The following is a 288358-nucleotide window of genomic DNA, read 5'->3' on the forward strand; positions in this document are numbered from 1 at the left end:
CTCACATGCCTCCTCATCTCAGTGTATTTACCCCTTTTAAAGTTAAACGTGGTTGTGGTGGTCTTTTTGGACAACTCCCTATTTATACAAACGGTGAAATCAATAACATTATGGTCACTGCTCCCAAGCGGCGCAATCACTTTTACATCTCTCACCAAGTCTTGGGCATTACTTAGGACCAAATCCAGGATCGCCCCACCCCTGGTAGGTTCTGAGACCATCTGCTCCATAGCACAGTCATTGAGAGCATCAAGAAACTCAATCTCTTTCTCTCGACCAGAACACATATTGACCCAATCAATCTGCGGGTAGTTAAAATCACCTATTACAACACAGTTTTTACGTTTAGCCGCTATCTTTAAGCCTTCCATCATATTATAATCGTCCTCTCTCTTTTGATTTGGTGGGCGATAACAAACTCCCATAGTTAAATTTCCTTTTGGGCCCTCTATTTCAACCCAAAGCATTTCTAAAAGGGAATCTAATTCTCTGATCTCAGCCTTACTGGACCGTATATCCTCTCTGACATACAGAGCCACCCCACCTCCAACCCTTCCCTCCCTATCCTTCCGATATAGCTTATATCCAGGAATCACCGTGTCCCACTGATTCTCCTCATTCCACCAAGTTTCTGAAATTCCCACAATGTCTATGTTTTCTCCCAGCACTAAACATTCCAATTCACCAATTTTACTTTGAACACTTCTAGCATTTGCATACAAACATCTATAATTTCCCAGGCGAGCTAGGCCCGCCACCTTCCTCCTGCCGCCTCGAGACACTGGCAGACAGTCCATATTGTTTGTCACCTTCACAGTGGACAACTCCGGTCCGTTACCCGGTAGAAAAATAGCAGCTAACCCTTCATCTCTTTGAGACGAGTCCTCCCGAACCAGAGACATTTCATCTCCTGTCGGCTTTCCCCCAAGATTTAGTTTAAAAACTGCTCTGCCACCTTTTTGATTTTAAGCGCCAGCAGCCTGGTTCCATCCGGGGACAAGTGGAGACCGTCTCTTTTGTACAGCTCCCGCTTGTTCCAGAAAGCATCCCAGTGCCTAACAAACTTAAACCCTTCCTCCTTACACCATCGTCTCATCCACACATTGAGACTTCTAATTTGTGCCTGTCTCTCCTGCCCTGCACGTGGAACAGGTAGCACTTCCGAGAAGGCTACCTTGGAGGTCCTGGCCTTAAGTCTCCCGCCTAGCAGCCTAAATTTTTCCTCCAGGACCTCACGACTGCATTTCCCCACATCGTTGGTGCCAACATGCACCACGACCACAGGCTCCTCCCCAGCACTGTCTATCAGTCTATCTACTACACGCGTAATGTCCGCTACCTTCGCACCAGGCAGGCAAGTCACCATACGGTCAGTACGCGGTTTCGCCACCCGGCTGTCTACTTGCCTAATGATCGAATCACCAACTACCAATACCCCCCCTCTCCCCCTGCTCAGGGATGGTTCCTTGGCGCGAAAGGATTCCCGCTCACCGACCGAAGAAGAGGTCCCTTCTGAGGGCGCATTCCCCTTATCCTCAGCACGGTGCCCTGTTCCCTCTCGACCCTCACGCTCTCTGGCAGCAACGGGGCTGCTACGTTCAGAGCGGGGCTCATCTAATACGCCCCCGAGAGTCTTCCCCAAGTGCCTAACTGACCGTCTCTGCTTCTCCAGGGCAGTCACCTCGGCCTCAAGGGTACGAACTCGTTCCCTGAGGACCAGGAGCTCCTTGCATCGAGCACACACCCAAGACTTCTGTCCTTTGGGCAGATAGTCATACATGTGACACTCAGTGCAAAACACTGGAAAGCCCCCAACCCCCTGCTGGCATTCTATCTTCATTGTATATATATATATATTAAAATATACAGTCCTCTTTAAATGCTGTTTAAGTGGCTCCCCTTCTGGCGGGTCAACTTACCTAAACTTACCTTATTGGGAACTTACCTTATTTGGAGAACAAGGAAGCCAGGGATCTGGGTTCCTGCTCCTTAGAGAGCCCCTAGGCGAAGAGCCACAGGCCAAGAGCCCTTTAGCTCTCGCCCTTCGGCTCGCGCCTTTGGCAAGGCGCAGCTTAAAATGCAAAGAGGTGGAGCAGGGCACTCCTCAGCAATCACTCTCAATCAGCAGCAATCACTCTCAATCTCTTTCACCCTTAAGGCAGTCAACCAAACAAAGAGCAGTCAACCAAACAAAGAGCAGTTCCCCAGCTATCACACCTTAGAATTTTAGGCAGCCCCACAAACCTTAGAATGTAGTCCTTCAAAACTCAGAAATTCTCAGCAATTTCTCCAGCTGTCTCAGCTATCAGAGCTGCTCTGCTCTGCTCCTCCCAGACCTCTGTGAGATGTGCTCAGCCTTTGGCAAGGCGCAGCTTAAAATGCAAAGAGGTGGAGCAGGGCACTCCTCAGCAATCACTCTCAATCAGCAGCAATCACTCTCAATCTCTTTCACCCTTAAGGCAGTCAACCAAACAAAGAGCAGTCAACCAAACAAAGAGCAGTTCCCCAGCTATCACACCTTAGAATTTTAGGCAGCCCCACAAACCTTAGAATGTAGTCCTTCAAAACTCAGAAATTCTCAGCAATTTCTCCAGCTGTCTCAGCTATCAGAGCTGCTCTGCTCTGCTCCTCCCAGACCTCTGTAAGATGTGCTCAGCCTTTGGCAAGGCGCAGCTTAAAATGACTTTCTGTATGGCCGGCCCTTCACCATCTTGACAGACCACAAGCCCCTTCTGGGTCTGTTTGCTCGACTGTCAGATGCCACAGATGCTGTCCCCGAGGGTTTTGCAGTGGTCTATCTTCCTCGCAGGGTACCAGTTCAACCTCCGGTACTGCCCAGGGAAGGCAATGGGCCACACTGATGCCCTGAGTCTCCTGCCATTGCCCTCGATGGACCTCGATCCTACTCCAGCATACCAGATCATGTTGCTGGAGTCGCTTCCAGACCACCCAGTGCATGCAAAAAACATTGCATGTTGTTCTGGAGGGACAAAATCCTCTCCTGGGTTTTGGACTGGGTTTGGTGGGGATAGCCCGTGGGCCAGGTGGGGATGGAATTCTCAGCTTCTCTGTTCATAAAGGTAGTCTGTTGTGAGAGAACAGGGTGGTGGTGCCCCCGGAGCTGCAGCAGCGAGTCCTCACATCGCTGCATGAAACCCATCCATGGATCGTGCGCATGAAGGTGCTGGCCTGCAGCTACGTATGGTGTCCAGGAATTGATGGTGCTATTGAGTCCTGGGTTGCCCGATGCCAACCATTCCATCCCCAGTACAGTCACTGGCCATAACCCGGCAGAGCTCCTCATGGGCCAGCAACTGATAACCCTACTAGACCTCATGCACCCAGACCATGCCCCAGACCTACAAGAAGTTCTTGAGGTGGTACGGGCTCCCAGAGGGTTCAACACAGGGGACTTGGTGTTCGCTAAAAACTTGGGGGGGGGGGGTAGCATGGATACCAGCTCGGGTCTCCAGGGTGCTAGGGGCAGTCATGTACAAGGTCACCGCAGAGGACGGGTTTACACGGAGGTGGTATATACACCATAGATTAATTGCGGTCACATGAGGGGCCGGGGGGGCAGAAGTGACCCACCGGCTGTGCCAGCCCTGAGCGGCCCAGAGCCTACTGAAGCCAGGGCCCCAGTCCTTGCTTCCCCATCAGCACCTGAAACCTCTGGGGAACTGAAGCCGCCGGATATGTCCAAGACCTCCATGGCCCTGGAACTGCCAGCCAAAGTCCCTGCATCACCAGAACCACAGCCAGCCGTGCCGGAAACCACAACTAACCCACCACCCACTCCAGTGCTCCAGAGGTTTACATGGGAGCATTGCGAACTTACCTATCTACAGGACTATGATTGCTAAGGCTTGTGAACTGTCGGGGAGGGATATTATGTATGAGAATCCATGTTGTTACCAAAGGTATTCCTGCCTGGCTCATTGGAGCCTGAAGGACTGGGAACTTAGGAACAACGGACAATAGGATCCAAATCCAAACTGCCCTGCTCCAATCACAGGCCCCCTGCTCATTTGAATGACCCAATAACATGCTAGTGTGGGAACCCAGTGTTGTATACAGTTGGCCCAGTGGGCCCCACTTCAGTCTTGTTAGGGCAGCCACCTACCATGCTATACTCAATAAAGAGCTTGTTATCTCTTCCACCTTGCCTCTTCAATGTCTAAGAACCCACTATATTATAATTTCTGGGGGTGGGGGGGAAGACTTAGTGCAACTAAACAATATTAATGAGTATCAGTATAAAGAAATACATTATGTATTCTCCTTCTGAAAAGACAACTTTTGTGGCCCTTCAGTGTTTCATTACATGTATTTACATGGGTCCTTCAATCAGCAAAGGCGCTTTGTTGTTTCTGAGTGGTATATGAGGAATAGGATAGCATAAAAACTAAAACAGATTAGTCCACTGTTATGTGGGATGCTGGTGTACAGATAATAGGGATATATAGAAGTTTTGTTTGTGTCATTTTCAAGTTGTTTTGGTCCTTATTGTTATTTTGTACTGTTTACTTGATCTCAGCATTTTTCACCCAGCTCAGCTGACTTCCAGTAACAGACAGCTGGCTCAGGGCAGCATGAAGCCAACCTGGAAGTGAGCCAGCCAGAAAAGGAGCACCCGGGAGTGTCCCAACAGCCCATGGAAGAGGGATGGTCTGCGAGCACCCCAGGGAGCATCTGGAGCACTCACGCGCCCCATCCGCAGCTCCCCAGGTGCTCTCCGGGCACATCCTGGCTGTCCAGACAGCCAGGGAAACACCTCGGGGATGCCCCAGCAAAAAGGCACCACTTTCAAAGCGATGCCTTTTTGAGCCAGCTTCCGGTAAATCGGGGACATCTAGGGGATGGGATGGGGACGGCAGGCAGATGTGCGCATGTAGATGTGCTTTTTAGATCTGCCTGCCCACTGTCCCCATGGCAGCTTTAAATGCCCATCTGTAAGCAGCCGAAGTAACCCAAAGAAAACTGCTTCAAGCGCTAAATAAAAGTACAATGCTTTCTTCCCTTCACCCATGCACTCCAGTTTTGTTTGAAGATATAAAGCCACCACTTCATTTATACGTTAATGAAAAGTTAATTGTTGTTTTTTAAATGGGGGGCAGGAATTGTAACCTTTCCCTCTATATATGCACTAAGCTAAACAGCAAGCATGTAGTCCTATTCCCCCCTCCCCTTGCAGGAAATACCTAGTGCCAGGAAGACAAGAAACCTGAGATTCTGCCAGTATATTGACCACCTACCCCATGTTTCTCTGCCAGCAGGCATAAGCAAAACTTTGCTTAAGGCTTCTGACTAACAGCTTACACAGCCCCAACTATTAAAATAAACAGTACACAGACGGAATCCCGTACACTTCCCAAAGTGTGAGGATTGGCAGATCCTGGACATGATTTTCATGTGATAACAAATGATAATGATTGGGAGGAACAAAGGCTAACTGTTTTTGCTGCACAGACTGCCTGTCAAACACATATTTGTGCAGTCCATCACATTCCTCCTCCTTTTTGCTTTCCGCACCCCATTGCCTTACATCATATTAGCTTACTTCTGCAAGATCCTTTCACTGAAAATACCAGGGATTGAGCCTAGGACCTTTGACATGCAAAGCAAATGCTCTACTACAGAGCCCATGACTCAATCCAGGGATGGAAGCAGAGCTGAAATGAAAGACCAAAAAAGCCCTGGAAAGGGTTCACCCTTTTGCCTTTTACTGACAGAGACCATTGTTTGAAGCCTGTGGGCTCAGGACAGATTACAGATTACAACACAATAAAGCAGTTAAAAATTAAACAGTTAAAACCATTAAATAAAAATTAAATAAGGCGGCATCGGTGGTATAAACATCATTTACAGATTGAAAGACAGGAAGCATAGTTGTCTTGGATGTCAATTATCAACAGTGTCGGCCTGGTCATGAACATAAACATATGAACAAATGAAGCTGCCTTATACTGAATCAGACCTTTGGTCCATCAAAGTCAGTATTGTCTTCTCAGACTGGCAGCGGCTCTCCAGGGTCTCAAGCTGAGGATTTTCACGCCTACTTGCCTGGACCCTTTTTGGAGATGCCAGGGATTGAACCTGGGACCTTCTGCTTCCCAAGCAGATGCTCTACCACTGAGCCACTGTCCCTGGTTATCAGGATGGTAGTCAGTGTAGTCAGTGCAGGGAGGCCAATTAGATGGTGTGAGGACGCCCGCCTGCCTCAGCCAAAAGCCTGGTGGAACAGCTTCATTTTGCAGGCCTTCCGGAATGGTAATAGATCTGGTAGGACCCAAATCTCATCTTGTGTGTTCAGTGCTCCAGTATTTGGAGGTGTTGATGGGGCCACGTTGAGAAGTTATTTTAAAAAATTACTTCGTTATTGAATATAATTCATATTCTTACCTAAATTGGTATTTAAAAATTGGATCTATTTCATTTGAATTTTTGCTTTTTTACTAGTTTTATTAGATTGATGTTAGCATTTCCCTCAAAAGGAAAGCTGGGCTCAGAGGAGAATACACTCTGCCCAGCTGCTCTCACCTTGAAAGCGATAGTAGCCGAGCAGGGCATATTCTTCTCCTCCAAGTTCGGAGAAGAGTGTGTCCAGCCCACCCGGTTGCTCTTGCCTTCAGGCAAGAGCAGACAAGCGGTGTGCCTTCTTCTCCTCTGAGCTCAGCTTCCCTTGCAAGGAGAAAGAGGTAGCGTGTGGAAGCAAGTGCATACTCCAAGCAGGGGACAGGGGTCTTTACCTGGGGTGCATCTCTCATCTTCTCCAGGTTGTTGGCAATTCTGCCCACTTCTCCTCCCCACTCCTGGAATAAAAGCCCATTGCTAACCAGACCCAAAGGAAAGCCCATTTTGGGTAGTTGGGAGTGTGTGCTTGATTTCAAACCCTCCTCTCACCCATGACTAGGCAATCTTGAGAGACAGTTGAATTGAAACTCCAGCCTCTGGGAGGGGCAAGGGCCTGCAGGCTTTCTTCTTCCTTTTGCAAATGTAGATGTAAAACACAAAAGGTGAGGAGCAATTTTTTAAATGTGGAAGTATTTTGAATGTGTCAAGCTCCTGCATATATCTTTCCCTTAGAAGCTGAATTGTGGTATTTACTACCTAATAGCCAGGGCCATCTTGCTAGGGGATGTTTAGATTCTCATGGAACACTGTTGTGTCTCATGAGTATGAGAAGGCATGCTCTGGTACCTTCAAATGTCCTTATCCCTTTGGTACGCAGTTCTTCCTCTTTTGTTGTTTATTATAGTAACATTTGACCCTTAAGGTAGAAGTGCCTGCCAAATAGCAACAGCTGTGAACCCCATTATATATCTCTGTATGTGCTTTGATTCTTCAGTTCTTTCAGTTACCTGTCTTATATGCATCTCTAGGTCTTAATAAATGAATCTATTTGAAATAAACAAAGGATATCATTATTGGGACTACTGGAGCTTGACATTCTGAAAGAACTCTCACTTTGACCCTAAACCAGGTCCAGTAACTTTTAACGCTATGGCAGAAGAAGCACCGGACAACGACCAGATTCCAGATCAACCAGCCTCTCCAGAAACCAGAGGCTGGGAACCAGGAGCCATCCCAAAGCAACCCCTGTGGCACATAATGGACATGAGGAGACAGGCTGGGAGGGGTTCCCCACTGCATATCCTGGGACTATTCATCACCCCAAAGGTCTGAGGGCCACTCAGATCCACCAGTTTAATGGACGCTGGCCCGGCCAGATGAGATGCGATCCTGGAACTACCCCTGCTCCTACGAGGGGAAGCAGAGGACGACCAGAAACAGCTAGGAGCAGGAGGGCATGATGGAAGAGAAGAGAAGGCGACAAGCCCAATCCCTGATAATGAGGAAGAAGAAGATGGAACGGATCCGAGAGACTTCCTTCAATTGATGAGGTTTGAGATGGTGGAGATGGCATGCAACCTGAGGGAAGAAATGTGGGTGAACAACACACCCCTTACACAAGAGGTCAATCAGCAGATCAATCAAGCGTTGACCCTACAGCGACTAACCGCCCTGCAAGGTAGACCACCTCCGCCAACACAGCTGCCCCACAGCCATTGCTACAGCCACAGGGGCCACCGGCACAGCTGCAACCCCCGTTGCCCCCAGCACAACCGCCTCCCCCTCCCCAAGATTACGGGAGAGGGAGAGAGCTGGCGGCTACTTTCAATGGGGACCCCGAAGGAGCAGAACACCATACAAGCTAACAGTTTCATGTACTATTCGGGGCAAACTTTCCTTGATGAGTTTAGCTGGGTGGACTATTAGAGGTCAAAACTACAAGGAGCAGCCAAGAGATGGTAAGTAAGCCTCTATGAGACCCACAGTCCTGAACTGAACACTGTGGAAGCATTCCTACGAGCCGTCCTAACCCAGTAAGAAGACCTGCTACAAGAGACCTGGGCCCTAGCCACACTGTGTGAGATGCAGCAAGGGACCCAATCCGTGAATGAATACGTCGTGGACTTTTGGGCCAACACAGTCAAAGTATGTAGGTGAACTGATGAAGATGGAGCATTTCCAGAGAGGGCTGAACACCAACGTCCTGGATTGAGCCCTACACCAAGCCCAACCGACCTTGCTGGTGGAGTGGATCCAATTAGTGGGAGAAGTGGAGACTAGGGGTGTGCATTCGGCTCGGCCGAACCGCATAGACCACCGAATCACCCCTGATTCGGAAGTATATGGCACCGTATACTTCCGATTCCATTTTCAGGTCAGTAAACAGGAGCCATATATGGCTCCCTGTGTACTTCCGTATAGATATTCGGAAGTATACAGAAGTCAATGGAAAAGGCGGGAAAGGAGCTTCTGCAGCCTCAGGGGAGCTGCTTGCTTCCTTTCCCGCCTTTGGAAGCCTTTTCCCGCCTCTCCCATAGCCTCCCTGGGATCAGGGAGGGAGGGGGAGGGGGGAGAGGAGCCCCAGCAGCCAATCCAAAGCATGTATATGTATTAATTTTAATAACAAATGATAAGTGTCATTACAGTATAATAAATTGTTTTAAATCGAATAAAGTAACTGTCTTGCAGTCACTTGCAATCTATTTCCTCCTTGTGCATGCACAGTCAGTTACATCATTGTTAACATTACATTTTTATATGAGACCATTCAGATAAATCACAGAAAGCTCTGTCTGTCTGTCTGTCTGTCTATCTATTATCTATCTATCTATCTATCTATCTATCTATCTATCTATCTATCTATCTATCTATCTATCTATCATCTATCATCTATCTATCTATCTATCTATCTATCTATCTATCTATCTATCATCTATCTATCATCTATCTATCTATCTATCATCTATCTATCATCTATCTATCTATCTATCTATCATCTATCATTTTTTAATTTTTATATGAAAACAGCAGAAGTAGATAGCACATAAAAAGCAACATGCAAAGCAATCATTAAAAAAAGCAAACAGAAGAAATTATGTAATTAGAGAGGTGTAACCAAAATGTACAAGCTAAAGTAATGATTTAACATCAGTGAATCAAAGTTGGAAGTTCTCTCTGCTTATAAAGCACAATAGAATCAATAAGAATGAGTCAAAAGTTGAATAATACTGATAGAAGAAGGATTTAAGTGAGGAAAAAGAAAATTTAGGATAGAAAGGTGAATTGCAGGAAAATAAATGTAAAAGGAAGAGTTAACACCCACTCCCATGCCCTGAAATAAACCAAGAGATAAAAGGTTATAACTGAGTAAGTAGCAGTTAAAAGACAGATATTAGAAACAAATCATAGTCATCTGTGAGGGACTGTATGTTGGAAGTTCTTGTGTAGTGATATATTCAACAGAAGGTGACCATTTGTCTGCACAATGTGAGGTTGTATGAAAGGAAGTATAATCTCTTAGACTGTAATTTTTTTCCATTGTGAAGTGTTCCCAGACTTTTGAAAGCCACTTAGTTGTCATAAGATCTTTGGAAGCTTTCCAGAAGGATGCTATGGAAGCCTTAGCAGTGACCAAGAGACTTGTGATCAATTCACTTCATATCTTTGGGATATGTAGAGAGTCCCACTGGTTCAAGAAGAGGAGACCAGGCTGTAAAGGAAGTGTATATGAGGTGACTTGTTGAATGAGACGAAGAATCTCCTGCCAAAATTGCTGTATGAATGTACATTCCCACCAGCAACGGGCGTATGTGCCTAATTGTCGCATTTCCTCCAACATAAAGGAGAGCTTGATTTAGAGGAGGCAATCCTGAGTGGTAAAAGTTACCATTGGTTAAGAATTTTAAAGGATTGTAACTGGATATGTATAGCCAGTGAAGTAAATAAAGATGATGAATAAATATCAGATCATTGTTCATAAGTGAGATTGAAGTTGCAGTCTTGCTGCCAAACTACTTGATGCCCCATTGGTTTATCATCATCCAGACATATTAAAATATTATAGATAACCTTTATTGTGAAAAGATGAGGACTGCAACAAGCACTCAAATTCAATGTTAGTCAGTGTATGTTGTCATTATGCTGGATCAGACTCGCTAGTGGTTCAATTGCAAGCGCAAACAGAGCAGGAGATAGAGGCCAGCCCTGTCTAGTGCCTCTCTGAAGTTCAAAGCATTCCAACTTCAGACCGTTGATGTGTGCCTTTGGGTTGGAATATATAGCCTGAATTGATGTCACAAAATTGGATCCAAATTACATGTGTTTTAGGAGAGAGATTAAATATGATGAGTCAAAGGCTTTCTGTATAACAAGAGAAAGAAGAGTAGCTGCAGCTTTGGAGTGTTCACAGGAACAAATAATGTGTAAGGTTTTATAAATATTGTCTTTAATCTCTGCCAGGCATGAACCCAGCTTCGTCCGGAGGAACGTAATTTGTAATTTGTAATCAAAGTATTGAGTTGTTGTAAAGATTTTGTAGTTCATATTCAGTAATGAGATAGGGTGAAAAGATGCAGGATTTGTAGGATCCTTACCAGGTTTTTGTAAGACTATAAGAGAAGCGTCATTCCATGTAGGTGGTAAGGTTCCAGACTGGACTTCGTTACATGCAGCAGTGAGTGGTTGTACAAGTAGATCAGCGAACTTTTGGTAGAATTCAGACATAGCCATCGGGGCCAGGAGACTTGTTCTTTTTAAAATTCTTTATGGTGTCAAGGATCTCAGACATTTCAAAAGGGCAATCCAGAAATGTACGGCGGTCTGTGGAAAGCTTTCAAATTTCAGGATATTGGAAAAAGAAGTCTGAAATAAAAAGCATCAAAGGTTTCTGAGATGTGTATAAATGCTTATACATTCATAAAATACATGTACTATGTCAGACGATTTACTGTGTAGGTGACCAGCAGAATCACAGACAGCACTGACAAATCATGAGGCAAATTTGTATTTAACTCTCCAGAACAGCAGTTTAAGAGAACAAGGCAAATTAATCCAATGTCATTGTACATACAGCAGATTTTTCTGTATCTGAGAGCTCTCAAGGGATTCAAGGATTTTTGCTTCCATTATGAGTTTTTAATAGTTTTTCTTCCATCCACGATCTTTATGAAGAGTCTCTAGTTGGTGAATGCGAGCTAAAACCTCAGCCTTAAGTGCATCTTTACACTTTTTCATGGAAGAAGACAGAGAAAGTAGATCTTCTCTGAGCACCACTTTTAAAGCTTCCCATCGTGTAGATCCTGAAGTTTCTGTTGCTGTATTTTCATTGAAATAGTGGCTAATCTGTGATTCCACTTGTTGTGAGCGGTCTCAGTTGAGCAATAGAGTTCTGTTTAGAGTCCATTGTTTGGGTGAGTGAGGAACAGAATCAAGGAGCAGTGGACCCAGGCATGATCTGACCAAACAATGGGGCCAATTTCAGAATTGGCAATTTTGTTGAGAAGAGGAGTGGATACTAAGATATAGTCTATTCTGGTGTACACAGCAAAATGTGAAGAGTAGTAGGTATAGTCTTTTTTGGTTCCATGTTGTTGGAGCCAAACATTGTTCAAATGGAACCTCTGGGAAAAACTAGACAAATTCTTGGTGTGCTTGTTGACCTGGGTATGACGGGTAGTGTGATGCAAGCAATCAAAAGTATGGTCAGCAATAAGATTAAAATCTCCACCAATGAGTACTTCACCAGTTTGAAAGTTTTATAGTATTTCAAAAGTTTCATCCACAAACTGTAGCTGGTTATCATTTGGAGCATAGATTGAGGCAAGTGTAACCTATATGTTATCTAGAAGCCCCTTCACAAAGATGAAATATCTTCAAGGATCTGCTTGCATTGCTTGATGTTGGAATCTAACTCATTTAGAAATCAGGATGGAAACCCTTTGGGAGTTGGAGCTGCCCATAGCATGGTATTGCAATTGAATCCATGAGGCCTTCAGATGTGTACTAGATGAGTTTCTGAAATGGGTTTCCTTAAGCAGGGTAACATCAGAGTGCAATTTAAATAGATTGTTTAGGATTCTCTTCCTTTTGACCAGATTATGAAGCCCTCGAACATTAAGAGATGTGATGTTCCATGAGTGGCTCATATTGCAGGTGAGGAGCAGTGAAATGAGATAAAGATATGTAAAGAAGGGAGTTGCAGATAGAGCAGTAGATAGTAAAAGCCAGGAATTAGAGAAGGCACAGGAGTGGTAGAAGTAAAAGGTGAAGAATAAAAATTCAAACTATAAAGAAATTGTAGAAGTATCGTTTAGATCAGGTAATCAATAAAACAGCTTGTATCAACAATTAATTGTAGCATAATCAGATAATTAAATTGATTATAACATATTATAAAGTGATCAATATGAATCAGTTATTAAAAAGAAGCAATACGCAATAATAAAACAATAAGCACAGACCCCCCCTTCCCTAATCAAACCCACATTCAATGATAAGAAATATAAGCTCTCTGAAATACAAATAAATTTTACGTTGATTTGTATGAAAAAAATCAATTTTTAAAATAAAATCAATTTTTAAAATAAGTTAATTAGTTTTTATGATCAAGCAAGAGAGATCAATTCCAGTAGTAATTAATTAAATGGATTAAAATATGTAGTAAAAGGATAGGAATTAAATCACACCAAACCAGAATATCGATTATGAAATGCTAAAGGTATGTAAAGCATAGGTTTCCAACAAACAAGTGTAAAAACTTGAGATTTGAAATTATAATCAACAACGATAAAAAAAAAATAAGTGCTAGAGGTTCAAATTGTTTGGATCTTCAACTATAAATCTAATGCTTGCAATTAAAGATGCTAAATGTCTTAAGAAGGAACTGAGTTGTGAGTATAAATACAAGAACTCGTGGGCATTCGATGAAATTGCTGAGCAGACAGGTTAAAACGGATAAAAGGAAGTACTTCTTCACCCAAAGGGTGATTAACATGTGGAATTCACTGCCACAGGAGGTGGTGGCGTCCACAAGCATAGCCACCTTCAAGAAGGGGTTAGATAAAAATATGGAGCAGAGGTCCATCAGTGGCTATTAGCCACAGTGTGTGTGTGTGTGTGTGTATATATATATATATATATATATATATATATATATATATATATATATATATATATATATATTTGGCCGCTGTGTGACACAGAATGTTGGACTGGATGGGCCATTGGCCTGATCTAACATGGCTTCTCTTATGTTCTTATGTTCTTATAAAGTAATTGAGCTGAACCGAGTCGGAACACCCCAGCAGCAATAAAGAGTGAATGAATGATTTTATACACAATTACAACAAACCTTCCTTATCTAAAGACTGTAAATGTTATGGCGTAGCAAGAAATACAATCGTTTTGTGGCACAAATCTGGAATGCACAGTGCTTAGTAGGTACTATTTAACTAACGGGAAATTTACAAAGAACAGCATAAAAGCAGAACTTTATAGTCTGACTTAATCCCAGGAGGGTAGGAACCAAACCAGGGATTAAAAAGGGTAAACACCTATAAAAGAGACTAACAGTGACTTGGAAGCAAATTTGAGAGAACCCCCCACTCACTCTGTATACCCCAATAGTGAAAGAGTGTAAAGCTATTCAGAACAGAACTAATGGAAACAGAACTTTCAATGCTTGTCAAGACCTTACTGTATACAGCACAGGACTTTGACACTTTATTACTGACAAGAGTACTTATAGTCAAGCCTATGAATCATTCTTCTGTTGATGAGGAGGAGGAAGGGCGTTGTCATTTCTGATTGGGCTTGGAAGCTTCAGCAGAGACTTTAATATTAAGTAGTTTAAGTAATGCCATGCCCGAAGCAAGATCTTCTACGTAGTAAAGTTTGTCTTTATGGGTGATCTGAAGACATGTCAAGTTCTTCCATTTATAGCGCAAATGCGCTTGTTTAAGGCATCAGAGACGTTTTTGAAGTTTCCGCCTTTACTAAAAACTTCAGGGGAAAGATCTTGAAATATCATAATTTTGTCCCCTTTAAATACTAAATGCCCTTGCTGTCGAGCCCTTCAAAAATTGCCTTCTGCATTCCTGCTTTAGGGATGACAGCTATAATGTCTCTAGGACCCTGTCGGGAGGGATTGTTAATAGGCTCAAACAAGAGGCATTTGAAAGGATCAGCATATTGTTGTCAGGGAATTCAATAGTGTGTTCTAGCCAATCTGATATGAAAGACATTAGATCAGCATTTACAGGTATTTGCTCACTAAATCCATGAAACTTGAGGTTATTTTGGCACGTTAAGGATGCCAAGTAAAGAACTCTGTCCCGAATGGTGCCATTTTCTTCTTGCAATGCATTGACATCTTCTTTCAGGGAGAGTCCTGATTCTCTGTCATTGGGTGTACAGTTTGTAACACCTGTTTGAGCTCAAAAAATTTATTGATAGGGGGCTGAATGAGGGCAGTCATTGTGTCCTTAAGCCTAAACTCCATGGAAGTTAGGAATGAAGCAAGTATCTGGTCAGGAGATGGCAGGAAAGCTTGTAGATCAGGCAAAGCATCATCCGCCGTGTTCTCGTCAGCAGGAGAGACTGGGCCCAGATTCTTGTCAGGAGTCAGTTTTGTGAAGAAAGCAGAGATGGTCTTACCAGTCGCTGTATTTGGGGTCACCTTGTCAGTGGTAGTTTTGCCCATACTATAGGGAAAGCAGTTCTGTCTGTAAATAAAGATAGAGGATCAGGAGGAATCGGGGAAATAGCTAGTCTCTTAAGAGGACATCATCCTTGGCATTGTAGCCACACACCCTCATCTATCATCTATCAACTATCTATAATCTATCATATATCTAACATCTGTCTATTGATAACATTGACATTTGGGGTGTTAGTTCTTAACGGTTTTAAAATGTGGTTTTATTGTGTACGTTTTAATTTTTAATTTTTTAAGTGCCTTAAGGCTAATTTTATTGCAAAGAACCCAAGACACTGAAAGAATTATGAGAATCTGAAATTATGTGATTCTGAAAATTTAGAGTGATTATGCTATGGATAATTGTAAGGTAAGGTAAAATTTTATTTGTATCCCGCCCTCCCCCGCCGAAGCGTGTATGTGTGCGCATGTGTGTATAATTATATATGTTGTGTGTGTGTGCATGTGTGTGTATAATTATACACACAGTGGGAGTAAGGCCCACTGTGGAGAAAAATACAACGGGCTCTAGAAAGAGGTTCTGGGCGAGTGCCTCCCACCCTTGCTATCTTCCCATCCTCCCAAGTGAAGGCATTCACTCCCCCCCACACACACACACACACCTCAAGAGAAACTGATCTCTGCCATCTGTCAGACAATGGAACTTCAAATCAACCAGACTTCGATTTGATACAAAGTATAGGTTTTATTAGAGAACCCATAGCATCTGAACAAAGAGAGATTAGAACTGATACAGTGTTGCACATGAGCACATATCTTAAAGAATTCTACATCAAAGCTTGCTATGCAAAAACCCACACATCTAAACATTGCTAGGTCGGGGTGCTAAGTTTCACACGGGTACTTCCCCTTTATCTCTTTGTTTTGCTACTTCACAGGGATGGCCGAATTGCCAGCCCTGAGGCCGTTATCTTCAAAGGGCAGTATCTTTTGTTAGTTTGCAGGGAAAGGAATGTTCACAGCGACTATTAGTAACATTCTGGGACCTCTACTTTGATATGCAGCAAGCTTTCTCATGGTTAGTATCAAGGCTAAGAAAATGGAGTCAGTGATGCTAAGCATTTACTGTAGTTACATTCCAGTGTCTGACACCATCTGGAGATCAGTTGAAAGTCTGAGTGATTTCTAGCCCCCACGTGGAGATTGGCAACAGTGATTCCCAGGAGGAAATGGCTGATTTGGGAGTGGCGTCTATGGCATAGTCCCTGTCTGAGGTCCCACCCCTCCTCAAACCCACCCTCTCCAGGCTCCACCCTTCAAATCTCAAGGACTTCGCCAACCTGGAGTTGGTAACTGTGAAGTCACACTTGCTGTTATGGGGGGGGGGGGGACTGCTACTGAGCAGGAGCAATCAGCCAGACTTAGTTAAGTCATGCCAGTCAGGTGGCATCAAGTCACCCAGAGGGAGCTGCCAGGGCTAGGGTAGCCAACCTCCAGGTGGAGGCTTAAGATCTCCTGGGATATTAACTGAACTCCAGGCAATAGATCTCTGCCCCTATCCTGGAGAAAATGGATGCTTTGGAGGGTGGACTCTATGGCATTATATCCATCTGGGGCCTTTCCCCTTCCCAAACTCTGGCTTCCTTAGACTCCACCACAAAATCTTCAGGAATGTCCCACCAACTTGGCGCTGGCAGCTGTAGTCAGGAGTGGGCCCATGGAGTTCTGCCTCAGAGGCAAAATAGGCCTTGAAAAGGCTTTCCCCCCCCACTTTGTCAAGAGCAGACCCCTGGTCCTGCAAGATAAGTTTTGTGCACACAGAGTGGCAGCAGGCAGGCTCTCAGTGTCTCTTGCAGAGATTTTTAAGGACATGGCAGGGATTGATCTTGCAAAGTTCTGCATGGCAAGTAGATGCTGTATCACTGAGTTGCAGCCCCTGTTGTTGTTATCCCTCTGGACTTATTAACAGCCTGCCAGTGTCAGTTACAAAGAATGTGAAAGTATTTTCTCTCTATAGCAAGACAGGAATTGTAAAGGACAAAGGTTATTTCAGGTATTAATGGGATTTTGTGCAGAGGCTGATGATGTTGTGTGTTTCTCCCTGCCCAGACAGCATCCTGGCTGTGCAATGCACTGTTGAAAGCCTCCCCCCACCCCATGGCCTGGCTCCATCCCCAAGGCACAGCCCCTGCCTGTGTTGTGCAAGGTAAAGCATTTCTCAACAAAGACCAACTCGCTACCTCCTCAGCACAAAATCCCTGCTGGGCAATCCAACACAGTGTTGACCACCCCCGCCCCCACCCGCACCCTGGCTGACACAGGCATTAGTGGCTCCAGCAGTTGCAGTGTACCATGGTAGAGGTTGGGCTGGTGAGATGTTGTTGGGAGAGCCCTTTTGGAGGTGTCGTGTGCTGTCAAGGGGACAAGAGAGGGCTTTTGTGGCAGCAGCTCTGAAACCATGTTGAAGGTGGATGTACAGAAGCTGTGCTGTGAGCACAGCCTTGGAAGGGCAGAGGAGGGTTATCAGTGCTGCCTGAACTTGGGAGGCAGTCCAGGGCGAGTGGCAGCCTTGCAAGGGGGAGTCAGAGTGGTGTTGGTGGCGGAAGCCACAGTAATGTTGTGGAATGTGCGGCAGAGTGGCAGGGCCCCATGTGAAGTCTGCTAAGGCTGTTTGTGAGAGAGGGGCTGGGCACTGTTGTGTGGGCTGTTTAGAAGCCAGCCAAGGTACTTGCTGGACTGGAGGGCACTTGTGAGGGTGCAGGATAGCAGTAGCTGCTCTGAGGACATTGGTGGTGGTGGGGGGGCTGTGCACACTGTTGGCCAGCAGAGCCACATAGGCATTGGCAGCCTGGAAGCAGTTTGGGAGGGTGCAGGACAACATGAGCCATTTGTGAAGGCTTCTGAGGGAGAATAGCCACCAAAGAGTCTGAGATGTGTGCCTGTCAGAGGCAAGAGTGTATGTGAGGATTTTGGCAGTTGTTTCCAATGTTCTGGGGCTGATGTGGGCGGGGGACAGGGGAGTGAGCCAATAGGTGTGCAGAGGTGCAGAGTGATGGGTGATAGGCCAATGGTTGTTGGAGTTCAGGTTTCAACCAATGGGAGAGCTCTATTTTGCCAATTCCACTACGGTTTTATGATTAAGGATAAGTAATAAATAGCTATTTAATTTTCTTTCAGAACAAGCTGAAGCTAAAGGATGATGCAATCTGATCCACGTTCAGAAAAGGCTACATATAGGCAACATGCAGAGCTAGAATTTAAAATGAGATGGGATATATTTATTCATGGCCTTTTCAAAATTATACGATGCAAACTATCAAAATGAAACCGATAAACGTCTTTGAAAAGGAGGTGTCATTCATTATAGATTTGGCTAGCTTCGAGGTTTCTGTATTTTGGAACACAAAGCAGTTTTTACTACTGCCTCTCACCTGAGAACTTTTAACATTTCGTACAATTGCTGAGGAAGGTTAAGAAAATAAATTACGATTCTGTTGAGTCAAAAAAAAAAAGACAGAAAAAAACAAGCCAAACAAATTGCACTGTGTGAGAATACCCTCTGCTGATAGTGACTTAATGTGCTGTTGAGCAAGGGCAGCGTTCATTAAATGCCTCACCTTGGCAATTCATTTGAAGACATGCTATACATAGAGATAAATCTATTTTATATCATGCCTATGAGTGTTAATCCCGCTGCAGAACACAGTGATTACAGCTTACATTGAATTACTACTTTTTATAATTCATTGCAGTGAAGTATTACTCAATGACATATCCAGCTTAGTGAGTACTTCATGATTTTTAAAAGAGAAAAATGAACAAGAAAATCACTTCTGTAGAACTCTTTTGCAGAGTATCTCTTTGCTATAGAATATCGAAAGAGCAAATAGGGGACCTCCGGTTCTCAACGCATACATGCAATCTCTCTCTTGTTTCCTTCTGCATCATAGCTTGCTTTGCCAGGCTTGCTCAATCACACAGGAGGTACAGAGCAAAGCCTCTGTTTTCTCCAGTGGCTGACCAGCTGACCAGTACATGAAGCAACTTACATACAAAAGCTTGCAATATTGAGCTATTTCATGTTTTCCCCTGAGTCTTAGGCTCAAAGCGCTGACCATGAGATTTCTGTAATGAATGTGAATAAATCAAAAATAGATTTACAATTTAGACACACACCTGAATAGCATACTTAAGATTGCTAGAGCACGAACATTGTCTCCAGATTTTGATTCAATAATTCAGAGGAAGAGGTGTCAGTTAACAGAAAAAAATAAACAAAATACTGCAACAGTGCTAAACTTTTAAGCATATTTTATTCTTATTTTTAAAAAATCTTTAATTGTGTTTGTCTATGACAGGGGTGGCCAAATTTGGTTAGCATAAAAGCCACATAGAATAAATGACAAATGTTTGAGAGTCACAAGACATGAACAAATATTACACACAGAGAAATATAAAATACATATACATGCACGCCCAAGCTAGAATGAGACTTTAAAAAAAAACTGGGAATAACAGTCCCCATAAAACCAGCACAGGGAAAGGTTAGGAGATTATTTTTTGGCACCAGTAGGAGAAGGAAATAGATGTATACTGTATAAATCACTGACCACTGTTTGCATTATTATGCATCTCTTGTTGACTTGACATCAGAGTTACTAAATGCAGCTCCTACAAGAGCTATGAAACTGAGAGGGAACCCTGTGCAGCCCTCTTCTGTCCCGACTTCCAGTGACTCCCTTGGCTCTTACACTCCCTTTCTCCACTCTAAGTCTCTGGGCAACCTCTGTGGTGGAGAAGAGTTTGGAAACCTGCCTATTTCCCCCCTCCTTTAATGCTTCACACACAGTGGAAATAGTTGTCCACCTATGGGTCAGTGGTCAGAGGCTGACTGAGGCCCCAATGCTAAGCACACTTACTTGAGAGTAGGTATCATTTTGGACAGGAGCCTAATTGAATGAAATGCATTGGCCAAGTCCAAAATGCTATAATACCTTGACCCTTCCACTATGGCTGCCAGTATCTCATATTTTGCCACTACCGGAGCCATCGTGAGAGTGATGGCATTTAGCTCTCTGTAGTCTATTGTCATCCTCCATGTTATCCCGTCTGCCTTCAGTACTGGCCACAGAGATGAGTTACATATGGACTGCATGGAGAGAATTACATCCCACTTCAAAAGACCCTCAATTGTTTTTGCGATCCCAACTTCGGCCAGGTATCTAGATTTTTATATAATTTTTATTGGTTTTAAGTACAAAAGAAAAAGCATAAGCACAGATACAAAAAGAAAAAAGAAAACGGGAGGGGGGAGGGCATATACAGAATGGAAAGGCGGAGGAAAAAGAAGAAGAAGATATTGAATTTATATCCTGCCCTCCACTCCGAAGAGTCTCAGAGTGGCTCACAATCTCCTTTACCTCCCCCCCCCCCACAACAGACACCCTGTGAGGTGGGTGGGGCTGGAGAGGGCTCTCACAGCAGCTGCCCTTTCAAGGACAACCTCTGCCAGAGCTATGGCTGACCCAAGGCCATGCTAGCAGGTGCAAGTGGAGGAGTGGGGAATCAAATCCGGTTCTCCCAGATAAGAGTCCGCACACTTAACCACTACACCAAACTGGCTCTCCAAAAGGAAAAATACGAGTATATCAATTTTAAGTCTACCTCCAAATAAAATATCCAATTCGTTCTACCTGCAAGTATAAAATTCTCCATGTATTTTGCCATCTTTATCTTCCATTAGAAAACATTTTTAGCAAACTATGATTTGCAATACAGATCTAAAAAGTTCTTCTTCAACACATATAAATCTGAACAAGTCAGAGCAGTCTCAGAACAAAACTTACTACTTTGGCTTAACCTTGTTAAAAAACACAAACTAATATATCGGTTTATCACTACCCTCATTAACAGAGACATGAAAAATGCATATCTTTATCCTTAAAAAAAAAAAACTAAAAAGAAATACAACCTGGTATTATGTCTATTTCAATATAAACAGTTTCTCCCGAGGGACATTATTAAAAAAAAAACAAATCTAGCAGTTTACATAACATCTGTATTGTCTACCTTTTTAACAATTAATCCATCTCTTGTATCCCTATTGGGCTAGGAAAAATAACTTTTTTATGACCCCAAAATGAAGGTCTCAAACCTGTTCTTATTGAGCGTTACCTACCCAACTATCCAAAAGAAAAACATTTCAAGAAACCTTTCTTACTAAAAAGAAATTTATCTCCTGAGTTATAGATTAACTTGTAAAATTACCCATATCTATAACAAACATAGAAACTAATATCATTATCTATTGAAAACAAGTCCAGCGATATGTCAAGAAATTACATTATCTGCCTTCTTAAGAATTAATCTAAAAAAACTATTTTTACATAAAATTCTTTTCAAAAACTTTTTGGCCCTTTAACTTTATATCCATATTGTTTTAAGCAAGGCAGCTTGTTATAGCCCCAAAGCAAACAAAAACAAAAGGAAAAAAAAGTTTCACTTAACCTTCTAATTTCACATATCAGAATTTCTTACAAAGTCCGTGTCCAGCTATCCACTGAGAAAAGTCTAATGCAGGAGAGTCTTCTTTCTGAAAGATTTTCACATCATGATTTTCTGGTTGAAATGCATCTTCTCACTTCTTACAGCAATCATCCTTCTCGAAGGAGATAAGAAAAATTCCACAGCCTTTTTTCCTCTCAACCTAGCTTGAGTCGGTCTCCATTTCTGGTCCTCTTTTTTAAATACGCCACAAGATTCCATTTTAATTTTATTTTGTTGATTTCCCAACAGCTCAGTCTCCCATTTCGATTCCACAGACATCACCAGGTTTTCTTTAGCACTCTGCTCATGTAGATTTGAGGTTTCGCTAGCTTTCAGCAAAAAAGCTGCAATTTGCTTCTTAACCAAGTCAGCCAATAAACCAAGATCTTGCCTCAGAGATTTTAAACTGCTCAAAATGTCTTTTTTATAAGAAATTTTGCTTAGCAAAGCCATTTTTCTCTGTCAGTAAACTCAGTCCATTAATCCTGATTAAACAGTAGCTCAGAGTCCCAGACAGCCCGTCCTTCTCAGTCTCCTCCAACTGAAGTTTTAGATGTTAACATATGAATTTTGTATCAGACAACAAGGAAAAATTCCTCTAACAGGTATCTCATTTTGTTCAGACTGTATTGCAGCCAAATAATAGTCTCTTTAACAAATATTTAATTATGATATGGGTCGATTTAAATGTCCGTATTCTGATTAATTCAAATTGTTTCCCGTGTTTAAAGACGTTTTTTGACTTTCCATGGCCTCTTTCACAGGGAAATTAGAGATATCGATCTCTTTCCCTTCCTTTGAACTACTAAGTCATTAGAATATAAAAAAGACCCATTAGCCTTTGGCAATTGAAAGCAAACTTACTTGAATTGCAGATTTGTCATGCTTGAGATAAAGGGGTGATAGATCAAAAGCTTGTTAAAGAAAAGAAAGGCGAGCAGTCGAGCATTCGTCTCTTGTTGTTGTATTAGCAGTTGCAACGGGAAAAGCTTCAGAGCACACAGAAGGAATAGGAGCAACAGCCATTGCGCCCCCATTCCACTGTGAAAGCCCCATGCCTAAGAGATCCTCCCAAGGTCTCTTTGGGGGTGTCAGATCCGTGACACCCCTCCCCCTGCCCAATCAGGGGGATTAGCAAGCAGGAGAGCTTGCAAATCCACTTGCTAGCAAGACGACATAGCCCGGAAGTCTCGGCCAGGTATTTATACTGTTTTTGTGGTGGGGGATCCCTTCCTTCAATCAGTACATAAGCATTTTAAACCAAGCCACACTCCGCTTTGTCCTAAGTCCAAACATTGAGAAACTCAATAGTCCATGGGTCTGAGGTGATAGGCGCCAATGGGAGTGGTTCCTTAAGGGCAGCACATCTATGCATGGCATTAATGAGAGGAGAACCGTCTTCCAGCTGCCACAGCAGCCCATTAGCTAAATCTACGGTGAGCCTGTTCATTCCCAGAAAAGGCATTCCCGGAATACCAGGCTCTTCCTTGTCCTCACAAGCTTGTATTCTTGTATGCAGTACCTCAACACTAATGGGAATATTCTCCCAGAGCTTGGATGCATGGGAACCTCCAGCAAAGCCTGAAAGGGTCACAGGCACATGGGCAGGGTTTCCAACTACAACAAGATCTGGGTGAAGTACATTTAAAGAAGTGCCAGTGTCTACTAGGAGATTTGCGGTTTGAATATTCCCCAGGGTCCCTATGCCTGCTCGTACCATTGGTCTTCCCCAGTCGTCAGGCTTAAAATGGGCCACGACTCCGGTGGGAAGAGGAAGGGGCCCGGGGCACCCCTATTTATACTGACTTAGATCAGGGTACAGATGCTGAGGAGGGGAAGAAGTGGTAATGGTGGCCATGGGAGGGGCATTCGCATGGGCCTGCTGCATACCAAGCTTCTTTTCCCATTCCTGCACAGCTGCCAGGAGAACATGGGTGGGCTTCTTATCATATAGGTTCATGTCCTCTCCCATATCCTTAAGACATCTCCATGCGTCCTTCCTATGCTAGAGTTGTTCGGGGTGTACTCCTTCTCCTGGAAACCTGTACTTCCACCTGGTTGAGGCAGGGAGGGAGGAGGGGGGGAGGCAAGAGCACCACTGGAGCTGCTGAGGGTTGCTGAGGTGCATACATTCCTTGGGGAGGAGATGCCGGGGCTGAAGGAACATGAGGATTATATGGGTTCGGCTGCTGCATGTATTGACCCTGGATTGGAGACGGCCCATATCCTCCTTTCTGGCTGGGATGGCTGTACTGGTTCGCTTGAAGGGGAAGGGGAGCTGGCATATGCGGGGTCGATGGTCCTAATTTGTGGTTTCATCTAAAGTCCTGGTAGCCTCTATTTTCTCCTTGGTCCTTGTTCCATTCTGCTCAGGCTGGATGAACTCTATTTCTTTCATGCCTTGGCTTAGAATGTGGCCCATTGTTGCCATATGAGCTCAGCTTGCTTTGTCTCTTGTATTCTACAGGAGGGCTTGCAGCCGGTTTTCTGTGCACATTCTCTCATTAAGTCTGACACATATCGGATTTTCTCGTTAAGATCCAGCCACGTCATTAAATTGTGCTGGATATGCCCCATAGCTGCTCTGGTTTCCTAATCCAGTCCCCTATATATTGCTGCCTTAAAGTCTGGCTGATCAAAATTATACACTCCATTTACAGCTGGGATTCTATCGGCTAAAATGGTTAGCATTTTTTTCCTGCCTAGGTAGCTCTCTGGACTCTCCCTGGGGCATTGCTTGTCTTCAAAATACATTGCTGTGGCATCCATTCCAGGCCACATTAGAGGAATGACAGCCTGCATCCATCCCACTTGGTCTCGTGTAGTTAAATTATGGGCATTGACCCCCGCATCAAAAGCAGTAGCATCAGCCCCGTTTATAAAGAGGTGCGCTAGTTGTGTTAGGTCTGCCCCTGTAGCCGTAGGGTAAGCCATAGCTACTTTTGTCATCCAGTCTAAACCATTCTATTAAAGGAGCCCACGGAGTCGGCTATAGCCTTAGCTTCATGTGGTTTCCAAGGGACATATTCAGTGATTTCCTGAGTGGTGACTCTCCCCTGTCCCACTTGGGTGTTCACTATCTTCATATGAATTGGCCTCAAGGGTACTCCTGCTTCCTCTCTGCTTTCCATGGGGCAGACTGGGGGCCTCATAGCTCCTGGATTTCCAATCGGGATTGAAAGGGGAGATCGCATGGGCATCTCAGGGGATCACATCTTCTGGCATTAGTTCCATTATACCCTTAGATGACATATGTTTGGGTTTCATAACTGAAATGAAGGCCGTTTGCCTTTTAAGTTTTCCCTCCAGTTCCTCCTTCTCGGCTTTGCACTTATTGTGATTGACCTCATCGTAGACATTGATCTTTTTCTGAGCTATGTGCTTTGCCAGCCTCTCTGCATCCTCCAATTCCCTCTGCAACTCTTCTATGTGTTCCTTAGCCTTGCTATGCTACCTAAACAGCTCTTCATACTTCTGTTAGTAAGCCAGGAGGGTTGAGTTAAGGACTCTCCGCTCCATCTGGTTATTAATTTCAGCACCTCTGAGTTGCTCCATCTCCTTTATTAGGGCTGCCCTTTGATCATCAAAATCTGCTTCCAGTTCCCTCTGGGTAGCGTCTAGCCGTGCCCCTAGCTACACATTCAGATCCTGTATCTGGCGTTGCGCAGCCTCAAGTTGAGCGTTACAACTGGACCTGAGTGACTCAATTTCTAAATTCCTTATAGTTAATTCCTTGTCTCTCCTTTCTATTTCAGCCAAGTGTTTCTCCTCCATTATGGTCATCTCTCTATCCTTTTCCTCCTTTAGCACAGCTGTCTCCTTCTCTATCTTGGTAAGCCTGGAACTTAATTCCTCATTTCGTGCAAGCATGCCTGCAATAAAGAAGGTGGTTCCTAGAGTGCAATTAACATTCCCCAGGCAGCCAACTCCTGTCTCTTTGACTGTCCAATTTTTCCTTTCTCACAAGACTTCTGGAAAGCTTCCCTAAAAGTTTGGAGGGTGTCGGGACTCTCGAAGGACCCGGCCTCCCAAATGTTCTTTCCTTGCTTAGCCATCCATTTTCCAAACTTATCTAGCTCTGGTTTCTGACTCATTTTTCCACACTTCAATCATGATCACTATGTTCCAATCTCCTCTACCCAATTTACTCTCAAAACCTAAGGCCTACAGTTCTATCTTTATACTTTAGTTCAAACATAATCCAATAAATTACTCTGCAAGGTCTAGCTCTCAGCTCTTTTCCGGCCTCATGCCAGCTCCAGTGCAAGGGAGACAGTTCAAACAAAACTTCCCACTGTTTTTTCACTCTACATGCTAACTTTCAGCAGGGGTTTCACAAAGCTTCCAATTTTGCTCGAGACAATACCTTTCCTTCTTATTTCTAAGGGAGGGCCCACCTTTTTCCGACCTCATGTCAGCTCCAAGGGGGGAGTGAGAGAGAGGGGGCGGTCTGGAACAACTCTCAATCTTAAAATTATACCTTTTCAACTTGCGCGTCGGCTTGGGTGCTGGGAAGAGGAGGGGGGAAGAATCCCAGGGAGCAGTCTAACAACAATCTAACCTTATATCCAACTGCAATCACACCATTCCAACTTGTGTGCCAGCTCAGGTGCATGCTATGCAATTTCTAAACACTACTCAGAGAGCTTGGAAGGTTTTTCGGCTGAGAGGGGTACCAGTCTTCACAGTCCAGGGAAAAATGTCTAACCCTAACAACACCAAAAAGAGGGCGAGCTGCTCACTCTGGCCTCTTGCCTCTGTGGGAGCGACCCTAGGAGGACTTAATGCTATACTTCTTGCAAGATTTTCCTTTTCTCTTGCCTTTTAAAACCGTGGGCAGGGGAAGGGGGCTATAGTGCTTCTTTTATAGTCTTTTATATATGCCTACATGTATTGGTGCAGATTTTCCTAACCAAAGATCCTAGACTGGTTTCCACCTACAAAATAGCCGCGTTCAGAAGGCCTCGGGGTGGCCAGGGACTTGGGGATCTTTAGCCACTCATGTTTGAACTATACTCATGGATTGGGGCGAACCGCAATCCTTGTGGAATAGTCGGGGCGTCTTGCTAAAGATCTTTGCAAGAGGTGAAAGGGGAAGCCAACCCACAAAAGATCTGCTCGACTAGAGCCACTCATTCACACAAATTCACACTGTTTTAATATCAGTCTTTATAGCCAAATTCTGGAGCTATTCCACTGAAAAACCTGCCCTCAACGTTCTGAGAGCTGAAAGACACGTGTGCACTCGTGTAATTCAGACGTTCAGGAAATGCCCGCGTTCGAACATCAATTTGTTACAGGCAATGCTTTTAAGTCTCTTAATTTTGATGAGAAAATTAGCTAAGAGACTAGGTAGAGCGAATTTAGGAGTGAGGATCTTTTCTTTCAATGATACGGAGTTTGGGTTTTCAGACAAGGATAATCCAAGCAATTGTATTTTTATAGTGTTTACCAGGATATGTAGCAAGAGGATTTACACACACACCCGCAGATCTATGTACAAGCAATCAAGAGACTAAGAAAATAGAGGTTATCAATAGAGGAATTCAAGGGTTGTTAAAGCGGGTAATATTCACCTGATCCAGAAGAACAGAACGTCCGTTCAATGGAAAGTACACAGAGAGGAACACAAACGACCAGCATAATGCGCCTATAGACCCAATTACAGGAGTAACGGGTGGTACAGATTGCAAATGGTGCCCTACACAATGCACACCAAGGTAGGTTTTTGACCCACACTATATAGGGGTTCGATGGAGCGGGGTCATTAGTTACCAAGGGGCTTTGATGTTCCATTGATGGCTATCTTGAATCGCTATGTTGGGAAACTTCGCGCATTTTGCTAGGATGATAAGCTCAGAGCGATTAAATAATTTGTTACTGGTTTTTGGCTGACACTCAGAAAGGGATCAAAGACCTTTAAGGGTAAGATCAAACTATGCATTTGATTGGAGTTAGCAAGGTAGAGGTGATAGGCTGGAGGAAGAGACAATTGGCAAGTAGCAGAAGATTAGAGTGAGAGTAGTACTTACCCGCAGTTCCCAGGTTATTATGCATCCCATTTGGGCGGAGGCGCTGGAAAGGGGGGGGAATGGGTGAAACTACACTGAGAGACAGACTTCAGGCGCCAACCAAAACAAGCTCTCTTCTGGGTCCACTCCACCTGCTTAGATGGAGTGTTTTCTTGGCCTGTTTTTGGTTGGACTCCATTTTGCTTAACAGACGTAGGAGACCCTCTCTCTTTATTTGCACTGGGGTACTCCATTGTTATCAGGCAGTGCCTCTCAGTAAAAATCTACCTACCTACCTACCTACTTACCTACCTGTCTGTCTGTCTGTCTGTCTGTCTGTCTGTCTGTCTGTCTATCTATCTATCTATCTATCTATCTATCTATCTATCTATCTATCATCACCTTAAATCTCCCTTGAAGTTACATACAGTATATTAATTTTTGGTGGTTCACTTAGACTACACAAAGAATAATGTTCTAAATGGATGGCTTTTTCATCACTGATTGCCTGGTTTCTAATGGACCAGTATTTCATCCCCCAAAGTACAGCTGGCATTACTTAAGGAGGAATCACCAAAGATAAATGGAGGTTGGGAAAAATGTGTCCTCTAATTCTTACAGTGGTTTCTCAAGGTCAGAACTGATGCTTATTGGAATGCAAAATCAGGCTTGTCTAGGAGCCTAAGTATGAATTATTTCTATCTGTCCAGTTGCTGAAATGTTGTGGTTTTACAATATTTTTTAAATTGGGTTAGATAATTATTAACTCTGGTAACACTACAGCAGAAATATTTCTGTCTGGAAACCATTTTCTTGATCATACAATACAAGTAGGGGACCCCCAAATATTTGTGGAGGACATCTCAGTTTCCTCTGTACCCCCTCCTGTTTCTCTACCATGGCAGTACCTATAGTCTCTCCACATTTCCTGGTCCCTTCTCTTCTTCTCCCATATCAGCCAACATATCACCAGCCCAGCTGCATGGTGGCTGCTGTGGGGCTGAGCTCTGTTGTGCAGTGTCTACTCCCAAGCTAGGCCCAGTTACATGATGGCTGCTACCACTAAATGCAGCAGCATGGTGGTCACTGCCATCGGCCAAGGTTGGCTGAGTGGTATGGTTAGTGAGTCTCAGACAGCTGCCTCTGGGTTCATTCCTGGTGATTTCTTATTTAGAAAATATGATAAGGGAGGAAGGTGGGGCCCTCTCAAGGGCTGTTTTATCTTTGAATGGTTCCTCTAGCTATGCTTTACAAAAAAGAAGACTTTAAAAGCTCTGCAATATTGTGGTTGCTCAGCAACCTCCAAAACTGCAATCAAGAGCTCAGTAGGCATTCTTTTCATAAAGCTACAAGCATTTATTCTATTTTTGTCAAGGTTTTTTTCCCATGAAGTCATCACAGATTTATGTCAACCCCATCAGGTTTTCAAGGCAAGAGATGTTCAGAAGTTATTCCCCATTGTCTACCTCTGCATACTGACCCTGATATTTCTTGATGGTCTCCCATACAATACCAATCAGGACCAACTCTGCTTTATTTCAAAGGTCTGGTGATACAGAGCTCTATTTTATGTAGTTTTAATTTCTAGGGTTCCCAGCCTCCCACTGGGGGCAGGGGTTCCCCCAGTTTTGGGGCCCTCAACCCCCCAGCACAGAGTTGGCCAGTGAGGGGATCCCTGCTCCTAAAGAGCTCCATCAGTACCCAAAGTGCCCAACATGATGACATCACCTGGAAGTGACATCAACGTACTGGGCATGTCGTGCAGGGATGCTCTAGCTTTTGGGTAAAAACTCTATGACACCATGGAATTTTTACCCAAATCCTAGAACCATCCCCCACTGGCAGCCAGGTAATACCTGGCAATCCAGTTAATCTTCCAATGTACTTTTGTTAGATTTCAGATCCTGCCCCCCTCCAAGCTCCTTCAGGTTTGTAGAGAAATTCCCCCATCTGCCCCCAGCTCCATTTTGCTGATCTGTTAACCTGCTCTGTATTACTTTAAAAAAAAATCTTAATAATAATAATAATAATAATAATAACAACAACAACTTTTTATTTGTATCCCGCCCTCCCCGCAAGCAGGCTCAGGGCGGCTGAACCTTATCTTAAATGCAAACAATAGAACAATAAAAAATACAACCATACCATAAAACATAATAACCAAGATAACAATCAGCACTCTGTTACAAAACCTAAATTCACAGTTACCCGACACCTAGCTTTAGTTGCATCAAGGGGATTATATCCTTATCACATAAAAAATCCAAAACTGGTTTCCACGTTTCATCATATTCTGATAAGGGAACTACCGCATGAGAGTTCCCCGAAAAAGGATTATGCATAATCCCACCCATCAAACATTCTTCCCAGAGTTTCTGGTACCATTGTCTAAGTGGGGGACTGCATTACCTTGGTGAGAATTAAATGCATGATATGGTTACTAGTAAAAATCATAATTCAAGGAAATGCAAGAAGCTTAAAGTTGTCTGCAAGAGATATGCAGTTAAAACTTCACAAATGAAGATTTAACTAGAACCCAATCTCAATGTGAGATGAATAGCACAAAATATTGCAGTTTGGGTTTGGACTGGGACTTATCATAATAAACCTATAAAGCTAACCTTTTCTAATCACACAAGTTTTCAGTTTGTTTCCGGGCCACATCCAAGGTGATGATTTTGGCTTGCTGAACCACTGCCTCCATATGAACCAAGCTTTCATATGGGAATGAAATTATTAAATGCTTATTAATTTGCCGATGAGGGAATGCTTATTAAATTTGCCAATGATAATAAACTGGGAGAGATTGCAAAGACAGTAGAAGACAGAAACAGGATACAGGATGACCTTGACAGACTGGAAAACTGGGCTAAAACCAATAAAATGAATTTTAACAGGGATAAATGTAAAGTTCTGCATTTCGGTAGGAAAAATCCCATGAATAGTTATAGAATGGGGGAGACTTGTCTTAGCAGTAGTATGTGCGAAAAAGATCTAGGGGTCTTAGTGGATCATATGCTGGACGTGAGTCAACAGTGTGATGAGGTGGCTAAAAAGGCAAATGCAATTTTGGGCTGTATCAACAGAAGTATAGTGTTCATATCACGTGATATGATGGTATCGCTTTACTCTGCTCTGATAAGACCTCACCTGGAGTATTGTGTTCAGTTTTGGGCATCACATTTAAAGAAGGATATAGACAAGCTGGAACGAGTCCAGAGGAGGGCGATGAAGATGGTGAGGGGTTCTGGAGACCAAGTCCTGTAAGGAAAGGTTGAAGGAGCTGGGGATGTTTAGCCTGGAGGTGAGAGGTGATATGATCACCACCTTCAAGTACTTGAAGGGCTGTCATATAGAGGATGGTGTGGAATTGTTTTCTGTGGCCCCGGAAGGTAGGACCAGAACCAGTGGGTTCAAATTAAATCAAAAGAGTTTCCGGCTCAACATTAGGAAGAGCTTCCTGACCGTTAGAGCGATTCCTCAGTGGAACAGGCTTCCTCGGGAGGTGGTGGTCTCTCCTTCCTTGGAGGTTTTTAAACAGAGGCTAGATGGTCATCTGACAGCGATGAAGATCCTGTGAATTTGGGGTAGGTATTTGTGGGTTTCCTGTATTGTGCAGGGGGTTGGACTAGACTACCCTGGCGGTCCCTTCCAACTCTATGATTCTATCAACAGGTGAAGACTTCCACATTGTTTTAGATTGGATTGCAGGGAGATTTTTCAGGCAGTGACTGTCATGCTGCAGAACTCTGCCCCTAGAACTTCACTACTCTGCGCTCAAGAGCAGGTTCATGTGGTGAGTATTGTGGTTATTATTAAATTTTAATCATTTGTATTATGCATTTTTATTATCCGTTTTGAGCACCTTTGTTAGGCAGGAAGATGGCATATATGCTCAGGGCCAGCACGTCCAAGTAGGCTGAGGTAGGCAGCCTCCTGGCCATGGGGCACTTGGAAGTGCTTGGAGGTTGCTCTCCCTTGCCACGGAAGGCTTCCACAGCAAGACAGGGCAGCCTCCAAGCACCTCCAAGTGCAAGCACTGCCCACCCGCCACCCCTGCTCAGTCTTCCCAGAAAAGCTAAGCGGGGCGGCACATGCGCTCTCAGAGCTGCTTGGAGACTGCTTGGCAACTGCTTGGAGACAGCCTCTGAGAGTGCATGTGCGGCTCACCCACAACCCCCACTCAACCTTCTTGGGGCAGACCCATAGCAGGAGCTATGAGCAAGCCGCACATATGCAGTGCGCTCTCTGAGATGCTCCAAGACTTCCCTAAGAAGGGCAGTCTCTGAGTGCTTCTGAGAGCACATGCACAGGTTACCCACAGCCCCTGCTCAGCTATTACTCCAGGAGTCCCCCAGCCTTTCCAAGACTTTCCATGATTGGAAAAGTTTCTGGGGAGGGAGGGGGGAGAAGAATGTTAGACTGAATAGAGATCTTTGTGCAGACTTTCTGCTGTCCTTCCACTGGAACCAACGGAGACTGCCACCTGAACTTCCAAATTGTGGGAGCTATATTACAAACTTTGTATAGTGTTATGCTTTGTGCTTAAAACAATTTAGGCTCCATGCTGCTGTATTTTATCTTTCTTCTTTAGAACCCTTTCCTTTCCTTCCCTTAGAAGCTCATTGATTCACAGGTCTTGAACAGCAGAAGATACTTGCTGCTTCTTCTTCTTCTTTTGATGCAATGGTTAAAAGGACTGAAACAAATTTTGCAATTGCTAACTTATGATTTAGTTATTTTTGTGCCTGGCATTGCTGTTACATCTTTCATTCACTATTAGAAAAAATATTTATTGTATCTGTGGCACCCATTCCTCATATTTCTACAGCACCCATATCCAGTGTTGCACCCATTCACCTGCAGAGCAAGAGAATGGGGTCTGGAAGAGATATGAGCCACACTTTATCAAATTAGGATCACAATATTTTTTTTTCTTAAGGAAGGAAAAGTAAAACCAACTAAAATGTCAAAGGCTTAACTTTAATAACTCTGGCTGTTTTGGAGAAATAGTTGTGTATATATTTTTTTCAAGTGAAAGCTCACAATTATACATGTATAAAGCAGCTTAAGCCCTTATTGGAGAGCCAGTTTGGTGTAGTGGTTAAGTGCACGGACTCTTATCTGGGAGAACCGGGTTTGATTCCCCACTCCTCCACTTGCACCTGCTAGCATGGCCTTGGGTCAGCCATAGCTCTGGCAGAGGTTTTCCTTGAAAGGGCAGCTGCTGGGAGAGCCCTCTCCAGTCCCACCCACCTCACAGGGTGTCTGTTGTGGGGGAGGAAGATAAAGGAGATTCTGCGCCGCTCTGAGACTCTTTGGAGTGGAGGGCGGGATATAAATCTAATATCTTCTATTTTGAATCAAACAGTTCCCACCCTACAAGTTATTTGGAGAAACTATGAAGGTGTTGTTGCTTCATGTTGCATGTGCAAGCTACCAATAATCATGTTTTTATACAAACGCAAACTTAACACTTCCTCTTCGGCTATTTCCCATTCTTCTGCTGACCATTTACATCAATATTGTTTGAAACATCCAGATAAAATATATATAATCTCTAGTCTGCCGCCTTCTCTTGCTCTTCTAAGAGATGCTCTGACCTCTTTTCCTCTCATTTTGTCACATGTTTGCTAGAACCATCAGCACAAGAGGTTCAAAGGGGAGATGCTACCAAATTCAAAAGCTGAGGGAACTTTTACATCGGGAAAGCAAACAACAGCATTAATAGAAAAGGTTATAGAGGACAAATTGAACTTGACCTTGGGGGTTGGCAAATATTTTTCCACAACAAAATATTTTGATACTTCGCATTAGCTTTGCCTCGGCATGCCTCTTCCCCTCCCCCCGGTTAATTCCCCTTTGGCTTCAGTGGGAATTCTGTACACAAAATTGACTGGGGAAAAGCAGTAATAGGAAACATGACCAATAAGGCAAAGGAGAACATCAGAACTTGTGCTAGCCTTTAGTAAATATGTTTGCTAAAAAAAAAATAATCTAGATAAATATGCTTTAAAACAGCAATATCCTGACCCAAGCTGAATTCACAGGATCTGTAAGACTACAAAAAGCTGGTGTTTCTAGTTCCTAACATCTAAAATGAGAACCAATAGACTCATCTTCTGAGCTGACAGCTTTAGCTCCTGTCAGAGTTGCATAGGAGCTTATTATGATTGCTCGGCATGAGGAAAACACATTTAAAAAAAAAAGAAAAAAGAAAAAGAAAACTTCTTGAAAGTACCATCTTTATTATTTACAGCTTTACTTCTTGAAACTTAGATAACTCCCTGATAGTTAAGAGCCATGGGGCAGAAAGCTGTGGATGCATAGTATTCTGAACACATGGAAGATTCCTGAAGCATGGAGGAAAGTGGGACATAAGCAACTAAATAAATAGATGTGTGCTACTGGATCCTGTGGACCACAGGTTTGAGTCAGACATTTACCCCATTTATATGACGAGAAAGTATACATGTTCACTATGAATATAATTCTATGCAGAGACCTAGTGTGAGCAATATTCTGTCATGGATCTGGGCTTCAGAGGGATCTTTTCAGGGGAGGACCTTTACTTTGGATTTGGACTTCAGGGGGATTTTGCTTATTTTGGGGTTGGACACTGGCAGTTTGTCCAACCCCAAATCCATGTAGTTTTGTTGTCTGGGACCAAAGAAGAATATATATAAGGGTTTGGAACAGTTATTTGTAAAGGTAAAGGCACCAAATATTCTCAGAACATACTCTTCCTTCCAGGGTTTTTTTTGAGCAGGAATGCACAGGAACGCAGTTCTGACTGACTTGGCATCAGGGGTGTGACCTTATATGAGTTCTGCTGGACTTTTTCAATGAAAAAAATCCTGTGTAGAACAATGGTGATGTCAGAGGATGTGACCTAATATGCAGGTGAGTTCTGCTGGACTTTTTCTACCAAAAAGTCCTGTGTGGAAAAATGGTAATCTCAGAGGGTGTGGCCTAATATGCAAATGAGTTCCTGCTGGGCTTTTTCTAAAAAAAAAGCCCTGCTTCCTTCTATTCCTTCTCCACATTTCTAGTGCATTGGATCAAGGCAGTTGATTTTAAAAAACCCCAAAGTGCCTCTCAGTGGAGACTCAGTTCTCTCCACTGATTCCCAAAATGATGCTCAAAGAGCAGTTTAGCAGGGGAGCTCTGGAAGACCACAGGATGGATGGATGGGACAGACAGATGATAGATAGATAGATAGATAGATAGATAGATAGATAGATAGATAGATAGATAGATAGATAGATAGATAGATAGATAGATGATAGATAGATAGCCGTCTGTATTTTTTTTCTTTTTTAAAAACAAGTTTTATTAAGTTTTTACAGGGAAGGTTAGGGAATTGGGAGAAGGATCAGGGGTAAGGTACAGAAAGTAAAATAATAGATTACAGTTATTTCTATATCTATAAAAAAGAAAAGAAAAAATATAATTCATTGTACTTGCAAGTATTCAAAAGTAGTATATAGACATTACCTTTAGAGTCTACAAACGTTTTGATATTACTATAAAATCCTACTATTTAATGGGAAATTCTGGATTCTTATCTATCATGTCTGTGATCATACAAAACCACATCTGTTTATCTTTAATCTACACAAAACAACAAAGGAAGAAGAAAAGAGAAAAATTCAAATTCTGGTCTTCAGTACTAGCTTATTAAGCAAGAAGTTTCTATATATAACAACAGCAGCTGTGCATTTCTCTATAAGTTACAAAGGACTCTCAAGGTTAACAAAAATAAAATCAGCTTCTCATTAACCATGAAAGGCCTCTGAGTTAAATGGGTACAGTAATGATATGCATGTCTTATTAGCAAATGTTGATAACTTTAGGTACCTACTTGAAAATAAGCAAAAAGGGTGGGTTTTCTAAAAAGAAAATAATAAGCAAGGGAAGAGAGAGAAAACCCCATGGAATGCTGTTTTTACAGCACTCATCTCCAACAACAAAGAACAGGGCAAAAAGCACTGGACATTCCTAATTGCTCTCACAACTTCCCACTAGACAGGGAAGGGAACCCTTGATCTATAGGGAAAATTCATCTCACTCCCATCAAGCTGCACTCACCAACTTTTCTAGAATACAAAAGAAAAAAAGGGGGGGGAGGAAGCTCTCATTGGGTTAATTCATTGGCAGACATCTCAATGCATGGGGATAAACAATAGGTGACCTCCTCAATTACCATTCTAAAAAGGGCAAAAATAATGAAGGTAAGTACACATTTTCCTTATGTTCCCTTTCATAAGCCTTCTTATGTGTGTGTGCATACCTGTGTATGTACGTATGTATGTATGTATGTATGTATGTAATTCTAACTACAATAGTCCAAATTCTAATTAAACAGCTCAACTTTTTAGGCTTACATTAGCATGTATTTAAATTTTAAATTTTTTTACAAATTGTTAGAGTCATTAAAAACTCTCATTTTGGGGGTGCGGCTTTGATGCTGAGCGGAATGACAGAATAATCTGAGAGCTCCGTCCCTCCTTACCCCAGTTCTTTATCTTCAGGCATTCAAAATCTCCGTTTGTTTTAAAAATAATGAGAAAATCTGGCTCAGACAAACCTCAGCCTAACAGTGCTGACAGGAAGGCTATTACCACTTTCTTCCCTAAAATATCTCAACCCAATTCTAACGCTGACGACTCGGCCGATTCTGACTCCATGGCAACTGAAGAGACCTCTTCAGCCCTGGTAATTCCTACCATCAAGATCCTGCTTTCACTGCTTTATTGAACACAGTCGAACTTAAAATTAAAGAAACAATAGCAGCATCTATTCAGCCACTGACTGACCAATTTGCAGACTTTAAACTTACATTACAAAATGTCAGCCAGACAGCAGAAGGTGCCAAATAAATGTGCTCTACTCTGAGGGAAGACATTAGTAGCCTCCACTCAGAAAATGGCACATTGCTTGATTGGATCTTACACTTTGAGGCATCAGCCCGGCAATCCCATTTAAAATTTAGAGAGTTTGCAGAAAATGTGTCTTTTGAATCTGACGTCCCTGCCTTCATCTCTGATTGGGTGGTACAAGAATTTGAGCTCGAGGAAGGTTTTACAGCATATATTACATCAGCCTTTAGAATGGGTGCGCCAAATCACCCGACTAGAAAAAAGCTGTGGGACATTATAGCAGTCATACCAGAAGCTCGCACGAGATGCATGATCCTAGAAGCAACCCGCAGTTCCGGTTCTTTGCAATACAAAGGGGAACGTATTTTGGTTTTTCCTGATCTCCCCCAGGAGGTTTTATCCAAGCGCCAGGATTTGAAGCAAGTCACTGACTCTCTTAGGCATTCCAAAGTTAGATATCACTGGTTTAACCTTTTAAAACTCCGTGTGACTTACAAAGACAGGATCTACACAGTTGAGGATTTCTCGTCAGGCTTTGCTCTCCTACAATCCCTGCAGTTGCCATTACTGTCTGATACTTCCAAGCTAACCCAAAAGCGAGAGCATCCAAACTCTCCCCTCAAAGACAATAAAGTGGTAGTTCATGAATCTATGGGACGATTTCTGATTTATTGTTTCCAATTTTTCACAATGGTTTTTGTATTTCATCTTGTTGTATAAGGAAGAACTCTGTTACAATTGCTAGTTTTGTTTGCACTATGAATGCCCAAGCCAACTTAACTCATTGTTGATTCAGCTCTAAGGGGGAAGGAGAGGGGTGGGTTTCACTGGTGCACGATTTAATCTATTATTGCATATCATTGCTCAGACACAACCAGCACTCTAATTCAGTGGTTTGTTTGTTTAAATAACCATCTATTTTTTACATTTTGACAGCACAGTGTACATCCACAATAGTTCCATTATAACTGTCTTATATACATTCCATTTAACTCATTTTTTTTAAGTTTCACCGCCATAGTCTTCCTTCAGCTTAGTTCATCCTGTGAGTATTTGAATACTTGTAATTCAACAACCTGTATATTGTTATATAGCTTCATAATTTTATTAATTCTTCACACTCAGTCCTACACCTCTCTAGGTAGTGCATTAATTCTTTAAAGTATTCTAACTTTTAACAATTTTATATTTTTATTACAATAATAATATAAGGTGGAAGGGAAGAGAATTTAAACAAATATAAGCTCTGTTTAATTTTTATAATAGCTCTTAATTAATTGTACTTGTTAATATTCTGCTTCTAAGCATTAATTGTTGAAGGTATGTTTTTATCATAAGATTTAGGGAAGTTTCTATATTCTAATAATTCTATACCAGTTAATAGATTGATTGTATCATTATTTAACAATCTCCATAATATTGCTTCACATTATTTATTAATACTTACTGCTTAATAGCAAGTTTTAATAATAATTTTAATAACAATTTAATCTTGTTGGAATTGATTGTTGCTGTTAAATTCTGAATACTAGGTGCTAAGGAAACTTTTTATATCATAATTAATTCATCTTGGGTATTATATTTATTGGCTAATTAATATTCCTTGCAATATCATTTGTTGTAACTAATTAGTAGTATATATACACATATTTATGTTGACATTCCACACTCAGCTATATCAAATTGTAGATTAATTGAATTAAAAACTCAAATATCCTTGATTCAGTTTGAATAAGCATCTGTTATATTGTGCTCTTCAGGCACATTCACTACTAGTTTTCCTGTCTTCTTTTAACTGTTTCAGTTTTAATTGAGGTCCAACCCCCTAAATATTGATATTCTAGCTGACTCCACCCTCATTTATATAGATTTAGATTTCTTTCTCCATATTTTAATTTTTGTTAATTTGATAACTGTGTCGTGGCTTTCCATACTATCAACTCTCACTATCAGACACTTCTTTTCATTTAACCCTTCAACAACAGTCCTCCTAACTCTTTACCTATAACCTTTTTACTCATATTTTTCACATGGCACATAACTGGACCATCACCTCTCTTAATGTCAGAGGTCTTCAGAATCGTATTAAAAGAAAACACATCCTGAATAATCTTTTGCAACAGCATTCAGACACAGCCCTACTCCAAGAAACTCATTTGAAGTCCACGGACCCTACCTTTCTTAAAGCCAAATGGATTCAATTTTAGTATTGTGCCAAAGGCAGCTCAAATTCTAGGGAAGTCTCAATTCTTCTCTCACATAAGCTACGTTTCAACCATCAGGCCACAAAACTGGACCCCCGGGGCTGTTTTATTTTTATTAAAGGTCTGCTGGATGATCAAAAAATTACAATAGCATCAATTTATGCCCCAAATAATGCACAACTTTCTTTCCTAGAGGAAGTCTTTACCAAACTTCAAAATTTTCAGGAAGGCGAGGTGATCGTTGGAGGTGACTTCAACTGCCTTGGATCACCAAGCCTTGGATCACTCTTCGCCTCTTCCTCTCAAAGCTAAATCTCATCAAAATCCTTCTAAACTTCAACTGCTCTTGAATGATCACCACTTGACAGATGCCTGGAGATTTCTTCATAGCACAGAAAAGAATTATACTTACTACGCTTCAAGATATAATACCTACACCAAGATTGATCATATTCTTCTCTCCAATCCACTTCTTCATTGGGCTTGCAATGTGGATATTGGCTCAATCATATGGTCAGACCATGCTTGGGCGACGTGCACACTAACACCTGACCAAGCTGGATTTATGCCGAGATGAGAAATAACAGATAACATCCACAAAACCCTTCATATAATGTCCTCATGGGAATCGTCTAAAACAGTTGCATTTCTCCTCTCTCTCGATGTAGAGAAAGCATTTGATTCTCTTGAGACTTCATTCCTCCTATTGTTGATTAAATATATGGGTTTTGGCATCACCTTCACCCAGGCTATTCAAGCTATCTATTCAGAACCTTCAGCACAACTCAAGATCAATGGCTTAATGTCTGACACCTTCCATTTACAGCGAGGAACTAGACAGGGCTGTCCATTGTTTCCTGCTCCTTTTGCCTTGGCTTTAGAACCTCTTGCAGCCCTCATACGGCATGATCCTCTCATTCACGGAATTAGCATTAATCAGCAAGAATTTAAAATCAGCCTTTTCCACGGATGATATGCTGCTTTACATCACGGATCCAGAGAATTCATTTTCAGGACTTTAAACTGTTCTATCATCCTTCAGCAAAATTTCCGATCTGCATATTAACTATTCAAAGTCTTCACTCTTACCAATGAACATACCTGCAAAATCAGAAGCAATCATACACTCGTGTTATCCATACCAATGGTCCACTAAGACTTTACAATACCTTGATGTCCATCCTCCTTGTCATTTGAAAGATGTAATTACGGTCAATCATCTTAAAATTTTCAACGAAATCAAGTCTAGCATTAAAAAATGGGAGAAACATATCCTCTCACTCACTGATCATCTACATCTTCTAAAATCATTTGCTTTACCCAGACTTCTCTATATATTCCGGACTATACCAATAGATATTCCAACCTCATTACTAAAAAGTTGGCAATCAATGTTTAATTCCTTTTTTTGGTAGCATAAAACTCCATGTATAAGGTTTTATACACTGAGACATAAAAAATCTATGGGTGGCCTGAATTTTCCTGATCTTTTATTGTATCACTGCACAACCTACCATCAAAATAGCCTGGTGTGGGAATTTTATTGAATGGACAAAACCGTTACACTCTCTAGTAACACCTCTTTCTCTCAAAGAGGCACTGTGGTTCCTCTCGTCCACCATCTATCAAATTAAATCCCTTTCTAACTTCAGTCTTCAAAGCATGGGACACAGTATGCTCAAAGGTGTTGCCGCCTATGTCTCGATTTTCATCATTTCATTATCAACCTCGGTTTTGCCCTGACAATTGTACCACTCACTAGAATGTCCTGAAAAAAGCAAATATTACTCGTATTACTCCTCAAGTTCTGGGCTCTTGCCTAAATCTGAATTAGATCTCAAACTTGGTCAACACCTTGGTTCTTCTATTTTCAGCTAAACCACACATTGGTCTCACTCAATATTTCAAAAATTTTTGAAGATCACTGACAACCTTTGAAAAACTATTAGATTCATCGGTTGCTAGGTCAAAAGGCCTTATTTCCGCCATATATGATATTGTGCTTAATCTGGAAAGAAACATTCAGCCTACATCTCAAAAACCATGGAGCCAGGACTGTAACGTTATTCTTTCCGCAGATCAATGCTCGACCATATACTCCTCTCTATTTAGCTCTCCTGTATCTGTGACTAGGATACAGTCCTTTAAAATTCTTCACAGATGGTACATTACTCCACAAAGACAAGCTACCTTCTCAAAAGGTAAATCTCCTCTATACTGGAAAAAATGTGGTCAGATAGGAACATATGCCCATTGCTGGTGGGAATGCCCAGTGTTACAAGACTTTTGGAAAGATGTGCTGGAACAAATCAAAACTATTACTACCCACTCTATACCCTTAACTCTGGTATTGATATTTCTGAATTCCTGGTCAGGACTGGCAATACCTAAAGTCAGACAATGCCTAATTGTTAGCCTATTGATTGCTGCAAAGTCATCCATTGCATCATATTGGAAATCATCTCAGGCTCCTTCTTGGATGAATTGGCTAAAGCATGTATGGGACCATTTTCTTATGGTAAAGATTAGTGACAAAATGTTACAATCTGAAATTCTTCCAAAAGTCATGAATTTTGAGGCAAAATGGTTGCCCTTCATAAATTTTAGTTCAGCCCAAGAAAGCTCTATGCACAACCCTTTACACTTAAAAATGCTATACTCATGACACAAAACCTACACACTCAACATATTACACGTTCGCAGTCCTCCATTGTACCTCTGCAGTTAAGTCATGACGCAGGTCAGTTAATTTAATTTAATTTTTAGATCTATTATTATAATCATCTTAATTTGTTTTCATCTTTTTTAAGCTTAGTATTGTTCACTATTTTTAGATTTTCGATACTTTCATAACCCATTGGACACTGCACCTTCTCTTCAGATTACCATATCCATAATTTCACTATTCATTATTCACCAGTCCACTTTATGATAAACGTATTCTCTGCATCCCTTCCAATTATTATTTACTCACAATACATCCTTACACCCATTTTGATGTTAAATATTCAACCCATTTAGAAAGCACTATGGCTCTTCGAGATCAATTAATGTATGCTCAGTTAAGGGTTTAATATTGTACTTGTTATTCAAATGTAAATGTAAATGGTAATTATTTCAGCTTTTTGACCCATTTATGTATGTATCTAATTTGATTCACACACTTCATATTCTTATATTATTGTAAGTGTTAACTTTTTAATAAACTGTTATTTTAAAAAACCACTCATTTTTAACAATAATTTTTTAAACTTCATTATGGTTTTGAGATTTGCAGAAAATCACACCAAGCCGAAACAAGCTACCCATTCAATTTGAAAAATAAAATATCAAACAATCCTGCTTTAGATTTTGAAAAATCCCTCCAAAAAAAAAAATAGAGTTTCAAAATTAAGTCCCAAAATATTATGCCCACTAAAGAATAGCCTTATAGTCTCTTCTTATAATTCAAATAAAAATGCAAATCCCCTAGTTCAAAAATCAGAGTATCCATTCCAAGATATTACATCAGATCCATAGTATTATGCCCATATCAACCCACTGTATGGTAAGAGTTTATAATTTCATCTTCTTAAAAGTTTTCCAAGATCTAATCCTTGTTGGAGTTGTATGAGGTTGTAGATTTTAATTGCATCAACCAATTTTTCCCCTTCATTGCTGAACTTTTTACAAAAAGCTTTGGAGCCGGATTGGAGTTACTACCCCCTTTCTTTGTCTCAGTGAACTGTAGGTTTCATTTCTCTTGCATAAGTACATGTTCTGTGTCCATTTTAAGATCAGGCAAAGTGGTCTCAGGCAGTTGTCTTTCCACTTTTCCCCGCTTCTCAGGCAGATTTTGTGCTCCTTGATAACTCTGGTCCTGCATATTTTCCATTTCTTCACATTTTTCCAGGAGTTTTCCAATGCACTCCTTAACCAATTCTGCTAAAACAGGGGTGGTCAACGGTAGCTTTCCAGAAGTTTTTGTCTACAACTCCCATCAGCCCCAGCCAGCATGGCCAATGGCTGGGGCTGATGGGAGTTATAGGCAAAAAACATCTGGAGAGATACCACTGGCCACCCCTCTCTGTTTGGTGAATCATCTTCCCTGTGATTGGCGAGGCAATCATGCCGCTCCCTAAGGGGTTTGTGAGCTTCTGCAGCGGCGGAGGTGACCTTTGTTTTTGGTTTCAATTAGTGCTTATGGGACACACCGCTATTTTTGCCAGCATAACGTTGCGCCTCTTGGGGGGGGCATGTCATGGGCCAAACTGCTCAGGAAACTGCCTAAGCCTGGCCACGCCCCCAACTCCACCCCCTCCTCTACCTGAACGCCGTGCTCCGCCTCACTTCCACCCACACTCGGGCACAGCCCTCAGGTGCTGCTGGCCTCGGGTGGAACGGCGCTCGGGCAGCCCCCCGCCCACGTAACTCCCCTCCGCTGTGGCAGCACCAGTCGTACATCAGTGCAAGCCCTTCCTGCGCCTACGTAGCGGCTCGTCTGCTCCCAAAAGACTTTCCACCTTCCCTGTCCGGATTGTGCTGTTAGTTGCTGACAATGACATGCTTTCTCCCAGGCAAGCGTCGTGCACACCAATGAGCCCTAGAGCATTGGTTGGGAGGCTTTGAGTGCTTGTGGAGACCAAGGCCACCTTCAGCTACCTCCTCCCTCTCTGCTGCTCCTCTGCTGCTCACGCCTGGCCAACCAGCAGCCCCAACACACCATCTATGGAAAATGTCTGTCTCTAATTGTTGGGCAAAGTACAAGGAAACAAAACTGTGGTAACAGCTACTATCCTAGTAATTCTGCTCTGGTCTCGCACAACTCAGTTGTTAGTGATAGGAGCCCATGGTGGGAAGCTCTGCCATACAGACTTAGAGTGAGGCACAGGCAGGCACGTTGGTGGTGGGTTTTGCCCTGCATGGTTGCTTTGACGGTATCTTTGACTTGCGAGGATAACTGCTCTTGTTTCCAGGTCTCCACAGGTTCTGGGCTCCTGGAGGCTCTGCATGCGAGGACTGTCGCCCATGGCTGGGTAAGTTCCACTGTCTACCCCCCCAGCATCCCCCTTCCCTCGCTCTCAACCACTTGGTATACGAGCGTCTCTGGCACTTGAACCAGGCATTGGGCTCTGGCAGGGGGCATTTGCTGACCCTGCTCCCCTGTGCTGCTGCCTGCTCCCTTCCCCTGGTCTGCCATCTGCCACGTTCCCAACTCCTGGCAGGACATGGTGTGGGTGTGTGTGGCAGCTGACCTGATGCAGGGAGGTGAGTCAGAGACTGTTCCTTTAAGAGAGCACCCGGCTGAAATGCAACCTGCTCTTCCAGCCACTGCCCCTGCAGGTGCTCTTGTCCTCTATCTTCGTTTTGCAAGTGGGACTCCAACACAGAGGCTTCCGCATGTGTCACTCTATCGCCCCCCCACTCCCTCAGTTGTTTCTGCCCGCCACTCAGAATGGAGCCCCGCTCACTGCGAGACTGCCCAGTGCACGAGACTGTTGCACTCTGTTCTGGAAAAATAAAGTCTGAACTGTGCCCTCTGTTGTCTCTACTGCTTGGCATTTGCTGCACGTTCCCTGGGCAACCCCCCCCCCATCAGTGGCCTCTCTGAGGGAATGCCTGGGAGGGTGGGCAGACTTGGTTTATGAGCCGCCATACTGCCCCCCGTGGGTGGACAGGGGAGTGGAGTGCCGCCCCTCAGCCTGCCTGGACAGACAGCCTATCCGACTCTACAGGGCTGTTGTGCACAGGGCATTAAGCGGGGGCTGATGAAGTGGACTCAGAGTTCTGCGGCTGATGCACTCGCACTCTGAGTTTTGTGGCCCCCGGGGGAGGGGTTCCATGCACATGGCAAGGGGTGTCAGGGAAACAAAAGGTTCTCTGGGGGGGTGTCTGCTGCTGAGCTGCTCACTCCCAGACACACATTCCAGCCGCTGTCTATGACAGCGAACTCCTGTATTTGGTACTTCCTGTTTGTCTGCCTGCCATTGGCAGAGTCTCTGACAGCGGGAGGGTGTGAGGGGATGGATGGCTTCTCCATGGTCCCGTGCGGGCCTGTCTCACCCCCACCTCGCCACCAAGTCAGGCTTCTCATGTGCGCATGCCCAGCCTCACTCCTGTTCCCTCCCCATGTTGGTGGGACGTCTCTCCTTTGTCTTTGATGGTCTGCCCATCATTGGCTCCGTTCTCTGTTTCAGGGTGGGTTGGGGATGGCTATCAGCCTCTCTAGGGCTGCCTCTCCCCATCCCTGACTGTCATGAGCCGCGGCGCATGTGCCAGGACTGGCCAATGGGGGGTGGGGTCGGCTGGCCCTCTCCTCCGGCTGCATCTGCCTCCCTTGTGTGCCTACACCAGCAGCGTTACCATGGCTACCGTTTCCCTCATGGCAAGCTACGCCTCTCCCCTCTCCATGCTCCAGAGTTCCAAAGTCCTCAGGAAGTCTACTAGTGGCGCGGCAGCTACACCATGGCCGGCCGCCATTTATGTCTGGATTGGGCTGTAAATATATTTAGACATATGCCCCTTGACCCCCAAAAAACAATACCCCCCTGGAAAAAACCTTGGCAATGTGGTTGGCTCCTTCCTTGCAAGGATCTAGTTGGAAGGGGGAAATGCCATTGCTTGAGAAATCAGGAGAAACAAGGAAAGACATGAGTACATGGTATAGCCAGTTAGCAGCTCCCAAAAGTGAATCAACACAGATTTCTTCTGAGAAAGTTGTTTCATTTTACTAAGAACCCTGGGCTCCTAACAGCATCACGGAAAATCATACTAATGACCCAAAAGAGCAGTTTCCGTATATACCTTCAGCTAAGGTATTTTGTTATGCACAGGGCTTTTTTTTGGTAGAAAATGGGAACTCATTTGCATATTAGGCCACACCCCCTGACTCCAAGCCAGCAGGAACTGCATTCCTGTGCATTCCTGCTCAAAAAAGCCCTAGTTATGCATATACGCTGAATGGTAATTTCAATGTACATATTAGCTTGATGCCTGGGCCTTGAACCAGTCTGAACAGGTCATTTTCTGACTGGATATTTTAAAGGAAAAGCAGTTTTGTTCTCAGGAAACATTTAAATGTCTTGTAATAAAGCAAACTAGCTACTCTTTATAGCCATAGTTATTTGTCAAGCACTATCTTTTTATCACTTCCATCAGAGAAGAATAGACTGAAACATGTTTTGTCTATTTTTACAACCTTATTACATAAATGAATATTAATAGAATCCCATCTGCTGATTTCTTTGAACCGCAGACTTAAAATTTGGGCTTTATTGAATTTTAAAATAACTGATTTCCAATGCTCTTTTTATTGTCAAAATATTTTTTTTTTAAAAAAAATCATATTTATTCAAGTAATAATATTGGACTATTTTTTCCTTCCACAACTATTCAGATTTATAAGCTGTAGTGGGCCAATAATAAATTGACATTTAATTACACATTGGAATAACATGTTTATTCAAAAGCAATTGCCATTCTACCTCTGGAAGTGACCCTATATCAATTTAGTTTATTAATTCATTTAATTAAAGTAGTTAATCTTGAAAGGGCTTTCAGGCTGCTCACATATAACCAAACAAATATTCAAATTAAATCAGCATTTTCTCCCTTTGATATATGTAATTAATTTTCACTAAACACAATAAACAAAACTGCATAGAAAGTTGTTCATGTGACAACTGAAAATGGCTTGCTGTCAACTTAATCTTCTTTAACACTGTAAAGCATTCTGGTTATGCTAACAGGTCTGCTGCAAACCTTTTGCTTGAAAGCAATAAATATTAGCATATCCCTTCCAGAGCTGCAGGGCAAACATTTGTCTGGAAATGATCATCATTAATCAGTATTTTAATACAAACGATCAAAGAGCCTCTTTGGCTAGCAGCAGATTGACTGTGATGAAATCTCTAATTTGTAATCAAGCTATCCAATGAACCTTCCCCCTCCCATCTTCAGAAAGTGAATTATTCATTTGACTTTGTCACTGTATTATATGTGGGTAGAAGAGATATTGTGGCAAGGGGTGTGTGCAGCTTTAGGCTGCATGGTGTGTGCAAAGACCTAAGCAGAGGCTTGGTCTTTGCTGTGGTGGTGTAGTGCAGGTTAGAAAGCAGCACTGGTAAGTAGGGGTGTACATTCAGTTTGGCCAAACCAAATGCAACTGTGAGTATCAACTGATTCGGCTCCATTTGGCACCAAATACAACCCAATCACAATCTCTGATGTTATTTGGGTGCCAAGTACAGCCACCCAAATAAGTACTCAGTGGTCTTTGGGGCTCCTGGATAGCAATGGGAAAGGAGGTTTAAAAGTTAAAGGGAGTGCACTTGCCACCTTTTCCAATGTTTCTGGGCTTTTCTCCATGGCCAGTATGTCGGAGTAGGCCAAGCAGGTGGCTGCCTAGGGTGCCATCTGCCCTACGGGGTGACACCAGGTGCCCCCTCTCCCCACGTGCAGTGTGTGTGCTCCTTGGAGCCTGCCTTCCCCAATGGAAAGCAGGCTCTATAGAGCGCAGATGCTGCCCGGCCGGTTTCGTGTTCTGCGAGTCTGTTACAGACCTGGCAGGCTCTGAAGACCGCACTGCACAGGTGCTGAAAAAAGGGCAAAAACACTAGTCTGTATAAGACAAAACAACACAGAGAAACACAGCAACCCACCAACACTCAACACCAGACCTCTCCCCAGCAACTGGAATGCGGGGAAAATGAACTTTAAAAAACCAATTCTAAGTTCATGAATCATATTGTGCAGCAAAAAAAACCACACAAAAAAGCAACAACAGTATCCAGGAGAACCAAACCACAAGACACAACCCCACAACAGCAACTGCCCATCTACCCCCAAGCAACAAAGGAAACACCAGTAAACTCTTTAAAAAAACAACTGCCAGCATCCACAAAACAGTAACAATAATTAAATCTGCGAACAACCACTAACACAACTTATGATCAGAAATTTAACCAATTAGCAACAGTGACCAAAACACCCTGCCCCTCATGCAGCAACAAAATAATACAGTAATAACTTGAATGAAAGTTGCTGTTTTAAAACCAACAGAGTCTGAATTCTGGGGGAAATTAAGAGCTGAGCAAGTTATTATGTCCACTGAGATAGAAAGTCGATATCTTTATGAAGTCCTGGGGGTTCCTGGGTCTTGAGTATTTTTGCAGTGACTGGTCTCTCAGCTTTGTTATCACAGATAGGAATGCTTTTTTTCTTCAGGTGTGTGCCATGCCAGAACCAAGAACTAGAATAAGTACAGTGTAGTGACAGGTTTTCCAAGTTACTTCTAAAAGATGACTCGAGGTGATATCCATGCAACGTATTGCCATATAAGTTAAAGTTCTCCTTGTGCAGCCTTGACTTCTCAGAAGCTTCTATTAAAACTCATGTGCCCTCTTCTAGTTTCCAAGTGTAGTGTAGTGTTACAGGATTCCCCACAGGCATTTCTTATGGTTCAGTATGCAACTCCTTTGCATATATAGAAAGTCCATGCCCCAGCTCTGCTGCCTGGCACTAGCGCGTTCAGTTCAATGTGCTGGTTCTGCGCAGAAAGCCCCCATCCCAATTTTTTTTTAATAAATCTGAGAGATTCTCTAATTTGAACAAAGGCCCTGTGCATTGCACGACCATTGCTATAGTAGCACTTGTTCTGCTGGGCAACTATGACCCTTGCAAGCTAGCACCCTCAGCACAGTTGATTTGACTGCAGAGATTCTCTAGGAGAATCTGACCGCTGCCTGGGGTAGGTTTTCCCATCATAAGGCGTGCCCCTAGAGTTGAGTCCTCTGGTCCAATCCTTTTGGAAGTTGGGGCTTCTGTGGGAGAGAGAGGCACCAGAAGCAGTCCTGAAAATTTGTTGCCTCTCAATCAAACCTCCTCCCTGTCAGATGTGTAACTTAGATGTAGTATCATGATATATGTAATGTACTGCTTGACATGACTAACGCCATATTGTACTCTGCTGTGACCCTGGTTTTACTAACCGTGAGAACAGTAACCTGTAGCTTTCCCCAGAGCAATCCAAAACCGCAGGGGGAGGAATTTCACACCCGGCCTGGAGCCATCTGGGCCTTTGAAGTCCCTATGCCCAAGGCGACCAGTGGGCAGCCTCCGGGGAGCAAAGATAAGGGAGGCATGGGATGCGCCGACTGTCTCTGAGAGTGTGAAAATGCTATATTGTTTCTCTCCTTCGAAATGTACAAAAAGGCCCGGCCCGGCCTTGAAAGTTATCAAACTCAACTTGCCTCTTTACTAGACTGATTGTTCTTAAATAAATGGATTAATATTGAAATACTATGATCTGCATCTGTTTGAAGTTCCTCGTCTGACACTCCCCCCCAGAGGCACTTTTCCTGCTGTAATTACAGTAGGGAAAGTGACTGGTTGCTTTTTTCCCCATCAAAGGGGGAAAGGGCCCTATTTGGGTGCCCCTAGAATTGGACCCCCTGGTTCAATCTTTTCGGAACGTGGGGGTTCTGTGGGGGAGAAGCTCCTGCAGCAGCCTTGCAAATTTGGAGCCTCTATCTCAATCCTTCTGCCCCTCAGCAGCACTTCATTATACCCTATTTTGCCATTGACTTCAATGGCCCATAGGGTATAATGGGGCTGAATTCACGGCTGCAGTATACGACTCCCAAATCAGATCAGAGAATCTGATTCAGCTCTATGCGGCCTGAATGCAGCCAAATCAGCTGTTTTTCAGGGGTGTATTTGGTTCGGTCGAACCAAAAGCACACCCCTAGGCATAGCTGAAGATCTTAACGGTCTTTCAACATGATGCAACATTTTAGATGCGAATAATTAATTCCTACTAAGCATGGATTTAAGAGATTTAAACTCTTCAGTTTTGCTTTATGTCCCCTTCAGAACAATCCATCTGGCAGTCATTTATGTGAAAACATGAAGAAACGTAACACCATTTAGGCTGTCCCAAGCCATCAACAGTTATATATAAGAGCCCCATGGCGCAGAGTGGTAAAGATGCAGTACTGCAGTCCAAGCTCTCTGCTCACAACCTGAGTTCGATCCCGGCGGAAGCTGGGTTCAGATAGCTGGCTCAAGGTTGACTCAGCCTTCCATCCTTCTGAGGTCCGTAAAATGAGTACCCAACTTGCTGGGGGGAAAGTGTAGATGACTGGAGAAGGCAATGGCAAACCACCCCGTAAAAACTCTACATTTCCCAGAGTTCAGAGGAAGAGAGAATTACTTAAAATTGATTTTAAAACAGCTAGGCTGGGTTCTGCTTTTTATCTTGACGAAGATCAGTTTGATCTGTGACTGCATTTCCTCAGTAATTACTTCACTTAACAGTGATAGGATTCAGTAGGGAATCTGCTAAAACTGATTGTCCTGAAAGCTGTCACATTTTACTGGGTTGGGGGTTATCAAGATCCCTTGCCATGTTAATGCTGTATTCTATCTCTGTGCTATTCTGAAACACCTGCTATGCTACTGGGAAAGGAAAGTATGTGGGCCTTCTAACAGTCTCTGTTTCTCAAGGTCATCACTATCTGTTAGAATGTTGTGCTAGCCATTTCATAGTGTAAGAATATCTGCTTTGCAACAATTTACAGTTTTGAACTTATTTCACGCCAGAAAGTTGGGCGCGCATGTAATGGCTAACTGTTTTTCTATATATATTCATTCACTGGCCTCCTGCCCTAATTCCGTCACTGGCTTCACCAGTGGTACTATCCTGTCTTACAATAAACACTAGTCCTAAAGAAATGGAGAGTTGTTATTGAAGATAGCTGCAGACCTGACATATGATGGAATTCACTAATTAAAGGACGTTATTCGATTTTGGAGCTCTACCTGTTATTGCAGGAACTGTACCAGACAACAGAGATGCTCTCAAACTTCCTGCAGAAGAGACCCCCCAAGAAACCAACGAACTTGGGCACAGTCTTGAAACTCCCATAACACACACTAGGCAGATGTTGACCCCGAGAGGGCGAGTTGCCTTTGTACACAGAACACCTGTTCATCACACCCCACGTGTGGAACCCTTGCAAGTCCACCAGCATCATGGAAGATGGACAAGCCCAAAGGACCATCATCCTAGTGGGAAGGGGAGGAGGGGAGTGTGGAGGGTGACAACTCCACACGATTACTGAGGGATGAAATGTTGGACCTGGCCTGCACCCTAAGACAAGAAATGAGGGTGAACATCGACTTCCTCGTCCAGATGACCCACCAGCAGATAACCCAAGTGCTGGCCCAGCAACCCCCGCCCCCCAGTGAGGGATGGTGCCAGAGGGGGAGGGAATCCACCCCCAGCTCTGAGGCACCAACAAGAGAGACCTGGAGAGCTCAATGCAAAATTTGATGGGGACCCAGAGAACATCGATTTTTTCATGATCTAAGCTAATAACTATCTGCACTACTGAGGATACATCTTCTCCAATGAGGCCAGCCAAGTCAACTACTTGGGTGCTCACCCTCAGTGGCACCCATTTGAGTCAGTTAATGGAGAGAATGCATTTAAAAGGTGTGCAGTCCCTTTAAATGTGATGGTTAGAACTCCCTTTGGCGTTCAATTATGCTTCTCACAACCTTGCTCCTGGCTCCACCCCCAATGTCTTCTGGCTCCAGTCCAAAGTCTCCTGGCTCTACCTCCAAAGTCCCCATATATTTCTTGAATTGGACTTTGGAACCCTACCTCCACCCACAAATCTCCAAGAATTTTACAAGCCGGAGCTGGCTTTTGTGTAGTGGGCCAAACAACAAACACTCAGTTCTATTTGGGTGAAGGCCTCTTTGTTAACAGTGACTGTAAGGCAGGTAACCTGGCTACTGGAATAAGGAATAACAATAGTTAACAAAATTGTTTCTAGAGCTCTAGGGCAGGATTGTCCTGGCTGCTTCAGCAGATTCTTAGCAGGCACTGCTGCATTCCTGCAGGCTGCTAGCAGGAAGATTAAGAAGAGAAGCATTGAGTCCCTCCTAATCTCCTGCTTGCTCTGAGGCCTATTGGGATAGCCTCTTAAAGAGGCAGTACACAACAGGCAATCCTAGCACCTGGGACAACAGAACTTCGTAATTTCTGAACCAACTTTGTAATTTCTGAACCAATTCTAGCAAGTGGGATAGGTTTCCTTCTACTGCATTCGCTTCCTTCATTGGGGCTTGCAATGGTGTGGTTGTAAAACATGTATAGCCATGTCAGTAACATGATTATTACAACTGATCCGATAGTGTGGCAAAAACAGTATGTGTGTGTGGGAAGCTAAAACTGCTTCTCCCTGCCTGCTTTGCTCCACGAGAAGAAAAGAGTTGGTGTATGTCTGTGAAGCATAAAATGCCCATTACAGGACTTCTTTTTTGTAGCAGGAACTCCTTTGCATATTAGGCCACTGTCAGCTTGTGTTCTATTGAAGCTAAGTCTGCTGTTTGAAATGTTTATTTACTGCTAACTAACCCTATGAATCTTTGTCTACTAACACTAGTGCCATTGTAGAATGTGAAAGAGGGAAAGGAAGATGTGATTGAGGTGCCAAAGGCCACTGAGGTCTTTGAAGTGCAAAAATGCTCAGCCACTTCTCAGGCGCCTGCTGGAGCCGGGCAAAGACACCACCGGGAGGAAGATACAGTTTACATATGTGAAAGATAAGGGGCGTGTGAACTGGGTACTTCCAAAAGACAGACTGCAACTTTATTATGAGAAGTGATTTAAAACCCTAATGCTTTGCTGTATGTCCATAAATGCCAGTACCTTTCCTTATTCGTTATCAGTTTCAAAGAACCTGTGTAGAGAGTAGCATTGTTGTAATCAATAAATGAAACTTAGTTTTTGAACAAAGACAAGTCTGATCATTTTGAAACTTCAATGAATCCTTTGCTGACATTCACACATCCTTGATGTAGCCAAGAGCTTACAAGACTTTTATTACAGGGCCTACTGTAAGCTCTTGGAGGATTTGGCTGCATCAGGGTTGTGTGGCCGAATATGCAAAGCAGTTCCTGCTACAAAAAAAGCCCTGGCCCATCACATATGTGACGCAAAGTCCTTGTGTTGTTCCTGAACACAATGATGACTTTATAACATCTAGATGCATCCTAGGTTAACTTCACCATAAGCTTCCCATTACATAACATAGGAGTGCTGAGATACAAAAATGTTACTTCTGATTATTCTATCATATTGAATACATTCTACTGAGTTCAACGGGGCTTACTATCCCATGCTACAGTCTCAGATTCACTACCTCAATTGTAATTGCTTCACCAACGGCAACAAACAAGTCTGATTATAAAGTTTTTCCTGATTTCTAGAACAAAAATAATGCTGGAAATAGACAGGAAAACTCAATTTGTGGATCACACTTCTTGTTCCCATTAACCTAAATTGAGTAAGCTTAGGGTTGCCAATCCCCAGCTGAGACCAGGGGATCCTTTGGTTTTGAAGGCCCTCTCCCTGCTTCAGTGTTATCAGAAAGTGTGTGTGTGTGGGGGTGTGTGTGTTGAATTTCCACTGGCCACTCCATTATACCCTACGGAGACTGGTCCTCATTGGTTATAATGGAGAATCAATCTGTGGGTATCTGGGGCTCAGAGAGGGGCTGTTTTTTGCAATGGAGTCACCAAATTTTCAGCATAGCATGTTGTTCCTCTCCTAAACCCGCCCCCCCCAGGTTTCAAAAAGATTGGATCAGGGGGTCCAAATCTATAGATCCCAAAAGAACGTGCCCGCATCCGCCATTATTTCCAATGAAGGAGAGGCATTTAAAAAGAGTGTGGTCCCTTTAGATGTGGTGGCCAGAGCTCCCTTCAGAGTTCAGTTGTGCTTGTCACAACCTAGCTACTGGCTCCACCTCAAAGTCCCCAGATATTTTCTGAGTCGAACTTGGCAACCCTAAGTAAGCTTTATCATATTTGTGTTTCTTAACATTCAAAGGACTGTTGGATGCCACAGGCTCTTCCTGGATTTGAAAAAAAAAATCTAGGACCCCCTCTGCACCCCATTACAATGGAAAACTTCCTCTGCCAAAACCATTAGGGTTGATAATTTAATAATACTGTTATTATTGGTAAGCAAGAATTAAGATAAGTGTCCTTGAAGGGGAACAATTGTTAGAAAAACATTGCCCAGTCCTATTGCTGTCTTTATATTTCCCCCTTGCTCTATAATTTAATGAATTCTTCATTTGCTATTATAAAGTAAATATTTCCTTTGAGTCTAATTAGCATGGCTGAAAGAAAAAAGCAAAGCAAGGCTCTGTTCAGCATGCATCTGTGTAATGGAAAATCAGTTCTTTTATTCTAGCTTTAATAACTGCAGCTTGATTAGAGGCAAAGACTAGGAAGGGGGAGAGGGAGGAAGAGAACGAAGGAGGCCTGCCAAATTAGTTCTATAAGAATTCTCAACCTGTCTGCTCTCTGAGTTACTATTCAAATGCTAATTGAGACTTTTTGTAAACAGAATGGGTAATCATGGAAGACCAAACAGACAGAGAAAACAAACTGAAATATTACACCTTATCCAAACCAACAGGCAAATTTTATTCATAAGTTTTTTTAAGCATCTTGGAACTTAAAGCCCCTTGCTCTTTGGCAATGTTTAAAATAAAAAAAAACATTAATAAAATAAAATATAATAAAATAACAAAGAATAGAGTGACTCTTTGAAACAATGAAACCAGTCATGTCATAATTAGATAAGCGGATTTCTATTCACAGCTGTAAACATGAAAGTGGACCACAATGCTTGATAAAGCCAATGTTTTAATTCTTAAAAATTAATTACATGGCATTATTCTTATCAGTACACAGGATGCATTAATTATACAATTAATAATATAATGAAAAGGATTTCTTGCAACTTTAATTTGCACATGGGGGCATGTGGTTTTATACCTAAAACTGTCCTTCAGGCGTTCGTATAATCTTCTTACTATGCTAAGTCAAGACCTTAAACCAGTTATTTGGAATAATGAAAAATATGTGTGCTTGCAGTTAAAGTTTACACCAACTAACAAGGCCATTGATCCTTCATGTAACTGGGATCTAACATACAATAGTCAAATGTCTCCTCATAAGTATGTGTTCTACAGTTTGAATCTAAATTATAGAAATAACTTCCATTTTGAATGCAGTGCACTTGTTCACACCTGTTCACACTTGTTCACACTTGTTCAGGGTTCTCACAGTAGGATGTGTTTGAACTCCATGCAGCAAGCTCAATGAAGACTTATCTTTTAGTGAAAATGTTACCAGGCAGTTTGCTACTTTAGGAAACTTCAGTAATTTAGATAGTAACAATATTTGGGGGTGGAGGGGAATCCCATTTGGGATTAGAATTAGACCAGCCTACTCAACTGACAACAACAAGAAGAGTTAATTTTTGTGCTCCACTTTTCTCTACCCCATGGACTCTTAAAGCAGCTTACCAGGGGTCATTTTGTAGAAAAGGAGGTGCCGGAGCTCATTAGCACAACTCATTTGCATATGCCACACACCCTTGACATCACCAGAAGGTCTACTAAATTACATCAGCTCAGCATCTATCTTAAAATGCGTCTTGAATTATAACGGTCATACTAAAAACTTTACTCCTATCATACTTTTTAAATTACTTTCTCCTATGTGATCACAGTGGCATAATAAAGAGTTGCATCTGTCAGCTTGATATGTTTTGGTTATTTTCCCATTTTTTGTGGGGGAAAAGATTAGAAAATTTATCAGATCTTAGAAGTTCAGCAAATTCTCTCAATGGAGCCCAGAAGCAAGTTTTTTTGGGGGAGGGGGGTTTAGATAGAGCACAATAACATTTAGAGGTTCTGGAGCTCCGCTCCTGCGAGCTCCTGCCCAAAATGAGGCCTACAGCTTACTATTGCCTTTGCTTCCTCTCCTTATAATAGACATGGTGGGGCTGAGAGAGTTCTGAGAGAACTGTGACTGGTTCAAGATCACCCAGCAGGCATCACGTGGAAGAGTGGAGAATCAAACTGGGTTCTCCAGATTGCTGTCCGCTACCTTAACCACTACACCACACTGGCTCTCAAAGCAATGATGGCCAACAGTAAAAGTAAGAATATCTACTCTGATTCTTAGCAAGTTATGTAACTGCTGTGTGACTGGCAAGTAGAGATGGGAAACATACTATAAGACAGGAGTCCAAACACAAATTCCGGTTATATCACCCTACTTCTCTAATATTAGAGGCAATTTATGTGGATTTGATTTCAGCCCATAATAAACAGAACCACCTAACAACAGCAAAGGATAAGTGTAGCTTTATGAAGGACGCACCATCTATACAATTGTAGATACCAATACACTTCATAGAGAAGGGATGTATGAAATTATTTTTTCTACAAAGTGGTTTCTATATGAAAGTGCCAATGTTGAGTTAAATCACACACAGTGACTGTATATTATTTGAAAATTAAGTTCCTCATGATCTTCAAATGACTACATTAAAACAAGATTCTAAAATTTGAACCCAGTGTATTAGAAAGATTTTGATGAATCTATTTTAATTTCATCAGGATACAACCTAAACAGAGAAGTTCATAGTATTCAAGGGTTTAATAATAAAGGGCTGAAGAATTGTTTAAACTTCTATAAATCGCATTGAACAGCTTTACTATAAAATACAGTGGCAATTACTGAAGTGTTACTTAAAGCAAAATTTGAAGGAAACTTGGACATTTCTCTTCTTCATGTAGGAGTGAAGAAATTTTCACTGACCTGTTCCTGAATTTGCTACAGAGAGTAGTCATATTGCTCTGCAGCAAAAGAGTTAAATTTGAGTCCAGTAGCACTTTAGAGACCAACGGCAGTTTCAGGGTACAAGCTTTCAAGAGTCAAGGTGATTATAATATTCATTGTACCTTTACATCCATTACAAGCATTCTTTACAACACCCCGCCCACGTTCTGCTAGACTCAGACCTACATTTATACTCTATCGTGTCTGAAGAAGGCAGCTTTGACTCTTTCAGCTCAACTTGGTATTAATTATGGTTTAACAAGGAGGGTTTCTAAAATGTCTGTGGTTTGTTATCCTCAGGACCATAGCCAAAATTTTAAAAGTCAGGGGGCTTTTTAAAAAGTCGGAGGCCACCCTTTCCCATCCACTGTGAAGCTTGCTGCTTCTCAGAAGCTTTCTGGAGTAGGGCAAAAGCTGGAGGCTCTGGAAGTGGCCAAGTCAAAGCAGCCAACCCTAAAACTTTGGAGTCAAGAAGGGACTGCATGTCAAGTCTGGCTTTAACTTTGGCCCAAACAAAGAGCATGCTGGGTAGAACCAAAGTGTAACCAAATGCTGCTAGCAAACCCTTTCCTGTTCCCCCCTCCCTTTTAGAGAATATTTCTGCTTTGAAATGGTGATGTGTGAAAAGTCTTATCTGAACCTTCTCAGCTCAGGCTCGGGGGAGAGAAGGGAGCCTGAAAGCATCAAGGCCAGATGGCCTCTAATCAACATGAGAATGTATTTGTAACATCTATGTGTGAATGTTCCCTGTACAATTCCCTACCCGTAGGAATCCCTTTGAAGTATACCTTATATGCAATGTATCTACTGTAGGTCCTTCAGTCTTTTCAAGCCTTGGCTTAGGCCACGAGTGTCCAGTATCAATAAAATAGTTTCTTTGCACCTACATCGACTCATCATTGAATCTGCAGACTTGACACTGCACCTTGCATGCAAGTGGTGGTAGGGGGGTCCTTCCACCTCTGTCTCCTTCCACCCCAGCACTTTGCAGTCAGCAGGTTCATCCATCTGCCCTTCCTGGCCCATTCCACAGGGCTTCCTCTGCTTCCCACTCCTCTGCCTCCCTCCTCTCCACCTGCTGCTTTTGCTGCTGCAGTGCACTGTGCCCTGCTCAGCTCTCTCAGTTCCAGCTGCTGCTGCTTTGGTGGCTCAGCCATGGCAAAAAAGGGGGGAATAAACAGGCTGTTCCCCTGGAGGGCCCCCTGGAGATGAGGGGGCCCTGTCTGGAAGTCAGGGGGCAGTGCCCCCACAGCCCCCCCTGTGGCTACAGGCCTGATTATCATCTTTCTACTACCTTTTACTAAGATATCTTTGTCCATTGCAAAAATATGATTTGACTGCATCAAGATTAATTTCTATCTGTCTATCTCCCTATCTATCTAGCACTGCTCATACAGCTATTGTCTTAAGCAAAAATAAAAATAAAAATAGAAGAGGCCTTACTTAATGTTATTTCTTTGATATATAATTATTGCTCCTTTAAATTTTGCCAATGAAAGGGTGACAAGGTCCATTTGTGTCCAACAGTAGCAATGTCATGTGAGCTCTCGCATTTGAGCAGTTTCTTATTTTTAAGTAAAGGGGTGATTAAATTAGCTCTCAACTTGTTGTATACAAGGCAGTCTATAATAATTTGCTCAATGGTTTCTACTTTTTTCATATTAACACCTTCAGGGATGTCAAGCTCATTTGTTATGAGGACCAAATCTGACATAAATGAGACCTTGTTGGGCCAGGCCATGTGTGTTCCTATTTTAGGTAGCAAAGATAAAAACTTTATAAAGGACACAGACAAACACAATTAAATATTTTTAAAAAACAAAAAAGACTTAAAACATTAGCACTCATTGGTCTTAAATGTGGTTTCTTTGTATTTCTTCCATGGGATCCAGGGAACTGGGCAAAGGAAAACCTGACTCTTTCACTCCTTCCCCAGGGAACCAAGAGGGGGAGGAGCCTCAGCCAGTAGAAGGAAGAGAGGCTTGGCTCAGCAGCTGTACTGTGCAATTGAGAGAGCCTGGTAAAGCAAGCTCTGCCTCCCCCCCTTCCTCCTCAAGGGAGGAGCCTCGGCCAATGGAGAAAACAGAGACTTTGCTCTGTAGCTTCTGTGTGATTGCACAAGCCTGGCAAAGCAAGCTGCTATGCAGAAGGAAGCAAGAGAGAGGGAGAAGAAAGCACATGACAGCCAGTTGCTCAGGGGCCTGATAGGAGACCTCTGAGGGCCTGATTTGGCCCCTGGGCCACATGCTTGACACCTCTGATCTACATGTTCTATTTGTGTATGGTACTTTACATTAGGATCCATTTGATCTAAATGGATGTCTAAGAACACTGAATGCTATCTGTAACTGAATGCTATCTGTAACTAAACTTACAGAGCACACAAGATAACCTAAAATGTGGATAACATTGGAAATTACAAAAAGAAGGCTTAAACCAATTATAATTGAGGGAAAAGAACTTATCCTGTGTCACAGAGCAGCCCACCGTCATACAGGAGAGTGAAAGTGAGGAGTTTTTATGTGTATAAGGCAATGGCAACTGCCCCATAAAAAGTCTGCTGTGAAAATGTTGTGAAGCAATGTCACCCCAAAGTCAGAAATGTCTGGTGCTTGCACAGGGGACTACCTTTACCTTTAAGCCAAAAAGCATAGCATCTTAAATTGAGATGGATCATATGGAGTCTCAAATTAAGAGAGAACATATTCTACAAAGGAACCACTTTTCGGTGAACAGGGATTCTTTCCAGTAAATTTTGTCCATAATGAAGTGATCCCAAGTTTTCTGGAACTAGAGAGATCTTGAGAAAGCATTGGAAACCTTCCATTTGAGGCTATACAGGATTTTACAGCTACAGGAAGACTTGTGATTAATTGACGTCTGATCTTCAGTACTGTTACCATTTCCTAAATGTTAAAAAAAATACTTAGGTGAAAATGGTAACAGGTAGCCTGTTATGTGAGATTTGCTGTAGGATGTCAAGCCAAAATTCCACTACAACAAGGCATTGCCACCAGCAATGAGCATATAATACAATTTCTCTATATTTCCTTCAGCATAAGGGAGAGCTGGAGCATGAGAATGCTTCTTGTTTTCTAGAAGTGACATACTATTGATTGAGGATTTTAAACAACTACAGTTTTGTGCTAATGACTGGAGATGTAAAAAACTGGAGAGGACCAGATGGTATTCCATTGAGCTGCAGAGAGAGAAATGGTGCAATCTTGGTGCCATTTATTTTTATGACCCGGAGGCTTATCACAGTTAAGGCAAATGAGAATGTCATAAATCTTGGTAATTACACCTTTAAAATTAATGTTAGAAGAGTCTAACAAATGCTTCAATGAAACAGAGGTTCATCATTGCATGACTCAATTGGAGGTAAAAGTGCCAAAGAATGGGTTGGTTAATTTTCTATTACAGATCCATCTTTGATTGTAAGCCAGCACTTGAAGAAATGTCTATGATGAGAAATATGTTTGATTATCTCCGGGGTCTGAAGACATCATGGCCTGATTGGAATCCGATTTGCTGGGTGAAAGAGGAGAGCTAGGGGTTTTTATGGGAGAGCCAGTTTGGTGTAGTGGTTAAGTGTGCGAACTCTTATCTGGGAGAACCGGGTTTGATTCCTACTCCTCCACTTGCACCTGCTAGCATGGCCTTGGGTCAGCCATAGCCCTGGCAGAGGTTGTCCTTGAAAGGGCAGCTGCTGTGAGAGCCCTCTCCAGCCCCACCCACCTCACAGGGTGTCTGTTGTGGGGGAGGAAGGGAAAGGAGATTGTGAGCCGCTCTGAGACTCTTCGGAGTGGAGGGCGGGATATAAATCCAATATCTTCTTCTATATAAGCCAAAAGCATACCATCATAAATTGAGATGAATCATATAGAGTCTAAAGATATTCCAGATTAGAAGGATAACCTTGAGAAAGGGATTTTGCTTGATTGCATTGGGGCAATCTTGAGTAGTAATTGGAGAAGAAGTGGTTGAAGAGGCTTTAACCAGTTGGCAGAGTCACCTTTATAGACCATTTTAACAATATTCACCAGTAGAGTCGTTCTGTGATAACTGAGTAAGTCTAGATAATTTAGACCATGCAGAGCAGTGTGCCTGTGGAGTACACGAAAGTCGATATGTGGTTACTTATGTTGCCATAAAAATGCATTAAAGGACAGCTGCCATTTATGAAGAGGAGATAGTGGTAGAATAATGGGAATGGTCCAGAAAAAGGAAAAAAAGCTTGAGTAGAGTAAAGGCTTTTACTAGATGTAATCTATTAGAGAAAGATAGAATTTGCCCACTTGCACAGGTCTGAGTTGCTTTATTGAACTTCAGCAGTATGATAGACTTTGGTGAGATTGCTTAACTTCCAAAGTTTTTGGTACCAGATCCTTTGATGATTCAGCCCACTGAAAGGAGTCCACAGGCAAATTAATTGGAAGTAGATAGCATTTAGATTGATTGACTTTAAGTCCTGAAATATGGCAAAATTCAGAGAGAATAACTTGAAGAGGGGAGAGAAACATTTCTGGATTAGATATGTAAAGTAACATACTGTCCACAACCATTTCAGAGAGCTCTGAGAGAGAGCAGATAAATGCTATAAGGGTGAGGTTTGGCTTTCTAAACAGCTGGATGAGTTGCTGAGAATTTCTGAGTTTGTGTGACTGTGTGATTGCTGAAAATTCTGAGTTTGTAGTTGCTGGGGAACTGCCATTTGTTTGGTTTGAGTGGGCTGAAGGTGATTGTTGCTGATTGCTTAGGAATGGCTGTGTTCCTGGGGCAGACTGAGGCTCCACCCTCTTTGCATTATTAAGCTACACCTTGCCAGAGGCATGAGCCGAAGGGCGAGAGCTAAAGGGCTCTTGGCCTGTGGCTCTTAGCCAGGGGGCTGTGTAAGGACCAGGAACCCAGATCCCTATTTTCCTTGTGTTCCCAATAAGGTAAGTAGATCCTCCAGAAGGAGAGCCACATAAACAAACAGGATTTAAAAGGAGACTGTATATTTTAAAAAAGCTATCATGAAGGTAGAATGCCAGCAGGGGGGTGGGGGCTTTCCAGTGTTTTGTACTGAGTGTCACATGTATGACTATCTGCCCACAGGACAGAAGTCTCGGGTGTGTGCTCGATGCAATGAGCTCCTGGTACTCAGGGAACGGGTTCGTACCCTTGAAGCTGAGGTGACTAACCTGGAGAAGCAGAGACAGTCAGTTAGGCACTCGGAGGAGACTCTCAAGGATGTATTAGATGAGCCCCACTCTGAACATGGCAGCCCCATTGCTGCCAGGGAGCATGAGGGTCAAGAGGGAACAGGGCACCGTGCTGAGGATAAGGGGAATGTGCTCTCAGAAGGGACTTCTTCTTCATTTGGTGAGTGGGTATCCTTTCACACCAAGGAACCATCCCTGGGCAGGGAGAGAGGGGGGGTCTTGGTAGTTGGTGATTCAATCCCTAGGTAAGTAGACAGCTGGGTGGCAAAACCGCATACTGACCGTATGGTGACTTGCCTGCCTGGTGCGAAGGTAGCGGACATTACGCGTGTTGTAGATAGGCTGATAGACAGTGCTGGGGAGGAGCCAGTGGTCATGGTGCATGTTGGCACCAACGATGTGGGGAAATGCAGTCGTGAGGTCCTGGAGGAAAAATTTAGGCTGCTAGGCAGGAGACTTAAGACCAGGACCTCCAAGGTAGCCTTCTCAGAAGTGCTACCTGTTCCACGTGCAGGGCTGGAGAGACGGGCACAAATTAGAAGTCTCAATGTGTGGATGAGATGATGGTGTAGGGAGGAAGGGTTTAAGTTTTTTAGGCACTGGGACTTCCAGGGCTGGATCATGGAGAATTGAGTCGCTTCTCAAAGGGGAGTGGACCGGAGCCTCTGTTCTGGGTGGAGAGGGCAACCCCAACACCTGCTGCCTACTTTTCTCAGTGAGGGAAAAGGCCAAGACATGCTTAGGGAAATTCTGAGGGGATTTACTTTGGCTGACGAGAAGTTCCAGCGGGGTTCCTTTTAGGCTTTGAAGAGTCCCCGGCGAAGAATTGCATTCCAGCATCTATAGAGGGTCTCCGTGGTCATTAAATTGACTTAAATTCATCACGATTCAAGCTTTTTTTGGACTATTCTAATATCTAAATATCTATCTCTGGAAAGAACAGTGTTAAGAAGGATATATTTCACTTCAAGTTAAGAAGATTTTTATCTATCATTCCGGGACTAAAATAAACCTTATATGAGATAAGGATTGAAATTTGGGACCAATTACAACATTCTAAAGTTAAGAAGAAGGAGAGGGGGTAATTTCGGGATTTTTGATATTCAAGAAACAACGTTATAAGCTGAAAAACAACTTATGTTTGGAATACTTGTGGTTTCTTTAAAAAAAATTGTCACTGAGTTGCTGATCTGGAAGACGTCACAGGAAGTGGCGTCATACAAGCATCGTGAGATTTCTCAACCATCGAGAACGAGATTTCATGGCAAGAAAAGCAGGAAGGCGCCATTGAAAGAAGGGAAATTGTCAAACCTCCTGACCTTCTCTAGGACTGAACCACAGAAAAACTTTGGCGGCCATTAAGGGAAGGTCAAATTTTTAAAAAAATTTTAAAAGAAGAATGGGACTTTAAAAATCAGTGGAGCCGGCAGATGTTTCTATAACAGGGTGAAATATATTGGACTATCTAAGTGAAAGTAAGTTTGGTGGACCTTAAGAGAAAAAAGGAAAACTTTTTAAAAGGGTCAGAAAAATCGTGGGCGCCATTTTGTGTAAATTATAAACTTCAAAAATTAATATCTTGAGCTGGGAAGCTCTGAGAATGGCAATTTTGGGCTCACTGAAAAGGGCAGGTTTTAATCTATAAGATCCTGTGGTTCAATTTTAATTTTGTGAGACCAACTTTGAGCCTATTTTTGTTGATAAACAATTTTTATTAGTAACGTATGGTAGCAAAACTATATCTACAACTTATAAAAACTTAAAGAAAAAAATTTCTACCCCATATCTTACTTTTCCCCCACCCCTCCCCCGTTACTTGACCCCCGCCAGTGTTATTTACTTAAAGGAAACAAATATTAAAGCTACCCTTAACTGTTAAAAAACCAAAAGTTATATTCTTATTTTAAAAACTTAATCATTATCAAAGATTGTCCAATGTCCTTTTATTTTCCACTCTTTTTCTACGTATCTTGTGAACTTTTTCCACTCCAACTTAAAGAGTTCCAAATCATAGTCTCTTAATTTTCTTGTTAGTTTGTCCATTTCACTCCATGACATAACTTTTATAATCCAGTCCCATTTCTCTGGTATTTTTTCTTGCTTCCACAGCTGCGCATACAATGTCCTAGCAGCTGAGAGCAAGTACCATATTAAAGTTCTATCTTTTTTTGGAAATTTTTCCATTTGTAATCCCAGCAGAAAAGCCTCTGCCACTTTATTGAATTCATATCCCAAAATCTTAGAAATCTTTTGCTGAATCATTTGCCAAAACATTTTAGCTCTTTCACAAGTCCACCACATATGGTAGAAAGAACCTTCATGCTTTTTACATTCCCAACACCTATCTGGCATCTTGTTGTTCATCTTTGCTAATTTTTTTGGAGACATATACCATCTGTACATCATCTTAAAACAATTTTCTTTAATACTTTGACATGTTTCGAGTTTCATAGAGTTCTTCCACAAATATTCCCAAGATTCCATCTTTATTTCTTTATTAATTGCCCATTTTATCATTTGAGATTTCACTGCTTCATCTTCTGTAGACCATTGTAAGAGTAATTTGTATACTTTTGAAATTAATTTCTCATTATCTCTGAGCAGAACTCTTTCAATTTCTGTTAGCTCTTTCCTTATTCCTTCAGTTTTAATATCATTCTCCACCAAACTTTTTATTTGTTGCATTTGAAACCAATCATATTTGTAACTCAGTTCTTCTGCAGTTTTCAGTTCTATTTTTCCACTTTGTATTTTTAGTAGCTGATTGTATGATAGCCATTTTTCTTTGGCTGTTTTAGCCGTTATCTTTATCACTTCAGCTGGCACTATCCACAAAGGTCTCCTCTCATCACCATATTTCTTATACTTTATCCATGTATTTAGTAGATTACTTCTTATATAATGGTGAGAGAAAAGGCCATCCATCTACTTTTTTCCATAATATAAGTATGCATGCCAGCCAAATTTTTTTCCATGGCCTTCCAACACTAAAAGTTTTTTTATTTAACAACGTTATCCATTCTTTCATTCACACTAAACAAACTGCTTCATGATACAATTTTAAATCTGATAATTGGAATCCACCTCTCTCTTTTGCATCTGTCAAAATTTTCATTTTAATCCTTGGTTTCTTCCCAGCCCACACAAATTCTAAAATTTTCCTTCGCCATTTATCGAACTGTTTAGCATCTTTCACAATGGGAATAGTTTGATACAGATACATTATCCTTGGTAAAATATTCATTTTTATTGCAGCTATTCTGCCCAACAATGACAAATTGAGCTTGTTCTATTTTAGCATATCTTCCTCCATTCTACACTATAACTTCTCATAATTATTCTTAAACAAATCAATATTTTTCATTGTTATCTCCACCCCTAGGTACTTTACCTTAGAAGTAACTTCACAGCCCGTTAGTCTTTGTAATTCTTGTTGTCTGTTTATCTGCATATTCTTGCACAAAATTTTAGATTTTTCTTTATTTATATAAAGTCCTGCCAACTCCCCAAACTCTTGTATTTTCATTAACAACAAAGGTGTAACTTGTATGGGGTTTTCATTTGTAAACGTTATGTCATCAGCAAATGCTCTATACTTGTAAGTATATCCTTTTATTTGTAATCCTTCTAGATCTTTTTCTTCTTGAATCTGCATCAATAAAATCTGCATCAATAAAAAACAACAATGGTGAAAGCGGGCAGCCTTGTCTAGTACCTTTGCTGATTTTCATTTCGTCTGTAAGATCTGCATTAATACACAACCTTGCCCTTTGTTTAGAATATATTGCTTTTATCATTCTTATAAAGTTTTCTCCAAGCTCTATCTTATCCATTACTGCAAACATAAAGTCCCAGTTTAAATTGTCAAATGCTTTCTCTGCTTCGCAAAGAATAATGCTACTTCTTTTTCTGGATGTCTTTTGTAATATTCTACAATATTTACAACAGTCCTAATATTGTCTCTTATTTGTCTTTTGGGAAGAAAACCAGCTTGATCTTAGTTTATAAAATTTATCAAATGTTGTTTAAGTCGTTCTGCCAGAATTCTTGTAAATATTTCGTAGTCATTATTCAAAAGTGAAATTGGTCTGTAGTTTTTCACATTTGTGGCATCTCTATCTTCTTTAGGTATCAAGGAAATAACGGCTTTTTTCCATGTATTTGGTACATTCCCTTTTGTTCTTATTATATTCATCAACTTCTGCAATTTTGGTATTAATTCATCCTTAAAAGTTTTAAAATATTTAGCTGTATACCCATCTGGCCCGGGAGCTTTCTCATTTTTCATTGCGTTGACTGCTGCTTCAATTTCTATTTTTTCAATTGGGTTGTTCAAAACTTTTCTCATATTTTCAGTTAGGGGCTCAATTTTTAATTTTTGTAGATATTCATCTACCTTCTCTCTCTTTACTTCAGCACCTTTAAACAGCTTGGCATAGTACTTAAAAATTCTCTTTTTATTCCCTCTTGAGTAATTACTTCTCTTCCATCTATCACAATTCTACTAATTATTTTATTTTCTCTCTTTTTCTTCAATTGCCACGGCAAATACTTTCCCATCTTATTTGCCCCTTCAAACGATTTCTGCTTAAGCCTTTTCAAATTCCATTCCACTTCTTTGTTTAACAAATGTCTCAATTGAGTTTGTAATATTGAAATTTCCCTTAGAATTTTCTTTTCCCCTGGTCTTTTTCTCAGCTCTCCTTCTTTTTTCTTTATTTCATTTTGAATGTCCAATAATTGTTTTTCTTTTTTCCTTTTGTCTTTGTTGTTCAAAGTAATCAACAACCCTCTCATTACTGCTTTATAAGCATCCCAGACCATCTGAAAGTCAATATCTTCTTTATCATTCACTTGGGAAAAAGCCTTAGTTTCTTTTTCTAGAAATGTCACTGTTTCTTTGTTCTAAAGCAAATCTTCATTCAATCTCCATCTCTTCGATTTCTTGGACAATTTTGTAATCCACATTATTGGGTTGTGATCGGCCCCAATTTTAGGTAAAATCTCTATCTTCCTTGTTATGAGACTTAAGTCTCTAGTTCCCCACAGCATGTCAATTTTGGAAAAAGTCTTATGTCTTGCAGAGAAAAAAGTATAGTCCCACACTTCAGGACTGAACTTCCTCCATATATCTTCTAAATTTTCTTGTTTAACTAATTCAAAGAAAGACTTTGGCAATTTCCCTTCTTTCCCATCGTTTTTTTCCCATCCAGATCTGTCCAGTGAGTTCTCAACTGTTCCATTAAAATCTCCCATTAAAAGTATTTGATCATAAGTCAACTCATCCAACTGTTGTGTGATGTCTTTAAAAAAAGCATCCTTTGCACCATTAGGCGCATATAGTCCCAATAACAATGTTTTTCCCCCCACTTAATATTATCTCAACTGCTACAAATCTTCCATCTTTATCTTTAAATACTAACTTTGGCTTCAATTCTTGTTTAATATATAAAACTACTCCCCTTTTCTTCTGTTCAGCTAATGAAAAAAATTCCGTCCCCAATTGTTTGTTCCATAAAAATTTATAACCCTTTTGTTTAATGTGTACTTCTTGCAAACAAATTATATTACAATTTTGTATCTTGATCCAATGAAATGTTGCCCTTCTTTTTTGTGGTGAATTTAGTCCATTAACATTCCAAGACAGTAATTTGTAATCCATCATTGTGCAAATTCTTTATTTTCTTCAAAAAATCTACTCAACTCCTGAGCATTTGTAATTGTGACTCTCTTCCCCTGAAGTTCAAAGCTCAAACCTTCGGGTATTATCCATCTGAACCTCGTGCCATTGTCTTTCAGTTTTTCTGTCAACTTTTTGTATGTTCTCCTGTTGTTTATCACTTGTCTTGGCAACTCCTTCATGATTCTCACTTTACTGCCTCTCACTATCAGTGACTTTTCAAAGTTTTTGTTCATGATCCTTCCCACCATTTCCTTTGTCATATATCTTATAACAAGATCTCTTGGTAAGTTGTTTTTCTTGGCAAAAAGTGAATTAACTCTGTACATGTAATCATACATATTTTTTGGTCTCATCAGGGTCTTCTAAAAATTCTGCAATTATTTTTATTATATATCCTTTCAAATCACCATTCTCTGCTTCAGGTACTCCTCTCAGACGTATCTGAGTTTCCATTAATTTGCAGTCGTGGATTGTCACTTTTTCTTGAATTTTCAAAAAGGTGGTGTCATGTACTTTTACTTTCTCTTCCACCTCCTGCACTTTCTTAGCTGTTTCCTCAGGGTTTTTTTTTTAGGTCTTCTTCCTTTGATTCATCTATCATTCTCCTAACTCCTTTCATTATTCTAGCTTCCATGGCATCCAATTGGTCCTGCATTTTCTCTAATGAAAGAGCTCTTTGTCGGGTCTGCTTAGTTTCAGACATTTAGGCAAAAAACAAAGGGATAGAAGAAACAAAAGAAAAAAAATACCAAAAATGTTGGTCTCACAAATTACAAGTTTAACTACCAAATTCAAAAGATCTAAATTTGCTCTTTTAGTTAAACTTTATTCTATCTTCCTCTGAGCTTCCTAGGCCAAGATATAATTTTTTAAAAAGATTTTACACTTTTAAAAAATGACAAAATTTTTGACCTCACCAATTTGCAATCTGACAGTCAGGTTTAATAGAGTAGGACTTGCCCTTTCCAGCAAGCCCAATTTCACTGATTTATGAGCCCCCAAAGTCAAGATATTTATTTAAAAAGTCTCTAAAATTTCCAAAATGGTGGCCGCGATTTTTTACTCCTTCCTCAAAATTTTTTTTCCTTTTAAAGTCACCCTTGGAGCCCACAAATGATGTGGCCAATAGTTCTTATCTTCTTACCCTTTTTCCAGTTGATTCTGACAATTTTTAATGTCCCAGATTCTTTTAAAAACAATGTTTTGAATTTAGCCTCCCAGCAATGGCTGCCAATGTTTCTCTATGATATAGAGTAGGCTTTTTTCCTTACTGCTTCCTGCTTCTGTCACCATCAACTCTCACGAAGATCTCACGATACTTGACGTTCTTCCTGTCTTGCTCAGAAATGCTGCAGGTCTGTTCCAATGTGACGCAGTTGCTTTTACTTCAAAACCACAAATAGACTAAACAATAAATTCCTTTTCACTTTTTAGCAGTTTTTAGCACTGTCCTTTATATTTAAACAATCCAGACTTCACCCCTTCTTTCTTCTTCTTGCAAGCTTTCTATATTTCATTTTCCCACCTTTTAATTTTGTCCCTTTAAGCTATAAATAGCTCCGGAATGAAAAGAAAACTTCTGTACCTTTTCTTCCAATTATCCAAGTTTCCACTGGTCTTTCAAAGCTTTAATTGTTTAGAAATGTCCAAGAAGGTTAGGATCCTGACGAGCTTATGTCAAATCAATGACTCTGAGAACTTTTGCAGATGATGACTATGCAGACTTCCCAAGACCCCTCAAAACCTCAAAGAAGACCTTCTCCAGGGCTCCCTTTCAGCCAAGGTAAATCTCTTTTCAAAGTTTCTGTGCAAGTCTTGGACTTTTCTCTCACTGAGAAAAGTAGGCAGTAGGCATTAATTTGCCTTCTACTACCGCGAACAAAAGTTCCAGCCTGCTCCCGTTATGAGAGACAGCTCAGCTCGGCATTTTCCTTTCCCCGGAAGTCCTTTGAGCCTATTTTTGTGATGGGAAGATAGTAATGTCTGAACACAAGCCAGGACCAAAGCCAGCATGTACGAGGGCCAGTTCACTGGAGGAAGCAAAAATGGCTAAAGTACAAATACAAGAACAATTGGAGGCTATGGAGGCAAGATTGGTCAAAGTGATGAAAGATTTAATAACTGATAATAAGAAGCAATTAATTAAAGAATTTTAAAAAGATATTGAAGCAAGTGCAGAGGTGGTGAAAACAGAGATTAAAAAAGAAATTGATTGAAAATAAAGTGAAAATAAAGTGAAAGATCAAGATTCCATGATTTATAAATTGCAGTAGTTCTACAAGACTGTAAATTAATGGAAAACCAGATACGTCTGAGAGGAGTACCTGAAAATGAAGAGTCTAATCTTCAGTCTTCAGAAGACTGTATAAAAAATTAACTGACAAATTGCAGGAGAATGAAGTGAGATACAGATGGATACAACCAGATGGCCTAAGTTTTGAATATGGAGGCAAGAGGATTACAATTACAAATGTTCAAGAACTGAGGAGATTTTTTGAAGAATATAGGGGATTTGGGGATACAGAATAAAAGAAGAATCATTATGGATTACAAATTAATATCTTGGAATGTAAATGGACTAAATTCACTGCAAAAAAGAAAAGCTACATTTCATTGGATTAAGAAACAAAAATGTAGTATAATTTGCCTACAAGAAGTACATATTAAACAAATGGATTATAAATTTTTATGGAATAAACAATTGAGAATGGAATTTTACTCGTTGGCTAAGGAGAAAAAAGGGGGAGTGGTTTTTTATATTAAACAAGAATTGGATCCAAAGTTGATTTTTAAGGACAATGATGGGAGATATTTAGCAGTGGAAGTGGTGTTGAAAGACAAAAAGACGTTATTATTGGGACTGCATGCCCCAAATGGGGCGAAAGATGCCTTCTTTAAAGATATCGTGCAACAATTAGATCAAGTGACATATGAACAAGTAATGATAATGGGAGATTTTAATTGTACAATTACAAATATTTTCGACAGATCTGGAAAAAAAATAATGAAGGGAAATTACCAAAATCATTTTTTTAATTAGTGAAACAAGAAAGTTTGGAAGATGCATGAAGGAAATTTAATCCTAAAGTGCGTGATTATACCTTTTACTCAGCAAGGCACAACTCTTTCTCAAGAATTTATATGCTATGGACTACAAAAGATTTTGGATTTATAACGAAAAAAATAGAGATTCTTCCTAAAGTGGGGGCAGATCATAATCCATTAATGTGGATGGCAAAATGTGCGAAAAAGACAAGAAGGTGGAGGATAAATGAAGATTCGTTACAGAAAACGGAAATAGTGGAGTCTCTAGAAAAAGAAACTAAAGCTTTCTTTACAGAAAATTCAGGTAAATCCTTTGACAGTAAATACGCAAAAGATTTTAAATGAACCAATTGAAAAAAATAGAAATTAAAGCAGCAATAAATTCAATGAAATTGGAAAAGGCACCGGGTCCAGACAGTTTTACAGCAAAATTTTATATCGCAGAGACATTAGTACCAAAACTTCAGAAATTGATGAATATTATAAGGATTGATGGGAAAATACCAAATGCATGGAAGGAATCAGTAATTTCATTGATACCAAAAGAAGATAGAGATAACAGAAATGTAAAAAATTATAGACCAATTTCACTACTTAATAATGACTATAAAATATATGCTAGGATATTAGCAGAATGACTCAAACAGCATTTGAATAATTTCATCAAAGAAGAGCAAGCAAGATTTCTTCCCAGGAGACAAATCAGAGATAATATCAGAACTGTTATAGACATTGTTGAATACTATGAGAAGCATCCTGAAAAAGAATTGGCATTATTCTTTGCAGACGCAGATAATGTGATAATGTGAATTGGGATTTTATGTTTGCAGTGATGGAGAAATTGGGACTAGGAGAAGAATTTATAAGAATGGTGAAGGTGATATATACTGAACTTTTAGACTTTGTATAAATGCAGATTTGATGGAAAAAATTATAATTAGTAAAGGAACAAGACAAGGTTGCCCTCTATCTCCATTGATATTTATAATGATACTAGAGATTTTGCTTATGCAAATACAAGAAGATAAGGAAATAGAGGGGTTGAAATTAAAAGGTTTTTCTTACAAATACAGAGCATTTGCTGATGCTCAATTAAAATCCCATATATGTAACACCACTGCTGCTTCGTAAGATACAAGAATATGGAGAACAGGCAGGCTTCTATATAAATAAAGAAAAATCAAAAGTTTTGTGTAAAAATATGACAAAAAGTCACCAGGAAGAACTGCAAAAAAAGTAAAATATCTAGGTGTGGAAATTACTATGAAAAATATAGACTTGTATAAAAATAACTATGAGAAGCTCTGGCGTAAAATTGATGGAGATCTGATAAAATGAAATAAATTGAACTTGTCTATGCTGGGCAGAATTGCTGCAATCAAAATGAATGTTCTACCAAGAATTATGTTCTTATTTCAAACAATTCCAATCGTGAAGGACAATAAACAATTTAGTAAATGGCAAAGAAAAATTTCAGAATTTGCATGGGCCAGGAAAAAACCAAGAATCAAAATGAAAATCTTAACTGATGCAAAAGAAAGGGGAGGTTTCCAATTGCCGGATCTAAAATTGTACCATGATGCAGTGAGTTTGTTGTGGATTAAGGAATGGATGACGTTACTAAATAAGAAATTGTTGGTTTTAGAAGGCCATGGAGATATTTTTGGTTGGCATGCATATATGTATTATGGGAAAAATAAGATGGATGGTTTTTTCTCACATCATTATATAAGAAGAAATCTGCTAAGTATCTAGTTAAAATACAAAAAAATATGGTGATGAGAGAAAGCCGCTATGGATTGTGCCAATGGAACGAATAAAATTATCTTCAGAAACTGATGAAGGGATGTGGCTAACGTTTAATCAACTATTAAAAATACAGGGAGGAAATGTGGAACTAAAATCGGCTGAAGAATTACAGTATAAATATAATTGGTTTCAACTGCAACAAATTAAGAGTTTGGTGGAACAGGACATCAAAAATGAAGGTATAGGACAGGAGCAAACAGAATTGGAAAGAAAGCTGTTGGGCAAAAATGAAAAGTTTTCAAGAATTTATAAATTATTGAAATGGTCTACGGAAGATAAAGTAGTTAAGTCTCAAATGATAAAATGGGCAATCAATTTTAACAAAGAAATACAAATAGAATCATGGGAATATTTATGGAAGAACTCTATAAAGATATCGACATGTTACAACATTAAAGAAAATTGCTTTAAAATGCTATATAGATGGTATATGATGTAAAAACTAAATGTAAAAACAGCTAAATGTAAAAACTGTGTCATAATAGGTAATTTTAACTACCTGCAGGTCAAGAGAAAGAGATTGTTTCTAGATGCTCTCAATGACTGTGCTATGCAGCAGATGGTCACAGAAACTACCAGGGATGGGGCAATCCTGGACTTGGTCCTAAGTAATGCCCAAGACTTGGTGAGAGATGTAAAAGTGATCACACTGCTTGGAAGCAGTGACCATAACGTTATTGATTTCACCATTTATATAAATAGGGAGTTGCCCCGAAAGGCCTGCACAACCACGTTTAACTTTAAAAGGGGTAAATTCTCTGAGATGAGGAGGCATGTGAAGAGGAAACTGAAAGGAAAGGTCAATACAGTCAAAACTCTTGGGGAAGCTTGGAGGCTATTTAAAACTACAATCCTAGAAGCTCAGATAAAATATATACCACAAGTTAGGAAAGGCACAAACAGGTATAAGAAAAGGCCTGCATGGTTAACAAACAAAGTAATGGAAGCTGTAAGAAGGACCCCTTTAAGCAGTGGAAAGCTAGTCCAAGTGAGATTAATAAAAGGGAACACAGGCTGTGGCAAATCAAATGCAAGACTGTGATCAGGCAGGCAAAAAGGGACTATGAGGAGCATATTGCAAAAAACATAAAGACAAACAATAAAAAATTCTTCAAATATATTAGAAGCAGGAAACCAGCTAGGGAGGCAGTGGGGCCCTTGGATGACCAAGGGGTCAAAGGATTACTGAAGGAGGATAGGGAAATGGCTGAGAAGCTGAATGCATTTTTTGCCTCCGTCTTCACTGTGGAAGATGAGAAGTGTTTGGAAGGGGTGTTTAAAGACCTGAGCCAGATTGAGGTGACAAGAGAGGAGGTCCTACAACTGATTGACGAATTAAAAACTAATAAGTCAACAGGTCCGGATGGCATACATCCAAGAGTTCTGAAAGAACTCAAAGGTGAACTTGTGGATCTCCTGACAAAAATATGTAATATTTCATTGAAATCTGCCTCCGTTCCTGAGGACTGGAAGGTAGCAAATGTCACCCCCATCTTTAAAAAGGGTTCCAGAGGAGATCCAGGAAATTACAAGCCAGTCAGTCTGACTTCAATACCGGGAAAGTTTGTAGAAATCATTATCAAGGAAAGAATGAGTAGGGACATTGATGAACACAGGTTATTGAGGAAGATTCAGCATGGGTTCTGTAAGGAAAGATCTTGCCTCACTAACATGTTACATTTCTTTGAGGGGGTGAACAAACATGCGTACAAAGGGGACCCAATAGATGTTGTTTACCTTGACTTCCAGAAAGCTTTTGATAAAGTTCCTCATCAAAGGCTCCTTAGTAAGCTCGAGAGTCATGGAGTAAAAGGACAGGTCCTCTTGTGGATCAAAAACTGGCTAATAAATAGGAAGCAGAGAATGAGTATAAATGGTCAGTCTTTGCAGTGCAGGACAATAAGCAGTGGGGTGCTGCAGGGCTCAGTACTGGGTCCCATGCTCTTTAACTTGTTCATTAATGATCTGGAGTTGGGAGTAAGCAGTGAAGTGGCCAAGTTTGAAGATGACACTAAATTGTTCAGGGTGGTGAGAACCAGAGAGGATTGTGAGGCACTCCAAAGAGATCTGTCAAGGCTGGGTGAGTGGGTGTCAATGTGACAGATGAGGTTCAATGTGGCCAAGTGCAAAGTAATGCACATTGGGGCCAAGAATCTCAGCTACAAATATAAGTTGATGGGTTGTGAACTGGCAGAGACTGACCAAGAGAGAGATCTTGGGGTCCTGGTAGATAACTCACTGAAAATGTCAAGACAGTGTGAGATTGCAATAAAAAAGGCCAACGCCATGCTGGGAATTATTAGGAAGGGAATTGAAAGCAAATCAGCCAGTATCATAATGCCCCTGTACAAATCGATGGTGCGGTCTCATTTGGAATACTGAATACAATTCTGGTCACTGCACCTCAAAAAGGATATTATAGCATTGTAAAAAGTGCCGAAAAGGGCAACTAGAATGATTAAAGGCTTGGAACACTTTCCCTATGATGAAAGGTTAAAAGGCTTGGGGCTCTTTAGCTTGGAGAAATGTTGACTGCGGGGTGACATGATAGAGATTTACAAGATTATGCATGGGATGGAGAAAGCAGAGAAAGAAGTACTTTTCTCCCTTTCTCACAATACAAGAACTCATGGGAATTCAATGAAATTGCTGAGCAGTGTCAAGTCTCTGTAAAAACTTGGTCAAGCCTGTACTTAACTTTGGTTCAAGCAAAAAGCCTTCTGGGTAAAGCCTATCTGTATTCCAATGCTGCTAGCTAAACCTCTCCCTACCCCCCTCCCTTTCCTTTGTTATGTAGTCTTGCTTTGAAATGGGAATGTGTGAAGAAATTATCTGTGCCTTCTCAGGCTGGGCATCGGGGGAGGTTGGAGCCAGAGACGCTCAAGCCCAGAGCCGGCCTTAGAACGAAGTTGTAACATCAATGTGTGAATGTGCCCTGCATAGTGCCCCTCCCTTAAGAATCCCTTTGAAGTGTACCTTATACGATGGCATTGTACTGTATGATCTTTAGTCTTTCAATTTGAACTTAGCCAAGTACATCCTTATCAATAAACTAGCTACTTTGATTCAACAACGACTTGTTACTGAATTTGGAGACTTGACATTTTGAAAGACTCCCTTTGAGACTCAACCGTACTGGCAACTTTGTGTCCAGATGGCTGAGGAGATTCCGGGCAACGGGGAGTTTCCAGATGAAAACAGGGAACCCACTGTACCCTGGCACGTCTTGGACTCCAGGAGAACGGCGGCGTCGCCCCCGCAATTCCAACTGGTGGTCAAACCCCGGCAGTATCAACCGAGAACCTCAACCACTACCATGGACGAGGCACCGATCCGCCGGGAGGCTATCATGATCCACCACACCAGGAGGGTCCAGATGGTCAAACCAGAGCCTACCAACCCGGGAGCGATGGAACTGGAGGAGGTAGCCAGCATCATCGTTATCCAGTTGCCGGAGGACGAGGGATGTACTGAGTGCACCGGAGGGAGCGAAGGGGAGCTGCTGCTGAAGGACATGCCCGAAGAAGACGCCCGCATGTTTAGGGCAATGGTGCGCCGGGAAGTCGATGGGGCAGTCCAGGGGCTGAAGGACGACATCCAGGTCCTGACTGCCCAGCTGGGTCGCGCCCTGGGGGTGGCCGGGCCCCGAAGGTCGCCACCACAGCAAGTTCCACCCGCGCGGGCTCCCCCGATACCAGCAGCCCCTCCGACGAGAGGCCCCGCTCCAGCGATCCCACCCGCCCCGGGGGACGGGGGGAGAGGCCGCGAGCTAGACGCCACCTTCGACGGGGACCCCAAAGAGGTGGATTACTTTGCCATCCAAGTGAACAGCTACATGTATTATTTGGGGAACACCTTCCCTGATGAGTTCAGTCAGGTGGACTACCTGGGGTCGAAGCTGAAGGGGGCGGCCAAGAGGTGGTATATGAGCCTGTGCGAGACTCTGAGCCCCGAACTGGACTATGTGCAGACCTTTCTCCAAGCCCTGCTGACCCAATACGAAGACCCTTTGCAGGAGACCCGCGCACTGGCGGCCCTCCACAACATGCAGCAAGGGGCCCGTTCCATCCATGAGTACGCGCCGAGTTCCGGGCCAATACAGCAAAGGTGCAGGGGTGGAGTGAACTGATGAAGATCGAGCACTTCGCCAGGGGCCTGAATGCCAGTATCCTGGATCGGGCCCTCACTCAGGCGCGCCCTGATACCCTGGTGGGCTGGATCCAACTAGTGGGCGAAGTGGAGACCAATCTAAAGCGGGTAGCAATGCAGCGCCAGCACCAGGCAGGGAAGAGCCAGCACAAATCAGCCCCCGCAGAGGCCGAAGCCAAGAAGCCGATGGGGACCGTGGCCCTGGGACCCAGCAAATGCTTCCGGTGTGGGGTTCCCAACCACCTGGCCTCCAACTGCCCGCATCCCCCCACTAGCAAGCCACCCAAGGGGGCAGCCCGACCCACCACTCCGGGGCCGAAGAAGCAAGCCAGCCGCCCTAAGGAAGCGGAGAAGAGCAGCGCGACGGTGTCCGAAGAACTGGCGGAGGAGGAGGTGCTGTTGTCAGCGGAGCTGGCCGAGCTAGCCTGGATCGAGGAGCCCGCAGGAAATGAGACCAGCCTGCTCTGAAGGGTGCCAACCAGCAGGTCGAGCCAGAAGAGGCACCAGTGACGGTGAGAGTAACGGGACGTTTGTATTTTGTTACGGTGAAACTCTTGAACACCAAATTGAAAAGGTTCCTACAAATTCGGGCCCTAGTAGATTCGGGGTGCAATCGGGAACTAATTTCCCCCAAAATAGTGGACGCGTTGGGGCTAGAGAGCTCCCGGCTTCCACACCCTATGCTGTTTGAGCAAATGGACGGGTCGGTGATGCGCGGGGAGCTGTGCACGCTAGTGACTCAACCCCTCCCCATGGGGATTGAAGACCACTGGGACCAAGAGGCTTTTGTCATAGCCCCATCTTGCTCCTACCCCGTGGTCTTGGGCATGGGCTGGTTGGAGAAGCACAAGCCCCATATATGGTGGGGAGCCCAAACAATCCGTTTCATAGACCCTCTTTGCGAGAACCACGTGTGGGACCCCGCTTGGGGCCCACACGTTCCCTTAGCTAAGGAGCGGGCGTGCATGTCGGTGGAGGAGGTGCCCTCCATCCCAAGGGCCTACCGGGACCTGATGGGGGTGTTTAGCGAGCACGAGGCCAACCAATTGCCTCCCCACCGGAGCACCGACTGCGCCATAGAACTAATCCCCAGGGAGAGCCTACCGAAGGCAAAGCTGTACCCGATGGGGTGGGCGGAGAAGAAGGAACTTCGCAAGTTCTTAGACTTGAACTTGGGGCAAGGGTTCATCAGACCAGCCACCGCCCCCCACGCCGCACTGGTCTTGTTCCAGAAGAAGAAGGATGGCTCGCTTAGACTTTGCACAGACTTTCGCGGGATAAACGTGATTTCTATGTCCAACGTGTACCCCATCCCCCTAATTTGGGACTTACCGAGCACAGTGGTGGGGGGAAAGATTTTCACCAAACTGGATTTGAGGGATGCGTACTTTCAGGTGCGCATCAAGGAGGGGGACGAGTGGAAGACGGCGTTCAATACCCCCATGGGACAGTTTGAATACCTGGTCATGCCATTCGGACTACAGGGGCCCCCCGGGGTGTTCATGAACTTTATCAATGATGTACTTAGAAAATTTTTGTATAAGGGGGTGGTGGTGTACCTGGATGACATCATTATTTACTCATAAGATGAGCAATCACATGTAAAACTGGTGAGGGAGGTGCTCAGCACTCTGCTGGAGCACCAGTTATACGCAAAGCTCTCTAAATGTGAGTTCCACTGCACTGAGCTGGACTACCTAGGGTTCCAGGTAATGGAGAAGGGGTTGGCGATGGACCCGGCCAAAGTGCAGGTGGTACTAGAATGGGCTCCCCCAAGGACACGTAGACAGCTCCAATCATTCCTCGGGTTCACAAATTTCTACAGAACGTTCATAGAGGGGTTCAACCAGATCGCTCTCCCCCTGACTGAGCTCCTAAAGACGAAGGGGAAGGGGCCTGAAGCCAAGCGGCCGGGAGCCCGTCTAAATTGGACTCCGAAGTGCCAAGAGGCCTTCGATGAATTAAAGCGCCTGTTCACTAGCGAGCCGATCCTGAGCCACCCTGATGAGCAGAGAGCCTTTGTGGTACAATGTGACGCCTTCGATGTTGCCGTCGGAGCCATTCTCATGCAGAGGGACGGGGAGGGGAAGCTACTATCCTGTGCCTATATCTCCCGGAAGTTCTCCGGGGAACAGAGAAACTGGTTGGTTTGAGACAAGGAGGCTTTTGCGGTCATGTTTGCCCTAAAGACCTGGCGATCCTGGTTAGAGGGGGCCAAAGTACCGTTCAAGATCTGGACAGACCATAAGAACCTCGAGGACCTCACAGGGAAAAGAAAACTGAGTGAAAAGCAGGTCCGGTGGGTGGGGTTCTTTTCTAAATTTGACTTCACCCTGCGGCACATTGCGGGGACGAGGAACTTTCTAGCAGATGCCCTCTCCCGGCACGAGAGCCAAAAGGAAGAAATAGTGGACTCCATAATTCCGCCCTCCCAAGTAGCGGCCATGGTCACCACCCGTTCCCAGAAAAGGAAGGAGCTGGAAGGACTCAGCAAGGAAAAGTTAGCCCTCGAAACAGAAAGGGAAGGGGGGAGCGACCAGAGGGCATGCAGAAGGGGAAAGACGGACTGTGGTACTGGGGCGAAAAACTCTATGTCCCAAAAACACTGAGGGGGGAAGTACTGCAGTGGTGCCACTCTAACAAACTGGCAGGACATTTCGGTTATGTAAAAACCCTGCATCTGGTCAGTAGACAGTTTTGGTGGCCAGCTCTAAAGAAGAATTTGTCAGAATACGTAGCTGGCTGCCCCATCTGCATCATGGCAAAAAGGAGGGGGGGGGAAACCGCCAGGACTCCTGCAGCTGCTAGAAACCGCCAAGCGGCCCTGGTCGGTAGTGTCCATGGACTTCATAGTAGAACTGCCTCCCTCTAGAGGGAAGACAGTGATCCTGGTGGTAGTCGAAACCTTCTCGAAGCAAGCCCACTTCATCCCTTGCCCCCAACTGCCCACCGCGAAGAAGCTGGCCGCCCTATTCTTTGACCACGTGGTTAAACTCCACTCATTCCCAGATAAGGTCATTAGTGACCATGGACCGCAGTTCGTTGCCACCTTCTGGCGGGAGTTTTGTAAATTGGTGGGGATAGAGCAAGGCTTAAGCTCAGTCTACCACCCCCAGAGGGACGGACAGACAGAGAGGGCGAACGGGGTCCTGGAACAAAATCTCAGGTGCTTTATCAACTACCGGCAGTCCAATTGGGTCGACCTCCTCCCATTTGCGGAGTACTGCTACAACAACAGTGTGCACAGCTCCACCAAAGCCTCCCCCTTCTCTACCGTATTGGGTTATGAAGGGAAGCCTCTCCCCCTGTTGCCGGGAGGGAAGCCCTCCGAGGAGTCCTCGGCCTTTGAGCAGTGGTGGCAGGGACCGAGTGGGAGCTGAAAGGCCATTCAGGAAAACCTGGAGGCTGCTAAAGGAACTTACAAAAAGCAGTATGACAAGTCTTATGTCCCCGCTTGGGACTTCAAAGTAGGAGACTCGGTATTTTTGTCAACCAAGAACCTACCTCTTTCACAGCCCTCCAGGAAGCTAGCCTATAAATTCCTGGGGCCCTTCCTAATCAAGAGGGTCAATAACCCGGTGACAGTGGAGTTGGACTTGCCAAAAGCACTTGGTAAAATACACCCTGTATTTCATTGCAGCCTGCTCTGCCGAGACCCCGGTTCTTCGATTTGGCATCCTCGAACACCAGCCCATCAACCGGCCTCACTGGGGAATCAAAGCCATCACGAGGCCTGAGAAATCCTGGACTCTAAAGTCAAGGAGCTTCACCAACCGCTATGAGCGGTGGCGGGGGCTTAGGGGGGGCAGTATGTCAAGTCTCTGTAAAACCTTGGTCAAGCCTGTACTTAACTTTGGTTCAAGCAAAAAGCCTTCTGAGTAAAGCCTATCTGTATTCCAATGCTGCTAGCTAAACCTCTCCCTACCCCCCTCCCTTTCCTTTGTTATGTAGTCTTGCTTTGAAATGGGAATGTGTGAAGAAATTATCTGTGCCTTCTCAGGCTGGGCATCGGGGGAGGTTGGAGCCAGAGACGCTCAAGCCCAGAGCCGGACTTAGAACGAAGTTGTAACATCAATGTGTGAATGTGCCCTGCATAGTGCCCCTCCCTTAAGAATCCCTTTGAAGTGTACCTTATACGATGGCATTGTACTGTATGATCTTTAGTCTTTCAATTTGAACTTAGCCAAGTACATCCTTATCAATAAACTAGCTACTTTGTTTCAACGACGACTCATTATTGAATTTGGAGACTTGACAAGCAGTCAGATTAAAATGGATAGAAGGAAGTACTTCTTCACCCAAAGGGTGATTAACATGTGGAATTCACTGCCACAGGAAGTGGTGGCAGCTACAAGCATAGCCAGCTTTAAGAGGGGATTGGATAAAAATATGGAGCAGAGGTCCATCAGTGGCTATTAGCTACAGTATATATATGTGTGCCTGTGTGTGTGTATACACACACACACACACATATATTGGCCACTGTGTGACACAGAGTGTTGGACTGGATGGGCCATTGGCCTGATCCAACATGGCTTCTCTTATGTTCTTCTGTGACACAGAGTGTTGGACTGGATGGGCCATTGGCCTGATCCAACAGGGCTTCTCTTAAGTTCTTATGTGACACAGAGTGTTGGACTGGATGGGCCATTGGCCTGATCCTACATGGCTTCTCTTATGTTCTTACGTGACACAGAATGTTGGACTGGATGGGCCATTGGCCTGATCCAACATGGCTTCTCTTATGTTCTTCTGTGACACAGAGTGTTGGACTGGATGGGCCATTGGCCTGATCCAACATGGCTTCTCTTATGTTCTTCTGTGACACAGAGTGTTGGACTGGATGGGCCATTGGCCTGACCCAACATGACTTCTCTTATGTTCTTACGTGACACAGAGTGTTGGACTGGATGGGCCATTGGCCTGATCCAACATGGCTTCTCTTATGTTCTTACATGATACAGAATGTTGGACTGGATGGGCCATTGGCCTGATCCAACAGGGCTTCTCTTATGTTCTTATGTACAGAGTGTTGGACTGGATGGGCCATTGGCCTGATCCAACAGGGCTTCTCTTATGTTCTTATGTGACACAGAGTGTTGGGCTGGATGGGCCATTGGCTAATAGCCACTGATGGACCTCTGCTGAGTGAGTGTGAGGGGAGAGAGGGGGAGACTATGGAATATTGAAGTTTTCACCATAGGATGCAACAAGTACTCTTCCATTGCACCTTTGGCCTAGCTGCTAGATCTTGCCACTGTGGTGGTAACATCTGGTAACATCTAGATTAGATTATTGCAATGAACTCTATGTTGAGCTGCCTTGAAAGCTGCCCAGAAGCTACAATTGGTACAGAATACGTAGAACACTGACTGAAACCAATCATAGGAGTCATATCATTCTTGTTTTCCCCCATTTATATTGGCTCCGTTTATTTCTGACCCCAACTCAAAAGATGCTAGTATTGACTATTAAACCCTTATAAGGCTTGGGGTCAGTATAACTGAAGGACCACCTATTCCCTTCTTTGGCTGCCTCACCATTTCAGGCTAGACAGGTGGCAACCCAAACAATAGCCTTTGACACCAAAACTTTGGTATTCTTCCTCTATTGTTGTCTTCCAGCAGTAAGTGAACACTTTTCGTTTTGTTTGGCATGCCCCCCCCCCCTCATTGTTATTGGCATTCCTCCCTGGTTGTGTTCTAGGTGTAATAAATGTTTTATTGAACTGTTTGATTATTAGGGTTTGTAGACTCTTTCGGAATCAAGTGCCGTGTTCTACTGGAGAAAGTTTTCCTTCCAGACGTTTCGTTCTCAACTGCGGAGAACATCCTCAGTGGCGTTGCAGCCGGAGCAGGCGCTCTGACCTTCTTGGCTGCTGTGCATTGAGATTGATTATTTGTATATTGTTTTAAATGCTGTTTTAATGTGATGTTTGCCACCTTGGGGATCGTATTCAGGTAGAACCATGACATATAAATATTGTAAATAAGTAAATTTTCTTTGAAGTAAAAAGTGCGCAGTCAGATAAATAGCTTATTGGTTCAGGTGATCATGGGAAATGGCATCAGTTTTCTGCCTTCTCTGCTGTTTCCAAATTTCTTCTTCTCTCCAGTTCCTGATTCTCAGTATATATCTATATCCCTGAAGCAGCCACTTTGTCTGAGGCCTCTCACAGCTGTTTTATTCATGAAGCAGTGGTTTATTTATTTATTTTTTTACTATCTTACCACTTCAGCCACTCATGATAAAGACTATTGGTACACTCAGAAATTTTATTCAGGTCCTTTAAGTACAGTTTGTTGCTATTTGTATTTGTTTTCTTTATCATCGTTTTTATGCTCGCAGATACCCAGCCTCCATTTCGCAGGCCTTTTTCTCTCTCTTCCATATTGAGGCCGTGGGACAAGTCTTGAAAGTCGAAGCGGGGTGGGTACTGGCCAGTGACATCTCAGAAGACCACTAGGGAGCAAAGTGAGTAGAACCGTGTCTAGTCACATCATGGCTGCTGAGGACAATGGAAGCTTCAGGGAGAAGCTAAACCTCCCTCCATACTTTGCTATTAAAGCACCAATCAAGGTCTTGAGAAAGTAGCAGGAATATCTTGGCGCTACTACCAAGCGCCCAGGCCTCGGAGAAGCAATGGTATTTACTGCTGCTTGTTTGTTCACTTACCTCCCTCAGGAGGTTACAGCCAATATCTCTCCAAAGGGAGACAAAAAAGCGATGCGATCAAGTAAACATGCAACAGCTACACACATGAGTAGCAAAACTGCTGATCTGGCTTTATCTTGTTCTTCCAGAAGAGGCAGATGTGCCAGAACAGGAGTACCTAAAAATGATGAGGGCAGGAAACTGAGGAGAACCTAATTTGGCCACCACTATTGCTATCCGAAGGGACAAGGCAGGTGACAATGCTTTGCAGTGGCAGGTCAGGCTAGGCTTTCATGAGTTCCCTGAATTTTCAGTGATAACGAATCTTGGATATGACCATGAAGACTCAGACTCTCACATGTTGGTTTTGAGAGACCAGAAAGTGTGGGGAAAAAAGCAATCATTGCCATAAAGAACAAGGAACATAGATGACCTTATTAGATGCTAACGTGTGAACTGTCTTTTAAGTTAAAGCCTGCCCCAAAGCTAAATGACCCTATTTTTTTTTAGCCTTGATGGAATGCTAACAAATTCTAATTCCTAGAAGTTTGTTGTCCCTGCTTACAGTTCTGATTTACACAAACACTTGCCTCAAACTTCAGAGTCCCCATAGTATATCAATCCTTCAGAACAAGGAGATTAAAAGAGAGTGAGGAGCCAGTGTGTGGTATGGTGTACACAGAAAGAATGAAGGAGGGGGTGATCATGTGAACCCTTTGCCTTTTTACAACATCAGGGGGTTTATTTATGAATTTGATTGTATTGTTGATATAGCAAATTTTAATAGAAAAGCATTTTATAATACTTATTCAACTTCACAGCCTTCCACATAGTCACAGCACTGAAATGTTTAATTGTTATTCATATTAATCCTCTTATAAACTTCAAAAGATGTCTTCCGTACAGAGGCTATAGCCCAAGCCATTTACTCTTGAGGATCCCTATTCTAGTCAAAGAGAGTGCATCACAGTCAGGAAGTTCTGAATTGCAGCCAGAAACAATGATGGAGAAATTTCCAATCAGCCCCAAACTTTGAAGGCACAAAGCCATCCTGCTAGAACTGATGGTATATTTACATGTCCTTCATGTAAAATATTCTGTCACTTTTAATTTTGTGCCTTGTTTACTTTCACTGTTACAAAAGAAGTGGGATTTGTTTTTAGCAGCTCTGATTAAGTTTCCATTGATTTTTGAGATAGGAAATGGAACTTTCAGATTTCCCACATGAATTTAAAGCAAGTCAGATATTAACCTCGAGGTAAAACATCTGCCATGATGTTTAGAGACTAGGAAAGTACTATCTTACTAAAAACAGCATCTGTGCTGAAAACAGAGGGCTTGGGATTTAGATTCCAGGATTCAGAAAATACTTTTAAAACAGAGGAAACACTCCAGCACCTCATTAACTACTGTAATGCTGGTTTTCTCATAAGTGTAAGTGAAGACAGAGATGGGTAGGAAATGAATATCATGAATAGTTTTCACATAGTTAAGTGAAACTGTAAATAATGTATCAGATTGTTGCAATATGCAATGTATAAAGTAGAATATAATCCGAGAGAGGTCACAATAATAGATAACACAACAAAAAATGCAAGCTAGTGACCAATTTTCTAAGAAATATATAGAAACCAGTCCAAATGTCCAAAACATGTACATTCAAGTCCCAAAGTAGTGTGGTGACCAGCCAATCGATTAAGTACTTGTTTTTTCCCAGTCTTCATCAGACCTGGGACCACTAACAAAAGAAAATATTATACAAAAATATCAAGAAGGACATTCAGACACCACCAACCCTCTTCCGGTGAAAAAATATCATACTTACATATTGATTCAATTATATAGATTCTTTACATAATTTCACATCAGCTACAGCTCAGTATGAGGCTTCTTGCGCACTCTAATGGTGCAACTAATGTTTAAAAAGGCAAACATCTCATTTACAGCTGCCATTACACAAACCTCTTAAAGGTAAAGTAACATATTTCTAATGCAACATGCTAAAAGACACAAACACCACAAACTATATCCACAGCAGATACAACATACAAAATATTCCATACAAAGAATGTCAAATCACATAATTTATACAAAAATGTGTTATCACACAGCCAAATTATGCACAGCACTCATAATATTATAAAGAAGACCATTCATAAAAAAACATGTCAAATCATTGGTCATATTCAGTCCTTATGGAGAAATACAATTCAACTGGTGTATCCAGTATGCCTCCTTTTGCAGCAGGATCTTGTGCACATCTTCATTTCTATCTGTTTGTTCATATTTGTATAAGGTGAAAAAACAAAAATCTTCACAGTCATGATTATTTTGCATAAAATGGCTGACCATAGGGGCTTCCATCACATGGTTCCTAAGTCTGGTCCTGTGTTCCAGGATACATACTCTAAGGGTTCAAGTAGTGCTGCCAACATACCTTAGGCCACACCCACAGATGATTAAATACACAACACAGCCGGTAGCACATGTAGAGTAATGATTCAGAACAAATGGTCTAGTCTTTTCAGCAAAATAATACTCTTTGACATTCATGGATAAATGACAAATTGCACACCTTTTACAAGCAAAGTGCCCTTTAAGAGTACGCTTGACCGATTGGTATTCTCTAGATCTTACCAATTTATCCCTAATGGAATAAGTGTGATGCAATCCTATTTGTGGTGGCATTTCACAACCTCCAATATCACTTACAATGTGCCAATGCTTCCTTACCACATTACAAATTCTGCTAAACAGTCAACTAAATTCTAGTCCCCATTGTAAATACTGAATGAGATCATCATCTAATCAAAATGGCATTGGCTCTACAGGGCCTCAGGCAGGGGTCATTTTCATCTCTGCTTCCTGAAATCCTTTAAATTGAGATGCTAGGGATTAAATATGGCACATTTTAGATTTCAAGCATGAACTGTACCACTGTAAAGATGACTACTACCTTAGATCTTTTTTTTTTAATGAAAAGGATTTAGAAATAATTCATAGAAGATACATGGGGAAGAATAAGTCATAGAAGATACATCTGTTTGTGTTAAATACTGTCAATTCATTTCTGAATTATTGTGATCCTGTGAATTAATGACTTTCAAAACATCCTATCATTAATAACCTTGCTTAAAACTTGCAACCTGAAGGCTATGGTTTCCTTTATTGAGTCAATCCATCTTATGCAGGGTCTTTTCCTACTGCCTTAAGCTTTTTGTATAATTATTGTCTTTTGCAGTGAGTCTTGTCTTCATTGCAGATAAGTCTATTGATAGGTCTTTTGATCATGAAATTGGCCATACTATAAGGAGATATATCACAGTTGTCATGGCCATCCCTGACCAGTCTATTGACTCATACTCAGAATCTTCAGGGAAGGAGCCCAAGGAGCAAAGACCAGTGGCTGAAAAAGACTAGAGGGACCAAGGTGGGCCAGCATAGCAGAGATGCCGGGTTACAATGTTCCAGCAGTACCAGAGATCACCCAGATAGAGCCTCCAAGGTGGCCTGGCCACCATACCCTGAAATAGCCACCAGGCCGCCACCAGACAGCATGCAAACTTGGCCTTTGGCCACCAGAACCCACTCCCATTCTGCAAGAACAGTGGCAGTGGATGATGAATTAGCATGAAAGAGACAAAGTGCCAGATTGGATCCACACAACCTCACTATGGATCTAGAACAGTGCTCTGGAAATAATACTGCCTTGCAGGTTCCTGTTCACAACACAGGAGCCTCTGGAGTTCCAGCACCTAACAGCATTTCAAATGGGGCCAATTACCTCCCAGGCTACTGAAGCTGAGGTCTGGGAGGACTGCCTTGCTGGATCAACCAGTCTACTAGTTGCAAGCCTTGTGTCTTCAGCTACGCAAGTCCAAGTCTGGCCAATCCTGGGTCCAAGTGTAGCAGCAACCTTAGCTGCTGGTGGTCAGGCAGAAACAAGGCCACAGGCAAAATCAGGAAGAAACAGCGGTTTATTTAACGTGTACACGGGCCCCAGACCAGACTCATGTCTGAACACATCTGGGAGCCCCGATTGCAGGAAGGTCTACAGTTTTATAGTCACAGACAATCATTTCCAGTAAACACCCGCCCAGTTACAGGAAAGGACAACCCCACATCCTATACATCATTACAAGCGTCATATTACTAAAGGAACAAGGAAGAGACAGGGAGGGTCTTTCCATACATGGCATTGATGTTGCTAACACAGCAATATCCTTCATAAACATCACATTTGCCCATTTGACCTGACCCCAAGATTTTCCAAAGTATATGACTCAATGCTTATTTCAGCAAGTTTCTAGCTCCTTTTTTAAGCAGTTGCAGTGAGCCAGTAGGTCAAAGATTAACTTCCTCTTTTGCTGCCTTACGCTTCTCTTTCCCTACTTTTGCAATCTTGAAGGATTATTTCAGAGACATCTAGCAAGCACTTTTAAAATATCTGCCCTTTTGCTTTCTTGCCCTTGTGCCTAATTAATGGCCTTCAATTTACCTTATTTAATATATTTTTATTTCAGCCCTGCTTCACAAGGGTCCACTATCCTTATAAAGACATCTTGAATGCATAAAGCAGGATGACAGATAATCAGACCCTCCTGCTTTTATGGTTAAATCTTTAACCCAGTATTTTTTTTGTTGGAGTGAATGACTCAGTGTTCATGGTGGTCACTGAGGAGTACTGCATCACTCTACATTTTTATAGATGTTGTTACTGAGAGGCGCTGCCTGATAAAATGGAGTACCCCAGTGCCTAGAGAAAGAGTGGGTCTCCTATTTCCGTTAAGCAAAATGGAGTCCGACCAAAAATAGGCCAAGAAAGCACTCCATTTAAAAAGGTGGAGTGGACTCCGCAGACAGCTTGTTCTGGTTGGCACCTGAATTCTGTCTCTCAGTGTAGTCTCACCTATCCCCCCCCCCCAACACCTCAGCCCAAACGGGATGCATAATAACATGGGAACTGCTGGTAAGTATTGTTCATACCCTAATCCTCAGCTACTGATCCAATCAGGCTCTTCCTGCGACTCAGTTTCTCTTTGCCTACTGCTGTGGTAATGTCTGACATCTGGGCAGATTCTTTGTTTTCTATGCTTGCCTCTCCTCAGGGGAATCTTTGCTGAACCACCAAAACCATTAACACATCCTGACCTTTTGTAACCTATTGGGAGGACATTACTAAATCAGACCCACTATTGTTACCTGAAGATCCACCCAGTTGACCAGAGTCTGCTCTGGCTTAAGGTGGGCACCCAATCAGGTACCAAATAAACTAGAAAGGGATCCGGCAATGACTAGCAAGGGCAGTGTTCTCTCATATTGTCCATATTTGACCATGAAAAACCTGACTCCCTTCATGGCAACTTCCTGTTTTTGGAAGTCCCACACTATTACAGGGGAAGGGTATAAGCAATGTCCTCCCCACGGCACAGCTGCTTCAGGGTCTGTGCCAAGATCACCATGAAGGTGGCCCCTGAGTCTATATCCATCTTGCATGGAGTGCCCTCTATGAACACCATGGTTTTTAATTTATCCAGTGCGAGCATGGGCAACTGGCATACCTGAGTGGTGAGTGCATTGAGGGAGTGCTGCTCCTTGACTAAGTGGCCTTGTGACATTGGCCATGTTGTTGCCAGGTTGATCCTCCCAAAGTTTGGTGGGTCAATTTGGCTCTGCAAACTCACCAGATGGCCTGTCTTTCTGCACTGGTGGTGAATTTGCATGAGTGGTGCTCGTGTGGCTCCCCACAGCTGGCACAGGTCCAGGCAGGTGCAGTCTCCATTGCACATGGTGGCAGCTGCCTCAGGGGCATGTGGTGCAGCTTGAGAACATCATTGCCATTGGAGTCATCTGACGCGGATGTGGGGAGCTGGTGGTGTTGGCTTCAGGACAGCAGTTTTTATCCTTATCCACCTTTTCTGCTGCTGTGGCGACCTTCAGGGCCTTCTGGAGCATTGGGTCATCCATCTCAGCAATCTTCCAGTGTGCCCTCTCGTCGTGGAGGCCATGTGTGAATTTGTCAAGCAGGGCCTCTTCCAATTGCACTGTGAACTCTGCTTTCACCCCGAATTTGCACAAGAAAGCGAGGTAGTCTGCGGCTGACTCATTCAGCTGCTAGTGCCTGTCAAGGAATTGGAGCCATCTGGTCATGCAGGTCAGCTGGGGAGCAAAGTGGTCAATCAGTGCCATGACGATCTGTTTGTATGAGGATGTTTTAAGCATTGTTGGCACAACCAGGCTCTTGGCTACCCTCAGGGTAGAGATACTACAGGAACTCAGCAAGATGGACTTCTTCATTTCCCGGTCCTTGTCCTGGTTCCCAATATTCTGGGCCATGAGGTAATATTTGAGGTGTTTGACCCATGATTCCCAGAGCTTTGGATGTGATGCGTTGAAATCAGGCAGCATTCCTGGAGCAGTAGTCATGTCGACTGGTGTGGCAATGCAATGTGCTGGGCTGGCAGAATGGGAGCAGCAATGTGCTGTGCAGTGCTGTGGTCTGAGGCTCACTCAGCAGGATCCCACCTTTGTTGCCACTATGACATAGTGGGTTCAATGCAAGGAGGAGACATGGCTGCAGTGATCATTAGTTACAGCATGGTAAAGTGTAAACTAGAAGACCGCTAAACTAGGTCAACGAGGTCAACTATATACGATTCAAGGTTCCTGCGCTAGGACACCATTGGGTCATTTGAACCCTCAGGGGGGCTGTGATTGGACAAGAAGAGCAGGGATTTGGATCCTACTGCCCATTGTTTCTGAATCCCCAAGCTGAGTCCTAAAGGCTCCACTGAGCCAGGCAGTAACACTGGTAAAAGTGTATTGCATGAGTCCACATACACAACAGTGGCACAACTCCAGAGTAATGATTGGGGGAGTGTCTTTAAATGCCTCCCTTTTCCTGAGTAATAGGAAGCCATTGCAACCATCCATCTCACTACCCCACCTCTGGAAGGGGAAGAAAAATAGAGGAGTTTAAATGCTTCCTCCCATTTAAACCAATCAGCTGACGTGTGGCACTGTTTGGTTTAAATCAGAGATGGCCAACGGTAGCATGGCCAATGGCTGGGGCTGATGGGAGTTGTATGGTAGCATCTGAAGAGCTACCATTGGCCACCCCGGTTTAAATGGAAGGAAGCCCCACAGCTTGGAGATCCAGTACCCATTATACCCTATGGCGAACAGTCTCCATAGAGTATAATGAAACTAAATAATTTCAACAATAGCAATTATTTCCCAAATACCAATACAATACCGACATTGGGATTCAGGAATATTAATATTTTATGCCGTTATTTTTTGTGCACACCCATAGTCAAGAGTTTAATATATGCTTAGATAAAAAGGCTTTTGTCAATTAAGTAGAATTTGAAATTGCAAGATAAAAAGTTGTCTTTATAAATGTTTTCATTTCCCATTACAGTATGTAATAGGCAGGGAGGGCAGGATGCAAGTTGAATGAATGAATGAATAAATGAATTAATGAATAAATAAATAAATAATAAAGCTGCAACTGAAAAGGCCATCTATTTAAAGGCATTCTGGAGACTTCAGAATGAGAGCTTGAACACCACAAGCTTTCAGTGGATCAAAATACCAGCTAAAATGTGATCAAAAATGGAAGCACACATTGGAACACTCATTGACCTCAATGACCAATCTAAATGCAAGTCAATGTGCACTCACAAATAATGTTCAATGGCACTTTGGGTAACAAGCAGAGTAACTGCTGAGAAGAACAATCATCTTTCAAATACTATAATAGTATTGTATATCACATTGATATTGTACATCAAATTCCCAACATTCGCTGAATTATGGAGAAAGTATAGGAGTATCAGAAAAACGCCTATTTCTGTTTGACTACACTAAAGCCTTTGATTGTGTGGATCACAGCAAACTGTGATAAGACCTTAAAGAAATGGGAGTACCAGACCACATCACATGTCTCCTGAGAAACCTGTATAAGGGTCAAGAAACAACTGTCAGAACGGGATGGACAGTGTTACTAATGTAACAAACACAAATTTGAGCAGACTTCTGAGGATGGTAGAAGACAGGAGGGCCTGGCATGACTTTGTCCATGGAGTCGTAAAGAGTCGGACTCAACTGTGTGACTGAACAACAAAAATATCACATTGAATGACCATGGACAGAAAAGTGGTAAATGAGTTTTATTAATTACTAGGAGTAAGGTCCGTTGTGAAGAAAAAATACAACAGGTTCTTGAAAGAGGCTCTGGGCGAGTGCCCACCACCCTTGCTGTCTTCCCACCCACCCAAGTGAAGGCATTGACCCCCCCTCCCACCTCAAGCGGAGCTGATCTCTGCCATCTATAGAGCAATTGTAAATCTGAGTGATCTCCAGTGGTCCCTCAGGAGGAAATTGCATTGTACCTATCTGAGGTCCTATTCCTCCTCAATTTCCTAGCCTGGAGTTGGCAACCCTATCTCCTTCTGTTTCTCTGCCCCTCTGACTTCAGGTTTCCATTGCCTTCCCCCTCCCTGCAGCCTCCACACAGGAAAAGACTACATAGCTTTTCTCCACAATGGGGGGGGGGGGGAACCAAAGCAGCTTACATCATTCCCCTCTGCCCCTGTGTGATCTGAACAACAACCCTGTGAGGCAGGTTAGGCTGGATGTCTGTGACTGGTCTGAACTCACCCAGTCAGTTTCCACAGCAAGAACCTTTGTCTGGCAGACCCTGCTCTGAAGCTCTAACTCCTGTGTCCTGCTCAAACTCCACCACTGAATATCCAGGAATTTACCAGCAACCTGGAAAGGTACCACTAAAGGCCTCTGGGTGAGTGCCCCCCACCCTTGCTATCTTCCTACCTACCCAATTGAAGGCATTCACCCCCCCCCACCTCAAGGGGAGCTGATCTCTGCCATCCGGATAGCAGTTGTAATTCTGAGTGATCTCCAGCCCTCACCTGGAGATTGACAACAGTGGTTCCCCTGGAGGAAAGGCCTCTCGCTCAGAGGCCTGTAGTGATACCTTAGGAATTTACCACCAACCTGGATATGTAACACTTAAAGTCTTTGAGTGAGGGGCCCCCAGCTTTGCTGTCTTCCCACCTACCCAAGTGAAGACATTAATCCCCTCCCACCTAAAGGGGAGGTGATCTCTGCCATCTAGAATTTCCTAACCTGGAGTTGGCAACCCTGCAGCCTCTTGATAAAAATGGACAGTCTCTCTTCACAGTGGGGGTGGGGGGACCAAAGCAGCTGACATCATTCTCTTCATTTATCTCTCCCCCCCTTTGATCTGAACAACTACCCTGTGAGGCTTCCCAATCACCTTCTCAGGCAACCATCCTGCACTGAGGCTGAGGGGAGGGGGGAGAGAGGGAGAGAAACACAGTAAAGATGGAACAGCCATGCCCTCTGAGGCAGTCCCAGGTTCCCTGGTTATTTCAACAGCCTTCGGAGGCTTTGTGTGCTGGGAGGCCATCTGTGTGGGCTGCAGGAACTCTGCAATCCTTTCTGAGGCTGGTTGACAGAGAACAGCAGGAGATGTGGCTGTCTCTGAGGTAAAACTGCTTTTGGGAGTGTGTTCAACATTCTTGGGCCTGCAGGAGGTGGGGGCAAGGAAGTAAGCCAATGGGAGACCAGAGATGAGTGACCAATGTGTGATGGGTCAATAGTGTGTTCCCACAGTAACTGCCAGAACTTAGGTTGGTTGCATTTTACAGACAGAATCAGCTTTGCTGGATGACATCAGCCACTTGGGCAGGAGAAAGGAGAGGACTCAACCAATGGCACGCAAGTACTCTTGACTGATAGTTTGATGGGCCAAAGGCTTGTGCCGTACAGTCCCACTGAGTCCCAACAAATCAGGATGGTCAGAATTGCCACCACACCAGGATTATAATTATATATAAATAATTATATATAAATAAGTATCTAGAACAGATTAATTGGGTTAAGAAATACCCTCCTAGGAATGAAAGCGTGTATAATAAAAAAGTCCAAAGCTGAAACAAAATACCAGTTATCATGGCCAATGGAATTCCTACTGACATTGTATCCACATTGCCATCACTCTGTTCAACACAAATTAAGTACCTTCAGACAAGCTTTATTTTGGTTTTATTGGAGAAGTACAGCATCCTCAGTAGAATACCTGTTTCATAGTTACTTCAAAAAGTGGTGGTTTCTAATGACAATACACTATTCCCTATTTAGTCTCTTAATATGACCCTATGTTTAGATGGTATACACATGCAATGGTGGTTGTATGGGATCGGTATGTAGGAAATCTAGAAACACATTAAAGTCATGCAGCTTGGGGAAGTATCAGTCTGAAAAAAAACGCTACATATGGGTAAAAAAGCAAATGTAGACCCCTGTGCAAGCACCAAGTTGTTACCAACCCATGGGGTGATATCACATCATGACATTTTCATGGCAGGCTTTTCACACGGTGGTTTGCTGTTGCCTTCCCTCGTCTGCTACACTTTACCCCCAGCAAGCTGGGTACTCATTTTACCGACCTCAGAAGGATGGACTGAGCTCAGGTTGTGAGAGGAGCTCGGACTGCAGCTTACCACTCTGCGCAACAGGGGTCTTGATACATACAGGTACACCGGCTAATCTCTGTATATTTAAATGTGTTCATTGACACCATTCAAATCATTGTACCTTGTGCAATATGAAAATTTTTAAATTTTATTTTTTTGTGGTGTGGCTATGTGTGCATGCCTGGAAAACATGGTTGGCTTCTAGTGACCCCTAGTGGAGTTGGGAAGCAAGGATGTTCAGAGAGATGGCTTGCTACTTGCCTCTGTGTCCTGGCCCTGGTATTCCTTGGAGGACTCCCATCCAAGTGCTTGCCAGAGGTGGCCCTGCTTAGCTCCCAGGATCTAATGAGTTTGGGCTTTCCTTGGCTATTCAGGTCAGGGCTGAAAAGACTGTCTTTTGTCAGAGCTGTGATGTGATGTGTTATGTGGAAAGGGACGGTGAGGAAGGGGAGGGATGGTGGCTCAGTGGTAGAGCATCTGCTTGGGAAGCAGAAGGTCCCAGGTTCAATCCCTGGCATCTCCAAAAAAGGGTCCAGGCAAATAGGTGTGAAAAACCTCAGCTTGAGACCCTGGAGAGCCGCTGCAAGTCTGAGAAGACAATACTGACTTCGATGGACCAAGGGTTTGATTCAGTATAAGGCAGCGTCATATGTTCATATATATTCAAAAGTAGCCACATGAAAGCTATCTTTGTTCTCAGATATATAATAATGCACTCATACATGCACTTCATGGAGATGTGAAAACTACCTCTGTAAAAAATACACTACACAAGTGGCATGAAAGCACTTTTAGCCAGGAGAAACATAGAAGAAATAATAGCATTGCAATAAGATGTCAAGCATTTAATTATCAAGTATCATTAAGACACTTCTAGCCACCATTCCAAATGTGTCTATGCTTGCTTGCCAAATGGAGATCAGTCTCTGGAAATCAAAACTGCCTTTAAACTTAATTCATTTAACAACTATAAGACAAGTGACATTTTTTTCCGTTTGCCCTCCCATGGGAAACGACCCATGGATTATATGTCTCATTTGCATAGTAGAGCAAGTTATAAAGCACATTACTATGCAGATCAGCCTTGTCTTACATTCTAGGCGGGGTTTAGGAAGCCATTTGTTTGTAGCAGGAAATATAGCTATTTACAATTCTGTATTTTCTCATTAGGATGATTAATCCCGGTCCTCCGTATTAATTATACTTAGCCTACTCACAAAGTTTGCATGCAAATCTAGGTTAAGCTTCCACTTTCCAATGTATAGGACAGACGGGCTCACATTCTAGAGGTGCTTTCACACATGCTAAATAGAACTGTTCCAATCCACTTCAGCAACTGTTCACAAGTGGATTTTGCCATTTCTGCAAAATCAAGTTGCAGAGTGCAAAATCCAAATGCAAAGTGCATTGAAAGTGGATTGAAAGTGTGCTATTTAGTAAATGCAAAAGTGACTGAAGAAGTGAGCAGTGACTCATGAAAGCTCATACCCTACCAAAAATTTCACTAGTCTTTAAAGTGCTACTGGAGTCTTACTCTTCTGTTGCTACAGACAGGCTAGCTACCCAACTTGATCTATCACAGATTCTGTTAGTCTTTAAGGTGCTGTTGGGCTCGTACTCTTTTCTTGGTTGTTGAGAATAAGAGTTAAAAAGAAAAGAAAAAGAACAATTATCAGTCATTGCTGTTGAATTAAATAAGTGATAAGAGCATATATTCAAGGATTCTAATTAATTCTGATAATGAGGGAGAGCGGCTGATATAAATGTCCCTTTTTTAAAAAATGCAGGTGTTACAGCAGATGTCAAGAAGCATCATTTAAAAGGCCGGCTGTCATGGATGCATAAACTGTCCAGATTTTGCAAATTCGGTGTTTTGAGTGTTGAGCTGAAGTTCAGCCAAGACGAAGGAGCCGACGAGGAGCCTTTTCTCTGCACGCCGAAACGGGTGCCCCCTGACTCTTCCCATCCAGGGAAGCAAACGCTGCTCATGCAGCCTGGGAGCTACAGCCTGGGAGCTACGCTGCAGTCTGCAAGCATAAGATTCTGCAACAGTTAACATACCTACTCTGCTTGTACCTTGCCTTCATGAAGTATGAACAAGATTCTTAGTGTGTTTTTATTTATTTATCAGGCCTGGCAACCTCTCTTGATCAGTAATCATAATCATATGAACATATGAACATATATGAACATATGAAGCTGCCTTACACTGAATCAGACCCTTGGTCCATCAAAGTCAGTCTTGGCGACTCAGACTGGCAGCGGCTCTCCAGGGTCTCAAGCTGAGGTTTTTCACGCCTACTTGCCTGGACCCTTTTTTAGTGGAGATCCCAGGGATTGAACCTGGGACCTTCTGCTTCCCGAGCAGATGCTCTACCACTGAGCCAGCATCCCTCCCCGTCACTGTCACATTTCTTTTCTCATACTTGCACCTTTTGAAACATGTCCTCATTTCTTTATAAAAAGATGCTTCACTTTGCACACGTGCAACTCTATAGGGAAAATGAAGCACATGCAGCAGGGTTACTACCCCATGAGCATCACTATCTTGAGTTTACAATGGTTTGAAGAAACCATTGAAAGGAGGGGAGTTAGCAGCTTATGGATTTGTATTTGGAGAGAAGAGGTTCTTCAGATATGTAGATTCCATTGGTGAAGGTAAGCACCTGTACCTTAAATTGAACATAGAAATGGATACGTGTTACAGTCAACAAACTGCCTACACCAACTGAGGCTCCTAAGATACCTCTAAGGGAAGCACCACATTGAGATATTAGCAGCCTGAATCAACATAGTTGTCACATTATACCCTAGGAAGGAAGATAGCTAATGTGCAAGATATAACTGAAAGAAGGCTCTTTTAGCAACATCACCAACCTATTTTTTCAGCAACAAGGCTGGACTGAAAAATCCAAGTTCTTCCTATGATCTGCCTTATGCAGGGTTGGTAAACCTTGGTAAACTATCCTCTGGAAAATCAGTGGGCGTTTTCCCACAGAGCTTACCTCGGAGAAACGTCCCTCTTCACTGCACAGCGTCTGCACGGATTTCCCACCAACTGCTCCGCATAACCAGGAAGAGCCGCGGCTTTTGCGTCGCTAATGTAAACTGGTTTTTAGTGGTTTACATCTGCGACGCAAAAGGTCCGGCACTTCCTGGTTATGCGGAGCAGTTCGTGGGAAATCCGCGCAGACGCTGCGTGGTGAAGAGGGACGTTGCTCCGAGGTAAGCTCTGCGGGAAAACGCCCAGTGTTTCCAACCAGCATCATATCCCCCTTTGGCAGTTAACCTCAGTTTGAAGGAACAGATTTAGGAGGACATCCACAACAACTTGAGAAACTTTTAGAAAATGAACTGCAAAGGCGGATGTAACTAGCATACGGATGACAGTCAGCTCCAAAGCAGAAATGATTTCACTCAGTAGCCTGGATCAGTTGCTTAAAAAAAATAATACTCCAAATGGGAAATGAACAAGTCTGACATCCACTGGAGCTATTAAACTTGCTTAGTCCCCTGTCTAAGTGTAAATCCAGAATGAAATGGGTCAGGACTAACTACATCATTCAAGCTGGCCTGACATTCCTCTGCCACCTTACCTAGGGATTCCAGCACTGTTGCCTTCCTCACCTACTGCTTGTTTGCTGGCCCTCTCACATACATGTGTATGGGTGATGAATCACCAGCAATGATCTTGGCAGTAGTGATCCCAGCACCACTGAGGAAGGGCATGAGAGGACTGGGAGAGATGGCAAGTACATAAGTGGGTAGGAGAAGATTCATGCGAAAGTGGTGGGTGGAGGGGCCACCCAACAAAACCTGGAACTAGAGCCCAACAAAACCTGGAACTAGCCCTCACTTTACAAGTTAGATCTTAAGTAGTCAGCTTTGCATCTCCTATAGAAATCCTCTGGGCGTTTTCCCACAGAGCTTACCTCGGAGCGACATCCCTCTTCACCGCGCAGCGTCTGCGTGGATTTCCCACCAACTGCTCCGCATAACCAGGAAGTGCCGGACCTTTTGCGTTGCAGATGTAAATTGCTAAAAACCAGTTTACATTAGCGACACAAAAGCCACGGCTCTTCCTGGTTATGCGGAGCAGTTGGTGGGAAATCCGCACAGACGCTGCGCCGTGAAGAGGGACGTCGCTTCGAGGTAAGCTCTGTGGGAAAATGCCCTCTGTGTCCCACTAGTTGTTTTTTTTTTAAGAATGTAATAATGGGGAAAGCTTGTGGTATACTTGAAGTTTGGAATCAAAATTCCGCTATCTACAGCACCACGAGCCATTGAGACGGCTAAAGAAATAATCCGAGAAGTGTTATCATCTATATGAAGATAAAACATATCAGTTAGAGCTATTCAAGTCATTTTAGTCTCATAAGTATAAATCTAGATTGAAATAGATCAGGACCGACTGTTTCATTCAGGATGGCCTGAAATTGCTGTACTACATCACCTAGAAAAGGTAATACAGAAACTTTTCTTCATATCCTGTATATTTCTAAAAAAAAAAAAAAGCCAAAAGCAAGTATTTTATTCTGAGGCACTCCAAAGTCTGTTCCAGTGATGTCGGTGCCCTTGAATCATCTGCAATAAGGATGAGCAAATGATCGCCCCAGGAGGAGGATATGGTGCTGTTCACTCACTGCAGCATACATCAAATTGCAGCCTTGATAGTACCAACAATCTCTTTGGGTTGATGTCTGGGGTTGGGTCCAGACCGGCATTTTACGCCAGCATAGGGACAGGATGCGTGTGTCAAGTCTGTCTGTAACTCTGGCTCAGTCAAAGAGCATTCTGAGTAGAACCAAAGTATATTCAAATGCTGCTAGCTTGTATCTTCCCTACCCCTCCCTTCCTGTAGTGAATAGCCTTGCTTTGAAATGGAAAGCTGTGAAAGTCTTATCTGTGCCTTCTCAGGCCTGGCTCTTGGAAGGGAGTCAGGAGCCTACAACAATCAAGGCCACGCAAGCCTGAGAACATAGTGGTAACATCAATGTGTGAATGTTCCCTGCATAATCCTCCCCCCTTAGGAATCCCTTTGAAGTGTCCCTTATATGCCATGCATTTACAGGTTATTCTTTAGTCTTTTCAAAGCTGGTATAACCTCAAGTATCAGTATCAATAAAGTAGTTTCTTTGTATCAACAATGACTCATTATTGAATCTGCCGACTTGACAGTGGGCGGACCAAAATGGCACAACCAATGCACACAGCTGCCTCTCGTCCTGCTCCTGCACTCACTTTGTGGCAGCTTTCTGAGGCACGACTGGGATGGGGTGAGTGTGGGAGCGGGACGGGAGGCAGCTGCACACATTCGGTTGCGCTGTTTTGTTCCGCCTGCATCCTGTTCGTGCGCCAGCATAAAATGCTGGTCTGGACTCAGCCTGGGAGTCTGCATCCAGGCTCCCTTTCTCCTAGCCTTCTGTTCAACATTATGGATATACTTCCTAGGTCACTATTAGAGACCCCATATTCAGCCCAACATGTGAATTCAGAGATCCGGTGCTGGAACCCACGTATGCTACAACTTTTTGCATAGGCAGATCCCAAACTGAACCAGGAGGATAGGTGATTAGAGAAGCCACTGAGATCAGGCTGTATGAGGTCGTCTCCTTACTACATGGGTTTTACTCTGCTCTTGTGAAGGATTTCTTATATGTCAGCACTTGCGTCACCACTGAATCAGTAACATGCCGTCCCCCCTTTTTTTCTTTCTATTCATGAGTCTGCTTCTAAGGTGGGGGGGGGGCGAATTCTTGGATCTCAGCAACTTTTGCCATGAGGAGGGGTGCCCAGGTGCTTCAAAATGATTAAAATGGAGAAAAAATTATTTAAATGGCATCTTCTAAATGGACTGTTTTGTGACCAGATGCTTTCCGTAAGACTTCAGGCTCCAGATGGTGCCTGTCAGACACTGGAAAGCTTTACTGTTATGATATGATACTATATTCAAACGGCCATGTATAGCTTAACCTAACCGACTCCATTTTATAACATTTGCTACTAGCCCTAAACAGAAACCTTGCATACCAAAGTAGAAATGAAGATGTTACTAACCCTACTGTAAATTCCTCTCCTTGGTACTAACAAAGGCAACAACCCTTTGAAGATAAAATGCCTCAGGGAAAGCCAGCAGGGCTGTTCCGTGAGAATGGGAACCACAATGAGATAAGAGAAAGCGAAGGTGTTAAATGTATCACTCTAGTGTGGGAATGTAGACTTGTTTAGAAAACCTTTGATGTGCTTTTAGTTAAAACGTCTATGCTCCTTCCCAAGAGCATCAGTTCCAATGCATCCTTGTTCAGAACTTTTGGATTATCAAATAAAGCCTTAACATTGTAACCAATGGAAGTCTGCTTACTTTGAAGTTCCACTGTCGGACAGTGCCCTTGGAGACTTCCAGTCCCAGCTTGTTGAGCTTCGATGGCTAAAAGAAGTCTGTGGGTCTTAAAGCCCCTACCTTCTGTTGTGAAAACCAACCTGGACTAGGCAGGCACCACAGTCACTCTGCTTCATAATGTTACCTTTTGTTTTTACTTGTCCTGTAGAAGTGCATCCAAGAGCAACCCCTCAGCCAAAGTCATATGCCCTTTTGCAGATGTTTGGGGCAGAGCTGAGCAGCCTAGAGTGGTAGGCAGCAAATGAAGAAGAAGATATTGGATTTATATCCCGCCCTCCACTCCGAAGAGTCTCAGAGCGGCTCACAATCTCCTTTACCTTCCTCCCCCACAACAGACACCCTGTGAGGTAGATGAAGACATTGGATTTATATCCCGCCCTCCACTCCGAAGAGTCTCAGAGCGGCTCACAATCTCCTTTACCTTCCTCCCCCACAACAGACACCCTGTGAGGTAGATGAAGACATTGGATTTATATCCCGCCCTCCACTCCGAAGAGTCTCAGAGCGGCTCACAATCTCCTTTACCTTCCTCCCCCACAACAGACACCCTGTGAGGTAGATGAAGATATTGGATTTATATCCCGCCCTCCACTCCGAAGAGTCTCAGAGCGGCTCACAATCTCCTTTACCTTCCTCCCCCACAACAGACACCCTGTGAGGTAGATGAAGATATTGGATTTATATCCCGCCCTCCACTCCGAAGAGTCTCAGAGCGGCTCACAATCTCCTTTACCTTCCTCCCCCACAACAAACACCCTGTGAGGTGAGTGGGGCTGGAGAGGACTCTCACAGTAGCTGCTCTTTCAAGGACAACCTCTGCCAGAGCTATGGCTGACCCAAGGTCATGCTAGCAGGTGCAAGTGGAGGAGTGGGGAATCAAACCCGGTTCTCCCAGATAAGAGTGCGCACACTTAACCACTACACCAAACTGGCTCACCAAACCACTCTCCAAACTGGCTGGAAGAAGTGTGGTGACGGTACTGCCTTTTCAGTTGCCCAGCAAAACTGCAGCTCTTCTTCACTTAAGACTGTTGCTGCTGCAGAGCTGCCGCTGCCACCCAGCTGTTGTTGGCATTGTTGGCCGAGTCCAGGGAAGTGATAGATAGGTGAAGCAAAACCTGGGTGAGGCCAGCACCCCAGATACCTTGTTCTTTTATATTTATAGTCATTTCAACTCAGTCTGGTTCCTTGCTTTCATTGGGGAAGGGAAGCCCATGCACCAACATTCTCATTCCGTTGCGTTTGCCTTCTCATTGGAAGATGTAAAAGATCTGTCAATTCTTGCATGTTCTCAGTCCAGCAGTCATGTATATTTCCAGTCCCAACAATACATAGCTCTCACTCTCTCTCAGTCACCTTATATTTCAGGAAAAGGGGGCATCTCCGGAAAAGGGGGAGGGAAGAGTCTCTGGTTATACTTATGAACAGCTACACACACACGCACACACAAACATACAGTACATACAATACACTTTACATACCACTGGAAGAAGGAAGAAGGAAATAAAAAGCTGTTAGGAGACATCAGAGCAAAAGCTTTGATAGAACTTTGGAAAAGCTGGCTGGAAACTAGCACGGCCTCGTCTTGTACCCAATGCTGTGCATATGGTCGGGGAAAAACCGATGTAGTAAAGAAGTGAACCTGGAACAATACTTCTATGAGGAAATGCCCTGTGTGTCGCTTTGGTTTACAAGCAATATCCTCAAAACCTCTTCCCCTAAATTCTAATCCTTGTACAGTTGTTTTCTGTTCTGTAGCAGCTGCCAATTTAATTTAATGTCACTTGGCTATGTTTTTCATCATTCCCTAACTTTTATACGCCAAGGTAAACTTCAATCCCATATTTGTGGCAGATACTTTAGCCCAATAAAGTCTGGCTGAGCATATCAGCCCATATTGCTCTCAAGAGACAGAGATGAATTTGTGTTGTTCAATAAACATTGCCATGGGAATTCAAGAACATAATGACTTACCTAAAGTACCTGGCTTGTTGTCCCAAAGAAGTGTTATTTCTAACTGTAGTTTGGAAACAATGATAGGCATGTACTTGGGGGGACATTTGACAAGTGACACAGGCATTTTAAAGAAAGGAAAAAAACCTACCTGCTAGCTACATGCAGAACTCATCCTTCTACGATTGTGGCAGATGTGGAGATCTAAGGTCACTTGACTGATTGACCAAATACCAAACTTTCCCCTAAAGACAACAAACTACCTTTATGAGACATCTATTCAATGAAAAAAAAGTGTGATCAAAGGACACTTTCCTCAGCTTTCTGTAACCAAACTTCCTTTTTCATATTTTGCAATCAATCAACCGTGCTTTATCAAGGATAAACTACGGTGTGTGGAGGAGGAAATCACTCCCGTTCTCCCAAACACACAATTTACTGCATTTCATATACAACATGCATAACTCAAGGGATGCAGAGGAAAAAAAAAATGTGATGCAGGACTGAAGGTCTTACAAGTCTCAGCAATAGAGAAATTGCTGTTATCTGTTGCTTTAGTTATTTTTAGCTTCTAATTACTTATTTCCATGGCTGAAACATGTGCAGTGGAAGCATAAAACACTGAGGTTTTTAATTAGTTCCTTGTGCAGCTTGTCTGTGTTTATGAGGGTCTCTCTGACTCTGAGCAGCATGAAAAAGATTCATAAGAGACCACTACTTAGCTTGAGTTTATGCATGACTTGTCTTTAAAGCAGATTGCTTGGAGTTTTCGTATCCCTCCATAGCTGCGGTCATCTTCGTGCAGCTACACATACACCAAGTCAAGTATGGCTTGTTTTCTAGCGCTACTGAGATATGGGGTATGGTTCCCTGATCCACCAGGGCTGCCAGTTTGGTGTAGTGGTTAAGTGTGTGGACTCTTATCTGGGAGAACCCGGTTTGATTCCCCACTCCTCCACTTGCACCTGCTAGCATGGCCTTGGGTCAGCCATAGCTCTGGCAGAGGTTGTCCTTGAAAGGGCAGCTGCTGTGAGAGCCCTCTCCAGCCCCACCCACCTCACAGGGTGTCTGTTGTGGGGGACGAAGGGAAAGGAGATTGTGAGCCACTCTGAGACTCTTCGGAGTGGAGGGTGGGATATAAATCCAATATCTTCATCTACCTCACAGGGTGTCTGTTGTGGGGGGAGGAAGGTAAAGGAGATTGTAAGCCGCTTTGAGACTCTTCGGAGTGGAGGGCGGGATATAAATCCATCTACCTCACAGGGTGTCTGTTGTGGGGGAGGAAGGTAAAGGAGATTGTGAGCCGCTCTGAGACTCTTCGGAGTGGAGGGCAGGATATAAATCCAATATCTTCATCTACCTCACAGGGTGTCTGTTGTGGGGGAGGAAGATAAAGGAGATTGTGAGCCGCTCCGAGACTCTTCGGAGTGGAGGGCGGGATATAAATCCAATATCTTCTTCTTCTTCTTTATGTAGATCGAAACTGTATGCAATGATATGCCAGGGTATTGCATAAGAATCCACAGTCCTCCTGCAGTGTAAATTTAAATGGTCCAAGAGAGACAATTTGATCTTGTTTATAAGTGTAAAAGATCTAAGCCCTGAATCTGGGCAACTCATCTTTTTCTAGGTGGGGAGGCAAACCACCCAGTTCATTATCTGTACATTTGGGTCCATAGTCAGCTTGTCTCCAGCCGGTATCCATGCAGGTTATATCCCATCTTGAAATTGCTTGTTGTCCATCTGTGTATAACATGCCTTTCTGGCCTTGGTCCTGAACACCTGGCTTTGGCAAGGACTTGTACAAAGTGAAAGAATTTGTGTTCATATATTTGAAAACCACTTACCAATTCAACTGCAAATGTGTGAATCAAATACAAATTAGAGTAAGAAGTCCAAATTAGCCCATGGTACGGCATTAATTTGAGAGTTATGGATATAGGTAGTAATAACCTAATGTTCTTCAAATTCTTTACAAAGAAATAATTCTTCTATCGGCCTTTTAACACCTCTTCCAACATAAATCTTTCACAGATGATCAAACTGAATTACTGAGAGATAGTGTTACAGTTTTTTGTTTCTCCACCAGACTTTTTGAGCGTCCATTTACATATTTCATTGAGCTGGTAAAATGCACTAGTTAATGTAATTGTAACATTTTTATCTTGCTTAAGTATGCCTTGAACATTTTGTAAGTCTTCTGGTCTGTTGTCTTGTACTTGCTCCGGGGTGACCACTATGGTGTGGTTAGTTCCCTAGATTGTTCATTATGGTTTATGCTTTTTAAAAGCGTAATATTTAATTAATAATAGCAGCAATAATCATGGTGAGAAACTTAAATAGAAAACAAATAAGTTAAGGAAATTGACTCAACATTGAAAATGTGGTTTTCTCCATATAGTTATGGTGCATATATCAGGCAAGTAGTTTCAAAAAACGTATCTTTAAGTGGTCCATATCTTTAAATCTCATGGAAATCTCAGTTTTGCACTGTAATGAGCAAAGAAAATTAACATGGCATACATAACACTGACAGATTTCTAAAGACACATTCAGTCACCATGCAATTTGCCTACACAGAGAAACTCTCAGAGCACAGAGTCCTGTAGCAACAATAATCATGGTGAGAAACTTAAATAGAAAGCAAATAAAGAAACTGACTCAATATTGAAGCTAGTGAGGCTTTCTTCATATAGCTGTGGTAGATATATCAGAAGAGTAGTTTCAAAAACATGCATTTAAGTGATCCAACTTTAGTCTTATGGAAATCTCAGATTTGCACTGTAACGAGCAAAGAAAATTAACATGACATACAGAACACTGGCAGATTTCTAAAGATACATTCAATCACCGTGCAATTTGCCTACATAGAGAAACTCTCAGAGCACAGAGTCCTGTAGCAACAATAATCATGGTGAGAAACTTAAATAGAAAGCAAATAAAGAAACTGACTCAATATTGAAGCTAGTGGGGCTTTCTTCATATAGCTGTGGTAGATATATCAGAAGAGTAGTTTCAAAAACATGCATTTAAGTGATCCAACTTTAGTCTTATGGAAATCTCAGATTTGCACTGTAACGAGCAAAGAAAATTAACATGACATACAGAACACTGGCAGATTTCTAAAGATACATTCAATCACCGTGCAATTTGCCTACAAAAAGAAACTCTCAGAACACAGAGTCCTATAGCCCATAAGCAAGAGTGATGAATCTAGTGACTTATCAGCCCTGTCTTTCTGAAACTGTAATACTGTGTCACTGTCTGTAAGGTTGTTCAGTCACTTGGTGCCAAGAAGCAGAGACTGCTGAACCTGTCTCACTTCCTTAGAATTTACTAGTGTATTTCTGAATTGCTGCAGTGATTAAGCTTGTTGTGGCAATTTAAGTACTCTGAGGCTGATAACAGATGGCCAGTTGGGGGCAGCTTGCAGATGCCCAGAAGAAGAGCGCCCCAGAACTTCTGGATGGCGCTGGAGGAAGGGGCAGGTCTTGGGCGGCTGGGGAGCATCTGGAACGCTCATGTGCCCCGCTCGCGGCTTCCTGTGCACTCATAAGGCACTCTCCGGCCTTCCAGGCAGCCGGGCACTGCCTCAAAGGCACCACAGCAAAAAGGGACCACTTTCCAAGTGGTTCCTTTTTGAGGCGGTTAGAGCATCTCTCAGGACAGGGTAAGTGTGGGTCGGGGGCAGGCGGCAGATGTTGCTGTCCGGCTGGGTTTTTTGGGTCGACTTCAGAGGCATCTCTGAGTCAACCCAAAGCGCTGGTCTGTAATCAGTCTGAGTGTTCAAAGTAATTTCAGTTCTGGGTCTCCATCCACTTGGCCTGATGAGAAAGGACTCCTTGGACTCAGACAAACCATACCATATTGTCCTCAGGAAAACTCTGATGGATTTATAAATTTAGAAGATGTAAGAAAACTGATGCATCTCACCTTGTTAGATGTTTATTGCCTTTGTTACTAATTTTCATCTAATATAAATTTGTTGTTGTTGTTTTTTCTAGATTCAATTCAATTTAATTGCACAGGCAATATAAATTGAACAGGTTGTATCTAAGAGATTTATTCGTCATTGTTACAAAGCTTCCGACAATCCTTCTGAATGCTCAATAAGGGTGTGTCCACATATTTTCTGAATGCTCAATAAGGGTGTGTCATGAACAAATGAGGAAAGGATACCTACCTCTTTTCTCATCAAATAAATTGTTTTTTTGTCATTTAATTAACAAATATATTTGAATTTAGCGCATCTGGCACTTTCAATATCAGCATAGCTATTCTGCAAACCCTTGTCCTAAGAACTTTGTATCATCTAACATAATCAGTCATGTTGTGCATGGTGCAGTGAGCTTCCTCAAAGTGTGGGAGGCAGTTAAATTATCCCCCTCCATCAAAACAACAAATCACTGTGAAAAGATTCTCCCAATCATTTTTTTTAAAAAATACAGAGTAGCAATAAGAAAACAATAGGATAGAAGTTACATGATGGATATCTAGAAACTCAGTGTGTGTTACATAGAAGACCCAAGTCAGAGAATCTAGCTATTGGTAGAACATCCCTAAAATGTGATGGTGAGGTATGATTAAGATATAGAAGCAACAGTTGAGTACACTTTTACTTCCCACACTCACAAATGGCAAAAGACAGTTCAAGGGTGACTTTCTCTACCCTCCAAATTCTGTCTTTACAAAGCAAGACCATACTGTGGTCTCATCAGCAAGATAGGAGTGAAAAGTAGATGTGAAAAAGGCAACACTTTCCAGTCATATTTTGTCTTCCTCAGTTGTCTCACACATAGCTAAGTGATCTGGCTTATTTTAAAGAGGCAAACAGGAGAGAGGTATGACTTCCATGTATAAACGACAGAGTTCAAACTCTGCAGATCAAAACAAACATGACTGATTTCAATGGGACATCCTTCCTGTGACCCCCATACAGAAAACATGACAATAGCCTCATCTCAGCATTATAAAAAATATGTTGGGTAGTATTTCAGAAGATGTGTGTCCTTTTCCCTAGCAGAAGTTCTTAATGAATAATCTTGATGACATTATGTTTGCACCACAACTATATTATAGATATTGAACAATGTACTTGTTTTCGTTCAAAAGTTATAGATATGAGGTAGTATCTACGATTTGAAACTATATATGGGGGTTTGAAACTCTGTATAAATAATGAAGCGTGCTACAGAATTTACTTGCTGTTGTCACTATCCCCTTTTCTGCACTTCCCTAAATTGATTGGCTTCTAAAGGTAAGTGGACTGTTATAAGTGTGGAAAGCTTAAAAAAATTATTCAGTGATTCTACAGGTTATCAAAGGTGTACTGGAGCTCGAGTTCTTATCCCTTTCTATTTTGAAAAAATACCTCGTTTGCTGTATAATGACAATTGGTCAAGAGGTGGGTACCATTTACAAATTAAGTCCATTTCCTTGATTGGGAGCAGGGCTGTAGCCAGCAGTAGGGCAGAAGGGGTGGAGCCGCCTCTCAAAATGGGAGTCTGGTCCCCCTTCCCTCTCCCAATAGGGCAAGGCAGCCTGGAGAAACGGGAGTCAACTACATGGTCCCTCCCCATGTAGTTCCCTCTGGGTCTCCCCTCTCTTCCCCCTGCCTGCCAACTGAGCGGAGAGGAAATTTAATCTTAAAAAAAAAATGGAGTTGTACTGCAGCAGTGGCACGATTTCTCCATCGGATACATACTGTGCAACTCCAGAATCATGCTGTGCAACTCCGGAGAAAAGGTTTAAAGTTTAAACCCCCTCTCTGCTCAATTGGCAGGTGGGAGGAAGAGAGGAGAGGGAGGGGCAGCCATATAGCCTCCCTGTCTGCTGTAAGCAGGAAGAAGACTTTGCCAGCAAGAGGCTGCACCTCCCCTCTCTCCTCCCTTCGCCAGCTGAACAGGCAGAGAGAGTTTAAAAAAATCCTCTCTGCTCAGCTGGCTGGTGGGGAAAGGGGCAGCCACGTATCCTTCCTGCTTGCAAGCAGGGAGAAGACTCAGTCAGGAACAAAGTTGGCCCACTATTTTCCTCTCCTTGCCAGGTCTCCCTCCCCTCATTCTAGGAGCTGAAGACTAAGCAAAAGGGCAGCTGGGGAGCAGTGGGGGCCCAGAGGGCTGGGCTTACAGGGAGGTGATTCTGCAATCTGCAGAGCTGCCGGTAGCCAGCAGCTGCTCCTCCTCTTGGCCCAAGGTGGGTGGAGGCAGACCAGCTCTTGGGGGCCGTGATGCTTCCAGCACTGCTGCTTTCACTTGCTGGGCACTCGGTTTAATTTAATTTAATTTAATTATGCCTCTCCCCAGTGCTCCCTCCCCCCAAAAATTCCTGCCTATGACCCTGCTTGAAAGGAGTTAAGTATTTCACCAAGAGGCTTGAAACTATTTACAGCACACCTTATGCTGGGCACAATCAATAGAAAATTTATGGGCTTAGAGGCACAGAGGAACTATCAGCCAAATTTATGGATTTCTATTGTAACTCTAAAATATCATTAGGGTTTGTAGAATCTTTCGGGCTCAAGTGCCGTGTTCTACTGGGAAAAGTTTTCCTTCCAGACGTTTCGTTCTCAGCTGCGGAGAACATCCTCAGTGGCGTTGCAGCCGGAGCAGGCGCTCTGACCTTCTTGGCTGCTGTGCGTTGAGATTCTACAAACCCTAATGATGTTACCAGCCGTGAAAACCTGAAATCTTTGATAACTCTAAAATAGTTTCCCATGTTCCTGTTTAGAACTCCTAGGCTGATAACAGACGGCCAGTTCGGGGTGCCCCAAAGAAAGCCGCCCAGAAGAAGAGCGCCCCAGAGCTTCCGGACGGCGCTGGAGGAAGGGGCGGGTCTTGGGCGACCGGGGAGTGTCTGGAACGCTCATGCATCCCGCTCACTGCTCCCCGCGTGTGCTCGTAAGACGCTCTCCGGCCTTCCAGACGGCCAGGCGCTGCCTCAGAGCCGCCTCAGTGAAAAGGGACCACTTTCTAAGTGGTTCCTTTTTGAGGCGGTTGGAGTGTCTTTCAGGACAGGGTAAGTGTGGGACGGGGGCGGGCGGCAGACTCAGAGGCGTCTCTGAGACGACCCAAAGTGCCAGTCTGTAATCAACCCTAGTGACCTAGTCTGACCCTTTATTTTTTCTACAAACAAATTTTAAGTATGATCTTTTACCAGCAACCACACTTCATGAGCTTCCCTCTTTAGAAGCAGACTCTGAGACCTTGGATTTCCTAAATTAGCACCTCTGGCAATCATTTGATTGAAAATGGCAGTTCAATGGATTTTGTCAACTTCCACTCTCAGCTAGTTCCTCCTAAATTCCATGGGTTCTGCTTGGCTATTACCTGTTCTTCACACACTCCAAACAAGTATAAAAAGTGCTGGTTGTGTATAAAAAGGGGAAGAACTTTATCCATCTGTCACAGTATCTCATTCCAGTGTGAAGATTCTTTCTCTATATTAAATGGCTCTTTTGTTGGACATTATTTTGACTATGGCTGGATTTTTTTTAAAAAAAAAAATTCTAGCTAATGCTTGCAACTAGGCTTCAGCTAAATTCTTGCTTGCCAACAGTCATTGAAGTTCATAAGATCTTTAAACTTAGATGTCTATTCGGATTGTTCTTGCTTGGCAGCATACTGATGCCCACAAGCATTCTTTTATGCTGTAATTGAACAAAGTTTCCTTAACAATGACCCTTTCTCTGCATATTTAATATTTTCTTCCTATAGCTAATTAATCCAATTATTAAGTGTTGCTTGCTTGCTTGCATTTTCTTGAATTTTTTTTATTAAAACAATTATATTTTACAGTGTGTTTTTTTTCTTCTCGGTAAAAAATAAAATCCAAAGGAAATGGATCATTCAAAGAAGTTTAAGCTTTTAAAAGGTTTGACATAGGAGTCAAAAAGGTTAATGTTGCCCATGAACTATGTGAGGCATGCATGGCTTAAATCCTCTGTCAATAGAGATGACAATTTTGATCCTTCTTGCAGTATACCTTAAGCTTCTATTCAACATGGCCAAATAAAAACCTCTCAGAAAACCCGAACCAAAACAAAAAAACCCCCCACCTGTAATCCATGAACAAATTATTTCTAACAGATCACAAACATTCTAATAGATTATTCTTAGTCATTATCAATTTTTCCTCTCTCTTATACTTAGCCATTATCAATCAATCAATCAACCTTTAATGGCATATAAAAACAAGTTAAGAAACAATAGGTTAAGAAACAATAGATAGGTTAAGATACTGTATATCAGGGTTAAAACACAGTTACAGAGGATCACAGTTAAATGAAACAACAGGACTGTTCCTTGTCTTGACGAATCTTTTTGGCCCAGTACAGAAATGAGGCAGTATTCACAGTTATGTCAGAAGTAACATCCATCAGAACAAGCTGGACCTTATCTGGATCAGCCAGACCCATCTTATTTAGAAGAATATGATCCAAAAATCGACAGCGAATACTTACATAAAAAGGGCAGTACAAAAGAATATGTGATATGGTTTCAATAGATCCGGACTTACACGGACATAGTCTGGCCGGGTAGGGTATATTATGAAATCTACCATATAGAACTGCTGATGGCATAACATCAAATCTTGCCTACTTAGTCATTATCAAGTAAGTATAAGAGGGAGGAGGATATTAATTTTGGTTCTCATTAATTAAGGGTACCTTTAATATTAAGATTTTAAGTATATAACACCAGCGGGGGTCAAGTAACGGGGGGAGGGGTGGGTAGAAAGTAATATATGGGATAGATAAAAAGGTAATTATTAATGATGTAAGAAATTGAAATTTATTACCATAAGTTACTAATAAAATTGTTTGAAACAAAAAAAAACAAACATTCTAACAGATTAGTGTCCCCAGCACCTAACCCCAAATAAAGAAACAAGACAATCCGATTTAGATTGGACTAGTTTATTCAAATATCTAATATATGACATTTAGGAGATTGCCATGAAAGCCCATAGGCTCCAAATAGAGCCCCCACCACCATTCCCCCCCTGCTCGCAAGCCCTCCCGGCCTCCGTGCGCGGCCAGCAAATGCCCAACTTGCCTGGTGGAGCTGCTGCTGGTGTTGTCGCCGAGTTTGCCACTCTCTGCCTCTCCCCCACAGCTTTGTCAAAGGGGCTTTTAAGAAGGTGTCTGCAGGCTGCAGCAGGGGCCACAGGTGTTGGGGCAGGTGCTCCAACTCTGAGATAATTTGCAAGGGGGCCCCTGAGATTTTGACTGCTTAGGAGTCTCCACAGGGTTTAATCTGGCACTGATTGAAGCACATTGAAATTAAACTCTTTTTATCTGTGATGAACATATGGACATATGAAGCTGCCTTATACGGAATCAGACCCTTGGTCCATCAAAGTCAGTATTGTCTTCTCAGACTGGCAGCGGCTCTCCAGGGTCTCAAGCTGAGGTTTTTCACACCTATTTGCCTGGACCCTTTTTGGAGATGCCCGGGATTGAACCTGGGACCTTCCGCTTCCCAAGCAGATGCTCTACCACTGAGCCACCGTCCCTCCCCTCTGTAAACATGCAGCTGTAAACATGCTTAATTTATTTAACTAGACCACCCCATTGTAAGAAAACGATTATGAACTTAAAAAATGATTCCACTTTTTCTTTGTGAGATTCTCAATTCAGTGGCTGTTAAAATCATAAACAGGCTCTGACCTCTATATGTATGCCACAGAAGGAAATATGGAAAACCTTCCCTAGTTATGAAAACCTCCACATGTTAAATACCTGATTACAGCTACCAAAGGTACAAGAGTAGCACCCCAAGAAAAGATGATGTGGCCATGTTAGTCCCTTGCAGTCCCTTGCAGTACGTTAATGACTAATGATTTTTTTTCCAGCATAAGTTTTTCCAGGTTGTTTATACATTTATTTATTTAGTCATAGTCCGACTTTCTTGATGAGACTCAAGGCAGATTATAGAATAGAAAGTGGAATCTGAGAGCATAAAACAGCTAGTAGACAATGCAATAGGATTAGGATTACAGAATTAGAGAACAATGCAAACAAGAAGGCATATTATAAATCAGGGCTTTTTTTCTGGGGGAATGCAGCAGAACACAATTCCAGAACCTCTTTGTGGAAACAGTTATATATAAAAAAAAAGTTCAAAAGTTAATGAGGGGTACCTATGTATTTCTCCTTCATTTCCCTCTTGAGAGTTCCGGCATCTCTTTTTCCAGAAAGAAAAAGCCCTGTTATAAACAATAAAGTGGATTACAAGGTGTAATATAACACAGTAAAAGCAGGTAATACCTACAATAATCATTGCAGTGGATTAAAATCCTATTCCATTATGAAAATACTCCCCCCCCAGAGCTGTTCCATTATACTGCAGTTCTTATCCGTTTTTTTTTTTAATGTCCTCTTGAACATTACTGTTTTGCACATTCTGCAGAATAATTAAAGTTTGGAAAGCTCCCTGACTTCCTTAAGAAGGCTATTCCACAATGGGAGCCGTCACCAAGAATGCATGCGAACGGAGAGCTGCTAATCTTACCCATTTTCAGGATGGCACCTTTAGAAGGCTTTGCTTGGATAAGTGAAGCTGCTGCAGCAGAGCAAAACCGAAGTGTCCTCCAGGAATGTGGCTCCAAGGACATTAAGGGCTTTGTAGCGATAACCCCAACCTTGAATTGAACTTGGTAACTGATCTGCAGAAAATGTGTTCTGCCTGGTGCCTGACAGTAACCAGGCTGTGGTTTTGTGCTGTACTTTTTTTTAAGAACAGACCTATCCAGAGTGCAATAAAATACTCTATCCCTGAGGTAGTGGAATCATGGAGCTACATGACCAGATCAGCTGAGTCAATGTATAGGGCCGTCTTCTGGGTTAAATAATCCATTTTTTTTGCAGCTGTATTAACTTCCTCTTTTACTAATAGTGCAGGATCTAGCATGACCCCTATGCTAGCAGCCAGACCCCTCCTCAAGCTCAGAGCAGCCTGTGGCAAGTACTGCCACAGCTTGGGCAGGCGAGGACACTGTTCAAACATGGATGCCAGTCACATAGCTCCATGGGAAAGTGAGAGAAATATATTTCGATTAAATCAGGAGGTGGTCAGCACAGATGTCTTTCCCCCACCCTAAAGGCAGGCATAATTTAAACAAATGGATTACTCAGGACTTAAGTGAAATATTTCCAGAAAACTTTATTAGCAACACAAGCAAGTAATTACTCTCAAACCCTCTTTGGCATATGCAAGATCACTTATTCCTCTTATCTATCGCCTGAATGCACCTTAATCCCTTTATCCCTATGTCACCTGTCCAGTCAAGCCTTCCTAGGTCATCAAAATGGCCATTAGCAGCCATCAAACCATGGCCCCAAACTTTTGATTCATCCTGTTAAGGGTTTCCCACCGGAAAGGACATATGCCTTTCTCTAGCCTCAGGGCACAATTTTCCAATAAGAGTCAGCCCCAAAAACCCACTCAGTGGGTGATATCAGATGGGTGTTTAAAGCTGCACGGGGGACGGGAGGCAAGCGGACAAAAAAAGTACATCCACATGCGTACATCTGCCTCCCGTGCCTGTCCCGCCCTGGTCCTGCTCCGGTCCGCCAGGAGCCAGCTCAAAAAGGCACTACTTTCAAAGTGGTCCCTTTTCGCTGGGGCACCTCTGAGGTACCTCCCCGGCTGTCTGGAAAGCTGGAGGTGCCCGGAGAGCTGCGGACAGGATGCGAGAGCGATCCGGACGCTCCCTGAGTACCCACGCCCTGCCCCTTTTCTGAGCTCAGTCTGTAAGCTCTGGGGCGCTCCATTTTTGGCTGCCTCTCTTTTGGACAGCTTGAAGCCAACCCAGACTGGCTGTCTGGTATCACCCAGTGTGTTGTGTGTTATTGCTTCCAACCACATACACACCCACTGAAGGATTTTTCTTTCTCTCCTTCATGGAATTAAATGCTGGTCATTTCTCTCCAAATCTGCTGCTTCTGCAGACCTCTCCAAGATTGGCAAATATCACCCAATCTCTAAAAACACTATTTTTTGCTCCTCCTCTCTACCTTCCCAGTTATTTCTTGACTGAATGTTGTATGTTCTGTTGAATGAGCCTTTTTCTCATTTTCTTTGTTAATAAAAAGACTCTTTCATTTGAACAAATGATCTGGATATTTGAAAGTTCTCACAGGGACAATCCCCATAAATGTTGATGTTTCGATTCTAATTGCCCCCACTCATACAGTTTCCAATGCTATTTCCTCCCCCCCCCTCCCAACTAATTGAAGACTTCCTCTTTGGGTAACTTGTAGGCTCTGAATGAAGTCAGTGAGCATCAGCCAGACCCCATCAAAGATGGGGAGCACAAAGTCCCTCGAGACCTCAGCCTTCCCAACCATTATTATCTCCATCTTGTCAGTATTCAGTTACAACTTTTTCAGTTTTAATAATTTATCCACAGAAGTGAAGCACTGGTTCAGAATCTCTACAATAGCATCAGGCAATATTGATGACAGCAACAGTCCGCTTTTTCAGATGCAGTGAGGGTCCACTCGTTGTATATGATGAAGTGGGGTTCTAACCCAAAAAAGTTATGCTACAATTACATGGCGCTAAGCTTTCAGATGCCACAAGAGTCTGCTTCATTTAAAATACACTCCATGTATCATCCTGAAGGGGGGAAAAACCACAACAGTACTAACCAAAGCAGTAAGAGTTAACCATCAGCTTGAATTAAATAATCCTATACACTGTAATCCTATTCAGAGTTACTCTGCATAGTTCAAACGCACTAAAGACAATGTATTGCTTTTTTTACTTTTCAAGGCCAGTCAGTTTGACTGAAATAAAGTAATGGAAGAGGGAGAGGAGAATCCCAAAATCTTCCAAAGTAAGGTTGCCAAGTCCAATTAAAAAAATATCTGGGGACTTTGGGGGTGGAGCCAGGAGACTTTGGGGGTGGAGCTAGGAGACATTAGGGGTGGAGCCAAAATCAAGGCTGTGACAAGCATCATTGAACTCCAAAGGGAGTTCCAGCCATCACATTTAAAGGGACGGCACACCTTTTCAATGCCTTCCTTCCATAGGGAATAATGAAGGATAGGGGCACCTTCTTTTGGGACTCATAGAACTGGACTCCCTGGTCCAATCTTTTTGAAACTTGGGGGGGGTGGTATTTTGGGGAGAGGCACTAGATGCTATACTGTAAATTTGTTGCCTCTACCTCAAAAAACAGCCCCCCCAGAGCCCCAGATACCCGTGGATCAATTCTCCATGATTTTCTATGGGAATAAATCTCCCTAGGGAATAACAGAGTTCCCAGCAGACATTTCCCTCCCCTCCCCCCGCTTTCTGACGACCCTGAAGCGGGGGGGGAGGGCCTCCAAACCGGGGGATCCCCTGCCCCCACCTGGGGATTGGCAACCCTACAAAGAAGTGGGTCCTCCATATCCTTGCAGTATTTTCTAACTACATGGCAAAGGCTGGACAGATAAACAACAAAAAAATGAGATGTGAAAGTGATGCCCAGTATGATCCTTATACATTTTTCTAATAGTAAAACCCAAATCATTTCAATGGGATTAGGCTAGACTAGCTCTGCCTAGGAGTACAGCGCCAGCTGCTGTTCCCATCCTCCTTTTAAGTGTTTTTGTTTAGCCATATGGAACTCCATGTACTCTGAATGTCAGGACTTGGATGAACATCAGTTGAGTCCAATACTTGTTACAAGTTAGGATCTTTATTGATGAACTACAGTGCTAGAGTAACGAAATAACAGTAATGGCGATTCCTGGCAGTTGGTTACATTTTATGCCAGCAGCAAAGCACAATAAAACAATTATTCACACGGTCTCAAACAGTTGTCTCGTCTTCCCAGCTTTCGTTATCAGAAAGGAGGATGCTTCCCTGTGGTGAAGGCCAAACGGTTTGCCTTCAAAGGGCACCTGTGGATGTTAAGCAGAGACTATCTGCCGCCTGCCCTACTGCCCTAAATATTTGGCATAGCAGAGGGGCCAGGGTTAATGACCGGTGTCAGGCACTCTCAATTACAGCATGGAGTCAGTTTGGTCAATGCAAGCAAAGTAAAAGTTACAAGTTACAAGTTCTGACACTGAAATAAAAACAGCCCAAATAAGTTCTGCAGTTGTTATATGTAAGTATTTTCCCTTGGCATCACGCTTCATTTATCAGTCTGAGGCAGAGTTTAGCAGAAAAAGAAGCAAATGCATCTTTGCACATCCTTTTTTTTGACATCCTCTCCCCATATATAAAAACATTTCTTGATGTCATTTCAAGTTCATTCCATTCCATAAAAACAGAACTCTGTGTGTGTGTGTGTGTGTGTGGGGGGGGTGGATTTATTGAAAGATCTCAGTGCTTCTTTTGTCACAGATGGTAAGTGCACAGATTTCTCCCTCGAGGAGAGAAATCCTTTTAATAAAATAATTGCATATTCTGCTCTTTCTGTACACTCACTAATGCTCTTGTATTTCTATAGGCTGTCAAGCTAGCAATTAGCATGCATCCTCCACAAGTTAAAAAAAAGCAGCTTTCAAAACTCTTCCCCTAGGAGATACACAAATAGGTAAAATAATGCGTGGACTACAAATGAAACAATAATTAAGAATATAAAATGAAAATATTGCGTAGTCATTTCTTTCTAAGAAGTTGCTGCATAGCTCTTTTATCTGCAGCCTGAAAAGAATGACTGCTATTTTCTTTAAAAAAAGAAAATAGTTCTGGCCGACCCAAACAGCTCCTTGGTATTATTCTTTGAAACAGTTTTTAAACCTAATTTACCTCTCTTTTTAACTTTCCTAGCTGTCAGGTTTTTGCCTTTTAGATAGTTTCTTGTTTACCAACATGTAACCTGAAATTACATCCAATTCTAAACCTCAATAAGATTTTAAAAAAAAAATCACCAACTTTAGGAAAAGTTAGAATATAGGTCGAAGTTCAGTGTGGTCTACTTTGTCTCACAACACATTTCATTAAAACAAATGGGAATTCTATTCAAATCTCTTCAAGATCAAGAGCACAAATTATAAAGAACATGAATATGAAAGATTTATTATTTTAAAAATTCTGTTATAGTTTCATGGGACTATACGGAAAGACCATCTTCTGTACATAAACTATAGTGGTCAATCAGCAATTTGTTGGCTGTCCCACCTCTTATGGTGGCCTTGTCTGGATCAACCAGGCCTTTTTCATCATGGCTCCAGCTCTGTGGAACGGATCTCTGAAGAGTGCCAGTTTGGTGTAGTGGTTAAGTGTGCGGACTCTTATCTGGGAGAACCAGGTTTGATTCCCCACTCCTCCGCTTACAGCTGCTGGAATGGCCTTGGGTCTGGCAGAGGTTGTCCTTGAAAGGGCGGACTCTTATCTGGGAGAACCAGGTTTGATTCCCCACTCCTCCACTTACAGCTGCTGGCATGGCCTTGAGTTAGGATCAGTAAGAGACTGGATATATAGGAGATTGCATGGGAGTGTAACTTGGGCGTGTGTTGCATAGAATGAAGGATTGATTCCTATGAAATAAACTTTACTAAAAATGGTAAGTTATATTGTAGAATAATAAAATAATATTAATAAATATTAATAAGAGCTAAGAACATAAGAACATAAGAGAAGCCATGTTGGATCAGGCCAACGGCCCATCAAGTCCAACACTCTGTGTCACACAGTGGCAAAAATTTTTATATACACACATACACTGTGGCTAATAGCCACTGATGGACCTGTGCTCCATATATTTATCTAAACCCTTCTTGAAGGTGGCTATACTTGTGGCCGCCACCACCTCCTGTGGCAGTGAATTCCACATGTTAATCACCCTTTGGTGATTTAGAAGATTGATTATAAAGAGAATTTATTTTTGTTTGTAGAGAAAAGACTGAAATTGGGTGGAAATCATCGTAAAATAATTATTGGAATTTTCACAAATACTAAGGTATCAAAATATAAGTAATTGTATTAATAATTCGTATATAATATGTTGCATGTATTGATTTAATATTTTCAATTAATTGCCATCAGGAGTAATTTTCATGAACGTTGGGGTCCAGAATTATTCATTGAAGGTCAGACTGCTGAATTGATTTAATATAATGAAATCAATTGTTTTTATTTTTTTGAAAAAAACCCTTTGTTAATAATTAATAATATGTTATACATTGTAACTCATTCCACTGTTGAAGATGTTATGAAATTGAAATGGAGATAATAAATCCTGGGGTCTTTGTCTTGAATGGACCTTGAGCTGAAACTACTGTGTAGAACTTTAATTGCCTAGTGTTGGGTTGCTGTTCATTATTGTTTTGGGTTAGCCATAGCTATCACAGGAGTTGCCCTTGAAAGGGCAGCTGCTGTGAGAACCGTCTCAGCCCCACCCACCTCACAGGGTGTCTGTTGTGGGGGGAGAAGATACAGGAGATTGTAAGCTGCTCTGAGTCTCTGATTCAGAGAGAAGGCCAGGGTATAAAACTGCAGTCTTCTTCTAGATCATGGTACCCTCCTTCAGGAGAAGCTGCAAGGTCTACCTGTTTGCCAGGACTTGTGAATGGGGAGCATCTTTTATGGGGGAAAGGGAAGAAAGATTTTGGGTTTGCTATTTCATTTGTGTTTCAACAAATGTTTATAACTATTATTAGGGATGGGCACAGACGAGAAAATGCTGGTTCGGTTCACAAACAGAACTGGACTGGTTCCCAGAGCTTGGTTCATGAATCAGTTCGCAAACTGGTCTGGTTTTTATAAAGCCCCACACAGGGCTTCGAGGTTCCAAAATGGTGGGTTGTCTCCAGATCACTCTCTTCAATGTACCCACCATGTTTGGTCCACACTGGACTTCAGGGGGCTGAGTTACAGACCCCTCAAAAAGGTCATTCAGTGCAATGCTTTTCAAAGGGATGTCACCTCTGCTGGTTCAGGAGTGACAAAAACTGACCTGAGTGAGCTAGAGGCCTTCGACACACACAATGCCTCCCTGGGGTGACCCTCCACATGGCCCACATGTTACATGCATGTCAGATTTGGGGGGATCCAAGTAGCAGACCACCAAGCAAGGTGTCTCCTGGAAACTGTTTTTGGGGGAGTTGTCCTGCACCATTTTGAGCCACTACAGTGTGGATCTGGTTAAGCTACAGGCATCAGACTCCCAGAGTACCTCTCCAGAGACCACCCACATGGCTGCAGGTGGCTGTGTCTTCCTGGGACCAGCCACCCAGCCCTGGCAACATGACGACTGACTGGGGCCAAGCCTTCCATCCTACCTGGGAAGGTGACGGGGACAACCAAGCCTGGCAACCGGGACTCACTGCACAGCCGTGGGAGGGGGCACTGGTGGACTAGCTAAGGGAATGTGTGGGAATATGTGGCAGAGGAGAAAGGATGATTTTTTGGAGGAGCAGAAAGGGTGCCCCACAGTCGGGGAAGAGGGCAGTTGACCAAACCCCTCAGAAATCTGTAGATAGTTTGGGTGCCTGAGTGGGAGAGGAGGGAGGAACCCCCCCCCTGGCAGAGACTCAAGCAATGCAGGAAGAAATGGGGTACTTTTTGGAGGAGCAGAAAGGGGACCCCACAGCCAGGGAAGAAGGCAGTTAGCCAAGTCCCCCAGAAATCTGTAGGTAGTTTGGGTGCCTGAGTGGGAGAGGAGAGAAGATACCCCTCCAGGCAGAGACTCAAGCAATGCAGGAAGAAATGGGGTGCTTTTTGGAGGAGCAGAAAGGGGACCCCACAGTCAGCATGCAGAGAAATGGAGGTTTTCAGAACCCACAAAAGTGAACAGTTCACCCCCAAATCAAATCGAAAACATGTTTTAAAAGAAAAAAAAATCTGTCCATGTTTCCCACTCCTCACAGCAAAGAAAAAGGTGTGTGTGTGGGAAGGGGGGGGGGGAGAAATGTAGCTCTGAATGCAAGGAAAGGAGAAAAAAGTGAGAGATGATTATTTTACTCTGACAGTTTGTATAGAGGCCAGGAGATTCAACAGGTAATTCCACCCCCCTCAGCCCACCAAAAAATATATTTTCACGTGCAAGGAGAACAAGACTTGCAAAAACCAGATGCAAACAGAGCTCAGGAATGCGCCTCCAGTGATTATATACATTTCCCTCCCCCCGCCCCCCATCCTGAGGAAGTCAGATCATTGCCTGTTATTGGAAATCAGACTTGCCTGTCAGCTTCAGAGTGTCGCTATTGTTCCCTTGATGGCTGGAAATATCCCACCCATACCCACTTTTCTTTGCCAAGAGTGCACAAGAGGTTCCGAACTGAGCAGAAAGTTTGGAGACTTTCTGTTCCAAACAGGTGACTTTCGAACCGAACTGTCCGAATCTCGAACAAGGTAAAGTCCGGGCCAGATTTTGTTCGGTGTTCGGGTCTGTGCCCATCCCTAGCTATTATTATAGGCCACTTTGAAGCAAGAGGAAATGTGGGATATAGATGTTTTAATAAATAAGTAAAATAGACAGACAGATATGCCTACGTTTTGTTTTTGTGGTTTGTTTGAGAATACAATTTATAGCTGTAATCAGGGCCAGTGCCAGGCTTTTTGTGCCCTGGGCAAGGCTAACTATTTGCACACACACACACACATACACACTGCTAACCAATTTTCAGAATTTTTCTGGAAGAACTCCTCTTGCTTTGCTTACTCCTTAGCTCACTCTCCCTTTCGTTTGTGAAACTCAGCTCCAGATCGCTGTTTTTTTCTCCTTTTATTAGCCATAGCTCCCTAGAAAAATGACCATATTTTCTAAATAAATTTAAGATTAAGATTAGCACAAACTCACTTAATCCAAGTCAAAAAAGACCAGGAGACAGTTGGGATTAGGGTGTAACATGCTCCATGGGTGGCAAGCTAGCCAATCATGGGGTGAACAATAATGAGGTTATAGTATGTCAGCCCATTTAATGTGACCCTTCACTCCAGATATTCACAGAAGGTGGATCAGTTGCCATTAGCCAGAACAACTAAACAGAACCTCCACATTCAAAGGTAGTGTACCTGTTAATACCAGTTTCTTAAGCACCAATTAAGGAAGAGCATTTTCATAAAATCATAAAGGTACTACCAGGGTCATCTGGTCCAATCCCCTGCACAATGCACAATGCAGGAAATTCCCTGCCCCACACACATATATCTCCAGTGCCCCTGCTCCATGCTCAGAAGATGGTAAAAAACCGCAGGATCCCTGGCCTGGAGAATAACTGCTGACTGACCCAAAGTGGCAATCAGCATTTCCCTGGGTATATAAGAAAAGGCCTAATTCACAGAATCAGCATTGCTGACAGATGGCCATCTAGTCTCTGCTTAAAAACCTCCATGGAAGGAGAGCCCACCACCTCCTGAGGAAACCTGCTCTACTGAGGAACCACTCTGCCAGGAAGTTCTTCCTAATGTTTGGCTGGAAACTCTTTTGATTTAAGTTTTACAAGGAGTGGCACATACGTTGGAGATGTTATTGGCATCAGACTAGGCTTTGAATTATTGTCTCGCTTCTCCATACCATTTAGTTTAAAGCCCTCCATATTAGGTTAGCAAGGCTCTTACCAAACACCTTTTCCCCTACACTTGTGAGGTGCAAACCATTTCCCAATAGAAGAACTTCATTTCAAAAGCATAAACAATGGTCCAAAAATCCAAACCTTTCCTGATGACACCATCTATGTAGCCAGTCATTTATTTGCAGTATTCTTCTTTCCCATCCTAAGCTACAGCCTTTGACAGGAAGAAATGATGAAAATACAACCTTCACTTCCAGCTCCTTCACCTTCTGACTCAGAACCACACAGTCTCTTTTAATACATTCTAGGCTGTGTTGGGCAGTGCCATTTGGTCCCACATGGATCAGTAAGAAAGGATAATAATCTGTAGACTTGACAAGTCTTCCTACCCTTTCTGTTACACCCCAGATGTATGCAACCAATAGACAGCATACCTCTTGAGATGACAAGTCCAGTCAGCACACTTTGGGCTCTTCCCCTCTGAGTAGGAAATCCCCAATTAACAGCACACATCTCTTCCTATATAGGGGAGCAAAAGCACACATCTTCTCATCTATTGGGTCCTGAGAAACTTCCTTCAAGATTTGTGGTGGCTGGGAAAGCAGTCCTCGTTCTAGTGGTTCAGAATCAGTACCTATGCAAAGATCCTGGAACCAATTGCTTAGCAGCAGAGGCTCAGAATGTTTCCTGATTTTCCTGCTCCTGTGAGTTACATCTTTCCATATGCCCTCCTTCTGTGTTGGATTTTCCTCCGTTCACTGAGATAACTTTTCCTCTTTCTCCTGTTGTCCTCTTAAGAGCTCTTCATGCATTCTATCCATGAAATCCTCACTTTGCCTCATACACTGTAGTATGGAGAAGCATGCCTCAAATTCTTGTATCTTGTCCTCCAATAGGGCTACCAACATACATTTGCTGCAAGTGTAATCACTGTTAACCTCAAGTAAGAATATAAACATTCCACAAACTTTACATGTCACTGCCTCAGTTCCCTCTCCAGCCATTCTGCTACAGTCCAGTTCAAATTTACTTTTGTTTATCTTAATTTCCCTGAAAACCACTTTGCCAAACTGCCTCTTGAACTACTTGAGCTACTCAGACCCCCAGGCTGAGAGGCCCAGAGCAAGAGCCCTTTAGCAAAAAGGAGCCTTGCAATTTAAAGGCTAAGAGGCTCCACCTCTGACTCAACAGCCAGAGCAACAGTAGAGGATGGAGTCAGCAATTACCCCCAAGGAAACAGGCTGTTCTCTCTCAGCAGCAAAACAGACAAAAGACACACAGAAGCAATCAGAAATCCCTCTCCAGCAGGCTCCAAGCACTCACATAGTTCTCTCACACAGTAATCTCAGTTAATGCTCTCCAGCAGTTTAGGAAAAGCAAAATTAACACTCACCTCACCAGCAGTTCTGTCCCAGCTCCCAGCACCTTCCTCCAACCCAGCTGAGTAACTTTTGCATTCTTCATGCCTCCTCTTGGGAGCTCCTGAGAGCCGACATAGTGTAGCGGTTCAGAGCAGTGGACTCTAACTTGGAGAACAGTGTTTGATTCCCTATTCTTCCTCACTATACAGCCAGCTGGGTGACCTGGGGACAGTCCCGATTCTCTTCAAACTCACTAAGTGTCAAGAATAATATCTTGCCATGAATGTAGAACTAATGCTTGGCTTTGCAACTATAACTGCAGCTCTATTTTGACCGTAACATATATGTAATCATTCTACCCTGGACAACAAGCAGGCTTCTCAAACAGTGTGCATTCCTCCCTTTTCTTGAAGGCCATGTATTATCTGTTGCACCAGCATTTCCCAGGTTCTAGTTTTAGCACACTGCTCCAGGAGGGGGTCTCTTTCTTGTCCTGGGAAAATGTTTTGAATTTTGGTTCTGGGTTTACAAATCTGCCAGATTTTACTTATGTAATAAGAGCCAAGTTCTTCCAAGAAGTATCCTGGCTGTATCATGTCTCAATAAAGGACCTTATTTGATTAACATCATAGATATGTTCTTACTGAGAACTGTGCAGAACTTGACACTCAGCCCCACCTACCTCACAAGGTGACTGTTGAGGGGAGAGAAAGGAAAGATGAATGGAAGCCATTTTGAACCTCCTTAAGGTAGAGAAAAGCAGGGTATAAACACCAACTCTTCTTCTCTTCTACTGAAAACTGGATGCTAGACTAGGTCTGGCCAACCTGGTCTGGTCAAGCATGCCTCCGCCAACAGATGGGCCTCTCTGGGAAGGGAGTTTCACAACTGAAAACACCCCTGGAAGAATTATGTTGTGCCTCAAATAACAGCTGCCTTCCCCAGAAGAGTCTCCTCCCGTTATAATCAAAGGATGGTGAGGGCTACTCGGAAAGAGGCAAACAGGAATCAGGCTCAAGCAAATTGCGTAGAGGATTCATCCTTTGAAGATTTATGACAGGCTATACACTGTTTACCTCAACTCCCTCCGTTTTTGCTAGAAAAATGTACACCTGTGACACCTGTGTACACCTGTGACAGACTCTGATGCTGGTTGTCAGTTTTGTGCATCTCTGAAGTCTGCATTCCAGGTGACTGCCTAGTTGGCCTAATGGTAGCACAGGTCCTTGATCAAAATCAGGGATGCTAAATCACTGACCAGTGCACCACACATCTTGCCTGCTAGCCACGATCAAGGAGCTGAACTTTCAACTAGCTATTTGTCTGCATCCGAAGATCTCTGTGTGCCCTGCATAATTACAAACAACTTTCTTATAGCCGCTCGCTTGTTTTGAAGTTGAGGATCTCTGTTTAAGTGCCTCTATATGCCTTCAGGCATGATCATGTGGTGTCTGCTCATGAACAAAGGTGAAGAGTTCTGAAATTAATTCTTAATCACTTAATACATACCACTAGATACCATGTGCACAGAGGGGGGGGGGAACGGGCAACATACCCTCTGTAGGATTTATTGATTTATTCTTTAATTCATTCATTTAGAAGAAGAAGATATTGGATTTATATCCCGCCCTCCACTCCGAAGAGTCTCAGAGCAGCTCACAATCCCCTTTACCTTCCTCCCCCACAACAGACACCCGGTGAGGTAGATGAAGATACTGGATTTATATCCCTCCCTCCACTCCGAAGAGTCTCAGAGCGGCTCACAATCTCCTTTACCTTTCTCCCCCACAACAGGCACCCTGTGAGGTAAATGAAGATATTGGATTTATATCCCACCCTTCACTCCGAAGAGTCTCAGAGCGGCTCACAATCTCCTTTACCTTCCTCCCCCACAACAGACACCCTGCGAGGTAGATGAAGATATTGGATTTATATCCTGCCCTCCACTCCGAAGAGTCTCAGAGCAGCTCACAATCTCCTTTACCTTCCTCCCCCACAACAAACACCCTGTGAGGTGGATGGGGCTGGAGAGGGCTCTCACAGCAGCTGCCCTTTCAAGGACAACCTCTGCCAGAGCTATGGCTGACCCAAGGCCATTCCAGCAGGTGCAAGTGAGGAGTGGGGAATCAAACCCGGTTCTCCCAGATAAGAGTCCGCACACTTAACCACTACACCAAACTGGCTCTCCAGTTTAATGAGCAGCTTGGGGACAACAAAGTAAAAAGAAGACCTCCCCTCCCCCTATACTGCCCAGTTCACCAGTTTAAATCCTCTTATCAAGCCCTGTTCTTTCTGCTGCTACCTGACTAGGTAAATTTGGTGGTGAGCACAGACAGGGCCTTGTTCAGTGGTGGCTCCTCACCTTTAGAATCACTCCTCCTTGAAGCTTACATGGCACCTACTTTCATTTCTTTTAGGAGCCAAGGCAAAATAGTTCCACACAAGCTTTTTACTAAGGTTCCATCTTCTTTGTAGCTGTTATGGTTTGCTTCCATTCTGAGGACAGATTTACCAATATCATGTTTGATTGCCCTATTTGTTTTATGTAATTTTATGCCCTGGTTTGTAGTTATTGGCTTGACTTGTTTTTTATTGGCATTTTATTGTCTTTATTTATTTATTGTTTTATTGGCTTGTTTCCATTGGCACACCTTGTTTTTATTGACTTGTTTTTATTGTCCTGGTTGGTTTTGTTTTATTGTTTTAGTTGTGAACCTCTTTGAGCAAATCTGGAGAGGTAGCTTCATATTTTCTAAATACATAAATATAGATCAATATACTTGATTTTTATTCCTCAATGAGTCTCTGATATGACTTATCTGCTGATGGACGATCAGCAGGACTGCACTCTAGATACCTTGGACAGGACATTAACAGCTGTGGCTGGATGGCTACAATAGAGTCAGCTGAAATTAAATCCAACAAAGATGGAGGTCTTGTATTTGAGTCATATCATGGGGTACAGGATCAAGAATCTGGCTCCCAGCAGTTGCTGGGATGCTGTTGATAACAGTGCCAAGGATGAAGAGTCTGGAGTTGATCTTGGATTCATCACCTTCTATGGAGGCCCTAGTCACCACAGTTGCCAGATTGGCCTTTTACCACCTTCACCAGTTCAGACAACTGGTTTATCTCACTTCTCAGGACAGTGATCCATGCAATAGTCACTTCCAGTCTGGATTAATGTAACTTGCTTTATGTGGGGCTACCCTTGAACCTGATCTGGAAACTGCAGCTAGTGCAGAATGCAATGGAATGCCTGCTGACGGTGACATTTCTGCAAGCATGCATTCAGCCAGTGCTCCACCAAATGCAGTGGCTACTAGTAGAGTACTGTTTCAAGGTTCTGGTTCTGACTTTTAAAGCCCTACACAGTCTGGGACCAGCATATCTACAGAACCACCTCTCTCCATATATGCCCCAGAGAGCCTTCCACTCCATAAACCAACATCTCCTGGTAATCCGCAGTCTGAGAGATGTCTGCTTAGCCTCAACCAGGGTCAGGGCTTTTTTGGCATTGGCCCTGGCCTCACGAAACATGCTCCCACTTGAGATCAGGGCCTTGTGAGAGCTATTACATTTTTATAAGGCCTGTATGATGGAGTTGCTCTGCCAGGCCTTTGGGTGAGGCAGCAGGCATTGAACCATCTCGGGCTCCCCTGCTTCCTCAAACCTGTCCATTGCCCAGATACTGCTTATAATTTATGGGGCACTGCTGTACGTCATGGTGCCATCATCATCTCATTAAAAGCTATTATAATCCAGGCTCCTTCCCATTGGCTGTAAAATGTTGAAAGAAATTTGCATTATTAGTATTTTAGAGCCATTTTATTTTGCATTGCTTAACTGTTGGACTGTTGGATTTTATTAGTTTTCTGGCAGGATGTACTTGACATTGCAGGTGTTAAGAATGGAACTACACCAAATTATTCTGAGCTTGACAAGTAGGTCGTTTTAATGACCGGGCCGTGACCATAAGGGTTGTTTGTCTCTTTTGCAGTTGCTGAAAATATTTAGTTTGTGAATGAGCAAGCAAAAAAGTGCTCACAAACTGAAGCACATTTTTTTTTACTGATTACCAAGAATAATCTAGCTACCCAGCACAGTCAACCGCTCAAGATATTTTTGATAGAAGATTGTTGAGTCAGGAGTTCAAATTGCCTGTAAGCGAGGGTGTTTCAGATTTTTATGCTGGCAGAATGGACTGCAGATGGGAGGTGCCACTGTTTAATAGTCACCTTTGTAAGTGGGAGGAGATACCTTCAGAAATTAGCACACAGTCTTATCTGGGAGAACCAAATTTGATTCCCCCCTTCCTCCACTTGTAGCTGCTGGAATGGCCTTGGGTCAGCCATAGTACTTGCAGAGCTGCCCTTGAAAGGGCAGTTTATGTGAGAGCTCTCTCAGCCCCACTATCTCACAGGGTGTACGTTGTGGGAGGGGAAGGTAAAAGTGATTGTAGGCTGCTCTGAGACTCTGAGATTCAGAGTTAAAGGCAGGGATCTTCTCCTCCTCCTTCACATAGTTCATCATTCTCCCTCTTATTTTTATTTATTTATTTAGACTTGTATTCCTCCTTCCTCATGAATGCGCTCAGGACAGATTACATCATAAATCCTAAACCATTAGTTTATTACAAATAAATAAGTAGGACAATATTTAAAACAACTAAATAATATTTGTGAGACAATATTTAAAACAATTAAATAATATGTTTTAAAAACAAATAACTGTATCCAAATACAATTCAACTAGGGTTATTGGATCCCGAGACCTTCTTAATCTGGGCCAAATGAACCTGAGCTGAACCTTTTCTATTTGCAGGTAGCATTTTATGTAATTTTAAAGCATTTTAAAATATGGTCCTTGATTTGTATTTTTAAATACCGCAAACTATTCTGCTACCTCTGGACTCTAGTACCTCATTTCATTCCATGTGTGTCGGGGGGCAACTTTGATTACTAATGCTTTTAATGCACTTCCACAGCCATCCTAAGCAGGTTAGGTAGGAGGTGATGTAAAAGACTTCTACCTGAGATCCTGGAGAGCTACTACCAGTCTGAGTAGACAATACTTACTGTGATGGACAGATTGTCTGATGCAGTGTAAGGCAGCTTCATGCCTATGTTTGTATGAATTTCACCTGTCAAAGTCCCTTAGCGTAAATGGTTTCAGACAGGTGTGTTTCATTGCACTGCTAATCATAGAGGTGAAAATGTTTCTTCACAACAAATAACAAAATTCTGCTCTAACGCTGGAATACTGATTGAAGTGAGCTAGTGCACCACCATCTGAATATGTAAACAAACCGAGAGGTAAAAATAATTAATCCTTGCTATGTGGGCAACAGGAAAAGGAAGCAGCATTCTGGAATATAGAAGGCCTCAGAATCAGATGAAATGTTCAGTGAGCATAATACAGAGTAACAAGTCAATGAATCCTCCCCCAGGAAATGGTAGCAAATACAAAAAGTCTGCTCAAGGACAGCCTGTGTTGTGAACTGAGAGCTATAAAAAATAATAATATAATGATGGTGGTGGCATGATTATAATTTATACTCTAAAGTCACAGGTGAGAAATAGGGTTGAACTGCTTGGTCGGATGCGAAGTACAGTCAGTAAACAATTGTTAGGCCACTAAATCACTATTTTCCCCATTGCATTTTCGCTTAGAAACATATAATAAACCTATCAAAAAAAGTCACTTTCTTTTGAAACTCAGGATACAGCAACCAATCTTTTCAATAATGCAGTGTTTCCAGGGAGGTCCCCAAAGAGTGAATTTTTTTATTAGATTTTGTTTAAGAGTTTTATGTTGTTGCCATTCTTTAAAGAGGTATCTCCAAGGCTGCAGGCCTCAGGTAAACAGCTCCTTAAGGTAATACCTCTAGGTGGACACAATATTCATTTTGAGCTTCTCTGGTGGTAATTCTGAAATAATGCCTGATCCAGAGATGCACTTATCAAACGGGTTTAACCTCAAGAATTCAAGTAACGTTTCTAGTCAGTCAGAGAGAGTCAATCATTTCTTACTCAACTGTAGGCTTCCGATTTTATAATTTTTTTTTATTGATTTTAACTACAAAAGGAAGAAGCAAAAGCATAGATACATTAAAGAGGGGAAAGGGCATGTACAGAGTGGGAAAAGGAAGAGCAAAGAAAAATACCAATATATCAGTTATAATTCTGCCTCCAAATAAAATACCCGAATCACTCTACCTGCAAGTATGAAGTTCTCCATAAAAACCCCTAAAAGAAAATTAGACCAGTGCTGATTTCATGGCATAGAAAACTACTTTTTTCTCTTGTTTTTTTTTTGTTATCATTGTTCAAGGAAGTTGGAATATTTGGTGAGACAGCAAAGCTAGCGAGGAGATGACTGAAGCTGACAGCTCTTGAAAGGCTATAGTCTATGTCAGCTGAAAAGGTTAAGGCGACTATCATCTTGTTTCTCTGAAGAAACAATTCATTTATGGGAGAAAACTTTAATATCGGAGAGTGATAACATCCAAAGCAAGTCACTAAGGTTCAGGAGTTAGCCTGCTTCTAAAACCATGATCATATTTACAAGCAGCTGAAGCTTACGGCATTTTTTTTTTTTTGCCTGTGAAAGGAAGAATTAAGCCAATGTGTACATCCACTCTGTTTCTGAATATTCATTAAAAATAGTCACAAAGAATTAACTGAATGTATATGATATGGTCCAACTGGGGAAGCTAAAGGGATCCAGAACCGTGAGCATCCCATACATATAAATCCTATAGCCTGGCACAAGAACGTTTGCTTTTGTTAATCAGCACAACCTCACTGACTTTGACAGAAGCTAGTTCAATTTATACTCTGTTTAGCTCACACTTACCAGGTTTACTACTTTTTTCCCATTTCTTCATAACAAAATCAAATGCAGTGCCTCTATTGAGGCATACAATCCTCCCTAGATATATATACAGTAAATGAGTTTGATTTCCTGTGCTAAATATGCTCTGAAGAACAATTCTCCCCCCAGAAAGCACCACACAAACCGATAATGAAAAGTTACAACTTGAGACAAATAGGAAACACATTTTCAAGTTCATCTAGTTTTATTCAGGTCAATAATCTCCTCTGTGGTTTTACTACATTTGTTTGTAATTCTTCCTCCTTGCCCCCACCCCCACCTTAGTTTTTAAAACAGGAAATTGTCTCCACTTTAAGAGATCAATGTGCTCCTACCTGCAGACTAAAACAATAAAAAACAATATGATAAGTTGCTGTACTGGTTTTCTTGGAATACATTGGATAATAAAATACTGCAGAATGCAATATGGTATAATACAGGATAAAGCATATGTAATTGATAATTAAATGTATGTCAAAGACTATAATTAACCTCTGTTAGTTTGAATTGCATTGCCCTCTTTCAAACATTATTGCAGAAGCAAGATTGAAATAAACAATTAATTTTGGGGATTCTGGGTAGGGATGCTCAAAAACCTACTAGTTTAGTTAATGTCATGTTCACTGATTGCAGACAGGGAGCCAAATTTTCAACAGTGTCTATTTGAGTGTCTATTGCTTCAGTCATAGTTGTGTGTCAAGTTGCTTCGCAGTATCCCTTCCTAATCATACAGTACAGCGCAATCAACTTTTTGCACTTGTACATTCTCACATAGCTGAATTGAACCCCCTCCCCCTCAAAAAAAAAATCCTTGATGCATGAATGCTCCACTCAGCAGGCTATTGCTTAAACAGACAATTAAATCTGTCACAAATGCCCCAAATAGGGGTCAGTCACCAGAGGTTACCATGACTTCCCGGTGTGTGCACACACATAAATACAAAAATACGCCCCAAAAGAATAAAAGCTTGGATGACAGCTGTTCTGTGTACCCCAACTGCCTTGGAACAAAAGATTGGGTGTGATATTCCGTGGCTGCAATATTCACAAATTCAGCGTTTTGCAACATCCTTCCAAACTTCTAATCCCAATTTCCTTACGGAATATGAAAAACTGATTATTTCTAGAAATAGAAATGCCAAGGATCTAATCTCAAAGATATACAATCTGCTGCTGTGAAATATGACACACTTTTAAATGATCAGTCTAACTGGAATAAGGACTTAAATATAGCATTAGGTACCATACAATAGGGAAAGGTCTGGACTTCAATTACATCTTCAACAAAATCATCAAATATCCAAATGACGTTTCATGAAATTCTCTCTAGATGGTACCATACTCCTCTTCTTTTGCATAGAATGAACCCTAGCATCCTTCCAAAGTGTTGGAGATGTTCAGACCCTAAATGTACTTATTTGCACCAATGGTGGGAATGTAAAGTGATCTAACCATTCTGGCAGTCAGTCTTTAAACAAACTCAATTGGTTTTGGGACTGCTGATTACAGAGATTCCATTTATAGCTTTATTACACATTTGGTATGAGAATCATGTCCCCCCTGAAAAAAGACAATTAGCCTCTTTATTTCTTATGACAGCAAAACATCTAATTGCTTTGCAATGGAAAAATACGTCTCCTATCGCCAATGAATGGTATAAAAAAGTCTGAGACTATTTTATATTTGATAAAATTGCTGAAAATGATAATGAATTAAAAAAAACCCAGTCCTGCTTCCTACCTAGAAAAATGGCTTCCATTTTTGGAGAAAGAATGAACCATTCCATTGTTGGGCCAGTCTAGACGATCACATCCTTCATTCAATGTTTTCGCCCACTTCTGATTTGACAATCATTATTCTTAGATTGTACGTTGGTTGTATATTATAATTAAAAGTAAAGTATTTAAGAAGCCTGACAACTGAAATGTTATAACTTAATGAGCCCAGCAAAAGTTGCACATTACCTGTAAATAATTTCAAGCAGGGCTTTTTTTCAGCTGGCGCGCACTGGAGTGCGACTCCAGCTGGGCTGGCCAGGGCTCTGACTGGCCCAACCCACAGTAGCCACATGGGGGAAGAAAGACAAAAGGTGTAGACCTTAGGAAGGCTGGGGATGGTTAGGCTGGCTAGGGAAATGCAGCATGCAGGGAGCAAAATCAGATGGGAAGTGGCCACTAGGCAGAGGCAGAAGGCACTTTGGGCCAGATCTGGAAAGGAGGGTGAGCAAGTGAATGAGGCGGGGAGGAAGGCATGGCAAAGGCATCGACTCTGATGAGATCTGGCTTGTTGGTTTCCTCCCTCCCCATTTTTTAAATGGGGGTGGTTTGGGCATTAAAGGCTGGTGGGTGCCCATAATGGCACCTGATCTGGCCTGGCGACATCAGGTCAGGGTCTACAAGTGCCGCTGCCAGTGCCTCCACCTCCTCAGCTTGCTCTTCTTCAGCAGGCTGACTAGGAGCCACTCACATATCCACAAGTCTGGCTGACTGGCTGGCCAGCAGCAGACGGGCACCCACTGTCACTCCCTCCTTCCCGCTCTCCCTCAGCAGCACCCTCTCTTTCTCTCTGGGCAAGAAGAGCCAATCCTGGGGGCTTCTGCAACTCTCCACCCCATCTCTCCCACACCCCTCCCCCATCTCTCCCTCCCTTACGCCTTCACTCACCCTCCACCCACCTGCCCCATGCTGCAGCAGCAGTGACCAAGGGGTGCACAGTGGATCCCCTGAGAAGGAACTGAGCCAGCCAAGCCCCTCCTGCTGCCGTGGGCCCCCTGCTCCAGCACTGCGCTGGGGCTCCAGTGGGCTCCCCTGCCAGGGGTGCCGCGTTGGTTCAGGGCAAGGGCACAGCACTGCCAAGCATCTTGAGGGGACATCATCATGGTGAGAGAGGCATGGCTGAAACTTGCCAGCCACCAGCAAGAACTACCGCCGTTACTTCCCCAGGAAGATTCAGCTGCCCCTCTAGACCAGGCTCTTCTCCTCAGCCCCAGTAAATTGCACATGAATGGGGAAGGGAGCTCTTCAACGATCCCAAACTTTGGCAGTGCAAGGGGTTGTCCACCACAGCCTGGAGGAGTCTCTGCTTGGAGGAGCTTACTTTCTTATGTCTCCTTACATATGTCTCTGCGGGGCAATTATGGCCATCTGTCAGCTTTCCCACCACTTAGGGTGACCTGCCTGCCATTGCCCAGAGACCAGGCCTTTTTCATCACAGCTCTGACTCTGTGGAACAGGTTTCTTGAATAGTTGTGGGGGCTTCTCCTTGGATTCTTTTGGGGGGATTTGAACTGGCAGATGTGGCAAGGGGGGGGCTTGGCAAGATGGCAATACATCTGGTGACATCAGGAGTGTGGCCTAATATGAAAATGAGCTCCTGCTGGGCTTTTTCTACAAAAAAAAAATTCCCTGGTTTCAAGCCTCTTTACTGAGCGTCCTTATTTCTTCTATCCCTTGTGGTGAATAAAATGTATTGAATTATTTTTATCCTGTTTCCGCATCTCATATGAAATATGAAATAACTGCACTTAGGCCGCCACTTTGGTTTAATCTATCGGTAAAAGGCTGGGTTGGGCACCGCCGCGGTTGAAATACACAGCACGATATTTTTAGCCAAATGGCATTTAAAACCTCAGTCTCCATACTCAGCTAAGACTTTTGTAAACCAAAGTCATTTCTACACAGGTTATCTGATCCAGATTTAATACGGTTGGAAAGTATTTTTTTCTCTCCTCCTTTTGTAATGTAAATGTAATGTAAAATTTTATTTGTATCCCGCCCTCCCCCGCCGGAGCAGGCTCAGGGCGGCTAACAACATTTAAGGTGAACAACACAATAATAAAAAAATAAATTCATATTAAATTCACATTAAAACCAATCAATGATTAAAACATTCCTAGATCTGATACTGGCGGTAAACATTATTAATCTGGCGGTAAACATTAATTTAGTCACTGGTGAACGCCTGTTTAAAGAGGACGGTCTTGCAGGCCCTGCGGAACTGGTCTAGGTTCCACAGGGCCCGCACCTCCTCTGGGAGCTGATTCCAGAGTTGTGGGGCCACAGTGGAAAAGGCCCGAGTGCGGGTGCTTTGAAGTTTGACTTCTTTTGGCCCAGGGATATTCAGTCTGTTTTTTCCCACTGACCTCAGTGCTCTCTGGGGCTCATATGGGGAGAGACGGTCCCTCAGGTAGGTCGGTCCTTTTCCATAGCATAATAGTGTATTTGTGTACCTCCTGAAGTTTCCCCAGCTTTTCGCCAGACTTTTGAAAACCTGTTTCATTGTGAAATTTAGGCAAGGATCACAGTACCACGATGGCTGTCCTATAGGTGGGAAATCTGGAATTAGGCTTCATATAGTATACTATAGAGCAGGGGTGACCAAACTTAATGTTGGAGCCACCTAGAATAAATGTCAGATGTTTGAGAGCCACAAGTCATGAATGTCAGATGTTTGAGAGCCGCAAGAGAGGGAAGGAAGGAAAATAGATTGGGAGAGGGAAAGGTGTAAAGAAGAAGGAGATATTGGATTTATATCCCTCCCTCCACTCCGAAGAGTCGCAGAGCGGCTCACAATCTCCTTTAACTTCCTCCCCCATGACAGACACCCTGTGAGGTGGGTGGGGCTGGAGAGGGCTCTCATAGCAGCTGCCCTTTCAAGGACAACCTCTGCCAGGGCTATGGCTGACCCAAGGCAACTTTAACTTCAAATGCATTCCCCAAGGCAGCTGACAGGGCAGTGGGAGCTTCAAGAGCCACACAATACGTGTCAAAGAGCCATATGTGGTTCCCAAGCCATGGTTTGGACACCCCTGCTGTATAGTCATCCTCCAAAGCTGCCATTTTCCTCTATGTGAACTCATCTCTGTAGTCTGTATAATCAGCTGTAATTCTAGGAGAACACTCTCGCAGCAAGCAAATAACTGCTGAGACAATTCCTGACCAAAAGATGGGACCAGGGTTGTGTTTTTTTTTTTGTAGCAGGAATTCCTTTGCATATTATGCCACACACACCCTGATGTAGCCAATCCTCCAAGAGCCTGAGTAGGCCCTGTAATAAGAGCTCTGTTGTCTCTTGGAGGATTGGCTACATCTGGGGTGTGTGACCTAATGCGCAAAGGTGTTCGTGCTCCAAAAAGAGCCCTGGTTGGGATCATCTTTCCAGGTCAGACTGTGAAGATTTTTGAAGTTGTACCGTCATAGGATGCAAACTCTAGGCTTGTTAGCACCAAGTGATTAAAAGTCACATTTGTGTGCAATAAATATTTAATTTTAATTATGAAAGGTTTTGGGGGTGAAAAATCCAGTAAATTTGATCATGTTAAGTGTACTAACACAAGAAATTTATGGAGGTGGATCTTCCATGCATTTCACTTCCTACGGCTGTCTCTTATATCTAAAAGAGCTTGTGCTGACAGCTGGGGGCTACAGTGAGGAGAGAGAATTAGGTGGTCTTCTTATGATAATGCAGAAAGCTCAGCTAAGCAAGCCTCACATTTTGTCTGTAAAGGACACACAGACCGGGACACTGGTTTCTGAAAGTCACAGGGTGTCAAGTCGGCAGATTCAATAACCAGTCGTTGTTGATACAAAGAAGCTAGTTTATTGATACAGTATACTTGAGGCAAAGCCAGCATTGAAAGACTAAAGGATATACCTTGATACATTGCATTTAAGGGGATACTTCTGAGGAATTCCTAAGGGGGGGGGGATTATGCAGGGCACATTCACACATTGATGTTACAAATTCGTTCTCAGGCTGATGGCCTTGATCGTCCCGAGCTCTTGACTCCCTCCTGAGAGCCAAGCCTGAGAAGGCCCAGATAAGGCTTTCACATCTTTCCATTTCAAAGCAACTATCCACTACAGGAAAGGAGGGGGGTGGGAAAGGTTTGAGCTAGCAGCATTTGGTTATACTTTGGTTCTACCCAGAATGCTCTCTGACTGAGCCAGAGTTTACAGACAGACTTGACACAGGGGACCTTTGGGGGATGGAACACAGGAAAAACCTGCCACTGCAAATCTCTTGTGCTGATGGTTTATAGGGTGCAGCTCAATATTTGCAACAATTCTTGGTCAGAGACAGGAGATGAAAATCAGTCAAAATTATAAATTCCAATTGTAAGCTTCATGTTATTTAATATTTAATATTTTCATTGATTTTTTTTAAAATCACATAGCGGGGGGGGGGAGTGGCACATTTCCATATAGAGTCCATAGCGATCTTTGCAGTGCAATGCATGGGTGTCCCATTCCCAATAATACCATGTATACACTTTGATCTATAAAGCCGTATGCCAAGTCCTCCCAACACAGGTGCCACATTTGCACTTGAACAGATTGTGAATAACTACTCAATAACCTTTTTTCCCACACAGCTTACCTCGGAGCGACGTCCCTCTTCACCGCGCAGCGTCTGCTCGGATTTCCCACCATTCTTGTTAATCTATATCTTTTCAGGTCTGAACTTAGTCCGTTGACATTCAGTGAGAGCATTTTCAAAGTTTTAGCCATAATCATTCACCTCCCTTCCCTTCCCTGGCTGGATAACAAAGTCTGTTCTGCCTCTCCCCTTTCTCCCCTCCCCTTTCCCACACCCTTTCCCCCCACTCTTCCCCATCATCCCCCCTCCCCTCTTCTGGTATAGGGCTCGCTTTTGGGTTGATCTCTCCACCCTCCCTATACCTTCGGGTGGGCACACCTCCCCCCCCTCCTGGATCTTTTATTATTTCCTTCCTTCACTTAAGACCGTGATATTCCCTCCCTCTTATTTGTGGGGTACTTCCCTTTTTTTTTTTTTTTTGGAGTTCCTCCTTTTCCTTGAACATCTTATAGTCTCGTCCTCTGTCGTTTCTCCTGACGTGTAGAAGGCCCCTCCTCTGGTTCGTCAACATTAAGCTCTTCCTCTGGTTGAGTTCCTGTTTCTCCTGGGTCCAGACCCATCTTCTCCAAGAGTTTCCTTGCTTCAGCTGGGTTCCTTGCTGTGAGTCTTTTGCCTTCTTTGTAGATCACAATAGTGGCTGGGTAAGCCCATGTAAACAATATCTTGTTCTGAAAGAGTTTATCTGCAAATGGCTTCATTTGTCTTTTTTCTTCCAGTGTTTCACTGCAAAAGTCTTGTCTCACATATACCCTTTTCCCTTTAAATTCCAGCGCCCTCTTCTTCTTCAAAGCCAAAAAGACTTGCTGCTGCACTTTTTCTCTTGTAAATTTGACTATCACTGGTCTCGGAGATCCTCCTGACCTTCTAGACCTAAGCCTATGGACTCTCTCGACCTGGTCATCATTAATCATAACACCTGTTTGCTGTTCTGAGAGCCAATTTATTATCCCGTCTTCCAAGTGTCGTGAGTCAATGTCTTCTGAAATACCATGAATGATAAGGTTTGCCCTTCTTGCTCTGTCAGAGAGGCTTTTAATCTGCTCCTTTAAATAAACTATCTCCTTCCGATTTGTTGACGCTGCCTTATCAGCCTTGTTGGCCAGCTGCCTAATATCTTGCAGATCCTTGTTTATCTGGCTAACTTCATTATTAATTTTAGCAACAGTCTCCTCTATTTTGTTCTGAGACTGCATCATTAAAGCTTGAAACTGTGCTATCTGTTCGGAAAGCTGTTTCACTGTAGTGGCAGCCATTTTCACGGTGCTAATCACTGCCTCCGGTTCTTATCTGTTTTCCAAAATACTCCCTTTTTCTCAGTGCTAGCTGTCTTCTGAGCACGCCTTTAACTTCTTTGACTCTCTAGCTTCACTGCCAAATATTATGACCCCAAAACTTCAATATTTACTTATCTTTCGGTCCTAATCTCTTTTCTTGGGGAGAGGGGCGAGCCGAGGCTGTTTCTCTTCAGAGCGTGCGCATTTCCACCCAAGCTCGGATTTCCCACCATCTGCTCCGCAGAAGCAGGAAGTGCCGGGCCTTTTGCGTCGCAAATGTAAATCGCTAAAACCCAGTTTACATTAGCGACGCAAAAGACGTGGCTCTTCCTGCTTCTGCAGAGCAGATGGTGGGAAATCCAAGCAGACGCTGCGCGGTGAAGAGGGACGTCGCTCCGAGGTAAGCTGTGTGGGAAAACAGTAATGTTTGCTAAGCTATTCCGAGTTTTTCAGAGGTTCAAGTGATCCAGCTCCTCCTCCAAAGACCTCAGAGTAGCATATGCCATTGTCCCTTTCTTCCTTTTTATCCCGGTAAGATTGATTAGTTTGAAAGGCGGTGCAATGCATGGATGGGTGCAGATTTGGAACTGGATTTCCCCAGTCCTGGTCTAGCTCTTAGACAACATTAACCCTTGAAGGGCTAATGAACATAAAAATAATTCTGTTGGATTGGGCCAGTGGTCTATCTAGTCTAGCATCCTAGTTCATATAGTGGCCAACCAGTTCCTCCGGAGGTACAGCAACAGCACATAGAGGTCGAGGTCATCATTTAATGTTGACTCTTGACACTGGTATTCATATTAAAATGTTATATGAATTTATGTGGTGTGGCATCAACAAAAGTGCCTTCCAAGTCATATGCCTAGCCACCAGCTTAGGATACAAGCAATTCCTAGGGTCTGCAGTAAGACTTTAATGTGGACCAGAAAGCACACATTCATTCCTCTTGTTTTGTTAAAAAAAAGGGTAAAGATAGTCCCCCGTGCAAGCACTGAGTCATTACCGACCCATGGGATGACGTTGCCATTGCCTTCCCCAGTAATCTACACTTTACCTCCAGCAAGCTGAGTAATCATTTTACTGACCTCAGAAGGATGGAAGGCTGAGTCAACCTTGAGCTGGCTACCTGAACCCAGCTTCCACCAGGATCATTTTGTTAGGACGGCTTTATTGACTTGTGGAACAGTGCTTTTTCCAGGGCATATTTAGCCATATGTGAGCCCCATTTTATAGAGTAATTAGATATTTTGAAGATGTAAAAATTGTTACTTTATTAAGTAGGGATATTAATATAATTGGTAAGATGTTGAAGAACCCATTTGTCCTGGCCACCGTGTCCCGACCTCTCCCAAACCCACGGCAACCCAGCCGCAACAGACCTCAGGCCCAGTGGAAGGGGGTGGGGATGACCACAATGAAACCCGGCTGGCAGTATGGCCCAAAACAGCCCAGGGCCCTCCTACTTGTGGTGCCTCCGCTAGGCATCCTGGGGGCTCGGTGGGGGAGCAGAGAGACCCGAGCTTGACAACCCAGCATCGAACAGTCCCTGGGTGATTGCCTTGCCCCACCGGCTGTACGCAGCAGCAACAGCTCCTGGCCAGATCGGGAGCACAGGAACAGGAGAGGAGGGTGGCACAGACATCGGCAGGCAGGCCTGAAGGGGCCACTGAGATGTACATGCCCACCACAGTGGATGCACCATGCCAAGAAGCCTTCCCAGAAGGTGTTCATGCAGGGCCACACAGCAGGGGGCAGAAAGAGCCCGGACCATGAGGGGAGCCAGCCATTGGGGGGAAAGAGGGATGATAGGCAGGGAAGCACTGGGCTGGGAGGGGGAGGAGAACTGTGGAATGGAGGTGTGAAGCAATAAAAAGGGGGAAATGCTGACGGCTGGGGAGGAAGCACAGAGTGGAGATGAACAGGCTGACACACACAGAGAGAAAGAGAGTGCATGACTCTGTGGAGAAGGTGGTGGCGTGAGGAAACGTCCACCCCTCTCCATTTTTCTGAGGCCACAAGCACCCCTTTGGCCTCCCTCCACCCTGCCACGGATGCCCCGTGGGGCGGAGCCAGCAAGAAGGGATGTCACACTATTTTTAAACCTATTATTTACCAATAACTTTTCTTGATTTAATGGACTCACTGCTTAGACCACAACCTCGGGCTGGCAGGTGAGAGGGTTGCCAAAATAACTGGATTGTCCTGAGAAAGTTGTCCCATTATCAGTGCTAAGCATGTATCCCTAGTTTGTTTGTTCAATCAGACTGGGAAATAATCAGGAACTTAATTATTTATACTGAGTTCTAGGACAAAAATGGAAAGGTTCATTGATTAACTCAAGCATTCTCATACAGTGCTGTGATAAAGTTAATTTGAAAAGCAACTGAGTTTTATGGTTTCTCAGAAGAAGAGCCAAAATAACTTCAGCAAGATTGTAAGTTACCTCTCCATCTGCTTTACTGGAAATATTTGGCAAGCTCACATCTACCTGCTTCAAGTCAGCTAGAGCTGTATTTGAAAGCTCAAAATCAAAGTGATGTGACACTTCCATTTAAATGGACTGGATTGCCTCTAAACAAACTTTGGTGTTATATATATATTTTTTATTTTATTAAATTTATATCCCGCCCTCCCCGCTAGCAGGCTCAGGGCAGCTAACAGACCATTATGGCCATAGATTATTTATTTATTTATTTATTTATTTATTATTACTATTATTACTAACTAGATGAACTAACAGTGAAGCCAATTGTAGTAAGAAATATAATGGGCCCTAGAAAAATATTGGGGGAGGGGAGGTGATGAATGTGTAGATGGCAGGAAGGAAGGAAGCTAGACAAACAGAATGAACAAAAAAAAACAGAGACAGAGAAAGAATGAGAGAAAGTAGGAAAAAGATGGAGAGAAAGGAGACAAAGAAAAAGGAAAGGAAAGAAGGTAGACAGAATGGAATAAAAAGGCAGAAAGAGATACAGATAATGAGAGAAAGAACAGAAGGGAAAGCTAAGAAAAGAGGGGGAGAAAGGAGTGAGAGAAAGAACAATGAGAAGGAAGACAGCATGAAAGACAAAGACAGCGATACAGAGAAAGAACAGAAGGGAGAGTTTTAAAAAGATGGGGAGAAAGCACTAAGAAAGAAAAATGTGAAGAAGGAAAATAGAATGAAAGAAAAAGGCACTTGCAGGAGGTGGGAAAGTGAAAGGGAGTCCATTCCATCTCATGGGGCTATGGGACAGAGTGAACTCCATTGTATATTATGGGCCCATAGGACAGAATGGACTACATTGTATCCTATGAGCTTATGGGACAGAATGGAGTCCCTTCCATCCTATGAGTCCATTGGATACAGTGGAGTCTATTCTGTCCTATGGGCCCATAAGATACAATGGAGTTCACTCTGTCCCATAGCCCCATGAGATGGATAAAATGAACTCTATTTTGTCCAATGGGCTCATAGTATAGAATGGACTCCAATCTGTCCAATGGGCCCATAGGACAGAACAGAGTCCATTCTATCATATGAGCCCACTAAAGCCTAATTGGAATAGAAAGAGTGAAGAGTATTTGCCAGTGGAAAGGGGGCTTGATTCATTGTATAGCATCAGTCTATTTATATGCTTCTGTTGAACTGGCCCCTCCCTGCTGTGAATGAACATTCCTTTTCTGTCAGTTGAAGAGATGTAATTGCTTCTGTTTGTCTCATGAATATGTCACCCACAGTTTACTGTTTGTTTCACTGCTTGCTTCATAGCAGTGTTGTTTGTAGGTGGCGGGGCGGGGCGAACTGACCTGGACTTCCTATAACAGTAGTGATCAGTAAGTCCCTAGGAGAACCTGTCAGCAGAGAACTGTCTCCCTCAGAGGTCAGTGGTGGTCTGGTGGGGTTCTTGCCTGACAGGGCTGTTGGTGGGTGGGGGAGAGCAGCAGAAGCCAATGGCATGCAAGAGACAGAATGTGAGCCAATCCTGCATAGCCCACATGAAAATTGTCAGAAACCAATGAAAATTGTCAGATTTGCCACCATGGTAGGACTTTTATCATCTAAAGGATTCAGAACTGATTAGTTATGAGGGGGGGGGGACCTCAAATACATAGGTTTCAATACAGTGAAATATTAATAAAATGAAACTTTTATAGGATTATATACATAATACTCCTAAACTTTTAGGGTGCTTTTTAAAAGGTATTTGTGGTCAAAAGCAATTTGTGGTGAATAATTTATTTGGCATACTTAGCCTTTCCTTCTGCTCCTGTGTCATATCTAGGGGATAATAATGAGTTATCGTTTTCTAATTTTTTATTCAAACAATATATTTTGCCAAGTTTCAGGAGAAAACCATGAGCATTGCAGAATCTACAAACAAGGTTGCATGACCAAAGAGGATTACTTTGCCTTTTTTAAAATTTAGGGGGAAAGGAGGTGTTGATGGAGTATTTTGCCAGTGCTTGTAGATCAGAAACAACATCTGTCAGTGCCAACCATTTCTTCAATATGCAGATGCTGAAAGTAGTAATCACACACAAGCCAGGAGCTGGCAACTGACAGATAGATTAGGTCCCAGATTTCCTTTGGGTTCCTCTATGGCACACCTTTTCTGTTGGCTATTAGACAGAGGAAAGGAGGTCAACTACTTTATGAGCAAGCCAACATCATCTCCTTACAAATTTCCCAGTTGCGTGCCTTGCTCCACAGTTTGCCAAGATATCTCTGCACCTTGTGGCAATGCCAGTACCTTCTAATGTATTCATTCACAAACATAGAGCTATTTTCCCCCTTTCAATTAATCTTTCCAAAGTCCTGACTACGTATGGAGTGAACAAGATAGTGCCATGATTTCTCTACCTCAGGATCAGAGCAGCAATTATCAAAATACACTGGATGATAAAAAGAGCAGCAGCAGTAGTTACCGCTCCTGGTTCTGCAGGAGGCTTAGTAACAGAATTTTCATCAAAGATTTCAGGTTTTCACGGCTGGTAACATCATTAGGGTTTGCAGAATCTTTTGGGCTCAAGTGCCGTGTTCTACTGGAGAAAGTTTTTCTTCCAGACGTTTCGTTCTCAGCTGCAGAGAACATCTTCAGTGGCGTTGCAGCCGGAGCAGGCGCTCTGACCTTCTTGGCTGCTGTGCATTGAGTGGGGCCAGGGCTGCTGGAGAGCTGCTATTTCTAGGCTGGAGGGGGTGTGGTGAAAGGGCAATTGGTTTGTGGATGTGTCCATTGTTTGGTGGGACTTCCTGGAAGGGTAGTGATAAGGAAACTGGCTGTTGAATGTGACCATTGTTCTGTGTTAATTGCTGGGAGGGTTGGAACGGGTATGAAGATAAGGAAGATGGTTGTTGACTGTGCTGATTGTTCTGTGGAATATGCTGATTGTTCTGTGACTTTCTGCAATTTATAGTCTGTAGGGTGTTTTGCAGAGCTGGGTACCAAGATTGGTGGATGAAAATGCCTTCTTCCTTTCTGTTAAAATTGTGCTGGTGTTTGTAAATCTCAGTAGCTTCTCTGTTCAGGCGGGTATGATAATGTGAGACCGTAGCAACGCCACTGCAACGCCACTGAGGATGTTCTCCGCAGCTGAGAATGAAACGTCTGGAAGAAAAACTTTCTCCAGTAGAACACGGCACTTGAGCCCGAAAGATTCTACAAACCCTAAAGAACTTTCATCCTTTCAAATCTCCTTCTTGCTCTAGGAAAATGAGAACCAGAGCCACTATTCAGCAGAAACCATTGTTTGAATTTCATATTTTTATTGATTTGAATTATAAGCCACTTTGGGTTACACAATATAAGTGCTACAGATCTGCCAGTGGGTTTGGGATATTTTTAGAAGCAATAAGATGTAATTGAGACAGGAGGAATAAAGACAAGAGTTCCACCAGTGTTAAAATGCCTCTGTTACCATCCACTAGGATTCTGCACTGTGACCATACATTTGTTCTGGAACTTTCTGGTTATCAAAGATTTCCCATAAACTGGCAAAAAATGTCATAAAGCCATATGTATGGTTTCCACACTGCCTCCATATGGTATGATAAATTTGGATCTATTTGAAAAATGTCTTGTCTCAGTGTTTTGACCAGCTTTGTCAATATAAACCAGAAGCCTCATAAAACAGATTAATTGTCCTCAAGAAATGACAAAGTCAGGAGAAAATGGTAAAAGTTCCTTATCCTTGCAAATGGGCCCTATATTTCACACATGTAATTAACAACTGAAGAAAATGCATACCAATCCAACAGATACAAGCAGAAAGGGATGCCTTGGAGGTATATCAAATTACTGATGACAGTTTAACTACTGAGTCATCACTAAGCTTCTTATCCACTCACACCTTGGGGAACTTTTAAAGGTACTTTCAAGAATAAGGTGAACATTAGGTCATATTTAGCACTACTAAGGAATGTCTGAAATATTGACCTCAGTGAACAAAAAGAAAAAAATCAAAACCCTAATTCATATTGGCAGGTGTGTAGTGAACACAAATCTGCAGTACTTGGCCAATATAAAAATGTTTAGCAATACTTCATTCAGCAGTGCATTCTGAAATATCTAAAATCTCAAAATGCTTCACAAACCTTTAAAACAAGGGTGGCCAACAGTAGCTCTCCAGACGTTTTTTTTTGCCTACAACTCCCATCAGCCCCAGCCATTGGTCATGCTGGCTGGGGCTGATGGGAGTTGTAGGCAAAAAAACATCTGGAGAGCTACCACTGGCCACCCCTGCTTTAAAAGAATGTGTAGCATTTGTGTTGTGAGAGCCACTCCTGAACAAGAATGCTTGGTCACCTCTCTGTTCAAATTACAGGATGACCATGGAATACAAATGTAATGTACTGAGTTCAGAGCCACTCAACAGCAAACATACTTTATTGAAGAGCACATTACAAAAGAAAACATGGCAGGGCCGGGTCCCTGCTTATATGCTTTCACGTGGAACAACCCCCTTCCCGGCTTGGTCCAATCCTGTCTGGTTGAAGTTTCCGCCACAGATCTTAATTGGCGATCAATCTCAGTCCCAACCGTCAAGTGACCCATGGTTTCCCGCGGCTCATCTCAGCATGTGTAGTCATGCTGTGTTGTAATTTCAGGGACTGAAATGCAAGACACAACACTCCTCCCCCCATAGTTCAATGCACATAATCTTTAAGGTATGCTGGTAGCCACCATTCCCTTTGGGACTGCTGAGGAACGAGGTCAGCTGGAATTACACTAGGTGCCACTGGTTCCCCACTGAGGAACAAAGGCAGAAGGGGGAATGCCTGGTGTCTGTTGAGGAAATGGAGTTCCCTCTTTCTCCCTTGCTGGGGAAATTAGGCCCAAGTCTCTGTCCAGTTATGATGTTGGCAAAACCGTGGTTGGCGTTGTGGCAGCTGGTGGTGACCCAATGCCCTCCCTGTTCCCTTGTACCTCAGGTTCTCCCTGTTTGTCTGGCAAGGTCTGGTGATACAACTAATCTATGTGCCAACAGAGAAGCTGGCCTCCCTCCACTGATACCTCGTATGAGTGGGACCCGGTGACCCACAGCACCTGGGCTGGAACCCATTCAGGTCCATTAGGAAAGTTTTCTGCGTAGACCGGATCCCCCAGGAAGAACCCCCTTGTACCTTCCCGGGTCTCGGATGAGTTGCAGAGGTCAGGCGCTTGGTCAGGGTGCAGTCTGTCCAGCCAGGTGATCAAGCACCTGCCCATTAACAGTTCCACCAGACTGTGGCTAGTAACGGGGTTTGAGGTAGTTTCTGAAAAGGAAGGTGGCCAAGCAGTGGTCCCAATCCCCGTAAACAATGTGGCCTAGGGCTTCCTTCATTGTGCGAACCATGCACTTCACTTGGCCATTGGTGGCCGGGTGCAATGGGGCAGACCAAATGTGATGGATGAGATACTTGTCCAAGAACTCCTAGAATTCCCAGGAGGTGAATGCAGTCCCATTGTCCATCACCACTGTCTCTGGTATCCTGTGTGTACAAAAGGCCCTGTGGAGCATGCGGACTGCTGCTAGGGTGGAGGCCACCAGGATCACCTTCAACCACTTTGTGTAAGTGTCCACCTAGATGAAGAATATTTGTCCCTGGTAGGGCCACGCAAAGTCCAAGTGCAGGCGGGACCAAGGCATGTGGTTAGATTCCCAGCGGTGTACCGGAGCACTGGGTGGGTCTGGCTGAGACTCCTGGGCTGGTAGCACTTTACCCACATGCCTCAACCTCATTGTCCATTCCCGACCACCACACATAGCTTCAGGCTAAGGCCTTCATACACACTATCCCTGGGTGCATCTCATGCAAGGCCTCTAGCACTTGTTTCTAAAGTGGGGGGAGGACCACAATGCGGCTGCCCCATAGGAGGCAGCCCTTGCAGGCCAAGAGTTCATTCCAGTGGGAGCTATAGGCCCCAAAGTCTGGGTCAACCTGGCCAGAGGGCCAACCTCTCTGCACACAGTCCAAAACACGGGAAAGGATATGGTCGCAGACCCGAGAAACGGGCGACCTCCGAGGAATGCAGGGGTCGATCGGGCATCATCTCGATCAGCATCACATGGTAAGTGGGTGCTGGATCGGGATCTGCCAACGGTAGCGGGAGGTGGCTGAGAGCATCTGCATGGCCCATCAACTGACCCAGCCTGTAGACCAGCGTATAGGTGCTGAGGATTTCATTCCACCACAGTATGCACTGGGACAGGATTTGTGGGGTCTGATGGTCCAAAGTGAGAAGGCCCAGCAATGATTTGTGGTCCATTGCAATCGTGAAATGCCGCCCATAGAGGTAATCGTGGAATTTGTGCACTCCTGCCACGATTGCCAATGCTTCATTGTCAATTTGGGCTTAGTTCTGCTCCGCTGATGTCAGGGTGCATGAATAATATGTCACAGGGACCTCTCACCCATATGGAAGCTGGTGGTCCAGGACCGTGCCAATGCCATACGGGGAAGCATCACAGGCCATGACCACCAAGAGGGTCTCGTCAAAGTGGTGCAGCACCCCATTTGAGACCAGAATGTCCTTGACCGCCCAGAAGGCAGCAGCCTGCTTCCCCCCCTCCCCAGACCTATCAGGCGTGTTTGTCAAGGAGCCGATGTAGGGCAGCTTTGTGGGGCAGGAAGAAGTGATAAACGTTCATGAGCCCAAAGAATGCCTGGAGCTCCGCCTTACATGTGGGGGCTGGAGCTTGGACGATCACGCTTGTTTTAGAGTCGGTCGGATGGATTACTATGGTGTCAACCACAAATCCCAAGAACTTCACCCTGAGAACTTCTAGGGAACACTTCTCACACCTTGAGGCCCGGAGTCTGGAAACAGCTTAGGACCAGGTGGAGATGGCAGTTGAATTCTTCGATGTTGGGGGCTACGATCAGAACATCATCGAAAAATGGCTGTACTCCAGGGATCCCTTTAAGGAGAGAGTCCATGAGATTTTGAAAAATCCCCAGAGCTACACTGACTCCAAATTGAATCTGCCGAACCCTGAATGCCCCCCAGTGTGTAACAATAGTCTGGGCCTCAGTTGTTCATTCATCCATCGGGAGTTGTTGGTAGGCGTGGGCTAAATCCAGCTTCCCAAAAATCTTAGCGCCAGTCAACGATGCCAGGATGTGGCATCCTGGCACAGTGTACACGTGATCCTGGAGGGCCTTATTTATGGTGCATTTGTAATCCACACAGATGCAGACATCCCCACTGGGCTTCACAGGCGTGATAATGGGAGTCTCCCAAGCTTCATGGGATACAGGCTCTAATGCCCCTTGTGCCATGAGATGGTCCAGTTCAACTTCTATCTTTCACTAATATATGTAAAGAGACAACTTATAGCACGTGCTGCAGAACAGAAAGTAGATCTAGAGGCTTAGATGATCTACATGACAGCAGGTGGCTGGCTGCCAGAAGTATTGCATCAGCCAGCAGAGTCAGCATGACACAGCAAGTTGCTGATTGGCTGTCCAATGTATAAATGTACAGAGTAACTGTGGTGATTGTGGGTTAATGGAGTTGGAGTGCAGTGGAGCATATTGTCAGTCAGGAGAGTGAGTGGTGTTGTAAATAAATGTATATAGTGGTTTTACAGCTACTGTGTACAGCCTTCATTCTTGCGTCGCTAAGAATCACCCTCTTGGTCTCTAAGCGCATCGACAGGGTTATGGGCCCAGCACGCTTCCGCTGCGCCTAGAAGACCTGAGAGAGGTGGTAAAGAAAGGACGCTGACTTGCTCCAGAGGCTGCCTAGGAGGTGAGACCAGCAGTGGCTGAAAGGAGTCTGAGCAGGATGGCTACAGCAGGAGCTACTGTGCTGGTGGAGAAGCTCACCACTACCAACTACAACACCTGGTCGCTGAGGTTAGAGCATTTCCTGAAGAGAGAGGGGCTTTGGGACTGTGTGTCAGCTCCTCCAGCTAATCCCACGCCGGCAGAGGCCGTTCAGGATCAAAAGGCTCTAGCCACAATCATTCTAAGTGTTTCAGACGACCAGCTGGTGCATGTCCGTGGGCACCAGACAGCAAAGGAGGCTTGGGAAGTTCTCAAGGCTGTGTATGTACAGAAGTCAGCAGGTTCGCTGATATCCCTATGGAGGAGGCTCTACAGGAAACGTATGCTGGCCGGGGAGTCGATGAGGGACCACCTCGACGGTATGTCTAATTGTTTCCAAGACCTAGAAGCAAGAGGGAAAGCGGTGGCTGAGGAAAATAAGGTGTACATCATATTGAGCTCTCTGGACGAGAGATATGACATGCTGGTGCTAGCATTTGAAGGGCAGGATGCCGACAAGCTAACTTTGCCTTATGTGACGGGCAAACTCCTGGCAGAAGAGCAGAGGCAGCTGGAGAGCAAGAGAGTGCAGACTCGACCCAAAGGAGAAGATAAGGAGAAGTCTGTTGGGGCTGTTGGAGCTGGCAAGCCAAGGAAGAGGAAAAAGCCTTGCAAGTGCAGAGGAGGCGTTGTTATCTGTGTAATCAACTCGGACATTTGCAAAGATTTTGTCCTCAGCAGCAGCAGAGAAAGAGCCGGCAGCAGTCTTCAAGGACACCCCAGGTGACTCTGGTAAGAACTGGTCCGGGACTGCAGAGTCTGCCCTGGGTTGTAGACTCTGGGGCTACCCAGATATTTTGCTGCCGAGAAGAGGAGCTGCAAGACTGCAGGCCAGCTGAGCAGAAAACTGTGAGCTTAGCTGATGGGAGACAAGCTAGTGTGCTTTGCCAAGGCACGGTCTATTTTCCTGGACTTAATCACAGGTTTGATAATGTATTATGTGTGCCAGAGTTAGAAATAACTTGTTAAGTGTCTCCGTTCTGGCAAAAGCTGGGTTTACAGTAATATTTGATAAGCAGGGCTGTGCAATTTTGAAGCAGGGTAAACAGCTGGCTAAAGGCACTCTAAGAGCTAATGTGTATGAGCTTATGCAAAATGTGGGGAAAGCACAGACTGTGTGGAATAGACAGCCACACAGCAGGTGCATTCACAGGCTGCATAGAAGGCTGGGCCACGCCAGCTACCACACAATAAATAAAACTCTGGAGATATTAGAGGGAGTGAAGGTTGACAAATGCAATGCCTTCCTAGATTGCAATGTTTGTAAAGAAGCCAAATCAAGGGCAGTTCCATCGACCAAACGGAGTGAACGTGTGTCGGAGAGACCGCTCCAATTAATACATGCCGACCTGGTGGGGCCGTATGCACCCAGTGTTTCTAAAAACAGGTTTGGGTTGATTTTGGTTGATGACCACAGCAGGTTTGCATGGGTGTATGCTATTAAGCACAAAAGTGATGTCTGTGCCACCTTTAAGTACTGGGCTAGAAGAGTGCAAAAACAGTTGAATGCAAAAATTGCCTCAATCCAGACTGACCAGGGGGGTGAATTCCTGAACAAAGAGTTTGCCAACTATTTGAGGCAAGAGGGCATAGAGCACAGGGTTGCTAATGTTTCCTCTCCGTGGGAGAATGGGATTGTGGAATGGAGAGGTGGTGTACTCCAAGGTATCTGCCATGCACTGTTAGAAGATAGTGGTCTAAGGCAGGCATACTGGGGTGAAGCCTTGAAAGCGGCCTGTTATATTTCCAATCGTTTGTGGACAGAGGCTATAAATGATATACCCTACAGGGTCCTGTATTGGAGAAAGCCATCCCTGGATCACCTAAGAATATTTGGTTCAAAGGCTTGGGTCAACATCCCTCTGGATAAGAGGAGGAAGGGAGGTCCCAAAAGCAAAAAACTTGTGTTTGTGGGGTACCAAAATGGCATGAAGTCCTGGAGGTTTGTGGACAGTAATGACTTGATTGGAGAGCCAGTTTGGTGTAGTGGTTAAGTGTGTGGACTCTTATCTGGGAGAACCGGGTTTGATTCCCCACTCCTCCACTTGCAGCTGCTGGAATGGCCTTGGGTCAGCCATAGCTCTGGCAGAGGTTGTCCTTGAAAGGGCAGCTGCTGGGAGAGCCCTCTCTAGCCCCACCCACCTCACAGGGTGTCTGTTGTGGGGGAGGAAGGTAAAGGAGACTGTGAGCCGCTCTGAGACTCTTCGGAGTGGAGGGCGGGATATAAATCCAATATCTTCTTAAACTGAGTAGGTCTGCCTCGTTTTGCGAGGACGATAATTGGTCTAAGATTCATGCTAATGAAATGCCTAGAGAAACAAAGCTGCAACTGTCTCTAGCAAGTGAGGAGGGGCAAAAGCCAGAAAGCTCACTGAAGCAGGAGGAAGACAGTGCGAGCAGTTCAGCAGGCAGCAGTAAACAGCAGGAGACTTCTGAGGCTGTAAAAAGGGAGCCGGTCAGAGTCTCTACAAGAGAAAATAAGGGTGTGCCGCCCAAAAGATATGGTTTTGATACTGATGTGAACTATCTGGGCAATGGAAATAGTTTGCCAGATGGAAAGCCAAGGGGCTGTGTAAATGCACCAGAGGTACATGTGGATACTTCTTTCACTAGGGAAGAAGGAGGTTATACATATGTATACGATGACCATCCTAAAACATATCCCAGTGTGCTGGAACTGTTGAATGAGATGTCTCTTGGAGAGCAAGGAGACACGTGAGCAAAGCCTGGAAGGAGAGGCTATAAGCAATAACTGAATTAAAAAGGGTGCAATGTACAATGAATAAGTGTTGGAATGTGCTGAAATGTAAAAAGCAATGCTGTAAAATAAAACAAACTTACTGTTTGAAAATGTATGATAAGATGTAACTAAACTATGTAACTAAACTATTATAAGACTGAAGAGATGTAACAATTCTAAAAAACTGCAAATGTTAAGCTATGTGTAAGAAAAGCTGAATGTGTAAGCAAATGTGAATTGGAAAAGTATGTGCACCTGTACATGAAACTAGACGGTAAAGTTGTTTCCAACAAGTCTGGGAAACAAGCCAGCAAAAAAGATAAGGGAAGTGCTCAGTCTGGGCCAACTGAGGAGATATGGTCAGTCTGGGCAGAGTGCCAACTGATAAGAATGTGCTTACAGGTTAATTGGCAAGCGGAGCAAAATGTGTGTGCGTTAACACAAGTGTTCAGGAGAATGGAAATACTGAACTGTAATTAATGTATATATGGGAATGAATGTAACCAATGTATTGATGAAGAAATGATCAATATGTATATGCCATGTTGTAATGGATGGATGACAGCACTAGCTATAACCTGAGGAGGGGTGTCACTAATATATGTAAAGAGACAGCTTATAGCACGTGCTGCAGAACAGAAAGTAGATCTAGAGGCTTAGATGATCTACATGACAGCAGGTGGCTGGCTGCCAGAAGTATTGCATCAGCCAGCAGAGTCAGCATGACACAGCAAGTTGCTGATTGGCTGTCCAATGTATAAATGTACAGAGTAACTGTGGTGATTGTGGGTTAATGGAGTTGGAGTGCAGCGGAGCATATTGTCAGTCAGGAGAGTGAGTGATGTTGTAAATAAATGTATATAGTGGTTTTACAGCTACTGTGTACAGCCTTCATTCTTGCGTCGCTAAGAATCACCCTCTTGGTCTCTAAGCGCATCGACACTATCTTGGGTTTTAATGCAAATGGGACCTGCCATGCCTTTAGCCTTATGGGTTGGACTGTGGGGTTAAGCTGTAGTGAGATGGGCAATCCTTTATAGCAACCCAGAGCCCCATCGAATACCTCAGGGAACTCGGGGCACACATGGTCGAAATTGAGGGGTTGTACTTGGTTCACCTCCACAATTTCTATCCCCAGTGGCTTGAACCATGCTAAACCAGTAGGCTGGTGAGTTGGTGCCTCACCACCACCAGCATCCCATTGAATTGTTTAAACTGCACCCGGACTTGGCCCCACCCCTTGATCTGAACTGGGTTCTTTTAAAAATTCCACAAGATGAATCTGGCTGGCCTTAGGGCCAGGGCACCATTGGGGCATAGCGTTTTAAGGGTCTTCGAGATTATGGATATGGAGGAGCCCAAGTCCAGTTCCATCAGACAGGGAGCACTGTTGATAAGCACAGAAACTTTGATTTTATCAGGGGTGTCCTGGGGCAAGTTCAGTACCTGGATGCTGGTTGAAGCTGTGGTGTGTGCTTCGGTCGAGTTATGGTGCATGGACTGATGCCTCCAGTTGGACTTGACCTGACAGGCTCGGGTGATGTGGCCCATTTTTCTGCAGTTCCAGCAGTCTGCATTCCGGAATGGGCAGTCGTGGCACTCATGCAGGTCACCGCAGCTAGCGCACTTTGTTGAGATTTGCTTCTCAATGGCCCATGGTTGAGCCACATTTCGGTGTCCATGGTGGGTTTGACGTCAGAGCTGGTGCCCATCCAAGCCATTGGAAGACGATGATGTGGCAGCCTGGTGTGTGCTCATTGTGGGGTGGCTGCTATGGGCCTGCTCAAAGGCAGTTGCCTGTCATAGCACTTGTGTGAGGGTGATGTCGTTGATGGCGAGCAGCTTCCAGATGCCTACCGCAAATCAGTCAAGCAAAATTTCCTCCAGGTCCCCTGTGAAGTCACAGCGCAGGGTGAGACCTTGGAGCTCAGAGAGGTAGTCCACCATGGACTCAGTCGATTCCTGCTGCCTTGTGTAGAACACGTGCCTGTGTGCGAGGTGGATCGGCTGTGGCGATAAGTGATCCATCATAACCTTACCAGGTCCTTATATGCGGCGGCCATGAGGGCTGTTGATGCAATGAGCCACTTCATCAGCTGGATGGTCTCTACCTCGCACGAGCTCAGGAGGAGCACCTTCTTATCAGTGTCAGGCTATGTTTCATTGAAGTTCCAAAATAATCAGACTTGTCTTTGTTAAAAAAAACTAAGTTGCATTTAGTTTGATAACTACAATGTTACTCTTAGCATGGATTCATTGGAACTGATAACAGATAGCTTGAACCATAAATGCCAATATTTCAAGCTAGCCATTATCAGTTCCAATGAATCCATGCTAAGAGTAACATTGTAGTTATCAATAAATGCAACTTAGTTATCAATAAATGCAACTTAGTTATCAATAAATGCAACCCTTTGTTGACAATCGGCTGCTTCCACCATCTTGTGCAATTGGATGTAGTAGCTGAGCTGGTCCAGCCATGACTCCCACAGATCCGGCCGGGTGGAGTTGAACTCTAGTAATGGTTGTCCTGGAGCAACAGACATGATCCCAGCCGCGATGCATGGCTCGGAGCGCAATTAGAGCACTGGAGCTGATGCGCGGAGCGTGCAGTGCGTCCAAGCAATAGGCTTGCTCAACAGGACCCCACCTTTATCACCAGTGTAATGTACTGGGTCCGGAACTGCTCAACAGCAAACATACTTTATTAAAGAGCACATTACAAAAGACAACATGATGGGGCCGGAGCCCCGCTTATATGCTTTCACCTGGAAACCCCCCCTTCCTGGCTTGGTCCAATCCTGTCCGGTTGAAGTTCCTGCCACAGATCTTAATTGGTGGTCAACTTCAGACCCAACAGTCAGGTGACTTGCAGTTTTCTGTGGCTCACCTCAGCATGTGTAGTCGCGCTGTGTTGTAATTTCAGGGACCAAAATGCAAGACACAAGAACAAACAACATCTTGAACACCTGGAAAAAAGAAATGGACCAGAATTACAATAAATGCTCTATTCATGCTTTTTTTCATAATGTTCTTCCAATCCTAGATTCCTCTATTATATTTTAAGACACCAGTAAAACAGAAAGAGGCTTTGAATGGGTAGGGTAAAAACAGGTTGCTAACCTGTAACCGATGATCTTTGAGTGGTCATCTGAGCAGTATAGTAGAAGTGGCATTGGAATATTTCATCTTGAATTCTACAGAATTCTGCAGAATTGAATTCATGAAACAGACCATCCAGGAAATCACCAGCTTGTCGAATTTGGAGGCCTTGGTGGGATGGCTAAAAAAAAGCCATCTGAGACTGAATCCAACAAAGATGGAGGTTTGTTAGCCTAAATGCCCTCTAAACGAGGTTGGGGAATTAGTTAGGTGGGCACCTGGCTCACTAGGAATCTTTTTACCAATGTATACAAGGCTCAACCAGCCAGAGAGTGATGCCCAATAAAAGGATTCTAATTTAATAAAACCAATTGTGATTTATTGAGAAAAATACAGTCTTTCACACAAGATAAAAATACAATACAATCACACATTCACACAGTCCTAGGAAATACAGATAGATTGATAGGGGAACATATAAGGGTAGACACACAGGGTGATATTTACCATCATAGTCTTCGAGGAAGGCTCCAATTGACGACACGTGAGGAAATGGGTAAGGGACCCGAAACTGATCAGGAATCGGGGATAGATCTATGCAGCGGAAGGTGGGTTGCTGATAGAAGCACACCTGTGGGTAGCTAGTCCACAGGTTATAAGGACTCTTATGAGCCCTCAGGGGATGGGAGGTATCAGGGAAGAGAAAGGGGAGGCTCTGCGATGACCATGAAGCCTGGACATCCACAGAGCCAATGGCGAGTCCATGGGTGGCATCTAATTGGGTGCCTACTTTTGACCAATGAACTTCGCCTTGGTCCTGTGTACCTGGAAACTTCCAGGTTGCAACAGGGCCTGAGGCGGCTCCAAGGTGTTAGGCGGGGAGAAGAATGGGAATGGTTGAATACTTAAGATAAAAATGGGCTTATCTGGGAAGGTGTGAATAGGGAATCAAATATGGACCTAGGTATCCCCGGTGTAGACAAAAGACTTGGCTGAGACAGGAGATGTTCTTCCTCTTTTCCCATCTTCTTCTGGGCAGGGTCCTTTGTCTAGGATGCTGCCAGACAATCAGGAACAACAGTTGAGCTGTTAATCCATTCATGGGGCAGCCTGGTTGCTTGCGGGCTAAAGGTGACATAAGGTGTGTACATGAGCCTTCTACTATGAGGGAATGAAGTCCAGCCTGGCGGGAAGATGGCTACGAATGGTGTTAGCGTTACACAGTGGATTCCATGTTTGGCGCTTCATAACCGGTCTCCTGGATAGCTCCGTGGCGGCACAGCTTCTTCCGTTCCATGGCGGACCCATGCAGTGACGGGGAAATGTCCGCGTGTGTTAGCAAGCACTCTGTATTGGGTTAGAATGCCTGCAACCTTGGGGCTGCTTGTACACATAAGTCCCTTTATGCTCCTGGATGGTTTTGCCCACACTCTCTGGCCAGACGTGTGCGAGCTCACTTCTCCAGGCGCCCTGGCAACCATACTGGTGGCTATGATATTCGGGGAAAAGGGGGCTTTTCCTCACAGGTTCTGTGGCTGGGAGGGGGAACTTCAGGTTTGGGGCACAAACTTCCCACTCTTGATGGGGCATTGCTGACACTGACACAAACTGTCAGGAGTTGGGGTGTGGTCCTGAAGGCCCATCATGAATTTTGCCAGGCTGGCATTCCTCCATCCATGCCAAGCACAGCAACTAGCCACCTTCCTGTTATGCCCTGACCTAGCCACAGTAATGCATGCAATGGTCACTTCCAGGCTAGACCCGGAAACTCCAATTGATCCAGAATTTGGTGGCACAAGTTCTGATGGGAACATATTCAATCTGTGCTGTGCCAGCTATACTGGCTTCCAGTGAAGTACCAAGTCAGTGAAGAGAGTCAGCTTGGTGTAGTGGACTGATCTGGAGAATTCATCTACATGCTGGGTGACCTTGGGTGCATCACAGTTCTCTCTGAGCTGTTCTCTCAAGAGCAGTTGTCAAAGGCGCTTTCTCAGCCCCGTCTACCTCGCAGGGTGTCTGTTGTGGGGATTTAGATATTGGATTTATATCCCACCCTGTACTCTGAATCTCAGAGCAGACACAATCTCCTTCGCCTCCCCCCACCCGCCACAACAGACACCATGTGAGGTAGGTGGGGCTGAGAGAGTTCTTACAGCAGCTGCCCTTTCAAGGACAACTCCTACAAGAGCTATGGCTGACCCAAGGCCATTCCAGCAGCGGCAAGTGGAGGCGTGGGGAATCAAACCTGGTTCTCCCAGATAAGAGTCCACACACTTAACCACTACACCAAAGTGGCTCACTCTGGGAGAGGAAGGGAAGGAGATTGTAAACTGCTCTGAGACTCCAAGTGAAGGAAGGGATATCAATCCAATCTCCTCCCCCTCCTCCTCTTCTTCTTGAGTCAGGTTCAAGGTTCTGGTGCTGACCTTTAAGACCTTGAGTGGACAGGAATCTACATATCTTGGGGACCACCTCCTCTTGCATGTCCCCCAAAGGGTGTTATGCTCTACTGAGAACAATCTGCTAGTGATCCCTGGCCCCAAAGACATTTGGCTGCTCTCGACAAGAGCTAGGGCTTTTCCAGTCCTGGCTCAATGGCTCTGACCTGGTGGAACTCTCTGCCAAACAACATCAGGATCCTTTGGGTTTTAATACAGTTCTGTAAGGCCTGCAAGACAGAGATGTTCCACCAGGGTTTGGGTTGAGGACAGTGATGAGCTCCATCATGGCTACCACCCACCCCTTTCTTCTTCTTCTTCTTCTTCTTCTTCTTCTTCTTCTTCTGTCTTTTTTCTTCTTTTGGCCTTCTCCCCTTACCCACAAGGCAGCAGCACAGTTCAGAACTGGTATTAAAAAACTCTATTCATGGACACCATCTGGGAACTGGTTTTTAAATTACATTAAAGACTTCTATTGTATTTAGGCTTCCCAAACCCAAGGTCCCAGAGGGGGATCCCCCGGTTTTACAGGCTTTCCCCCTCCCCCAGCCAGCTGGCTGGCGGGGGAAGCCCCACCCCCACAGCCATCATGCACCTCCAGGAACGATTCCCATAGGGTATGATGGGGAATTGAGCCACGGGTATTGAGGGCTCTGGGGGGGGGGGCTGTTTTTTAGATAGAGGCACTGAATTTTCAGTATAGCATCTAGTGCCTCTCCCCAAAATACCTCCTAAGTTTCAAAACGATTGGACCAGGGGATCCAATTCTATGAACCCCCCAAACAAGGTGCCCCTATCCTTCATTATTCCCTATGGAAGGAAGGCATTGAAAAGGTGTGCAAGTCCCTTTAAATGTGATGGCCAGAACTCCCTTGAAGTTCAATTATGCTTGTCACACACTTGCTCTTGGCTCCGCCCCCATGTCTCCTGGCTCCACCCCCCAAAGTCCCCAGATACTTCTTAAATTGGACTTGGCAACCCTAATTGTATTCTAATAGTGTTTATATTGCATTTTATTTTTTAAAAAGGCAAGGTAAAGGTAGTCCCCTGTGCAAGCACCTGTAGTTTCTGACTCTGGCGTGACACTGCATCATGACGTTTTCATTGCAGACTTTCAGGAGAGGATAATATAGAAATACAAAAATAAATAATAAAGTTTGTTCTTCTCAATATCCTTTCAGCTTCTGGGTCACAAGGCAACCAACAGGAAATTTCAACTTCCATCTATTTTATACACTATTCTTTGGAGAAAGATTGATTAAAAACCAAAACGTATAACTCCTTTTTTCATTTTTCCCCTAGAGAAATATATGTTAAAAATAAAGAATAAATCAGAGGATAAAGTTATCTAGTAACACAATTATTATTACAAAAGATAAGCATTGCAATAACATCCAGCCTACTCTGAGTTTATGCAAGATTTTTAGATCTTAATTTCACAGTCATTAGCATCTCCCAATACATCGTCCTATTTTTGCTGTTTGCACTAGAAAAAAGTTATTACCAGTGGAATAAGAGATTTGCAAGAGATTGTTGTTCAGCCCTATTAATAATATAAAATCAGCCTAAACCACAAAGTAATTTTATTTACTCATGGGACATTAAGCATGGCTTATTTAAAGCCTTCATATTTTATTTCTCAGTCTTCTCTTTTGAAATCAGTTTTATTGCCTGATTTAGAATAATTCAACCTAAGATATGAATTTTCCAGCTAAGCAGGCACCCATCAAACTAGTGTGATTTCTGCTATGGAAAAGAAGAAAATGACTTGCTTAGAACTTCAGTTTTTCATTAAATTAGGAACATTTTTTTATTAAATTAGGCATATTCTGATAAAATATATAAAGTCATAGTGAAAGATCGTCAGTAGGCGAGTGACTTTCAACGATATTCTGGTCCACTTCATATTGATGTTATTTTGCTGATATGTTTGCCTTAACAAGGCATAATAATATGGAAAGATGTTTGCCAGTTTGGTGTAGTGGTTAAGTGTGCGGACTCTTATCTGGGAGAACCGGGTTTGATTCCCCACTCCTCCACTTGCACCTGCTGGCATGGCCTTGGGTCAGCCATAGCTCTGGCAGAGGTTGTCCTTGAAAGGGCAGCTGCTGTGGGAGCCCTCTCCAGCCCCACCCACCTCACAGGGTGTCTGTTGTGGGGGAGGAAGGGAAAGGAGATTGTGAGACGCTCTGAGACTCTTCGGAGTGGAGGGCGGGATATAAATCCAATATCTTCTTCTTCTTCTTTGCAAGCATAAATGGTGGCATCTGGTCCCCAAAGTTACAGGCCACTGTGTCTCACTTTTAGCCTACTCATTGCCCAACCCATTGCAGTTTGCTCACCTTTGGAACAGAACAATATCCTGCTGGTAGTTTTTAGTGGGAATTAGAATATTTTTGGGGTCCGTCCTGATTCTGGATTGAAACATTGAGGTGCTGCATTGTGGACAGCAATCTCCTTGTAAAAACTTCTCTTTTCCTTGGTGTGGGAGATGACTTCCAAGTAGTCGGGGGGAAGAGAGGTAGACCCAGCAAAGGACAATGTGATTGAAGTCTTTGGACTGACAACAAGAGACACAGCAGCGGAGTGAAAACTGCATCTTTTGCTTCTTTTTCTAAGCAGTATGGCTTTTGGGAGGGAACTATAAAAATGTGGGAAAAAATTGTAGGTCTTTGGTTATTTTCTCCACCTTGTATGTGTGCTCTATTGGACTGAACAACTGCAGGAGCTCTTGGTATGTTCTTTAAATCAACTACTTTCCATCCATATTTCGAATCAGGGTTTTTTTTGTAGCAAGAACTCCTTTGCATATTAGGCCACACACCCCTAATGTAGCCAATCCTCCAAGAGCTTACAGTAGGATCTGTAATAAGAGCCCTGTAAGCCCCAGGAGGATTGGCTACATCAGGGGCATGTGGCCTAATATGCAAAGGAGTTCCTGCTACAAAAACGGTCTTGTTGTAATTAAAATGTCTAGTCAAAGTTGGTTTTGGAAGGGAAGGTAGCATAGTGTAGTAGGTTTGCCAATCCCCAGGTCCCAGCGGGGGTTCTTCTGCTTTCTCAGGCTCCTTCCCGCCCCTAGTCAGCTGGCCGGCGGGGGAAGCCCCACCCCCAGGAGGCTTCAGTTTCCAATTGAAAGGCTTCCTCTTGGGATGGTGTGTCTGTGTTACTTTGAAGAAGTTGGCAGCAACTCGTGAGTAGAGAGGCCAATCCCTCGCTTCAAAGTTGCCAGAAAGGGGGGGGGGAGGGAAACATCTGCTGAGCACTTCATTATTCCCTATGTGGAGATTGATTCTCATAGGGTATAATGGGGAATTGATCTGGAGGTTTCGGGGGCTCTGGGGGAGCTGTTTCTTGAGGTAGAGACACCAAATTTTCAGTACAGTATCTAGTGCCTCTCCCCAAAGTATCCCCCAAGTTTCAAAATGATTGGACCAGGGGGTCCAATTCTATGAGCCCCAAAAGGTGCCCCTATTCTTCATTATTTCCTATGGAAGGAAGACATTTACAAAGGTGTGCTGTCCCTTTAAATGTGATGGCCAGAACTCCTTTGGAGTTCAATTATGCTTGTCACACCCTTGTTCCTGGCTCCACCCCCAATGTCTCCTGGCTCCACCCCCAAAGTCCCCAGATATTTCTTGAATTGGGCTTGGCAACCCTATGGTGTAGCCCAATCTTGTCAGATCTTGGAATCTAAGCAGGATAGTTACTTGGGTTGGGAGACCTTCAAGGAAGATTCTGCAGAGGAAGGTTGTAGCAGACCACCGCTACTTCTCACTTGCCTCAAAAGTCCCTTGCTGGGATTACCATAAATTTGCTGCAACTTGATGGCACTTTATACACACAAGTAATGTTATTTGAAGAAGAAGAAGATATTGGATTTATATCTCGCCCTCCACTCTGAAGAGTCTCAGAGCGGCTCACAATCTCCTTTACCTTCCTCCCCCACAACAGACACCCTGTGAGGTGGGTGGGGCTGGAGAGGGCTCTCACAGCAGCTGACCTTTCAAGGACAACCTCTGCCAGAGCTATGGCTGACCCAAGGCCATGCCAGCAGGTGCAAATGGAGGAGTGGGGAATCAAACCCGGTTCTCCCAGATAAGAGTCTACACATTTAACCACTACACCAAATTTGGCTTTGGCTCAACATTTAAATTCCAATATCCATAGATACTAAACATCTATATTCAAAAGTGGTTTCCTTGGGCACCACTGAAATCTTTCAAAAATTTTCCAGGGGACTTTTGCATGGCCAACTTTATAATACCCATTATTTTGATGCAAATTGTACTGAAAACAAAATAATTGTAATATTAAAACTCTAATACACAGGACAATTGCACTTATTTCCTGAAAATTTTCAAGAAACCTACCTAGAGAAAACTTTATATTCTTGTGAGTTTCATGCAAATTAGCCATAAAACACATGGTAGTACCAGCTATACCATGCTGCCTTCCCTCCCTGGTGTTCATCTGTAGAGAAGGATAAGCAATGATAGTACCTATCTGTAATGTACTCAATGACGAGACGTGTTGAAGGCAACATACTTTATTAGCTGGTACATCACAAGAGGGCGAAACGTGGTCCGGGTCCCAATTATATACATGCCCCGGAACAACCCTCCATCTGTCAGGTGATGGAATCCCAAGGCAGTATTCATTTGAAACAAAATGACACTTTATTGGAAACTCATCGCTGGATACAAAGACTGAGACTAATACCGATACCTAGGCGTTGGCTACTCTTAAGGATTCTACATCAAAGCAATTCTAAACAAAGCTCCCTTTCCCAAAACATCAAGGGGCTGGAGGTGCAAACTTTCACACAGGCTTCAGCTTATCTCTTTCCCCTGAGAAGTTGCCTTGCGGCCAAGCTATCTTTTAACGGCCGCATTCTTTTGTTCCCTGGGAGCATCAACAATGTTTACACATTAATGGCTGTCTCTTTGATATGCACATTAACTATATGACAGGAGAGATCTTTGGGTTAGTATCAAAAGTCCATATGGTTAGTATGTTGCAGTTATTATTCATAAACATTACAGAGCCAATCTGGCCATCTGGCCAAGTCCAATCCTGGCCAGTTAAACTTCCCACCACAGATCTTGATTGGCGGAGCGTATTAGCAAGCTACATCCGGGGACCAGTGGGTTTCCCCTGGTCGCCTCTGTAGCGTTTGCTGTGTTATACCCGAAGGCTTGGATGCAATACATAACACTATCATTGGCTAAGTTTGGAGCAGGGTGAAGTTGCCCATAATACTGGGAGCTTCTGGCTGCCAAGTTATACCTGCCTTTAAAAACTGGCTGCATTTGTTATAGCGCAATCATTTTTATAAACTAGTTAGGTAAAAAATAAAATAAAAAAATTGGGGTGTGTGTGTGTTTAGTACAACAACATCGCAATCTTAGACAGTCATTTAAATAAATGGGTTTAGAAGGATTCTGGATTGCACTGCAAATCAAGCCATCACACGTTTGAATAAAATGAAAAACAGAATATGATTCTGATTTTTGCTCATCTATTTATCACTGTGGGTTTTCAACGGATCCCATAGGTTAGAGTCCAGATTGCATAAGACTCAATATCTGCAAAAAAAAAAAAATACATTTTAATTGATATAGCAATTATTTAGTGAAATGTTGATCTGGGAAATATATAAATTCCAAAATAGGAAACTTGACAAATCATGATTTAAACATCCAGTTAAACCAGCTTGATTTAAAGTAACTCAACTTGTTTAACAGTAACTACAAAAATAGAGCATCAAGTATTCACTGTACAGTGTTTACATGCATCCAATAACATGATACAATGTATTTACTGTGAATGTTGTGATCTGAACCTTTCTTGCTGACTTTCATGACTTCATCAGCTTTGTACCTGAAACTAAAACCATTGGGGCAACCATTGCGCCTACATCTATTAATGTAATATTAGTCTACACTTTAGTTCATATTTATTAAGTACTTCTAAATGAGTAGTGTAAGTTGTTTTAACATAATGAGTATTAATGAACATCAGTAAAAGTAGTCATTTTATCTACCATTAATGCAGCTTTTACTTAGTACATTAATAATAAATATTCAAATAGATTATTAATCTCTATTAGTATAATGAAAAAGACAAAGTAAAACATCGGTTAAAGATTGTTAATGATAGTTAACTGAGAATATAATATATTATATATAAATAGATAAAACTGAGACTATAATATATTAAAACACATACTAATAGGCACTGTTAATGTCAATAAAAGACATTTTGGATATCTCTCTCTCTCTCTCTCTCTCGGCTTGACTTCGCGAATGAAGATTTAAGAAGGGTGCAGTAGTCCACGTCTGCTGCAGGCTCGCTGGTGGCTGACAAGACCAATGCAGGACAGGCAGATCCGGCCACAGTGGCTGCAGGGAAAAGTCTGATTTGGGGTTGGTGCTGTAACAGTGCGATTCTTCCTCAATCTCCTTTTGTCCTCAAGACCAGCTATGCGTGCGTTCTCAAAGGAAGAGACAGCCTGGTGGATGGCGTGCCTCCATGCTTTGCGATCTGAGGCTAGGTCAGACCACTGGTGATGGTTGATGTGACAGGTGCCAAGGGATTTCTTCAAGGAATTTTGGATATAACACATACTTAACTCCTATTTTAGTCCAACAACAAGAGAACTCTGTTTAAAAACAGCAGATACAAACTACTCATTTAAATACTTCAATTATGTTAGCAGCCACTGATAATATTACTAATTAGATACATAATTACAGCTGACAAGACTCTTTTTTGTAAGCTCTTGGGGATTGGATATATCAGGGGGTGTGGCCTAATATGCAAAGGAGCTCCTGCTAGAATTCTACCCCTGCATAATTATGTACAAGAACTCCAAACATCAATAGATGGGGCTCTGGAAATAGTTTAGTAGAATGTCCAGCTTCTGTCTTAAGGGCAGGATGGTCCACTAGCTATTAGAAGCCCCATTCATAGTTTACATTGACAGAGGCAAAATTGAAATGTGAATGTAGAGATTCCCACCTGGTTGTCATCTAGCCACTGAGAGGGAATCAGCTCAAGAGGCCATTTTATGTGTGGGCTGGCCGGTTAGATTCCAACAACACTGGAAGTGGGTGGTTGGGACAGGTTATAATGAATGTCAAGAGGACTGGGATGAAGGTCAGACACAGTATGGTCATGACCTCAGTGGAGGGGAGGACTGTGGCCATATTCTTTCTTACGGTATCTGAAATGACAGTCACTGTTCCTGTGTACCTGTCTGAATGTTCAAGCAGGAGCTGAAGACTAGGGAACAAGAGACATCCTGAATTCCCCTTGAATCCAATGCCGTTAAGAGAGCTTTGTAGTTTAAGAGGTTGGGGCTCTGTGTCAAGCATGGTAGAATTCCATTGGTAATTGATTGTTTTAGGGTCCTCCATAAAGCTGGCCTGTGAAATATCATGGAGGACCAAGGTCTATTAACTCTGTTATTCTTTCCTCCTCCTCTTCTTACTTTATGCTTGCAAAGTAGAAGTAGAGAGAAACGAAACTAACTTGAGAAAGAGTAATCAGCACCTTCCCATACATTCCTGTTAGTGAGTGTGGCACATCTGGGGAAAGCAAGGACGGAGTCCTGATAACACCATGAGAATGTAGACATTTATGATAGTTTATGTGTGAGAGCACATCCCTCGCCCCCACCTTTTGGAATCCTTTTGAAGTATGCCTTAAAAGTATTGTATCAATGTATCTTTAGCATCACTCTCGAGAATCTGTTACACTGAAAGTATCGGTCTATCAATAAACATAGTTTTGTATCAAACCTGACTCGTCATTGAAACTGCATGCTTGACACTCTGTTATTCCTATATGAATTTGGAACTGTCATATTGTATCCTTAGTGATAGTCTATTTCATACTAGAACCTTCCGTGTGGCCTGCCTGTCCTCCCCCACTTCAACTGCCTGGCTTTCTAAATGAAATCAATTACAATTTGAGGTTTTTGTATGGCTCCTGGCCTGTTAGATTTTTTTCTAGTTGTTTCTAGCTTAATTTTGCATGTTTCCTCTTGTAATTCCCATTGCTATATGATTATTTTATTGTTCACTGTTTTTCTAGTCTAATAATTTTTTTTAAATCCATATTTCTTTGTGCTTGTGAAAAATGGGGGAAAGAAAGAAGTAATAAAAACATTGCCGTTATTAGACCCCCACCAACCCTCATCTCAAAAGAGATTCAGATGTCAAATAGCCTCTGTAATAGTGTATCTTGAAGATATGCCAGCGCATCTGGTGATATATTGATAGCAAACCCCAACAGTGCTGCAGTGGTGTGACCAATATGCCAACATAGGGGTACACCATTGTGGAGAAGGACTTACACTTCATAGGGGCACACCATAGGTGGAGGGTGAAGGTTGAGTGTTTTCTTTCTGAGCATGCTGCATAGGGGCATACCATGGGTGGAAGACTTACACCTCAAACTGAAGGCCCTGATGTCAGCCCATTGCTGATGCCAGTGTGTCCCTACACCACTTGTCAATATTTTATAATAATAATAATATTTTATTTATATCCCGCCCTCCCCGCCACAGCAGGCTCAGGGCGGCTCACAACATAAAATAAATACAAAATTGCAACATAAAACATTATATCAGTACAATATATAATTTGCTAATTAAAAACATTATAATTAAAAACTAACATGTACAGGTGCTATGTTCTGGACGTTCTCCTCTTGTAATTTATGATGGCCATATGTAGTAGACTAAAATGCACATTAAGCGAAGGCCAGTTGGAAAAGGGTAGTCTTGCAGACCCTATGGAATTGATCAAGGCTCCGCAGGGCCCGCACTTCATCTGGTAGTTGGTTCCACCAGTGTGGAGCTGCGATCGAAAAGGCCCTTTCTCGCGTATTCTTCAATCTGGCCTTCTTTGGTCTGGGGATTGTCAACAGATTTTGTGCACCTGATCTCAGTGCTCTCTGGGGCACATATGGGAAGAGACAGTTCCTAAGGTAGGCAGGCCCTCGGCCATATAGGGCTTTAAAGGTAATGACCAGCACTTTGTAACAAATCACGTATACAATTGGCAGCCAGTGCAGTTCGCGCAGCCCCAGCTGTATGTGCTCCCACTTTGGGAGCCCTAGTAACAGCCTGGCTGCCGCATTCTGCACTAGCTGCAACTTCCGGGTTCAGCACAAGGGCACCCCCATGTAGAGGGCTTTACAGTAATCCAATCTCGAGGTGACCATTGCATGTATCACTGTTGCCAAGTCGTGACGCTCTAGGAAGGGGGCCAACTGCCTCGCCCGCCTAAGATGGAAAAAAGTGGATTTAGCAGTGGCTGCTATCTGGGCCTCCATTGACAAGGAAGGCTCCAGTAGAACCCCCAAGCTCTTGAACTTGTGTGCCACTTTCAATGGCACACCGTCAAAAACTGGAAGAGGGATTTCCCTTCCCAGATTGCCATGACCTAGGCAAAGGACCTCTGTCTTCGTTGGATTCAGTTTCAACCTACTCAGCCTGAGCCAACCTGCCATTGCTTCCATTGCTAGGTCCAGATTTTTTGGGACTCAGACAGGGCAACTGTCCATTAGTAGATAGAGCTGGGTGTCATCCACATATTGATGACACCCAAGCCAATATCTCCAGGCAATCTGGGCAAGGGGGCGCATGTAGATGTTAAATAGCATCGGAAAGAGCAATGCCCCTTGTGGCACCCCACAATCCTCTGGGACAACTCTCCCCCAATTGCCACCCTTTGTCCCCGACAAAGCCATTGTAAGGAAAGCCATTGTAAGGCCAGCCCCCGAATCCCTGCGTCAACAAGGCAGCGGGTCAGTAACCGATGGTCGACCGTATCGAACGCAGCTGATAGATCCAACAACATCAGCATTGCCACGCCGCCTCAATCCAGATGCCTCTGGAGGTCATCCACCAAGACGACCAGCACTGTCTCTGTCCCATGACCCAGGCAGAAGCCAGACTGGTGAGGATCTAAGACAGAAGTGTCATCCAGAAAATACCTCCCAAGTTTCAAAAGGATTGGACGAGGGGGTCCAATTTTATGAGCCCCAAAAGAAGGTGCCCCTATTATTCATTATTTTCTAGGAAAGGAAGGCATTCTAAAAGGTGTGCTGCCCCTTTAAATGTGATGGCCAGAACTCCCTTGGAGTTCAATTATGCTTGTCACACCCTTGCTCCTGGCTCTGCCCCCAATGTCTCCTGGCTCCACCCCCAAAGTCTCCTGGCTCCACCCCCAAAGTCCCCAGATATTTCTTGAATTGGACTTGGCAACCCTAGGAAGGAACAAACAGCCCCCATGGCTATTTCCACTGAAGAAAATGGCATGTTAGGGAAGCCTGAAGGGTTTTCCCCTCTCAGATTTTGGATCTACATGCTGTAACAGAGAGGTTTTTAAATGTTAATCTCCATGTAAATATATGACTGAGAGTCAGTTTGGGTCCCTGTGACCCAATTTGTGTAGTATGTAATGTGTATTTGGGCCTAGGAAACATCTGATTTGCTTACTGTTGCTTTTTTTACTGACGCTGATATGATTTTATATGCCATCTAGTTGTATGTAGTTCACTAGTTCCCCAAAGTTAGTATTTTGCACTCTTCCAATCTGCCTGCATTTTTCCGCTTTTTCTGTTAATTTTATATATTCAGTAAAGATTAAAATTTAAGTACTGCTTCCCCATGGCTATTTCCACTGCCAGCTGTTCCAAGCCCTTCACCAAGGTATTGCACAGGCTGTGCTTGCTTTAAATACAGACAGTGTAGTGCATACGTGAGCAGCATTTCGACACATATCCCGAGCATTTTCAGTACTGAAAACACTGTACCAGGGTGAAACTACTGCAAAGAGCACTGCAGATGTGGGTTTGAATCCCTCCTGTAATCAAGTTTTCTTGGTTACAGGGAACTACAAAGCAGGAAACATGGCCACTTTGGCCACAGTACTCACATTATCATGAGGCCAACTTTGTGCTCTTTTGCAGAAGAAGAGGAGGAGGAGTTTGGATTTATACCCTGTCCTTCCCTACCTGAAGGAGTCTCAAAGCGGCTTACAATCTCCTTCCCCTCCCCAAAACAGACGCTTTGTGAGGTAGGTAGGGCTTACAGAGTTCACAGAAAACTGGGACTGGCCCAAGGTCACCCAACTGACTTTATGTGGAGGAGCAGGGAACCAAACCTGGTTCTTTAGATTAGAGTCTATCACTCTTAACCACTACACCACACTGGCTCTCAGGGTCATCAGTGACAGTGAACCAGTTATCTAAACCCCAAAAAGTTTATGACAAGTGTTATTTGGATCATATTATTTTGATCATATTGTATATTACGCTAGGGAAAAAAGTGTTACCATTGCTCATTCTAAATTTCAGCAGAATGCAAACAGAAATTTAAACTATGAAATACTCATTGCAGTAAATGCATCTTGAAAATTATAGCACCATAAATGCTTGGCCTCATTTTGGGCAGGAACTCACAAGTGCGGAGTTCCAGAACCTCTGAATTTTATTGTGGTCTTTCTTTCTTACCCCCCTCCCCAATAATCGCTTCTGGCAAGTCAAATCAACCCTGACGATCAATGGAGTGACAGATGTCGCAGCCATATCACCCTCACATCCGGTCAGGCTCTGGAAGAAGGCGGATGCGTAGTCCTACAGCTCCGTTACGATGTTTCTCTTAATTTGATTTTAAATGATCTTAATTCTTCTTCAACTGTTTTTTTAAGTTTGAGAATGTTATTTTTTTTTCGCTGCAACTTTCCTGACTGAGAGTTGAGTATCTAAGGAATTCGTCTGAATGCTAAACAAGTTCCTCCCTGCCTAACTGGATAACTGACTAGCGTCCCCAGAGTCTCTGACCTTGAAGACTGAATGAAGTTTATCTTAAATCTTAAGTCTAATTGCTTCAGGACTCCATTGTTCAAACCCCCTGTGAGAATTTTGCTGAACTCTAAGATTTGACAAAGAGCTCTGTGGCGCAGAGTGGTAAAGCTACAGTACTGCAGTCCTAAGCTCTGCTCACGACCTGAGTTCAATCCCAGCAGAAGCTGGTTCAGGTGGCCAGCTCCAGGTCAACTCAGCCTTCCATCCTACCAAGGTCGGTAAAATGAGTACCCAGCTTGCTGGGGGGGGAAGTGTAGATAACTGGGGAAGGCAATGGCAGACCACCTCATTAAAAAGTCTGCCATGAAAACGTTGTGAAAGCAACGTCACCCCAAAGTCGGAAACGACTGGTGCTTGCACAGGGGGACTACCTTTACCTTTTTAAGATTTGACAAACTTTCTAATATTTCCCCCCACAAAAAAAGGGAAAATAACTAAAATGTATAAAGCAGACAGATGGAAATCTTCATCCTGCCACTGTGGCTACATAGGAAAAAGTATGATGGGAGTAAGGTTTTATTATGACAATTATCATTGAAAAAAACATTTTAAGTTAGGTGCTGAGCTGATATAATTTAATACACTTTCTGGTGATGTTAGGGGTGAGTGGCATATGCAAATGAGTTATGCAAATGAATTGTGGCAATGAGCTCCAGCTCCTCTTTTTCTACAAAATGACCCCTGATAAATCCAATTATCATTACTTAATGAGTAAAAGGAACGCAGCCTACAGAATAAATCATAGTATTGTTTTTACACTTTAACAGCTTTCTTATTTTTTTTTAAATAGGCATCAATACAGAAGATGACCTATTGCCCCATCAAATCAGAAGTCAGAGACTGACACCATATTTATTTAGCTATTTACAAACTATGCGGCAAGGGGGGAATCATGGTTGTGAAACAAATATCAACCTCTGACAAACCTTCTTGACCCCTGTTGGGTGAGTCACCTGCTCCTGCCTTGAGTCATCCTTCTGGCTCATGACTGGTGGCATGGCAACATGGTAGCCACCCAGGGTGTCACCTCTGAAGCCACATTACTTCTGGTGAGGAGCCTAACCAGGGGGTTCCCAAGGGTGATCCCCATTCCTAGTCCTAGACCATAAAACCCAAAGGCTGTTTCTGATGGACCCCTGTATTCGCCAACAAGAATATACCCAAAGATGCTCACCAGTTCCATTTATTTATTTATTTATTGAGAGCCAGTTTGGTGTAGTGGTTAAGTGTGCAGATTCTTATCTGGGAGAAGTGGGTTTGATTCTCCACTCCTCCACTTACAGCTGCTGGAATGGCCTTGGGTTAGCCATAGCTATAGCAGGAGTTGAAAGGGTAGCTGCTGTGAGAGCCCTCTCATCCCCACCCACTTCACAGGAAGTCTGTTGTGGGGGGAGAAGATACAGGAGATTGTAAGCCTCTCTGAGTCTCTGATTCAGAGAGAAGGGTGGGGTATAAATCTGCAGTCTTCTTTTTCTTCTTTGTTTGTTTTCATTAATTTATATCCCATCCTCCCCACAATGCAGGCTCAGAGCAGTTTACAACTCATGTGATATTGTAATAGACACAAATAATGAGTAAAACACTAATCAGGTTTAAAATTCACCAGAGTTAGAATCAAATTCTTCAGGAAAAAGATGACATTACCACTAAGTTGATACACCAGTAGAAGCTTTCTGGGCAGTGTCCTTGGATGTCAGTGAAGCTGGTAACAGGAGAGGCCAGAGATGGAGATTTGGATGTCCAATTCCTTCAGCTGAAGGCCTGGAGGAACAGCTCCATCTTACAGGCCCTGTGGAATACCAATAGATCCCACAGGGCTCTGATCCAAGGAGTGTGTACCATCAGGCAAGGTGCAAGGTCTGAGAAGGCCCTGGCCATAGTTGAGGCCAATCAGACATCCTTTGGGTCAGGAATAACCAGAAGATAACTAGAAGATGTTGATCACGATGCTCGATGGGGCACATATGGGAAGATATAGTCCCTGAGATGTGCAGGTCCCTGTTTAACACTAGAACCTTGAACTGGATCTGGCACTCTATAGGCAGCCAGTGCAGTTGGAGGAGCTCCAGCTAAATATGAGCCTGCACATGTGTCACTATCAGCACACATACCACTGCATTCTGCACCAACTTCAGTTTCTGGGTCAAGTTCAGGGGCAGCCCCACATAGAGCAAGTTACAATAATCATGACTGGAAGTGACCACTGCATGCATCACTGTAGCAAGGTCCTGGGGAGTGAGATAGGGGACCAGGTGCTTGACCAGATGAAAATGACCAGCCCTACACTGCCACCGCTAAGGCCAAGTTTCTGCTTAGGCTTTCATGACCAACAGACAGCCCAAAGCTGCCCTGAACCACTTGCTGCAAATCTTATAAGAAAATGTCATTGCTCTCACAGGATAAATGCAACCCGTCCATTCTATACAGGTGCTGGAACTCAACCCATAAGGTGGGGCGGATTAAACATTATCCCAGTCCACCCTCCATATCATTCTTCATCTCTCAGTTTGCTTTGTGCTGCACATGATCTAGGTATCTAGGCTCTCCCAAACTTTGCCACACACATTGAGGCAACATTGCAGACCAAATTATCTGCACGCCTGGCCACCTGCTCTTAATCATTGCAAGGTCAGCCTTAGCTTTAACAGCCTTAGCCCTTCACCAAACCCAAGTCTTTACCCCACAGGTGGAGAACTAGAATGTGAGGCTGAGACAGAGAACCTTGCCTCTTCTCACACAGTAACAGAGGGAGCCAGGCCATGGTGTGCCTCTCTGCCCTAATTATTCTAGTCTCTGAGACCCAGCTGAGAACCAATGGGAGTCCTCCTGGCCTGGAGGACTCCGAAAAAACATGCTGTAGTCAAAGATGATGACTCTTCTCTACACCCAGTGGCTGTCAGTATCTCAAACAAGAGCTTAATTAACCTCCTTAAACTTTAAGCTTTGCACTTATACATGTAGGATCTGTAACAATGTGACTTCCATTGCCCCAGTTTCTGAATTTCATGGCTGACTCAGTAGATGCAGCACCAATTTGGAAGGAATGGGTTCCAAACTGAAACACCCGCAAACCCAAATGCACCAGTACTGCCTTCGTCACCACACAAAATTGAAATTTTGTAAAGGGGGGGGAGTGCATCCTTGTATAAAAACAGAATACCTTCACTTGCACCCCACACTGCCATATAGTAACTTAAAGCTGACACTGGGCATTAATTCAACTCAGTGTAAGAACCTAAAATGATTAAAGCACTTTTACAGAGCTGCCCTTCCTGGACACAGGTACCTGCATTACCTGGAAGATGGTAAATTACATGGCCACTATCAGGTTGCTCTCCCCCATGATTACCAGCTCCTAAGTCCTGTGAGTCCCACCCAGCTAGAATCCTAGTCTGACTCTTGGGGTTCCTTTCTAGCCACAATAATTCAATCTTTCTTTCTCTGTGTTTGAGTGTTCTCAATTAGACTAGGAGTCTTCCCTGATGTGCTGACAGATCTCCTCAAAGAGTTTTGCCTCACAAAACGTGCCTGGTTCTTCCCAATAACTCTCTCACTGACAGAAACTTTATCTTCTTTCTGTCTCCCAAGGAACTCAGCCCACAGGCTGTTCTCAACTCCTTTCCAGTTGCTTCGCACAACAGATAAGCTTCAGTACCAAGACTGAACTCTTCCAGTACTCAGACTGCACTCTTCCAGTGCTCAGACTCAACTGAACTGTTCCAGTACTAAAGATCAACTCCACTCTAAAGCATTTCCCCCCTGCAAGACTTTTTGCAATTCTATACATTCTCGTAACCATGACTGTGGCCCAGCTAATCGGTGCAAGCTGTTCCCAGCTTCCAGGCTAACTGCCTGAGTCCATTACCGTAGTATATTCCAGAGGATGGCCAGCTACTGAGTGTAATGCCCCCTGAAATATGTGGGCCTCACAAAAAGGCCAGCCCAACCACTTCTTGAAATAGGCTCAACCCCCCAAAGCCTAATTTCCCTGCTGCCTCTAGGGGAGACCAGGAAGAGGGAGGCAGGAATATTGCAGAGCTGCTGTAGGCTTCAATAGGGCTGCATTGCCAAAATGCCTTCAGGCCAAGAGACTAGGCCCTGCCAGGGTCAGGATGGCAGCAGCCACATTGCTATGGCTAAACCCCTACCCCAAACAGCCTGCCTTAAGGTGGGGGAGACTTCCCTGTGTAGCTCCCATGTCATGCCCAGATGCTTGGGCTGAAGTCAGCGCTGCTGGCTCTCCCAACAAGAAAGCCTCCACTGGGAAAGCTGCTGCTGCTGATAATGGCTAGACCTCTCCCCAAAGGCACATTGTTGTTGTCACCATGTCACTTCACTGAAGACCACTGCACCACGTGAGGTAGGCTTCATCCTCTTGGAGATACGACTACCACAACCTCCATCCTCTCAGAGCTACTGCAAGTTCTCAGCATGAGACAAAGACTGCCTTTGGGATCAGAGCCTGGCCTTTTTTGTGCCAGTTCTGCTTTGCCTCTAAAATAGTCAGACAACCTATGGAATTAGCCAGTGAACAATCTAAAACAGTCAGAGAATCTATGGCATTAGTCAGTGAATCTACAGATCAGTTAATGTGCTATTTTTCATTTACTGATGCTCAGGAGTGGAATCTAGCAGGAGCTCCTTTGCATATTAGGCCACACACCCCTGATGCAGCCAATCCTCCAAGAGCTTACAAAAAAAAGCCTTGTAAGCTCTTGGAGGATTGGCTACATCAGAAGTGTGTGGCCTAATATGCAAAGGAGCTCCTGCTAGAATTCCACCCCTGTTGATGCTGTATTTCATAAGCTCAGAATCAGATACAAGTTATTTTATTTAAAAATTAACTTTATTTGATTTCTTATTTGGAACCATAGATTGGAATAGTAGATTGTAATGTAATATAACGAATAGCAGAATGTAATGTAAATTGGAACTGTAGATTGGAATATTTATGTCTGGTCTGAGGACAGGGGAGATATCTCTACAACCAGGAATGGCTAAACTGCGGCTCGGGAGCCCCATGTGGCTCTTTCACACATATTGTATGGCTCTTGAAGCCCCCACCACCCCATTGGCTAACTTGGAGAAGGCGTTTCTCTTTTTAAATCACTTCTCCTAGCCAAGCCAGTCAATGGCTTAGAGAATGCATTTAAGTTAAAGTTAAGTTAAAGAGAGCCAGTTTGGTGTAGTGGTTAAGTGTGCAGACTCTTATCTGGGAGAACCGGGTTTGATTCCCCACTCCTCCACTTGCACCTGCTGGAATGGCCTTGGGTCAGCCATGGCTCTGGCAGAGGTTGTCCTTGAAAGGGCAGCTGCTGGGAGAGCCCTCTCCAGCCCCACCCACCTCACAGGGTGTCTGCTGTGGGGGAGGAAGGGAAAGGAGATTATGAGCCACTCTGAGACTCTTCGGAGTGGAGGGCGGGATATAAATCCAATATCTTCATCTACCTCACAGGGTGTCTGTTGTGGGGGAGGAAGGTAAAGGAGATTGTGAGCCGCTCTGAGACTCTTTGGAGTGGAGGGCGGGATATAAATCCAATATCTTCCATCTACCTCACAGGGTGTCTGTTGTGGGGGAGGAAGGTAAAAGAGATTGTGAGCCACTCTGAGACTCTTCGGAGTGGAGGGCGGGATATAAATCCAATATCTTCATCTACCTCACAGGGTGTCTGTTGTGGGGGAGGAAGGTAGAGGAGATTGTGAGCCGCTCTGAGACTCTTCGGAGTGGAGGGCGGGATATAAATCCAATATCTTCTTCTTCTTACTTACTTTCTTTCCACCTCTTCTTCCATCCCCATTTGCCTCCCTCCCTCCCTTCCTTGTGACTCAAACACCCAACATTCCTGCCTTGTGGCTCTCAAACTCCCGATGTTCATGTTTTGCAGCTCTCAAATATCTGACATTTATTCAATGTGGCTCTTACGTTAAGCAAGTTTGACAGCCCTGCTCTACACAGTCACCCACTTCATGGAAGTAGATGCTGTAAGGCTGCCTTCATGCTTGAGAGGAGATGGATGGACGGTAACGGCAGGGTCTCGGTTAACTACTGTCAGCATTCCACAGTTAAGGATACATCTGCTCATCAGTCTCCAATTCTGACATATTTATTTCCTTCACTAAATTTTTGTCCAGAATTAAACCCAAACAAATGTTAACCTAAGTTTGTTATTGTCAGACTATGTTTCATTGAAGTTACCTTTGCTTTTGAATTTATTACTTGCTGCATACTAACCAGAATGTTTAATGAATTCCTATGCTACTAGTCCAGGTGCCCTGCATAGTAAAGGGGGGTGGAAGGAAATAGATGTTAACAAGGTTCTAAAGGCCAGCAAAGCCTTTGAAGTGCAGAGTGCTCAGCTAGCTTCCCATGCACCTCCTGAGCAGAGCAAGGACATCACCAGGAGGGGGATGTAACCATCAACTGTGAAAGATAAGCGGGCATGCGAAAGTGTTACATGCGGGGACAGTCTGTAGTATTAATATGGGAAATAGTTTAAAGCACCAACCCTTTGAAGTGTATTCATAAATGCCAACGGTTCAAGCTGTTTGCTATCAGTTCCAATGACTCCATGCATAGAGTAACATTGTAGCTATCAATAAAGGCAACTTAGTTTTCAACAAAGACAAGTCTGATCATTTTGAAACTTCAATGAACCCTCTGCTGACAGTTATTCCTGTTTGGTCCTTGCATTGTAATAACTTCATCATGCTGTATGCTAATTTGCTGCCCTCCCTCTACCTATATGTATGAACTGGTAACTTCCATTTCATTGTATCTGAAGAAGTTTGTGTTCATATGAAAGCTTATGCCTTGAATAAAACTTTGATTGTCTTAAAGGTGCCACTGGACTCAAACTACTCTGCAAAGAAATGCAATAAGAGAAAGGCAAATTTAGAAATGCAGATGTTTTACAGAGAAATTTCATTATTCACACTTCCATACCTTCCTCTTGTTTCCTGCAATCCTGGAAAGAACCTAACAGTTTATTCAGTTACTTAACTATAGTAAATGATGTTTCAGTCCCACTCACTGCCTTTGACCCCTTTCTGCTAATAGCTGGAAGCAGAGGGCTTTCAAATAAGTGGCCTTGTTTGTATGCAGAAGGCGTAGGGCTTTTTTTGAGCAGGAACACACAGGAATTAAGTTCTGGCTGGCTTGGCACCAGGAGTGTGGCCTAATATGCTAATAAGTTCCTGCTGGGCTTTTTCTACAAAAAAGAAAAAGAAACAAAAGAAGGTGTATTGTTGTTTTGTACCACCTTACCAAAATGCAAACACGCCTCATGTTATTTGTGTACGGCACACACAACAGGGCAGAGAAAGTTAAATCACAGAACTGAAGGCCCAATCCTTTCCTACTTGCCACTTCTGAATATTTTGCCAAAAAAGTAGTGACTTAAAATGTCTATATACGACTGATGATAGATGTGTGTGTTTAACAGGTATCTATATCTGAGCAAAACAATGGCCTTGAAAGAGTTATTTATTGCACACGGCCAGCTCATATACCAATAACTGGAAAGTAAAAAAGAAACCAGTCTGTTTTGCAATTTGCCAAATTCTTGCCTATTCTTTAAGGAGATCCATTATTGTTTATTCCGTTACCTTTCTCTACTGTTCAACAGAAGCATAACAGAATTATCTCTGTGAAGAATCCTCTTTCATACCGCAACAACATTTCCTTGTAGGAGTTATCTGTTTGCTACTCCTTCCATACCCTTAGCAATGAATGCAGCACAACTGCTAAAAACCTTTAACATGTTTGTGGCATTTTAAGCAAAAGTATATGAAGTAATTTCTGGCGCAACACTTTCATTCAACAGAGAAACGCACCTTAGCTTTGACCATAGTGTGGTGTAAGACTCATCAGAAGGAATAGGAAATAATACAGCAGTTTCCCTCAAAACATCTAAATGTACTAATATCATAAGAAGCCATTGCATACCTTTCATAAAGTCAAAGTGTTCTTATGGCAAAAAGAACCAGCCCAGTAGACACTTAATTCAGCCTTGGTTGTTAGCACTGCATATCTGTTATTCTAGTTCCTTGCATCATCTTGAGATTATTAGGATTTTATTTAAAAATTATTTAAAGAGACCAACAAAGAAGAAACACTTGCAAAGAGACCCCCCCCCCGCCAGTTATTTCTAATGTTTATTTTTTTCTTTACAGTGGGAGGGGAGGGGCACTTCATTCAAACTTTGATCGGTTAAGTTTTCATAGATCTGACCACTGGGTGCCACTGTTCTGCTGCATAGAAAAACAGCTGAAACAACACTTTTGCGGCATTAATAAGTTTTGATTGTCAAAGTATAGGTGTCATATTACAATGTTGTTGCTGAGAACAATCATAAAGGTACCTTGAGACCAATGTGCTGTAGAATTTAGATAGCTCTCGTGTATGGGCAAAAATAATCCCATACACAAAAATAATCCTAATACAAATTTTGACATGGATTTTTTTCCCCCAGCCTAAATTTGTTAGACCCATTCTTCTCTGGGCTCTCCCCCCTCACCAAATTTTACTCTCCAATTCCCAATGCAATTAAGTTAAACAACAAAGACAACAGCAACAACAAAAAAATCAACTTGGATTTAAGTACACTGGTTATACCCATGCCACTTTTTCCCAATAAGTATTTTTGCCTACATAGCACACTAACCTGCATATCCACTTACATCAGGCAGACAGTGCAGTATAGTAGTCAGAGTATCAGACAATGATCTGGAAGACCCAGATTCGAATTCCCGTTCTGCCATGGAAGCTTGATGGTTGACATTTATTAATTTACAAAGTTATACCCTATTTATTTATTTATTACATTAAGCTTATATCCCGCCCTCCCCGCAAGCGGACTCAGGGCGGCTCACAACATTACATTACTACCATTAAAACCAATAAAACATATAAAACATAATTACGTATTTAAATTATTTAAACCCATTCCATGGTGCTGTGTTAATACAGTACAATATAGGCGGTTCTGAAAATTCGGTGGTGACCACCAGTACTCTACTTGGTGCTCTATATGATGTCCAGTGGCAGCTCTCTCTCAGTTAGATATCGAAGGCCTGTCGAAACAATTCGGTCTTACAGGCCCTGCGGATCGTAGGTAGATCCCGCAGGGCCCTTATGGCCTCGGGGAGAGCATTCCAGAGTTCTGGCGCTGCCACCGAGAAAGCCCTGGTTCATGTCATACACAACCTTAGCTTCTTTTAGTCCTGGGATGGACAGTAGGTTTTTCGTCCCTGAATGCAGTGCTCTCTGGAGAATATACGGAGAAAGGTGGTCCCGCAGATAGACAGGTCCCTGACCATAAAGGGCTTTAAAGGTCAGTACCAACACCTTCATCTTTCTGCCTTCATCAGGGTTCCACGGTTTTGGTGCCAGAACCAAAAGGGCCCTTTCTGGGTTGCAACCTGCCTAATCTCAAAAGATGGGGAACCACAAAACAAGGCCTTGGAGTGACCATAGCAGTCTATTGGGTTTGAAAGGGAGTCGGCAATTCTTCAAAAATCCTTGTCCTAAATCAAGGACTTGGTCAACACCAGCACCTGGAATTTTTCCTGGGAGGGGGGAAAGGAGCCCATGTAGATAGGCAAATGATGGAGTGATAATCAACACCCTGACTGCAAGATGCTGCAGCAATTGAAATGTCTGAACCTTCGACCAGTCACACACTCTCAACCTAACCTACCTCACAGGGTATAAATGAACGAAATAAAATGCATGAATAGCTGTGTTAATGTAAGTGGGATTGTTTGTCAGTGTATGGTTTCTGTTAAAACACATGCAGAAAAATATTATGATGAGGCACTTTACACTTGTGTAACCAAGTGCTACTGATTAGTTCCTTGTTCGAACGCACATATGACAGTACAACACACACTTGCATGTTAATTACTCATTTTATCAGTAAAGTACATGGAAGTCTAAGTCTAGTACAGTCTGTTCTGTTCATATATTTTATTTCCAAAAATTAGGATTCCAGTGTGCAAGTATCATGGCCTATTGACTCGAGGCATATGTTTGTAGTTGTGTGTCTGTACAAAATTCAGCTGAAAGAATCAAGCTCTCAGATGCGGATGAAGGAGTGATTGAAATACATACATTGTTGTAAACAATATATTTCCAAGGGATAGCTATACCTGCGCAGCAACAGCAAAAAAAATAAAATAAAATAGATGTAAACATTTAGCTCCTGCGAATCCCAGAATGATAAACACGCACCTCTTTGTAGCTCTCACTCTTTATGAGGCAAACTCTTTACGCCTGTAGACTTCCTCCTTCATAATTCTCCTTTCTCTATAAATTAGATTGACATTTTCAGCCAATTTCACCTCATCTTCATTCTATAGCTGGTTCTTGACGACTTAAAATTCATCACAGTGGACCAGCGAATTGATTAATAAGCACTGTGCAAGCAAAACAAATGATAAAGAAAAGGGAAACTATGGGGGTTTCCAGATGGAAAGTTTGGAGAATGTCAGCTAGTCTGAATCAGCACACCGAAACACACAGGCCACTAGGGAATTCATAGATCCTTATGCCGCCTGCAGATTGTGCAAATAGATTAACAGAACCACTGCAGGCAACACAATTCAAAAGGAATCATTTTTTGACCAGCCCTATTTATGAGGAGAGTTGGCTCCATTATGATGAAATATTTCACACAGCAAACTGAGCTCCTACCTTATTTGATGTGAGAATTCAACAGCATAACGCCTCAAAAGCCAGTTTGGTATAGTGGTTAAGTGGACTCTGGGAGAACTTATATTTATCTGGGAGACTTATACTTCTATGTACTCTTATCTGGTGTGTGGACTTTTATCTGGGAGAACCGGATTCGATTCCCCACTCCTCCACTTGCACCTGCTGGAATGGCCTTGGGTTAGCCATAGCCCTGGCAGAGGTTGTCCTTGAAAGGGCAGCTGTTGTAAGAGCTCTCTTAGCCCCACCCACCTCACGGGGTGTCTGTTGTGGGGGAGAAAGGTAAAGGTGATTGTGAGCCGCTCTGAGAGTCTTCAGAGTGGAGGGTGGGATATAAATCCAATATCTTCTTCTACCTCACAGGGTGTCTGTTGTGGGGGAGGAAGAGAAAGGAGATTGTGAGCTGCTCTGAGACTCTTCAGAGTGGAGGGCGGGATATAAATCCAATATCTTCATCTACCTCACAGGGTGTCTGTTGTGGGGGAGGAAGGTAAAGGGGATTGTAAGCCACTCTGAGACTCTTCGGAGTGGAGGGCAGGATATAAATCCAATGTCGTCTTCTTCTTCTTCAAAATGTGCATCCAATAATAGGGTGTCGAACTCATTTGTTAGATTTGACATAAGTGACCTTATAGGGTTGGGTCATATGTGTCCTAAAATGCAATGTCAGGTAGCAGAGATATAAACTTTAGAAAGGACACACATGAACACAAAGATTTTTTAAAACTTAAAATGAAGCATTTAAAATATAAGCACTCTTGCAATGTTTTGTTTATTTAACAGTCTCTGATAATTGACACCTCTTACTCTGAATTAATGCTTCAAAGTCTCGACATCATGTCTGTGCAATAGCTATCTTGAGTATGCTATTCAAGTGTTGTTCAGATGTGTATCTGTAAGTTGCAAAACTACTTTTGATTTACTGACATTAATTACAGAAATGGTCAATGGTCAATGCTCTGAGATGAAGACCCAGGGGAAAACGTGAAATGGGTGGGCATTGTGAGTTTGTTTGTTTTTACAAAAGTTGCTTTGTATACTGGTCAAGAACATGTGAAGGCACCATGGCATAGACTTAGGGCTATTTGTTTGTCTACAAAACTATAGTCTTCCCCAGAGAAATAATTACAGCTCTTACAAGGCAGTGCAAGAACAGAGACAGTCATGTATAGTGGTCAGTTTAAGCCTACTACCTGAGAAGTCTAAGTTCAAAATCCCCAATCAATCAAAGGAAATCAAAGGAAAATGTGCAATGTGAAAGAAAAATCAAAGGAAATGTGCTGGATGAACTTGGTTTGGACATACACTTTCAGCCAAATCCACCTCACTGGCTTCTTGTTATTCCTCATCTAAATAGTTCACGTGCTTTCCTACTGAGAAAGATTGAATCATGAGGGTATAAATACAGTGATAAAGGGAAGGCAAACCCAGTTGTACCCAGGACAGCCCTCACATAACAAGCCAAAAACTCTCTCTCTCTCTCTCTCTGTGTGTGTAGCAAGGCAAAAAGCTCATATCTAGAATTGAACTTTGTTGATCTTAAAGCTGCTTTCTTTGTATCTCTCCTGTGGGACTGAGGGAACTGGGCAAAGTAAGGAGACAAGGAGGAGGAGACTCAGCCAACTGAAGGAAAAGAGACTTGGTTTAGTAGCTCTGCTGTGGAATTGAGAGAGATTGGAAAAGCAGGCTCTCTTGTTCTGTAGCTCCTGTGTGACTGAAAGATCCTGGCAAAGCAAGCTGAGATGTAGAAAGAAGCAAGAGAGGGAGAAGAAAGCAGATGACAGCCAGTTGCTTATGAACCTGATAGGAACCCTGCTGGGGCCAGCTGTAGCCCAAGGGCCATATGTTTTACATCAATACTCCCTCTAAGAACCTTGTGAGCAAAAATTCTACTTTGTAAGCTACTGCATAAATTAGTTTGTTCTGGGGCCATTTTTCCTGAACTAAAACAAAAATGTATGAGCTGGAGGCAAAAAAAACCCCCTGTGAGCTAGCTCACACTAACTCAGCTTAGAGGGAACAGTGTTTGACACCCTTGCTCTAATATGTAAAGCAATAATTAAAAATACTCCTAAATGTGTGCAGATTAGTCTCTTTCTATAAGTGCTTCCACATGTTGTCATTGCACTATCACTGCACTATGGCAAACATGTATAAATGGATTGTCTTGTCCACACAGGAAAAGACAATCCACACAGGAAAATCCAGTTGTGTATGATTGCTACAGCATGGTAAGGATGCTTAAACACAAAAAGGATGTTTCTGTTTGCTGGTGATGATCAGAAAGCCAATTAATTAATGACCTGTTCAGCTGTTCGTACTCCATTTATGTATATTCACAGGAACATGCTACATGTTGCCATTAGAAGTGAAGTCCAAGCAAACTTCCTCCTTTCCCTTTTTCACTGCACAGATTAAAAAGCATTGTATCTATCAATACTCAGTTTGGGGAGGTGGAAAAAAAACAGCCTTCTCATTTGAAATGCAGAGATAGAAAGCATTGCCTCACCGAGCTGAAGAAGGGAGAAATGAGCTTCTTCTTTCCTTCCTTCTGCAATACAGACATTAAAGGCATTGCTTTTGTCTCTGCCTATCTTGAAAAGGAGGGAAGAGAAACTAGTTATTTTTCTTCTTTTGCAATGCAGAGATCATTCTCTTTCCTTGCCCATCACGGTTTAGCTATTTGGCTAAGAGGGAAATGTGGATAAGAACCTGACTCAAAGATGTTCTAAGTATAACTGGTTAAAGAAAACAGTCTATCAGAAACATTTTTGATTGAAATTATTTCAGACCTCTTCTGTGTGGGATCATACAGCTTCTGGCACCAGGTAAACAACAGTAGTAGAGGCACTCTACCTCTATTTGTTCAGTTACGCTTACAGACCTGGAGAATTACTTTAAAACCATTTTTAACAATTCCATTTATTTGTCAGAAAACCTTTTTCTGAATATAAATCTTAGTTGTTTGGAAAATTGGGGTCCTGTTACTACCAAAGAAATCTTCACCTGACTGGGAAGACTTAAAGTTGAGAATCACCTGGCCCTGATTGGATCCCTGACAAGCTTTTCAAGTTAAACACTGATTGGTGGGCTCTAATTTTAGCTGTTGTAGTCACTGCCATTGATAATTCTGGCAAAATCCCAGATACATGGTGTCAGGCTATAATCATTCCCCTTTAAAAGGGGGGGGGGGTCATTTACTCTACTAGCTAATTATTGCCCCATCAGTTTACTTTCAATTCCTGGAAATTTATATGATGCCCACCTCAAATCTTAAATGTGTGAGTGGATGAGAAATTCCTCTGCAAACAATTGGTTTCCAGGAGGGTTCCGCTATGCTTCATCACGCCTATAACCTTTTTTTTCTTGGTAGATAATGTGGCTCCCAACCGGAGGCAGACTGCACAGCCTTATTTCCGGGGCCCGTTTTGCCCCTTCGTAAGGAGGAGGAGCGGGCAGGGCATTATGGGAGGTGAGGGCAGAACAGGCACGCCTTAATGGCTGTCTCCGCTTCTGCCTCCCAGTCTTTGCCTTGTGCTCGGGAGCGGAGAGCTTGGATGAGCTGCTCCTGTCCTGCCCGGCACAAGGACTTTCGGTGCATTGGTTTTCGTGCTGCGGCGAGCTGCAGCGGTGATCCCTCAGCTGAGCTTCAGAGGAGGGGCCTGTAGCTCAGTGGTGGCGGTTTCCTGATGGCCGCAGCTGCTTTTGGGCATTGAGGGATGGAGAGCACCCAGTTTTTGGCTGCATGGAGGCGGCGGGAGCACTTTTTGACGCGGCGGTTTGCTGCTGGCTGGGTTCTTTAGCTCAGCCAGCATTTTTTCTCTGCCTTTTCCCGAGGTTGTTCCTCCTCTGTAGCTAGGAATATCAGGTCTACTTTTGGGGCTCTCTTCAGTCCTCCTGTCCTGATTGTTGGGGTGGTCTGCACTGTTGCTGGGCGGGCCATTTAGGGGGTCTAGCTTTGGGGCCCTCTTCATTCCCCCCATCCTATTGTTGGGGTAGTCTGCACTGTTGTTGGGCGGGGCGGTGGCCATTTCCCCTGCTTATTACTTCCCTGTTGCTGGGCAGGGCGGCGGCCATTTTCTCTGCTTATTACTTCCCTGTTGCTAGGCAGGGTGATGGCCATTTTTTGTTAGTCTCTGCTTAGAGCCACCCCTAACCCCCCCACCCGTTTTTTGCAGGCTAGATATTGGGCTTGCTATCCATGCCTAAGGGGCAAGGAAAATCAAAGGGCAAGAGCCCTGCACCAAATCCCAGCCTCGCCAGCCAGTTTCTGGGTTAAAACAATTTTTATTTAGTAACATATGGTAACAATATCTTATTCCTGCATCATTAATAACGTCTTTTTATCTATCCAATATATTACTTTCTAACCACCCCTCCCCCCGTTACTTGACCCCCACCGGTTTTATTTACTTATAATACTAATATTAAGGTACCCTTAACTAATAAAAACAAAAATTTACATTCTTCTTCCTTCTAAGACTTAATCATTATCAAAAATTGTCCAATGTCCTTTTATTTTCCACTTTTTTTCTACATATCTTCTGAACTTTTCCCACTCCATCTTAAAAACTTCTAAGTCATAGTTTCTTAAAATTCTTGTTAATTTGTCCATTTCACTCCATGTCATAACTTCTACAATCCAATCCCATTTCTCTGGTATTTTCTCTTGCTTCCACAACTGTGCATATAATGTTCTAGCAGCTGAAAGCAAGTACCAAATTATAGTTCTATCTTCTTTTGAAAAATTTTCCATTTGTAATCCCAACAGAAAAGTCTCTGCAATTTTCTTAAATTCATATCCCAAGATCCTAGAAATTTCTTGTTGAATCATCTGCCAATACTTTTTTGCTCTTTCACAAGTCCACCACATACAGTAGAAAGTACCTTCATGTTTTTTACATTTCCAACATCTGTCTGGCATCTTATTGTTCATCTTTGCCAACTTTTTAGGAGTTATATACCATCTATACATCATTTTAAAACAGCTCTTTTTAATACTATGACACGTCGAAAGCTTCATAGAGTTCTTCCACAAATATTCCCAAGTTTCCATTTGTATTTTTTTATTTACATTTATTGCGCACTTAATCATTTGAGATTTCTCTACTTCATCTTCCGTAGACCATTTTAAAAGTAATTAGTATAGTTTTGAAATTAATTTTTCATTGTCTCCAAGCAGAACTCTTTCCATTTGTGTTTGCTCTTTTCTTATTCCTTCTGTTTTAATATCATTATCCACCAAGCTCTTTATTTGTTGCATTTGGAACCAATCATATGTATTATTCAGCTCTTCAGCAGTTTTCAATTCTATTTTGCCATTTTGTATTTTTAATAGTTGATTATATGACAACCACTTTTCTTCACCCGTTATTTTTATTACTTCTGCTGGCACTATCCATAATGGTTTTCTCTCATCTCCATATTTCTTATATTTCATCCATGTATTTAGCAAATTATTTCTTATATAATGGTGAGAGAAAAAACCATCCATTTTTCCCCCATAATACATATAAGCGTGCCAGTCAAATTTATTTCCATGATCTTCCAATGCTAAGAGTTTTTAGTTTAACAGCATCATCCATTCTTTTATCCACACTAAACAAACTGCTTTGTGATATAATTTTATATCTGGTAACTGGAATCCGCCTCTCTCTTTTTCATCTGTTAAAATTTTCATTTTAATCCTTGGTTTCTTCCCAGCCCACACAAACTCTGAAATTTTTCTTTGCCATCTTTACTGTCTTTCACTGTCTTTTACTGTATTTCACAATCTGGATAGTTTGAAACAAATACATTATTCTTGGTAGAATATTCATTTTAATTGCAGCTATTGCAGCCCAGCAATTAATTGCAGCCCAGCAATGACAAATTAAGTTTATTCCATTTTAACATATCTTCATTTTATGCCATAGCTTCTCATAATTATTTTTGAACAAATCAATATTCTTCATTGTTATCTCCACACCCAAATATTTTACCTTAGAGGTAACTTCACAACCCGTTAGCCTCTACAATTCCTTTTGCTTATTTACTTGCATATTTTTACATAGAAGTTTTGATTTTTCTTTATTAATACAAAGTCCCGCCAATTCCCTATATTCTTGTATTTTAGCTGACAACAAAGGTGTGACTTGTATGGGATTTTCATTTATAAACATTATATCATCTGCAAATGCTCTATATTTGTAAATAAATCCTTTTACTTTTAATCCTTCTATTTCTTTATCTTCTTGGATTTGCATCAGTAAGATTTCAAGAGTCATTATAAACAACAGTGGGGAAAGCGGACAGCCTTGTCTTGTACCTTTGCTAATTATCATGTCTTCTGTAAGATCTGCATTTATACATAGCCTTGCATGTTGTTCAGTATATATTGCTTTTATCATCCTTATAAAGTTTTCCCCAACTCCATTTTCTCCATTACTGCAAACATAAAGTCCCAATTTAAATTATCAAATGCTTTCTCTGCATCCACAAAGAATAATGCTACTTCCTTTTCTGGATGTCTTTCATAATATTCTACAATATTTACAACAGTTCTAATATTGTCTATTATTTGCCTTTTGGGGAGAAACCCCACTTGATCTTTCTTTATAAAATTTGTCAAATGTTGTTTAAGTCGTTCTGCCAAGATTCTTGTGTATATTTTATAGTCATTATTTAATAATGAAATTGTTCTATAATTTTTTACATTTGTGACATCTCTATCTTCCTTTGGAATCAACAAAATAACAGCTTCCTTCCACGTATTTGGTATTTTCCCTTTTATTCTTATCATGTTCATCAATTTCTGAAGTTTTGGTATTAACTCCTCTTTGAAGTTTTTAAAAAATTTAGCTCTCTATCCATCTGGCCCAGGTGCTTTTCCATTTTCCTTTGCATTAATTGCTGCTTCAATTTCTATTTTTTCAATTGGATCATTCAAAACGTTTCCCATATTTTCTGTTAAGGGTGCTATTTTAATCCTTACTGCACAATAACAGTGCAATATCTGACTATGTGTGGACAAATATAGAGTTCTGGATTGGCTAAGCATGGAAATCATACCATAAAACAATCATATAAGGCTGTGTGTCAAAGGAATAATAATAAAAAAGACTATGTTATATGATTCCCAACTATTCTGAGAATGTCAGGTTTTTCACACACACACATAAACACCCCATCAGCTTTCTCTGTGTTCCTCTGTTGTGTTTCCCTCTGAAGACAGGGAATATACTATTTGCTTTGGTTTGGCCCATAAAATTTGAAATTTTGTTTGAAAGCATCAGCTTACTACTGCAATTCTACTTTCAGATGCCTAGGATGCATATAAAGATGACTATGGTATAATTGCAAGGAGACTGATTCATTATTGAAATTCTCACTACAATTCGGTGTGTGGAGCTCAGGGCCATCCCCATTTTGGAAACATTGCCCAACACTCAAAATGATCAAATTCTTGCAATCATTGTGGGCCAACAGGAGTTCCAGAATTTTTATGCTATGACCAAGAAGGCTCTTCCTTGGATTAGCACCTGTCTAGCCTTAAATGGCAGGACTACTTAAAGTATGGCTCTTTTTTCCACTGAATGGAATCAAGATTGCCATTCTTTCCATGGTGTGTTTGGTTATTGGTATGGATGGGCACAAACCACATTTTTGTGGTTTGATTCATGGCTGAACCACAAACTGAAACATGAACTGACAGGCCAATTCACAAACCAAACCAGTTCGTATTAGTTTGTGAGCCATTTAAAGTTTAAACCCCTGCAAAAAGTGATGGGGAGCAGAAAGCAGCAGTTTAACTAGCACAAAGCTATTTCACCCCCTGCTTTCTTCTCACGATGGTTTTTGGCAAGGAGCAAAAAGCAGGGGGTTAAATAGCTCTGAGCCATTATACCCAATAATTAAGCAGTTTTTCCTGAAGAGCAGAAAGCAAGGGGTTTGCTCTTCTTGAACTACCACAAAGTGCATCAAAATTTGTGGAAGTTCACAGCAGCTCATTATTTGTGAACATCACTTTGCAAACCATGACCTGGTCAAAATGCATGACAAACTAGTTCATGAGCTGGTTCATACCTGTCCCTAGTTGGTTTTTTTTTTAAAAAAAAATTATTGAGAAAACTCAGAGATATACAGAAAGAAAAGTAAAATCAGTAAACAAGTAAGAAGATATTCAAAATGCAAGTAACATGTCAAGCAGCAGTATGAAATTAATCAAAAGAGATTGTATATACCAAACTATGAACATATGAACATATGAAGCTGCCTTATACTGAATCAGACCCTTGGTCCATCAAAGTCAGTATTGTCTTCTCAGACTGGCAGCGGCTCTCCAGGGTCTTAAGCTGAGGTTTTTCACACCTATTTGCCTGGACCCTTTTTGGAGATGCCGGGGATTGAACCTGGGACCTTCTGCTTCCCAAGCAGATGCTCTACCACTGAGCCACTGTCCCTCCCATAGAGCTTTGCGTACTGAAAAACTATTAGGAAAATGAAATCTTACTGAAAAACTATTAGGAAAATGTTCAATAACTTAATAGGAGACCCTGAAGTTTGTAAAAATAAAAGTAAATTCACTCAGTATAGAGCTACACAAAGGATGAGGTTTGATGAGGAGAGAGGGAAGGAGAGTGAAGGAGGAATGAAGAAGGCGGAAAAGGGGGGTGAGGGAAACAGTGAGCATACAGTAGGAATAAGGGGAATAGAGGAAACCGTAATCACAGCTAAACAGGAGTATCCACTCCTGTGTCAAGAAAGAAGAGTAAGAAACAAAAGCAGACCAAAGACAATTAAAAGCAGACCATAGACATTTGTGAAGAGGTATAAGGAGGAATTTCTTGAAAAGTAACATAATCGACAAAAGGAAACCATTTGGCAGAAAAGTTAGAGGGATTAGAGTGTTATAGGTTAGACTGGATTTTTTCCATAATGAAATGCTTCCACACATTTGAGAGCCAGGTGGTAACAGTGGGAGCTGTGGGAGCCTTCCAGAAAGACACAATTGAGGCTTTGGCAGCAACTAGTAAGCTAACAATTAGTTCCTTTCATAGTGTAGGGATAGAAAGGGATTTCCAAAAATTCAAGAAATGAGAGCAGAATCAAGAGTTATACGGTAGGAGGTGATAAGTTGAATCCGATGAAGAACTTCAGTCCAAAATTTCATTACCACTGGACTTTCCCACCAACAGTGAGCAAAGGTGCCTAGTTGACCACATTTCTTCCAGCATAAAGGAGAGGCAGATTTTGAAAAGGAAGCAAGCCAGACAGGTGTGAAATGCCAACGATTAATTATTTTAAATGTATGTAGTCTAGTATTGATCACTGGTGAGGAGCAGAGAGGAGATGAATATATGTCAGTCCATTGGTCTGGAGAAATGGAAAGATTGCAATCCTGATGCCATGTCAGCTGGTGACCCAGAGGTCTCAAACTGTCTAAGTGGAGTAGAATATCATAGATCACAGAAATGAGGCCTTTGTTGTTGGAGGGTGAGGAATGTAGCAACGTTCAAAGTCAGTGGGTGGAGAGCGGAAAATTTTTTGACCGTCCAGTGTAGCAAAGGCATGGTTTAGCTGTAAATAAAAGAATCAAGGGATAGAGTGACCTGTTTTCTTTTCCAAGATGGTCTTTGGAAGAAGACCTGATGCAGAGGAAATAACCTTGATTTGGGAAACATTTGCAGCTTTCCAGGATTGAAGAATTGAAGAGGAATGACCAGGAGGAAACCAAGCCTGGTTAGAGATGGAGGAGTAGTGGGAGAGTTCAAGGGACCAAATATTTATGGAAAGAGTCCCAGATCTTAAAAATCGCATGTAGCATAGGATTTCTTTTGAGTCTAGGAGGTCGAAGGCTGGAGGTAGACCAGACAGAGTCGTGACAGGATAATGGTTGTAAGAGAGATCTGAATGGTTTTGACCACTCCGCTGAGTCACTAAAACATGCCATTTTCACCACATTAGTTAATAATGCTATTCTGTTGTAGAGTAGTAAGTCTGGAAAATTAAGTCCCCCAGCAGAACTGCGACGACGAATAATGTGGAAACCAACCCTTGGCTTCTTATTGTTCCATAAAAAGGAATTAAATGATGCTTGCCATTTACGAGGGAGTAACAAAGGAATGACAATCGGAATGGTGCGGAAGAGGTATAAAAGTTTCGGAAGAGCAAAAGATTTTAATAGATGTAATCTATCTGCAAAAGAAATTTATCCCATTTGATAAAGTCAGAACATATATCTTTAAATTTCACCTTGAAATTGAGAGGTAGCAATTGAGGTCATTAGGTAGCTGGGTACCTAAATATGGGATGGAGGACTTAAACCACTGAAATGAGTAGCGCTGTCGAAGGGAGGTCTCAGAAGTGGCAGGTAAGTTAAGAGGGAGAATACTCAATTTAGATTGGTTGATTTGCAAACCCGACTATCACAACCTACTATGGCGCTGCCAGCCTATCGCCTCCAGCCTCAGTGAGGGCAGCTAAATATATGTTAGTCTCTTTGGGGGTCCGATACGGTAGATGAGCAGGGGACCACTGCAGATTTGAAGTCTTTCCCAATCACACAGGAACCAGAGAACGTAACAGTAAACAATAGTGCTTTATCTACAAGATAGGCTTTAACTGGGGGATGGGAGATATGTACAGAGGCTAGTTTGTATCTTGTAGAAATAACATTTTCTTTACATTACGTCGGCTAGATCATCCAGCAATGCTCTGAGGTATTTCAGGATACACAGTTCTTCTATTAATCCACTCTCCTAAACATTAATGAGGCTGGCCTCTTGGCTTTGAGTTCCTGGTCCCTCGAGTCGCCCTAGCTCTCCTGACTCCCTGGTCCCTCGAGTCGCCCTAGCTCTCCTGACTCCCTCAGACCTACGGCTCTCCCTCAGCCACTTTATAAACTTCTAGGAGCAGTGTATCATATGTCTATGACCACTAAGGTCTTCCACTTAGACACTCTCTGTCACCTTCCTCTTCCTTAGAGGACACTCATGACCTAGAGTGATTCCATAGAGTGTATATGGAATCCTGGTTCCATAGAGTGTATATAGAGCTTCACTTCACACCAAGCCTCTCTCACCACACTCTCTGAGCCCAACTCTCCCTTTCTGACCGTTTGTTTCTGACAGTTAACCCTCTGAGCCGTTATCTGTCACTCAGGACTTGAGAGTTCTGAGCACCCTGGCCCCCACCTTCGGGTCACATGTCTCAGGGCTCTCTGAGTCCTCAGCTTCTCCATTAACCCTTTGATTCCATCACACCGACACTGAGCTGAAGGCTGACAACAAAGCTTGAAGATGAGGAATAGAAGAGTCGGGATTGGAGATATAGAGCAGCATATCATCAGCGAACATGCTTAATTTCATGGTACTTCATTGCAGACTTAAGTTAAGGGTTGGGCAAGGAGGTGAGCATATTTCTTGTAGAATTCCAACAAAAAGCCATCTGTGCCTGGGGACTTATTTGTCTTGAGGTTTTTAATAGCGTCCAAAATCTCGGAAGGTGCAAAAGGTTGATTTAAGAATGAGCGATGATCATCAGATAAACGCTTGATCTGGGGATGCTGAGATAGAAAGTCATAAATTAGAGAAGATGAGGGATTCCGAGATGAATATAATTTTTATAGTAGTCCAAGAATATTTTAACAATGCCTGAAGTCTTATTGCAGAGCTGACCATTAATATTACGAGAAGCATGGATGAACTGAGATGCAAACTTATCTTTGACCCGCCAAGAAAGCAGCTTCAATGAGCGACGAGAATTAAACCAATGCTTCTGCTTTATGTATAGAAGATTTTTCTGGATTTGGGAACTTTCCAGTGACTCCAAGATTTCCCCTGTTCCTAGTTTTGGAGCCTTTCAGAAAAGGCAACTGCATCTCCATCCATAAGTCAGTCCTGAAAATGTGATATTTTCTGAAGCTCAGAATTATTTATTATTATTTATTTATGCATTTAAAATATTTGTATGCTGCCCGAAGGCAGTGAACACCCAAAATACAGTCAGTTAAAATACAGATTGCACACACACACAAACATGTGGGAGGGTCAGTAAGGGAACACCAAGCAAAAGAAAAAAAAGTTTGCACCTGATGGGGGATGATATCACTAGATGGAGACAGAAGGATCTCCACAGGGAGATGGCTCTGAAGTTTGGATTGCATGATAGAGAAGGGCCTTTCTTCTAGCCTCAAATGGCAGGACCGCCAAAAACTTTTGAAGGTGGCCAGAGTAGCTGAGTAGGTTTTCATGGGAATAGGCAGTCCTTAAGGAATTGTAGCCTTACTAGAATAATAGCATACACATGTATACTTGTGGTTTATCTGTTTTATAGCTACTTTCATGATTGGGAACCACCATCTCCATCAGCACTGAAAGTATCTAGACAAGTACCAAAATATGTAGGATTACAAAAATCAATGTTTAAAGAGAAAATGGTGCCCAAGTGTCCCCTGTGAAGAAAGGTGGACTTCTGAGGACTGGAAATTACCCTAGTGCACTTTCTATGGTACAGTGAATAAACAAGTTTACTTTGTTACATAGTTAACAAATGACCACGCAAAAGAGAGACCAGCACAATCTTAAACTGACTTCCATGGGTTGTAAGAAGATCGGGGGGGGGGGGGGATAAACTTGTTTCAGAGGCAAACTGTTCAATGAATTGCTTCCTGTTTTGCCAGATGTAGTTGAGGCTGTAGAAGCCACTGTCAGCTACTCAATAAAATGAGGCTAGTGGCTACCCGGAAATAGGTACACAGCAGGCGATCCAGTGTATGAATGGAAATAAGCATCATGCTTTCTTTCTTACTCTTGTGCTTAGAGCCTGACACAAGGCAGTTTGTGGGAATGCATCCCTGTGGTGGAATTTCCATGATTTAGAAGAGTGAATTTTGAAGTGGGTACATTTCTTTAAGCTCTTTATTCTAAAGCTAAACTCCAATATCCTCTGCTATTTTAAACAGGCTAGAAGCCAAAACATTTCCTGGTGCTTCTGAAGAGAGAAATTCCATTTGTTATGAATGATTTTCAGTCACAAAGAAGGTCTAGATTTGTAAAAAGAAAATCCCTATGTTATTCAGAAAAAAAATATGACTATAGTGAGAAGAATATTGGTTGGTAGGAATCCACTGCTCATTATATGTATGCAAAGCCAACTAAAAGGCCAGGATTACACCTGACCGCTCCCCTTTTTCTCCCTGTATTAACAGTAAATGTGTTTAAAAAAGGAAGGGTAGACAAGCTTTCATACAAAGATTTCAGGTTTTCACGGCTGGTAACATCATTAGGGTTTGTAGAATCTTTCGGGCTTAAGTGCCGTGTTCTACTGGAGAAAGTTTTCCTTCCAGACGTTTCGTTGTCAGCTACGGAGAACATCCTCAGTGGCGTTGCAGCCGGAGCAGGCGCTCTGACCTTCTTGGCTGCTGTGCATTGAGTGAATGCACAGCAGTCAGTGCACAGCAGCCAAGAAGGTCAGAGCGCCTGCTCCGGCTGCAACGCCACTGAGGATGTTCTCCGCAGCTGAGAACGAAACGTCTGGAAGGAAAACTTTCTCCAGTAGAACACGGCACTTGAGCCCGAAAGATTCTACAAACCCTAAAGCTTTCATACAGCTCTGCCCCTACTTCACCAGTTCCTTGAAGAACAATTTTCCTTGTACTGTCACAGAGGTGGTCAATTCATGTGAGGGGGAGGCAGACAACACTATAAAGAAACTTTTTAAGCTTCTTATTAAGCTCTAAACATGGAAGTCATACATTTTCAAATAGAATGGCAGGAGAACAATGGCTGACTCCTTTGTCTGCATTATTCATATTTTGTTGCTTGGGGAGATTTGTAAATGTGGCTGATGCTGAATGCAAGAGGTACTGCTTATGCTTGTGCAAAGACAGCATGGATGACCATGTGGCAGTGGCTTAGGGACACTAGTGAGATGTTTCACTGGCCCAAAAAACCTTCTTGTGTAAGCAATGGGCATATTGCTTATATTTATGTAAAGCCATGAGTAATGAACATTTAAAGCCAATGGAGGATCTGCAGCTAGCATTGTAAATGCTTCAAATGGCAATGCTAGATGTTCAAGACAGAGCTGCCTAATCCTTGGAAGTAATATCAAGCAGCTCCTCAACGCTAGCAAAGAGTTACATCTGTAATCTTGATTAATTTGGTTCCTGTCCCAGAAAGAGCAAAAATATTAACATTCATTCAGATACTTCAATTGTATTTCACTTGTGGAAGTTTGGAGGGTAGCTTGAGGGATCATCTCTATCAAGTGCTCACTGCCTATATTTTATGGTTTCTAACTGTTGTTTCTAACCATTTTATTGTTTCTAACTATTGTTTCTAACCATTTGTTTCAGACTTCTCCACCCTCTGGAGTCTCAACAGCTGAGAGCCATTGCAGTCTAAATGTAATTTTGAACTTGTCTGCAGAGAGCTAGTAGGGGACGAAGTGACCAGGAAAGAAAGGGAGATTGCCAGAACTTCTTGGCTTTCATGTTAAGAGCTTAATAAGAAGCTTTAAAAAGTTTCTGTATGGTGTTGTCTGCCCTCCCCTCACATGAATTGACCACCTCTGTGGCAGCACAATTCATTCCTAGCAGCCAGCAGCATGCTGTTAGGCTGCTGGAACGTCTTTGCCTCCCTGGGAGGAAAGGGAGGACTTTTGTGGCCCATTTGGGTGCATATTTGAAGGGTCGGGGCTTGCTGTGATAGCAGGAGCACCATCCGCCCCCTGTCTCAGTCTCCAGGCTGAGATTGGGGCAGATAGAGCTCCGTTGGCAGCTCGGCCGTTTTTGACAGTTTCAGGGCTGAGAGGTTGAGCAGCGCGTTCGCTTGCTCCTTGGCTGCCTGATTGGATTATAGATAAGGCACGCTCCTGAAGAGTGGCCTGGACAGAGGCTGTAGGGGCTTGGCTGAGTTCAGCTGCTGCAATAAGGCCTCTGATAAGGCCCCACGGCTGACTGTTTCTCAGCTTCGGACTGCTGGCATTTTACTAGAGGAGCTCCATTTCACGGCCTGTTATTTCTTCCCCTTCTCTCCCCCCCCCCCCCCCGAATAAGGATTTGAGGGTTCTCAAGGTAGATGTCTTTTTCTGTGCACCTTTCCCTTTTGATTTAGCCAAGGGGAGGAGGATTCTGTATGGGGGGGATGCTTTCTGGGCTACTTCAGGCTGGGTTGGCCATATTTGCTTCTTCTTCATAAGGACAGTGACCATTGTGGAGGCAGTGGAGTGGAGGCCATATTGGGGGTCTGTTTCAGTATAAGGAAGCTTCATATAGGCATCCAGTATCAGCTTCTGGTGGTTGTTCTTTATGAAGGTGTAGGCAGCCATTTTAAGTGGTGCCCGGCGGCACCCATTTTAGGTCAACTTCAGTGAATTTAAAGGCAACCATTTTTTAGGGGTATTTTGTTAGTTTTTATTCTTATCTTGGTTTGCAAAATGCCTGGGAAGAAAGGGTCTGGGAAGCCTAAAGGCAAGCAGCCGGCACCCAAGGCCCCTAAGGCCCCGCCAAAAAGGCCACCCCCCTTTCATCTTCTTCCGATGAGGAGGGCGATGAGGGGGTTAATACAGTTATTCTGCAAAGGCTTTTGGCATTGGAAAAGGTGGCGGGCATTCCTTCCTCGCAGAGGTCAGACTTGGGCTTGGGAAAAACCTCTAAGGTGGCATTACAGGCTGATATATTAACTAGGTTGTCCATCCTTGAGGGCAGGTATGCAGGACTCAGCGCTGGAGGAGTCGAGGACACTGGCAGTGCAGATGTAGGTGCAGTTTTGTTTCCAGTGGATGCTGGAGCAGGGTCAGCACTGGTGTTGACTAGATCCGGGGGTAAGGCTGGGGGCACTACACAGTCATATACAGGCATGGATTGGCTTCTCAGGCAGTGGCAGGTGCTACTGCTGGGGCTTCAGGTACCTCTCCCTCCATGGGCACGGGTCCACAAGCTTGGTCATGGCCAATGAGCCAGTTTGGCCCCTATGGACCCTGACCTGCAGCTAGTCAGCAAGGGTTGCCATGCCCCTTTTAGGGGGGATGGGGCTGTTCCCCTCAGTTAGGTGCTGCATATGGGTCGGTCCCATTTACTGCCATGCCTTTCAGAGATGTAGCTTTACCTTTAGGCGATCATTTGTTGACTGCAACAAAGGATAAGATCCTAAAGGGTGAATATGTTGACATTTTCTCCCTCCTCTTCCGTGAGTTGGAGAAAAAAGATAAAGAGGAGTTGGATGACAAAGAAAAAGAGAAATTTGAAGAAGCACAAAGTGGACCAGACTTGGGCCAATTGGCTGCCTGGGTTTTTTATATATGCTGGCATGGTTGCACGCGCACAGCCTTGGCGGGTGGCTGCATTCATCCAGTATATGGATATCATTTATAAGGGGTACACGATATTTAGTGGGCCTACCTGGATTCAATATGATGAAGAATTCACGATAAGGGTCGCTTTGTACCCTTCCCTTCAGTGGGATCGCATCCACCAGCAGTTGTGGCTTCAGGTCATGTCCCCGGCACGACCAAATTTGGGTGACCTCTCTGACAGTGGTCATTCGGTTGCTAGGACATCGGCTACTTCTTCTGCTTTGTCATCCTCTTCCCATAGTTCTGCAGGGCTGGCAGTTCAACCCTGCTTGCATTGCTGGGAGTTTGGCTCCCAAGGATTGTGCAGCAGGAAAGCTTGTCAGTTCAAGCATGAATGCCCCATGTTTGGTGGCCGTACTCCTTTAGTAACTGCCCCAGAGCCAGGCCACGTAAGTGCCAAAAGAGACAAGGTGGGGGTGGAAGTACTTACCAAGCTGGAAAAGGGGCCCAGTCCGATAATGGTGGGACCTCTTGAGAAGTGGCTGTATAGGTACCCGCAAAGGGCTGATAGGGTTTACTTGTTAAATGGTTTCACGTTCGGTTTTAGAATTCCTTTTCAGGGTCCCCGGGTTGAATTTCGGTCTGGGAATCTTAGTTCTGTTAAAGGTTTAGAGCATGTAGTTAAGGATAAGATTGCCAAGGAGTTAGCAGAGGGCAGGATTTTGGGCCCATTTCTTAATCCTCCAGTGCCTAACCTTAGGGTTTCCCCCTTGGGAGTGGTGCCAAAAAAGGCGCCTGGTGAATTTCATTTGATTCACCACCTTTCCTACCCCAAAGGTGCATCAGTTAATGATGGGATTCCTGAGCATTTATGCTCAGTTAAGTATACCAGCTTTGATCAGGCCATGGGCGTTGTACAACGCTGTGGAAAGGGGGAAGAGATGGCTAAATGCGATATTAAGTCTGCGTTTCGCCTTCTACCTATCCATCCAGCTGATTTTGAGCGTTTAGAATTTCCCTTTGAGGGGCAATTTTACATGGACAGAGCTTTGCCAATGGGCTGTTCTTTTTCATGTGCGGCTTCTGAGTGTTTCAGCACATTCTTTGAATGGACTGTTCGTGAGAAAGTTGGTCTGCAGGATGTTGTTCATTATTTGGATGACTACCTCTTTGTGGGTCTTGCAGGGACTGGGCATTGCATACAGTTGTTGTCTGGCTTCATCGAGCTGGCTGCAGAACTGGGGGTTCCGTTGGCTCAGAAAAAGATGGAAGGTCCAGCCCAAAAACTTATTTTGGGGGGGATTGAGCTGGATACCCTGCTACAATTGTCCAGAATTCCTATTCAAAAAGTGGAAGATTTGAGGAGTTGGATTAATTTCTTTCTTCTTAAGAAAAAGGTCACATTGCTTGAGCTCCAGCAGCTGGTTGGGCATCTTAACTTTGCTTGCAAAGTGGTTGCTCCTGGACAAGCTTTCCTTCGTAGGCTATGTGATGCTATGGCAGGCCTCCACCTGCCCCAACATAGAACACGGGTTACCAGCAGCACGAGGGAGGATTTAAGGATATAGCAAGAATTTGTGGAGTCCTTTAATGGGATTTCTTTTTGGACAGACGACATGAGGCTTGAGGCGGAGCTTCAGGTCATGTCTAATGCTGCTGGGTCTTTAGGTTTTTGGTTTTATTTCCGCGGAAATTGGTGCACGGACACATGGCCGGAGTCATGGGCTCAGGCAGGTTTGAACCGAGATCTAACATTTCTCGAGTTTTTTCCCATTTTTGTTGCAGTTTGGCTGTGGGGGAAGTATATGGCCAATCGCACAATTCATTTTTGGTGTGATAACATGGCAGTGGTCCATGTCATTATTTCTTTTTCATCCAAATCTGAAAGGGTTATGAAGTTGGTGAGGGCCTTCACTCTGCGCTGTCTGCGGCTTAACATACTGTTTTTAGCCAAGAATGTTCCTGGGATAGATAATGGAGTAGCTGATGCTCTCTCTCATTAACAGATGGAGAGGTTTCATCAGCTGGCCCCAGATGCCGATAGAGAGCCGGCGCCAATGCCCCAGAAGGTATGGCTAATTGGAGAGCCGAGGCCTGCAGAGCAATAGGCCTAGCCATTGCACCTAGCACCAGGAAGTCTTATGAATGTGCTGTGCGGCAGTTTGAGGACTTTAGGGCTGAGGTAGGGTATCGCATTGTTTGGTCCCTCCCAGAGCAGTAACTCCACTACTGTGTTTCTCTAAAAGGTAAGGGATTGGCAATGCGATCCATTAGGGGATGCCTGTCTGCTCTGGCTTTTACTAGCAAGGCATTGGGATACAAGGAGGAAACAGCAGACTTTGGATTCTTAAGGGTTTGAAGGGGGTTTGGGGCACAGTGTGTGCATTTTATTTTGAGGCCACACTGTTCCATGCTGCTTCCTTGGTTGCCTTTTTTGGGACCCTCAGAGTTAGTGAGTTAGTGGAGGGCTCCAGAAATGATGTTTCTAGTAATGCTTTGTTGCTAAGGGACCTAAGCTAGTTGAGGGTAAGGCGGTCATTACCGTTTGACGCTCTAAGACTGACCAGTGTCACAAAGGGACCGTGTTGGAACTAGGCACTTGCTCTGAGCTTGAGTTGTGCCCAGTTTCCCCTTTGGCTGCTTATTTGGCAGTTCGGGGAACCAATGATGGGTTTTTGTTTTGTCACCTTAATGGTAGCCCACTGACAAAGCATCAATTTTGGACCATGACTTCCCGGGCTTTAGTTAAGCTGGGGTTGTCTGGGGTGCAGTTTGGTAGCACTCCTTTAGAATTGCGGCAGCCTCTACAGCTGCTGCCCTGGGATATCCTTCTTCCTCCATTCAGCTCCTGGGCCATTGGCACTCATCAGCCTATAAATCTTATGTTCACCCTCTGCTCAGTTCCTAGCTTTGTTGTTTGTAATTGAGATGTTATGGTTCTTGTTTCTAGTTTGACTGTTTTTTTCTTTGTAGATGCTGTTGTTCCTGGCCAGTGGAGCTGAGTTCTCGTCTGTGGACACAGCTGTGGGTTTTGGGCCGCAAATCAGGCTCAGAGAACTTCAGTCAGCTCTCAGCTGGGACTCAGCCAATATGTTACTGTCTAATGGCATGGCCGCCAGGGTCTTCCATGGCCTGGCCTTCTGCCATTGCTATTTCATGGGAATGCGGGCCCTCCTCCTGATGTTTTAATCATCCACCTGGGAGGAAACAATCTTGGGCTACTAAAAGGCAAGGCTTTGGTCTTGCAGGCCCATGAGGATTTTTGGTACATTAGGGAGAGATGGTCCAGGACCACGATAATTTGATCAGCCATGCTTCCCCACCTTGTTTGGTGCAATGCTTTGGGATCCTGCAGGTGTCGAGAGGGCCCGATACAAAGCTAATAAAGAAATTAGGAAGGCATTGGAAGGGGAGTTGGGCCACTATCTGCCTCACCCAGATATTTCTATGAAATTTCCTGACCTCTACAGAGGGGATGGGGTGCATCTCTCTGAAAAAGGTAACATGCTTTTCTTGAGAGATCTCTGGCAAGGGCAGTGGGTGGCCTTGGGCCTCCCAGTGGGTGCTAAGCCCTAAGTAGAGACTTGACCTTAGTAGTGGCAGGTTGTTAATGAGTTTATGGTTCTATGCAGCTAGGGAAGGACCAGAAAGCATCCCCCTTTTGAAGATTTAGGGGTATGGCAGAATCGGCCCTTGGGTTTGATGTCCTTGGATGGGAGGATGCAGATTGTCCTGGAGGCTCGGCTACAGAGTGCCTTCCATTGAGATATGCATCTGGTGGTCGGGCCCTCTGGGGCTTGCCTCCTTGCTGGGCTGGCCTAGTGGGAGCTGTGCCGCACAGCTCTGGCTGAGGGGCTTGGTCTCTCACCTGCTAATGGCAGGGGAGGTGTCCGACTCTTCATTCCGACTTGGTGGGGGTGGGCAATGAAAATTGTTCTTCTTCAAGGAAGTGATGAACTAGGGACAGAAGACTGCAAAGATGGATGTGACCTATAATATAGTTCAATGCAAGGAAAAGGTGAGGTGGTAGTGATCATAGCTCTTTATTCCATACAGCATAGTACAGGGCTGCACTCTTAGACTGGAGAACTGGGCCAACGGGGCCAACTATATGCACATCCAGGTTGCCGCACTAGTACTCTGTTGGATCATTCAAACCTGCAAGGGGCCCGTGATTGGAGCAGGGTAACAGGTATTTGGATTCTGCTGCCTGAGTCCCCAAGCTCAGTCCTAAAGGCTCCAATGAGCCAGGCACATAATAGTCTTCACATTGGTCCACATACAAAACATGACCCTGGGGCACTGCCAGCTGCCTTGACTACAGAGCCCTGGGAAACACTTTGGTTTTCAGACAACAACATACAATCTTTTGAAAATCTCCTGAATATTGCTTAACCTACATAATGTCACCACTTTATGGAACAAGAAGAAACAACAGAGCAGACACAGTGGCAAATCCATATATAAACTAAGTTGCATACTTCATAGCTGTATAAAAAATATCCAGAAAATCTACATGGAGATATCTCCAGAGAAATGTTGCTACGTGAAATACCTTATTGGTGATTGACTGAAATGCTTGCTTCTGTTGCATGCAAACAAAAATATCAGGTAGTGATGGGAGTATTCTGCTAGCCTCTATCATTCCCATTGTGATTATCAGGAAACAAAGGTTTTGCTTGCATGAGATTGCACCAGATTTCTGGCAGCTGCCAGGAAAATTCGTGATGATTTTGTAAAGGAGGGACTTTGAAGTTGACCGTTTTTATCTTTTTTGTATATTTTAAAATTTTGCAAAGCTCCCTTTTTCAAAAAAAATTTGCTACTGTAACAACCATGCCTAAATATTTGAGTACTTTGTACATTTGCTTTGAATGGATTGGCTTCTTAAATTGTTTTATTGGTTATGTACCATAACAATAAATAATCTGAATCGGGGAGAGGGGATCTGAATCTGGAAACAAAGATATATTGAAAGAGAAATTAGACTTTCCTCATTGCCACAGACTATTAACTAAGATCTCTCAAAAATTAATGAAGGTACAGTGCTTGCCATACTGAGCCTGGCAACCAGAGGGAGGGATGTGCGACATGATAGGGGGCTGGCATCCCAAGCATGGTAATGTCACTTCTGGGAAAACCCAGAAGCAAGTGTGGGAGCTTTAAAACGGTAAAGGGAGTCTCCTGGACCAGCACTGAGTCACTACTGACCCATGGGTTGATATCATAAAAACATAAGGGAAGCCATGTTAGATCAGGCCAATGGCCCATCCAGTCCAACACTCTGTGTCACACAGTGGCAAACAAATTATACACACACACACACACACACTCTGTGGCTAATAGTCACTGATGGACCTCTGCTCCATATTTTTATCTAAACCCCTCTTGAAGGTGGCCATGCTTGTGGCCGCCACCACCTCCTGTGGCAGTGAATTCCACATGTTAATCACCCTTTGGGTGAAGAAGTACTTCCTTTCATCCATTTTAACCTGTCTGCTCAGCAATTTCATCGAATGCCCACGAGTTCTTGTATTGTGAGAAAGGGAGAAAATTACTTCTTTCTCTACTTTCTCCATCCCATGCATTATCTTGTAAACCTCTGTCATGTCACCCCGCAGTCGACGTTTCTCCAAGCTAAAGAGCCCCAAGCGTTTCAACCTTTCTTCATAGGGAAAGTGTTCCAACCCTTTAATCATTCTAGTTGCCCTTTTCTGGACTTTCTCCAATGCTATAATATCCTTTTTGAGGTGCGGCGACCAGAACTGCACACAGTACTCCAAATGAGACCGCACCATCGATTTATACAGGGGCATTATGATACTGGCTGATTTGTTTTCAGTTCCCTTCCTAATAATTCCCAGCATGGCGTTGGCCTTTTTTATTGCAAACGCACACTGTCTTGACATTTTCAATGAGTTATCTACCACGACCCCAAGATCTCTCTCTTGCTCAGTCTCTGCCAGTTCACATCCCATCAACTTGTATTTGTAGCTGGCATTCTTGGCCCCAATGTGCATTACTTTGCACTTAGCCACATTGAACCGCATCTGCCGCGTTGACGCCCACTCACCCAGCCTCAACAGATCCCTTTGGAGTTCCTCACAATCCTCTCTGGTTTTCACCACCCTGAATAATTTATTGTCATCTGCAAACTTGGCCACTTTACTGCTCACTCCCAAGTCTAAATCATTTATGAACAAGTTAAAGATCATGGGACCCTGTACCAAGCCCTGTGGCACCCCACTGCTTACCGTCCTCCACTGCGAAGACTGCCCATTTATATCATATCACAATGTTTTATTGGCAGACTTTTGTTATGGGGTGGTTTGCCATTGCCTTCCCCAGTCATCTACATTTACCCCCAGCAAATAGGGTACTCATTTTACCAACATCATAAGGATGGAAGGTTGAGACAACTTTGAGCCAGAGCTTTAGGAAGCACCAAAAACTCCTTGGTAAAATCACATTTTCCTGCAATTCTTAGAGCCACCACTCTTGCTTCCACTTTTTTCCTGGAAGTGATGTAACCATGCTCACAATGCCGCTGAGGGTTTTTCCTTTTGCTTTCCCTCTGCGACTATTTTAAATGGCATAACACAACAGGAGATCATAGCAATAGATAATTAAGAACTATACACCCAGTGCTGTACGTAATGAAATTTGAATAATTCTGTTACAACATTTATTCACATACATATTTCATCAACCCTTGTTAATGCTCTCATTTCATAATATATACAGATATTTCAACCACTTATAGTCCAATTTGCTAAATACAAATAAAAATAATCCAGTCCTGGATGATTGATACCTATTCTATTCGTTTCATCTTTAAACACCATAGTGTCCAAAAATTAATTTCCAACTGATGGTAATGCATAGAATAGGTATTAGATTATATACCAAGTCCGCTGATTGTAATTCTCTTCTTAGGTTTGATTCATTTCATCCACCTCATATTAAATCGAATTTGCCGTATGGACAGATGTTAAGACTAAAAAGAAATTCTACTAAGGAGGGAGACTATGAGAGAGCAAGTATTAGTATGTGTGAGCAGTTGAGACAAAGAGGATACCCAGATGGCATACTTAGGAACACAGTTCTAAAGCTAAGCTAAGCTTAAGAACAGACAAGAGCTTTTGTGGGATTCAGTAGAATTAAAGAGTGAAAGTGACCAGCGCATAATGTGTGCATTACAGTATTCTTATAGATCTCAACAGGTAGTAAGGATCATGCAGAAACATTGGCATATGCTAGCGGATCTGCCAGGCTGTTCTGCTTTTCCCATAATTGGGTGGAAGAAGTGCAGGACATTATGGGATGTTCTGATACATACAGATATACGGCAGGAGGTTCCTTTAAGACAAAATTTACCAGTAGAGCATTTCAAATGCAAAAATTGTTGTTTGTTCTAACAACATGGAGCTAGGAGAAATCACTATTAATGGTTTTACATGGAGATTTACTCATTTCAGTACGTGCAGTACTTCCAGAATAATTTACATTTTGCATTGTCCATGTTTTTTATTTTATGTGGGGTCCAGCATGAGTAGCCTGAGGGCATGTGTTCTGGAACAGTGGTCTCAGGTTCACCAGGACATTCTAGAAGTTCCAATTGCGCAGCATTGTGCAAATATGCAACTTTCTTTTGATGAAATTAAATGTACAGTAGTGTATGCCCTTAAGGGGCACCGATACAATGTTGAGAATGCCTCAAAAATACTGTTCCAAAAAGAGGTGTTTGTTATACATAAATTCCATACTCTGTCTCCGTTGGAATTGAATGCTTCACTGGATTTATCTGTATTCATTTGAATTTTATGTTTATTTGTTGTATAAAGCTTTCGGGTGTGGTAATTGACAACACCTGTGGCTATTCATTTAATGCATGTCAGGAAGTCTTGGGTAGAGAACCAATTTGTGTGAGATGTGACTAATGAGCTTGTACCATTGAGAGCAGTTGCCTAAGCACGGGGTAAGATTTTGTAGTAGCTGCATTGTATAATCAGATTTATTATTTCTGCTTGTATATATTAATTTGTGATGATGTTAGTTCCTAGTTCATTAATGCGGCCTGTTGAAGTATAAATGAAACACGGGAATAGCTGGAATCGTGTCGCTGCGCCGGTTGAACAGCGGACTGCTGCCTACAAGAATGCAAATTCATAGATGGTACAACCTACGGCTGGAAATCTACTCAACAGCAGGAGTTGGTACCTTTCATCATTTTCAAGCGTCCAGGACTGGATTATTTTTATTTGCATTTAGCAAATTGGACTATTAGTGGTTGAAATATCAGTGTATATTATGAAATGAGAGCATTAACAAGGGTTGATGAAATATTTATGCGAATTGCAGATGCTGTGATGTCACTTCTTGGTGATCCCATAACACTCTAGGAATTTCCCCTAATCTCCATGGTCTTTACCAATGGTAAAATTCCTAGAGCGCCACAGATGTTGTCCCTCTGCTTTTCTTTTACTGTTCATTTCATTCAGTATAGACAAATGAGAGCACGGGTGGGAATTCATCAACTGTAGGTAGGCACCTGAGCCAGCACCAACGTATCGCTTTCCCTTCCTGAGATTTCTTATCCTTTTCTTATTTGAAAATGTCCCCATTTAAGAACATTTATCTTTCCTTTTGCTGAGTAGTGAGCATACTAGCTTACTTCCCAGAATTCCATTCCATTTCACTAAATGTATATATTTAGTGGGGAAAATATATATTTTAAAATTCAAGTCTCAGGTTCTACAAATAGAGCCAGAGAATGTCCTCAAATTGTATTTCTGAACTGCTCCAAGTCTCAGTGTTTTCTTAGTGGCTTAAACCCTTGTCTTCTGTGACATCATATGGACACTGCCTTTCTCTTACTATTACCCTTTTGACTTACTGGCTGTTCAAGCTTTTGGAACCAACTGTCTCAACACTAGCTGCTGGGAGAGAAATCTGTAGACCTTGCTTTAAGTCTCTTTTAAAGTCTTGCTGTTGATTGACTTATTGCTGGCCAAACAATGGGCTTTGCTTGACTCCCAGCTTCCTCTTTGTTGGGATTTGAATCCTTGTTTTTCACTTCTAGGTTTCCCCAATGAGCTATTGGGAAGCTGACAGAAATGTCTGCTGTGAATGCAAAATTGTACGTTCTGTTGCTACTATTCTAGCACAGGGGTGGGGAACTTTTTTTCTGCCAAGGGTCACTTAGAAATTTATAACATCATTTGCAGGCCAGCAGGAACTCATTAGCATATTAGCCCCCCCAATATTAGCATATTAGGCCACACCATCTGGGATAAAAGAGCCCCGTGGCGCAGAGTGGTAAAGCTGCAGTACTGCAGTCCTAAGTAGGGATGTGCATTCGGCTCGGCCGAGCCATATTTACAGCCGAACCAGTGTTGATTCGGCCGCATACGGAATAGCCTGCAGCCGACTTCCATAAGCGCCCATTACACGGCAGCCGAATAGGCTCGCTGTGTAGTTACGAATAGCTATTCATAAGCAAACAGCTGTCAATTCAAAACAAAAGGCGGCAATTAGCTTCTGGAGCTTCAAAGGAGCTCCTTTGGCACCTTCCCGCCTCTGCCTTAACATCCCTGGGATCAGGGAGGGGGGAGGGGGAAGAGGAGCCCCAACAGCCAATCCAAAGCATGCATTTGTAAAATACATTGGAAATGCATGCTTTGAAGGGCTTTCTAAGGAGTCTTCACTTCCTGGCTGACTCCTCCATGCTGTGTGTAAGAGATTGCTTAAGCTGCAGCTCTCTCACTCAGACTTCCCTGGAAGACAAGGTAAAACACTCTTTGGGTACTTGTTTTTATTTATTGTTGGTAAAAGGACTTTTTTTTAAAGACTTAGAGTCCCTTTACTTATCCAGATTTGGGTGGTGGTGGGGTAGCTTATTTGGGGTTTCTGCTTGGGGAGGGGGCCTGGGGTGGGGGGGTTTGACAATCTGCCCATATCTTAATTTAGTGAGAGGACTTTTAAAAGTGCAGTGTCCTTTTACTTCTCCTGATTTGGGTGGCTTTAATTTCTTGGGGTTAGGGTGAAGGGTTTTTTTGGGGGGAGGGGGTGGCAAAGTTCCTGTATTGTTAAAAGTTAATTTTTTACTGTTTTAAAAGTATTCAGTGTTTGATTTGTTGCTGCTGTGCTGTGTTGTGCTGCTGCTGTTACTCTTTTCTTTGGGTTCTTGGGGCGGGTGCTGTTTGGCCTAATTTCCATTGTTTAAAAGGCCACTTTTGTCCCCCTTTTCTTGTTGGTGAAAAGGCCACTTTTTTTTAACACTTGGCCTTTTGTGATTCTGCTGGTTTTGTTTTGGTTTTTTAAATTGCCTCTGGTTGGTGTGGGGGTTGGTGAGGGTGTGTGTGGGCTGGGTCACTTTCTTGTTTTTATAGAGTAGGTTGTGTGTTCTGTGGCAGGGAAGCTGGCACCTGGGTGAGAGACCCAGAACCAGCGGGCTTTTTGTGGTTTGCCAGCTCTCCCCTTGTTATTTGGGGCAGGGCTGGAGAGCTGGCATCTGTAGATTGTGTGTTCTGTGGCAGGGAAGCTGGCACCTGGGTGAGAGACCCAGAACCAGCAGGCTTTTTGTGGTTGACAAGCTCTCCCCGTGTTATTTGGGGCAGGGCTGGAGAGCTGGCATCTGTAGATTGTGTGTTCTGTGGCAGGGAAGCTGGCACCTGGGTGAGAGACCCAGAACCAGCAGGCTTTTTGTGGTTGACAAGCTCTCCCCGTGTTGTTTGGGGCAGGGCTGGAGAGCTGGCATCTGGGTTTGCTGCAAGCAGGTCTGCAGAGCAGACCTTGAGCAGATTGTGTTTTGTGTGGCAGTGAGGTTGGCAACTGGGTTTATGTTGGTGCCAGGCCTGCAGGCCCAGGGTTCATAGATTAGATAGAGGGATGTAGTGCATTTGGGGCCTATAGAGATTCTCTGGTGTGAAGTTAGGTTTGGCTTTGGGTGCCCCAGGAATTGGACCCCATGGTCCAATTTTTTTGGGACTTGGGGGGGTTGGAGGGGAGAGTCCCCTTCAGGTCTCCTGCAAATTTGGGGGCTCTCCCTCAAACCCCCTCCCCTCCAGGCGGCTTCACTTATATCCTATTTGCCATTGATTTTAATGGCCCATAGGGTATAATGATGGAATAGGGGCACCCTCTTTGGGTGCCCCTGGAATGGGATCCCCTGGCCCAATCTTTTTGGGACTTGGGGGGGGGGGGGTTGGAGGGGAGAGTCCCCTTCAGGTCCCCTGCAAATTTGGGGGCTCTCCCTCAACCCCCCCCCCCTCCAGGCGGCTTCAAATATACCCTATTTGCCATTGATTTCAATGGCCCATAGGGTATAATAGGGCCGTATATTCGGTAATAGCCGTGCATCTACCGTATATGCGGCTATTCCGAATACGGTATTCAGTAGTGCATGGGGAATCCGAAATTTTTTTCCCTGTGCACTTCCGAATCCGTGTAATTCCGAATTTTTTTTTTTTTTGCACATCCCTAGTCCTAAGCTCTGCTCACGACCTGAGTTCGATCCTGGCAGAAACTGGGTTCAGGTAGCCAGCTCATAGTTGACTCCTTCTGAGGTAGGTCAAATGAGTACCCAGCATGCTGTGGGGGAAGTGTAGTTGACTGGGGAAGGCAATGGCAAACCACCCCGTAAAAAAGTCTGCCGTGAAAACGTTGTGAAAGCAACGTCACCTCAGAGTCGGAAACAACTGGTGCCTGCACAGGGGGACTACCTTTACCCATTTAAAAAAAAATCTGGGATAATCAAGTGCAAGTTGAACTGGTGGTAGCTGGCTCCCACCCCTTACCATTGCCACCCCTCCCTCCCTTCTTGCAGAAACTGCAGCTGTTTCTACCAGACCCAAGGCACCCACATACCACACTAGCCGTCCTTCACAACACCCACCACTCAGGAGAGAGAAATATGGGGAAGAAATGGGAAAAAGGGAAATAAAAAAATGGGAGGAAGAAAGGGGAAGAAGTGGGGGAAAGAAATGGGAACAAAAAAGGGGGGAAGAAAGCAAGAATATGGACCTGGCTTGCGTGACCGAGACCTGGGTGAGGGACGGGGAGACAGTAGCTCTCGCCCAGATGTCCCCCCCGGGATACTCGGTCTTTCACCAATCACGGACCAGCGGGCGGGGGGGAGGCGTAGCGCTACTCATACGGGAGGATTACTCCTTTCGGGCCCTCCCGGACCCAAAGATCGATGGGGTTGAATGCGCCGGTCTGATGTGGGATGTTGGAGAGGGGTTGGCGGTCTGGCTGGTGTACCGTCCGCCTAACGCAACAGCTAACGCCTTACCATCACTATTGGAGGCAGTGGCGGGCTGGGCGTTGGAGTACCCGAGGCTTATGGTCTTGGGCGACTTCAATGTCCATGCCGACGACACGGCCTCCACTCAGGCGATGGACCTAGTGTCGACCATGGCGACACTGGGACTCTCTCAATTTGTCACGACTCCCACACACCAGGCCGGGCACACATTAGACCTGATCTTTGCATCTGGGATTCTGGTGAACGATATCGCCGTAGAAGCGGTACCATGGTCGGATCACCTGGCCCTTAAGGCCCGTATGGGGGCGCTGCCCCAACCCTGTATGGGCGGAGAGCCTATTTTGGCTCGCCCTCGGGGCTTGATGGACCCGGAACGGTTCCAAACAGCCCTGAGGGATCCCTGGCCCACTGGCAATTCCCTCGATGACCTGGTGGAGATCTGGCAGGACCAGTTGTCCAGGGATATCGACGAAATTGCACCTCGGCGTCCTCTACGCCCTCGTACGAAGCTGGCGCCATGGTATACCTTGGAGCTGCGCCGGCTGAAACAAGGGCTCAGACGACTAGAGAGGCAATGGAGGCATACTCGGGACAAAGCAACGAGAACATCCTACAGAACGTTTATGAAGTCTTACGAGATGGCAGTCAAGGCTGCAAAGAAAGATTACTTTGCAACCAAGATTGCATCTGCAAACTCGCGCCCAGCACAATTATTTAGAGTAATTGGGGATCTTATAACGCTGCCACAAGGCAAACCAAACGTTAGGGAATTAGAAATAGGCTGTGAGGCATTTGCGAAATACTTTGCAGATAAAATCTCGTTGCTCCGCCAAGACCTGCCTACCACTTTGGATACAGTGAGTGAAATTGAGGCACCGTGCCTGTCTTCGGGTTTAGTGCTGGACCACTTTGACCCGCTTAGCCTGGAGGAAGTCGACAGAATCCTTTCTGCTGCTCGCCCGACAACATGCGATCTGGACCCTTGCCCCTCTTGGCTGATTAAATCTTGCCAGGGGGAGCTTAGTTGTCCTTTACGGGACATCATAAACAGGTCCCTCTCAGAGGGGCAGTTTCCAACACCTCTGAAAGAGGCTTTGGTCCGCCCTCTCTTGAAAAAAGCTACAGCAGACCCGGCCGAATTGGCGAACTACCGGCCAGTGTCTAATTTACCGTTTTTAGGTAAAATTATTGAGAGGGCCGTGGCGTCGCAGCTTCAGAGGTTTCTGGATGACGCTTCTGTCTTAGACCCATGTCAGTCTGGTTTCCGGCCGGGCCATAGGACGGAGACGGTGTTGGTCGCCTTGGTAGATGACCTCCAACGGCAACTGGATCGAGGCGGCGTTGCGGTGCTGATGCTATTAGATTTGTCGGCTGCATTCGATACAGTCGACCATCAGCTACTGACGCGCCGCCTCGCCGACATTGGGGTTGAGGGGTCGGCCTTGCAATGGCTTTCCTCCTTTGTCCTAGGTCGGGGACAGAGGGTGGCTATCGGGAGTGAACAGTCCCGGAGGCGCACACTGGACTGTGGGGTGCCCCAGGGAGCAGTGCTCTCCCCGATGTTGTTCAACATCTATATGCGCCCCCTCGCCCAGATTGCCCGGCGGTTTGGGCTGGGTTGCCATCAATATGCGGATGACACCCAGCTCTATCTACTAATGGACGGCTGGCCCGACCCCGCACCAGGGAATCTCGACCGGGCCTTACAGGCTGTTGCGACATGGCTCAGGCTGAGTGGGCTGAAGCTGAACCCAGCGAAGACAGAGGTCCTTTGCGTGGGTCGCGGCGCTCTGGGAAGGGAAATAGCTCTCCCGGTCTTCGATGGCGCGCCATTGAAAGCAGCGCGCCAGGTAAAGAGCCTGGGTGTTTTACTGGAGCCTTCACTATCGATGGAGGCCCAGATAGCAGCCACTGCCAAGTCAGCATTCTTCCATCTGAAGCGGGCAAGGCAGTTGGCCCCTTTCCTTGAGTGCCGGGACCTCGCAACAGTGATCCATGCAACGGTCACCTCAAGATTGGACTACTGTAATGCCCTCTACTTGGGGCTACCTTTGTGCCGGACTCGGAGACTGCAGTTAGTGCAGAACGCGGCGGCCAGGCTGTTGTTGGGACTCCCAAAACGGGAACATATACAGCCGAGGCTACGTGAACTGCACTGGCTGCCGATCATATACCGGGTCCAGTACAAAGTGTTGGTCATTACCTTTAAAGCCTTATATGGCCGAGGACCTACCTACCTGAGGGACCGTCTCTCCCCGTATGAACCCCAGAGGGCACTGAGATCAGTTGGGAAAAATCTAATGACCATCCCCGGGCCGAGGGAGACTAAATATCAGAATACTAGGGTACGGGCATTTTCAGTCGCGGCCCCTACCCTATGGAACCGACTCCCCGAGGAGGTGCGGGCCCTGCGGAACCTTGACCAGTTCCGCAGGGCCTGCAAGACCGCCCTTTTTAAACTCGCATACCTGGACTGTTAAGATCGGCAATTAAGCACCCGCCAATGCGGTTAAGACCACACCGCTGAATAACTGCACTTACTGGATTGTTTTAATGTTATTAAGTTAATATTTACTGTTTTATATTGTTAAATGTAAAAGTTTTAACCATTGTATGTTTTTATGAAATGTTGTTAACCGCCCTGAGCCTGCCGAGGTGGGGAGGGCGGGATAGAAATAAAATTTATTATTATTATTATTATTAAGAGAAATTTAAAAATGAGGGGAAAACTTACTTGAACTGCCACAGTGATTCTTCCAGACCCTGCAGCAATCTGGGGAGGCCACTGCGCAGCGCAGCTGGGCCCCATGACCCCTGCCAGGCAGCCGGCCACAGGAAGGTCTCTATGCAGCATGGTCCAGCCCAGCAACCCCAGCCAGCCACCCGGGGAGGCCATCTACTGGCCAGTCAGCCCTGGGGAAGCCCCTGCATGACCTGGCCCAGCGATCCCCACCAGCCTGAGGAGACCACCATGCAGCGTGGCCTGGCCCATCGATCCTGGGCCCCCAGGAACTGGGCCAAGGAAGCTCTGACTCTTTCCCTGCCTCCCCTGGAGAGGCTGCTGCACAGCCCAGTGATCTCCACTGGCCAGCTGGCCCCAGGGAACTGGGCAAAGGAAGCTCTGACTCTTTCTTTTCCTCCCCTGGGGAGGTCACTGCACAGCCTAGCGATCCCCGCTGGCCAGCTGGCCCTAGGGAGGCCGCTACATAGCAGAGCATGGCCCATCGATCCCTGCTGGCCCTGGGCAGGCTGCCGCAGATCCAGGGCTTCTTTACCACGTGTCCAGACCATAAAGATGCCATCCATGTAAAGCAGGTATAAGGTAGGTATGAGTGGGTGGGATTCCACCAGGCTTTCAATGACTTTCACCCTGCCATCAACCTGACAATGAACTAGTCTATGCAAAAAATACATTTTCTGGACACCACTGTAAAAATAAACAATGGACGCATTGACACCACCTTATACCGGAAACCTACTGACCGACAAACATACCTGCATGCCTCCAGCTACCATCCCAAACATACCAAATGATCCATTGTATACAGCCAGGTTCTACGCTACAGCCGCATTTGCTCTAATCCTGCTGACAGAGATTCTCACCTGAGGGATCTACAACAAACCTTTCTGGAACTAAAGTACCTGATGAAGTCGGACACTGATTAACAAAGTCAGAGTGATACCTAGTGAAAACCTGTTACAAGACAAACCCCAAAGAGATAATAACAGAACACCACTAGTGGTCACATACAACTCTCAACTTAAAACAGTTCAACGTATCATCAACAACTTACAACTTCTATTGGATAGGGACAGCTCTCTTTCAAAAGTATTGGGGGGTAAACCTTTTCTTGCACACAGGCAGTCCCCCAATCTCAAACAACTCCTCATCCACAACAATACAGCATCTCATCTGAGCATGGACACCGGTACCAGAGCTTGCAATAAATCCAAGTGCCAACTGTAATGTACCAGTCTTGGAGACGCGAGTAGGGCAACATAGTTTATTGCATGGTACAAAACACGAGGTAAGAGAGAGAACACGCGGGCCGGGTCCCGCATATATACAACACCGGGACTATTCTTCCTGCTGGCCAGTCCAATGCTGGCCAGCCATATTTCCCGCCACTCGCTGTGATTGGCGGATGTTCCGCGCCCATCGCGGACTAACGCTATTTCGATGGTGCGATATAACGAAATGGTTGCGCTGCCTTGAATGGTGGCGTTCTGCGAGCGCCATACATTACACCAACTTTGCTGCCACATACACCCAGACAACATAATCACTGGGCCCAACAGCATTAACTATACCATTCGCAGGCTCATTCACTTGCTCACCTTCCAGCTATATATGCCCTTAAATGCCAACAATGCCCTTCAGTTCTCTACATAGGGCAAACAGGACAAACCCTGAGCCAAAGGATAAATGGACACAAATCTGACATTAGGAATTACAGAACTGAGAAATCTGTGGGAGAACACTTTAACCTTCCAAAGCATTGAATGGTGTGGTGGAATTTATTTAGGGTTGGCCCTCTTTATGATCTTAACCATATTCTTTATGATCTTAAACATACTCTTTATGATATTGGCTACAAGAACTTTTTCTGAAAGCAGCCATGCTCTTATGAAATGGGCACTAAGCTTTTCAAACACCTTAGAAGCTTCCATATTTCTCTTTGAGTTGGCTTTCATAATTATTTTAGATGCAGTTATGAAATTTGGCCACCAGAGGTCAAATTCCGCCACAAATGGGTGACCTCAAGGTAGCTGTTTTACTGCAAAGGAACTTCAAGAACAGAATGGAGAGAGAAATCGCTGAATTACAAATTATTATGAAACTTGGAACAAACACCTCCCCAGATCTGAACAGGGATATTGGTTGTTGTTGTTTTTTTTTATCTCATTACATATGCTAAACCCACTCTCAGTGAGTATAGCTATACATCCACAGTATTCCAATGTATTTCTCTTTTATAATAGTGTATCAGAATAATGTTTTATACTGACATACTCAAATAGGGGATATTGGCTATTCATCTCATTACATATACCTAACCCATTTTAATTTTATGTATTCTTGTTTTTTTTAATGGCAGACTAGAGTGATGTTTATAATGTATAGATTGATGCTGATAAGTAAATTAGGTAGCCTACAACTAGGAAATACATATCCTTCTCTGATTTACAAAAACACCAATTGGCAGGGAACTTTATTACCTTTTATGACTATCCAAACCAAACAGCCAAGCCACACTGTTTTATCATGTGACCGCAGCCAGTTTGCACTCTTAAACAACAAACTCCATATATTTCAGCCCACAATACCTGATCCCCTCATCTGATGAAGAGTGCTTACAGAGCACACGAAAGCTTACATTCTGAATAAAACTTCGTTGGTCTTAAAGCTGCCACTTGACGCCTGCTTTGTTCAACATTCAACTGCTTCAGACCAACATTGGGGAGGTACGGTGGCTCAGTGGTAGAGCATCTGCTTGGGAAGCAGAAGGTCCCAGGTTCAATCCCTGGCATCTCCAAAAAAGGGTCCAGGCAAATAGGTGTGAAAAACCTCCGCTTGAGACCCTGGAGAGCCGCTGCCAGTCTGAGAAGACAATACTGACTTTGATGGACCCAGGGTCTGATTCAGTAGAAGGCAGCTTCATATGTTCATATATGTTCAACATGGCTGCCCTCTTGGATCTATCTGCTAAAGGAGAATGGCAGGATACATGAACCCTGGTAATAACGACAGCAGTGTTGCAAGCCATAAATTAAGTGCATGGTCCACCAAAAGTATGAATGCATAGACTAGACGAATGAGTCACAAACCAGCTCCTGGTCCATAGTGAAATTAGGTCTGTGTATCAGGCAATACCCAGTCCTAGTGCTATCTACACTTGCTGAATCATTTTAAATTGCAGCCCATGTAAAGCACGTTACAGTAATCCAAATCATATTGCTCAAGGTAATGCAGCAGCTGTAGCCAAAGCTAATAAAATTTACTATGGACTGCAAGGGATATCCAAGTCTCCAAATGAAGATCCAGATCAAATAACACTCTCAAGCTGTTGACCTGCTTCTTCAGGGAATGGTCAGCTTTATCCAGAATACACTGACTCCTCAACTCAAGATTGGTCCTATCCTTGCCCGGAAATACTTCTCTCATATCTGGATTGAGCTTCACTCTGGTGGTATCATTCAGCCCATTTATGTCTCTAGAGAATATTATCTACCACCTCACTTGAATTAGGTGTGTGTGTATGGGGGGGGGGGTGTTGGAGGTAAAATTGTATTCCACATCAGAATACTCAAATTCCAAATCTTGGATGACCTTATAAAGTAGTTTTATATAGAATCATGTATCTATTTATTGCATTTTTTAGTCACCTAATCCCCACAATTGCAGAGCTCTAGGCAATGTACAGAATTATGTGCATGTGTTTAAAAGCATGGAAAAGACATAAATGTGCTAGATTTTTAAACATAATTACATGGAGTGAAGCAAGTAAACCCAATACCATCGCCAGTTTGGTGTGTTGTTTGGAGAGCCAGTTTGGTGCAGTGGTTAAGTGCGCGGACTCTTATCTGGGAGAACCGGGTTTGATTCCCCACTCCTCCACTTGCACCTGCTGGAATGGCCTTGGGTCAGCCATAGCCCTGGCAGAGGTTGTCCTTGAAAGGGCAGCTGCTGTGAGAGCCCTCTCCAGCCTCACCCACCTCACAGGGTGTCTGTTGTGGGGGAGGGAGGTAAAGGAGATTGTGAGCCGCTCTGAGACTCTTCGGAGTGGAGGGCGGGATATAAATCCAATATCTTCTTCTTCTTCTTCAGATACCAGTAGGAACCACTAGGATATGGTGCATCCAGTCTCCATCTCTGCTGATCAGCTGGTCCAAGATTACCTCATGAATTTTGGGGCCTAGTGAGGTCTTAAACCTGAATCTCCCAGGTCCTAAGTCCAATCACTACACTGCGCTGCATCAAATTATTAATGCTATTTTAATATGCAAGAGCTTAACAGGGAATGATTTTCTAATTATATTTTATGTAATGACTTACAAAACACTACATGTTATAAATAAATCTTTTGTTTCAGGGATGTGGAATACCCCAACGATAGCAGCTCTTCTTTACATAATTCATTCCCAAATTATAGTGATCAGTCTACCTATTTTAAGACATGGCCATCCAAGAAACAAAACATCAAACAAAACCAGACCATTTAATTGAGTTATTTGTAATTCTGCTTAATTTTAAGTATAGTGATTTGTATAAAAAACTGGATTCAATAACGAAATACCTATTTCCATTCTTCAGTAACAAATTGTGTATCACACGCGCTGAATTCGTTATTGAAGAACCTTTGACATTACTGCATCTTAACTGCCTTCACCTTCTTTGTGTCAGGCGTGGGTTCATTGAAGCTCACAAGTAAGCAGACTTAGTATTTGAAACAAGGTTGCATTTATTGGATACTTCAGAGTTACTCCAGCTAGAAAGGCATTGGAACTGATGGAGATCAGCTCGAATCATTGGCATTTAACATTCTACATCAAAGCAATCTTTCCTACCCCTCATTTCCCAAAACAAAAGGTTGCTTTTTGCATGTGAGATCTTTCCCAACGCTTCCCCCCCCCCCTTATCTCTTCAGTTGGTGGTTACATTTCCCAGAGGCAATGTCCTTGGTGCCTCTGGAGAGGAGGTGAGAATCTGGCACATACTGTCTACGTCAAAGAGACCTTGGCAACCTTTGATATTCCTGGGAAGCTACTCTCCACTTTCCCCCCTCCCTCCTTGCTACCCCGGCCTTTATGTTAGTGAGCGTTTCTAGGCATGGATCAATATGGTTAGTAACAGCTTTTATCAATGTTGTAAATGAACAGAGCTTGACACTTTGATGTAACTGATTTACATTAAACAAAATCTGTGAAAAGTATTGGGGAAAGCAAGAGTTAAACCTAACATGATAAACCTAACATAATACTAAATGCAAAGGGAGAAAAAACTTGGATATCATTCAATCCTGTCTAATTGCGAACTAATGTGGCGCAGCTAAAGCCCAAATTTATTTTGCCCTTTATTGAAATCTTGCACCAGATTGTGCTGTGTTGATCTTTGACTGCATGGAGGTCACTGCAGGCTATGTCAATCACTATGTTACTGTGTAAGGCAGGCACACTATGCATTTTTATATAACAGTATTTATGCCAATAAAGGCTGACTTGACTTGACTATATAACAGCAATATGTAGGAAGAATAGGAAAGAATATTTATGGTCATATATCTCTTGGCATCATTTAATTAAATCAAAAGAAGTAATGTAATCTACTGTTTTTGTTTTTTTAAAAAATCAAGTTTATAAAAGGGTGTACCTAATGACTGCCTAAGATATGCTTTTAATTCCCACATTAGGTGGTTCTAACCTCAGCCTCTGACTGCAGTGCAGTTGCCAGGTGGTATAGATTTACAAATTCTGGGAAACCTAAAATAGCTGTAATGAATGTTTTATATTCTGTTTAATCTCTCTCTCTCTCTGTGTGTGTGCATGTGTATGTCGGTTTATTTATAACACATAGTGTTATAAATTTATAACAAAAGATTTATTTATAGCATGTAGTGTTTTGTAAGCTATTACATGTGTGTGTGTGTGTGTGTTTGTGCGTGTAATAAAAACTATACATCATTTCTGCAGAAGACAGCATACTGCGTTATGAACTAAAATAAATATATTAGCTATTAAAATAAATGAACCCCTATGGAAAATAGATCAAAGTCAAAGCAATCATTCACTTAACAAATCAGATAAATCCCCTGATGAGTCACAATTTACTGAATATTGAATAAGATAATAATCTATTAAAGATATCCTCTTATAGTAAATCAAGCATAGTTTCTAATTCAAGTATGTCTGGTACTAAATCAAAAATACCTCCTGATATATCAAAGTAACCTTGCTTTTTAAAAGTGAACCTTGAAAATAACACTAAGTTGAACAGCATCAGTTTACAAGAACCAGTGTTGAGTAGTGGTTAAAATAGGGGTGTCAAACATGCTGTCTGGGGGCTGAATTAGGCCCTCAGAGGGCTCCTATCAGGCCAATCCAATCACACCTTTATTGGCATAACGAAGAGATATACAGAGACTTGTCAACCAAACAACAATCAGATATGTCTGTTCAAAGCATAAAAGGCTAAACTAAGATTCACAATAAAACCTGCTTAGAATAATTTTTAACAATTTCAGCCAATAATTTGACAACAGCTTTTGTGATAGCGATTATGTTGTCATTTAATAGGAAACATCAATCAATCCTATTTTCTTGAATGTAGGATGGTAAGGAAAGACTATCTAACAGAACCTTCCGGAGATTAGCATACAGTTGGCAGTTCAATAAGATATGCTGGATGGAATCCGGCGAGCTTGACCCGCATAGGCAATGTCTCTCGCTAAAGGGAACTTGAAGAAATCTCCCATAGAAAACATTGGAGGGAAACGCATTCATCCTAGCCAGCATAAAAGCTCTCCGATGTTGCGGATTATCTAGTTTAGATAAATATTTGGCCATTTGGCTCCTATTAGGCCCCTGAGCAACTGGGCTGTCATCTGCTTCCTTCTCCCTATATCTTGCTTCCAGTTCTGCAAAACAGTTTGCTTTGCAACGCTTGCTCAATTACACAGGAGCTACAGAGCAAAACCTTTATATTCTCCATTGGCTGAGGCTCCTCCTTTGAGGAGGAAGGGGGGGGAGGCAGAGTTTGTTTTTTCCAGGCTCTCTGAATCGCGCAGCAGAGCTACTGAGCCAAGCCTCACTTCCTTCTATTGATAATAAAAGGGAATTACCGGAAACAATGTAACTTTCACAAAACAGTGTACAAATATATTTAGTGCAAACTGAATTGAACAAAAAGAACAGAACACTGAATATACAGTATGAATAATATTCCCACAAAGTCTTTCCACAGCCTGAAAGTTGGTTTCTTCTAACAGACACAGGGGTGGGCAAAATCCTTTGAACTCAGTGTTCAACTCCAAATGGCATGGAGGAAGTAAGGAGGAATCGCTTATTGCAGGACTCCTCGCAATTTCGACAGAATATACTTCATCAGCCTCCTTCTCTTAATGTTATGCGGAGCCTTAACTAAATGTTCTTTACACATGGATTAACGCATGCTCTTCTACAGGTGATTCCCTTTTATTATCCATTGAGTACACCAGTTCCAGTTGTGTTTAACATCACTTCCTTCTATTAGGTGAGGCTCCTCCCTTTCCCTCCTCCCTTCAGACTGAGTATGTGACTGGCTCAACTTACTTCACAGGATTGTTGTGAAGATAAAATAATTTTGGAGTATGGGAGAACAACATAAACTGTTCTGGGTCCTCATTACAAAGAAAACCAAAGTACAAATTATGTAAATAAAAAATTTAAATAATTATTGGGAATTGGAAAGATATCTTGTTAATTTTTTCACAGCATCAGAAATCTGATGCCTGTACCAGAAAAGGTGGTATTTCTATATCTAGCATCCTTATGATCATCATCGATCATTCTGAGTGTGTACCTAGAACATTAGTAGTTCCCCAAGGATTATTTCACATCTTCAAATGTTCACAGAAAAATGTGTTCACCTTCAAAAAAAGAAGCTTCTCAACACTATAACAAATTTTATACTTTGTAAGCTTGCAGCTTCATATTGATTACTGGGTTTTGGAGCAAATTGAAGGTCCATATATTATTCCATTGATCTTTGGTGAATTTTGATGCCTTATATGTTGGTATTGCAAAACCTGACCGCCATCCATATGAATGTCATAAGTTTTAGAAATAAGACCCTTATGAGTATTTTCTGAATCTTTGAGAAGAGATTCAAAATTGGAGTGGAGGAAAGTCATGATCTTGTAGCAGGAAACCCCTGCAGTTGACAATTGCTGGTTGGTTCAGTGACAGATAAGGCCTGAGGCAGGATCAGGAAAACAGCTTTCTCTTTATTGAAGTAACATGCGCATGGTTCAGGACCATGTGGCTCATGCCAAAAGCTGAGGGTCTGACCTCGATTACAGACAGAACATAGGGTTTTATACTGCTTAAAGTTATACATCAGCAAAAATCAAGCAAACTGGAAACACATCACAAACTGGAAATGCATCACGACACAGGCAGGACATGCTTCGGTCTTTTTGGTACTTTCCATACATGGCATTACATAGCAGCATTGTTTGCAGTCATAACACAAGCTAAACCGCAGCTTTCTGGTTTAGTAAAAAACTCTCTTTGGGATTCTCCAGGAATTTACCTCCCGGGTTGCAGTACATATACTTCTGTTTCATCAAGCTGCATGTTGTAGCATCCGTTTGCTAGCTAGCTAACCGCAGTCCCATTTCCTAGGCCCTTTGGGACTTTCCAAGCAAGGACAGCTTTTTGCAATACCACAGACATATTTCACATCACTTGAAGCGCCTTTTACACTGCTCTGCAAGCAAGCTTATTTGTTTCCCTTTGGCCTAAACAGTTCTAATTCCAATCTTTACCTATCCATAGCCAATCAATAGCCTATTTTATTTTTATCCTTATTTAACACCTGCCACAACTTCAGTAGATTAAGATGTGAGACTGCAAGCTGAAACAGCAAATGGAAATACCAAGGGATAGAAAATTGTAATGAGTTCTGATGATGATTTGAATAAGAGAACAGATTTAGAAGCAATGTCAAGCAATATTGTCAAGTGGGCTTGTCTTCAGATTATAGCTATACTGGAGTCATTACCAGGTGGGAACAAACTCTGAAATAGGAAAGAAGAGTATCTGGAGATTCCTGGAAGTAATTTCTCCCGGAGAGTGTCCCATATTTGGAATATTGATTTCAGAAACATGTTGCTTTGAATTGAGGCTGGGCAGGAGAAAGAGTCTCTCCATATTGCCTCTTGAATGGATAATGGAGAAGTAAGTGTAGTCAGAGGTTTTGTCCAATCAGCTTGCTCACCCTTCCCTAACATTTTGATTATATCTGTTAACATTATTGATTTGTAATAGATGAGCAGAAAAGATAATTTTGGCTGCCTTTTGTGTTATGGCTTTTGATTATTGCAAAGCTAATTCTGGATCTTTTGTGTTGTCATAAAAAAGGAATTCAGTACTTTTTGCCATGATTTGATAAGATCAGATGATAGAGTGGCTGGAATAGTCTGAAATAAAACTAGCCATTTTGGAAATATAAATGATTTGATAATGTGTAATATGTTGGAGAATGAGGTATGAAGTTTGTCTCATTTGCTGCGAGTATTCTGGATGTCCTGGAAAGTTCTGAAGTGATTGATTTGGACCATGTCTTATAAAGGGCAGGGAATATGAACCCCAAGATACGAGCCCATTGATATATCTAGTGCTGATGAACATGAAGCTCTTTTAATTAAAGTGTTAGAGTTGATGTAGTTATGGATGTCATTTTCAGAAGGGTGTTTAGATTAGTAGGGAGAACAATATTTCATTGTTATTTTTTGTTAGAGCTGGAATGCACTTTTTCAGTGTTATCTTGGGCTGCATTCACATACCTGGGTGATCTTTTATCCTTGATTTTCCAAGAAAGTGATTTCAAAGATTTAGGAGAATTGATCCAGTACTTTTGCTTTACAAATAACAGATTTTTTTCCCCTAGTTTGTGAATACTTAATTGATTCTAAGAGTTTTTTTTCAGCAGTAATTTTCTTATAAATTTGTTCACTTCCTCTTTCTTTGTTCAGCTTCTCTAATATGGTGATTCTTTGTTTAATTCTGACTTGAGTGCCTTCTTGTTCCTTTTCTGGAATGATGTCATGGAGAAGAGCTGTCCTCTAAGAACAGCCTTGAGAGATTTAAGCTGAAACATCATCAGTAGTTTTCTGTCCAGTTATTGCTCACAGGACATGGTGCATACCATGATTACAATAAAATACAGTTAAAATGCAATTAAAATGCAGTTTAATAAATAAATTAAACCAGTATAAATTGAAGGTGCTATATTAAACCAATTGCGACCATTTTTTCATCCAGCAATCCTTTAATGAATACATAGCTTTCTCTTGGATCAATTTTAGATGCCTGGTGTTAGAATCTGATGTTCCAAGATAATAGGATTGCAACTCCATGGGATGAAGAGCTTCCTTTCATGTGGTATTGATGTTGAATCCTAGGAGCTTTGAGAGCTGGTTGGCATAATGAGTGCATGTAAGTTTCTTAAAGTAGGATGATTTCAGCTTGTAGTTTCTTTAACTTTGTAAGAATTCATTTTCTCTTGACAACATTGTTGAGACAGCAGATATTTAGTGAAATAACCTTCCAATTGGGTTGCATAGTTGGTTACTTGAAAAAAAATTATAAAGTTATCTGTGCTCTGAAAAAGTGCTCTGAAAAGTATTGGATATATGAAAAACTACTGATGCGTGGTGGGATTTGTGGAATGAATTAAAGAGAAAGGCAATAGAGTAGAAGTGTTACAGTAAAGGAGAGTAAAGTGTTAGTCATGGTCTTACCTCTATCAGCTTAGAAGTGGAGAAGCAGACAAGATATGAAATGTCGTGTAGTCTTCAAATTAATAATATGGGAATCAATCTGCAATAATTAATTAAAATTAATTATTTTTTATTCTGATTTTTAAAAGCATATACTTCCACTAAAATCTTACTCTAAAGTAGAACAAGATGTAAGCTGGGAAAGGAGAAAAAAGTTACTTTGAACACTGTTTAAAATATTGTATAGATTTAGATTTATTGGATTTATATCCCTCCCTGCTCACTGGAGCAGACTCAGAGTGGCTCACAACATGTAAAACAGAACAGTTGACATTACATTATTAAAACCATTAAAATAGTTTAAAAACATTCTGGTGCTATTATCAGTTGACACTATTACATTTCAGTGGCGTTCAGAATATAAGATAATTTCCTACTCCCATATCAGTCATTCTGTAACTATAACTCACACTATGAATCTTATAGAATAAAAAGTATTTGTAAAAGTGAAAAATCTATAGAGTAGTAGTACCTACCAAAAGATAAAACCAGCCTCACTTAACTACAACAGGCTAAGCCTGATGTTGTTAATGCAGTAAAAGGCTGTTAACAGAAGAAAAGGCAAAGAGAAAGGACACTCCTTCCTCCCCCCCCCCCCACCATTGTGAAAGTGAAAGAAGAACATCAAAACTTCGTATATGGAGGCAATTGCTAGGAATATATACTTTGTTTCTGGCCACTTCTAAGTGCCCCCCCCCTCAATTGTTTGATCTGGGATGATGGCTAATATATTTCTGGGACGCCTTCATGATGTTTGTGAGGGTGAACCAAGATGGTATATGGTTGATATGTAAGGAACTACATCATCCTTTAATTGGAATTCCCTCATCAACCGTTCTGCTAAGCAACTGGGGAGGTCCTTCATGAAGCCTCAAAATTTTAAATTAGAACGTCAGGTAAAAGATTCTAAGTTAAGAACTCTCCCACAGAGAGATCCTAATTTCTTCTCCTTACTGTAACATTGCAGCTCCTTATTTGGCTTTAAATTTATTCTTTTAAAATAGGACATTTATATGCTGCTTCTTCAGGGTCCTGCTTGAGATGGCTAACAATTAAAACAACAGCACAGTATTTTTAAAAATCAATTAAAACAAGTTATTAAAAACAAGCTATAGGATATCATAAAAGTTATCCATAAAACAAAGGCAGATTATTAAAAAGCTGGTCAGATAAAACCCCTAATTAAAAGTGTGAGTTTAAAAAAATGTCTTTTGGCCTGCTAACTAAAAGAAAGTAAAAGCTGACTTCCGGGCTATGTCGTCTTGCTAGCAGGTGGAATCGTGAGCTCTCCTGCTTGCAACTCCCCCTGATCAGGCAGGGGGAGGAGTGCCACTGATCTGACACCCCCAAAGAGACCCAGGAAGGGTCTCTTAGACATGGGGCTTTTCACAGTGGAGCAGGGGTGCAACGGCTGTTGCTCCTGCTCCTTCTGTGTGCTCTGAAGCTCTCCCCGTTGTGACCGCTAATACAGCAACAAGAGACGAACGCTCGACTGCTTGTCTTTCTTTTCTCTAGCAAGCCTTTGATCTATAAACCTTTTATTTCAAGCATAATAAATCTGTAATGCAAGTAAGTCTGCATTCAATTGTAAAACGCTAATGGGTCTTTCTTATATTCAAATGACTTAATTGTTCAAAAGAAGGGAAAGAGATTGATGTCTCTAATTTCCCTATAAATGAGGCCGTGGAAAGTCAAAGAACATCTTTAAACATTGGAAAAAATTTGAAATAATTAGAATATGGACATTTAAATCTACCCAGATCATAATTGGATATTTTCTAAAGAGACTATTATTTGACTGCAATATGGTCTGAACAAAATGAAATACCTGTTAGAATCATTTTTCCTTGTTGTCTCATTTTGTTCAGACCATATTGCAGTCAAATAATTTTGTTCAGCCTCTATCTTGTTAAAACTCTAAGAGAAGGTCACAATACTGTCAGAACTTGCAACTTCCTTAAATTGACTATGTAGTGTTAGCATAACTGACTCCATGTTGGAAAAGCCTACTAACACATTGCCTGTGCCTTTAAGCCTACTAACCAAGTGCTCTTTGCATTTCAAGGGTGACTGATAGCCCCTGGGAAACATCTGCAGGTGGCCTTTGAAGCTGGCATGCCAGAGAAAGGCAGCGGGGTTCCTTCCTCCACGCTGGAAGATAAGGGGTCTGGGAACAGACAACTATCTCCCGAAGTGTGAGAAAGAGTTTTATTGTTTGTGCTATCCATGTATAAAGAATGTGCCGATAGCCACACAGGCTATCAGAGTCAACCTGCTTCTTTCCTGAATACAAGTTCTCAATAAACGTCTTTTTTTCATATAAACAATTTTTATTAGTAACATATGGTAGCAGAATTATATCTACAACTTATAAAGAGCTTAAAATAAAAAAAAAAATCTTTCTACCCCATATCTTACTTTTCTCCCACCCCTCCCTCCATTACTTGACCCCCGCCAGTGTTATTTTTTTTTAAAAAAAAAACAAATATTAAAGGTACCCTTAGCTATAAAAATCTTAATCATCAAAAATTGTCCAATGTCTTATTTTCCACTCTTTCTCTACGTATCTTCTGAATTTCTTCCACTCCACATTAAAAAGTTCTAAATCATAGTCTCTTAGTTTTCTTGTTAATTTGTCCATTTCACTCCATGACATAACTTTTGTAATCCAGTCCCATTTTTCTGGTATTTTTTCTTGCTTCCATAACTGCGCATACAATGTCCTAGCAGCTGAGAGCAAGTACCATATTAAAGTTCTATCTTCTTTTGGAAATTTTTCCATTTGTAATCCCAGCAGAAAAGTCTCTGCCTCTTTGTTAAATTCATATCCCAGAATCTTAGAGATCTCTTGCTGAATCATCTGCCAAAACATTTTAGCCCTTTCACAAGTCCACCACATATGGTAGAAAGAACCTTCATGCTTTTTACATTTCCAACACCTATCTGGCATCTTATTATTCATCTTTGCTAATTTTTTTGGAGTCATATACCATCTATACATCATCTTAAAACAGTTTTCTTTAATACTATGACATGTTGCGAGTTTCATAGAGTTCTTCCACAAATATTCCCAAGATTCCATCTTTATTTCTTTATTTACATTAATTGCCCATTTTGTCATTTGAGATTTCACTACTTCATCTTCTGTAGACCATTGTAAAAGTAATTTGTATACTTTTGAAATTAATTTCTCATTATCTCCAAGCAGAACTCTTTCCATTTCTGTTTGTTCTTTCCTTATTCAGTTCTCAATAAACGTCTTAACTTTTGAAACAAAGTCATGCGTTTCTTTTGAAGTTCCTAGTTCTGACAAATACATGATTGCAAGTTGATGGAATCACAAGTTCGTCTGAGAGGAATACCTGAAAAGGAGGAGGAAGATTTAATGGGATATATGATGAATACTATCACTGAATATTTAGAGGAAGACCCTGACAAATTTCGAAGTATGTTGGATGGTGCCTATAGAGTCAACTCAGCATATGCAAAGGATAAAAGCCTGCCAAGAGACATTGTTATAAGACTAAGATCAAAAGACCTGGCAGGAAAAATTTTGAACAAAGGTTTCCAAAAAGCTTGGATCATAGAAGAGAGCAAAATTAAAATAATGAAAGAGTTACCAAGACAAGTGATCAATGACAGAAAGAAATACAAGAAGTTAACAGACCAGCTGCGTGCAGAGGGCACAAGATATAGATGGATAATACCCGAAGGTCTAGGTTTTGAACAACATGGAAAAAGGATTACAATAAGGAGTGAACAAGAGATGCATAGCTTTTTTGTAGAGAACAAAGAATCAGCATCATAATGGAGTACAAACTATTATCTTGGAATATAAATGGACTAAATTCACCACAGAAAAGAAGAACAACATTTCATTGGATTAAAAAACAAAAATGTAACATAATTTGTTTACAGGAAGTTCATATACAACGCAAAGATTGTAAATTTTTGTGGAACAGAAATTTGGGGTTGGAATTTTTTTCATTAGAAGAACAAAAGAAAAGGGGGGTAGTCTTTTATATTAAAGAACAACTTGAACCAAAACTAATATTTAAAGATAAAGAAGGAAGATATATTTCTGTAGAAGTGACAATTGAGGCGAAAAAAACGTTACTAGGACTATATGTGCCCAATGGAGCGAAGGATAAATTTTTTAAAGACATTAATCGGCAATTAGAGGAAAAGTCATATGAGCAGATTTTGATGATGGGCGATTTTAATGGGACAATACAAAATAATATTGACAGATCAAGCCAAAAGAAGAATGATAAAGAAGGAAAATTACCAAATTCTTTCTTTGAGTTGGTTAAACAAGAAAATTTGGAAGATATCTGGAGAAAATTCAACTCTGAAGTAAGAGACTATACTTTCTTCTCAGAGAGACATAATTCTTTCTCTAGAATAGACATGTTATGGGGTTCCAAGAGTTTGGGCCTCATAACAAAAAAAATTGAGATTCTACCAAAGATTTGGGCGGACCATAATCCAATATGCTGGTCTACAAAATTACAAAAGAAAACAAGAAGATGAAGAATTAATGAAGACTTGCTACAAGATAAAGACATTGTGACATTTTTAGAAAAGGAAACTGCAGCTTTTTTCCAAATAAATGAAACTGACGATATGGAATTTCAAACAGTATGGGACACTTACAAAGCAGTAATGAGAGGACTATTAATCACACTGAACAATAAAGATAAGAGGGCCAAAGAAGAAAGGCTGTTAGCATTACAAAATGAAATAAATAAAAAAGAAAGGGATTTGAAAAAAAGGCCAGGAAAAAAGAAGTTAATAAAAGAAATTACGATATTTCAATCCCAAGTTAAACACCTGCTGAACAAAGAATTAGAATGGAATTTAAAAAGTTTGAAACAGAAATCGTTTGAAAGTGCGAATAAACCTGGAAAATATTTGGCCTGGCAATTGAAGAAAAAGAGAGAAAATGAAACCATTAATAAAATTATGGTAAATGGAAAAGCAATAGTAGATCAAGAAGGAATCAAAAGAGAATTTTTTAAATATTATGCAAATTTATTTAAAGGTGTGAATATTAGGGAAGAAAAAATGGAAGAGTATCTACGGAACATCCAAGTGGCACCTTTGACTGAGTATATGAAAAAGATTTTAAATGACCCATTAGAAAAAATTGAAATAGAAGCAGCAATAAAAGCAATGAAAGAAGGTAAGGCCCCTGGGCCAGATGGATTTACATCTAAATTTTGCAAAACTCTTAAAGATGAGATAACACCCAAACCGATGAAATTGTTAAATACGATAAGAGAAAAAGGGAAATTTCCAAATACTTGGAGGGAAGCGGTAATTTCTTTGATTCCTAAAGAAGATAAAGATGCCACAAACGTAAAGAACTATAGACCAATTTCATTGTTTAATAATGATTATAAGATCTATACAAGAATTTTGGCAGAACAATTGAAGCAATATTTGATTTTTATAAAAAAAGACCAGGCCAGATTTTTTCCTAAAAGGCAAATAAGAGACAATGTAAGAGCTGTTATTAATGTTGTGGAATACTATGAGAAGCATCCAAAAAAGGAAGCGGCCTTATTCTTTGTAGATGCAGAAAAAGCCTTTGACAATTTGAATTGGGACTTTATGTTTGCGGTAATGGAAAAAATTAACTTAGGGGAACATTTTATAAAAATGACGAGAGCAATATATATGGAACAACAAGCAAAATTGGGCATAAATGCAGATCTTATCAAAGAATTGAAGGTAAGCAAAGGTACAAGACAAGGATGTCCGTTATCACCATTGCTGTTTATAATGACTCTTGAAATTTTATTACAACAAATACAAAATGATAAAGAAATAGAGGGATTAAAAATCAGAGGATTCTCTTACAAATATAAAGCATTTGCAGATGATATTGTGTTCATAATAGAGAAACCGATCCAAGTGTCACCATTGCTGTTAGCCAAGATAAAAGAATATGGAGAGTTAGCAGGACTATATATAAATAAAGAGAAATCGAAATTTCTATGCAAAAATATGCAACCAAATAAAATTAAAGAATTGCAAAGGGTGACGGGCTGCGAGGTTCTACTAAAGTTAAGTACCTTGGAATAGAGATAACCATGAAGAATATTGATCTATTCAAAAATAATTATGAAAAATAGTGGTGTAAGATGGACAAAGATTTGATGAAATTGAATAGACTTAACCTGTCCTTACTGGGCAGGATAGCTGCAATTAAGATGAATATCTTGCCAAGAATAATGTATTTGTTCCAAACTATTCCGATTGTAAAAGATACCAAACAATTTAACAAATGGCAAAGGAAGATTTCTGATTTTGTATAGGCCGGAAAGAAACCAAGGATTAAGATGAAGATTTTAATAGATGCCAAAGAGAGAGGTGGTCTTCATCTCCCGGATTTAAGATTGTATCATGATGCAGTTTGTTTGACATGGATTAAAGATTGGATAATGCTGTTAGATAAAAAACCTTTATGGTTAGAAGCTCATGGGAATAAATTCGGCTGGCACACGTATTTATGTTATGGGAAGAATAAAATGGACAAATTTTTCTCTCACCATTATATTAGAAATAGTTTATTAAATACTTGGATAAAATATAAAAAATATGGAGACAAGAGAAAACGGCTGTGGATAGTGCCAGCAAAAGTAATAAAAATAACAGCTGAATCCGATGAAGAAAGAGCGATGTCATATAATCAACTGCTCAAGATTCAAGGAGACAAAATTGAATTAAAATCTTCAGAAGAGTTAAAGAATAAGTATGACTGGTTTCAAATGCAACAAATTAAAAGCTTGATGGAAAATGATATTAAATCGGATGGAATTAGACGTGAGCAAACAGAATTAGAAAGAGTCCTGCTTGGAGATAATGAAAAATTGATATCGAAAGTATATAAATTATTATTGAAATGGTCTATAGAAGAAGAAGTAGTAAAGTCTCAAATGGTCAAATGGGCAATCAATGTGAATAGAGAAATACAAATGGATACGTGGGAGCACCTTGGAAGAACTCGATGAAAATCTCAACTTGTCAGAGTATCAAGGAGAACTGTTTTAAGATGATGTGTAGGTGGTATATGACCCCGAAAAAACTGGCTAGGATGAGTAAGAAAATGTCGGATAAATGTTGGAAATGTAAAAAACATGAAAGTTCTTTTTTTCACATGTGGTGGACTTGTGAAAAAGCGAAAGAATTCTGGATGATGATACAACAAGAAATCTCCAAAATTTTGGGTTATGACTTTAAAAAAACTGCAGAGACTTTCTTGTTGGATTACAATTAGAAAAATTTCTAAAGGAAGACAGGACATTAATTTGGTACTTGCTCTCAGCTGCTAGGACATTGTATGCGCAGCTGTGGAAACAAGAAAAAATACCAGAGAAATGGGACTGGATTATGAAAGTTTTATCATGGAGTGAGATGGACAAACTAACTAGAACTCTAAGAGACTATGATCTAGATATATTCAAAAAGGAGTGGAAGAAATTTAAAGGATATATGGAGAAAGAGTGGAATGTAAAAAGACATTGGACAATTTTTTAGTATTGATGAGGGGAAAAAATATTGAACTTTGATCAGTTAGTAGTACCTTTAGTATTAAACTTAAATATATCACTTCGAGGAAGTCAAACATGGGAGGGAGGGGGGATTGAAATATCATATGGGTTAGCACAGGAAATTTATAATTAAGTTTTGTAACCATATGTTATCAATAAATTGTTAAAAATGAAGACGTGAGAAGAGGTATTTCAACCAGAAAATTATGATGCGGAAATCTTTCAGAAAGAAGACTCTCCTGAATTAGACTTTTTTCAGTGGATAACTGGACATGGACTCTGTAAGAAATTCTGATGTGTGAAACTTGAAGGTTAAGTGATTTTTTTATTTTTTATTTTTGTTTGTTTTTGGGCTATAAGAAGCTGTTCTGCTTAAAACAATATGGATTTAAAAGTTAAAGGGCCAAAAAAGTTTTTGAAAAGAATTTTATGTAAAAATAATTTTTTTAGATTAATTTTTAAGAAGACAGACAAAGTAATTTCTCGACAAAATGTTGAGCCTGTTTTCAATAGATAATGACATTAATTTCTATGTTTGTTATAGATATGGATAATTTTACAAGTTAAGCTATAACTCAGGAGACTGATTTCTTTCTAATAAGAAGGGTTTTCTGAAATGTTTTTATTTTGGATAATTGGGTGGGTAATGCTAAACAAGAATAGGCTTGAGATTTTTATTTTTAGGTCATAAAAAGTTTTCTTTCCTAGCCTAATAGGGATACAAGAGGTGGATAAATGGTTAAAAAGGTAGACAATATAGATGTTATGTAAATTGCTAGATTTGTTTTTGTTAATAATGTCTCCCAGGAGAAACTGTCTATATTGAAATAGACATAATACCAGGTTGTATTTATTTTTATTTTTTTTTAAGGATAGAGATATGAAATTTTTTTGTCTCTGTTAAAGAGGATAGTGATAAACTGATAAATTAGTTTGGGGTTGTTGTTTTTTTTAACAAGGTTAAGCCAAAGTAGTAAGTTTTGTTCTGAGACTGTTCTGACTTGTTCAGATTTATATGTGCTGAAGAATAGTTTAGACTTGTATTGCAAATAATAGTTTTGTAAAAATGTTTTATAATGGAAGATAAAGATGGCAAAAGAGATGGAGAATTTTATACTTGCAGGTAGAACGAATTGGATATTTTACTTGGAGGTAGACTTAAAAACTGATATATTTGTGGTTTTCCTTTCCACCACCACCCCGCCTTTCCCACTATGTATACACCCTTCCCCTCTCCTTTTTTGTTTTGCTTTTGTGTATCTGTGCTTATGCTTTTTTTCTGTTTTTAAAACCAATAAAAATTATATAAACAAACAAAAAAAGAAATTAAAAGCTGGTGCTAGGTGAACCTCAAAAGAAAAAGCATTCAAGAGGTGAGCTGCCACCACAGAAAAGGCCCTGAATCTAATCACCACCTGGCCTCTTCTCTGAAGGTCGTGACATAGAAAGCATGGCTTGAGAGACAGAACTTAACTGGTGGGATGGATTGTATTGGATAAGACTGTCTTTCATGTCTTTAAGGGTAAGAACAAGCACTTTGAATTGTGCCTGGAAATGGGGATGTATACCCAAAAAAAGTTTGTAATAGTTTCAGACCCATATTTCTGTTCTCATTATATTGATTTTTGGGAAGTGCTATTACTTCTTCAGGATTCCTTTTCTTGTTTGTTGTTTGTTTTTGATCCTGAAAATTCTAGACCATTATTGTTGTCATTCTATTTGCCTGGACCCTTTTTTAGTGGAGATGCTGGGGATTGAACCTGGGACCTTCTGCTTACCAAGCAGACGCTCTACCACTGAGCCACGGTCCCTCCCCTTCATGAACCACTGAAAGCTTTGGATTTTTATGTCAGCAATGAGGAAGTATTATATTGCTGTAAAAGTATTATCAATGTGTGTACCAGGTTCTGTGAATTCCCAGCTTTCATTTAAAAAAAAATAAATAAGGCTGCGATCAGATTTGCTATTTGACCCAGTTCTGTTGCTTCTCCCTTATGGATTAAAAATGATTAGACAATGGCATCTGTCTACCACTCTGCAGTCGTCGGTGGCCCATATTCACAGCTGGCTTTCCTGACACTGGGGATTGAAGTGTTCTCACCACACAATTCCTGATGTCTGATCTTTCACTTGTGAAATTAAGCCATTTGGGAAGCTAGAGAACACACTTGCATCAGTGCCATTTTAAAAATTTATTTAGCAGTGTGCGCTTAAGCAGATTTTCGCCTCATGCATTTCTCTTTTAAAACCTTCCAAAGAAAGATGCCTATGTGTTCCAGCTGTTTACTGCCTTAAGCTTTGCAGCACACGTGTTTGGGAAAGGGGTCAATTGAAAAGATGAGGTTTTTTTTCAGAGAGAGTGTGGGGAGGAAGGTGGTCTGAGAATGATGCCATGATTCCAGCTTCACAACAAGCTTTTAAAAAAAAACAGTACACAGGACACAGGATGAGGCTTCTGTATTCTCTCTTCCTTGGCTCTGAAACTTTTGAAACATTTTTTAAAAAAAGAAACACAGTTTAAAAGCAATTCCCTCACAGCTGCACTAAAAATCTCAGCAGCCTCCTACTGCAATCCCATTGGCCACCATCTGCAAGGAGTGTGAAGTGATACTTCTCATAAGCACTTATGCACATGCTCAAAGGACAAATAAGAAAGAAAAGCTCCCAGCCTGTACTGCTGCCTGCTCAGTGGGTGAACGTGGCATGAAGCAGGTTAAGGTCTGATTAAATTTTTCCATTATAAAAAATAATGGAAAAATTAGAGGTGGGGTCAGACTCTGCTAAGCCTGCTGTGTGACCACAACCTGAGTCTCTAGTGCCTTCCATTGTGTAGATATAAAGGAAAAGTCATATCTCCACAAGGAAAGGAGCTGGAAATTTATTTATTGATTGATAGTTGGGAACCCGGTACACATATTTTAATACTTTTATATCAATAAAAATGCTGTTCAATTGTCAATTTTATAAAATAATAACCCCCTCCTCCATGGCGGCGTAAGTAAAGACTGCTGTAACAGCCAAGTCTTGTAACAGTCCATGAGCTCACCGGCCCACCCGCCATTTTCCAGCTGAGGGAGGCAGGCTCTGCTGTCTCTTATTCTAGTGCAGACTGCTACTGGAACAGGCTTCCAGTGTCACATTACAGTATCTTTCCAAGTTCCAATAAAACAAGGACAGAGGAGGCTTTGGGAACTCAGTGTTAATTAATCTCTTTTTGCTTACCTGATGTCAATTTCTCCTTCCTCTATCAACACGCACAAATAACTTTTTGCTATGCAGGGGAAAATACTGCCATGAATACAGGGCTAAGTACACCTGTGCAGGGAGAGGGGCAATTTATACTGGGAAAATACTACAAGGAAACACACATACAGAGAGGGGTGTGTGTGAGAGAGGCCCCAGCTGTACAAATTGGAACTCTGTGTCTTTTTTTGAGTAAAATATAAAATCTGAAATGTTTCTTTGTGCCCTGTGCCATCCAGTGGCTTGTGGTGAATGCAGACAACTAGCTTTGGATCCTACCAGCTTTTCTTGTCAATGTTTTCTATTTCTCTTTCTGTCTCATGTAGCTTTTGCTTCGCAATATGTGTCATTCATAGCTCTTTTGGTAGTTAAAAAGTGTTTCCTGCTCCCTTCCCCCCCCCCACTTTTACCAGTAGAAAAGTTGGTAGGATACAGTTTGCAGTCCCTAAGGAAGATTTATAGAACCGTTTATAGAATATGATCTACATTTAAGAGAAAAAGGTCACAAAAAGAGTTCTCTTTTTGTGGAAACATCTACGATGTTCTATCCCATGGACCTTGTCCTCAGTGAATATTATGCTTTTTTTTTTTAAAGTATACATTTTGTAAACCATTCTGCATGTTCTTTTACTGTGGCTCAAGAAAGGCCTCAGTGTTATTTGTAGAGAATTACACAAGACTGTTTTAGGTTTGAAAATAACTTACAGATAGTTTATGGGTTAGTCAATAGGCCTGTCCCTTCTTTATTGCAAGCTGTTAAGAAGCATGCCATAACATGTTTATTACTGACCTGCAGTTTCTCATTATTGCGCTGCCTTTGTCAATATGGGCATTGATTGTAATTGCAGTTTTGGCCAGCTCTGATTGACCGAAGCATAAAGTAACAAGAATCGTACAATTATGTCAAAAGGAAGGTGCAACTCAATAGTAAAATCAGGAGATGTGCTGATTTGGCCATAATCCTATTCTCCCAATAGACTTTAAAAAGAATTACTCTACACTTCTGTCAGAAAATGGATATAAGTCATCATGATGTTCAAACTAGTTCAAAGTGCTAATTGAACACGCATCCCCAAATTTATATATTGGAGACACAGACACAATGGTACTGCAGTTATAGCTAGGGATGTGTGCCTAAAACAAATCAGGTTTTTTTTTTTAATGGATTTTGAGAAAGACAGAAGTACTAGTATTCAAGGATTTGGGGATTCCTTGATTTTGGGGAGATGTGACTTTAGGCTTTGGACACGGGGATTCCAGAATTATTCAGGTTCTATTATTCCCTATGGAAGGATTATATCTTGGGGGCTGGAATGGCTGTTTTTCAAACAAATGACAACAAAAACTTCAAGGCAACTCTACTAAAGCCCCTCCCCCAAGTTTTGAGGATCAAGGAGTCCAATTCTATAGGCTCCAGAAAAGATGCCCCAGTCATTCTACTTGTCTTCCTTGTTTCTATGAAAGTGGGGGTGGGGGGAAGGAAAGATGTCAGTAGCCAAACACTCAAATGTGACCACTGGCCCAAAGCCTCCAAATCCCAAAAGAACCAACAAGCCCAACACAACCAATGTCAAACCAAAGCATCCATGTCAAACTAGCTGTATCAAGGGGCACTGTTGCAAGACCAGTAGAACCACAGAAGCCACATAGAACCCAGATCCAATGTGGCAAGTCCAACACAACAGATGTCAAACCAGAGAATCAAAGCTAAACCAAACTTCAAGCCAGTACCAAGACAGCTAGTCTGACCTGGCAAGAAACTGACATAGAGATGAAGGATGGTTTCACACTGTGAAACTGACATGATTTTATCCTGTCAGGAAAAAACCAGGTTGAGTTTGATTCATTTGCAGGCTATCAGACAGCCGCCGTTGAAGCGGCAGGATACCAACAGTGGTCCGTGGTTGCCCATTCACACTGCTAGCATGGTTCAACCACAGACCCACTGTGGAAAGGGTTGCTGTTGTTTTTTAAAGTCCCCTGGTGTGTGTGCTCAAGCAGATAAGTGTATAAGGGTTCCTTGGAGAGGAGTTAGGGAGGGAAAAACTCTAACCCATGCTGGAAATGGCTTGGCATGATCACAAAGCTCTTCCACTTATGAATCACACTGGGGCATTCAGACAGCAGCCAATTATGTGACCTAAATGCAATTCATGGATGATCCAGGTAGCTTTTTAATGTGGATGGGAGGCATCTGGAGACAGGGTGAGAATGGGTGTGACTCGAAGGGCAGATGTGCTCATGTGATCGTGTGCTTTTAATCCAAATGGGAGGCTGACCTAAGTCAGGCCAAATCTCTCATGTGAAACCACCCTTACGCAATAACATTACTTCCCCAAGGAAGACCTCAGCAAGTGAGACAGAGCAGGTCTTTTGACACCTGAGTTGTTTTCTCTCTTCACTCTGCAGCCTATATCATTACTGGCTCAAAGAAGCTGCAGCTGCTCTTTGTCACTGGTTCTCCTGTTCCCTCACACCCCCGTAAAGGAGACGTACAACAGCAATTTAGCATGCCTGAGCTTCATTTTAGGTACTTTTGTGTGTTCTGCTTGTTTTGTCAATTTTCTTCATATCTCTAGTTCCAATAGTATTTGTTTGTATATGTGTTTTATAAGAGTGGCATAAAAATATTCTGCACCGGTTTTTGGAATCTCAAGCTTGGTGGGGTCTGTGGAGCTCGCTTGTGGTGGTCCCCCCCCAAAACTGGGTGATAGGAGGGGTGCCACAGCAGTGGTGCCCCAAGGGAGAATCTGAAGGGGTCTTCTGATAGCAAAGGGCTCTACAGGAGCTAGAGAAACAGCAGCAGCCTGTCCCTGTCTCTTCTGTCTGCCCTGATGCTCCTCCATCGCGGTCGCTAGATGGCAGCAAGAGATGAATACCCGACTGCCTTCTTTTTCTAACAAGCTTCTACTATACTATATCATATTTCTGCCTTAAACATTGAGATGCTACAGTGCAAGTAAGTCTTTCTTTTTATTACCATTGACTAATGGATCTTCTGGCATAATGCCAATCAGGACTGTTCAAAAAAAGGGGGAAGAGGAGGATATCCCCCACCTTCTCTTCTCCTGAGTGAGGCTTCAAAACGACAAAGAACAAACTTAACAACTCTTAAGAATTTAAATTGATCTGAACATGGATATTTGAATGGATTTGGCTTACAACTAAACAAGCTATAATAAGAGTATTATTTTATCTTAATATGATCTGACTAAAAGTCACATATATTTTTAAGAGAAATGCTTCTGATATCTGATTGAGATGGAATTGATTACAAGTGGACTGTAAGAGGAAAGCACACAGCCAGAGGAGATTCAGAAAGATAGATTATCTGGGACTTGGAGTTGGTTTTTAAACTTTGATTACTGGACTGGGTTTGACTGTAGAGAAGATGGTGATTCAACCAAATGAAGCATTTGAAAAAAAAAAAAAAAGATATTATGGTTGCCATATCTTCCTTAAAGCAGGAAATTGGTTTGTTGGCAGAGTTAATACAGGACAAGGTGGAAATCTTTGTTTTGAAACAGCGAAATGGAAAATATATATGAGTGGAGTGATGAAGGGATCCCAGTGATGTCTATAGAGATAAAAGAACTGGATAAAGATCCAGTAGGAAAGGAGTCAAAAGAAATCAAAATGGTGTGTAGCTACAAAAAGGAGGCAGAAATCAAACTGGATTAAAGTTTTTGCAGGAGGAAGTGATGGCGTGGAGATCTCATCGTTTTCAATAAAATGGATATATGTGCTAAAGGGAGAAAAGGCAGACTACTTTAAGAAGACCAAGTTGTGGAAAGCTTTTAAAAAGAAGGAATTATAGCTTGTTGCTCTTTCTTGTAATTGGCTAACATGGAATTAATAAAAGGGAAATGTCGTACGGCCTTGAATGGCTCGGAAACAATAAGTGAGATTCCAGAGAAGCGTGACTTTGAAATGGCAAAGAGACTCTTAAAATCAGAATGCTTCTTTTCTGCTTGCTATTTGATCTATGAAGAGTATATTTTTAAAGTTAAATAGAGCAATTTAATAGAGATAGGATTATAGAGAGGTATGATTTATTTCTATGCGTTAAAATAAATAAGGGTGAGAGAGGAGGCCGTTTTCGTTTAGAGATTCTATTTTTTTTTAAGTCAAACAATATTTTAATAGAGAGTGGATTATAGAGAGTATATGATTGTTTTCATTTAAGAAAAATAATAAGTATGGAAAATGAGGCTGTCATTGCTTATTAAATTTGCGTCTGTTATTCTTTCTCTCTTAGGGTAATATGGAAATAGGAGATATAGTCTCCAAAAAGTTTAATGAAGTTAAATACTTAAAGTTAAATACTTAAATATCTAACTTAGATAAATAACTAATTTGGGTCAATTTATAATAATCTAGACAACACAGGTATTTGGAAACTTTAAAGATCTGCTCCTGCTTATTTATTTATTTTTAATAATAGATCCCGTTGATAGTGTAACAGATAAAGTACTGTCTACTAGTTTTATTTTGGTCTTTTGTTATCTCTATTTTTATTTTTTTTATGTTGGAAACTATTAAGGTAGTATTATGAATAAAATGATTATACTCATCTTCTCTGCTTATGATTATGGTTATTACTGTTAAAATTAGTACTTATCCCTAATATGGTTAAGATTACTTAGTGGCTTTTATTTTGTGGTTGACTTTGATGCTTTTCTCATTTGTTGGTATCAAAGATAAATAGTTTAGATTCATATTATAAGCATAAATAGTAAAAAAAAAAACTATAATAAAATAATATGATTGTAGAATGTAATGGTTGTATTGGATTAAAATGTAAGACTTGCAGATAGAAAAAAATTAATATCAGGCTTGAAAGGTATCTATTGGGTTTTGTTTTTGTTTTGCAGCTGCATTAACTTGCTTTTCCAACAGCAGTGCTGGATCTAGTATAACCCCAAGTGTCTTAACTGAGTCAGCAAGGGTCATCTGAACCCCATCAAAGGGATGAAACACAATGTCCTTCAACATAACAACCTTCCCAACCAGCATGACTTCGCTCTTCTCTGTGTTCAATTTTAATTTATTTGCTTTCAGCCATTTTACCACAGCAGTCAGATATCATCAGGGGATTTGATTAGAGAGATGTAAAGCCAGTTGTAAAGCCAGTTGTCATCCAAAGATGACATCAGATTCCAAAGTTCCAGAGCTACAAATGATGCCTTCTAAAGGCTTTACATAGAGGTTGAATAATATAAGGGATAAGATTGAACCCTGTTGAACTTCACAAGACCACTCCTAAACTGATAGGTGATTTCCAATGGCTACCATTTGAGTCTGATCCTTGAGGAATTGTTTCAACCAGTTCAGGGCACATTCCTTGATACCGTCTTCTGACTCAAAATTCCCCAAGACAGTAGTATGATATATCAAAGGCTGCAGTTCAATGCAGGAGGAGCAAGAAACATACCTTTTCCTGCATTCAGGCAGAGGTAAATTTTACATATGATTATTTGCCTGTAGGGGGAGATTTTAACAAAACAGTAGATACAGTTTTAGATTAAATTACACCACCATGCAATATATATATATATATATATATATATATATATATATATATATATATATATATATATATATATTTGAAGAGATCTACACTTAAAGTTTATATGGCTGGACTAGGTTTGGTTGATCCTGTTGTACTCAAGGGACAGAGATTTTATTTTGCTCCTTCTCTGCATCTTAATTGTTTCCATCATAATTAGATTATTTTCTTGTTTCACCTTCTTTAATACCCCAGATTATCTAATATATATAAAACCCTAATGGAACTGGCCCAATCTGGCTTTTGCATTAGCTGTGGTGTGCACTCCATCAGTAATTGGCCCATGAACTGCCACTCAATCACTCTCATATCCCATTCACTGGCTATGGTCTCCTCCCTTGCCCACCACCTGGCTGGGAATACAAAGTCTTCCAGAACGCCAACCTGCTGCATGCTGGGACTTGTGTAGTAGGCCTACAGGAGGAGCCTCAGCAGGAGAAGCATCAAGCTCAAAGTTTTGGTGTTGACCTTTAAGGCCATGAGTTGTCAGGGACCCACATATCTTCAGAACTGCCTCCTCTGGTATGTTCCCTGAAGAGTGTTGCGCTCTGCTGAGAACAATCTGCTGGTGGTCCTTGGCCCCCAAACCATCCAACTGTCCTTGACTAGAGCCAGGGCTTTTTTGGCTCTGGGTCCTACCTGGTGGAACTCTCTGCCAAATAACACCAAGACTCTGTAGGATTTAATGCAATTCCACAGGGGCTGCAAGGCAGAGATGTCCCACCAGGCTTTTGGCTGAGCATAGTGATGGGTTTTATCATGACTGGCAACCCCCTCCTTTTTTCCATCTTTTCTTTTTTTCCCTTAGTGTTTCTCTACCATGCTTGTGATGTGGCAACACAGTCCAGATCTGGCTTAAAATTTGATTCATGGACGCCATTTGGAAACTGCTTTTAAGATTGTATTTAATTATTCATTATTGTGACTTAATAATGTTTATATAGTATTTTATTTACTGTTGTATATCATCCATCACAAATTAACCATTGCATTAATAGCAATCAATCAACACTCTGCACAACATTTTCTCAATGAAGATTGTTCATGTTTTCAGATAGGCTCATTAGTCTTTTCTTCTACATAAAGTACTGAGGAATTTTTTAAAAAATATGTAAATAACAGACAGCCAGTGTAGTGTACTGGTCAGACTAGGATCTGAGAAATCCTGGTTGAAATCCCCATGAAATGGTGAAAGAATCAATGATTAAATGGTCAGAACATTTGGGGAAGAACATTGAATTAGAACAATGGTCACAATTGTGGAAAAATAATCATAAAATCATTAAGCCGGTAAGCTATAGAGAATTTTTTTTTAAATGTTCCACAGATGGTATATCACACCAGTCCAGTTATCAAAGATTAACTCTAGTTTGTCACCTAAATGTTGGAAATGTGGAACTAAGATCAGTACGTTTCTTCATTCATGGTGGTCTAGTAATGTTGTAAATAAGTTTTGGGTGAGAGTATATGAATTTTTGAAGGAAATGTTATGTATTGATTTTCAATTTAAGCCCGAGGTTATGTTATTATCTTTGATTACAAATGAGGTACCTAAGGGAGATATGTATTTAACAGTCTATATTACGGCTGCTAGAATTTTATTCGCCAAATATTGGAGACAATTAAAGTGTCCAAACTTAGAAGAATTGGTTGATAAAGTGCTTCAGACTGCTGAAGCGGATATACTCTCGGCTCTTTTGAAAGGAGAGTCAAAGACAGCGGCGAGTAGTAAATGGGAGAAAATATATAGGTGGGTTAGTAAGAAAGTAAAAGAAGAAGGAAAGGGAAAGATATGAAGTAAATGGGGGAAATGAATTAATGACAAGAAAAGGAGTATATAAAAGAATGGTGTTAGAAAGGGTGTTGTAATCCACCTCCACTCTCTCTCTCTTTTTTTTTTTTGAGTAAGGTAAATTAACTATGGGGTAATTATGTTTAGTTAGGCTGGAAATGAAGTAGATAAACTGATTATGTATGAGGACTGGTATGATGCCATGATGTAATATTATGTCGATGTAATATAAGGTGGTTTTGTTAATAAAAAAATTTTTTTCAAAAAAAAGAAAGAAAGAAATCCCCATGCCATGGAAGCTTGCTGAGTGACTATGGGTCAGTCACTCTTGAACAGTCTTGTTGGATTGTGAGAATAAAAGGGAGGAGAGGAGAAAGACATACAGCAATTAGTAGGATTCTGCAAAAGTTAAATGCTCTGAAGTGTTTAAAGTGAACACTTCAAAGCATTAAAGTAACTATGCAGAGGAAACAAATAATATGACAGCTGATTATATTTGGTTGGATCATACCCCAAACAATGTTTAATAATAGATGTGCAAGTCTTTTGCCAGGAAGGAAACCATTCATTCTAGATGTAGTTTCGCACTTTCAATATTTAACTCAAAATCCCTTGTTATTTACTCTTACAAAGCCTCTTTAGTCACTCTTTTGACATAGAAAAAAAGGCTTGCCATAGCACTGGTAAAAAATTATATTCAATCAGATCAATTACAAATTGCCATAATATTGCAATTATTTGACTGTTTTGGCTGACTTGAATGAGAATCAAGCAGCTACATTCCGAACTCACTGTTCTGTTATAAAATCAATTAATTTGATTGTTTCATAGGATTTTCTACAGCATTAGACAAGTGAAATATTGTTCCTTCAGGCAAATAGACCACATAAATGCCCACAAGCAGCTAAGAATGCCGCAGCACAGCAGATAAAACCCTCTTCCTGTGAGCAAACAGGCTTTTTTGTGATAATGTATGATTAGATTATTCAAGCACTGCACATAGTGCTAACATTAATATTATTTTTAATTATACATATCTTTCCAGGTCTCAGACAACTGAATTGGGCACATGTTAAGAACATAAGAACATAAGAGAAGCCATGTTGGATCAGGCCAATGGCCCATCCAGTCCAACACTCTGTGTCACACAGTGGCAAAAAAAATTATATATACACACACACTGTAGCTAATAGCCACTGATGGACCTGTGCTCCATATTTTTATCTAAACCCCTCTTGAAGGTGGCTATACTTGTGGCTGCCGCCACCTCCTGTGGCAGTGAATTCCACATGTTAATCACCCTTTGGGTGAAGAAGTACTTCCTTTTATCCATTTTAAACTGACTGCTCAGCAATTTCATCGAATGCCCACGAGTTCTTGAATTGTGAGAAAGGGAGAAAAGTACTTCCTTCTCTACTTTCTCCATCCCATGCATTATCTTGTAAACCTCTATCATGTCACCCCGCAGTCGACGTTTCTCCAAGCTAAAGAGTCCCAAGTGTTTCAACCTTTCTTCATAGGGAAAATGCTCCAGCCCTTTAATCATTCTAGTTGCCCTTCTCTGGACTTTCTCCAATGCTATAATATCCTTTTTGAGGTGCGGCGACCAGAACTGCACACAGTACTCCAAATGAGACCGCACCATCGATTTATACAGGGGCATTATGATACTGGCTGATTTGTTTTCAATTCCCTTCCTAATAATTCCCAGCATGGCGTTGGCCTTTTTTATTGCAAATGCACACTGTCTTGACATTTTCAGTGAGTTATCTACCACGACCCCAAGATCTCTCTCTTGGTCAGTGTCTGTCAGTTCACACCCCCATCAACTTGTATTTGTAGCTGGGATTCTTGGTCCCAATGTGCATTACTTTGCACTTGGCCACATTGAACCGCATCTGCCATGTTGATGCCCACTCACCCAGCCTCAACAGATCCTTTTGGAGTTCCTCACAATCCTCTTTGGTTCTCACCACCCTGAACAATTTAGTGTCATCCGCAAACTTGGCCACTTCACTGCTCACTCCCAACTCTAAATCATTTATGAACACGTTAAAGAGCATGGGACCCAGTACCGAGCCCTGCGGCACCCCACTGCTTACCGTCCTCCACTGCGAAGACTGCCCATTTATACTCACTCTTTGCTTCCTATTACTCAGCCAGTTTTTGATCCACAAGAGGACCTGTCCTTTTACTCCATGACTCTCAAGCTTTCTAAGGAGCCTTTGATGAGGAATTTTATCAAAAGCTTTCTGGAAGTCAAGGTAAACAACATCTATTGGGTCTCCTTTGTCCACATGTTTGTTCACCCCCTCAAAGAAATGTAACAGATTAGTGAGGCAAGATCTTCCCTTACAGAACCCATGCTGAGTCTTCCTCAATAACCCGTGTTCATCAATGTGCCTACTCATTCTTACCTTGATAATGGTTTCTACCAACTTTCCCGGTATTGAAGTCAGACTGACTGGCCTGTAATTTCCCGGATCCCCTCTGGAACCCTTTTTAAAGATGGGGGTGACATTTGCTACCTTCCAGTCCTCAGGAACGGAGGCAGATTTCAATGAAAGATTACAGATTTTTGTTAGAAGATCCACAAGTTCAACTTTGAGTTCTTTCAGAACTCTCGGATGTATGCCATCCGGACCCGGTGACTTATTAGTTTTTAATTTGTCTATCAGTTGTAGGACCTCCTCTTTTGTCACCTCAATCTGACTCAGGTCTTTCAACACCCCTTCCAAAATTAGTGGTTCTGGGGCGGGCAAAAAGTTCTCATCTTCCACAGTGAAGACGTAGGCAAAAAATTCATTTAGCTTCTCAGCCATTTCCCTATCCTCCTTCAGTAATCCTTTTACCCCATGGTCATCCAAGGGCCCCACTGCCTCCCTGGCTGGTTTCCTACTTCTAATATATTTGAAGAAATTTTTATTGTTGGTCTTTATGTTTTTTGCAATATGCTCCTCATAGTCCCTTTTTGCCTGCCTGATCACAGTCTTGCATTTGATTTGCCACAGCCTGTGTTCCCTTTTACTAATCTCACTTGGACTGGTTTTCCAGTCTCAAAACAGGTTATCTCAAAACAGGGTAGGAGTATGATTTCCCATATTCCAATTCAATTTTTGTATTCCAAATCATTTCTGTACTGGAAGACAAGGCTTATGGAGGGAAAAAAAACAATATTCCAAAAAGAAAAGAAAAGCAAAAACCAACAAATGACCAAAACTGGCTTCCATATTTTTGCCCATCGTGTGAAGATAATTCTGAGCCCTGCGGGAAGCGTTCACTTCATCCTCATCCTCCTCATCAATTCAATTTAATTAATTGCTCTTTCCCAGCTAGTGCCAGGCTCTGGGCAATACACCTCATGTCATATAAAACAATACATAAGTTAGAATCAATAAAACAATTTAAATTTAAACCATTCACAACTCCCTAGAGGTTCCCTACTAATTCCAAATTACCGAGTGCCATGATGAGGGGAGACACTCAGAGGAATGGAGGATGGGGTGCCAACCATTGCTGTCCTCATTCAAAAGCCTGGAAGAACATCTCGGCCTTATAGGCCCTGTGGAATGGCCTTCTGCAGGGCCCTTATGTCATTTGGCAAAGAGTTCCACCAAGTCAGGGCCAGCACTGAAAAAGTCCTGGCCCTCGTTATGTCCTCATTATGGACCTCTTTATGTCCAGGAATCACCTGAAAGTTATTACCAGTAGAATATAACACTTTTCAAGGAACATAATGGAGGAAATGCTCTCACAGATACATTGGTTCCAGACCACTCAAGGTCTTGGAGGTCATAACCAGAACCTTGAATCTGACTTGGTACTCAACCAGAAGCCAGTGTAGATGGGGCAGCACAGGTTGAATATATGCTGTCCATTGTATTCCCATCAGGATTTGCACCACCACATTCTGGATCCATTGGCGTTCCAAGGTCAATCTCAAGGGCAGGCCAGCATACCAGACCTGCAGTAGTCTAGTCTGGAGGTGACCATTGCATGGATTACTGTGGTCAGATCAGAGTGAGAGAGGAGGGGAGCCAGTTGCTGAGCTTGGGGGAGGTGGAAAAACACCACCTTGACAATGTGCATGACTTGGGCCTCCATTGAGAGAAAGACATCCAAAGTCATGCCCAGGTTCTTGATGGATGATGCTGGTGTTAGTGGCACCTTGTCAAGAGCTGGTAACATGTGCTCTAACTCTAGCCCTGATCCTCCCAGCCATAGAACTTCCATCTTTGATGGGTTCAGCTTCAGCCTGCTCTTTCTTAGCCAGCCCACCTGGCCAGATTTTGCAGGACAGTATCCGATCACCCATCTAACAACAGATTCAGTTGGGTCTCATCTGCGTACTGATGACACTCGAGTCCAAAACTCCTTGCCAGTCAGGTAAAGGGACACATATAGAACAACATCAGGGAGAGGAATGCTCCTTGAGGGACCCCACAAACCAGGGCGTATCTAATGGACACATCCTTACCTTGTGCCATTATTTGTCCCCAAAAATGGAGAAAGAAGGAAAGGAGGCACTGAGTCATAAGACTGAAGTTGACTTTGTCAAAAGCTGCTGTAAGATTCAGCAATAACAGCAGCACCAGAGAGAGCCAGTTTGGTGTAGTGGTTAAGTGTGTGGACTCTTATCTGGGAGAACCGGGTTTGATTCCCCACTCCTCCACTTGCACCTGCTGGAATGGCCTTGGGTCAGCCATAGCTCTGGCAGAAGTTGTCCTTGAAAGGGCAGCTGCTGTGAGAGCCCTCTCCAGCCCCACCCACCTCACAGGGTGTTTGTTGTGGGGGAGGAAGGTAAAGGAGATTGTGAGCCGCTCTGAGACTCTTTGGAGTGGTGGGCGGGATATAAATCCAATATCTTCTTCACCAACAAACCTCAATCTAGCTGCCTATGGAGATAGTCTGCTAGCGTGATCAGTACACTCTCCATCCCATGGCCAGAACAGAAGCCATACTGGAATGAATCTAGCACTGATGTGTCCTCCAAGAAGTCCTGGGGTTATTCTGCTATTGCTCTCTCAAGTACCTTGCCCAGAAATGGTAAATTTCAGACTGGACGGTAGTTGGCTGGATGTAAAGGATCCAGAGACAACTTTTTTAAGAGCAGTACAACCACTGCTTCCTTGAAGCCCTCCAGAAAAATCCCAGTCTCTAAGGACAGGTTAATAATTTCCTTCATAGAGCCCTGGATCACCTCATCACCAGCCTTGATTAGCCAGGAGGGACACAGGTCAAGTAAGCATGTGGTTGGCCTGATAGCTCACAGGATCTTGTCAATATCAGAAGAGGAGAGCGGGTTGAAAGAGTCAAAAACTGAGCAGCCAAGGCTCCCCCACTGCACTAACTGTATCAAAACTGGCAAATATATTTATTTATTTATTATTTATTTTATGATTTATATCCCGCCCTTCCCAACAAGTGGCTCAGGGCGGCTCACAGCATATTGTAGTGGAACAGCAAGACTTTATCAGCAGAGAATCTCATAAATGCCTCAGAAGCAATAGCTGAATTCCTGTCTATTTGAGTCCCTTGATGAGAGGGATGTTAATGACTGAATTACCCTAAACAATTGAGCTTGGTGTGAGCTAGCAGATGTGAAGGAGACTGCGTAGAATTCCCTCTTTGCAGCCTGCACTGCCACCTTATAGGATTTCATAAACATCCTATGAGATTTTCTTGTCACTTTGTCATGAGTATACCACTCTTTGCAGCCTTCACTGCCACCTTATAGGATTTCATAAACATTCTATGAGATTTTGTCACTTTGTTGTGAGTATGCCACCAAATGCACCTGCTGGAATGGCCTTGAAATGATAATCTTGCAGCATACTGGTTTTATTGTCGGTGGACCTAGCATTGTATAGCATCAGTGCTGAAGGGAAGTCAATCATCCAAGCCTTCTCTCCAGTGCTTCGTGGGATGGGATGAAGGTTGGAAAAGTGTTAAGCGCATGTCTAGAACCCTAAATGGGGCCCAGAACTTCCCCCTATGTTTGAAAGACTCTGTCTAACCCGGGAGAAAGTGGAGTCGATCTCCCGTAAATATAAGAGATTTGAAAAGGGTGTTTGAACAAAAGGAAGCCAATGAGCTGCCCCCTCACAGATCAACAGACTGTGCTATTGAACTCATAGAGGGGGAACAACTTCCAAAAGCCAAACTTTACTCCATGAGTAGACAAGAGAGAGCCAAGTTCATAGAGACAAACCACCTGGCTAGCTCCCTGCATGTAGCCCTCGTACTCTTCTGGAAAATGAATGCTGGGGGTCTAGGGCTGTTTACAGATTACCCAGGCATCAATGCAGTATTGATGATGAATGCTTACCCCCTCCCCCCGCCACTGATCAAGGACTTATTAAGCATGGTGTCCCAAGGGAAAATATTTTTTAAATTGGACTTACAGAATGCCTACTTCTGAGCACCAATCAGGGAGAGGAATGAGTGGGAAACTGTGCTTAACACCCCACCAGGCCAATTCAAGTACTTAGTCATGCTCTTCAGCCTTTAAGGCGCTCCTGGAGTCTTTATAAACTTTATTAATGAGATGCTCAGGAAATTCCTGTACAAGGAGGTCATTGTTTACCTTGACAATGTGTTAATTTATTCAGATGAGCTGGACTTGCATGTTAAACTAGTTAGGGAGGTGCTCAAGGCCCTATATGGACACAAACTATTTGTCAAACTATCCAAGTGAAAATTTCAGGAGATGGAACTAGATTTCCTAGACTACCGGGTATCAGGGTACAGTTTGGGAATGGACCCAGCCAAAATTAAGGCAATGGTCAAGTATCCCCCCCCCCGAACCCAAAAACAACTCCAATAATTCTTTGGTTTCATGAATTTCTACAGAAATTTCATAAAAGTCTTTGCTCAGGTGACTTTACCCCTGACAGAACTTTTAAAAACAAAAGGGAAGGGGATGGACACAAAAAAAGCCTGGCGCAAAAGTTGGACCAAGAGCTGCCAGAGAGCTTCCAACCACCTTAAATTCTTGTTCATATCCAAGCCCATCCTAACACACCCCAATGAAACAAAGAAATTCATGGTCCAATGTGATGCGAGCAATGTTGCTTGAGGAAGGAGGATGCTGCTCCATGAGAGGGAAGATGGTTGGCTTTGGCCTTGTGCCTGTATCTCCAAAAAATTCAATGTCACTGAGCTCAATTGGTCTATCTGGGATAAGGAAGCGTCCATCATTAAATCACAAGAACATAAGAGAAGCCATGTTGGATCAGTCCAACACTCTGTGTCACACAGTGGCAAAAAAAAAGCAGGTTCACAAGTGGGGCTAGAAGCCCTTCCACTTTGCCTTCCACTCTAGAGACATGGCACCATTTCCTAGAGGGTGTGAGATTCCCATTTGAAATTTGGACTGATCACAAAAATCTGGAAGCATTAAAAACCCTGCAAAAACTCTTCACTAAGCAAGTACGATGGGCAGGATTCTTCTCTAAGTTTCATTTTACCCTTTAGCACCTCCCAAGCAAACAAAACCTTTTGGATGATGCCCTCTCTCACCTCCCACAACATGATAGCAAAAGGGAGGAGATTATTGACTCTATGTTCCTGCCTGTATAGTTGGGAGGGAGTGTTGTCACTCACAACCAAGTGTCATGTCAGCAATCAGCCCCATCCCCAGCCCTCCTCTGACCTATTGCAAAGATTGCAAGAGGAGCTCAAAAAGGGAAGAAGTGATGGATGGGAAGGGGAAACCCAACTAGAGAAGCACTCTGATGGATATTTTTACGAAGATGATAAACTATACATTTACCCCAATCTCTGAAGGCAAATACTTGAGAGATCTCATGACAGCAAATGAGAAGGCCACTTTGAGTTTGTGAAAACCCTTCACCTAGTTCAGAGACAATGATGGTGGCCAGGACTGCACAAAGACATCTCCCAATATGTCAGAGGTTGCCCTATCTGTATTATGGCAAAAAAAGAGGAGAGGCAAGATGCCGGGGGAACTGCAGTCTATTGAAATGGACAGCAGACCTTGGTAGTGCATTACAATGAACTTTATCACTGACCTCCCAACCTCGAAGGGGCAGACAATGATTTGGGTGGTTGTGGACACTTTCTCAAAACAAGCCTACTTTATTCCATGCAGGCAGCTACCCACTGCCAAGAAACTGGTGGAGATGTTCCTTAAACACATTGTTAGATTACATTTGTTCCTGAGCAATATAACTTCCGAATGCGGGCCACAATTCATTGCTAAGTTCTGGGGGGCAATTTGTAAATTAACTGGTAGCTCGGGCTACCACCCCCAAACAGATGGCCAGAGTGAATGGCTGAATGGGGTGCTAGAACAATTTGTGAGATGTTTTGTGAACCATCAACAGGACAATTGACTGTCCCTCCTGCCTTTTGCGGAATATGCTTATAACAACAGTGTTCATAGTTCCACCCAGACTAGCCCTTTCTTGATAGTTAATGAGTATCAAGATAAACCTTTCTCAAAGGTGCCGGGGGGGGGGGGGTGGAGAATCAACCTCTGACTGCAAAGACTTTACTGTTTGGTGGAAGCAGCTCGTTGCACAGTGTGGCCCAATCCAAACTAGTTAAAGCCAAACAGACCTACAAGGATCAATTTGACAAGAAACACAGCAAGTTTGGGACTTTAAGCCAGGGAACACAGTCTATATCTCCACCAAGAACCTCCCCAATAGTTAACCTTCAAAAAAGTTGAAACTTAAGTACCTGGGCCCTTTTACAATCAAAAGGGTGACTAATAAAGTGACTGTTGAACTTAACTTACCCAAATCTCTAAAACACATACATCTACTTTTCATTGCAGCCTACTGAAGAAAGACCCTGGACCCTCATCTTGGAGATCCCCAGGGATGACTCCACACCAATCCTGATCTGGGGTCAGATTAATCATGAAATTGAGGACATACTTGATTCAAAATTAACGCATACTATTTAGTTAAATGGACTCACTTTCCCATCAGTGAGGCTGGATGGGTGAAACAATCAGACATGAATAGCAAAAAACTTATCAAGTCATTCCATCAACACTATCCTGATAAACCTGAGGGAGTGAGAGGGTAATTTTAGGGAGGCAGAATGTCAAGAGTGCCTCTTACCCCGTAGGACCAGTTTTAAAGCATCCCAAATATATATTGGAGAACTCTCTTCTTGTGTATTTTCCTTAAGATAATTTTTGATATGTTTAATTAATTGTTCCTGAAATAATTGACTTGATAATAAATTTGTATTAAACGACCATTGTTGTTTCACTTTTGTTTTGCCTTCTAAATTTAAGTTTGTTTCAACCCATGCATGATCACTCCATAACTTATATCCTATTTGGGAAGACACCATTTGCTGTATTAAGCCTAAAGAAATAAGAACATACTCTATACGTGTGTGCACCAAGTGGCGCATGGAAAAAAAAGTAAAGTCCTTCTCTTTGGGATAAAAAAACCTCCATGAGTCTATTAAGTTATATTTTTCAAACAATGAGGTCTATTAGGTGATATTATTATGTTTTGGGTTCTGTTTTCCACTCAAATATGTTCTATCAAACTATAATTAGCAATTAAGTTAAGATCACCACCCAAAATACATTCACCTTCTTTAAATTTGTCTAGTACTTTAAAGGCTTTGTTTAGAAAGCATATTTGTTCTGAATTGGGAGCATATATTACTCCTAGAGTCATTTTCTGGTTTTCAAGTACACCTTTTATAAATAAATAACGGCCTCTAGGATCTTGCAAATCACTCATTTCAGGTTGATCCTCCAAAAATCTTCAGTTTAAGATTATTCTGTCTCTGGTCCATTTCCAAAGTAAGTAATTTTGATGCCATAGTTTCAGAATCTTTTTACATTGTAAAAGTTTCTTCTTGCAGTACTTCAGCTAATTTTTCTGCTGTGTCAGCAGTTATTTTAACTTCAGATAAAGAAGCAGTTCCTGCAACTGATTTTGTAAAGGTTCCAGCAGCATTTTTATTTGTAACACTAGGTTGTATTCCAACTTGTTTAAATCAGCCTTTGTTACTGCTGCCTCATCTACAGGAACATCCATTGAACTGGCGGCCATTTTAAGACTGCTAGAAGTCCCTTTTTCCACCCTCTCTCTCTGCCACGATTTAGTAAAATAAAAGCTTACCACTTGAGCAGTTGTTAAAGGAATGAGAGCCACCACACAAGGGGCATTCATGCTTGTACTGGCAAGCCTTCCTGCTACACACTCCTTGGGAGCCAAACTTCCAGCAAAGCAAGCGGGGTTGAACCACCTGCCCCACAGAACTGTGGGAAGAAGAGGAAGAAGTCACAGATGCTTCGTTTTAGTAAAATAAAATTTAGTAAAATAAAAGCTTACCGCTTGGTTTTTGGATGCGGTTTTGAATGTCTTGGGTACAGAGGGTCTTTTTTTGTTGATTTTCCCATAAAATATCAGACACATTTGCTTTGTAGAGTATTTTCTGGCAGTTTGGGGAAGAGCTCGCTTTTCAGGTGTCCATTTCCATCGACACGATGCCCTGCCCCCCCAGGGGTATACGATGTTTAATGGGCCCACCTGACTTCAATATGACCAGGAGTTCAGGATGAAGGCTGCTTTATACCCTTCCCTTCAGTGGGATCGTATCCACCAGCAGCTTTGGCTCCAAGTCATGTCCCCTGCTCGACCAAATTTGGGCAACCACTCTGATAGCGGTCATTTGGTGGCCAGGGCATCTGTGACTTCTTCCTCTTCTTCCCACAGTTCTGTGGGGCAGGTGGTTCAACCCTGCTTGCTTTGCTGGAAGTTTGGCTCCCAAGGAGTGTGTAGCAGGAAGGCTTGCCAGTACAAGCATGAATGCCCCTTGTATGGTGGCTCTCATTCCTTTAACAACTGCTCCAGATCCCGGCCACATAAGGGCCAAAAGAAGCAGGGTGGGGGTGGAGGCAATTACCAAGCTGGAAAAGGGGCCCAGTCCGATAAAGGTGGTACCTCTTGAGTGGTGGCTTGCCCAATATCCGCACTGTGTTGATATGTTTTATCTGTTAAAGGGTTTTATGTTTGGTTTCAGAATTCCTTTTCAAGGGCCCCGGGTTGCATTTCAGTCAAGGAACCTTAGTTCTGTTAAGGGTATAGAGCAAAAGGTAAGATTGCCAAGGAGTTGGCGGAGGCCAGGATTTTGGGCCCATTTTCTACCCCTCCAGTGCCTAACCTTCGGGTTTCCCCCTTGGGAGTGGTGCCAAAGAAGGCAGCTGGTGAATTTCGCTTGATTCACCATCTCTCCTATCCCAGGGGTGCATCAATATATGATAGGATTCCTGAGCATTTATGCTCTGTTAGGTACACCAGCTTTGTTCAGGCCGTTAGCACTGTACAACGCTGCGGTACGGGGCGGAGATGGCTAAATGTGATATTAAGTCTGTCTTTCACCTTCTCCCTGTCCCTCCGGCTGACTTTGAGCTCCTGGGTTTTTCCTTCGAGGGGCAATTCTACATGGATAGAGCTCTGCCTATGGGTTGCTCTGTCTCTTGTATGGCTTTTGAGCTCTTCAGCACATTCTTTGAATGGGCTGTTCATGAGAAAGCGGGTTTATAGGAAGTGGTTCATTATTTGGATGACTACCTCTTTGTGGGTGCTGAAAGGACTGGGCGTTGTGCAAAGTTAATGTCTGGCTTTCTTGAGCTGGTGGTGGAGCTGGGTGTTCCACTGGCACAGGAAAAAATGGAGGGTCCAGCCACAAGACTTACTTTTTTGGGGGGATCGAGCTGGACACCCTGGCACAATTGTCCAGAATACCTGTTGAGAAGGTTGCAGATTTGAGGGAGGGTTGATTCTTCCCTTCTTAAGCGGAAGGTTACTTTAGTCGAACTTCAACAGCTCGTAGGGCATCTCAACTTTGCTTGCAAAGTTGTGGCTCCTGGATGCGCCTTCTTGCGCAGGCTTTGTGATGCGATGGCTGGTCTACGACTTCCACAGCATAGAATGCGGGTTACAAGCAGCATGAGGACAGACCTATTGGTATGGCAGGAGTTTTTTGAGTCCTTCAATGGGATTTCATTTTGGAGGGAACACATGAAGCTTGAAGCAGAGCTTCAGGTCATTTCTGATGCTGCCGGTTCCTGAGGTTTTGTAATCTATTTCCGCGGACATTGGTACGTGGATGTGTGACCAGATTCATGGGGCCAGACGGGATTGAACAGAGATCTTACATTTCTTGAGTTATTTCCCATCCTGGTAGCTGTTTGGCTGTGGGGGAATTATATGGCCAATCACACTATTCATTTTTGGTGTGATAACATGGCTGTGGTACATGTCATTAATTCCCTTACATCCAAGTCGCAAAGGGTTATGAAATTAGTGCGAGCCTTCACTCTGCATTCCCTGTGGCTTAACATACTGTTTTTAGTCAAGCATGTTCCTGAGGTGAATAACTGGGTGGCTGATGCTCTCTCTTGTAAACAGATGGAGAGGTTTCATCAGCTGGCCCTAGAAGCCGATTGAGAGCCAGCATAAATCCCCAGGAGCTATGGGTGATTGGAGAGCTGAGGCCTGCAGAGCAATAGGCCTAGCCATTGCGCCCAGCACCATGAAGTCTTATGAACGTTCCGTGCAGCAGTTTGAGGACAGATCCCAGAAAAAACTAGCCCCAGAAGACTCCCCTGTTGCTACATTTATTAATCAAGACTGGTTCTTACCTGCTCTTGAGAACTCCTCTTACAAAACATGGACTTCCAACTTCTTTAATAGACTTATTGATATCTCATCAGAGGGTGTGCTCCTCCTCAAACAATCCCTGAAACAAAAGAGGAATTGCAAGATATACTGGTTCCAATACTTCCAATTGAATCACCTACTATTTGACTCTGTAGTACATCACTGTGTAAAGCTTAAGCTATCCCCCTTTGAGCAAATAATTCACAAACCACATCTAGCCTGCAACCACCCCATCTCTCTCATTTACAAAATCTTACTCGCCGCCTATGTTTCCGAACCACCCAAATACACAAAGCTGTGGCACCAAGAACTAGGAGACCCTATTTCCCCCTCGCACTGGCAGGCTGGAGGGTTGGGCTAGAGAGGGCGGGCCTAATCCTGACACTAGGAAGCCTATTTCCCCTTTGATTCTTAATTGCTTGAAGGGGTTTGGGGCACAGTGTTTGTATACTATTTTCAGTCCACACCGTTTCATGCCGCTTCCTTGGTTGCCTTCTTTGGGGCCCTTAGAGTCAGTGAGCTAGCAGCATGCTCCCACTTTCATAACTACGAACTGATGGAATACCTTTGCGCATCTGCGCAACTGAAAATTGCCTCCTAATGGAAATCTCCTAACCCCCTTTCCATCTCTAACTGCCATCTCAAGATCATAGAACTCTGCACACTGAACAAAAATTCAGACTCTTTAAAACAGCAAAACTCGGACACATATGAATCGAACTTTCTGAAAGTCTGGTCCCCATACTTGGATTACCTAGCCTCATACAGCAAATTTTCAGCACAACTGGAAGTTATCAATGCTATTTATTAGAATGTAACCCCATTCAACATTCAACTCCTGAGCTTTACTGAGATTTATTTACTTTGTCGTTCATCGGTTTACAACACTCCAGGCTACTATCCCAATGTGATACAGCCAATGACTTGTTTTGTATATGTATATTTGAATATATGGCTGATGTAACAGCTTGTTTTGTATTATTATCCTTTCCTCAAAAAAGCTGAAAATTTTTTGGGGGGAAAGAAAAAGAAAAGCGGGTTATAAATAACATACATACATACATAAGATTTGGGAGCTTGAATATGACACTCCATAAGGTTGCCAGCCAGCAGCTGGCAAGCTGCAAGAGTCTGAGGGGAGAGGCAGGGATATGGAGAACACCATCACCACAACAGTGTTGTATCACTTCCAGGGCAAATTGGAAGTGATGTCATGCCATTCTGGGAATTGCCAAACCATAGATTTTTCCGGTAATTCTTAGGGCAGAATGACATTGCTTTTCTGTGGAAGTGACATAACACCATTGTGCCAATGGCAATTTTTTAAATCTTATTTTTCTTACACCAGAATAGACCAGTGGCAGGCAGTTGGTGGTGGTGTGGGGGGGGGGGCACTAGTGTGACCTCTCCTGCCATAACAGGAAACCAGGCAACGCTACAACTCTGCTTTAACTCACTATGCATTCAAGATTTTGACTTATGCCCAATAAATTCAAATAAGGAGAAAGTTAGTTACAATGTAATATCTGTTTATACTTTGGAATGGTGATATTCCTTACGGAAAGTCCAATCGGTTTTGTTATATAGTGCAAATCTTATTCCTGTAGAACTATGCATTTATGGGTGAGGAGAGGGGCTAATAGGGGATATGATTATTATTCATACCTCAGTTCATTCTTAATCATAGCCTAGAATTTCACGAGTGGAAAATCGACAGTGGCTTCTGCAGCAGGGCTCGGAACAATTATGACTTGATTTATAAGGAGCCACTTAGCCACACATTTAAGTATAGTCATCTAACAGATTTGGGGGAGGTTTCAGATAATCAAAATGCCATAGATTTAGCACGTTTAATTTTTGCCCCGTCCCTGTGAGCTTGAACTCTGATTGTAATTACAGTTTCATACTCTCCTCAATGACATTATTTTTTATCAGAGTGCACCACTGTATCAGAAGTTACAGCCTGATGATGTGAGAGGGAAGCAAAGCTTGTCTTGGGAAGCAATGAACAGGCCATAAAATCAGCCAGATAGTATGCAGACCATAGAAGCAATCTCCGTTTCTTGGATTTAATAATTCCAAGTATTCCACTGGAGAGCCGGTTTGGTGTAGTGGTTAAGTGTGTGGACTCTTATCTGGGAGAGCCGGGTTTGATTCCCCACTCCTCCACTTGCACCTGCTGGAATGGCCTTGGGTCAGCCAGAGCTCTGGCAGAGGTTGTCCTTGAAAGGGCAGCTGCTGTGAGAGCCCTCTCCAGCCCCACCCACCTCACAGGGTGTCTGTTGTGGGGGAGGAAGGTAAAGGAGATTGTAGGCCACTCTGAGCCTCTTCGGAGTGGAGGGCAGGATATAAATTCAATATCTAAGATCCGACTGCCCAAGAAACTCTCTTTGTATAGCTTCTTGGGAGTTTGGCTCCCAGCTATAATGTGGGGTCTTCATTCTTGTAGCTATAAAGGCAATATAAAGAAGACCCCCAAACATCCTGTCTGAGACTGGACCTTCTCCTTGACTTAGAATGGTGCAGCAAGTAGCCATGCTGCAACAGGTAGCCATGACCCTGGCCCCAGCCTTTGGGCTGCCAGCCTCCATGGCAAGAGGGCTAGCATCACTAGGACAGCACTGCATAACTCTTACACATCACTAAATAGCCACTCAGCACCTGCAGCTGAGTCAGACCAGATATGCTGTCATGCAAATGGAGAACAGGTGTAGGAATCAGGGAAGGCTGTTGAGCAAGTGTGCAATGAAACCTTGGCTATGTAAAGGGTCAGATGGTAGGCCAGCAAGGAGACTACAGATTTTCTCTAGGCTATGGAGAAGAGGAGGAACAAGGTAGCTCACCTCTCTTACTTCTCTCTGTAGAAGATGACTTTGCCAGTGCTGCGGCTCAGCTGGAACCATGGCTGCAGACTGGGAGGATGTAATGAATTTTCCGGGTTCAAATAAACTTTGGTTCTGAAGTCTGATTCTAACTTTGGTCAAGAGGCTTCTCTCCTTTAAGATTTCTAGCAAGGCCTCTTCTGCAAAACAACTGCCTGGGTTCACAGAGCTAACTGGATTGGAATGTGGCCTTCTGATAACTGGTTGCACCCATGGCTAGTGTGTCCAGCCTGGTCAGGAGTGCTGCAAGTGGTGGCAGGGAAGGGGCAGAGTGGTGGTGCCCTGAGCGAGAGAGTGGAGAAAGGTAGGGAGTGAGTGAGTGATCAGGGTGAGCAGATCTGGCAGCAGGAGGCTGGCCTCTCACCCTCCTCATCTCCTTCTGCAGCAGTACCACAGACCGGTAGCGGAGCCTGCTGCTGGATGCCACTGCTGCTGCTCTCCACTGCACCCCCTGGGAGACCCAAGCCTTACTTCTGCGCTAGGTTGCAGCCGGGGTTGCTGGAGCTGGGATGCTGGGGGTCTTCTCCACAGCCGTAGCCACCACCTCCAGCTTCTGCCTGCTCTTCCTGTCTCCTGGCCCCACGCTCCAAGCACCTCCACCACCAGGAGGTTGCCGCTGCCAGTGCCTCCAAAACTGGCATGGCCCCTCTGCCCAGGGAGTGAGAGGCAGGTGGCGGCAAAGGCTGCCACCTGCAGGAGCTACAGCAACTTCTGCTGCTGCCACCGAGCCAACTCATCCTGCCCCTCCTCCCCCTCCCTCCCATCATATGTGGCATTTTATTGTGGGGCTCTCTCTCACTTTCCTGACCATCATCATAGAAAGGGTGACCAAAAATGAATAATAAACTCTCTATGCACACCCCTTGCCAAGGAGAGAAACTGCACCCAAGAAAGTGAAGTCCTCAGGGCTTGCCGCCTTCTCTCTCTCCTTCCTAGCTCCCCCCTCATCCAGCCTGCTGGGACAAGGAAAGAAACTTGTCCTTGCACCCATGGCTGCTACTGAAGGTGCGGAGGAGTTAGGGGACTGTTCTGCCTTTCCCCCCCCTCCCAAATGTCTTTTGGGGAATGGATTGGATGAGGGTGGGGGCTTGCTGGTATCTCCTCATGGAAACTGCCTAGTGGAGGGGTGGGGCAAAGCCACAGGAAATGGGAAGTGAACAAAATGTCCCCTGGTGTTTCTTTCACTTTCTGTAAGTGTCACCTTGTTCACCCTTCCTCCTTGCTGAAATCGTTGCAAATCTTTAGTCCTAGTCCCAGGTCTTCCTATATTTTCTTCCGCTTCAATAAGCTCTGACCAGCCTTTGGGTCTTTCTAGGGTAACTCTAGCTGTACTTAGTTTTTGTCTTTCTCACTTTCTCACAGATGGGAATTAACTCTCCTGGGTAGAAATGGTAAGGCTGCTGTTGTGTATGGTGGGGGCAGAGGCAGGGGAACAGAAGAATCCCTTGACTACTTCAGCAATGATGTTATTATATGGTGTTCTTGTTACTCTTTGAGGAGCAGGGAGAAAAGGGGACAGCATGCTCAGGCTTATATAGCACCCCATTATCCTCATTAAGGGGAAAAAAATAAATAAAGTGAGACTTAGTCCAAAGAGACTAAAAGATTGATGGGTTGTTTTGTTAATGTAATGCCTTGAAATATCCTGTGTTTTATGAAGGAAGATTTGGGTGGTGTTGTGTGTGGGTAAGCGTTGGGTAAGGCATACAAGTATAGAGGGTCTGAATGTGTTCTGGATGCTAAGCTCCATGTAAGTTTCTGGTGATGTCATTATATGGCGACATTTTATATATATTAATTTATACCCCACCCTTTCTCCCCAATGGGGACCCAAAGTGGCATATATTATTTTCTTCTCCTCCATTTTATCCTCACAACTCTGTGAGGTAAGTTAGGTGAGAGTGTGTTACTGGTCCAAGGGTTTTGTCTAGATGTTGATCGAAGGAGACAAACTAATCATCTCCCTAGGACAAGAATTCCTAAGGTTTGGTGTCATGATGGAGAAAGCACTGTCTCAAGTTGCCACTCATCTAGCCTTAGATGGCATTGGCAACCGAAGCAGGGCCTCCAAGGATGACTGGCGTGAGCAGGTAAGTTCAGATGGGAGAAGGCGATCCTTAAGATACATTGGTCCCAGGCTGTACAGGACTTTCAAGGTCAATACCACCAGCTTGAATGGTGGGGTGAGGGACACAAGTAGGTAGCTTTGCCTATGGTGCCAGAAAGCCTGGCACTGTCCCTGGTTGCACCTGTGGGAGTATGGTACCATCTTACCAGCTAGCCAAAATTCCTTTCAACTGAACTTAGTTCTTTGAAGATCTGGGAGTCAAGGTCACTTTTAGTCATGTTATCCTTGAGTTCCCTAGCAACTAAGGAAGAGAGAACATCGCCTGCTTGACTTTGAGTGATTTCTAGGGCCCAGGAATGCATCAGACTTTTGCATAAGTTTAGCTATGCAGTGACTATCGACAGTCAGAGTCTTTTTGACATAAGTCTTGTCAAGAGGCTGTTGCTCTCTGAACCTCCATCATGTCAGAAATGCCTCAGTTCTCTCTCCATGACCAGATGGCCTGAACCTCATGACACTCCATCATGTCAGTGGTAGCGAGCTGTCAAGGACTGGTGCCTGACTGAACATTTGTGAACCATCCTTCTGCCTGCTTGAACTCTTGGTAACTATGTATTATTGTGTTAAGTAGTATGGTGAAGAATAGGCATTTATTGTATCCTGTCTCCCCACAAGTCTCGTCTTCTATTGTATTTTGTACGCAAATAAATCATTTGTTTTATTATACTTTGTTGCGAAGTCTTTGATCTTTAAGTTTCAAAGCTAAGTTCAGTGACCTTGACTGCTTGACTACAGTTAAAATTGTTATTTTGAACTTCAATTATCACCTTGCAGGGCTGGTGTTACTGTAATCTCCTGTAAAGACTTGAAGTTTGGCTCTGCCTTCATTTCTGTCGGGGGGAGGAAGATAAAGGAGATTGTAAGCCACTCTGAGACTCTGAGATTTGGAGTGGAGGGTGGGATATAAATCCAATATCTTTTTCTTAGGCCTCCCTCCCACTCCTGGTAAGTGTCCCCCCTCATTCCCTGCCAGTCATTCCCCATCATTTTCTGCCAGGTCCCTCCTGGCAACTCTACTCCTGGAGTTTTTGCAGCTAGGGTCTCTTTTGAAGTCAAATGGAATTTAGAAATAATATTCCATTAACAGGAGTGTTAAATTTAATATCATTGGCTCACTGCTCCCAGCTGATTAAAAAAAAATCTATACCTCACACTAGGGCTTGAGCCCCACTCATAACCAAGGCCACCCAGAACCAGCTACTTTTCTGGTTGGCTCTGTGACCAGCTGGCAAATGCACAATAATTTATGCCATAAAGGAACTTCATTGCTGCAGCATGATTCAAGCACATGCTTATTCCATCAATGTGAGCACAGTTGAAGTCATCCAGTGTTACAAAGTGATTTTCTTTAGTCTCAAGTCTTATTTCCTTCTCCATCTTCCCCAGGATTTGATTAAGTGGGCTTTTGGGCAATTAGTTAGGCTTTGGCAGTGGGGTGTGTGTGTGCGATATTAATACTTTTACTTCTAATAGCTGGCTTGTTTTAGGAGTTTATGGTTTCTGATAAGGCAATGTATACATGTTAGATGTCTGATGCTGTGGTCCTCAAATTTTACTGGTTTTATAGTTATTATTTTACTGCATTGCATTGGTTGAATTTTGGTTGATTTTTTAAGTTTACATTTGATTTTAAGCTACCTCAAGGAGGTCTCTGGAGAGGTGACATTTAAATTCTCTAAATAAATAAAAACTATGCAGACTTTTCAGAAAATATCTTTTTAGAGAATGGGTACAGAAACAGGTTTTCTGCAGTCTACTAAGTTCTATTCCAGTGAAATCAACATTTATTTCAATGGGATTCTCTCTAATGAAGGCAGAACTCTGCAAAATGTATCCCAAACCTTGTTACTAGTTACACCCTTTTGAGTACATTGAGATCAGTGAACTTAGAAGGGTGCAACTCTCCTTATGATTGCACTGTGAAAATCTTGAGTGATCATTTTATGAAGCAGTCCATATGACTTTCAGTCCATATGACTCTCCATTCTCCTTTCCTTAAATATGCCTTTGTTATACTATGTTTCAGCCTTATCCTGATCTGATGGCAGCTTTAGGAGAGGAAGCTCACTCATACAAACCACAGTTTAATTTCTCCCCAAGAGCATTTCAGAACCAGCCATTTGGAATCTACCTTTCCCTAAAGCAGATTTTCATCTTTGGTGTGGAACATGTCCAGTTCATTCAGTTGAGTTGCTAGGAAAGGGAGTTCAGCAAGGGAATAAATTAACTGAAAAACAGAGCTTCAAACCTTTGCACACCTTTCAAATATCAATAAATATTGTTCTGGAATTCCAGGGAAATGATGTATTTCAAATAATGCCCATGGAGGCCATTGACCCATGTATTATTTAAGCCATCCTGCATTCTCTTTGACTAACCCCAAACCTGAGGGTTTAAAGGGGATTTTTAAACACTGCTGCCTTTATAAGAAGAGCCTTTAAGAGAGAGAGAAAGAGGAAATATAGCAACTTTGTCACTATTGCTTCGGGGGTTATTGGATGATATAAATCTGATGGACTAGCCAGGGATGTAGCTTCAAACAGCAGGGCATTTTCCTAAGTGGTACAACAAAGCTTAGAGTCACTTTTGACACCTGAGTAATGTGCAAGACTGCAGGCAGGAGGCTCACGTGAAATCACTGCATATAAACTGCCAAGCTTAGGATTTCAAACCGGAATCTGTTGAGTGAACTTGCATTGAAACACCAGAGATTTAGCTTGTATGCTTTCTGCCTTCTTGTTTGCAGGTCAGGGGTTCATTAAGCCCTATTGTATTCTTTTTACTTCTAAACAGAACAACTTTGTTCTATTTTCAGGATTACTTCACAGGGAGACTGTAATAGGATAGGGTGTATTTCAAAAGGGAGCGTTAATAGTAAAATAAATACTATATGATCAAAGACGCTGCAGAAATCTGCCAGATTCAATCTTGCAAGGGAACATTGGTGTTCCACTGATGTGGATAATTGTTCTGTAAAATCTCCATGTCATATTATCAATTCACATTACTTTGGGGCAAATGGACAGACAAGGCAGATCTTTCTACAAACCCTAGTTTTGCAGAAAAATCTGGAATCTAAATAAAAAAATGCAACAGGGGGTTGGGTTAAAACCCCAAAACCATAGAAACAGTACCCATGACTTTAAGAAACAGGTGCTCTCTGTGGTAATTGCTAAGCAATTAAAACAGTTGGGCCTATTGAAACCTGGGTTTCTGTCAGGAAAAGGGCCAGGGCGCTTTTTAGGGCTGTTGAGGGAGGATTCATTGGGGCCACGCCTACCAGCAACCATCAAGTGACTTGTTACCATCACAGTGACTTGTTACCATCACAGTTGTCACCACAGGTCCAGTTGCTTGCTACTGATCATCAACATCCACCCTACCAAACCAGAGTTATGTAGTGGTTAAAATTTCGTACTAGGATATGAGATACCCAGGTGCAAATCCGTAGTCTGCTATGCAGGCTCATTGAATTTAGGTCAGTCAAACATACTCAGATTAATCTATCTTGCAGCCCAGGACTGTTATAAAGCCAAAATGGAAGGAGAATGATGTAAGAGGCTTTAGGTTCCCATTGTGGGAAAGGGTGGTAAATAAATGAATAAATAATACATATAGTTGGAGATGGGGACCAAATTAAAAAGTAGGTTGGCTAGTGAGTGGGAAAGAGACATGAAAGCAGGGGATTAGGAGGATATGGTTGCCTGGAGAGGGGAAAGAGGAATTAGTGAGGGGAAAGAGATACAAGGAGGAATGAGATACCCTAGGCAAGTTCCTGTAGGTTCCCTATGACACAACAGGTTCTCACCCAGCACTTCATAACTCATCCAGACTTTTCCCAGTGATGGGCTGCTAGGTGGAAGTAAGTAAGGAGAGCTGTAGAGTGTGTGAGAGGAAGCTGTAGAGTGTGTGAGGGGAAGGAAGGCTGGTGGGTGGGTGGGAAGGAAGGAGAGAAGAAGGAAGGAAAAGTAGAGAGGCTATGTGGAAACTTTCCAAGAATGGAAAGAGGAAATAGTGGGGAAGGAGGGCAATGAGATGCCTCTGCAGAAATCCTTGTGGGTCCTTGTTTGTGTGTGCATGTAGTTGATACTTTCTAGAACATTCTATGTGCCTATGTAATTTTTATTTCTTCAAAGATAGAACTTCAATCTGATCACCTTTTGAAATTATACATCAAGATGAGGTAGCAAAATGCAATGAAATATTATGGCAGAACCCATTAAACCATAATTCATACATTTAGGAATTCACTGTGCAAACCTGCCAATATAATACTAATCTATTTTCACAACTCTGTGTGAATGTATGCATTTTTTGCTTTCTTCCCCCAACACAAGAACAAAACACAAAGGAAACTCTCCAAGTAACCCCTCATGCTCTGTGCACAAAATACGTTCAGGAAAAAAAATAGAGTATATAAGATGCTCCTTGAAAGTTCTGAGGCAAATGCTTCTGAACAGAGAGACAAAACAGAAAATGCCACTAAAATACTCTTTATTAAGAACATAACATAACAGAAGCCATGTTGGATCAGGCCTATGGCCCATCCAGTCCAACACTCTGTGTCTCACAGTGGCCAAATATATATATACACACATACATATATATACACACTGTGACTAATAGCCACTGATGGACCTCTGCTCTATATTTTTATCTAACCCCCCTTTGAAGCTGGCTAGGCTTGTAGCTGCCACCACCTCCTGTGGCAGTGAATTCCACATGTTAATCACCCTTTGGGTGAAGAAGTACCACCTTTTATCCATTCTAACCCGACTGCTCAGCAATTTCATTGAATGCCCACGAGTTCTTGTATTGTGAGAAAGAGAGAAAAGTACTTCTTTCTCTACCTTCTCCATCCCATGCATAATCTTGTAAACCTCTATCATGTCATCCCGCAGTCGACATTTCTCCAAGCTAAAGAGCCCCAAGCGTTTTAACCTTTCTTCATAGAGAAAGTGTTCCAAACCTGTAATCATTCTAGTTGCCCTTTTCTGCACTTTTTCCAATGCTATAATATCCTTTATGAGGTGCGGTGACCAGAACTGCACACAGTATTCCAAATGAGACAACACCATCGATTTATACAGGGGCATTATGATACTGGCTGATTTGTTTTCAATTCCCTTCCTAATAATTCCCAGCATGGCGTTGGCCTTTTTTATTGCAGTCACACACTGTCTTGACATTTTCAGTGAGTTATCTACCACGACCCCAAGATCTCTCTCTTGGTCAGTCTCTGCCAGTTCACACCCCATCAACTTGTATTTGTAGCTGGGATTCTTGGCCCCAATGTGCATTACTTTGCACTTGGCTGCATTGAACCTCATCTGCCACGTGGACGCCCACTCACCCAACCTCAACAGATCCCTTTGGAGTTCCTCACAATCCCCTCTGGTTCTCACCACCTGGATGGTGATTATTTATGATCAATGTGCTACAGCCATACTTCCAACCAGGTGTTATTGTGTTATGTGCTACCCAAAGGAAATGCTAGAAGCAGGGCTGGCATGTCCCAGTAGGCCAGGTAGCCAACCACCTAGGGTGCAGCCTAGCCATAGGGGCACTCAGATGCACTTGAACCTGTTCTCCCTTGCTGCAGAAGGCTTCTGTGGCAAGGGTGGGCAAGCTCTGAGCACCTCCAAGTGTACATGCCACCTGCCCACCACCCCCACTCAGTCTTCCCAGGTCTGCCAGAAGTGCACATCCAGGAAAGTTGATTAGGGGTGGCATGTGCACTCTCAGAGCCACTTGGAGACCGCCCTTCTTAGGGCAGTCTCCGAGCACCTTGGAGAGCACACTGTGCACATGCTGCTCACCCGCAGCCTCTTCTCAGACTTCTTGGGCAGACTCTAAGAAGGGCAGTCTCCAAGTGCCTCTGAGAGTGCATTGTGCATGCGCCACTCACCCGCAGCCCCCACTCAGCATTCTTGGGCAGACCCAAAAAGGCTGAGTGGGGGCTGCGGGCGAGTGGCACATGCGATTTCTGAGGCACTTGCAGTGCACTCTTGGAGGCACTTGGAGACTGCCCTAAGAAGGACAATGTTGAGGACCTCTTTGAAAGTGCACATGTTGCTCTGCCTGAGAAAGCTGAGCAAGGGTTGTGGGTGAGTGACACATGCACAGAGCATTCTTGGAGGTCCTTGGAGACTGCCCTAAGAAGGACAATGTTGAGGACCTCTTTGAAAGTGCAGATGTTGCTCTGCCTGAGAAAGCTGAGCAAGGGTTGTGGGTGAGTGACACATGCACAGAGCATTCTTGGAGGTCCTTGGAGACTGCCCTAAGAAGGACAATGTTGAGGACCTCTTTGAAAGTGCAGATGTTGCTCTGCCTGAGAAAGCTGAGCAAGGGTTGTGGGTGAGTGACACATGCACAGAGCATTCTTGGAGGCCCTTGGAGACTGCCCTAAGAAGGACAATGTTGAGGACCTCTTTGAAAGTGCAGATGTTGCTCTGCCTGAGAAAGCTGAGCAAGGGTTGTGGGTGAGTGACACATGCACAGAGCATTCTTGGAGGTCCTTGGAGACTGCCCTAAGAAGGACAATGTTGAGGACCTCTTTGAAAGTGCAGATGTTGCTCTGCCTGAGAAAGCTGAGCAAGGGTTGTGGGTGAGTGACACATGCACAGAGCATTCTTGGAGGTCCTTGGAGACTACCCTAAGAAGGACAATGTTGAGGACCTCTTTGAAAGTGCACATGTTGCTCTGCCTGAGAAAGCTGAGCAAGGGTTGTGGGTGAGTGACACATGCACAGAGCATTCTTGGAGGTCCTTGGAGACTGCCCTAAGAAGGACAATGTTGAGGACCTCTTTGAAAGTGCACATGTTGCTCTGCCTGAGAAAGCTGAGCAAGGGTTGTGGGTGAGTGACACATGCACAGAGCCTTCTTGGAGGTCCTTGGAGACTGCCCTAAGAAGGACAATGTTGAGGACCTCTTTGAAAGTGCACATGTTGCTCTGCCTGAGAAAGCTGAGCAAGGGTTGTGGGTGAGTGACACATGCACAGAGCATTCTTGGAGGTCCTTGGAGACTGCCCTAAGAAGGACAATGTTGAGGACCTCTTTGAAAGTGCAGATGTTGCTCTGCCTGAGAAAGCTGAGCAAGGGTTGTGGGTGAGTGACACATGCACAGAGCATTCTTGGAGGTCCTTGGAGACTGCCCTAAGAAGGACAATGTTGAGGACCTCTTTGAAAGTGCAGATGTTGCTCTGCCTGAGAAAGCTGAGCAAGGGTTGTGGGTGAGTGACACATGCACAGAGCATTCTTGGAGGTCCTTGGAGACTGCCCTAAGAAGGACAATGTTGAGGACCTCTTTGAAAGTGCAGATGTTGCTCTGCCTGAGAAAGCTGAGCAAGGGTTGTGGGTGAGTGACACATGCACAGAGCATTCTTGGAGGCCCTTGGAGACTGCCCTAAGAAGGACAATGTTGAGGACCTCTTTGAAAGTGCAGATGTTGCTCTGCCTGAGAAAGCTGAGCAAGGGTTGTGGGTGAGTGACACATGCACAGAGCATTCTTGGAGGTCCTTGGAGACTGCCCTAAGAAGGACAATGTTGAGGACCTCTTTGAAAGTGCAGATGTTGCTCTGCCTGAGAAAGCTGAGCAAGGGTTGTGGGTGAGTGACACATGCACAGAGCATTCTTGGAGGTCCTTGGAGACTGCCCTAAGAAGGACAATGTTGAGGACCTCTTTGAAAGTGCACATGTTGCTCTGCCTGAGAAAGCTGAGCAAGGGTTGTGGGTGAGTGACACATGCACAGAGCATTCTTGGAGGTCCTTGGAGACTGCCCTAAGAAGGACAATGTTGAGGACCTCTTTGAAAGTGCACATGTTGCTCTGCCTGAGAAAGCTGAGCAAGGGTTGTGGGTGAGTGACACATGCACAGAGCCTTCTTGGAGGTCCTTGGAGACTGCCCTAAGAAGGACAATGTTGAGGACCTCTTTGAAAGTGCACATGTTGCTCTGCCTGAGAAAGCTGAGCAAGGGTTGTGGGTGAGTGACACATGCACAGAGCATTCTTGGAGGTCCTTGGAGACTGCCCTAAGAAGGACAATGTTGAGGACCTCTTTGAAAGTGCACATGTTGCTCTGCCTGAGAAAGCTGAGCAAGGGTTGTGGGTGAGTGACACATGCACAGAGCCTTCTTGGAGGTCCTTGGAGACTGCCCTAAGAAGGACAATGTTGAGGACCTCTTTGAAAGTGCAGATGTTGCTCTGCCTGAGAAAGCTGAGCAAGGGTTGTGGGTGAGTGACACATGCACAGAGCATTCTTGGAGGTCCTTGGAGACTGCCCTAAGAAGGACAATGTTGAGGACCTCTTTGAAAGTGCACATGTTGCTCTGCCTGAGAAAGCTGAGCAAGGGTTGTGGGTGAGTGACACATGCACAGAGCATTCTTGGAGGTCCTTGGAGACTGCCCTAAGAAGGACAATGTTGAGGACCTCTTTGAAAGTGCACATGTTGCTCTGCCTGAGAAAGCTGAGCAAGGGTTGTGGGTGAGTGACACATGCACAGAGCATTCTTGGAGGTCCTTGGAGACTGCCCTAAGAAGGACAATGTTGAGGACCTCTTTGAAAGTGCAGATGTTGCTCTGCCTGAGAAAGCTGAGCAAGGGTTGTGGGTGAGTGACACATGCACAGAGCATTCTTGGAGGTCCTTGGCGACTGCCCTAAGAAGGGCAGCCTCCAAGCACCTCTCTGAGAGTGCACACACCACTCGCCCACAGCCCCTGCTCAGCCTTCTTAGATAGACACAAGGCAGTTTAGCAGGGGCTTCAGGCAAGCAGTGTTTATGCAGTTCAGTCTTAGGGCAGTCACCAAGCACCTCACAAAGCACACTGCACATGTACCACTTGCCCACAGCCCATTGCCTGCACTCCCTTGCCATGCTACTTGCCATGCTACGGCCACTGTGCCTGTCCCTCCCATGGGTGGAGAGGTGGCAGGGCAAGAGCGGAAGGGAGGGGTGGGGCAGGCACAGGTGGGGGGCAGCTTGGGGTGCCAGAAACCCTAGTGCCGGCTCTGGCTAGACAAAAATAAATGGGCATCTCTCCCTCACTTGCCTAGGATTTGGGTTTAGGGTAAACCAAGTTCTTTGCAACAAATCAATAAATTGGCAAGCAATTCAGAATAGCCTAATCCAATTCTGATCTCTTGAAATGCTAAAGCACCCATGGTTCTTTTGATAACATCACTGGGAGAGTCATAAGATAAGGTTAATGGATTCTCTACAGCCAACCCAATTTATCTGCTGCTACAGCGCAGACACAGAAGTCAGGTGACCCAGACACTAAGAGTAAGGAAGACCTTACTGTTCCCTCATTTCTTCTCTCCTCTTTTCCCTCCCCACACCTAACAGTCTGTTAGGTGTATTTCTCAAGCTGTGTATGGCAGTTAGATGTCCTACAGCCTGGGAAGCACATTTCTCAGAGCGTCAAGTTAGTTAAAAAATGTACATCTCTGTCTTGCGGGGCCAAAGGCAGCACATTATTTTAGGGGCAAAGCCCCCTATCAATTTAGTAAAGCCCCCACCCCAAATTCCCAATCTCCCCATTTAACCCCTTTAAATGGGATTTATGCTTTAGCTGTGGTGGATGCACCTTTCAGGCACTGGGACATGTGTCTGAAGGTGCTGTGGCGCTCCCAGCTTCCCCGGTCATTGCTCACCCAAACAAAGTCAGTAGGTCAGGCCAGCTGGGGCAGGCATGCTGAGGATGCCACTGCTGCTGCCGCCCTTCTTCCCACGGGTGATGGCTGTGGAGGGTGGAGAGAAACACCAGGGAAGAAGTGGGGCAGCCCAGTCTACCAGGGTCCACTAAAGGTTGCCATTCTGGGGGCAGCTAGATACAGTGGGCCATCCTGGATGCCTGGGAACATGATACACACACACACAGTGTAGCATGGCCCTCTTTCCAAGCTTTCACTCCAGAGGCACTTCCAGGTCTCCTTGCTGCTGTTTTGCCTTGCAAAGCACCCCCTGTTGCTGCTGCCACCCAGTGACCCAGAGGCCAGACCCCACCTGCTCTCAAACGGAGAGCCAGTTTGGTATAGTGGTTAAGTGTGCGGACTCTTATCTGGGAGAACCGGGTTTGATTCCCCACTCCTCCACTTGCACCTGCTGGAATGGCCTTGGGTCAGCCATAGCTCTGGCAGAGGTTCTGGGGGCAGCTAGATACAGTGGGCCATCCTGGATGCCTGGGAACATGATACACACACACACAGTGTAGCATGGCCCTCTTTCCAAGCTTTCACTCCAGAGGCACTTCCAGGTCTCCTTGCTGCTGTTTTGCCTTGCAAAGCACCCCCTGTTGCTGCTGCCACCCAGTGACCCAGAGGCCAGACCCCACCTGCTCTCAAACGGAGAGCCAGGTTGGTGTAGTGGTTAAGTGTGCGGACTCTTATCTGGGAGAACCGGGTTTGATTCCCCACTCCTCCACTTGCACCTGCTGGAATGGCCTTGGGTCAGCCATAGCTCTGGCAGAGGTTGTCCTTGAAAGGGCAGCTGCTGTGAGAGCCCTCTCCAGCCCCACCCACCTCACAGGGTGTCTGTTGTGGGGGGGGGAGAAGGTAAAGGAGATTGTGAGCCCCTCTGAGACTCTTCGGAGTGGAGGGTGGGATATAAATCCAATATCTTCTTCTACCTCACAGGGTATCTGTTGTGGGGGAGGAAGGTAAAGGAGATTGTGAGCCGCTCTGAGACTCTTCGGAGTGGAGGGCGGGATATAAATCCAATATCTTCATCTACCTCACAGGGTGTCTGTTGTGGGGGAGGAAGGGAAAGGAGATTGTGAGCTGCTCTGAGACTCTTCGGAGTGGAGGGCGGGATATAAATCCAATATCTTCATCTACCTCACAGGGTGTCTGTTGTGGGGGAGGAAGGTAAAGGAGATTGTGAGCCGCTCTGAGACTCTTCGGAGTGAAGGGCGGGATATAAATCCAATATCTTCTATCTTCTTCTCACCATTCCTGGCAGCTGACTTTTAAGCTAATTAATTTTATTTAATTAGCAGCTCTCCCTCTACCTCGACACCCTGTCCTCAAAAAATTCCTGGCTAGGGGATGACTGTCTTGGATCATTGTTATAAGATCTCAGTGTGAGTTTTTTTCAGTTCTCTGTCTGACTTCACTGTTAAGTGATGCTCACCAAATACACAACGTAAGAGAACATAAGAGAAGCCATGTTGGATCAGGTCAATGGCTCATCCAGTCCAACACTCTGTATCACACAGTGGCCAAAAAAACCCCCAGGTGCCATCAGGAAGTCCACTAGCAGGGCCAGGACACTAGAAGCCTTCCCACTGTTGCCATCCTAAGCACTAAGAATACACAGCATCACTGCCCCAGACAGAGAGTTCCATCTATACCTTGTGGCTAATAGCCACTGATGGACTTCTGCTCAATATGTTTATCCAAGCCCCTCTTGAAGCCCTCTATGCTTGTAGCTGCCACCATCTCCTGTGGTAGTGAATTCCATGTGTTAATCACCCTTTGGGGGCAGTATGTCAGAAACTGGAGAGTTTTGATATTATGTGAGAATAAAACTTGCTGAAATGCAATGTATAGCTTGACCTGACTAACTCCATTTTTAACATTTGTTACTAACCATGAAACAGAGACCTTGCTTATCAAAGTAGCTCTAGAGATGTTACTAATCCCTGCTGTGAATTCCTTTGCATAGTACTAACAAAAGCAACAGTTCTTTGAAGATAGCATGCCTCAAGGAGAGCCAGCAGGGCTCCTCCGTGAGAAGAAGAACCATAAGCGATAAGGAGCAGGGAAGGTGTTACTTGTAGTTCAGAAGTGTGAGAATGTAGTATTGTTTAGAAACCCTTTGATGTAAACAGTTTAAAGCTGTGCCTTTCCCGCCAAATGCTATCAGTTCCAATGCTCCTGTGTCCAGAACCTTGAGATATAATTTGTTCATAAATGATTTAGAGTTGGGAGCTGCTTCGGTGGGGAGGGTGGGATACAAATCATAAATAAATAAATAAATATTTGCCACAGCCTGTGTTCCTTTTTATTAACCTCACTTGGACTAGCTTTCCACCACTTAAAGGAATCCTTCTTACATTTTACAGCTTCCATTACGTTGTTTGTTAACCATGCAGACCTTTTTCTATACCTATTTGTGCCTTTCTTAACCTGCGGTATGTATTTTATCTGAGCTTCTAGGGTTGTAGTTTTAAATAGTCCCCAAGCTTCCCCAAGGGCTTTGACCCTTTTCTTTCAGTTTCCCCTTCACATGCCTCCTTGTCTCTTTACACCTTTTAAAGTTTGAAGTGGTTGTGTTGGTCTTTTGGGGCAACTCCCTTGTGAGGAACCAGTCAGGGTCAGTTTGGGAGGATGAGCACTATTTTTTTCCTTCACCCAGTACTTCATGTACACCAAAGAAAACTGTCAGGAAAATAAACTAGGCACCAAATGTTTTCAAACCCAAAATATATGTTTATTGAGATACAAAAGGCAAGAGAGAGATTGAAAATAATATTAATTAGTTTGATTAAAAACAAATCAGTTGGCAGGCAAACATTTAACAAAATAATCTCTAAACACCAGAGATTGGCAGGCTGAGATAGGTTAAAAATATAAAACACTGACAGGCTTAATACAATCTCTAAGAACCTTGAACAGGCAGGCAGTGCTTACTTAGCACTTGGAACACTATACAGAAGAGATGTTATAGCCCTTTACTCAGGCTTCTTAAATCAGAAAAATAATAAATGGTCGCACATCTATGCCATACACATTGAGGGCTTCTGACTTGTGCCAGGTAAAAATTCCCTCACAAACTCACTCACTAGCATACAGGACTCACACCTTTTGAGTACTATAACAGGCCCCTCAATCCTGTGTATCTCACCCAGCTAGAATCCCAGTCTGTTGCTCTTAGGATTTTTCTTAGCCACAAGAATCTAGTCTTTCTTTGTGTTTGAGTGTTCTAAATTGGACCAGGAGTCTGCCCTGATATGCTGACAGATCTCAGAGAGTTTTGCCTCACAGAAGGTGCCTGGTTTTGACCCCTTCTTCCCAATAACTCTCTCACAGACAGAAACTTTGACTCTGTTCTGTCTCCAAAGAACTCAGCCCACAGGCAGTTCTCAGCTCCTTTCCACTTGCTTCACACAACTGAACAGTTTCAGTACCAAGACTGAACTCCTCCAGCTCTCAGAATGAACTCTTCCAGTGCTCATACTGAACTGAACTGTTCCAGTACTAAAGCTCAACTCCACTTTGAGGCGTTTCCCCCCCTGCAAGCCTCTTTGCAATTTGATACATTCTTGTAACCATTACTGAGCCCCAGCCAATTTGTGCAATCTGTTCCCAGCTTCCAGGCTAACTGCCTGAGTCCATTACATCCCTATTTGTACAAATGGTGAAATCAACAATATTGCGGTAACTGTACCCAAGCGGTGCAATCACTTTTACATCTCTCACCAGGTCTTGGGTATTACTTAGGATCGTCCAGGATTGCTTCTCCCCTGGTAGATTCTCTGACCATCTGCTTCATAGCACAGTCATTGAGATTGTCTAGAAACTCAATCTCTTTCTCCCGACCTGAATACATATTGACTCAATCAATCTTGGGGTTGTGGTAGATAACTCACTGAAAATGTCAAGACAGTGTGCGATTGCAATAAAAAAGGCCAACACCATGTTGGGAATTATTAGGAAGGGAATTGAAAATGCATTTTTTGCCTCCGTCTTCACTGTGGAAGATGAGAAGTGTTTGTACGCTCCAAAACCACTATTTTTGGAAGGGGTGTTTAAAGACCTGAGTCAGATTGAGGTGACAAGAGAGGAGGTCCTACAACTGATTGACGAATTAAAAACTAATAAGTCACCAGGTCTGGATGGCATACATCCAAGGGTTCTGAAAGAACTCAAAGGTGAACTTCTGGATCTCCTGACAAAAATATGTAATCTTTCATTTAAATCTGCCTCTGTTCCTGAGGATTGGAAGGTAGCAAATGTCACCCCCATCTTTAAAAAGGGTTCCAGAGGAGATCCGGGAAACTACAGGCCAGTCAGTCTGACTTCAATACCGGGAAAGTTTGTAGAAACCATTATCAAGGACAGAATGAGTAGGCACATTGATTAACACAAGTTATTGAGGAAGACTCAGCATGGGTTCTGTAAGGGAAGATTTTGCCTCACTAACCTGTTCTTTGAGGGAGTGAACAAACATGTGTACAAAGGGGACCCAATAGATGTTGTTTACCTTGACTTCCAGAAAGCTTTTGATAAAGTTTCTCATCAAAGGTTCTTTAGTAAGCTCGAGAGTCATAGAGTAAAAGGACAGGTCCTCTTGTGGATCAAAAACTGGCTAATTAATAGGAAGCAGAGAGTGAGTATAAATGGGCAGTCTTCGCAGTGGAGGACGGTAAGCAGTGGGGTGCCGCAGGGCTCAGTACTGGGTCCCATGCTCTTTAATTTTTTCCTTAATGATTGGAGTTGAGAGTGAGCAGTGAAGTGGCCAAGTTTGCAGATGACACTAAATTGTTCAGGGTGGTAAGAACCAGAGAGGATTGTGAGGCACTCCAAAGGGATCTATTGAGGCTGGGTGAGTGGGTGTCAATATGGCAGATGAGGTTCAATGTGGCCAAGTGCAAAGTAATGCACATTGGTGCCAAAAATCCCAGCTACAAATACAAGTTGATGGGGTGTGAACTCTCAGAGACTGAAAATGTTAAGACAGTGTGTGGTTGCAATAAAAAAGGCCAATGCCATGCTGGGAATTATTAGGAAGGGAATTGAAAACAAATCAGCCAGCATCATAACGCCTCTGTATAAATCGATGGTGTGGTCTCTTTTGGAATACTGTGTACAATTTTGGTCACCACACCTCAAAAAGGATATTATAGCACTGGAAAAAGTCCAGAAAAGGGCAACTAGAATGATTAAAGGTTTGGAACACTCTCCCTATGAAGAAAGGTTAAAACGCTTGGGGCTCTTTAGCTTGGAGAAACGTCGACTGTGGGGTGATATGATGGAAGTTTACAAGATTATGCATGGGATGGAGAAAGTAGAGAAAGAAGTACTTCTCTCTCTTTCTCACAATACAAGAACTCGTGGGTATTCATTGAAATTGCTGAGCAGTCAGGTTAGAATGGATAAAAGGAAGTACTTCTTCACCCAAAGGGTGATTATCATGTGGAATTCACTGCCACAGGAGGTAGTGGCAGCTAGAAGCATAGACAGCTTCAAAAGGGGATTGGATAAAAATATGGAGCAGAGGTCCATCAATGGCTATTAGCCATAGTATATTATTGGAACTGTCTGGGGCAGTGATGCTCTATATTCTTGGTGTTTGGGGCGGGGGGCAAAGTGGAAGGGTTTCTACACCCACTTGTGAACCTTCTGATGGCACTTGGGTTGTTTGTTTGTTTTTTGGCCACTGTGTGACACAGAGTGTTGGACTGGATGGGCCATTGGCCTGATCCAACATGACTTCTCTTATGTTCTTAAGTCTTGAGACCCACTCAGAACTGAGTCCAAGCTCACTATCCCTCTGGCTGGCTTTGTGACCTACTGTTCCAGTGTGCAGTGTACAGAGCCTGCTTTGGTGGGGAGGGCAGGATATAAATATAAAATAAATAAATAAATTTATGTCTTGGAATCTCATTTCTACAGCATGATGAGCATATTTATGTAGTCAATGTGAGTGTAGTTGAAGTCTCCAAGTGTAATAACATTATCTGCTTTAGTTGCTTCCCTTATTTCCTTGTCCATTTTAAGGTCAGGCTCAAGGGTTTGATCAGATAGATGATAGTAAAACCCCACCTTTAAGTAACTCTTAGGACCCAATATTTCCACCCATATTGCTTCTGTTGGGGAGTTTATTCCCCTGATGTTTTCTAACATTGAATTTTATGACCTTTTTGATGTACAATGCCTTCTCGAACCCATGCATAATTGTGTAAACTTCTATGAATTCCTGAATTCCTGTGGAGTCTATGAAAGCCAGACTTTTTTTTTGGGGGGGGGGGGTCTCAGCTGAATGTAATGCCATAGAGTTCACCCTCCAAAGCAGTTATTTTCTCTAGGGGGAGAGAGATCTGTTGTCTGGAGTTCAGTTGTTATACCTGGAGATCTTCAGGCTTCATCTCTGGTTGGCTACCCTAGGCCTGGCAGCATTTTCTGGGTGACTTGATGCCACCTGACTGGCATGACTTAACTAGGCCTGGCTGCTTGCTCCTGTTCAGCAGCAGCCAGTGTGTTGTAGCAGTTAGCACTTCAGAGCAGGGTCTGCCAGACCCAGGTTCTTGCTGTGGAATCTGACTGGGTGATTTTGGACCAGTCACAGACTTTCAGCCTAACCTATCTCACAGGGTTGTTGTGCAGACCAAAAAGGGGAGAGGAGAATGATATAAGCTGCTCGGTCCCCAGTGTAGAAAAAGACTGTTGTTGTCCTAAGTAGAGGCTGCAGGGGGGAGGTGATGGAAAGTTGAAACCGAAGAGGCAGCCAAATGTAGATTGATGGTTGGCTGGGAAGGAGATAGGATTGCCATTGTTGCCAATTTCCAGATGAGGGCTAGAGATAACTCAGAATTACAACTGTTCTCCAGATGGCAGAGAACACTTTCCCTGGATAAAATGGCTGCTTTGCAGGGTGGGCTCATTGTCATTATATACTGCTGAGGTTGCTTCCCTCCTGCTTTGGTCCACACTGTAGAGAAAGAATGTACTTTTCCTAGGTAGAAGCTACAGGGAGGAGGGAGGAGATGGAAAGCTGAAGTCAGATAAACTCCTCTGCAAAAAAAAAAAAGAGACTACCTTGAGGTGCATGCTCTTTGGTATACCACAACACAACCAGGCCAGGCAAAAAAACCTGATCATGTCACCAGGCCCGGTGCTAAAGTTCTGCCATCCCTTACCCAGCCCACTCCCCCCTTCAGAGGGACGGCTGGTTGGGAAGCGGCCACCCACATGCTTCTTCCTCCATTCCTAATCAGAACAGAGGAAGAAGCATGTGGGTAGCTGCTACCCAGTCAGCTCTGTCAGCGTGAGTGGGGATGGAAAGGGGGTACCTACCCCTGCCCCCACGGCCAGTTGACAACCCAGGCGACTGCCTACCTGGCCTACTCCTACCCTTCATGCCACAAGCACACACTGATTCTAAATGCTGTAAGGTTGAATACAACAGGAAAAGGCGGCAAAAACACCCCGCAGATGAAAGGAATGCTGAGTTTCAGCGTCTGTATGATCATTAACATGCTATGACACCACAGAAAATTGACCCTGAGTGCCGAAGACCAGGGCATTCACCCAGAGCCTCTTTCCAGAGTCCATTGTATTTATTTTCACAATGAGCCTTATTACTAGTGTAAATGTGAAGCCAGATTTACTTTGAACATCGCATCCCATATGTATCCTTTAAAAATTTATTTTAGAGGAAAAAAATATGAGATAGCACATTTCTTCAGGCAAGTAGCTCTCATCGTTCTAAATTCAACAGCCAATCAGGACAGAAACATTAGAATAACCAGAGTAGATAATTGGTATATCCACTGCATCATCTCTGAAGAAGAGTATAAAATGACTGAGCATATCTATGCTCCCAGAATGGCTACTAATGACTATCAGCTAATCAATGAACAGCAATTTGCTGCCATTTTAGATGGTCTTGCATCATGCAATGATTACACAAATCAGAGGCCTTCAATCAAATCAAAGTGAAAGGAAAGTTATACAGTAAAGGTAACTCTGTATCAGCCCCATCAGTAAGAATAACTTTGTTGGACTTCAAAGCATTTGCAAATATGGATAATGTTTTGCAGGAAATGTGCATGGCATTTTCCCCACATCTTTTTTGGATTTTTTTTAAGGCCAATTATTCAAAACTCAATACATTACATTAAGGCCTACAAAGCTGAGAATGCATCCTATCTGTATTTCTAGAAATATGAATGCTATATATTAGCTGCAGTCTTGCAAATATGTTTATCATTGTAACAGCCTATAAAGAAAGATACTGAAACATAAGCCCCAGTGTCTGCTGGGATAGTCTCTACCCTATTGTTTTGCCACTGTTACCATCTAGAAGCTGAAAAAGATAAGCCACAATCCAGGTCTATTAAAATATGGCACACCAAGAAACACATGTCCTGTAGCAAGACTGTTCCCTCATGTAAATATTCAGTCACTATTTTGGTTGCCTTGGCAAAAGGCTACCAAAAAGGTGGTTGGGTTCTTGAGGGGGAAAAGGAATCTCACAAAAATTCAGAAAAGGGTATGAATGAGATTTACAAACACCAGCACAACTTTAACAGAAAGGAAGAAGGCATTTCCATCCACCATTCTTGGTATCCAGCTCTGCAAAACACCCTACAGACTACAAATTGCAGAAGGTCACAGAACAACCAGCACATTCCAGAGAACAATCGGCACAATCAACAACCATCTTCCTTATCTTCACACCCCTTCCCACCCTCCCGGCAATCAACACAGAACAATGGTCACATTCCACAGCCAGTTTCCTTATCACCACTTTTCCAGGAAGCCCCACCAAACAATGGGTACATTCACAAACCAATTGCCCTCTCAACACACCCCCACCAGCCTAGAAATAGCAGGTCTCCAGCAGCCCTGGCCCCACTCAATGCACAGCAGCCAAGAAGGTCAGAACGCCTGCTCCGGCTGCAACGCCACTGAGGATGTCCTCCGCAGCTGAGAACAAAACGTCTGGAAGAAAAACTTTCTCCAGTAGAACACGGCACTTGAGCCCGAAAGATTCTACAAACCCTAAAGGGTATGAATGATTTACTTCTAGGGCTGCCAGGTCTCCTCGGTGGTCTTGTAGGGAAATTTTGGGGCATTTCAGGGGTGGGTGGGGGCATCATGTGGGGACACTTGGGTTTTTGGGCAACCTCTATGGTTAAATTGGGCTTAAATCATAGCACTTGACTCAAAACTAGGATGTCCCCTGCACTATGTCTCCAATGCAATGATGTCACTTCAGGTTTAGGGGAGTGGCTTTCCCCTCCAGCCAGCTGGTCTGCAGTGGGGAAAAGCCCCCCAAACAGGGGATTGCCTGCTGGGGCCTGGGGAATGGCAACCCTACATGCTTCACTGTTTCAACGAGGCTAGGGGGAGAAAAATTAATGAGAGTTACCTCTTCTGGCTCCTGAGTAGGGAAAGTAGGTGGAGAGATAAAAAAAAAAACATGCTTATTGATTTATTCATTTAGATTTTTATTCTGCTCTCCCTGCAAATGGGCTCAGGGTGGATTCAAACAATGGTGTACACAGTAGAAACACAGCAGTTCAATAGTTAAAACAGTATAAATTAAAACAGGTAGCACTATTAGTTAAAACACAGTAATCTCAAAAGCTAGAGCTGCTGGATCACTGAAGATCTGCTTAAAGTGACTGCCCCAGTTCACCTTGTTAAAGAGGCAGCCCTGCTAAACATTGACTGTACACAATTCCTTCAAATTCTTCCTCTCTTTCACTTTTTTTTCTCACCTTCTCACAAGTCCTATCACTTTCCCCAGATGTTGCTAGGTAACGTTTTCTCCCATTTGTTTGGTCAACAGTTTATCACATGGAACCTAGTCAGAGGAACACTTGAAAGTAGAATTAATGCAATACTCAGATAAGGTGGTTGCAATTTTATTTAGCATTTGTGCAGCAGAACTCATGAAATAGAATCCCCACCACCACCGCCGCAGCTGCTGTGCTCTCTGACATGGTCCTCTGGTTTGTGGACATCTACGAACAGCAGGAATGGGGGAGAAGTAGGGATTGATGGTGCAAGGGAGCAATTACTACAGATCATTGCTACCAAACTCTATGTAAGCTTCCTATTTCAACCATAAAACAGCTTTAGACAACTAAACCAGTTATGAAAGTAGAAAGCCAGCAAGGAAGTGGGGTATTCAGTGTTTTTCAGGAAGTGCCACATGCATGATTATCTGCCCACTGGGTGTAAATTGTGGTTGTATGCTTGATGCATGGAGCTCTTGGACCTCATGGAGTAGGTTTGTTCCCTTGAGGCTAAGGTTGTTAACCTGGAAAAGCAGAGGGAGAGAGAGGTATGTGGATGAAACCTACTAGGACAGTTTTGTCCTGACAGCCCACCTGTGATCAAAGAGATTGAAGGTGTCCACAATGGAGGACATCAGGCTGAGAAAGAGGGACATGATCCCTTGAGTGGAAATCCTTCCTCAGATGATGGACCAATATAATCTTATTTCAAGAATACCAGCTTGTGTCAGTGTAGAAATTAGCAGATTTGTGAACTACCTGTGTCTGCCTCTGCCAGTTCACTCGATGAGGAATAGTTCAACACAGTCCACTCCACACTGTGCTTCTTAAACTATTTACAAGGTTTATTATACACATGTGTACAGCTCTCCAACATAACGCTCCGCCAGACAATCAATAATAGTGAGAGGGATAGTTGGCTCAGCACAGTTCTAGTTACCGTATATACATTTGTTGTTAATTGCTGAACCAATGAAGAATCAGTGCTGAGTCGTCCCGAGTCAGTTCTGCACTCCTCACCTGGTTGCATCATCCATCTGGCCAGAACCGGTTCTCATATGCCAGATCATCTTCAGTCCATCAACTTGACAGCTCTTTGACAGCAGCTGTCAGTTGCATCGCCTCATGCCTTACCAGGCATTGTTTTCTATGCCAACAGCCTGATGTTAGGAGAAGGTGAACTTTTGGTAGTGAGTGATTTAATTGTTCGGAATATATTGGGTGGGATCTGTGGCAGGCATATTAACTTGCCTGTTTGATAAAAAAAAATAGTGGACATCAGGTGCTACCACACAGCACAGCAGTACGTTGTTATTGATGAAATAATGAAAAGTAATAAAACACATTAGTTAAACATAGTTTAGTGAACGCAGTGATTTCTAAAAAGCCATCTCATTGCCCCTAGATATTACTCACCATCCAGGCTTTTTTTGAGCAGGAATGCACAGGAACGCAGTTCCGACTGACTTGGTGTCTGGGGGTGTGGCCTAATATGCAAATTAAATCATGCTGTGCTTTTTCTACAAAAAGCCCTGTGTGAAACAATGATGATGTCAGGGGGTGTGGCCTAATATGTAAATAAGTTCCTGCTGGGCTTTTTCAACAAAAAAAAGCCCGGTCACCAACTATTCATAGCTTAAAACAATCTTGCTCCATTTATTATACATCAGTGATGCTGAAGAGGTCAAGAGGTAGAATCTCTCGGCTTGGCTTCACGAACGAAGATTTAAGAAGGGTGCAATAGTCCACGTCTGCTGCAGGCTCGCTGGTGGCTGACAAGACCAAAGCGGGACAGGCAGGTCCGGCCACAGTGGCTGCAGGGAAAAGTCTGATTTAGGATTGGTGCTGTAGCAGTGCGATTCTTCCTCAATCTCCTTTTGTCCTCAAGACCAGCTATGCGTGCGTTCTCAAAGGAAGAGACAGCCTGGTGGATGGTGTGTCTCCATGCTTTGCGATCTGAGGCTAGGTCAGACCACTGGTGATGGTTGATGCGACAGGCGCCAAGGGATTTCTTCAAGGAGTCCTTGTACCTCTTCTTTGGTGCCCCTCTATTTCGATGGCCGGTGGAGAGTTCGCCATACAGGGCAATCTTGGGAAGGCAGTGGTTTTCCATCCTAGAAATATGCCCTACCCAGCGCAGCTGCGTCTTCAGCAGCAGTGCCTCGATACTGGTAACCTCCGCCCGCTTGAGGACTTCAGTGTTGGTCACAAAGTCACTCCAGTGGATGTTGAGGATGGTGCGAAGGCAGCGCTGATGAAAGCGCTCGAGGAGTCGCAGGTGATGACGATATAAAACCCACGATTCGGAGCCGTAGATGAGGGTTGTCATCACAACCGCTTTGTAAACATTGATCTTTGTGCCTTTTTTCAGATGCTTGTTGCTCCACACTCTTTTGTGCAGTCGGCCAAATGCACGGTTTGCCTTTGCCAGCCTGTTGTCAATCTCCTTATCGATCTTGGCATCTGAGGAGATGATGCACCCCAGGTAGCTGAACTGCTGGACTGTTTTCAGAACTGAATCACCCACAGTGATGCAGGGAGGGTGATAATCTTCCTGGGGTGCAGGCTGGTGGAGAACTTCTGTCTTCTTCAGACTAACTTCTAGGCCGAATAGCTTGGCAGCCTCTGCAAAGCAGGACGTCATATGCTGCAGAGCTGATACCGAGTGGGAGACGAGTGCAGCATCATCAGCAAACAGTAGCTCTCGGATGAGTTTTTCCATCGTCTTGGAGTGGGCCTTTAGTCGCCTCAGGTTGAACAGGCTGCCATCGGTGCGATAGCGGATGTAGACACCATCGTCATCATCTAGATCTACTGCGGCTCTTTGAAGCATCATGCTAAAGAAGATCGTAAAGAGAGTTGGCGTGAGAACGCAGCCTTGCTTTACACCTGTGCCTATTGGGAAGGGCTCCGAGAGGTCGTTGCAGTGTCTGACTTGGCCTCGCTGGTCTTCGTGTAGCTGGATGATCATGCTGAGGAACCTTGGGGGACATCCTAAACGTTCCAAGATTTGCCACAGGCCTTTCCTGCTAACGGTATCGAAGACTTTGGTAAGGTCGACAAAAGTCACATACAGAGCCTTGTTCTGTTCCCTGCATTTCTCTTGGAGCTGCCTGAGAACAAATACCATGTCGGTGGTGCTCCTGTTAGCTCTGAAGCCGCACTGGCTCTCTGGGAGGAGTTCTTCTGCAATGGTGGGCACCAGTCTGTTCAGGAGTATTCTGGCAAGGATTTTGCCTGTGATGGAGAGCAGGGTTATCCCCCGGTAGTTGGAGCAGTCTGACTTTTCCCCTTTGTTCTTGTATAGGGTGATGATGATTGCATCGCGAAAGTCCTGTGGTAATTTGCCTTGTTCCCAGCAGGTGACAAGTACTTTGTGAAGTGAGCTATGTAGTACTGTGCCCCCATGCTTCCAGATCTCTGGTGGAATTCCATCAACTCCTGCTGCCTTGCCCCTTTTCAGTTGCTTGATGGCTTTAACAGTCTCTTCTAGGGTGGGGATCTCATCCAACTCTGTTTTCACTGGTTGAAGTGGGGTGAGGTGGATTGCTGAATCTTGAACTACGCGGTTGGCTCTGAAGAGAACCTGAAAATACTCTGACCACCGGTTCAGTATGGATGCCTTGTCTGTGAGGAGCACTTGGCCGTCTGCACTATGCAAGGGACTCTGAGCCTGATATGATGGACCATATACTGCCTTCAGGGCTTCGTAGAACCCTCTTAAATCACCAGTGTCTGCACACAGCTGGGTTCTCTCTGCAAGCTGGGTCCACCACTCATTCTGAATGTCTCGAAGCTTGCGCTGGAGGTTGCTACATGCAGCGCGAAAGGTTGCTTTTTTCCCAGGACAGGAGGGCTGAGCAAGATGTGCTTGGTAGGCAGATCTCTTTTTCGCCAGTAAATCTTGGATCTCTTGATTGTTCTCATCAAACCAGTCCTTGTTCTTCCTTGTGGAGAACCCGAGGACTTCTTCAGAGATCTGCAGGATGGTAGTTTTTAGGTGTCCCCAGAGTGCTTCTGGAGAAGGGTCTGTGGGGCAACTGAGGTCCTCAATTCTTGACTGGAGTTTTGCCTGGAAGGCAGCTTTAACTTCGGCTGACTGGAGACTGCCAACCTGAAACTTCCTCCGAGGGATACCTCCTCTCCTGGGTGTGGGTTTAAAGTGAAGACGGAGATTGCAGCGTACAAGACGATGATCCGTATGACATTCCGCACTGGGCATTACTCGGGTGTGTAAGACATCTCGAAGGTCTCTCTGGCGCACCAGAATGTAGTCGATAAGGTGCCAGTGCTTGGACCGTGGGTGCATCCAGGTTGTCTTCAGACTGTTCTTCTGCTGGAAGATAGTGTTGGTGATGGTGAGCTGGTGCTCCATGCAGAATTCTCGCAGGAGGTGCCCGTTGTCATTGCAGTTGCCAATGCCGTGTTTGCCAAGTACTCCTTTCCAGGCTTCCGAGTCTTTACCTACTCTGGCATTGAAGTCGCCAAGGATGATCACCTTGTCCTCTGTAGGGGTCTTTCGTACGAGGTTGTGTAGATCAGCATAGAACTTGCTCTTTTCTGCAGGATCTGCTTGAAGGGTTGGGGCATACACACTGAAGAGTGTTGCATGTTGCTTGTTTTGAAGTGGGAGGCGCATGGACATGATGCGATCTGAGTGACCTGTTGGCAGGTTTTCGAGTTTGGAGGCAATGGAGTTCCTGACTATGAAGCCAACGCCAGAAAGGCGGCTCTCAGCCTTTGACTTACCCGACCAGTAGAGGGTATAGCCAGCACCGTGTTCTTGAAGACTACCTTCCTCAGGGAAACGGACCTCACTGAGAGCTGCTATGTCGATATTTAACCTGAGAAGTTCGTGGACAACTAGAGCAGAGCGTCGTTCAGGGCAACCACTGTCTACTGTGTCAAGCATGGTTCTGATGTTCCAACACGCAAGCTTTAGTCTTTGCACACTTTGCGAGGCAGGTGCATGCCTTTTCTTTGTTGTTATTTTTTGACCGCAAATAAGGATGCCCGTTGACCGCGGCTAGCCAACTGGGGTGGAGGAGACGAGCTTTGTTTAGGCCACCTTTTCTAGGCCCCTCTCCGTGTGGAGCAAGCAGTGCTGTCCCTAGATAAGGCTGCTTGGTCGTTCAGGGTGCTGCCGAAAAATGCTTTCGTCTCCGGGTTAGCATCAGGCGACCAATACCCTGAACCGCCTACATGCAGGATTGGGACTGCGGCTTTCTAGTGGCACCTTCCACCTGCCATTTTGCCCCTTGCCCATCGCTGCAGGACTTGATGCGTTGTGGGTTGTGTATGTGGATATGCCCTTCAGGCCTGCGCAGAGGAATTTTTTAGGTGAAGCGCAGTGTGCGCGGTACTGGCTCCACCCTTTCACCTGGGGGTCATCTGCCATGGCCCAGTAAGCCAGGACGCCGGCAGCGAGTCCTCCAGGTGGTAGGTGTTACATTAACGAGCTCTATCTGCCCGGGTTTGATGTTAGAGTTTTCCTTCTCTTAGGCTGGCAAGGTTGGTGGGCCCAGCCTGCTCATCCGGTTATACCGCCGGACAATTCGGTCGCACCATGACGTAGCAAACTCTGTGAAAAATGGGGGGGACCAGCGAGAAGGTGTTGCTATGGATGCAGTAATGCAGGAGAGGCCATTGCAGTGACCATCTGCCAGGCATAGCCAGACAGTGACCACGCGGCGTTCACTACACCGGGAAGGAGAGGGGGGAAGGGGGTAGTAGAGATATAAACTTAATAAAGGACACAAACACAATTAAATATATTTTTTTACTTAAAATACAAGCATGCATAAAACTCTTGCAAAATTTTGTTTAAAATAGAAAGGTGCGGGAATAGTTGGATTTGGCAATGCAATTTTTAAAATAAAACATCAAGAAAAAACACAAGGATCACAGCAGAAACTAAAAATATAAAATGCTCTGAGACTGGGAAAACATGAAATGACTGGGCATTACAAACTTCTCCTCACTAGGCACAATTCAGCAGACACAAGCTGGCTCAAAACGTCAACCCTTTCTTTGCAAGGACACAACACCAGGAAGCAACAGCTTCAACGGCCATAGGAAAGCTGGAAAGTGAAACTGAGCTCCACTCCACTGAAACACATTGCAGCACAAACTTGCAAAGAAAATGTGGAATGAATTGTCCACTAAAGTCTCTGGGTCCAGACAGACTATCTATCTGGGCACAAAGACTTCAATTGATAATTCTTTGCCCTTCCATCTGCTACCTGAGTCTGAACTCCCCCCCCCCCCCAAATTCTCTTATGAACAGCTTTAAAAGGGAATTAGATTCATGGTGACTGAGGGGAACCTCCAAATTCAGAGGCACTAAGCCTCTGAATACCAGAGCCAGGGGATAATATCAGGAGAAGGCCTTGGCATCTATGCCCTGCTGTTGGCTGTCCGAAATAACCGGTTGGCCACTGTGTGAGACAGGATGGTGAATTAGATAGACTATTGGTCTGATCCAGCAGGACCTTTCTTATGCTTTGGTACAGTAAACTGATCACAGATAGTGCTGCACAGCGGATAGGCATAGGTTGTGGGGGCTCAGTCCAGCTACCCACATTTCTGTGGCTGGCCTTGTACAGATCTGAAGGACATGTTAGAATAGAAAGAAGACAATCACAACGAAAATAACAGCCTTTTCAGCATCTGTTACTGTTCAAAAAGTGGCCTTTACATTTACCAAAGATAAGCCTTCCATTGGAGGGAACACACACTTCAGCGTGTTAATTGGCAGCACTTAGCTACCGGTGAGAACCTTTGTATGAAAGCCTAATGCACAAATTAATGGAATAATCTTCCTTGTTATTCAATGGGCCAGCTTCTGAAACTCTTAGTTATAAAGGGTATGCTTAATGCAAAAGGAGCACCACTGAACTCAATGTGACTACCCAAGGATCAAGCTGCTAGTCAATCTGAGGAAGGGACTTTGGAATCCAGCTCTTCTATTAATTAACAAGCTTTGAATAATGAAGGAACTCCTCCACAGCACATTCTCTCCAACTTGGCTGCAATAAATCACTATTTATATTTTGGTGCTAATTTCTGTTTAACTTTCATTTTAACACAGCAGTCCCTTCTTCCTCACTATCTATAACCCACAAAAGCAACAGTCAGGGAATGAAAAATCAATAACCCACCAGCATTCCCTCCGAAACGATGGGGGCATAAGAGAGCAATTGTGAGGTTCAAAGGGGAATGGACAAGGTACAAGGACCCATCTTGGAAATCCTCAAAGATTAGCCTAGCAGAGAACACACTAATAAGGCTTATTCTTGAGCCAAAGAATCTTAACTCCAGAACTTGTTTTAAACATTAGAAGAGGAAAAGCCCAAACAAATGGTTCACTATTCAATAACTATCTTCCTCAAGGACAAACTGCCGTCATCGACCTTTGAGGTCTTTTTTTAAACTAGATGAAATAATGGAAGACATTATTTGGTGTAGTGGTTAAGTGTGAGGACTCTTATCTGGGAGAACTGGGTTTGATTCCCCACTCCTCCACTTGCAGCTGCTGGAATGGCCTTGGGTCAGCCATAGCTCTCACAGAAGTTGTCCTTGAAAGGGCAGCTTCTGGGAGAGCTCTCTCAGCCCCACCTACCTCACAGGGTGTCTGTTGTGTCTGTTGTGGTGTCTGTTGTGGCGGAGGAAGGTAAAGGAGAGGTAGAATAGCACACACATGTCCCACTATTTCTAAAAATGCTGAATAGTTAATGTGTTGTGTGCATTACTCTGCACTTGGCCACATTGAACCTCATCTGCCACGTTGACACCCACTCACCCAGCCTCAACAGATCCCTTTGGAGTGCCTCATAATCCTCTCTGGTTCTCACCACCCTGAACAATTTAGTGTCATCTGCAAACTTGGCCACTTCACTGCTTACTCCCAATTCCAGATCATTAATGAACAAGTTAAAGAGCATGGGACCCAGTACTGAGCCCTGCGGCACCCCACTGCTTACCGTCCTCCACTGCAAAGACTGCCCATTTATACTCACTCTCTGCTTCCTATTAATTAGCCAGTTTTTGATCCACAAGAGGACCTGTCCTTTTACTCCATGACTCTCGAGCTTACTAAGGAGCCTTTGACGAGGAACTTTATCAAAAGCTTTCCGGAAGTCAAGGTAAACATTATCTATCAGGTCTCCTTTGTCTACATGTACATTAGATCAAACATTACATTAGATCAAACTAGAGAATCTCATTCAAAAATCGGCGTGGTGGCTCTCTGCAAGTACTGCTGCACAGAACTAGTGCATTGAATGCACTACTGTCATGCACCAGAGATGCGGCATGGACTTCCTGCATGTCAAGCAACTGCCCACTGAACCACAGCCCCACATAAGAAATACCTGTGTGGAATCCCTCAACACTCCACGTTTATCACTGAAAAAAAATATTGAAAACTATGGCACTTGGGTTTTAAAAGGAGCTGATGAAAAATCAAGGCTGCTCAAGGGGAATCTTGACTGAAATGCCAAGTGGCATGCAAATATCACCTTTGCTTTTCTTTTAAAAACAAATATCTCGGGAACCTGTCATTGCACCATACTTATCCTAAATCTTGGTTCTGACATGACACATTCCCAAAGAGTGAAGCATTATTTTTCTATTACAACAAAGCTGAGAGACCAGTCATTGTAAAAACATTCAACGCAATGACACCCCCAGGACATAACAGAGATATCGGTTTCTTATCTCTTCTGCCAAACCGAATGCACACCCCTAATCCACATATTGGTAACATCTCAGCTCCAAACTCCAGACCAACTGGGCAAGGGAGCACATGTATATGTTAAATGTCATTGGCCAGAGGATCACCCCCTGAGGCATACCACATTCAAGCAGGTGCTGCAGACAGACCCTCTCACCAGGTACCACCCTCTTTCCACAACCACAGAGAAAGGAGGAAAACCATTAAAGGGCAGTCCCCTGAACTCCTATGTCAGCAAGACAGTGGGTGATAAGATTGCAATCAACTAAATTTAACAACAACAACAGTGATCTTGATTCAGGTGCCTTTGGAGGTCATCTGTAATGGCAACCAGTGCTGTTTCTGTTCCATGACCAGGGCAGAAACCAGACTGGAAGGGATCAAGGATAGATGTGTCATCCAAGAAAACCTGGATCTGTTCCACCTCCGTCATCTCAACTACCTTACCCAGAAATCGGAGATTTGAAACTGGGTGGTAATTGGCCAGGACCATTGGGTCCAGAGTTGGTTTCTTTAAGAAAATATTGTTATATCATTAATGCTTTAATCTATAGTAATAAAGCTTCTTTCCTGCTTAAGAAAACAGACTGTGTCTGAAATTCCACCTACATGCTGAAGACTGCTTATGGGTGCTAAGGACACACACACATGGCAGGAAGTAATTGGTAGCACTGCCCATTGTATTTGCTTAGAGGCAGCCTTCCCAGGGGTTCCCAATGTGCAGGTTACCTGAGATGCTGGGGTTTATATCTTGGGGTGGTGGCAAGAAAGAGGAAACATGCTTTTGCATGCAGGCAAACATGTAACAATTCATGAGATAACACATAGAACCAGGATGGGATTCTGACATTGCAAACCTGGGCCAGCCATATATCTCTTGTATCTAAAGGCCCTGGTAAAGTGTACACTTTCTCCTCACCCCTGCTGTGTTTGCACCATGATCTTAATTAAATTATAAAAAAGAGAGAAAATGACAAAAAAAAAAACCCCAGTGATAAGAGAGCCAGTTTGGTGTAGTGGTTAAGTGCTCGGACTCTTACCTGGGAGAAGCGGGTTTGATTCCTCACTCCTCCTCTTGCACCTGCTGGAATGGCCTTGGGTCAGCCATAGCTTTCATAGGAGTTGTCCTTGAAAGGGCAGCTGCTGTAAGAGTTCTCTTAGCCCCACCTACCTCACAGGGTGTCTGTTGTGGGGGGAGGGGAGGTAAAGGAGATTGTGACCGCTCTGAGACTCAGATTTAGAGTATAGGGCGGGATATAAATCCAATAAATCCAGTATCCAATTAACAATGATGATAGCAATTTTGAATATTCCAGTATCCAAATTCTAGATGGATAAAAGTCAGACATCAAACCTTTTGTTTTGTTCAATTCCTAGTAAGAGTCAGAACCAGGAAATGTATTTGGCTTCCACCTTTTGGATTTGTTCTCAGTTCTTTACATTCAGCATTGATCCTATGACAACAGTGCCCTAAGTGTTTGCATATTATTCGATGACTTTTATCGGTCTCTATAGCATTTTTATACTCAAAGATTGTTTACTATATATTTCAATGTGGTATTTCACGCTCCAACTTAACGCGGTTCTAGTGATGTCCTAAGGTACACAGGATCTTGTTGATGCTTGGGTTTCTCATCAACAGCTTTCTCAGCTCCAGCATGTTGGCTTTAGGTTAGCAAACAACTTTGCTGGAAATTGCTTTTTGTGCACTACATGTTTTTCTAAGTGATATTTCCCCAGAGCTGGCAGATTGCTTTATCATAGCAGATGTGCATGTTTTTTGGAAAATCACTACCATAAGGAATAGCATAATTACATTTACTGCTGTTTGCTAGTGAACTAAATTTCAAATAGAAAAGATGCTGCTACATATGAGCCATACCAAGTTGCCAAGGCTCCTTCCTGAATATTGTTATATAATTCATGCTTAAGTCTTCATTTTGAGATGGTACGCACTACGTACTATTTGTCACACTGTGATCCATCATGACTGTCACACAATGTTATACTTAGTGGCATTCTTTATACATGATGTAAAATAATATTATGTGAAGAGACATCATCTTTTAAGAAGGTACACAGAAATGTCATTTGTATTAATTTTTATTATAATTTAAGATTATGCCCCATATTCAGAAATTACTGTATTGGTTTCAGGGAGAAATCATGATGCCAAGAGCAGTATACTACTGTTTTAGTGGGATTGCTTTGGTTAACGCTTGGCCTGACTACCTTTGTTGACTCTTAAGAGATCTGCCAAATTTTACAGACATTGCTAGGCAAGAATAGGGATGGGCTAGTTAAAGAAATTTGTTGCTATAACTATACACAGCCACTTTCCCCCAAGTACAAGCACAGAAACATCACTTTTGTCCCTGTTCACAGGAAAGGTTCCTTTACAAGATCCCTTCATTGTAGTAGAACAGACAAAATGAGGGCTGAGTGTGAAATCCACACAGAAAACACACCTCTTCAGCTAGTAGTACCAGTAGCGGAGAACCACTAGCACAATCTGTCTATTTCCAGCCTCATGAACTACGGAGGAGCCATGGGCCTCCTTTAAAGAAGCTGTCTGAGGGGGAAAAACACTCTTGCTTCTATGGAGAAGGCTTGGAAGAGGTCCAGGTCCCTTAAGAGCTGTCAAAGAAGAAGAGGAGAAGGAGGATTCTGGATTTATATCCCACCTTTCACTACCCAAAGAAGTCTTAGAGCAGCTTACAATCTCCTTTCTTTTCCACTTCCCACAACAGACACCCTGTGATGTAAGTGGGTCTGAGAGCTCTGACAAAAGCTGCTCTTAAACAAAACAGCTCTGAGAGACTTATGACTGACCCAAGGTCACTCCAGCAGTTGCATGTGAAGGAGTGGGGAACCAAACCCAGTTCTTCCAGATAATAGTCCACACACTTAACCACTACACCAAACTGGCTCTCCCATTACATTTTTGTGCTTAAGAAGAATACAGGCTGAATCAAAGGCCACTGTGTACATTCTATAACAAGCCTGGGAGTGCATACACTTGATAGAAATTTCCAGTCAATCAACAACTCTTTGATTAGCACGCCTGGTGATTTGCATAGGATTGCCAGGTCCAACACAGGAAATATCTGGGGACTTTGGGGGTGAAGCCAGGAGACTTTGGGAGTGGAGCTAGGAGACTTTGGGGGTGGAGCTATGAGTAAGGTTGTAAAAAGCATGATTGACCTCCAAAGGCAGGTTTGGCCATAACATTTAAAGGCACAACACTCATTTTAAATGCCTTCCCTCAATTGGAAATACTGGGGGACAGGGGCACCTCCTTTGGGAGCTCATAGAATTGGATAGAACTGGTCCAGTCTTTTTGAAACTTGGGAGGGGGTGTTTGTGGAGAGACACTAGATGCTACACTGAAAATCTGGTGCTTCTTCCTCAAACCCCAGCTCTCCCTGATCCCCAGATACCATGGGTCAATTCTCCATTACATTCTGTGGAAACCAGTCTCCATTGGGTGTAATGGAGTGCTTAGTGGACATTTCCCCTCCCCCCCTTTCTGATAACTCTGCACCAGAGGGAGGGCTCCAAACCAGGGGATCCCCTGCCCCCAAGTGGGGAATGGCAACCTTAGATTTGTAAATTAGGAGCTGCAATTTTGCATTTGGAATGGGAGTTCAATTACTGGGATCAAATACAACAAAAAGTTGTTTTTCATAGTCTTGCCAGGGAAAGTGCTGTGGAAGTTTGGACCGGCACCTCTGATCAGTACAGCAGAGAGGGTAGTGTGTCAGTGCAGTCTGCTGATAAATTACTGGATCCAACCCAATCTTTTAAAATCAGTCTAAGCGTTTAAAAATGTTGAAAGGGCCATGAGAACTTAGCACTGAGATGACCCTTCCTGCCCTGCCTAATTTCAGAGAATCAGCATTGCTGTCAGATGGCCATCTAGCCTCTCTTAAAAACCTCCAAG

Source organism: Heteronotia binoei, chromosome 5, assembly GCF_032191835.1.
Source record: "Heteronotia binoei isolate CCM8104 ecotype False Entrance Well chromosome 5, APGP_CSIRO_Hbin_v1, whole genome shotgun sequence".
Taxonomy (NCBI): Eukaryota; Metazoa; Chordata; class Lepidosauria; order Squamata; family Gekkonidae; genus Heteronotia; species Heteronotia binoei.